This window comes from Chroicocephalus ridibundus, chromosome 15, assembly GCF_963924245.1.
Source record: "Chroicocephalus ridibundus chromosome 15, bChrRid1.1, whole genome shotgun sequence".
NCBI classification, from domain to species: domain Eukaryota; kingdom Metazoa; phylum Chordata; class Aves; order Charadriiformes; family Laridae; genus Chroicocephalus; species Chroicocephalus ridibundus.
This window is the reverse complement of record NC_086298.1, coordinates 8,112,000-8,336,381: the sequence shown is the minus strand read 5'-3', so window position 1 is coordinate 8,336,381 and position 224,382 is coordinate 8,112,000. Positions and strand designations below refer to the sequence as shown.

Here is a 224,382-nt window from a genome sequence, read left to right as displayed (position 1 = left end):
GGAGCCAGGGGGTCCTAGACATGGCGTGGGGCCATCCTGGGCTGCCTGGCAGTGGGGCAGGAGGAGAGGAGAGCATGGATGAGGCCCAGAGAAAGCAGCAGCGAGAGTCCGGTATGTCCCAGCTCAGGGGGCTGCAGCCCCCCAGTGCTGCCCAGTGGCGTCTGTGGGCCCCTGTCCTGTAATGAAGAGGAACCGACAGCTCTTCGCTTGTGGCTTTGGCACAGCATTTGTTGTCACCTGGGGACACAGCAGAATGTGACTGCAGGTCTGGGGGCTTGGCCTGGCCTGGCACGAAGCACAGGACAGTTATTACTCCTTACCCACGTGCTTGGGCAGGTAAACGCAGGAGGGGCTGCAAAGCCCGCAGCTCCCCCAAGCCCCTGGGCACTTGCTGGCGCGGGAGCAGCTCTGGGCTGTTTGCAGCCTGGATGTGCTGCTGCCCCGGACCCCGCACTTCCCTCCTGCCCGCTGCTCTGCCATGTCTGCCGCTCTGTCCCTGTCCCGTCCTGCCCCTTGGCTGCTCACACGGCTGATGGCTGGAACAAGGCAGGACATGTGCTGCCCAGGGCCACCGTCCCAGGTCCACCATGTCTTCTCACTTCGGGAACCAGCTTGGTTCGTGGTGCCGATGCCGCCTGGGCACCATGACCTGCAAAGCTTTCCAGACGAGGGGATGCTGTGCTGGCACCAAGGGCACAGCAGCAGGGCCACAGGTCCAAAATGTCCCAAGGACAGTCTCCTGCTCCCCGTACCGAATCCCTTAGAGCCTCTGCAGCAAAGCTGTGACATCCCAGAGACGTGCTGACCGCAGACACCCGTGGGCTCTGGGCACTGCGGCTGCCATGGGCTGCAAAGCCACAGCTGGTGCCTCTAGCGCTGAGAAAATAAATCTCAGCTGAGGGCTCAGCGCTGCCCGTCCCTGCCTGCCCTCGCTTGGCCAGGGCAGCGGAATGCAGAGCAGGCAGCAACGCTGCGGGGAGCCAGGACCGGGGACTCCGGCACGTGCACCTTGGGGTCCCAGCACGGCTGCGTGGGGCCGACAACTCCAGCCCCAGCCCCGGTGTTCCACTTGGCTCTGCAGAAATCCTCTGCCTCCGTGCTGGTGCCTGGGGACACCCCAGCCGCTGTGAAACCACAACCCGTGGGGTTCGCCTCACCTCTCCCCCTGCCCTGTGCACGAGGGGCCCTGAGACATGGGGCAGGGTTGGGGAGGGACAGTAACGGTGGAGAAATGGCTGGTAGGGGCAGCAGGAGAGGAGCATAAATAGGAGAAAAGCCAGGACAGGCTTTACCCTTCCTTCATGCCGCAGAGCTGGGTTGGGCAGGCAATAGTTCAAGCACCGTGTGTGCAGAGGAGCCGGGGGGCAGCGCTGACGATGGGGCAGTCCGGCAGCCGAGCCCACGGCCCCGCAGCCATCAACCGTCCTTACTGTGTATTAAAATAAACCATCTGGGACTTTTCCAATAGCACAGGTTAAATAGCATCACTGAGACAGGCGGGGTGGCGAGGCAGCGCTGGCCCACCAGCCCCAGGCACGCGTCCTGCCCCTGCCGTGCCGCTGGCAGTGCCGGGGCTCCGCCGGGTCCCTGCGGGCGACCGCGCTCAAGTCCGCTTGGCGTGCAGCATCTCGATGAGGAGGTTGTTGCAGGGCACCTCCCCGCTCAGGTGCTTGTGGTAGAGGTACTCCTCCGCCTGCATGCTCAGCGCCCGGACCTCCGCCAGCCGCAGCAGCAGCTGGCGAAACTTGTCCGTGGAGTGGGGGTAGTGGCAGACGGTGTACTCCAGCAGCGCCGCGTTGGCCTTCTCCTGAGCGTCCTTAGCCAGCGTGTGGTTCTCCAGGTACTTCACATCTGCAAGGGAGGAGGAGGATGGTGAACCCCATCCACGCCATGCCGTGCTGGGTATGCCAGGAGGAACCACACTCCTGTGTCAATGCCCCTCATGCACAAACATGCAGCACAGGAGGGGTCCCACGACCCATCCCTCCCAGCCTTGGGCTCCCTGTCCTTGCCCTGTCTCCCAAAGTCTCCCCCCATGCTGGAGACAGACACCCAAACCCCCAGCAGCAGGAGGGCAGATGCCCCCCTGCCCTTGCCACCCAGGAAGCTGCAAAGCCAAAACGTGTTCCCGGCTGCACCCACGCACAGGGAGCTGTTGCCAGCTGAAGGTCAAGGAAGCGGCTGCATTAATTCCCCGATAAACCTGGTCTTTCCAATGTGGCAACCAGGCTCACCAGCCTGGAAACCTTAATCCTCCGCACCTCGCCAGGGCCACAGCAGCTCCCTGGTAATCCCGCTGCCGGCTCTGCTGCCTGCAGGGTGGGAAGCGACGCGGCAGGCAGCGGCAGCAAGGAGCAGGCAGGGTCTGGCAGCCAAGATGCAGCCCCGATGGCACTGAGCTGGGGCAAGCACAGCCCCAGGGCAGAGACCATCCCCAGGCATGACTGGTCTGTAACCACCCTGCGACTGCAGCCACGGGTGACTGCAGGGACAGCCCAGGCTGGTGGCAGGAGGGTGACTGCAGGGGCAGCCCAGGCTGGTGGCTTGGGGTTTCTCCAGGCTTTTGGGACAGCCTGAGCTGGGATATGCCTCAGGATGCTGCCCCAGTGCTCTCGGGTTGCCACGAGTGCTCCAAGAAGGAAGCACTGGTTTTTAATCCGTGCAACACGTTGTCAAGCCAGCCCCGCACACAGACTTCAGTGGCTTCAGGGGAACGTTGCTGTGCACCGCCCCGTCAGCCGGCTACAGCGACACACAGCGATGGTCCCTCAACACCTGCCCACGGGACACCCTACTGCAGACCCCCGCACTGAGCCCGTTTGGGGCGAGCGGGTCTAGCAGAGGGACTGCAGGGCACAGAGGCACCCAGCAGCGCTGCACTCGCTGCCCACAGCCAGCAGCGCTCATGCACGGCCAGATTCAGGGCTCTGTGGGCAGCCTGGACACATCCCGCCCGGGGCTGGGAAGAGAGAAATCAGGGCAGGGGTTCTGGCCAAGGCGGATGGGAGTTTGGGGGTTATTTCTGGCAGAGCCCGGGGAGTAGAGGCACAGCCGGGGAGGCCATGGGGCCCCTGGGGAGACACAGCCCCGGCCGTGCCCGTGGCACAAAGCGCCACAGGTTGTGCCAAGATGCACTTTATCAGATCACCCTTCCCTTTTCACTCCTGCGGCACATTTGCTCCTATTGTGGCTGCCTCCCTTCTACCCGTGTTGTTGTTATGAAATCTCTTTATCTGCATAAGGTTATTGTGCATGTCATTAAAAAAAAAAGAAGTTATATTGATAAATGTCAAATCTATCCCCTGAGTTGGCTCAACAATAGCTAGTTCTACTCGATGAACTCACCTGGTTCTCTGAAAGACCCTATTCACTGTTTAATTGAATATTTGAATAATCTTTTCATTCCTGCAAGGAATAAAGAATGTTGTCCAAATAACATTGACTCACTTCATTTAGAGACACTGCAGCAGTTGCAAAGACTGTCCTGTGACAAAGCCTCCCATCACACATACAGATATGCCTGGGATTATTTCTATGCCCTCAAGTGTTCTTCCTATTCACAGCTCCTTTTGTTTGGGAGAAGCTGCTGATAAATTGCAAACGCTTAAGGGAATGTGGGCTATAAAAGCCTCTCTTCCTCCCCTCCCCAAGAGTAGCTGCTTCATGAATGTAAGTCATGAAATCGAATGATAGGTCAATCCATTAAGGCTCTATTAAGCCCTTCTGTAGAACAAAGCTAACCTGTGCCGTCCTCATAAATATTGCTATTTTGAGAAGCCCTAATTTTAATTAAATCTCTTTACCTGCTCAGGAGAGAAATCTATTTAGAACTCAAATGGCAGCTCTTGTGAGCGGGGCTCGGCTTTGATTGTGCTGTGGCAGAGTGGTAAATGTGGAAATTCTCTTGTTAAAGGCAATTACATCCTGCACATAATACACAATCCCATCCTCTACAGCTGAGCCTGCGAAGGGCAAATTACTCCAAGTGAGCTCTGCAATATGGAAAGAAAAAGTTGGATTTGGGGCAAAATGATGTATGGGAAAATACAGCTATTTGATTCCACGCCCTCCCCAAAAGCCGCTGCTCTGGGAAAGCGGAACCACAGCCCCGACCTGCACGGTGGCTGCGGGGCTGGCTGCGCTCCGGGGGACACTGCTCCTGCTGGGCCGGGGGCGGTGGGGGACACGGGGAAGCGTGGGGGGACCATCCCCACCGGTGCTGAGCCCGTGGGGCAGCAGCCAAGGAAGGTCCCGACTCCTTTGTTTCCCAGCCCGGGCACTGTTTGTGCTACACCTTATCACTGCTTGAACAGCAAATTATCATATCTAATTTCCCTGGATTTCAAAACAGCTCTAGAGGAAAAGAAAGCTGTGGGGGGAGATGCTGCAGGTGCAGGAGGGGACGGCAGCGCAGACGCCCGCCCTGCTCGGGCCCCCCTGCTAGCGGGGACACATCCACTGCAAACCCCAGTCAAACCGGTGGGTCCTTCAGACCGTACTGGTCCTGACCCGGGCCCATGGGACAGGGGAGTGGATTCCCCCTGCCTGCAGCATGTCAGTGCCCCCACTTAACCCATTAACCCAGTGGCGGTGCTGCTCCTGGAGCAGGCTGGCTCCTCGGTGACGGCGACATACAGTGATGCAAACTCTCCCTCAAGCACAAACTGCCGAAACACACAGCAGTGTCCGTACGGCGCAGAGCGCAGCTCGTGGCCTGCTGTGCTTGGTGATGAGGCACAGAGCCACGGGCAGGAGCCCCCCTGGGTGGAGAAGTGCAAGCACAGACCAGGGCCTTGGGATGGGCATGGGGACGGGGATGGAGACAGGGCTGCCCCAAGCCAGGATCACCGTCCCAGCTCGGCACAAGCACCCAGTCGCTGCAGGGACCCCAGCACAAATTCCCCTGGGGAAATGCCAGTTCCTGCCCTGTCTGGGTGTGTGCAATTAGCCGTGGCTGTGGAGGTGTGGGAAGTGAAGCAGCCGCGGTGGCAGAGGTGTGAGCCCGGAGCACGACAGCCAGCTGAGCCTCTCGCAGGCCCCGCCACCATCCTCGCACTGGGAGGTGAGATCTCCCGCTGGGATGGGGCCAAGGAGAAAGTGTCAGCACCAGTAATGAAGGCAGCCAGGTGTCATGGGTGGTGGTGCTCAGCACCATCCACAGCCCCACTGTCCCTCTGAGGGCTGAGATCACTCCGGTGGGACTCCCATGGGCATCCCTGCCTTGGGGCAATGCCTGCGGGGGAAGGAGGTGCAATCTTGCCCACAGCGGATGGGGAGATGCTCCCCATGGGGGTGGCAGCATGGGCAGAGTGGGATCAGGGCAGGATCGGGGCGGGAGCAGGGAAGGATTGGGGCAGGATCAGGGCAGGAGTGGGGCAGGATTGGGGCAGGAGCAGGGTTGGAGCAGGGAAGGATTGGGGCAGGAGCAGGGCAGAGCCGCTGTGCAGCCCCTGGCAGCAGCTCCCACGGCTCCCGTGTATTTTGTCTAGGCGAAGTGGGACGGTGTGAACCCGCCGCCTCGGCCCGACCGCAGGCTCCGGGGCTGAGCCTAATCAGGAGCCGTGCGCAGCCCCTGTCCCCCGCAGTGGCACGGGCCCTCTGACGCAAATCCCAGGAGATAGGGCCATCCCCAGCCGCCGTCTCTGTCAACATGCCTGTTTTGCCGTGACTGTATCAGCCGGTTGTTTCCCTGCCTGGTGCAAAGGGAGAGTGACCAAAACAGTCTCCGCTCAGCTAACAGGGCAGCAACATCCCCCGCGGCTGGAGGCAGAGCCTGGCCCTGCAGCAGGAGACATTTCGGACCCCTTGGCGAGGCAGGGGAGCTGGCAGTTCCCAGCCCTCACTCCTGCCTCCTCATTAAAAGCCTCTTCATCACCAGTCGGTGCTGCAGCGGGCACGGCCAGACCCTGAGCTGTGCGTGCTCCCTCCAGCTCCAGCTGCGCTCCCAACCCTGAGACCCCACAGCAGCATGGCCAGGACCCCCGAGCGTGGCCGCCCCTCTTCCCGGTGCCCCCCACAGCGGTGCTCACCAAGGCTGAAGAGGATGAGGAACTTGAGGCAGACAAACTCCTGCCGGTCCACCTGGAGTGAGTGCAAGTGCAGGACAAGCTCCTGCGCCCGCAGCACCAGCGTGTTCAGGATGGAGCCAGCCTGGGCTGAGATGGTCGACATGTCCACCTGCGGGGACAGGGGTGGGGTCAGCCATGGTGCCCCAGCCCCCCCAGACTGGCTGCAGGGACCCCACACATGGCAGGAGCCGGGCACCAGCCCAGAGCACTGACTGAGAATTAGGAGCGTCAAAGCGAAGGCTGAGAGGTGAAACGGGGACCCTGTTTCTCCAGCACTGCTTAAAACAAAGGGGCCCTTTGCGGGGTGCTGGCATTGCAGGTACCTGCGTCTCCAAAAACCACCCCCAGGGAGGGAAGGGGCCCCTTCTCACATCCCACCTCTGCAAGTACCAGTATGGATGTTGATCTTTCCATGAGAAACATTCTTCTCCAGAACCAGGAGTTGGATGGCAGGACAGGACAGGATGGGGTGGCACAGGACGGGACAGAATGCGACAGGATGGTGTGTAATGGGACGGGACCTTCTGCACAAGCAGTCCCATAGCACAGCAAAAACAACCCGTCCACCCTGAGCCGAGTTGGCCACACTCGGCCAGAGGTAAGACACAAATCACCCCCGGGCCCCCCCTCCAGCCCCACTACCTGGCCCCCACTGCCCCCTTCGCAGGAGCCACCATGGTCTCCATGGGCTGGCACTCACCTCCTGGCCGGTGACGAGCAGCACGCTGTGCTCCTTGCCATGCTGCAGCTGCCGGTAGACGTGGTCAAACACCAGCAGCTCACTCCAGCAGTTCTGCAGCAGCTTCATCTGGTCGCCCACCTGAAACCAGCCAGAGCAGCACCGCTGACACCCATCGCGCAGGGGCACGGCCAGCCATACGTGGCCATGGGGGCAGCCAGCCACCTCTGCACGAGCTTGTTCCCGGCTGGCAGGAGGAATCTGGGCTGCCCAGGTCCCTGCACCACCCCTCCGCCCCCCTGGCTCTGCGTTTGAGGGTCAGCTCCACGCTCCAGCCCTGCGGCAGCGGCGGTTCAGACTCACACCATCAGCCGCTACGACATGTTGCCACGTTGGCATTGGACGTGGGCAGGGCTCGCACCCATCTGTGTCTCACCCTGAGCACAACAGAACAGGGTTATCTGGCAGACTGGTACGGGTTTTCCCCCACCAGGCACAACCTCCCCGAACCGCACACAAATCTTTAACAAAGTGGCTGCTGGCCGCATCCCCCGGCAGGAGGGAACGCACGGCTGCTGCACAAAGGTCCTGTGTCTCCAGGCAGCCCCTCTGGATACTTTAAACTGAACAAGACAGTCCCCATCCTCTCCTCCCTGCCCGGGATGGCAGGTTTGGGGCGGGGGGGGCACAGAGCTGCCGCAGCACAGAGAGGCCGCAGGGAGCTGCCGGCTACGGGGCATCGCTGCGCCCTGCAGCTGCCAGGGAGGCCCCAGCCCACACATCAACACACGCGTGATCGCGTGCATGTTTGCACGTGTGCTGGTGTGTACACGCAGGCACGGGTATAAGCGTCCACAGCTACGCTTCCAACGAAACGCCTGCAACTGTATGTAAGAAGCTCGAACCGGGACACAGCCTGCAAGGACCTGCAAAGGTCTCGTGGGAACGCCGGTGGGCTGCAGGCGGCACCAGCGACGGGCAGGACGAGCTGCCAGGGCCAACAGCTGCGTTTAGCAAAACAAAGAGCCCTGCCAGGCCCCGGTGCCCAGAGTCGTGGCGGGACACGGGGCACGCTGCTCAGGGGGCACGCTGCTCAGCTGCCTTCCCCACCGCCCCACCGAGAGCTGCCACGGGTCACCGGCTTCATCCCCTCGGCACTGCTCTCCGTGGGACCCCAACTCGTTTCAGCAAAGAGCAGAACGCCCCCTTGCCCAGAGCTCCCCTCTCCTGCAGGGCTGGTGTAGGGAAAGGGCCGGGGGTTATCAGTAATACTTCCCCGCAGAGCAAATTCAGCGCCAGCAGAAGAGCTCTGCAGTGCCATTGTGCTCGCTGCCTTTAATAGAAGGAAGACAGATGCAGTATCACAGGACTGGATAATACCCTCGTTTTGCTGAAGAGGCTGCAATAAACCAGTGCTGGGAGATTGCAAAAGGAATAGAAGTCAGATGAGAAAGAGCTTTATGGTCTCGGAGCCCGGCACTCCTCGCGAGCCGCCGGGATTTGTTTCTCAAGTGCGGTGGGTGGTCAGAGACGGAGCGCAGCAGCGCGGGGAGGGAGGTGCGGTGCAGAAGGCAGCGATGGTGGCCGGGGTTGCGGCGCCTGCTCCTGCCCGACGGCACAAAACCTGCCTGCAGCGAGGTGCAATGGGGCTGCCAAGGCCGGGCTCGCCACCACATCGCCCAAACCGCTGAAGAAGCCACAGTACACAGCCCAGCAGTACAGACTGTGGGGTTTCTGTTCAGCTGCTGAACAAAGAACAGGGGAAAATCTCATTCTGCATCAAAACAAAATGGACATTTTCTGCACTCGTGATGACCTCTGCCCCAAGGCAAGTGGCTGGCTCTAACCGCACGCTGCCAGCCCTCGCAGGGAGCTGGGCTCCAGCTGTGGCAGCACGCTGCCAGCCCAGCCGCACGCTCCCGGCCAGTGCCGAGCTCCTCCGCTCTGGCTGAGTCGCAGCGTTGTTTTGGAAGCGCCTTCCTGTGGCTCATTCCTGAGTGGGACAAGCTCCGGAAGGGACAGACTGAAGGTTTTGCCCTGAAAACGGTTTTAAAAAATTCAGCTTTTCCAAAAGGAAGCATTTAAACTATTTTGAAATCTTCTTTTCTTCCTTTAAAAATTACTTATCAGTTTCTCCCAAGCTCTGCAGGCGGGTTCAGCTCCCTCGGCTGAGCACCTCCCTCCATTCCATCAGCAGCACATTCCGCGCTGTGTGGCTGCTGCGTGGCTGCTCCCCGGCCCACACGCTCCGGTGTGCCGCAGCCTTTCCTGGGACCATCGCGGTGCACCGGAGCCATGTCGCCAGGGCACAGGGAGGACGTGGTTGGGAGCGTGACGGGGTGGGCTGGGCATTCTGGGGACTGGTCAGGGCTTGGGGATGTCTCCGGGGACCCCAGCCCTGCCTGCACCCCAGCACCAGGCTGGGTGTTCCCGTGCGCCAGGCTGGCACAGAGCACGGGGACATCCCCCCGTGGCCCCGCTCCGGCAGTGCGGCTCGGCTGCAAGGGGGCTCCCGGCTGGAGACCACCCGCCTGTGCCCAGCACGGGCCTGGCCCCCAGGAGCAGAGGCTGCTAATGGACGGCCACTCAGGGTCAATCAATCCTCCGGCGAGGCAGCACACACGCACCCTCGCCTTTAAAAGTTAAGCAAAGGATCTTCCTCTTTTAATGTCAAGGCTTTTCAACGGAGTGCTTTATCAAGGACCTGATGCAAGCTGTCTTTAAGAGGTGATTTTTTTTTTTTTTTTTCCAAAGCAAGCATTTAACCCATTCACAAAACATGCAGCAAAATGCTCCCCATGCAGGCAGAGCACTCCCCTGCTGCCCCGCTGCCGAAAGCGCCTTGCTGCTGAAGGTCTGTGACCCACAGAGAAATGCATTTCCCTGCAGCAAATGGGCTGGGACCCAGGGCTGGATGTGGGGCAGGGTGTGCGGGGGCACGCATGGTGCTGCCCAGACGCAGGGCTGCAGGACCTGCAGGCTGATGTAGTTTTAAACCTCCTGCAACCCTCCCTGTGCGTTCATAGGCACAAGGGGAGGAAGCCCCTGAGAGTGTTTGGGCTCCTTAAAATGTGCCCAGGCCACCCCAGTGCCTCAGCACCCCGAAGCCAAGCCCCCGTGGGGACGGCACAACCCCACTGCACGCGCTGCCCCCTGCACGTCTGGTCCAGGGCATCCCCCACCTCGGGTACCGCCATCTGCCCTCGAACATCTCTGCAGCGTTATGAAGCAGAGTCACCCACCAGCAATCCCACTTTGCTTGGAAGCCCTGAGATGGTCCCAGGACGTTGATCCCCAGCCTCTCCCCACCCAGCTTCAGCACGCCACAGGCACGAGGAGCGGTCAGGTGCCCCCAGCCTGGCTTCACCCCCGGGATGCTCTCGGGCCTCCTCCCAGATCACTGGTGCAGGATTTGCCCCAGCAGCTCCCACGCAGGTGCACGGCACACACCAGCGCCCCGAGCCGCAGCCCGGGCAATTACTGGGTGCGAGCAGGACCCGTCACCTTGGCTACCGAGAAGTGCGAAAGTGGTTTACTGTCCGCCAGCCACCCGCAATTGAAACCCCACACAAGTCTAAGGTGTTAATAGGCAATGCAGGCCCCCATCCTCCTGCCCAGATGCCACCATGATGGGCATCTTAAAGCAAAAAAAACACCAAGACCAGTGCGGCAGGGCTGGGATCCCATCTCCCTGCTGGCAGAGCATGCTGCTGTGCCCAGGCTACCGCTTTTTGCTGATGCTCACAGGCAGCTGGCTGCAAGGCTGTGTGAGCATCATGGCTCTGCATGTGCCGGGAGCGAGGGCAGGGCCGTGCCAGCTGGGACGCCGGCAGGCAGGGAAAGCCGTCACATTTCCCCCAGTGCATAGGATGCTAAACATTGCTGCAGCATCCACAACCAGAAGGAGATTTTAAATCTGCCAAAAACGCTCTGGCTGTTGGCCAGGAGATGGGGTCAAGATGACCCACGCATGCTAAAGGCAGAGAAGCAACTGACTGCAAATAGGCTTCCTCGTGGCTCCCAGATCTCTAGCGAGAAGCGAGGGAGAGCAGCCCCACAGACAGACCCAGCGACCCACAGGAACCCCTTTGTCCGTGGGAGCGGTGCTGCCCTCAGCGTGTGTGCCCCCCGCCATGGGTGCTTGCCCATGGATGGCAGGGTGGTTTGCCCCGGCCCCACAGCGAGGAGAGGCCGAGGAGGCGGACCGGCATCAACCCATCTCCCCACGGCCCCTCCACCAGCAGTAGGGACCCGCCGCACGCCCAGCACAGCCCGGCCTTCAGGGTGAAACCGTGGCAATTTGTTTAGCATTCCTGACTGCTCATCCCAATCTAAAGGTCACTGCACCCCTGAGTGCACGACATTTATGTGTACATATGGCAGTAACACGTATATAACCCAGGCTGTGCAAGGTAAGTGTATATAAACCAAACCAAAACCAGACACAATGTGAGTGTGTAAGTGTGCGTGTGTATGCACATCTCTCTGTCTGTCTCTCTCCATATATATATAAAAAAATTACATCTGAAAGGACAAAGTTGCCTGAGACTCACGACCCAACAAAATATATTTCACCCCCGGCCCATATTTTTCTTCCTGAAGAGATGCTGCAAATCTTCCCTCAGTCCTGACACATCTCATCTAGACTCAGTTAAAGTTCGTATTTATGGGCGTCAGCGCTGACCTCTTCCACCTCCGCCCGCGCGGCCTCGCGCCGCGGCTGCCTGGCCGGCCCTCGATAAACAAGTGGGCCCCCAAATCCCTCTCTGCCGCGCGGCATTATTAGTCTTGCCTCCGAAGGCCAGCGCAGTCCGTAATTCTCTGTCTGGTGACACGAGATGAACGCGGCGACATCAGTCTCCCCGGCGGATTGGCATGGGGACCCTCGTTTGTCAGTGGCAGACTGACAGAATTACTGGCCCTTAAATGAAACGATATATCTGGGAAGTTAAATCTGTTTTCAATCTGACTGCCCCGCGCCTGCGGGCGGACGTGGCGTGTGAGCCGATGTCAAGAGGCCATTAGCCCACCTCCCCCCTCCTTCCCCGGGCACAGCAGCGGAGCCGGGGGGGCTCCCACCACAAGGGCCCCCACCCCGGCAGGAGGAGACGGCAAAGGGCCTGCTCTGCCACTGCCCCCCGCCGGGCTGCTGGGACTGGGAATGGGAACGGGAATGGGAATGGGAACAGGATCTGCCGGCTTCGGGGGGAACCTGCTCCTGCTCCCCCCAGGCAGGGAGCAAAGCCTTGTCCTGGCCAGGCGTGAGCTCTCCCGCGCCCCCGAGGGTTTGCTCCCTCCTCTACAGGCTCCCTGCGAGGCGCCCCGCAAGAAGCCGGCTGTCTGCAGAACTGCTCTGTGCAGCTGGGAGTGCTAAGATGGGGCCACTGTGCATGGAGGCATCTGCTCACATCCCCTTGTCACCCATCTGCACCCCCTCCCCGCTTGGCATCAGCCCGGCAAGATGCCCCGGCACGATGCTCTTCCAGCCTGGAGCCCAGCACTGGCCTCAGCCAACAGCCCTTCCCGGCTGGGGATGGAGACCCTCACCTTCGGGCAGCTGTTCCCAAAGGACGGAGGCGGCTGCCAGCGTCCCCTGCTCCCAGGAGCCCTGAGCACCCAGCAGGGACCGCCTGCATGATGGCCGTCGATCTCTGAGATCGCGATTTTACTCCGTGCTAGTGGGCTTCAGCGTAAAGCCATAAACTCTGCACTAGCGGGAGTTCATTTACCGCCCCAGCAGCTGTTTGCTTTTACGCGCCGGCAGGAGCAGGAAGGGGGTTTCAGGAGCTGCAGACCTGCTTCCACTTCCCAACGGCTTCTCTCCACATGCCCAAGGGAAAGCCACCGCCCCGGCACTGTCCCCAGGGGTGACACGCACAGAGGGGCGCGGGCACCACAGCCCTGTGCCGGGGGCTCAGAGGGAGCCAAGGCCAGCGACAAGCAGACTTTCTCACGCTCCCTCTGGAGTCAGGGCGGGACGCGGTGTCCTGCAGTCCCTGGCCCTGCGAGATGCTGGAAATCTGCCCCACACTCGCTGCACGGACGAAGGCAAAAGGCACGAGGCCCCGGGGTGGTAGCGATGGACCCAGACAAGGTCCTGTCCCGGGGGCACCACATCCCATGTCCTGGGCATGGTGGGGGATGTGCCCCACTCCCGGCAAGACGCCAGTGGCCCTGCCCAGGTGAGACCTCTCCCACTGCTGTCCCCCTGAGAGCCCCGCGGGAGGAGGAGCGCCCGCCGATGCGGATTCACATGGAAACAGCCTGTTTTGGTGGCGCAATCAGGCTGACAATGGAGTTACAAGGCTACGCAGCAATGCAGCCGGGAGCTGAATTTACACTGTTTACAATATCTTCTGCAAAACAACAACCACCCTGTTCCCAAAATCCAGGCTGGACACTGATATGATTGAAATGAGCCCAACCCACCCCCACAATGCCATTTCCTGACACTGTTCTGGCAGCTGGGGGCTATTTTGAGCCGCGAGGCTCTGCCACACTCAGCCCCATGCACCCTGTGGGGTGGGCACGGAGAAGACCCTGGCCCTGGCCTGGCCATGGCCCCCACAGCACCGTGGTAGGAAGGTGATCTTGGGCAGAGACAGGTAGCACAGCCTCACGCTCAGAGCACGGGAAGGCACCCAGGTCTCCCAACCACCCCGGGACATGGCTTTTTGTCTTTTGACCATGTTGCAAAATTTTCTCTCCCATTTTTGCACCAGTTTGGGACTTTAGATCAGCCCAAGACACAAATGGGAGATGTCTGAAAGTTTGGCAAGGTTTACAGGATGGCAGAAGCCTCCCCACCCCTGCTAATCCACCTAGATGGGGTGGCCTGGCAGGACGGGGGTCAGCACCACGTCGCCCCATTGGGCACACTCGTGGGCTGCCAGCAGCAGAAGAGGCTTCAGAGGAGGCTTGGTGATGTCCGCTGCCCCAGCCAGCCCTGCCCCGGCTGCCTGGTGCTAATAGGCACCCACCTGACAGCATCGATTTTCCTCCTAAAGGCGGAGGAGAGAATTGTCTCAACTATAATTCCTCAACGTTACATTTTTCAATTATATCTTGAGCTTGACACCGCAGTCACTCTGCTGGCGATTGCCTCCACACCTGCCCCCACCGTGATGAATCTGAAATCATTAGCCCCGCGGCGACAGCGGGGATCGCTCCGGCGTTACAGCTGGGCCCCGGTGCCTCCAGCCCTGCCGTGCGGGGAGCTGGGAGCGGGACAGGGACACACCAGCACATCTGCAGCGCCGGGCTCGTGGCCACAGGCATTGCCCAGTCCTCACGGCATTTCTGCCCCAATCCTGCCCATGGCAACATCCCATCCTCACGGCGTGTCAGCCCCAATCCTACCTGCCCCCCACCACCCGCCCAGTGCAGCATCCTTCTCCCCCACCCAGGCTCCTACCTCCAGCTCCTTGAAGAAGATGCAGCTCCGTGCCCACTCCACGATGGAGAAGAGGGTCTGGTCAGCCATCTTGCACATGAGGCCGAAGGTGCTGAGCTTCTCATGCCGGCCTTTGCCTTGCTCTTGCTGCAGGCAAGCCAGTATCCGCGCCTTCACCTGGGCCTCGTCGGGCTCCAGCTGCAGCAGCTTCAGGATGACCTCGGGGATGTCCGGAGGGGAGCTGCTGGGATAGATCTCTGGGTAGACGTAGGTGGGCACAGACTCGTGCGCGTTTGTGTAGTGGTCTGGGTACTCGGACTTGATGGTGCGGTTGGGGAAGGAGGGGTAGTGGTAGCCAGTGAGTGGTGCGTGGCTGGGCATGGTCATTCCCAGAGAGGGTGTCCCATAGGGGCTGCGCTCGTAGTCGACGGGCGTCAGGGCGGCAGGGTTGGGCGGCAAGGTCTTGGACATGGCGTGGATGCTGTGGATGGTGGAGGACAGGCTGTAGTCGTTCTGCACCGGCGACATGATCTGAGGCACGGTCTCCAGCTTGAAGCCGTTGGCACGGATCAGGGCTTTCTTCTGCTGCTTTAAGGCACGGTCCCTCTTGTACATGGGTCCAAACTTGTTCCTCCCGCCGCGCATCCGGTCTGCACGCACAGCTGGGGGCAGAGAGGACAGGGGCTGCAGAGAACCCACACGGATGGAGACCAGCACCTCCATGCAGCATGGAGAAAATGATGGGGGGGGGCGGATTTGGTGGCCAAACAGGACTGGGGGACACTGGGGAGACCTTCCCAGAAAGCCACCAGCAGGACCATGCCCCTCCCAGCCCAGCCGCACACACGGGGGATGTGACATGGCAGGTTCGGGTGCCTGGGCCCAGCTCCTGCCGTGCTGGCATAGCCCTCAGAGCCTCTGGGCACTTCAGGATAGGAAGAGATTTTGGCTTTAACTACAACATGGGCTGGGGGATAAAGCAGCTTGCCTCCCTCACGGACTGGGGGGGCAGCCCATGAAGCCCAGGCAGATGAGGGTCTTGACACCCACTTTCATTTTTGCAGCCCCTGACTCTGGACCAGCCCTGGGGTTTCCTTGTTTCTGTAGAGCCTGGGACCCCCACAGCCCCCTCAGGTCTTTGGTTCGCCTGCAGCCAGGCTGCACAGGCTTCTTTTCTGCAAATCTGTGTCCCTCTTACGGGCAGCATGGCTGGCAGACCCAGCCGGGTGCACTGCACCCCGCGGCAGCGCTGTGCCGGCTTTTGGGCCCGAGGCTGCCAGTCCCGGCCAAGTATCAGCTACGGCGGAGGGGCTCTGCTGGAGCATCCCACTGCTGGAGTCACTCTGACTCATCTCGCCATCTCACGGCTGTAGCAAAGCAGATGTTCCCTCCGGACCACCAAAGAAACCCAAGAATGTGTCAGAGCACAATGGAGCAGGTGCTTCTCTGCAGCGCCAGCTCATCCCACCGCACCGCCCTGCTGTGCTCCCGGGGGCTGCTGCCCTGGCCCACCCTTGGAAGAGCCACAGCTCGCTGGACGCTGGGAGCTGGACGGCAGTGCAGAGGGATGAAGGAGAGTGTGCCAGCGAGCGCAGCCCGCAGACTTAGCATCAAAGGGGAAAAAAAAAATCCTCTGCTAGTTTGCGTCCCCGCTGACAGCAGGCGGGTCTTGCTTTTGTGTCTCAGCTGTTACCTCTGTCTCTCTTTTGACTGCTTATCCTGGGGCCGCTGGAAGCTCAGCCAAGCACCCCGGAGAGCCAGGCCACCTCCCAGACTCTCCCCAGGCAGGCTGGAAACACAGGAGCATCGGCCGGCAGCAGCAGCATTTCCAGGGCGAGCAGGAATGTGCTCCCAGGGGAGCTGCCCTGCGCTTCCTCCCTTATTCTGTATTCATGAAAACAGCATTTCGCAGGGAGCAGGGCGGCCAGAGGCATCCTCTGAGGTGGGGGGTGCTGTGCCCCCCGCCATCCGGCTGCCCACACGCTTCTGGGCAGCAGACAGCTGCCCCGGGGCAGTTCCTAACTTCAGGGGTACAAGGGAGATGGCCGCACTCAGCATGGGTGCGTCCCCCTGCTGGGATCCCCTGCAGGCAGACCCCCCCACGCAGCCCAAGCGGGCAGTGGCAGGTCTGGGGCCCCTGGCCGCACCCCCAGCAATGCCAGAGCCCACCGAGAGCCCCAGTCTCCCACCCACTCAAAGTAGGGTGTTTCCACCACCGCTCAAGGCCGGGCCCAGCGATGCCCAGGGTTCTCATACCAAGCAGACCCCTGTGACCCAGGGCACAGCAGGGACCCCACTGTTCTGCCTGCACACACCCCCCACAGCGAGAGGGGCTCACGGCCCAGTCTCATAAATGCTCCGCAGGCGACTGCTAGTACACCTCCTTCCCTCTCCCGGCAGGAACACAAAGGCAGAAGAGGCCTTTTAATTCCCTCTTGCTCCCCTTTTCCTGCCTTTTCTGCCTCACTTGGGATTGGGAACAACTTGCCATTTGCCTCGTCCCAACTGGCGGCTGGGAAGCAACCGATGCAGCCCGACCTCCAGGGCAGGGGGGCCCGAGCAGAGCTGCCCAGGAAGCGCCTGCACCCCCAGCATCCCCCCAGTAAAAGCATCTGCAGGCGGTCCCCGAGCCACCCATGCAGGGTGCAGTCAGCCGGCACGGTGGCAAGAGCGGGCCCCCAGCTCCCTCCACCTCATCTGCCCTCGTCCCCAACACAGATCCCTGGCTGCTTCAGTGCCCCCCGAGCTCTGCCTGCCCTCACCCACCTCTCCCTGCCCAGGGGGTGCCTGGGGGGGTGCCCAGGCAGGCTTGGGCCGGGGCTGTGCTGTTCTCCCCAGCCAAGCTTCATTGCAACATCCCTTTGGACAGTTTGAGGAGGGCCTGTGTCAACACTTTGTCCACAAAATAAACCACCTCGGGCTCGCTTTTGTCCTGCGGAGCTGGAGGCTCGCCTTCGAAAGGTCACCTCAGACTCCTTGCCCAAAAATACTAGGAACTGAGGAAAGGTGGGCTCCAGGTTTTACAACAAAAGAGATGGTCCCACAGGAATATCACCCTCCGCTGGGTGGTCCCCCCCTGGCTGCCCAGCCGCAGGACTCCGCTTAAGGAGCTAACAGTAGGAAAATAAACAAAAAATCCCGGCAGCTGCCTTCATCAGCTACGGAACCAAATGAGCTCCAGCGTGAGCAAAAACTGCTGAAAATGGCCAAAATGAGAACGTGTTTGTCCCGTCCCAGCCACCCCAAGCACTGCCTCTGCCTGTCTTCCCCCAGAGCGCCCGGCCCCTGCCCAGTGCCCAAACTCCCCTGCAGCACTAGTCAAAACTGCCAGAGCACGCATGGATTGATCTGGGACACCAGTAACTCCAGTCCGGAGAGGAGGGCGAAACTGGGATCTGTTCGGAGACAGGGCTGGAAGCCAGCCCACACCGGGAGTTTTGCAGGGGCTGATCTTGCAGCTCGATGTTGTGTCTTACTCCTGCGCCTCTGCTCGCAGGCTCTCACCCCGCTGCTGGAAGCGAGCGGCCGCTGTGCGAGTACACGCAGTACTTTCTGATGAACCCGCACCCTGCCCTGCACCCCCGGGCGAGCAAAGCCCCGTGCAGCCAGCCCGGCCGGGCCAGGGGGCTCAGCCCGGCCAGTGCATCTGCCCTCTTTCATCTGCTGCGAAAAGTAAACGATTTCAGGAGAGAAGGGGTGAGGGGGGCGGCTGACTCGGGGGAGGGGGTTCTTTTCCGTGTCTGCTTTTGCTTTGCAGTCCCTTGCCAGCAATCTGTCCGTCCCCCCCGCCCCGAATGTATTTTGTGGGCCCGTGGTAAGCGTTGGAGAAACCACAACACCCGACTCGGGGATGGTGGGGCCCGACTCTGATATCTCAGTCGGGATCGACTTCTCCGACATGAGCGAGGTGGCGGCTGCGGGGGCTGTAATTGCGCTCCCCGAGAGTCAGACGAGAAATCTGTTAAACGAAATGTCACCAAGAGGAAAAATATAATTCGTGGTGGGTCTGCAGCAGTTATTGCAAGCCCCATCGTTTTTAATGTTTTCCTTAAGTCTCGGCTTCTGGAATTATGTGCTTAAGGAAAACAATAATTTCTGCGCTATTTCCCAACCGTTCTGCCAGCAAAGAAAATCCTGGAAAGTTGAAACCGCGGCAGCCAAAACCCCCGGGGAAACACAACAAAAACAAAAAAAGGAAAAGCAGGAGGGGACGCGAAAAAACGAATTTTTTTTTAACTTGGGAGGGAAAAACGGAATCGAAGCGGCCGCGGGAATTACCGGCCCGGGGAGGCGGCGGGGCGGCGGCGGCGGCGGGGACAGCGCGACGGCCACGGGGGGACCGCGCAGCCCCGCGGCCGCCCCCTCCGCCGCCCCCGGCCCCCTCCGCGGCCGCGGAGCCCGGCCGTGCCCGCGGCGAGCCCTACCTTCCAGGCGCATCCCCACGGTGAGGCACTTCTGGAAGCGGCAGTAGGGGCAGCGCTTGCGCTGGGTCTTGTCGATCTTGCAGTTCTGGCTCTCGGTGCAGGTGTAGTGTTTGTTGTTCTGCACCGTCCGCTTGAAGAAGCCCTGCGGCGGCGGCGGCGATGCGGCGGGCACCGGCACCGGCATCCCGACATCCCGGCATGGGCATCCCGGCACCGGCATCCCGGCCCCGCGCCCCGCTTCCGACGGCGGCTCCCGCCGCCCCCGCCGCCCCCCGCCGCAGTCGGGGCTCCCGTCGCGGCCGCGCTCCCGTCCCGCCGCCGAGCGCGAATCCGCCGCTAACGAAAACGGGCGAGGAGCGCCCCGCGGCCGGTCCCGTTGCCCCGGCCCCTGCAGAGCCTCCTCCCCGCTCCCCGCACAGCCCTGGCCCCCTCTCCCCCGTGCAGCGAACCCCCGCACAGCCCCGGCTATATCTCCTGCACAGCCCCGGTCCCCGCACAGCCCCTGGTCCCGCACAGCCCCGGCTATACCTCCTGCACAGCCCCGGTCCCCGCACAGCCCCTGGTCCCGCACAGCCCCTGGTCCCCGCACAGCCGCGGCCCCGTTTCCCCGGCCCCGCACGCCCCGGCCGGGTCCTACCTTGCAGCTCTCGCAGGTGAGCAGCCCGTAGTGGTACCCGGAGACCTTGTCCCCGCAGACCGGACAGAGCTCGTCCAGGTCCTCATCATAGGAATAGTCCATCCCCTCCAGCGGCCCTGCTGCGGGACAAGCCAGCGGGTCAGCGGGACGGGGCGGGCGGGGGACGGGGACGGCGGCCCCCAGCCCCTGCGCTGGGTGCGGAGCGGGAGCGCGGCGCGGCGGAGACCGAGCGGCAGGTGCCGGAGCCGGAGCCCTTTATAGCGCCTGGAAGAGCATCTCCATGTTGGTGCGGGCGAGCGGCCAGCCCCCCGGGGGCTGGGGAACCTCCTCTGGGGAGAGCGGGCGGCTCACGGCGCCGGGGACAAGTGGGGGGGGGGGCGCGGAGGGACCTGCCAGCCCGGGGACAGGGGGACACGGGGACGGGGCCGTTCTCTACCCCGCTGCCGGCCCCGGCACGGCAGGCCCCAGCGGGCACGGTACCCCGGGCCGGCAGCTCCCGGCAGCAGCCCCGGGCCAAGCAGAGGGGGCAGGAAGGGAGCTGGGGCTGGGGGGGCCGGGGCAGGAGCAGCCCCCTCCTTCCCCTGCTGCTCCGTGCTGGGCAAAGCTGCTCAGACAGGCCTCAGCAGCACCAGGGTCCAGCCCCGGCCACCCCAGGGGTAGGCACAGGGCACGTCTCTGCAGGAAGGGGCTTGAGACCCTCCCTGCCCCCCCCGGGGCTGGTGGAGGTGCCCCGCGCCATCCGTGGGGATCAACGAGCCCCCCACCTCCCCAGGCATCCGGCCTGCGAGCAGCAGGACCACCACGGGAACCAGGAGTCCCAGGGGCTGGAGCACAATTAAATGTGTCTGAGGAAGAGTAACACCCCACAGCCAGCCCCGCTCAGCACAGAGCCTCCAGACCCCTGGGCCCTGCCAGAGCCACCCCTGTTACCCCGCACCAGGCAGTCCTGCCAGCCGCTGGCTGCGGGGGGTGCTCACAGAGCCCGGGGAAAGCTGCGTGAGGAGCACTGGGGGGGTGCAGCAGCTCCTGACACCTCCTCTGGGACCACTACTAACGAGATGACGGTTCAGACCTAGTGCTGGCCACCCCATGTGGAGCAGCCACTGCCAATGGTGTCCTGGTCTGCCTGTCAGACAGCAGTTGTTCACTGCCAGTATTTAATTAATTGCTTCACATTTAGAGATTCTTAACGAAATATTCCATGACGACAGCAGACCGGCAGAGGAGCACCCATGCTCCCAGTGCGTCCTGTTTATTGGGATGCTCCCAGGCCTGCTGGCCATGCGCCACGGCCCAGGCACTTGGCCACAGGGAGCTCGAGGCTCCGGCTCTGAGCCGGGCACCAGGACTGAACCCATCCCATCAGGGATGAACCGCTCTGTCAGGAGACGCTTCATGGCTGATGCAGAGTCACAGCCTGTCCCAGCACGGGCAGGGTCCCTGCGAGCTTGCAGTGCCTGCGGCTGGCAGGAGCTGCACAGCCCCAGGGAGGGAGCTCCAATTTGAGGCATTTTGATGCCGATGGAGGGCAGTGGTGTGGGGGCCCTGAGGCCGTGGGCGCCCGGAGCTCCGATCTGCTGGGGGCTGTGCTGCTGGCAGAGCCCTGCAAAGGGGAGCCACGGCTGCTAGCCCCACATGGCTCATCCCACACAGCTCATCCCGCGCGGCTGATGCCACACGGCTTGACTCGCACAGCTCATTGCACGCAGCTCATCCCACCTGGCTCATCCTGCCCGGCTCGCCCCACGCGCCCACTGCCTCCCGTGGGTGCGGCGGGTAGGAAGCGGCGCTGGCAGGGAGAGCAGCAAACAGGAAACGGGCTCAGCAGAGCATCGCTCCAGAGGCACTAGGAGCTGAGCCCAGGCTAAGAATAGCAGCAGAGCAGCCCCCAGTGCGGGTCAGCCGCCGTTTGGCCGGGAAGGAGTGCTACCACCACCGGCAGAGCCCCTCGGCCACGGCCCCCGCACTCACCGTGAGCTCCCGGGGGAGCTGCCGGGCAGCTGCGGAGCAGGAGTTGCCATCCCAGAAGAGGAGCCCAGGAGGGACTGCGGGTCAGGAGAAGAGCTGAGCAAACACCGCAAGGAACAAAAGCAACACGGAGCCGAAGGCTGCGGTGCCTGCTGGTGTGGGATGGGGAAGGGACGCGAGCTCAGCCGACCCTGGATGCCAAGGGGTCCCGGCCACGTCCCACGCGTGCTCCAGGGTGCAGGGGCTGCCTGCACTCCCACGGGTAATACACAACACTGGGGTGACTGTGGACCCCCCCGGCCAACGCCGATCAGCAGCCAAATCCGGCATTTCTGGGCAGCAGCATGGCCGAGGGGCCAAGGCTACGGCGAGGCCCCGCTCAGCTGCCCGCGCTACACAGAGCCTCCATCCCCACGCCCGCTGATGGGGACGGGACGGGAAGCGGAGGCCCACGCATGGCTCCCGCTTCCTCGCCAAGCCCTGCCACGTCCCCAGCTCCGGCCTCGGCGGCTGCCATGCCAGGGAATGGTGGCAGTGGGTGGGAGACGGGTGGGACAGAGGGACCGCGGTTCTCCCCACAGCCACATACTCACCGCGAGGCGGCTGTGTGCCCCGCTGTGCGTGGGGCCAGGGCGGCAGGAGAGCCTTGCTTGTTCTGCTGACCAGGAGCTGCTGCCCGAGGAGCCTTCGTGGGGTGCTGGGTACCGCTGCCCTGTCCGCAGTGAGCTGGGGAATTTATGGGACCCGTCTCCGCTGGGAAGGTGTTGGGGCTCTGGCTGCGCACACGCCGTGCTGGGCAGGACACCGGCCAATCTCCTCCCCGCGGGGGCCAGGCTCAGCCGGGATGGACCCACTTTGGTGCCTTATTGGCTTCTGCGGCCACGTGACCGCGATGAAAAACATCATAATTAAGCTACAAAACGCTGCCCATAAACTAGCATTAGAAAGTGACAGCGGAGATAAGTGGGACCCCCACAGCAGATAACGCGCCAGGGGAGAGAGACCCTGTGGGGAGGCGGGGGGGCACTGGCGGGCGGCGGTGAGTGCGCCAGCACCCACGGCCATGCTGATTTACAGCCCAGGGCGGGAGGGAGGGGGCCACGGGCATGGGGCAGGATGCCTCCGGGAGGAGGACAAGCCCACAGCACCCACCCTGCCCCGGGACCTGCAGCCGGGACCTCCCCAACCCCAAGGGGTCTCCTCGGCAGAGGAGGGTGGGAGAGGGCTCCTCCATGCATGGGGCCCTGTGCCCAGGGTCCTTGCAAGCTCACAGCGCCCACGCTGGCAGCTCCACATGAGCCAAAATGGCACCGGAGAGAAGTGGGACCCCTTGGGCCAGGGAGGTGGCAGGGCAGCCAAGCTCCTGGCAGTGGAGGTGTGTTTGCCGCATGGGTTCTCCCACTCGCCATTGCCCGGTACAGTCCTGACCCGCGAGAACCCCACTGGCCGCAGAGCTCGGGTTTCCCATCGCTCTGCGAAAACACAAGGGCAGCAAGGCCAGGCACTGGGGTGAGAGGCTGTGCACGGCACCTCCTGTCCTGCCAGGGCGGGGGTTTACTCCCACCGCCAGCCCCACGCTCCAGCCATCCATCACGGCGGCATCTCCCGGCCTGTTGCACACAGGGACCCGCTCTGTGCCTTGTCCCACAGCGACGACAGCCCCGAGGACGGGCTGGCCCAGCCGGGGGCCGCTGACACCGAGGGCGGCATGGCGGGACACACAGTCCTGGGCTCAGGGGTCAGGGAAGGGCTCGTCCCGCCCTCGGCATTGACGCAGCCCTGACACGGCACGACAGTGGCGGGCCCTGCAGTGTCCCCACACCGAGTTGGGGGTGGCAGGGACGCCCCCCCCGGTGCTGCAGCCAAGGGGAGAGGAGCGGGAGCAGCGAGCTGCGCAGCCCTGCTTGTTTTTTCCTCGCTCTTCAGCTGAAGAGAGGAGAAAAACTAATGAAAACAGAGCTCTGGAAGAAGCGCCAGGCCCGGAGCAGCTTCCGCCCTGATCCCCAGCAATTATCAGCCGCATGCCAGATGTTCCGACGCAATGCCAATGTCAGAGAAAATAAATCTGTGGCAGGTTCAAGGTCCCTGCCGGGCCAGCACGCAGCGGCTCGCGGCTCAGCACCGCGCGAGGCAGGGATGGAGCTGCGGGGCGGCCGCGGCCACTTCCTCCGGCCGGGCATTGTTCCCCTGGGAAGCCCCGGCTTCACGCCGGCCGCTTGCTATTTTTGCAGCAAGGTGCTTTCAGGGGCAAATACGTCCCCGCCGGCCTTGGGCACTTTCCTTTGCACGGGCCCTTGCCAAGGCCGTGGCCCAGCTTCTGCAGCGGGCGTGCGGCCCTGGGTCAGGGCCAGTGCATGGGCCATGCTGCAGCCCGGCAGGTCCCGGCCAGTGGTGTAGGGAGGGCAGATTTGGGAAGGCCGCTCCGGAGTGGCCACGCAGGGGCTGGGCAGAGCTGGCTCCCAGCAGGGCGGGCATGTGGGGCTCCAGCACCGGGGACACCCAGGCCCCTCTGCCACATGGCCACCAGCCACGTGCCACCACCAACACCAGGGCCCCCTGCAGCGGCAGCACCGGTCTCCTGGCCAGGCTGCTGCTCTCCTTCCCTGCCCTGAGTTGGGCTTGTGCTGGGACATGGGACCAGCAGTGCCCGAGGAGACACGGGATACCCCAGGCAGCGCGTGCCCGCACAGGCAGGAGTGGCCAGCACATGCCGAACCCATCCTGAAGGCTGTGCACAGCCCTAGGGCTCCCTGGGGACAGGGAGGAGGTGCAGACTGGGGTGACATTTCGGTGGTCACAGCACCCAAGAGGGAGGGACAAAGTGGCCCTGGGCTTCCAGCCTCACGGGTCTCCAGGGATGCGCTGGGGAGGGGATGGCTAGTGTTCAGGGATGAGGATGGACCCCAAAGTCGCTGCTCTGCCACAGCATTGTCACGGCCAAGAGACCAGCACAGCCCCTGCTTCGTGCTCCCAACGGGCCCAAGCACCGGCACATCCATCACCAAAGCCCCAGGGTTTGGTCCAGTGACTGCCCTGCCCCATCTCCTCCTGGCCAGGCCATGGGGCCGGCATGGCCATGGCACAGCCGGAGCCCATGGAGCTGCACCACCGTCTGCAGGCTGCAGCCATGCTTTGGCTCCTTGCTGGTGCGTAGCCTTGATGCTCAGCAAAGCATATCTCCTGCTTGGATTTTATCTCCATCCACTCAGCTTATCGGCGGCGGGGCAGCCCTCCTGCCTGCGCCACGTTCCTGGAGCGTGCCTGCAGCAGGTGTGGTCAGCACTACTGTTTGCCAAATCTCGCTGCCTGCACCGCTGGCTGCCCGCAGTCCCTGACTCCGGGGCCCATGCCGATAATGCATGCGCGGCGAGGACTTTGGCGATAGCATTCCTGATGACATTACCTTGTCCTCTGCATTCTTCCGATGCCACGCACGCCTTCGCTCGGGGGTGCGGGCAGGCCCGGTGCATGGCGGCGTGTGCAGATGGTGCGCAGGCAGCGCCGGGAAGTGCTGGTGGTCTCCTCCCGGGAGGACTCATTGACATATCAGTCACATAGTTCTGCATAATTGGGACTTGGATGCAGCCTCTCTTTATGTTTCCTCTTGGCAGTTGCCAACAACATGAAGCACTCCTGGGTCAAAATGACAGCCTTTTGTTTACTATTCCTGCTTATGTGCCTCATTTTCTTCAAGGATAAGAGCTCTTTATAGGAATCTTTATTGTGATGAGGTTAGCAGAGAGAAAGATTTCTCTCCAGCTTTCTCTCTCTCTTTCACAGCTGATTAGCAGGGTCAGCCCGCGGGGACAGCGACGTGGAGCTCGCATCCAGCACCCACCTTGGGGTCCCTCTGGCCACGAGCCCCGTCTGCTCTGGCACAGTCCTACCCCGCCGGCCCCACCACCGCACAGCCTCAGGCAGGGTGTCCAGCCCGTCCCGCACCCCCACGGCACCGCTCCCCTCCGGCTTGGGGGGGACTGCATGGAGGGGATGCCACCAGCCAGAGCAAAGGTACCATGAAACCCAACCACCTCCCAGAGCTTGGGCAGGAGCTTACCGGGAGCACGCACCTCTCCAGCATGCAGCCGTGGTGGCCCGTCCTTCATCTGACCTCCACGACGGTGACCAACCCCTTCAGAAACGCTGAAAGAAAATCTTGCACCTGCACTTGACAAACCGAGACATGAGACTCATGATGGTCCAGTAAAAGGAGACCCAGCAGTCTACTGCAAGCAATAGACTGGTTTCCAGCTTTGCACTCCAGAGGGACAGAGACTGGGCAAAAGATGAGGAGAAATGTGAGAGCAATTGGTGACAAGATGGGGAGAAGTTCAGGGAAGAGATGTGGCTGGTGATGGACATCAGTGGACCCCAGCCCAGACCCAGCTCTTCAGGACACCCCACAGGACCATTCCAGCAGATCCTTCTCCCATCACTGGGTTGACACCACCACCATGACGTGGTGACCCAGCCTCACCTCGCAGCCCTGTCCTGGCTAGTGGCCGTGGGGTGACGCTCCTGGGAACAGCAACTCTTTCCAAGAGGAAAGCGGCTTATCCTTGAAAGTTACTTTGCGAAGGTCAAGAGTGGGACTGTGACAGAGCAGCCTGACAAACACATCTCCCGAAGTCCTTGGGCCCGATAATGTATGTCCCATGCAATGTTGACACTAGTGATCCACCAAAGATCAGGTTAACAAGTTTGACGTTAGTGACAGCGTGATTTGTTCAGTGCTGGCTCTGAATTCATAGAGCGGCTGGCCTTCGGTGATAAACTATTGCACTGCGTGCATGAGGCTGTGGCAGTTGTCACCAGCCGGAGCACCGAGATGAAAAGGAAGCAGAGCTCTAATCAAAATACAGTGGTCAGTAGAGGTTGAGCTGAAAATTAAAATGTGCTGGTACTTTTCCCCCTCCAGCCTTGCTTTCCAGGCAGCCCTTTGTGCCAGCGCAGGGCGAGGGGAGAGGCCGCCGCAGCGCGGCTCCAGCGGCTCCTCTCGCCTGGTTTGAAGGTGAGGACGAACCCATCGCCCCACGTGTGCAAAACATCCTCTGCCACCTCCCAGCGAGCCCCGCCACTGCTGACCTTCAGGGCCCCCTTATGGGGAATAAATCCAGGGCAGCGCAACGTCAAAGCCGCTGGAGCTGCTCCGCGGAGGAGGAGAACTGCTGTAAATAAGAAAAATTAACACAATAGAGAGGGCAGGAGATGTGAGAGCTCGGCAGAAGAGCGGGGCAGTGCGGCTTATACCTGGATTGAAGCGAGGATGTGATAAACGCTCTGGAAGCAGCGGGGAGGGGGCAGGCGTGGTGCTGTGCAGGGAGGGGAGCGGGGGCCCCACGAGCTCGGAGGGCGATGGCCACCCTGCAGCGAGCAGCTGGGCAGGGGCAGAGGCAGTGCAGCCGTGAGGTCCGTGGAGGCGCTGGGGGAGACGGAGCAGGTCTGGGGCCAGCGTCTGTGGGAAACAGTACCCGGGGTGATGGGGAGCCAGCCGGCCACTCTCGCCTGCATCGCCTCAGCAGTCTGGGCACTGCTGCAGCCTCTGAGCCCTCCATGTCAAGCCCATCTGTCTTCCCCGTGGCCGGTTCCTACCACATTAGGAAGAGGAGCAAAGCTTTCTCGATGGGAAAGGAAGATCTTCTGTAGAAACACCTCCAGCCAGGCTGCCGGAGCAGTTCCCCTTCCTGAACTGGGTCTTCTCCTCCCTCTCCCCTCTGCTCACTGCCTGCTCCTACGATGCCCTCGGGAAGGGGACGTGCAGGGACAGCACGAGGTTGCGATGCAGGGCTGGAACAAGCATCCTCCCAAAAAGCGAGCTGTCCTGGTGCAAGCTCGGGACTAGACCTCGGGTGAGGCTGAACGTGCTCAGTGCTGATTTATGATCCAACACGTTTATCGTGTCTGCTGCGAGGGATTACTGCAAGCACAACGCTGCGTCTCGGGGGAAGGGCCGCTTCACCTGGCTGCATGTGCCTCAGGGCCAGGTCAGGGCAGAGCATGGCTCCACTGCAGGACAGCCCAGCCCTCGCAGGGATCCCTCTGCCCCACGCAGGACCCAGAACCACCCAGTCTCTCCCCTGCGCATGGCCAGGGAGGGCTGAGCTCTTCATCCACCCGTCCTGCACAAGGAACCAGCCTTTCCCCATGGGATACATGCCCGCCAAGGGGGCTGACAAAATCCTTCAGCTCAGGAGAAGTGCAGGGAGAGCTGCATCCCTGTGTGCCAGGAGGCAGGCACTTAACTGCTATTTCTTTGCCGCAGAACTTCCCATTACTAAAATAAGTGGGGGAAAAAAAAACAACCAAACAAACCCTAAATGTTCTTAAGCACAAGAGCTCCTAAACATTAAAAAGGAAGAATTTCCATTTTCATGAGTTTAGCAATGCAGAAATGCGGGAAGGAGCAGTGGAGTGCGGGGGCCGGCTGCTCACTTGGAGCTGCCTTTGTGGCAGCGCAGCATCTCCCTGAGTGGGCCTTAACACGCGCTCTCTAATACACGTGGAAATGTAAATATGAAAAGTGCTTCTTAGTCTTTTAACACGCACCCACCTCAGTGACACGGGAGATCGTTAAATGATTTCTGCAGTGTCTCTCCAACGCGTGCTGGTCAAGGATTTCTGGTGTGTTTGCTTGTTGGGATTATTCCTGCCTGCAGCAGCTGCCACCGCACAGGTCTCCTCCTGCCACTGCTGCAAACCCTCCTCCTGCTGCACCTGCAGCGATGGCTGCCCACCTGAACCACCGCACGCTCCGGCCATCCCACAGACAGGAACCCCCCGGGTGACAGCGGTGACATGGCCGTGCTGTGCATGCCAACAGTGCGATGACCAAATGGAGAAAACCTGTCCTCCTACCTTCTCTTCTGGGACCTGGGCAGGGAAGGGGACCACCACGTGTCCATCACATGGCAGGGTCCAGAAGACCATGCAAACCTTTGCTTTGGCACAGCACCCGCTCCTGTCCCAGGGCAGGGACCCCCCCTCAGCTCCTGCCATGCAGGACCCCCAGCCCACAGCAGGGCTCGTGCACCCTCCCGAATCCACAGCCACATCAAGGGCACCGAGGCTTTCCCAGACCCACAAGCGATTCCAGCCCCCACTGCTCCACCGCAGGAAGGCCGCCGGCAGGGCAGCGCTGGGCTCCACCACCCTCACGACCAAGGGAGAGCTGAAGCAGGACGGTGCAAGCGAACAGCAGATGCCACCGGTGCAGAACAATTCACATTTATTAGTTCATACAGCTAACACTCGCTAAACATGCGTTCAACACTTATTGGTCACATTTCCACAGGTAGTCAAGTCACAGAGCAGCGCAGCGGAGCAGGGGCAGGTCAGGCTGACAGGGACCCATGCCGGTCCCACCCCACGAGGGGGACCGGCTGTGCCACGGCGTGCCCCAGACGTGCCGGCAGAAACATTCATTTGGTCGTAGTGTAGTGACGGAGAGGCGGCTCCCGAGAGGCGCCGCACGGTGCCCGCTCCAGCTTGGGCGCTGCGGGGCGAGGGTGGCCGGATGCGCTCTCCTGCCCCAGCACCGGCTCTGAGCGTGCCAACGTTCACCGTGTGTCATGCCGAGGCAACATCCTGCTTCCCTGATTTAAGCAAGGGATCGTGGGAAAAATGAAGTGTTTTACCGGGAGAAACCATCACCTGGAACATCAGTGGAAGGACCTGAAGACCAGGACCAACCCACCTTGGAGATGTCCCCTAAATCAGCGAGGGGCCGACACAAGCAGCAAACCCTCTCGAGCTGCCCAGCACGCCCTCGCCCAGGACGTACGCACAAGGGCTCTGCGAGGTCCCAGGCTACAACCGCAGCCTCTGCATCACACCTGCACCCGGACAGAGCTGGAACCAGGCCCGTGGCTTGATGGGCACCAACAAAAAACAAACCGGCAAGAGCCACTCCGGGGACACACGGCCGCAGCCGCAGCACACTGCCCATGCTGTAACCAGCGGCTCGGTGCGGCAGGGGCCACGGTGGTCACTGCCACGGCACAGCGGTGCTGGCTACAGCAGGGTGTGCATGGCCGGGGGGCCAGGTGGGACACAAAGCCAAATCCCGCAGAATGAAACGCTGTGGCAGCAACAGGAACCAGCCACAACCCATGGGAAGGGCAAAAAATACTCCAGCCATTGCCCGCCCGGTTCTTCACTGGCAACAAACACTGGCAGGATTTTGTTTTTCCACACAATCCCTTTGAGATGATAAACAGGATGTCACACGAGGTAGTTTTGTTATGGAAATTGAGTCAATAATGTTATCAACTATTACAAGACATTTTATAAATTGAAAGAAAACAATGAATCACAAAAGGCTTTGTTAAGGTTGATCGTCATCTGGTTTCAATTTCTGTTTCTTTTTGCCCTTGGGGGCGTTTCTTCCACTGAACCATGTTGCTTCTTTCATAGACTTGTTAGAGGTCAGCTGCACAGGAGCTCTTTCTTAATTACTTTTTTTCAAGGGGAAGATATTGCCTGGATTGGCCTCACCAGCTTTTTGCGGAGCTGGTTTAAACTTAGATTGGCAGATCCCAGCCAGGGGGAGTGCCGGGAAGGGGGGTTTCAGCCCTGCAGACTGGTGCTCGGTGCCGGCACTGCCCACGGCTGCATGGGCTGGACAGGCCTTTGGTGGCTCCTGGCAGCCGTAACGGAGCCAGTTCCACAGGCCAGTGATTTCCTTGAGCAGTCTGAGTCTACAGCCTCACCCAGCCACGACGAGAAAGTTGTGCTGACCAGAAGGCGAGACGCTCTAACTCATAAGCGACAGACTGAGGACAGAACACTGGGACTGGCTGCCAGGGAGCCAGTCAATACATTGAGAAATTCCCCTTTTCCACAAGCACTCAAACACATTTAACACCGAAAGCAGAAGGATGAGGTAATGTGGAAATACAGACAAACCTCTCCCAGCCGTAGGAGCTGATGTGCCTTCAGTGAAAGCGTGAAGTTACCAAAACCGGTGATATTTTAACACTTTGCTATTTCCCCGTCCAACAGCGGCGGTGAGGAGGGCCGGGCGCCGCAGGACGGAGGGGCTGCACTCCCCAGCCACCACCTCCCCACAGCCCGAACGGCACCCCGGGCCTTCCGGGTGCTCTTCCCATTAGACCTGAGCCTCCAGTAGGCAAACTTCCCACAAGCCCAACTGAAAGTTTTTTCCCCAAAAAATCTCCAGGGCGGGGCTTTATTCCGCTTTCAGTGGGTCCTCCAAACAAGTCATGAAAGAAGCAACTGTTGCAACATCAAAACTAGGGTTTCTCTGGGTCACATTTTAAATACTTATCCCTGAGCTTCTGTGTATTGCAAACAACACACCGTGAACCCAGAGAAACGCCACAGCTTGATACTGACATCCTATGCATTACCCTCGATTTACACATCATCTACAACTTAAAAATTAGCTTCATACTTAAACTAGTTCCCCAAGTTTCCCCCTTTCTCCTGCCTTTCGTGTGGCAGGGATGATTGCCGCTTATTATCCTGAGAAATACAGAAATAACAACATTTTCACAGACACCAAGCTTCATAGCTTCAAATCAGAACCAAGAAAGAAGAAAGAATGAATGGTAAATAGCACATTCACAGGAGAATATTTTTTTTTCTCGTTTTTAAAAATGTAGTAAAGATAAAAGAAATTCAAGTTTGGTTTTTTTTTTTTTTTTTTTTTTTTTAAAAAAAAAGAAGGTTGGTTTGAAGGACAAGACAAACTCCTTAACCTGAGGCGGCTGCAGTTCTGCGCCGGAGTCTGAAGAGCGAAGGGCAGGTGCGTGGCGAGGGGGGGACGGGCGGCCAGCGGCACTCGACGCGGGTGCCCCGCTGGCTCTGCTGGTGCCACCGGCTCCCGCGGCCTCGCTCAAAGCATCCCCACAGCACCAGGGAAACGGGTGCTACTCGGGGGGCAGCTCCCTGGCAGCGGGTGACCTGCAACTGGCGATCCGACTGACCACCCCGCAAATGCCGAGTTCCCCCTCTGGGCTTTGTGTGGTGGGAGACGGCAAAAGCTCAGGATTTAAGAATTACAGGAAAATCCAGAGCTGCACCCCCATGACCCGAAGCTCGCAGCGCCTCTGCGCAGCACTGCGGGCTGGCAGCCACGAGATGAGAAAAAACGAATGCCGCTGGCATTATTAACAATTAGAAAAGTAGCTAACGCAGATGAAAAACGGCTGAAGAGCTGGCTCCTGCTGCGTCAATTTTGCTGTGCCCAGAGCCCATCGGTTTGGAGGTACCTGGCATCCCCGAGCGCCCCAGTGGCCCCAGCAGCTGGGAGCAGCCGTTTCTGCGCCGGGCGATGCGCTTCCAGCCGTAAAACAGCAACTCGGACACCTCGGCAGAGCCCCTCCGAATGCCTGAGCACTTCAAATTTATGTCCCAAATCTCTGTTCAGATTAAAAGTAACTCTTCAGCTTTCCATCTGCACTAACGCTATGAAGGAGAGGAGGGGGTCAGTCAGCCAATTTATCTTTCAAATCGGGGATAAAAATTGACTTGTCATGGCAGAAAATTCTACCAAAGACTATTATTGTTGATTGATTCCTCTATGACAGAAGGTCAGATAAGCAACAGCAGATAGATACCAAAGATAATGAACTTCCCCCTACTAGCATTAAGCACAAATAAAATATGAGTCCCTGTAAACCGAATGTTACGTGAAGAATGGAACAAAAATTCCAACCTTTCCAGGGTGTCCTTCAAACCAAATTCACAAATACATCTAGTGCCTGACCTAACGTCTCTACGTCTCTAGCTACATTCCTACCTTCTCGTAATACCTGAGTTTGCAATGCAACACATTCACTTTACCCTGTTTAAAAAACACAAGTCGTTAGAGGACTTGGTGCAGAAGATATTAAGAATGACCGTCCGGAGAGCGAGGTTCTGGTCGGTGTGTTACCTTCCTCCTTACTTGTCAGTTTAGTAAGGATTTTCGACTCCCTACAACAAATGGGTTATTTGGTAAGGGATACTGCTGCCAATCAACCTTTGTAGAATTTGCGTTATACAACAAAAAGTAGAAGCTTCTTGTCCATTCGTCATCATAAATGAATTTAGGCTTTTTGTTGTTGGTACAGCATTAGTCTTGGAAGTCTATTTTGGATAAACACAGAATACCTAATAGACTATTTTTGTTGGGTATTTGGCAATAAGATGACCGCTTTTATGTACACTAATTAAAACAAACTCTTATTCATCAACAGATTATAATAATTCAGTAACTGTAGAATAAAATTACTCCTATGCAATTTTAACAATTCCTTGAGTGTATAAAACAGCAAGCCAGAAGATAACCCGTAATAAAAAGATCATATCAAGCTATTTGGAAATTAAACTTAAAAGCTGAGAAATACTTTCTAACTTACAAACAGATATACTAAAATCTTCCCATTTACACTTGAGGTATAGGCTGTATGCAGAAGGCTTTCCTGAGAAACACGCGCTGGTCTCATTTTACAGTCAGTAAAAGTAAATGAGATCGACGGAACCGCCTTTGGGTTGTGAAGCTCTCTCAAGCCGAGCTGCTGCTGCGCCCAGCAGCTGTTACCCGTAACATCCTCTTTAAATAATGAAAAATGAGCAGCTTGTGGACTTTTAGGAAAGGGAAACCATCGAGCTGAGAGATGCCCAAGCGGGATGGCAAAGGCGGCGATGGCGCCGCGGGTCGGTGGCCAGCCAGCAGCAGGGCCCAGAGAGGTCCCAGCGAGCAGGGGCGGCCAAGGCAGGGGTCACAACCGAGGCAGCGCCCGCTGCGGGAAGGGGAAGGAAACACGGCTTTGGTGAATGAGACTTTTCTCCTGTTCACCATCACGTTCATTTTGGTCTCGCGGCAGCTTCAGTACCTCTGAGCACTACTCGCTCAGTGCCACAGGACAAGACAAAAAGGTAGCAGCTGGCTCCCCTACCCTGACGGAACTGAAGTTGTTTCCCGAAACATTTTTAAAACAGCATTCAAAAATTTGTTGATGAACCTTCTTGCTACATAAACGTCAGATTCATATCTAAGGACACAGAGAAGGAAATCCAGCCAGGGCGACACAGCTGCCTGCAAGAGTGACCGAGTCTTTGAACGTTAGTTCTTAACAACGGAGATGAGAACAAGAGCATCTCATCCAACTTGCCCACTACCACCACGAGCAGGAAGCCACGAGGTTACCCATGAGGGCACCCCAGTTCAGATAAACGCCAGCACTTCACAATTACCCAAACAGCTAACCAGCTGTCATCAAACCAGTTCTCTGTGCGGCGGTGGGCTGTGGAGGTTGCGAGACGGAAACCCCAAACCTTGCAACACCTAGGACAGAACAGTTTACCAAGTACTGCAGTGAACCCATTTCTTCCTGGTGAGAAGGGATTCCACAAGCAGCAGAACAGTCCTGGCAGGATACGACTATGGATCGTGCATTCCCTGAGTCCAGCAGGGAAAGCCACGCCAGAGGACACTGGAGTCCCCTGTCCCGTTACACAGGTCACATTTAACCGCAGGGTGCATTAAGTGTCCCTGTAACGGGCTGCTTGGGGTTGCTGCAATGCAGAAGCTCCGCAGTGGTCAGACACCACCTTGGAGGAATACGCTAGAAGGGGCAATCCTGTCTCTTCTCTAAGTAGGTTTTTCCTGCTTTTGTGAACCTAAAATGGATGTTGAGGAAGTGATGAGAAATTACTTGCAGTTCTCTAGCAACAAGAGTACCTTTGTGTAACGCCAGGAGCCTGCTAGGAACTGCTGCAAGGCGGTTTCAGTCCAACAGGAAGGCGTGCAGCGGCAGCGAGAGTCTGGCTGTCAGGCTGGGGACAGAGCCCCCTCCCTGCAGCCCCCAGGAGGGGACACGGCAGCAACCCCTCGCCCCTTGGGAGCACTACGATCCCACTGGAACAGGGTTCAGGGAAAGCGCAGGAGCTACCACCCGCACCTGAAAAGTGTCCGGGGAAAAGAAACCAACTGGTGAGACAGACCCTTCCTTCATCTCCACTCCCTGCCTTTTTAAAATTATTATTATATTTTAAGAAAAAAAGCTTGGCACTTCTCTAACACCCACTTCTGCAAAATTGTCCGCTTGGGACACTAACAGCTCTGTCGATGTGGTGAGGCCGTTTGCTCTCTACGACAAATGCTTTTGGGTACAAATCATGGAAAGAGCAGTGCGCGAACAGCATCTTCTCCTTGAGGTAGTCTTAGTCATCTCGGTCCCCAGCCCCCAAAATACAAAAGAACTAACCCTAACAAACACTGTAACATTAAACATCTTCACATTCTGTAAACCGCTGGAGAATGCATCTGCTGCATTCATACAGAACCATGTGCATCGTGTTGAAGATCATACATTCAACTCTGTCGTGAAATAAATATATAGGAAAAAGAGTAAAAAAAAAACAACAAAAAAAAACCAACCCAAAAAAGATTCTTGCTACAACGGCAGGGACGGCCACCGCCCCGTCGCCTGCCCGATGGCGTTTGCCCCTCTCCCGGGGTGAGCCAGCTCCCTGCCTGGGGCACAGCGTAAGGCACCGGCCGGGGCGAGCTGGGCTCACTCTTTGCTCACACTCGTCTTGCAGGAATGTAGAACGGCCTTAAAAAGGAGAGGCAGCTGCTCCAGGGGGACGTTCACCATTTTTCCTGGTAAGAAAAAAAAAAAAAAAAAAAAAAAAAACAACCCAGAATTAGCAGCCACTCCTGAATCAGATTTCAGAGACACCTAAGCCAGCAACGCTGGCGATGGTTTTACCTTGAACCTCTCAGAGAAACAGTTAATCATCCTACTGCTACATTAGACATTTGATATTCATTTGGACACAACAGGATTTATTATTTACTGAATCGAAAGCTAAATAAATGGACAAAGTCAGATCAAAATGATTTCTCCACAATGGAGCTGTATTTATAGAAACTGGGAAAGACTAAATCCCATCTCTCCTCAAACTCCCTTGTTGATCTCAACGAGTAAATTACGAGAGCTACTCTGTGATTATTATCTAGTTCGTTACAGTGGAGTAGGATGAAGCATACGGAGCCTTGACACGGGGAAGCAAGTATCTCCCTTTGCCATAACATTCAGGAACAAACAATGTTTTAGTAACACCAGATCTTGTAGATCCAATTAGTGACACAACCGCATTTGAAAGTTCACCTGCAGATTTCAGAGGTCCAGACGAGGTGAGACCTGGGGGTTACGCTGCAGAACTGCCCGCCGCTCTGCTTATCACCTGCTCCTTAATTACACGGCATTTCAGGGATCTCTCTGTTTCTTACGAGATAACTACTCAAACCAGCATTTCGCCCTTTTGAGACAAAATGCCTCCGAGATAGAATTGAAAGGAAGAAAATAAAACAGGAACCTGACCGAAGCACTTAAAGGGCGGCAGGTCAGAGCAAGGCACGTCTCCCTGGGAGCCGGACGTCACACCAGCAGCACAGGGACAACCTGCAAAGAGCCGGTCTGGCTGGGGAGCCAGGGGTGACGGGAGATCGGCTTAAGGGTGGGGGAGAAGCTTTGACAGAAAAAGGTCCCCCACAAACATCCTCCACCAAAGTCGACAAGAATTTTGCTGTTCTCAATTAAGTTTTTTTTTTTTTAAAGCAAATTTCGTAACTTGCACAATGAGATCCCAGTGGGAGAAGAGCTCAAAAAGTTACCTGCAATATATCGTATCTCTGGCAAACACATCATTAAATCCGGAAAACGGTTTGGCTGGTGTGGGTATTTGTACTCCGTGAAGTCCTGGCAAACATACCAATACCGCTTGTTCAGCTGCTCCAGCTGGGACGCGTTAGTCAGACCCCTGATGTCTGAAAACGAGTATGATTAGAGTAATGAAAACATGATGAAAACATCCTAGAAAAGCAGCAGGCTCACACTGATTGTCACTTCTTCGGGAAAGACAAATGGGTTGCTAGAACTGGGTGGGTAGACCCCAAGCTGGGTCCCTGCGTTGGAGACTGGTTTCTGACTCCCAGGTGGACAAACGCTAAAACTCCCGTCCCCCCTCCAGCATGCCAGCAGCGCGGACGCATCTTTACACGCGTGTCTGGGCACAGGATTTCCTTCCACGGGAGACCAGGATGAGAACAGCTCACATCCTGAGCCGCTCCTCTGCAGCTCAAGGGATGCTCCTGGAGATAACAGCTCCAGCAACCTTAAATCCCCGCCTGCCTGGGGCAAAGCAGCTTTATGTCAAGGTTTAGTCCTCTCAGTGGATTCAGCGTAATGCTTCCTCAGACAGAAACGTGTTGATTGTAGCTACATCATCTTGGCTGAGGAAAGCGCTCGACTCTATAATTCAAGGTATCATCATATTTCTCCCCATCTGCTTATGAATTATGTCATACGAGCTTTATAAACTTGTCAACTTCTTATTTTTAAATTTAGCTTTGACAATGTCAGGCAACACGCACAAAGGAAAAATGGCCGTTTCCAAGCTATCAAAGTGGCAGGAAGCCCCGCGGCCAGCGCGCAGCGTGACCAACGGCACCGGCTGCTGGGGACCCGGACGGACCCAGCACGGAAGCTGCGGACCCTCGGAGCAGGCTCAGAGCCATGAGCCCATCTGACGGAAGAGGCATTTATCTGCTGCCCAAAAGCTGACTTTTAAAAATTATTCTCAGGTATTTCACATAAAAAATTGCAAACTCCAACTAAAAATAAAAGAAGACAGGAAGTTAATGAAAATACATTTTGGAAAACAATGGAGACAGCTCGAGAAGTGCATTATCCAGTGTCAGGAAACTGCCCAGGGAAGCAAACCGGAACCTCAGCCCGGCACAGATTGAAGCGTCAGCACTATCTGCTGCTGGAACGAGCTGGGGGGAGGGAGCCCGCAGCACATGTTTACAGACTGCAACTATCTTTCACAGCACAAAAGACTCCGGGGACATTTATTTCCAAAATTACGGCCGAAGACCATCCGTTAAGCATTCGCCTCTCAACAGTTTGCTTCATTTACAACATGAAGAAATGTCCTGCGAAGCCCCAGCACACGGCGGGGAAAGGTGACCCCCAGGCAGTGGCTTGAGGCAGCCCACAGGAGCGGGGAGAGGGACGAGCACCACCCGAGGAACAAAGCCCACCTCTTCCCAACCATTTCAGCCCGCTCCAGTCGTCAGGAAACGGCCAGGATCTTCTCACATGCTGAAGAATTACATGGATTTTGAAATGCCTAGGGTCTTGCAGCAGCCTGGGCTGCCAGCTTTAACACACGGGCTAGTCAACAGGACAACACAGCCCCTTCTTAGGCAGGACTCACTGCCTGCACGTAGACACTTCATTCACCATTACTTTTCACTTGGAAGAGTTAGCATTAGGTATAGAATCTAAAAAGTAGGAACCCAGCTAGGTGACCTAAGCATATCGTCTGAAGGTGAATGTTGTAAAGAGTCAGAAAGACTCAAAAAAAAAAAAAAAAGGGGGGGGTGTGTGACTGCTTTTACAAATTCAGCCTTTAAAGCAGAAAAACGAACAAATACATTTTCTGGTTGGGTGTGCAAATAGTCAACTATTACCTCAGGAAAAAAAAAAAAGTCAGGTGAATTAACTGGTTTTAAAGCATCATTTAGTTAATTGCCTAAACAGTTACCTAAAGCAGTAATACTTTTAGATGACATATCTTTGTCTGATGAAAAGCTCGTTAGCAGCTGGTAAGTCATCATGCACCCAAACCTTATCCAGAAAGGTTTCGCCAGCCTCTCTGCTCTGTTCTTATTCGGGTACTGGTGCCCTTGGCACGCATGTAAAACGACACACTTACTGTCCTTGGTGCCTGTATTTAAAGGCAATAACAATTGCCTAAGCAAATGAATTAATTCACTTCCAGGATTTCTTCACGCGGGTACTCAAGTACCCTGCTCTGCACGGAGCACGGTCTGCACCTCGGCAAACACGTGCAGAGAGGTTTCAGAGCTCGAGTCCCTTCGGGGTCTCGCACCCCTTCCTCCCATTTCTCTCAGGGAGGCAAAGGCTGCTCAGACTGTTTCAGAGAATTTCTCAGCGGGGCCGATACCTTCTCCACGCCGACTCACCTTGATTTAGGAAGTTGATGGCTTTCATGCACGCGTACTCCTCGTTGCTGACCTTCAACTGGTTAAATTTGCGAAAGAGGTAGATCAACCGCTCCATCACCTCCATCCCCTCTTCACTGAATCTGGAGGATAGAGATCACAAGTCAACATACACAGGACACAGTCCGTACAATAAAGGCAAGAAGCTTAGTTTTATAACTTCAGAGATTTTAACACCATGCAAGAAAAGCCCTGTCCTTGGAGTGCCTCCCCCGTTCAGAAGACAAGCCGTCCCCAGCAACGTTTCACCTCCCCACGTCGCACCATTCTTCAATTTGTGCTTTCCACCACTTGCGGCAGCCCAGCGTAACCCATGCTGGCCACCAGCAGAAGGCGGCCATCCCTGGGGGCCTGGAGGACTCAGGAGAGCTGGGATCAGCGCCGCTTTACAGCTCGCTACAGAGGAACGCTGCTTCTCCGCAACAAACACACCCAACCTCACACCCAAGTTGTTGGGTTTCAAACCCCTCCAGTCTACAAAGCTGGAAAGTTAACGTTAACCTTTGCCTACTGAGTCAGTGCCATGCCCAGGCGCTGGCTCTGCACAGCACATTCCAGCGCAGCGGGACTCCCCGGCAGGGCTGGGAACACAGACCCAGACCCTCTGCACAGACACCGCCTCCCACAAAGGCCATTTCCAACAGCTAAAGTGCCTACAGTTTCTCCCTTCTGTGGAGAAATAGCTTTGTTTTAAAGACTGAGGAATTACTCTGACCCGTGTAGCACAGTGGCACACGCGTCTTTTATCTGACAGAGGTGCGGGAGCTCACCTCCCGAAAATTCCCGGGAGTGACTCACAGAGATCCAGCACTTCCACGCAGCTGTATTTATTGCCTGTTCGTTATGGTTTGTTAATTTTCCTTGGCTGAGAGCTTCTAGGGTGAGACATACTGCAGGAAGGCTGGAATCCTTCTCATGAATGCAAGTACGCATGAAACCCCAAAGAGCCAACGCTGAGGGGAGCGGAGCTGCAGGCTGGTCTCAGGTTGAACGGCGCAGTCTGAGGAACACACCCCATTTCCTTCTCAACTTTCCCCCCTCAAACAGGAGGTGCCAGTTCCATTGCACGTAATAAACGCATGTCAAGATCCAACCATAAAAGCACTGCTGCTCGTGTGGCCTGTCAGGGATGCTCTGCTGGGATGTGGATCACCATCCGTGCCAGCCCTGGAGCATCTCACCAGGGCCAGCCCCATCACCGCCCAATCTGTGCCGCCTCCTGAGAACAAGCTGCGCATCTCCCGAGCCTCCACACTCGCCAAGGGAAGCTGGCGCTGGAGGTTGGGCTGGAGAGGGCACACGGATGCACAGGGAACGTAAACCTCCCCAAAATCCCCTGGGAAGTGGCCTGATGGAGATTTTGTCGGTGCAGAACGAGGTCCTCCCACTGAAGGGGGTGTTGGGCTTCTTCAGGAGCAACGCCCTGCGTGTGCACCATGAAAGAGCCACAGCGTTGAGGAATAGGCAGTGGTGGAGCTGGAGGGCACGGGGGGCTGCCGGTGCCTGCAGGGACGCTCCAGGACCATCCTGCACGTGCCAACAGCCGGAATGGCCTCTCGGGAACACATCTCACAGCAGTACCCCCAGTTTCAAAGAAACCGCGTATTGCAAAAATTCTCAGAAGTGGGACAGAAGTGTTTAGGGAAGCGTCAGCTGCGCTCTGGCATTGTACAGCGCAAAGAATAAGAGCCCAGCCAGAAAGCCATCTTTGAATAGAACAAAAATAGAACCTTTTTCACTGAATAATACCTTATTTTGGCATGTGTGTTTGTTTACTTCAAAGTTATTTGTAAAATGCATGGTGGAGTTTGACCTCAGAGAAGTGAAAACAAGCTATCTGAACTCCGGGTCAGTTCTTCAAGAAAGTAATATTGTAAGCGATGAAAGCCTTGTCGGCTAATCTAAAGTTGTACAAGTTTTCTTGCTCTCAAGTTGACATTAAAAATCTTGCAGGTGCAAGATTGCAAAGCTCAAGAAGCTAATGAGCACAAAGACCACTCAGTCGTCTGTTGGGTTTAATTGTTTTTAGAGCATGCACATTTTTACCAGCCACTCATCACTTCATAAATCCAGGAGAGCTCTTCTCTCATTCCTGCAGTTGAACTGTCTTACTTTTCTCCGCATGCTTTCCTCCCCCTTTCGAACAAAGCTGTTCTGTTTTTCACAGCCCTATTTCTTCTCGAGGACTGACTCCTCCACACACTTTTCCTCCCAGTTTACACCAGGCAAGTTTCTGGCTGGGAGTTATCGGGATCAGCTGGAGAGGAGGGGGAGGGAAGCGCTATCAGGAGTGCTGGGGGAGGTCAGGAATCTATTCATTTCATATTCATCTCCAGAAAAACAGCACAATAAAAGAAAGCATTTGATCTAGCAGGCAAACAGAACGTTTAGCCAGTTGTTAGAAGCGATTAAAACGCAGGGGCTGTGGAGCTCATCCTATGCCTGCCTTCATCACCTACCTAAGCATCAGCACGGCTCCCGTCATTTTGCTAAATAGGAACAGAAATTAACCCCAAAGTGCCAGACTGTCACAGCTCAGTGAGGTTTCTTCAGCCAGCCGTGAGATCTAATGGACTGTGGTTTGCAATCGTTACTGATCAATGCCAGAGGAAACGGGGGCTCTCTGAAAAAGCCCCAAGTCGGGCACCACTCTGTAAGAGCCCCTCACAAATCCAAAGGGACGAGCTTTTCCACGCGTGCATCGGACAGGGGACACCCATGGACCACCCCACTGCCGCCTGCAGACAGGCACGCTACGGCTGAACTGCACGAAGACAAGCGGGAGGGTGCCGTGCAGCTCGAGACCCCTCATATCTGTGCAACTGCCCACTAAATGGCTTTTTCAGTGTGCATTTTCCCGTGTTACTAATGACAATTAACGATACTCAAACAGCTAAATCAGAAGAAGAGACTGCAGAAACATTCCACTCCCAAGAACACCTATTTTCATCCATGTGCACAGATCTTCTCTGAAGGACTTTCAAGGCGACCAGCTCTGAATTGCTGGTTTCTGAAGGGCGAGGATTCCTCCTTTGTCTTGTTGTCTTACCTTTTGCTTGTATTTATCACAAACCCAAAATGAAACAAACACTTGTCTTTTGAGGCTCTGACCAGGACAGCAGGAACAAAAGGACGGCTGAATGCAGAACAAGTGTTATTGTGGGTTTCTATGACCCTCACTGCTCCTCGCAGGAGCAGCACCAGATGCACCATGAATGGCTGGGCAGAACATCACCGTGGAGGAACCTGCCCCAGGAAACGAGACACCTGGGGCCAGCTCTCGGCTCCTCCGCCCTGGCCTCAGCCAGCCCCTCTGGTGGGCAAAAAGAGACACACAAAGGAACCTCAAGGAACCGTTTGATGCTGCGACGGCCGAGGGCCACAGCAGAATTTTACATCTCTGCTTATCAGACACTTCCATCCCCTGGTGACTCTTGCAAAACTGCCAAGGCCAGCAAGGGCAGAGCGCAGACAAGGCAGATGTTAAAGGGAAGGGTGGGCAGCAGTTTCTGTAAATCCTACGTATTCTGCCATAATATTGTGAGATCGCGAGTCTGCTACCAAAAGGAGGATCTGTCTGGCACCAAGACCACAAAACAAAACACCCAAACCAAAAAAAAAAAAAAACCAACACCCTCACCAAAATGATAAATGAAAGGCAGGTTCCTCAGAGCATCAGATAGTACATACTACGGAAAGAACAAGAGCTAAGTTGCAACATCTTTAAATTTATGTAATCAAAACAATGAAATAGCAATTAATAATGAACACTTTGATAATACAGACAACCGGCTTCGTGAACAACCTTTACACTGGCCCAAAGGGTTTTTAAATAAGACCTTCTGTCCCGCATCTCAGGGTTACCCAAAGCGTTGGTTAGTTTTACTCTCCCCATAAAAAAGGGGGTTTGTAGCGCTGTGCTGGAGGACGACAGCACTGCTACGGGAACTTCAAACACCTTCAAACACGTGTACAGCACCCGCACCTTCCCCTGCAGAAGGGAGTTCTGATTCATCACTGACAAACCATGGTACTTTCTAAGCCTGGAATAACCACTCGCTAAAAAATAAAAAAGGAAAACAGCCACAGGTGAAGAGGTGGTTAGCTGGTCACAGGGCCAGAAACACGCACCCAACCTCTCATCCTCCTGATGGCTCCTCCATCTCTAGAACTTGCTCCCTTTCCTGCAGGTTCCGCCTGATGTCTCACCTGTGCAGCTCATCATCAGAGGGAGAGTACTTGGAGGTGACATCCGCGAGGTCACCAAAGATCTGCTTGCTGTAAACAGTCAGCGAGGAGAGCAGGATCAGCTCCTGCCACGTAGAGCTGAGCAGGCAGGTATAGTCCTTGATGGAGAGCTCGCAGAAGAACGGCAGCTTCTTGATCCAAGCAATCTGCCTGAAAAGCAATTCATCCGCCAGACGACACAACAACGCAAACAGCTCTGCCTGAGTCACTTTATACCTGCAGGCACAGTTAATATGAAGGCATAAAAACAATTAACAACATTGAATGACATCATCTGACGAGGCACTTGAAAAGCAAGGCAAACGCCACACGAATTCACGTTCAAGTGCCTACCGTGCCGGTGCCCAGGGTGTCACCTGGCGCTAGGAGCAGCGATGGCCATCACCCCGATCCCCAGGCTCACCCACCCGCCAGCACCCAGCCTGCTGGGCACGGGGTGGCCCCGCAGCTCTTGCCAGTGGATTGACTACCCAGCTTTTTTCCACCCATGTGTATTTTTCCAGCTACTGCGCTTATTACCATGCCTTTTGTACAGCTAATACAGTCTCAGGGCTGAAACCCATCACACCCCACTCCCACACAAGGGCACAGGCCTCCCATGGACGTGGTCTGGTTTGCTGCTTGCACTACGGCTACATCTTCTCCCAGGGGAGATGCTCCCTGTGCCCATGGGGCCATGACAGCAGGCACCCAGCCGCCCCCCTCGCCCCCAGCAGCCTCCGCCGCGTGAGCTGGAGCCATGGGTGCAGGCAGGGACAGCCGGATCCCAGGGACAGCCAGGAACACGCGGCCCCAGGCAGCCCCTGGCACCACTCACCCATCCTCAATGAGCATCGGTGTGCCCAGTGGCTCCAGGTCCTCTGCTGACACCAACTGATTGATAAGACTGTGTGACTGCGGGTCCAGGCTGCGTGTCTGGGGGGGCATCAGAGCTGAGTGAGCAGAATAGCTAAAAAGGTGCGGGAGGTACTGATAGTGCGTGGACACCGGCGTCCCAATATACTGATCCCTGAGTGCAGCGAATCCATTCAGCTCCACGGACCTACTGGAAAAGGAAAAGCTTTTTAATATACCCCCAAAAATCCACCTGATTCATTAAAATTTTGCATTCAGCTATATCAGAAATGTTAATAAAAATAGGAAAATAAACAGTATGGAAAATGTCTTTGTATTTAAACCCTACACTGGAAATAGCTGAGAGTGTGCAGACCAGACACCTTACACTTGCCTCACCTCGAGCCTGGCTCAGCGCTCGTTCTACTAACAGAGACACGGGAACTGCTGCCGAGCAGCCACTCGGAGAGTAAAACAGAAACCCAACTGTACAAAGCATTTCCAGCCCGGCTTCCTTAGAGGGCCAGAATTTAGGACTGTAAACTATTTACCCAGCCAGTGAACACAAATAACTCCCAGCTTAAGATGCAACTGCAAGCAGATGGAACGCAAGCCTGAGCTTCTCGCCATGTTTGCCATCTAAGGCTACGTCAGGAGGCTGGCACTAACAGTAACTGACCTTAATGTAACACCACCAATTAGTAACCTAAATGGAGTCATTTATTTTCAAAATCCCAGCGCGGTGCAGAAAAAGAGCTTATACAGAATGAGCAGCGAAAGGTAATCGAGTTCCCATGATCTGCAGAAAAAGCTATCAATACAAACCAAGAGATATATTTAAAATATAATTTTAACTCAATATTGCCTTCTTTTTCATTTGCTCACAAGCATTTCACCTCCCGGTTCAATTCTCTGCAATCCAGTGGCTGGCTGTCTTAAAACACAATTAGAGACGCGAGACTCCACAGGACGCTCAGTTTATGCAAAGACGCGCTCACGGCGCGTTTTTCCTACGTTGACCCAAAGTACGAGTCAGGGCAAGACAGACAAGATCACTGCAATATGAAATCCCTCCAGAGGCCATTCCCACCTTGAAGACGGAGTAGAAACGGGTGAAGGCTGGTTGCTCTCAGAAACTCCATTTCCAGGGGAACTATGGTCACTGTCTCCATTGTTGCTCCATGACATGTTTGCCTCTCCCTCAAATTCTTGCCCAGACATAATTCTCTCAATCTCTTCCTCTGATATCTGTCAAATACAGGACCATTATCGTTACTTCAGCTGAGAACAGAAATAAGGCAGAGCCTCGGTCCACGGACACTTTGGCTGTACGGCCACATCCAGCAGAGCCAAAATCACCCCGCAGCAGGAGAAACGCTTTGCCATTCCTGCGGGTACCGCACCTTTCCTTTACATTGAAAAACGCACATGAAAAATTCTGTTTACAGCTAATCGTGGTGACCTCCAGTGCCTGCAGTACAAGTGACGATAGCACAGCAGACAGGAACGGACACACGAGAAGATGATGTCAAACACTCGCAGCCACCAGCCGTAAATCAGACGCTGTCACACAGTGAAAAACCTGGGAGTAATTGAGGCCAGTTCATGGGGAACATCACTCAGTACTCGGGAGAGGCACAGGCAGACGGAAGGTGCAGTGGGATCTGGTTTGATAAAGCAATTGAGAGAGGCAAGGTGACACATATAAAAAAAATGTTTACAGGGAATCATTGTTCACTATTTTTCCCCAGATAAGAACGAGGTGGCACCTAAAGAAGAAATCAAGCACCTAATACTTAAAACAGGAATTATAGAATAACAGATATGAAGTTAAAATGGACTAAAATAAAAAAAAAAAATGAAATTCCCTTAAGTATAGAGTTTCAAGAAAGAGCTAGGTATGCTCCTGGAAAAGTGTTGGATTCATAGTGGGGAAAATGCAACGTAATTGGTTTTGTGCTTTTTTTTCCCCCTAATTCTGTGCACGTCCCTCAGCAAGACTGTCACAAAATATTGAAAGACCTGGAGTTAAAGTGCTGCAAGAAAGTGAAGTGAACTCTGAACATCATTTTCAAGAGCCAAACATTGCCCAGACAGTTTATTCCAGTCTTGCGAAAGCCCAGAGAAGCTCGGGAAGCTTACCCTCACAGAATGCCAAGAGCACAATGGCTGGACAGTCTCACCCCAGGAGAGGGAGCCCACGGCATGAGCTACGGACCAGCGCTGACCCATCGCCCAGGTCTCAGGTGGGCGAGGGCCCGCGCTGGCCAGCAAAGGCTGCTGGTTTGCTACGGCTACACTGCTCGGAGAGGCAGCAAAAATTGCTGCCTGGCCAGAAATTAAATGTTTGTTTTTCCTTGATAGGCAGGCTTTAAGAATCAGCAACTAATGCTGTTATAAATAAGATGTTTGCAAATGGCAGAAAGTGTTCTATCATTACTAAGAGACATTCCTGTTTGAGCTAGGCGCTCCCTGACGCCGACCACAGCACGGCCGCGCCGCCCAGCTCCTGCCTTTTCCTCCCTCCCCCACAGGGCACCTGGCTGCTGGGCTTCTCCGGTTTGCGTTCGGACTGGGGTGAGTAGTCTCTTCGTAGGCACAGACAGCCACAGAAAAAGCTTTCAGTGTTATTTCTATTTTATTAAAATAAATAGTAAACTTTTAAACGACCTCTTTTCTAGAAGTGAGCTGAAAATGGCCATCATTTCTCAGGCGTGCAGTACAAGCTGTTGTGCTGAATTACCTCGCGCTTTACAAGACATCCCCAGACAAGCTGCGCCATCAATCAGCCAGACGTTTACTGGGTGCCCTGCTCGCAGGACTGCAGGGCCCGCAGCAGGCAGCCGCGAGATTTACTGGGTGCCGTGGAGGGACGGACGTCCTTGTGCCGCTCCCAAAGGACAGTGCCGCGGGGGCCGGGGACTGCCCTGTGCTCACGCAGGCACCCGGGGACTGCGCCCGGTCCCCTCGGGGTCAAGCAAGCACCAGCTTTACGTACAAATCTACTGTTGTAGATGTGTTTCTAACACTTGCAGAGAGTCAAAGCCCCACGACGCCGGCAGAAGGCATAGGTGGGGCTGGGAAAGGCTCGGTCAAACAAACCCCCGTCGCCATTCCTCACCGAGCTGCTGCCGCGGCACAAGCCCAGCACCCCCTGGGGTGAGAGCAAAGGCTGGAGGGATCCCTGGAGAGACGGTTGGACATGCTCACCTGGACAGGTCCGATGCTTTTGTTTCTGCCTCCCGGCATGCCATCCTCTCTGATTGCTGAAAGAGAACATCCAAACCTTGGTGAGGAACACTACTGTTCGCTAGTCCAGAAATACACAAGAAGGTATCTACTATTTTGAAAAAAATATTTATATCTTTAAAGATTCGTTTTGTTCATCAAAGCAGTTTACACAGAAACCCCCGGTGCTTCCCAGGGCACCGGGGAGCGCGAGCAGCACGCACCACCATCCTCAGCCCAAAGGGCACAAGCCCATCGCTGGGGCTACAAGCGTCACTCAGGGAGTTCAGTATTTCTTCATGTGATCCCATAGTGACAGGTAATGAAGGAAAAGCAATCCTTTACCATAATTAATTCCAGGATAATTTGAGAGATGGCACACAGAAAGCAAATGTACTTCACCTCCAGAAGTGAATACCCACGGCTGCTAGAAAATGGAATGCAAATGCTGGCGTTTCTACCTCGGTTGCAGGCAGCCCTGAACCACCACGAGCCAGAGAGATCCCCGGAGCCCACGCTGCCGACAGCCACAGACAGAGCACTTCCCTGGGGACTACCCACACCACTGCCGCTTCCGTGGGCTGGGTCTCCTGCAGCTACCACGGAAAATGAAGGGAGATGTTTGACCCAGCCAGTTGCACGTGAAGTTTAGCACCTGAGTTACTAGACCCAGCATGCAGTTCTGTTGCAGCAGGGCAGCCTAGTTTCTCAATATGGCAGCTGCATTTTTAAGGCTCTTTAAACAACTTCCAGGGAGCTTCAGTGAAGTCCAATTAAGGGGATTATCTCAGAGCTGCTTCTCCACCTTCCTCTTCCCTCTGCTTTTCTCTTTCCTGGCAGGGCAGCCCTGCGGACGCCGGCAGGTTGGAGGAGCAGCCCTGCTCCTCGCACGCCTCCTCTCCCGGGCTGGGTCCCCCTGTTTATCGGGTCCCAATCTCTTTCCCACCACGACCTGGACAGACTTGGCAGCGGGCTCTCCCCAGCTGCGCCGTGACCTTGCTGCTGCCGGCCAGCCTCACCCTGTGCCACACACCGGGCTGCTGCCCGCCCTCCAGAAACAGAAAAAAAAAAAATCACACTAAATTTTTAGGGAAAAAATTGTGTAGCAGGAGAGCCACACTGCTGCTGGAGTTGAGACGCCCTCAGCTCCAGTCACCCCCATCCGCCTCGGTGCTGTGCTGGCAGCGCGGGCATCACCCACGGCACTGGCGGCACGGCAGAGCCACGCACAGGCTGGGACACAACCTGCCTTTTCCTGAGTCCTCACCAGTGAGCCGAGCCATGCAAATCACCCCACAAAACTGTCCTGACCATTTACAGCTCACCAGCCGGTGACCAGCAGCACAGCGATCCCCACGGCACCTTACAGCGCGTTACGAGATCAGCAATACGGTTTTAATCCTCCTAATGCAAAGGCTGCCACCTCCATAGCCCAGCAAGTATTTTTATTTAAAATGCCAGATAGTGTTCATTTAAACACACTGGAGAAGCCTCGAACACAGGATATAAACCCACTACTGTTCGCCTTTATATCACGCAAATCTTTTAAGATACAGCAAAACAACAAACTCATTTTAACAAACAAGGCTGTTTATTTTCTACGAAAGGTCTTTCCAAAAAATATTAGTTCCTCATTAAAAAAATGTGATGATGTAAAACTAACCCACCATGGTTAGCTCTCTGCTACTCCCTTCATTTTTTTTTTTTTTTTTTTAAACTTAATGGAACTACATTAACAGTTTTCCAATTTGCAGAAAATTTCTCTAGTTTTCCAAAATATTTTATTGCTAATTGTGATTCAGAAAGCTTCTCAGCTTTCCCATTTCAAGCCATGGGCATAAATTTGTCTTTTGATTTCAAAGTGTATTGGAGCAGACATTAGCTGACATCAGCTTACATCTTCCTTTTCTACGTCCGCATTGTTTTACAGAATCCCTTGGCAAACCTGCCTCTGTGGAGTTTACGGTTTTTCTTAACCATGGAGACGATGTTGGCTGTCACCAGGCCGGTCTTTATGCTGGGGTGGCTCCTGCCTTGCCCACAAGCAGGACAGTAGCTCTACCCCGTTGCCCGCGGAGCCGTGCTCCCAGCTGCGCTGGTTTGAGGCACTGGCTTCAGAGCGGCAGGGTCGGCCCTGCACTGCTGCGGGCAGTGCTTTGCCCCAACTCCGGACCCAAACCAGGTAAAAGCTTTCACCTCCCTGTTGAGATCAGTCTGTGGTTCAGCTGAGCACGTCCCAAGAGCAGCAGGAGCCATTCAAACCACAGCTCTGCCCAAGGCCTTACCCAAGCTCAGGCATGCTATTTTAAGATGCTGACATTTTCCAGCATCTGGGGGTTAAAGGAACCCCGTTACTCTTGATGCAGTTACGGGTGCCACAGCAGTTCTCTGCTGGCCAGTGGCTCCCGCTCCCCAGGCTGCCGGACCCCCCGGGCACAGCACCCCACAGCAAGATTCACGGGATGCCAACCGACTTTGTTTATTTTTGCAAACTCTTACAACCATTCCTGGCTTAAACAGAAGCAAAACCCCCACAGCAGGGAGGTTCTTGGCAATACCTCCATCTGCTGCGGTACCTGACTTGGGTATCAGAGCCCACATCGCTCTCCCACATCGCACCACGCTCAAGATGCTTCGCTTAAATGGGGTTTTTGGAAGTCTTGCTGGTTGCATGACCTAGCCAGGATCCGCAACAAAAGTAGCGATGTTTTTGTCGCTGGTTCATCACAAAAGGCTTCAAGAGACCTGGGTGGTTCTAACACACAACCCCCCCCCAGGAGAGCCGTCCTGGTACCGCCTGCACGACACAACCTCTCCTCAAAGCTGGTTTTCCTTCCGATGTCAGCTCCGCGCCTCCCCCAAACGCACACCCCGCTACACTAACGAGAGCTGCCATCACGGCCAGCCGCAGGGAGCCCCGCAGCACGCCGGGCCCGCTGGCTCCCACCGGCGGGGGCGGGCCCGGGGGGCCGGGAAGAGCCGGGGGCGGCGGCGGCCGGTGGGGCCGGCAGGTGGCGCTGTGCCCCCGCGGGTGAGCCACGGGCGGCCGGGAAAGGGCCGGGAAAGGGCCGGGAAAGGGCCGGGAAAGGGCCGGGAAAGGGCCGGGAAAGGGCCGGGAAAGGGCCGGGAAAGGGCCGGGAAAGGGCCGGGAAAGGGCCGGGAAAGGGCCGGGAAAGGGCCGGAACTCAGACTCACAGAATGGTCTGGGCTGGAAGGGACCTTTCAGACCATCGAGTCCAAGCGTCCACCCAACGCTGCCCAAACACCACTGACCCGTGTCCCCCAGCACCACGTCTGCCCGGCTTTTAAATCCCTCCAGGGATGGCGGTCCCACCACTTCCCTGGGCAGCCTCTTCCAAGTGCTCGATAACCCTTTCAGTGCAGAAATTTTTCCTAATTTCCAATCTAAACCTCCCCTGATGCAACTTGAGGCCATTTCCTCTTGTCCCATCGCCTGTTCCTTGGGACAAGAGACTGACCCACAACTCTCTACACCCTCTGTTCAGGAGGTTGCCCCAGCTGATAGAGCCCTGAGCTGCCCCACTGCAGAATCCCACCGCAGACACTTGAAAGAATAAATGAACCCCGACAGCGCTCCTGGTCACCAGAACTACACCCTTTGGGTAAGAGATCACCAGGCACTAGCCTGCCTCCCCATCACATAAGCCTCCCCCAGAGTATTTGTAATCCAAGCGGCCAGCAGGTAAGCTTCCCCTCTCAACCCCAGGATAAGGTTTCTAAGGAAGATCCTGGTGGATTTACTGTAAATTTATGGAAGTTTTAGTGCTTTGGACAGGCGGCTTTCCTATGAGTGATGACACTAAAGGCATCAATAGCTGCATTTAAAGTACATGAGATGACGCTTTGGTTCGCGTGGCCAGGCAGGGTCCCCCCCCGCCATCACTGCACGCCTTGTGGGAGCCCGAGCAGCCCCGGAGCTACAGCAGCACCCGCTTCTGCACGGACTCCTGTCTGCTGACACTGAACCAAGAAATCTCTGCTTTTAATGGGCAACAACATTTCCAGAGATTAAGAAGTCAAAAGATTGGAGTGAAGAGTAGGGATATGACACTGAAATAAATCCCAGTCTGTTTTTTTTATTATTAGTTTCTGAGCTACTTACGACTTTCCATCCTGGAGATGATAGCGTAGCATTTCATCACCCCTGCACATGTGGGGAATAAGGGGTATCTGTCCCTAACCCAGGTCACACTTGTCTCCTCAGTGACCTCGTACCTGGCAAAACCACCTCCAGCATTCGCCAGCTCCACATGGCGCTGCCGGGAGCCAGCGCCATCATCTAGAGCCGGGCACTAAGGGAAGATCCTCGCACCTTATCACTGGGCAACGGCTGTGGGTCTAAGCTCCCATGACAACAAACAGGTAGAGCCTGACTGAGAGCTCCTGGGACTTTAAAAGCCTATTTAAATGCACGCATTTTTGCCCCATCAGTAAAGTGAAGCACAGAAATAGTGACCGCCTCACTCGGGATAAATGCAGGGACAGATCCGCCAAGAAGGACAGTAACAAACTGTTACCTTCCCTGAAAACAGGAATCACAATGATCAGTTCTCCAAATACTTATATGTGCTTTCAATTCACACAGATTTTTCCTCCAATACACTAACAAAGTAGTTGAGGAAGAATTTTTTATCCATTTGCTGAAGCTTCACTTTTTCTCATCAAGAATTTGGGAGGCAGAACTGCAGAACAAGACGGCAGCTGAGGAAGGGTAGCACCCACTGCTGACACCGGCCCCAGTCTGCTCCCCCACCAGTAAAAAACTCACTTCTCCTTACCTTTTCGGTTCATGCCCATCTGGAGGCATTTGAGCAGCCGGCAGTACTGGCATCTGTTGCGCTGTTTGCGTGACATGACGCAGTTCTTGTCTCGGCTGCATCTGTAAACCCGCTTGTTGCAGATGCTCCTTTTGAAGAACCCCTTGCAGCCCTCGCAGGAGATGATCCCATAGTGCAGCCCCGTCGCTCTGTCCCCGCAGATCAGGCAGGTTCGCTGATCCACCCGCTCATCTGCGAGAGAAGAGAAAGGCTTTGCGGTCAGCAGATCGGCTTCACCGAGCGATCGGGAACTCTCCCAAGGGGACTGGGAAAGTCTCGTCACCCCATGGCCTGCCGGATGGATGTGGCACAAGCACCGGTGCCAGCAGCCTGACACAGCCCAGCACAAATCCAGCTCCACAATCACCAATAAAGTTATTTCAATTCAACGTACTCATAAGATATCAAGTCCAGAAACAAGTTTTCTTAAAAAACAGCCTCTTAGAAATGCCCTTAGTCACACAATTTATCAGAAATGGAATTAGTTTGTGAAGCGAAGCACTGTTTTGATCGCAAAGAGCTCATGTTATAGCTATTAGAGGCCACGTTGCTGCAATCCCTGCCTCTGCCATCAAACAGGGTCTCCTCCTTCCATGGGCAGGAGGTCAAACCCACCACCGGGGCCAAACGAGTCCCCGAGCAGCTTCCCTGGCACCGCCTTATGTATTCCCTTAACGAAGAACAGAGATGAGAGCAAGGAATTGGATGATGTGTCCTCATCAGTGTGGCACGAGCAGTTTGTTCCCAATATACAGGCTTTTCTCTGAACATTGATCTCGGTGCCGGGTGGTGCCAGCACCCACCATGGGCACGCAGGAGGAAAACCCTGGAGTTTCTGTAAGGTTTGACAAAGAGGCATCCAGCTGCCGGGCTGGTGCGGGTCCATCACTGGAGGATGGCTGCAAGGGGAGGCTCCATCTCTCCCAGCGCCGGGACAGGACTGCCGGAGCGAGGGCAAGAGCCTGGCTCTCTTCAGCAGCCTCCATCCAACTTCGTGCTGTCCTTAGCAGAGAGGAACGGAAACCCCGAGGGGAAAAAGGGTCTGAAGTGCCTCAACCGCACAGACCAGGGTGTGCGAATATGGAAATCGTGCTGGGCGGACACCAATGAACAGAAAACACTGTCACACCTTATGTATTCCTGGGGCAGACAGAGAGACCCGGCCACCTCCTCGCTTCCTCCTGCAGCTCCGGAAAAGCCTCACGGCACAAGTAAACCCCCAGAACCCAAATGAATGATGTTATTCATTATTACAGAAACAACTCTACAGTTAAGCCACAATAATGTGATTTCACTGTTCCTTTTCTAAATCTTGGAAAGGCCTTTGGATGGCTAAAGATGTAAGTTGTAGGACTCCCAGCAACAGGACCCGGCAGATTAAATTGTAAGGCTCTACCATTGCCCCTGAGACAGCGCAGGGACAACGCGCAGCTCAGCCAGGACCCATGAGCAGGCAGTGATCTCCGCAGGCACGGGAGTCAAACGGAAAGGAAAAAGTAAGTTCTGGCTGAAGAGAGCCAGGCAGTGAGGCCAGGTGGGTCCCCATTGCCTTGCATCTGCAGGGAGGCCTCGGCCTCACACCGACAGACAGCTACACCGCAGATAACGCCAGCAAGTCGCACCAGCGGCTTTTCCTGCAGCAGATGTTTAGAGCAGCCAAAGAGCTTAACCCCCCGCACGCCAGGGCGATCTGCCTCCCCCCCAGCGCCTCAACCCATCCACAGCCCGAGCGCTGCAGAGCTGCGCTTCAACGACGGGCACTACTCAAGTACACCCAAATCTGCAGTACACTTCATGGGCTTGCTCTCCCAAGTGTCAAATAATCGTTACCCAGATGACCAGGTCACCCTGGCCGAGTGAGGCAGAGGCACCGAGGAACAGAAAGGGCATCGCTTTGGTTTGGAGCAACAGGACTCGAGGAACCACACTGCTGCCATTCACTGACACGCATTTCCTAGGGATGCCGGTTAAACCAGATTGTTTCCGGTATTTCTTGGCTTGAACCCACAACCATGCAACCTCCGACAGGCAGAAATACGCATCCGGGAGGTGGCCACGGTTCTCTGCAGCTCCCTGGGGACGGATGCTGCAGGCTGTTCCCTGCAAGCCCCCGGTACCCAGAGTCTAACTTCCGTGTCTCCGTCATTTCCCTCTGGAGTTTGTAAGATACATGTATTTAATCACGCTTAGTTAAAGATAAGCTGCTTGGGAGGCACAAGTAGCTTTCCAGGACCGGCCCTGGGGATGCAGGCTGTGCTGCGCGGGGAGTTACTCCTCCATGGCCCAACTGTTCACAACGCAGAGGAGAAACTTCTCTGCTACAGGAGCTCACACGATGGCTACGACTGGAGAAATCGGGAGCATGCGGCAGGGCATGGGGGAGACACCAGAAAGCGGCTGAGGTTGTCCCATGGGAAGGGGAAGGTGGGATAGCCCAGACCACATGGCGTTTTGGGCCACTGGCGAGGAGAGCAGCCAGAGTGGCTTTTCTGCTCCTCTGAGGCGTCCGTGAGCTGGAGAGTGAAGGCACTCGAGGGCCAGCACTCCTTTAGGTGCGTCCAGGTGACAGGGCAGAAGAGAGTGACCCACGTGGCACCTTCACACCCCAGCAGGGACACAGGCTCCTTCCGGATGGCACCCGAGCGGACACAACGGTGACCTGCCCAGGCAAGGAGGGAATCACAGCGATGCTCGGCCTGGGCGGCAGAGGGTCACACCGTGTCAGAGATGACAGGTCTCAATGGGTAAAGGAAAGTGGCTGAGAAGGTGAATAACGAGAGGCGGGGAGAGGGCAGTAAAGGAAGGGAGAGACAGACAGGCCTGGTCAGAGAAATCAAGGAGACAGTATAAGGAAATGAAATAATAATAATAAAAAAAAAAAAACCTTGAAAAGCAAGAAGGAGGAAAAGAAGAGCACAAATTCAAAACAGAGAAACCATCTGACACAATTACTCCCAAAAAGATAACCCAGCCGGAGGGGGTCAGGAGGAAGCAGCTGGGTGCAGGGAGCTGGGCAGACCCCAAGGACACCAGCCCGCACCCAGCCTGGTGTGACCCCCCCACGCCTCCCCAGCAACCCCCGCTGCCCCGTCCAGGGCTCCCCTCTCTGCACTGCGAGGTTCTCTCATTTATAACACGCCACGCACTGCCATGAGTCACCAAAAAGTCAGACTAGACAGGGCCACAGAAGTGCACTTCTTGTTCCCATTTTTGTATCATCCAGGGAAATGACACAGACCTCGGAGAAACCCAACCTCCAGAGCGCCCGGCTGGGGACGATGAGCTGGTTCCAACTCACTCCAGCAAGACAACATGAGCCTGGTTTTCGTCACTTCGATTTGCCCAGGGAGTTTTCTGAGACAAAGGTGTTCTTATCTACAGGATTTTTGGAGCGGCAGGGGGTAGAGGTCACAGTGAAGTCCCCTCCGATCTCCATAAAGCCTAAGCAACCTGACAAACCAGTGTGTAGCCTCTTACTACTGGAGAACATGCGAACACACTTGAAATAAAGGAGCCAAACGGATTAGGATCAGAAATTAAACCGGTTTTCAGTTACACAAGCCAAGTAAAAATCTAAACCAGCTGCTGTTATTCACAAGCAGCTTTCTCCATGGTTTAAACTCAGTAGAAACCATAAGCAATCTGCATTAATCTTTAAAAGGTTTGCTAATGCAGAAAAGTGCAAATTTGCATGCTGTGCAAATTTCACTGCGATTATTCTAAAACCTTAAAATAAAAGGGATGAATAAAGGAAACACAAACTTTAACTAAAGAAACGGTCATGGTGTCATCACCGCGCCAAAACATTCCCAGTTTTACAGGACAGACCACCTCAGGTATGTGCTCCGCGCAGCCCCACAGGAATGCTAGTACCCCTCAGGACGGGGCTATCGCGGGGGTATCTGGGCATCTCGCCGAAGGGAAGCAGCTAAACATGACTTTGTAGTCGCCAGTTGCATAATCTCCACCCTCAGCCATCTGATAAGGCCGGGAGGGGCCAGGGATTAGCCTGGGACAGAGGAGTCCTCTATCTGCAGGGCTCAGCTCAGCCTCAGCCCCCCCAGCCGTGCCATAAATCGCAGGCGCTGGGGGATCCCGGGGTCAGCTCTTGCTGCCGGGGCGGAACCGGGGAGCTGGGAAAGGACCGGCTTATACACATGGCATCAGGCAGAGGGGCGACGGTGTGTCGCGGCAGCATCACCCTATCCCACAGCAGCATCCCACAGGGATGCCAGGGCTCCCTCCTCACCCCAACACTCCGACAGCCCCCAGTAGAAATGAGGGCTCATTTCCAGGCACAGCTTTTTTTGTTGCGGGAAGAACAGGGAGGGCCGTGGCCCGGCAAACACGGGGAGCCGGGATGATGAAAGGGAGGAGGAATCAGAATCCTTCCCCATCTCCCCGCGAGCAGGGTGATGGCGAGGCAGTGTGAATGGCCCCATTGCCACAATAACTGCACATGCCTCCCCGCAGAAACTGTTAATTGGGTGCACTTCCAGATTAGAATTCACCGTAGAAGAGCGGCACACACCGGGAACAAAGACACAGACCTCCAAGGACCAGAGAGGTGCCCCTACACCCCGTAAACTGCCGCTCAAACAAAACTGGGAGATGAAAAATAATTACCTACAGAAAGTCTCAGGGTTTGAGAGGTTTAAAAAAGCCCCGTAGGAACCGTGCGCAGGTCCGGGATGCTCCCGCTGTGGCCCAGGGGTTCGTTGGCTCCTGACCTTTGCTATTTTTCACCCTACTTAATGCAAGCGCCTTGTGTAGGCAAACGCTGGGACAGCCGGGGTGGAATCGCAGCGAACTTTACAGAAATGGTAAAGCACAAGCAAATTTAAAGCAGTTTTGCACTGGGGGTGCTCTGAACCCCCTTAACCTTGAAGTTTCACTAGAATATCGAACCACATAGTAAGTATAATAATCTCAAAGCAAGCAGCTCTGGCTCTGTTACTCTCATCTCAGTGATCCCTCTGGTTTCAAAAGCCATACAAGACAACGCAGATTAGGAAACAAAGCAATTGATAAGAAGTTGTGGGGGTTTTTTTTTCCCCAAATACCTTGCACATGTTTTATTTCAGAGAGAGGCCTGAGGAAGCCTCCTCCCCCCCCCCCAATTTTCCCGATAAGACATTTTAAATGTCTTACATTTAACGAACTCATACACGGGATATTCTGGCTTTGTTCTCACAACCCATTGTAGCAGGGGCCACTAAATCAAACAGTTGCTGCTACGACAAAAGCACTCACAAAAATCTCAACCTCATCTTGAACCCTGAAGATTTTTATGGCTACTCCCTCGCTAACCCCTCCCCGAAGCCACATTAAAGGCCGTATTGTTTTCAAAGGTCATGGTAGGTTTCATACCACATTTTAATACAATGTAAATTCTCCAAGAATATGATGATGTTACACAAGAGTCACAGAAGATGGTGCGAGATAGAGAAGAAATCTCTACTTGTCTATGTTTTATCAGGCAAACACACTTAATTCTTGAAAGACTTATTTTTCCCCTCAGCGGAAGTAGTCTTGATAATTTTAAAAAGAAAATTCTTATGAATTTCCAAAAGGAAACACCTTCAAACCTGCTGAAGCACGCGGCAAAGACACGTACAGAAAACACTAAAGCGCATGAATAAGCATATAAAATACATAGCAAGTAAATTAAAGTATGGGGACACCCATCCGTCCCGCAGCGAGCCTCTGTCACCGCTCCCACCTGTGTCACTCCCACGGGCGCCCACCCTCCGCAGTGAGCGGTGGCCGAGGGCAGCACGGCCACGGGCCAGGGGGGATGGACAACCAGGCGCTGGCTTCATCCCAGCAGCTCCCTCAGCTGTGAGAAGGATCGCACCCACCTGGCAGATGCACCTACAGCGCCCTGCGAGAGATTAACCTCGGAAACAAGCCCAAGCGTCCATGCAGCCAGCTCGCGCTACTTCCAACATCGGTGCTTTATAACGGCGCAGAAACAAAGACTTTATTTCCTAGAGCGAGGGCAGAAGTGAAGGCACAAACCCTCGGTGCTGGGATTCCATCCTGCTGGAAAGCGAGAGGGAGGACGCAGAAAGCTGCAGTTTGCAAAACTTCCCATTTATACAACAGAACATGATTTACAGCTAAGAAAATCTTTTGCAGCTGACAAAAAGAGCTTACAGATGACACTCAGCACCGCAATTCATTAACGTATTTAACATCTTTTCAACTGCGTATCATTTATTTGCTTCGTGATTAACTCACCCTGTCTCACACACCCCGCAGGAGCCTTTAGCTGGGTTTAAATCTCAAGCTGCTGAATACCAGCTGTTTGGGGAGGGGGAGCGGGCTTGGGCTGGGGGGGGAGATCTCACACATGTGTTACTTAAATCCTAACCAAATCCCGCTGCCTCTCGCCTCTGATGATGCCTCAAACACAAACAAACCTCTTAAAGGCTTCTTCCCCCCCTCCTTATCTTTCCTAACGATTTTTTTCATTGTCAATGTTTAGTTCCAAGAAACCATCTTGTTAAATCCAGCAGAGAACTGGGGTGACTCCCCCTGTGCCACCGAGCGCTGCATTGTCTGAGCAAGCCCACCCCCCAAAACCAGCCGCCTTCGCTTAAGGGGCTTTTCTTCAACTTATAATCGATGAACACAGGGATTAAATTTTCCGTTGGGCGGCCCCTCCCCGGGCCAGCGGCAAGCTGGGCGGCCGAGCCCATGGCCGGGCACACAATGGGCCGGGGCGCCCTGCTCCCCCAGTCCCCGCCATGGGGGTCCCAGCCCCACACTGGATGGGGGCGAAGGCACCACGTCCTGCCCAGCCAGGCCAGGCTCAAAGAGCAGATTGTGCTGCCCGGATCAGGCCGGCCATGGCCAGGGCCTGAATAGAATTAACCCTCTGTGAACTAAAACAAAAACATTTGTGTGCCCAGCTGGGATAAAGGTTAATTTAAATGGACAAGCCTCCTCAAGTCCTTTAAAAACAAAAAAAAAAAAAACAAAAAAAAAAAAAAAGAGGCTGCTGCAACCTTATTCTCTGTACTGTAAAAAGATGTTCTGCCTACAGAGCCCCAGAGAGCGTGGCTGCGTTCTGAAAAGCACCAACCGGGTGTTGAAAAGAAAAGAGAAACGCTGCGACAGAGAAATGGCCAGCACATCTCAGCTTTGCTCTCTCTTTCCGGGAATTAAATCCAAACCTCCCAATCTTATCCCACACCGATTTTGTGTCTGCCAAAGAAGAGTTCAGTGAAAAGAAAACCTTCATAAAAAAAAAAAACAAACCTCATCGGTTGCTCTTTTTCGTGTAGGTATAAATCAAGAGTGTGCAGCTGATGAAACCCATCACCCTTCCCTGCGGCGGGCTGGGACCCACCACCATTTGCATATCAAAAACTCATCTGGGAAATGGAACTTCTCCCGGAGGGGCCGGGAGCCCCCCAGCACCCACGTCCTGCGGGACCTGCAGCAGCGGGCCCGGGGACAAGGGACGCTGCCAGCCCCTGGCCCCGCTCCATTGTGCGGCACAGGGGGGACGGGGACAGGGCCTGATCCTTCACTCCAGCCAGTTGTTGCACAAAGAGTTTGGAACAAAAGCCACTGCGCCAAAATGTGCCCCCGAGAGCCCAGCGGCTCTGGCAGCTGCTGGGGGGGCACGGGGGGACACGGGGGTCCCCACCGCCTGCCCGCCCTCACCCGGCTCACAGACCCGCTCCCCGTGAACAGTCACTCTCCCGAGCGATCAACTTTCTCTAATCCAATTTAAGAAAAATAAAGGTTTTTGCACGGTCCCCTGCCCTTGCTCCAGCATGGCCATACGCTCCGAATTCAGACCTGGTTTAGGCTCTATTTAAAAAAAAAAAAAACTGGTACATTACAAAGCAGTAAGATTAAAAGCCGACTTGCCTCCCTAAAAATAATTCTCTTGGACCTATTTAAATTACCTAGATATGCAACGACAGAGAACGATGCAGAATTAAGAAAACGTAAGATTAAAGCCCCAGCACACACACCCCCCCCCCAGCCCCCTGCGAGGAGGCAGGGCCTAGGCACAACTGAAAATAATGACTTTTCAAAATGCGTGTTACCCAAACATGCAATGTGCTTGCCTTAAATATTTCTCCCTTGTTCTGAAGGGGAGCTTTGCCACTGTCTTCAATCATGGGAGGGGGGTTGGGGGGGGGGGGGGGGGGGAAGCTGTAAAATATCTGTGAACTAGTATTAGTCCCAGGAGAGATGGAGCTGCGTTATCAAGTGCCTACATGACCCCGATACTATCAATAATTAACGATACTAAAAAAAGCTCCTCCAGATGGTCAAAGGGATTAGGAAGTTTAAAATATAAACAAATTAAGCCCCAAAACAAACTAATACCCCACCTTTTTTTTTTTTTTTTTTTTTTTAAAAAATTGCATAATCCCGCCGGCAGCTGAAGGCTGAGCCGCCCGGCCCCGCACGCCGCGGAAAAGGAGAGAAAGCGGAAAACCCTTCACGGCCGGTTCCCTCCCGCAGCCCCGGGGCGGGTCCCCGTCCCGGTGCGGGTCCGCGTCCCGGTCCGGCCCCGCCGCTCCGGGCGCTGGGACGGGCCGCCTCCCCGGGGGCCGCGCTGGCGGCCGTTCCCCGCACAAAGGCGCCGGTGCCCGCTCACCTTCCATGCAGGTCGAGTCCCGCTTCATCCCCCCGGCGCCGCGCTCTAGGGCCGCCTCATGGCGGCAGGGCGCGGGCGGGCGAGCAGCCCGGCTCGGCCATCGCCGCCGCCCGCGGGCCGGCCCTATGCTAACGAGCGGGGTGTCAGCACCGCCCCCGCACCGCCCCGGGGCCGGGCAGGGCCGGGCAGGGGCCGCCCCCCCCCCCCCCCCGGTCCTCGCCGGGCGGCGGCGGGAGCGGCGGCCCCGCTTTGGGTGGTTTTCCCAGCGAGCGGCCGGCACCGCCGGGAGCACCGTCTGCCTGACGCACAGGGCAGGAAACAACAGGAATCTCCAGTGGGAAAATTATTTCCTCAAACCGATAACAGCTCTTGGCCCAAACCCCATTTGTTTTAATAGTTTTAATCGCCACTGAAACGCAAGCTGGGGGTGCACGGGTCCCGCTTCACGGCTGGGCAAACAGAGGCAGCACCGGGCGACCGGCACCGCACGCGCCAGCGCGGGCGAGGGACGGACGGCACCGCGCTGCCCACGAGCCCTCCCGCGCCCATGGCCCGCCGAGCCCGCCACGCCGCAGCCCGCGGCACAGCCCGCGCCACAGCCCACGCCACAGCACAGCCCACGCCACAGCCCACGCCACAGCCCACGCTACAGCCCACGCCACAGCCCGCGCCACAGCCCACGCCACAGCCCGCGGCACAGCCCGCGGCACAGCCCACACCACAGCCCACACCACAGCCCACGCCACAGCCCACGCCACAGCCCGCGGCACAGCCCGCGCCACAGCCCACGCCACAGCCCACACCACAGCCCACGCCGCAGCCCACGGCACAGCCCACACCACAGCCCACGCCACAGCCCACGCCACAGCCTGCGGCACAGCCCACGGCACAGCCCGCGGCACAGCCCACGCCACAGCCCACACCACAGCCCGTGGCACAGCCCACAGCACAGCCCACGCCACAGCCCGCGCCACAGCCCGCGCCACAGCCCACGCCACAGCCCACACCACAGCCCGCGGCACAGCCCGCAGCACAGCCCACGCCACAGCCCACACCACAGCCTGCGGCACAGCCCGCAGCACAGCCCACGCCACAGCCCACGGCACAGCCCACGCCACAGCCCACGGCACAGCCCACACCACAGCCCACGCCACAGCCCACAGCACAGCCCACGCCACAGCCCACTGGCAGCACAGACTGGGACTCCCAGCTCCCGCGGGACTGGGAACTCAGCGCTGCGGTGGTGGTCGCTATGGGGCAGGGGGCCAGAGCCCTCCTCCTCGGGGTCTGCGCAAGTCGGCCTACAGGGATGGGACGCTGGAAACTGGATGCTCACTTTGTCTTCCTCGCCAGAGGAGCATGTCCCATGGGAGCAGTGGTGTGGTCAATGCCGACGGGGACGAGGGAGCCGTGCAACCCAGTTCTAGTGGCCTGAACCAAGCGGTGGCCTAAGGACAGCAGCGCCAAGAGACAATGAATGGGGGGGGGGACACACGTGCACAGGCAGCTGGTGATGGACAAGTGCAAAGGTCAGTCAAATGATCAGAACTTCACAGTATGATCTACACTGGCTTGCCTGTCAGCTGGCGTTCACTTTCCTAATGGAAGTAGTTTCAGCAGTGCTACTGCTAGAAAGGAGTTAAAACCACACCGGCCATAGCTCCAACAAGAAAACCTGCACTATAATGAAAAACCCTACATGAGACATTGTATGTTTCATCTTTTGCCAATTTCTCTCTCCCCTAAGAAAAAAAAACATGCTGCTCATCCTCCTTGAGGCAGATTATCTCCGACTCTAAACTCGGTGGCTCTGCAAACTTCCCTAACAATAAATCCGTGGCTGATTTAGCTGCCCAGCTCAAAACAGGTACCACCACGGCAGCACCGGTAACAGTGAGTTCTTCGTCAAATACAGCCACGTGTTTCTCTGCAGCAGTGAATGTTTTCAGGAAGCTCTTCTGCTCCTTCATCCTCCTCCTGGGATGAACTCAGCCTTGGATATTGCAGAGTTCATGTGTTCCTAGTGCTGCAAACATGGGGTGCCCAATAACCCGTCCCAATTGCCAACTGGGTTTGACCAAGCCCAAACCAACGCTCACCACACCAAAGCATTTAAGGGAATGGCCAAAGACATTTCTGCCCAGTTCAGCCTGTCCTCCAGATGTCTACACCCACTCCGCTCAAAATTCAGAGTCTGCTTCCGTTCCTCGTCCTGAGGACCGCGGGGCTCAACCATGCTCTGGGAAATGCCTGACTTAAAATAAACAAGGCACAGAGGCAACAAAAGAGGTCGTATTTCACTCCATCCCAAGCCTGAAATTTTATTGCTTTCTGGTGACATCCAGCAGTGCAAATAACCCCGTGTGCAGGCAAGAGCAGAGCTCAGCAGCGTCCTCCCGGGCACCCTGCTGCAGCTGACCCCGCGTGGGCAGGGGGCTCTGGCAGTCTCAGAGGTCCCTGCCATCCCAGCCCTTCAGTGATCCTGTCCTTCACAATCCCGTTTCCAACCCAGCGTTCCTGCGGGAGCAGGTGCACTGCGCAGGAGCGAGCTGTGGCAAACCAGCCCAGTTCTCCAGTTTGCTTGTGCTGTAAATCTGTAAAGATGCTGTGTCGGTCCTTGACATGCTCTTCGGATTGACCTCTCTTTTTTCACTCCGGAGGTTACCAAAGCAGGGCTGTGCGAGGGGCCGTTCCCTGCCCTCGCCGCGCACGGCCAAGGTAAGCCATCCCCCGGCTGCGCTATTGACACAGCTGCTTGCAATTGTGCCTGCTCCCAAATCTCCACATTCTTCATCCCATGCGAGCGCTCCGCTCGCTCCCGGCACCCCTCGGAGAAGTGTGACCAGAATGCAGAGTGCTTATTTTGTAACACCGCGCTGTGATGTGGACACAGCGATCTGAATTAAAGCAACTTAATCTCAGGGGAACAGGCCAACACAAAGTTGTTCACACAACCTCTGCTGGGACTCACAACAGAGATACGCCAAAAAAAACCCTGCTAATTCGGAAACAACTGTGAGTATAGACAAAACCTGGCTGGGGAAAGGATAATTGGCCAAACAACCCAAATCTTACAAATTACTCAATACTCACATTAAATACACGTCACAGTTTGTCCATAATAAATCTTTAAGGGCAAGAAAATAATTGCAGAGATCTGGAACCGTTCTGTAAAATGAACGGCCAAACTGGGAACGGGCAGAGGGCAGGCAAAGAGACAAGAGAGATTGACTCCGTTGTCTGAACCGAACAGCCCCAAAGCAAGCCTGGTAAAAGGAAAAACAAAGTGGCTGGTTCTTATTTTAGCCTGAATGGGCCAATTCCCACCCCAAACAGAAAAAGCTGGTGCAAATTGTAACTCAGAGCTAACGTTTTAGAATGACACCAGTTCACAATGGTAAAAGGCAAAACCATTGCCAAAAACTGGACAAGTGACACCGCTGCCTGCAACAGATTTATTGTCCTGACACTATGGCCACAAGGGACGGGCATGGGAAGCGAGAGGAGGCACAGGGAGATCTCCAGGGTGTGCAGAGCATCGCCTCATCCCGCTGCCAACGGGGTCACTTGTCTGCAAGCGAGGACAGGAAAAACACTGAGTTTTGCTGCGATTTGTCGACAGTGAAGTGTGGTGGCAGGCAAACCAGCCAGCAGGAGATGACAGGTTATAAATGTGGCAGGAGAAAGGGAAACTATGCATGAGAGTTGTGGAACGCTTTAAAAGGCATCCTGTACACATGCAGGAGAGCTTTGAGAGCTTTTGCATAGAATCATGGGACAGTCTGGGTTGGAACGAACCCTTGAAGGCCATCTAGTCCTTTTTCTAGGTCCTTCTTCTCAAGAACGTTTTCCCTATTTGCTTTGGGAGCGCGGGTGTCTCTCCCAGGCTGCCTGCGGGAAACAGCTGCAGGCAGAGCAGAGCGGGCACTGCTGGGCGCTCTGAGAGCCCCCCGTTCCAGAGAGAAGGAATTCCCAAAAGACTGACTTTTTCAGAGCCTAACTGGAGTCACGAGCCAGTGCCGACACGGGTCAGACACTGCCAGGCCAGGCCAGGGACGGTCTTCCAGGATGCTGTCTGTAGACACCGTCACTTGTCACAGCTGATCCCTAAAAACTTTGATGACAAAACCCAAATTTGGGCAGAGCGGGGCTAGCAGAGCCGCGTGGCCCCAGGATGGGGCCAGCCCTTCCTTACCCTCCCACCCACAGCCACCCTTCCATAATTCCTGGGGCTCCAGTGAGGCTTTGCCCATTTTCATGACAATCGGGGCTCTGTTGTGTCGACGCAGTTTGAGACATCGGCCCCTTTGTGGCATGAACAAAGTCAGGGCTGCGATAACAAAACCGAGCGCATCTCGGAGCTGAAGGCGACTAAACCAAGAGCTGCCTCCACAGAACCCAGCCTGCCACCGACCAACTAAAATACTAGAGTGGATTTGATTCCAAGCAACAAAGAGCGCATCAGGAAATACCGGAGCCCTGGTGTTGTTTATATTTTACCCACAAAGGTGCCCCTGGCAGCATCTCCCTTTTGCAGCACCGATGTCCCTGAGCCCGTGTGGGTTGTCAGGAGCAGCCCCCCGCCCCAAAATCAGGCTGGTTTGCAAATGTAGCTGAATAAATGGTATAATCTCAGATTAACGCATCTCAGCAGCCTCAGTGCTGCGGACGTTACCACTTCCAGCCACTGCAGCGAGGGAATGGGTTTCAGGTAAACACAGCACATACCTCCCCCAAAACTCTATTCCCTCACTCGATGTATACAGATATTTCCCAGAAAAAAAAATAAATAAAATAACATTATTTAGAGAAGCTATGGAAGGAACTGCAAGAAATTATAATAAACATCTGCCTGACTTCCGAGAAGTCCTGTGATAAGGGTTTAATAACAGATGTGGGTGATTCCTCTGCTCCATAGCGTTAAACACACCAGGACTGTGGCGTTAGTAATTCTGATGAAGGTATTCACTTGGTGCGCATAAAATTAAGCATTTTCCTCCTTCTTACTAGTTCAATAGGTTGTTGTGCAAAACGAATCCTTCTATGAAATTCCCAGCTTTATTTGTTTATTTATATTTTTATTTTCTTGGCCACTGAATTTGCCATCCCAGTCTATTGAATGGCTTGCGAGAAGCGTTTCATTGCATCGTGCTTGATGGGTGACAAAGAGCGAGAGCAGCTCTGTGTGACAGAGGAGAAGGCAGGGGGGAGGTTAAGGGCTCCTTAGAGAGGTCGCCTTCAGAGGAGAAAAGGAAAACAAATGGGATTGTAGGCATGAGAAGTATATGGTTTTACTGCCTTAGTGGGCAAGTACAAGAAAGGAGAATTGCGAAGTGAAAAGCTTTACATTTCTATGAGCAGGCAATCGAGCTCCTTTCTAAACTCTCTGCAGAAAGCGCTTCCCTTCCTAGGGGATGCCTCCAGCCCATTCTGGGAGCGCGTCTCCCGGAGCTCCCAGGAACCCAAATCAGCCACGCAGCCTCAGATCATTCCAGAAAACAGGGAGAAGTCCTGGAGCTGGGTCCCCGTCACCAGCAACAGCCCTGCAGCACCCCAGCACCTGCGGCTCACCGCGGCGCCTGCATGGCCCGATCCCCCCTTGCACCCGCCTTGTCTCCTTCTGCACTTGGTCGTTTCTCCCCCAGGGCCAATATTCAGGCAGACAAGCCCCCGGGCAAACAGTGGGGCTCCGTCCCAGCATATCCCACCCACAGAACCAGTGCACCCCACCAGCACCAGCGCCTGCACAAATGGACGGAAATCTCCTCACCCAAACCCGAAATGGGTCCGTGCCTGGGCAGAAAATGCAGATGTTTAGTGGGATGCAGAAACAGGAAAGGCGTGCGGGTCAGAAGGCAGAGTACCTCCCGGATTTGAAGAGGCGGGGAAAGTTTTGTGCATTTAAGTGGTAAACTGAAAAGCCGAAAGATTATTTTAGGCTCAACTTACATACACTGCAGTTGTACCAACTACACTGCTGCAGTTGCTTGTATTTTTAATAATAATAACAACAGACCAACAGTTTGTTATTATAACTGTTGTTATTATTATCATTCTGAGCATTGTTTCCAAACAGGCAGCAACAATTGCTGGTATCCCCCAGAAAAAAACACAGTGAGAGTACATTTCCTCAAATTTCAGGTCAGATAACAAAACAAAGAGGAAAAAGAACTTCAGAACTAAACCTGCAGATTCTGTACCTGCACCAAACACATCGCTGTGACTGCAGTTGCTCATCAGCTGCTTTAGACCATTGGGAGCGTGGGGCAAAGCCTGTTTGCGAGCTAACCGGCTGCTCTGTACCTCTTGCGCGCGGGTGGGACGCGGCAGAGGGGACGGAGAGGTGACACTGCACGGAAACCACGCGGAGACAATGGGAAGGTGCGTGACATGACAGTGACACTGAGCAAAGGCTGGAGCATCGCTTGTCACCAGGGCAAAGATAAACACGGGCGTTCTACGGGGAGAGAGAAAACGCCGACGGCTTCTGGTCCTTGGGCCTAAGGCAGGTCCTGGCCCTAAGGCAGGTTGACCAGCCGCGCTCCCCCGAACGCACCGGGGTGAGGTGGGACCCCGTCCCGCTGCCCTGGGCAGCACCCCGCACCCCGCCCCACGCTCGCCACCAGCCGCGACCCGCTGGCCCACGCCGCCACCGCAGCGGGCGGCCGTCGCCCGCCCCCGCTCGCCCCGGCCCGCCGCAGGTTTCCCGGCGGGCGGCGGACGGGAGGGGGCAGCATCCGCCAGCCCGACCCGCCGGTGGCGGCGGGGGGGCGGCGGGGCCGTGTCGCAGGGCGGACGCGGCCCCGGGCAGCGCAGAGCCCTCCCGGCAGAAACGGAGCCTTTCACGGCAGCTTTTACTGTCCTCGGCAGCAGAAACCCGTCAGCTGCGCCCCGAGCGCCGAGCCCTCCCGGCCCCCGCGCTGCCACCAAACGCCCCACGGCGCTGTCGCCTTCCCCTGACCCTCCGTAGGTGACCCACACATACCTGAGTCCCGCTGGCGGGAGGGCTGCTTGGCCCCTGGGTTTTATTTTTACTGCAATTAGCGTTTCTGTTATTAGGAGTAGCCCTTTAAAACGTCCGTTTCTGCAAATCTTCTTTGAGTATCACATTTAACCTCCAGGAAAGCAGGGAGGGGAGCCATGGGATGAGGGGGAAGGGTTTTAAACTGAAAGAAGGGGGATTTAGATGAGATATTAGGAAGAAGTTCTTTGCTGTGAGGGTGGTGAGCCCCTGGCCCAGGCTGCCCAGAGCAGCTGTGGCTGCCCCATCCCTGGAGGGGTTCAAGGCCAGGTTGGACGGGGCTTGGAGCAACCTGGGCTGGTGGGAGGTGTCCCTGCCCAGGGCAGGGGGTGGGACGGGGTGATCTCTAAGGTCCCTTCCAACCCAAACCATTCTATAATTCAAAGTTTGTAATGCTATTTTCTTGTTTTATAAGAAAAGGAAAACCTGAACAGAAATATCCTTCCAGAACTTACAAGAATGGGAATAAAAGTATGGAGAAACTGTCTGGTTCTACCCTGACAATACCCACAGACTTCCAAATTGTTCCCAGGCCGAGAATACCTCCATTCACAAAACAGCATATTCCACTGGAAAAAAAAAGAACAACACCAGAACTTCCAGCTTCTGTCCTTAACTCTGCCAGCACCTCCTCAGCTGGAAGACTGAATGATTTACCACCTTGAATGTATCTCACCTGATCCATCTATAAACCACAACTACTTCTTGAGATGACGTCAAGTTTAAATGAAATTGCAAGATGTTGAAGTCCATGGAAAATATATTTCTCAGAAATGCGAGGACAATTAAGGAAAGAGAAGATGACACCGGACCACGGGGCAGGAAAAATTCCCATACTCAAAAAAAATTGTGTAAATTCAGCTTTCTTTCTAGAGGGACTCAGAGCAGTAAGGAAAGACACCCGGCACGGCAGAGGTGGCACAGTGACACCCCGGCACTGTTTCACAGGGTGAGGGGTCAATGCCAAGCCTGGCTGCCCATGAGCGTGGCTGTTTGTGGGCCCTGGGCCCCCTTTCATTGTCTAGCCATAAAGCGAAGCATCCAGCTCAAAGCTTCATCGGTGGCTCCTTAGGAAAGATGCTTTCATCATTCCAAGTTTCTGCTCTTGCAGACGCTGGAGAATTACTCCCATAAACTGCCCAGGTTGTTCCGGGTACAGTCAAACCCTTATGAGTACAGCAGGCAGCGTGATTTCAGCATGACCCCACAGCGGGGGACAGTGCTCAGGAAAGTACATCTTTTTATTCTACCCAGTCCTTTGGAGCAGTCTGGAACTCCGGGGCATGTCTGCATTGCTACCCCCCTCCTACTAATACTGCTCTCACTTTTGAACTGGGCCCTGAAAAAATAACTGTTACCTCCCCGTCTTCCTTCTGCTAAACCTGATCCTCACCCTTTCCTTCTGATAAACTAGATAAACCGATAAACTTCTGATAAACTAGAAAATCAATTTTCACGTCATCTCTACCAGCAGCTCCTAGGCCCCAGACACCACCCACCCCAGCCAGCACGAGGTCCCAAATTAAGATGTACGTGACTGCAAATAACAGCCCATTCCACTAGACTAACACGGGGGAAAGCCATCTTCCACCCTCCTCCCTGTTTGTGAAGCTACCCAGGCGGACTGTTCGCATCTTATTACTGACAGATAGCGAGGCTGCCGCGGAGCGGGGATGGCCGCTTTGGGTGTAAAGGCTGAATTGAACGTGCAGTATTTAAGACAATTAGATTTTCAAAGAAACCACACTAAACATTTCTTTCATGTGTAATCAAATTATGTTAAAGCAGACCTCATAATTTAAACCATTCCATTGGTCAGCTCCTATTTGTTTTCCCTGCACCCTCATTTTTGCTCCAGATCTGTCACATTACATTAACACCTTTCCTACTCACTGCCTACAGAAATAACAGCCTTCGACATGCCTGCACAATCCATTTGTCCTGCTCTAATTACTTTTTGACATAGCCTCTTTTGCTGTTATCTTGCCTTTTCTGACCTCTGTCTGTATTAAAGCCATTTAAAACAATCTTTAAACTCGGTATCTATTGTGATGTGCCTTATATGATACGACTGGACTATCAGGCAGCAACATTTTGTAAATCAAATATTTAAATCTATGGTAATAAGATAATGTACTTGAGGAGGAAAGCTGCTACGTACTGGTAACAGCTACAGCTGGCTGTTCCTAACACGAGCCCCCAGGACTGCAACATGTTTTCAGGATGAAAGTCCTATAGTCACAAAACTGTTCTACAGAACTAGAAAGCTCAAAGATAAAGGGGGTCTTCTGTCTACTAAGGAATTTCCCTTAATTTCACTAATGGGGAGGAAAACAGGAGGAACTGGGAACAGTGGTCATCTTGCACACAAAAAAAACCCCAACAACCACCAGAGAAATGGAGTAGCTGGGAAGAGGACCAGGCGGGGTGCACCAACAATGGCTGTTCAGAGGGAACCATGACAAATCGCACCCTTCTCCAAACCCGGAGAAGAAACCGAGAATCTCTAATCCCAATATCCCTCTGCTTTCATCAAGCCCATTCAAAAAATGTGCCCTCATTTTCTTTTGTGGCTGATTCACAGAAGATGAGCCTCTAATTACCAGCTACTTCCCCGGCTGGAGCAGCAGAGGATCTGCTCGGTGCCAAGTATCTGCTTCGGAGTCAAGAACTTATTCCATGTGGTGGAACTAATTTTTTGGGTATCAAGTTGATCCCTATGTACATATGTCTGACGATACAGTCTAACTACATCTTCACATGCTATTTGCCACATGATCCAGCCTCATGCTAACTTAACTGGTAGCAAGTCAGTATTTTACTCACATTAGAAGATACTTCACAAACCTACATTTGCTCTGGTTCATTTACAGGGTAATTATCCAGTTCACAAAAAGCCTGGTCTTCTCGATCCAACCAGCGCAGATCCAAGCACAGCTCTGCTGGGACGGCGCAGCTCTATATTTTGTCTTCCAGATGACAGCACTATAAAACCGACGGGGGACAAACCCAGAGTCAATTAGAATACATTAAATGTAATGTAACAATGCTACGATTTGTCATAGCCAGCCAAGAGGTTTTATTTCTTTGAGTTCCTCTAACTTTGTCCTCAGGACATGAAGAGCCCATGCACGCTGGGGAAAGCTCTTCCCACGATACTTCCCTACGCACATTTTTATTTTCCCCTTATTCTTTCCTGTCAGCAGCCCTGACCGCAGAAGCCTGCCTCATTAAGGCATCTGAGCATAGCAGCGACCCATGGATCCAGGACCAGACCAGTCTGCTACTGGTCTGCTACTGGCCCGCTCACAGCATCCCTTCCTGCAGAGCTCTGGGATCTGTGCGCGCAGCTGGATGCCGGGGAAGGGGCAGGACACCGCAGAGACGGGCAGAATTAGCAGCTCTGCCTTCGCCAGCTCCTGTGCCGGAGGGTGGGCGCAGACCAGGAGCTCCAGGCTTTATTTCTGCGAGATTCAGAAACGCGCTTTTTGCTGGAATCATTTTTTTTTTCAGTTTGTAAAGCGATTATTTTATTCCTCCTCGTTTTTTCACACCTATTTCTCAACTTTTTTTTTAAAACAGCTGTTTGAGCGGACCTGGGATGTCCATTATCCAAACAATAATAACTACCAATTACGGTGACCTCGCTCACATTTGTACTAATTGTGTATCTAAACCAACGCATCGTTCCCGTGACGTTCCCGTGAAGAAGGCAACCGGAACGTGAAGGGGGCTGTGCTGGCCCTGACCCTGACCCGGTCCCGACGGCCCCCAGAGCGGATGCAGAGGAAACAGCAAATTACCAGCACTAAGATTAATCTTTTTTTTTTTTCTCCTCTTAATTTTTTTCCTTAAGTAAAATTTACATTTCTTTTAGAGGAAGACATTAAACATAAAATAATACCCCACTTCCACACCCTTTCGGACCACCACCAGTGTTCTCCGAGTCCCCTCCAGAACGCAGCGCTGGCAGTAAAGCCAGACCAATGGCTTCTCTTTGCCCAGCTTGTCACCGTGCGGAGGCTTTCTTGGCCTTTACATTTCTTCTCAAAACAACTACACATCTTTTGGGGGCATTTGTGAATTCAGGGTGCGTAAAAGTGGTTTATATTTTTAATTTCCCCTTTTTAACTGGACATCCTACACAGCACCCTGAATTCCCCACCAGGTTCCACTACTGACGGCGTTCTTCCATTATCGTTCACTCTTTGATTTTGTATTTTATATGTCCTGGAGATGTTTGTGACGTCGTGACTGACTGCAGCACTCAGCGTTACGGCCTGGAAGCCCCAGCCAGGTCTGCCGGGGCAGGCGCTGCACAAGCAGAAGAAAATAGCGGTGGCTACAGCTTAAAGGCAACAAGTCGCATAAAATGTGCTTGAACAAATTCACATATCGCAATTTGTAAATACAAGTTATCCAGCACATTGTGTCTAGAGCATCCATGGTTATTTGGCCAATTTCTTACAGTCTCGGCAGGGGTTTCTCTGGAGAAGAGAGCTCGCTGCATTTTAAGCCTACCCAGGTACCAATTTATAGAACCCCAAATGCTGCTGGAACGGGGCAATGGATTACTGGGGAAAAAGATTCCAGAGGCAAGAAATAAAACCCTCCTAATTGAAGTACCCTCGAAAAGGTGGAGATGCTCCAGTGAGCTGTGGCTGCTTTGCTGTTGATTTCAAACAGAAAGAAACTGGCCCAAGACCGGTATTCGCCACTGGGTTCTGCAGGATTCGGGACAAGGTCCATAGGGGCTCAGCCAGCTCTGGGCAGCTGAAAGTCCTACATTTCTTTCCAACAGACCCCAAAATGATGTGGAAACCATCTTGAACTGGAACAGCGGGTGTCTGAGATGGTGCTGCGTTGGAGAATAGCTGAAGGAATGGCTTTTTAGTAATATTGAGCTTGCACGACATCTAACAGCAGGAGCAGGTTAATGCCTCCGTTAATTACCAAAACAGCCTGCACATACAGGACCAAAAGCAATGGGCCGCCAGAGCTGGACCTGAGACCACAGAGATTTCCAACTTTTATGTTGGAAGTGGAGAGGCTCCAGGTTCCTCTGTAGAGCCGAGAAAGAACAGCATCTCTTCCAGCGGCCGGCTGGAGAGCAGCTCCCTGGCAGGATTCAGGGATCTTAATTCCTCCTGCAGGAACCTCGTACGTGGAGGATACCCGAGCTCGGGCAGCGATTACTGCCCAACAGATGCCTCTAAATTACCTACTGCAGGAATCCACCTTTCTCCATGACTGCCCAGGGACCACGGCCCCAGAGTAAGGGGGGTTGATTTCCCCTCGTGAAGCGTTCTCGCCCCCCAGAGCTGCACTCCGCTGGCACGGCCGGCGCTGCAAACTCGGGAGAAACCCTGCAACTTCGGAACCCACCCCCTGCCCTCTTGTACTGGCTGCGCTGCACTGCGCTGGGAGGGGGAAATGCCGCATCTCCCAACCCAGACAAACTCTCCCTGTTCCTGGCAGGGGCTGCAGGACAGATGGACCGAGCTGCCCTTGCGCGGCTGCTGCCGGACCCCCGCCGGCCACCCAGGACTTCCATAACTCCCCCACCACGATGCAGCGCACCCGCCGTCGGCCCGAGGGACCCTCCCCAGCGCAGGGTGTGGCAGAAACGGGAGATGATTTTGGAGGAAACACAGAAGATTCAGATTGGAAATGAAAACTATCTGCCCCAACTGGATTTCAGCATTAAATTTTTGAAATTCCAATCGTATTATATTCTCCTGTTGCTTATTTAAGATAAGCCTGCCCATTTTTTAAAAGTTAAAAGTTAAAATCTGCATTGGTGTTTTTATCATATATCTTGAAAACAAGGCAAATACAAACCCTCCTGGTGCTTACCACCAGGCATCTTATCAGCAGAAAATTAGGGGGCTATTTGTGCTGTGTGGCGACGACTCTGCAGCACACGTACTACAGGGAACAGTCCGTGTTGCTCGCGGGAGACACTCGAAATGTTCGGATACAGGTGTCCGAGGGTGGCCCAGCGTGTGTGACAACAGGCTAAATCCCATCCAGCAAGTTTGGCAAACTATACTTGCCTTACGATTCTACGAGCAAATGCAGGATGTTAGATAAAGGCTGCACCGGAATTAAAACACAGTAAATATTTGGTTAAATCAAGAGTTAGGCTTATATAGTTCTATAGATATGAATGCCACTTAACAAAAGAGAACATAAATACCCACAGGGCAGTGACCCTCTTATTTAAAGCAGAAAAGACATCCATCTTCTCCTGGGTGAATTGTCATCTGGGCCGTAAGTCTTGCCGAAACCTAATTACATTATCACTTATTATTTGTAACAAAATACAAACGTTTTCCTTATGCCCTCAGACAGCAGTCAGAGAGGAATCCCTACACCCACACCTTACTACACACTATTGTGTAGAATAGATGTGGTCTGGTCTCACCCACCCACCGAATGGCTCCCACTTTTCCTTGCAGATGCTGCGTGAAGGGCCGGGAGAAGCGGGTCCCCGCAATGGCAGCAGCGCGCGCAGGGTGACAGTCTGACATGGTGTCCCGCTGGCATCCAAGAATAGCAATGCCTTAAAAGGCAGCGATGTTGAGATCACAAGGAAAAGAGAATTAGGGCACAGCTGTGGAGTTCTGTAGGCTAAAACATAGACTCAATATGTCAGAGAAAATTAAATCACAGAGCTACATGTAATTTCCAGCCTGGTTTATAACTTAGCTGTAGCTGTGCAGAATTTGTACTTGGGTCATACATGTGAGCTGCCGTGTTTCCGCACACGGAAATGAAAACCAGAATTAATTTAGAAAGAAACAACAAAGAATTTGTATGTAAACAACAATACGAACACCTATGTTTCGAACAACGTTTAAATGCTGTTGCAGCTCAAACACGGTTTTAAAGGCAGTCGTCTGTCCAGCTCCTGAGGACAAACAGAGAAGCCCCCACCACTGGGAGCCCAGCAGAGCTCGCAGCTTTCCCTGCAGCGCAGAACAAAGGAAACCAAACCAACACGGCAGCGAGCTAAACATACCCGAAAACCGCCTGTGTCTCCTGTGGCTGTCAGGGCGGGGAAAGAGACCCTTCCCCAAAAACGAAGGTGCCAAAATGGAAAACAAACTTTTGCAGAGGCTTTTTCCCCCTTGAAGAAGTTCATACATTTCCCATAACAGTATCTACACGTAAATTTGCCAGTATTTCTTTATGCTTGATGACACGTATTAGCTTCTCCGCTAAAAGCATTCAGCACCCACAGGACAGAGTCCATCACCCAGCCAGTATCTACTGTTGCAGTCTGTGTCTGACTAACGACTTTGTGGGATGCCGGGGTCTGTAACGCTCGGCGTGAGAGCCCTGCTTGGAGCTGGGGGGTTGCAGACCTTCTCCAGGGCCTTCTCCCCAGCTCCCGACCAGCCCTGGGAGGCCCCACCGCAGAGAGAACCGCGGATTAAGTGGGTGAAAAGGGGGAGCAGGACGGGCTCTGCGCAGAACCCCATCCACAGCCCAGCAGGCACCAGCGGCCAGGCGCTACCTGACAACCAGACTTAAATTACCTCTTTAAAAGGCTCTAAAGGCCAAGGACAGATAAAAGAGGAGACGGAGGAGGAAAAGAAGCTGGCAACAAGGGAACAAGAGGGTGATTGGGGTGAGGCATATACGGCGAGCTTTCCTAAATAACCGGCACTTGAGTACTAGTGACACAGAGCAGCAAGAAAACAGAGGTAGGAAGCTGCACGTAATTACGACTTTGTTTAGCTAAGTGTATTTCCTGTGGAGCCTACAAAGCACGGCTGCATGCAAAGTATGCAGATTTGTTGATATCAGCTATCCTTTGTCCCTAAAGAGGTAAATTATACATCTGACTTGTATACGAAGTTGAAAAACTGTGAAAGGTTATGCTTGAGCTGCAGACAGAGCTGTGGAGCAACAACCTATGGGAGCCAATTCCTGTGCAGGGATAATCCTTGGAGGGATTTTACAAAGGGCAGGGAGTTCAGCGGCCAACAGATGGGGAGAAGCGACAGCAACCCAGCGAGGGACGGGCACGGGCAGCCCAGCGAGGGACCGGCCAGGGGACGGTCGGTCGTCTCCCACCGCCGGTCCCAGAGCAGCATGCACATGGCCTTGCTTGGGAAAAGGAGGAGCGCGCCTTTACAGCCATCCCATGGGGAATGAGGTAACCAGGAATGCAGGAGTAGTGTGTGACTTCGGTCTGCAGTGACGACGGTGAGAAGGCTGTTCTGGAAACTGGTAATACTGGGAAGGGTTAATGAGGCAGCAGCCCTGGAGCACACGTACTGCACACGGGGGCACACGTGCACACCACAGTTCAATGAACAGAGAACCACAATTTGACTAATAGAGAAAATGCCAAACGTTTGAGATGAACTGTTTTTCCCAAGCAGAACTACGTATCACCTACTTTAAGCCCAGCCTAGTTCATACATATGCAACGTTTTTCACAAACACCGCACGTGGTGCAGAAAACAATCCCGTAAATGTGGATGCAAAATGAGGTCACTGATTCTCTCTCAGAATGTCTTTGGAACGAAGGTTCGTCGCTGCCACAGACGTTGTCGCCGTCCACGCTCAGGTCCTGGCGGTGACCTGCAGTGCTGCTGGCATGGTGGCAGTGTCACTGCGCTGCTGGCGTGGCGGCGGTGTCACCCTGCACAGTGGTCACGGCATGGTGGTACTGTCACCCTGCGTGGTGGTCACAGCATGGTGGTACTGTCACCCTGCGTGGTGGTCACGGTGCGGTGGTACTGTCACCCTGCGCGGTGGTCGCGGTGCGGCGGCTCCCAGCGCCGCTCGCCCTGACCCACTTTCCTGCAGTATTTCTGCATAGCGACAGAGGTCCCAGCAGGACAAGTGTCACCTCCCAGCCCATGGGATTCTCCATTTCCTGCTGCCTGGACTGGAAGAATGCGCTCAGCGTTTGCATGCAGGCACACCCCAACAGGGCATTACACATAAATGTATGTAAAACGCATAAATCCCAGGAACAGAAGGAATTAGAGCAACAACAAACCCCCCTGTTCTCATTGGCAGAACATTCCTCTGAAGCAGATAGAGGGCTGGGAGAGCGGCTAAATGAATATCCAGCCGAGGATCCTCCTAACTGCTGGGAAGGAGCCGGGCTGTTCCCTTCTGGCTAAAGCTCTTTTAAAGGGACTTTGCTCATTTCTCTTCAGCTGGTTAGAGCATCCCCGTTACCCCGTCTCAACCCTGCCCTTCAACTTCGACTGAAAGAAATACCGATATAGTGAGTCAACCAGAAAACCATTATTCCTTCATTGCACACCTAGCCGAAGCTCGGGCAGCGTGAGGAAATGCCTTTTCCCACCCCAAGCCCCGCACGCCTCACTCTCTGTCCTGTTTCCTACCCACTCAGGCCCTGCAGAACCACAGTGCATTGGCTGCAGACCCACTTGAGGTTCTGATGTCATCTCAAGGGGTTCTTTTTTTTTTTTTTGGGTGAAGCATCTACATTTCCTCTGTTCTGAAATTTTGTGCTGAAACTATAACAAGCCAAAAATCTCTTCAATGGGAAATTTCACAAACAGAGGATTATGACTTCAGCTACAGAATAAGCAGCAGGAGCAGATGGAACTCTTCAGAAACAATGATTCCATTTTCATGCAAATTTCCTTAGTAGTTAAAAAAAGACGAAGAAGAAAAAAACCACCAAGATATCAGAATGGTTTCTAAATGGAAGGTTTTTGAATGATGCAGAAAGCAAAGGGCTGGTAGCTCTCCACAATCCCAAGCATTTTAGCAGCAGCCAGGAGAAAAAGCAAGCATGACAAACTAAACCCAGACCCTGCAGCTCCTCGGAGCTGCGATAAGAGAAATGGAAAACGGAGCGAAAGTATATTTTAGTTTTTATGATTTTCAACATCGTCGTCGGCTTTGTGATAATGCATACTTCAGAGCTAATTCTTATGCTCTTTAAGAGCACAGACTTCATTCATGAAGCAGCATGACAAAAATTCTTTATCCACTTGATGACTACAGAAGGTGACAGCCACCGAGAAAAAGACAGCCACAGGGACACTGCCGGAGTGCTAACCTGCAGCGTGCCTCTCCCCGAGTACAAGTGCTCCCCTGATTACAAGCACACAGACATGCATTTTTCATAGCTGAAATGTGGAAACTGAGCCAATTCTTTTGTTATTAATACTGGCAGCATACCCTAAAAAACAAATACATGCACAGAGTTAGCAGCCCCCTTTTCTGGCTCTTCTGCTGACTTGTGACTTAGTTTTGGTCCTATGCCTTCATTTTTCCCTCTCGTTTACTCCTGGAGTGTGAGAATTCCCGCTACTTCCTCCCTCTCACAGCTGTGAGGATACCTGACTGCACAACGCGCAGCGGAACTGCCTCTGTGCCACACTGCAGTATAAAACACCAGGCTGTCTTGTATACAGGAGACATTTTAATGGGAATAAATGGGAATACCCATTGAAGGCCCATGTAATTCCACTTTTACAGGCTACTTTTTTTAACTGAGGTTTTAGAGCAGAGAGGAAACTACACGCACAGAAAAGCAAGAATGAAACCCGCTGCTGTTTGTCACTGCTTGTCCCCGGCACGAGGAACCTGGGGCGACGCAGCAGCTGAACCCCGTCCTGCGCAGCGTCCGGATGCCAGCGGTGACCTGCTGCCACCAGAGACCCTGGCAGCTCCGGCCCCAGCGCTGAGGAGCAGACAGGGGGGACAATTCCTTTGGATCACCCACCCCAAATCCAAGGGTCCTTCCTGACACGCTCTTTCCCCAATGCTGCTCCTGAAGTTTTGTAGTGAGTCTTCATAAATCTCTGCCACTGCTGGCAAACAATTTCTGTCTCCCTCAGTTTCATGTTGATTTTTTTTAAATTAATTTTCTCCTTCCTTTTTCATGCAAAAGAGATCCAAAGTTAGCTTTAAATAAAACTGCAAAGAGCGCTAAAGAAGAGGCCTCTGAACCATGTGGTCAATACCAAGAACATTTCTGCTTAATCCCATTCTACCTCCGCTTGCCCCTTTCATCATGCCACTGGCCAAATCTTTTGACTTTGAATTTGCTCTCGAGCTGAATCTCCTTCCTCCCTCATTGAGTTAGATGAGGGCCTAAGGACAGCTACCAAAAGGACAGAGCACATAAAAAAAACCTCTAAAAAATGGGCTCAACAAGGTTTATTTTCAAGCTTTTCCTCGCTTGCTTCTTAGCAGAAGGATGTACAAGTAGAAACAATTTCCTCAGTTAATCCCTCTTCAACCCAAATTAACTTGCTCCAAACTATTTTCTTAACTACTCTGTTTTACAGTCTTGCCTGAATGAACCTGACGATAGGCACGTTTCAGTTCCCCCAGGAAAGGAAGAGGAGCAGCGATGGGGAGGGATGAGGAGATGACCTAGCTGGGTCTTCTCAGCTGGCTGGGCTTTAACGTATGAAGAGAAATGAGACACATTTGCCCCAGACTTTGCCTGTCTGGGCCCAGCGCGCTGGGTCTGAGCAGACTTACTGGAAGATTCTTCCTTCCTCCGAGTTGTCACAGCCTTTCTCCAGGTTGGGAACTGCCAGAACGACTCAAGAATAACTGGGAGAAGCACAAGTGAGCGCTGGCATTGCCTCTCCTTTAGATGCCTCTACAGATCTCCATTGCTTTTTCCTTTTGACCTGGGTGAATTTTATGTGTCAAAATATAACACAAAGTTGCATACAGAATTGTAAAATGGCTTAAAGGCTGAAAACTGGGTCAGACCCCCACCTCCTCCTGCCATCCTTGTCATCGCTGCCAGGGTCCTGCAGGGCCCAGCTCCCGCTGGCCGGAGCAGCCAGGGCACAGCATCCTCGGCGGCGGTGCCCTTGCCTGGGGAACCTGTTCTCCACGACGGCTCCAGCCGTTCCTTTCCCAGCGGGAAATTATATTTTCCATAGATTTAGTGAAAGGGGGTTCTAATCTAGCAATCGCGATGTACATCCAGCTGAACAGGACTTAGTGTTTTGAGAACAAGAGCAATGTAAGTAGGATGAGCCTCAAAATATTCAAGCAACTTAACCATCTGAAGATCACCTCTGACACGGGAGACTGGGGTATGGTTATGTTGATGCGCTGTGACAAAACACTGCTTCTTTTTCTAGACCCTAACATTTCATATTTGGGGACTTTCATATTATTTCTGCAAATCTTAAAATCGGTTTGCCAGAGGACTTCTGAACTCCTAGTCACTAAAGTTTTACAATTATCACAATCTGGTATTGGGCAGACAGCGCTGCGTAGCTGCTAATTCAGCATTTCTAATGTACTGGGCTACAGCACTAGGCTGGAATCTAATCTCGGATATAGACCTAAATGTTTTTCAGTGAAATTTGCCCCGCTTGTTTTGTTTTTTTAAAGTAAGTTTTAAGAACAAAGCATTAACCAAAACCACAAGAATATTACGTTAAAAGATTTCATTATTTGGACACCATACGGGGCCTGGGAACTACAGTAGGTCTATGAAGCCACACACAGGAGTCTGTAAAAGCTCCTAGAGTTCAGTAGCTGTTCAGATGGCGTGTAAACACAACACTACAGACACTCTTACAGTTTAATTTCTTATTTTTCATAAATAGGATCAAAGATACTGTCTGCTTTTCAGCCAGTGAGACCCGTAACTGACCACTTAGAAGCACGCTCATACCCCAGTACGCACAAGAACAAGTATTTTAACAATAGCATGAACTACGTTTTAGAGGAATCATCAAGTGACTGAAGAAGTGAAAGATAATCTTGGAGAGAGGAGACAGAACGGAAGTTGGCTGGAAACCACCGAAGTTACTAGAATGGCTATTGTGGGCAGACGGCGAGCAGATAAGTGCTATCATCTCCTTCACACTCATGACAAGGAGGTGGGAACCTCTTCATCCACATCAATAGCAGCTGCGTGACTCTGATACAAGCCTGGGTCACCATTAAAGCAAAATATTAACCTTTTTTTTTTTTTTCCAAATTGCTTCCTTTTGGATGAGTTCCATGTAACTGTCACTTGGTTTTTCATTTCATTTTCATTTTACATCTATGCATTCATCCAGCCCTTGAGGGTGAATTCTATAGAAATACAAGTCAAGAATGCCCAAAAGGGACCTCTGACCCACCCCCGTCCTCTGTGTCCCAGGAGGGGGGCTCCTAATGCCAACATCATGACATGTCTGAAAATGCTCAACACACCCAAGTTCTGCCAGACCAAGGAAAGGGCATGAACCGCGTTGCTGCTGCAGCACCTTCCTTTCCATCGGTCACCTGCAGCGTCACCAGCACGGCCTCGGGGGGGCTGGGTCTGCCCACCTCCCCAGGCAGAGGAATCCAGAATCATCAGGGGGTTACCATCCTCATTGCTAAAAGCGTTTTAACAGCAGCAAAACACAAGCAGAGAGAGAATGGCCACATCGCATTAGAGAAAGAGACACTTGGCAGGATGGAGGCCCTGTCCCACCACTGGGGATGGCACCCGCTGGGGTGACAGGCTGTGTCCCATCATTGGGGACGAACACCTGGCAGGATGGAGGCCATGTCCCACTGCTGGGAATGGCACCCAGCAGGATGGAGGTCATGTCCCACTGGTGAGGATGGGCACCTGGTGGAATGAAGGGCCGTGTCCCATCGCTGGGGACAGCACCCGCAGGATGGAGGCCTTGTCCCATCGCTGGGGATGGCACCTGGTGGGATGGAGGCCATGGCCCATCACTGGGGACAGCACCTGGTGGGACAGAGGCCACATCCCATTGCTGGGGATGGCACCCATCAGGGTGACAGGCCATGTCCCATCGCTGGGGACAGCACCCGGCGGGATGGAGGCCGTGTCCCATCGCTCAGAACGGCACCCATTGGGGTGACAGCCCGCGTCCCACCACCGGGGACCCTCCGCAATCTCTGCCCGGCGGGACGCCGGGATGGGGGTGACATCCCCCTAGGACAGATAAAGCGCAGGGCTGTCGATCTGCCCACCCAACGCGCTGCTCCGGCGCCGTTATCTCACGGTAGGAGCCCGTGTGGCCACCCGGTACGTCTCCCGGGGCTCCGTTTCGGGGCCTATTGTGCGAAAATAACCCCGTGCCTCGGTGCTTCGAGCCGCGCTCGGCCGGCGGCAGCCAAACAAGCGGCCCCGAGGCCCGGCCCGCGGCCGGACGGGCGCGGGCCGGGCCTCGGGGCCGCTTGTTTGGGTGCCGCCGGCGGCGGCGGCGGCGGCGGCGGAGGGCGGGAGCGAAGCCTCCGGTGCGCGCGTCTGGGCCAATCAGAAGGCGAGCCCGCGTGGGAAAAGCCAATGGGCGTCGCCGCCCGGGCGCACGTGACCGGCGGCGCCCCTGCCCGTCATCTGGGCCCTATATAGCGGGGCCGGGGGGGAGGCGGCCGGGGCTGCGCGGCCGGAGCGGGGGCGGAGGGGCCCGGTGAGGAACTCCGATGCCTTCCCGGGCCCGGAGGCTTAAACGTGAGCCCGGTTTGGGGTGGGGGGCAGCGGCGGGGAGTCGTTGTCCCGCCCGCACCGGCGGCAACTTTTTGGGGAGAGGGGGAAGCCAAGCGCGGAGCCCCGCCAGGTAAGGCTTTAATTGCAATTAAGCGCCGGTTGGGGTTGAAGCCGCCGGGGAGGGGAAGGTGGGAGCGGGGGGGCGGGTCTGCCCTGCGTCCCGAGGAGGGGGGGGGTGTTATTTATTTATAATTCCCCCCCAAGTCTCATTTCTGCACGTGTTCCTTTGTTCTCCCAACAGAAGCGTTGGGTTTTTTTTTTTTCTTTAAAATATATATATATATATCTGCTAATGCAACACAGCTGGAGGGAGCCGCTCCCTCCGTGGGGAGGGGGGGGCCTGAGTGTGTGTGTGTGTCAAGGCGACATTTCCCCCCCCCTCCCCTGACGAAGAAGGAGAAACTCGAGCGATTTTCCCCGGTTTTGTTTTTTTTGGGTTGTTTTTTTTTTTTTTTTTTTTTTTTGCTTCGCCCCCCCCCCCACACCCCACCCCGCGCCACGGTGCTGGAAGTTGCTCCCGGTTTTTCTGGGCTCGGTAACCAGACACGCGTTGTCGCCCGAGGGCTGGCGGGGAGGAACTGAGCCAGACGGGGACACAAAGGAGGGGGGCAGCCCCAGACAAGCCATCCTCCCCCCCCGCCCCTTCCTCCGTCTCCGCGGCAGCGGCCACCGGCACCGCCGAGCCCCGCGGGGACCGCGGGGCTCGGCGGTGCCGGTGACCGCTGCCGCGGAGGAGAGAGATACCCGGCTTTTACAGACGATATCGCGACCGGCGACAGCTTAGCGACAGTTGTCGTGGCTCAGGGGTGAAGTAGGAAGAGGCCGAAACCCCCGGGGTTTAGCTCCCAGGCGGTGGAAAACTCCCGTTTTCCACGAAATCAGCCTTATTTTCCTTAACATTAATTACCAAAAAAAAAAAAAAAATCGGTAAAATCAACCGCGGTTTGCAGTATTCCTGCTCAAACTAATTTTTTTTTTCCCTCCCCCTCATGGTAACTTGCTCTAAAAGAAATTTAATGCGTTTTTTGCTCCCCCCCCCCGCCCCAAACCATCTGCGGTTATTAAGTGCGACGCTTGCCATGGGGCTCTGTGTACAATAAAAGGCTCGGTCGACGTACACCTATAAATCTGGTATGTTCTAAGAAAATAATTTCCGTCAACTTTTCTCCGCGAAAGCGACTCGTTTCTAAAGCTGTGAAGTAGAATTCCTCAACAAGTTTAGAAAGTTAGAGAAGGGGGTGGTTTACCCTCCTCGTTGTATCCAGGAATGCCAGATAGCATATTTGTTATTATTTTTTTTAAAGTTAATAAGTACGAAAAGCCGCGAGGAGCGTTAAAAGTGCATTTTGAACTCCTGCGCTCTCCGCAGCCTCCACGCAGAGCAGAGGTTATTCACATGGCCGTTCGAGAAACTCCATTCATATATCCGACTACCTGGATTTGAATAGAAACCAGACAGCAATTCTTTGGTCCCAGCCACTATTCGCCCCGCTGGACAATAGAGATTTGTTAGCACACAGGCACAAGCCCTGGGACACAAAGCTGGAGGCAGCAGAGATGGGGGCTTCAGTGCACAGGAAATTACGGCTTTTGATGCACTGTTGGCAGGTTCTGCCGGTTCAGAAAAGCAACATGACTGTGCCATGTTTAAGAGCTCCTTACTGCCATTTTTAACCACCTAGAATGTCATAAAAGCTTTATTGTCACAGTACATAAAATCATGAAGTCCATATGGGTTACTTTTCAGCTGCGGTCGCTGCCCCGTGTCTGGAAGGTAGCAGCATGATCTGGCTGGAGATTTTTAATTTGTGGGGGGTGGGGGGGTGGAATGTAAAAGAATTTTGAGGACAGAAAACCTCAAAGTGTTTATAAAGAGTGGAGATTCATTACCAAGGCAGCTGATGTCTAGCATGAGATGTGTTGTTCTTGTAATGGACTTCATTTTAAGGGTGGCTGTGAGGGGACGAGGCTGGTGATTTCATCCTAAAAGGGTCAGTAAATTTACTCCCTGCATCTCCTGTATCAGTCGTGTAGGAGGACATTATTCGGTTGTGTCAACTTGGCAAATACCAAAATAAATAAGAAAAACAAAACCAAATGGTTCAGTGTCTGGTACCTCCTATTTCCCCTGCTTTCCCCCCCAGTCTAGAGTTAAAATGAGAACTCCTCAGAGACTGGGCTTTAATCCGCTGATTGGAGCCAATGAGCAGAAATTATCAAGATTAGAAAACCAACCGGTGGGTTTTATTAGATGCAAAGCCTGCCCCTCACTGTGCACGGCGCCGCGCCGAGGGGCGGGAGTCGGGTCAGCCTTCGCCCCAATGGCAGCAAGCTTTGGGCTGTTCCTCCTCATTTTCCATAGTTATCCATAAATCTTACCTACCCTACCAACTTAGCACCGGATAAAATACCCCGGGCTGACTGGATATTAAGAGTCTTAAAATCCACCCAGACATACGGCGTTAGAGCCGCCAGCAGTGTCTGTGTGTGCCACTGAAGTGCGGCAGGAATGGCTCCGCTCTCCTTCACCGGGGAAAAACAATGAAACTGAGAGTTGGGATGCGCTGCAGTTGTGAAATGGGTGTTTTTATGATGAACTGCAAGAGATACAAAGTATCATAAAATACAGAAAACAAAGGTTGGGCTGTTTGCTCCTGATGAGCATATTTTATGGATGTGATCCTGGTTGACCTGAGGACAAGGGGCAGGATGTTAAAGCGAGGGGAGCAGGTCCCTCTCCCAGGGCACCTGGGGGACAGGCGGGGGGTCCTACACCTCCGTGAGGTGGCCATGGACCTGCTGCCACTGCTCCTTTGAGCAACACGGGGCAAAAAAAAAAGACCGGCTGACAAAAACACCACAATGTTTGAAAAAAGTGAAATCCTCTCTAAGGTGCTGCTTGTCAGATTAACAAAACACCCGTGTATGCAAGGGGCCGGCTCATACGGTTTTCAGCTGCTGTTTCAGAACATTGGAAATACAAATGTGAATGTAAATACTTTTCACAGGAGTCAGTTTTGTCTGAGTAATTATATAATTTCCTTGAATTCTCTTCCTGATGTAGTACAATGGCCTGGGTGTATGACTTCTCAGTAAAACTTAGGTGATAAGAATCAGGCTAGATTACAATCATGCTATTTTGATTTTATTTTTTTTTTCTTGCTGGTGGTACTTAGAAGCCCACAAGGGCCTACCTAAAATAAGCCTTTGAACAAAAATATTATGGATTACTTTTAATAAAGGTTAAGGATATAGGTGGTTCTACCTGGAAAGCACTTCTAGATTAAATACCATGGTATTCTTAAAATAGAGCAACCCTTTTTGTTACCTCTAGGACTGCTAATACTTGGTATGGGTCTGGAGGCTGACTTTAAAACCTACCCCTTGAAAGTGCTGTCTGAAAAAAAAAAATATGCTGGAAGGTTAAATTCTGCCCTTGCAATTGCATCTTAGAGTTTGAATACCTGTTAAGCATATCACTTTGAATGGAAAACAGACCATTGGGGTTGGCAAAAAGAGCTTCTGCCTAATCAAAATAGCCATAAAAGGAATGTCTGGGCATAACCCACCCCCATAAACATCTGCACACTCAGCTCGGACATGGGAATAATCCCATCCTGCACATAAGAAAAGGATGTTGATGGCTGTTCTCATGTGTTTTTTTTTTTTTTAAACTGCACATAGAAATAACAGATAATTCAAAAGTCAGTTTTCCCAACTACAGTTAGAGCCACTCCAATAGAAAGTTTATAAAGACTCACAAAAAAGAAGAAACCTGTTAACCACTAACAGACTTGGAAGTTGCAGCTGATTGAAAAGACCGGAGCATATATAATGTGACTAAACATTAATGTATAGTATTGCATTACAGGGTTAGTTGCCAATAAAAATGCATCAGGTATGCTGAAATCTAGCAATACACTTGGCAATTTAACAAAAAATGTGGAATCCTAAGAATTTCATTTTATCTCAATAATAGCCAGCAGATGCTGTAATCATTTCAAAACCACAGTATTGATTAGTATCACTCAAACGTTAAGAACTCAAAAGACAACAATTGGGTATTTTTATGTTAAGGATAAAATAAAAGCATGGGGTTTTTTCATAAGAAGCGACGCTGCCATGCAGACTGATGACATCACCTTTTTAGATAGACTTCAGTCATTCTTGCTTCCCCTGCTCTGCCTGAAACTAGAGTGAGCCGTCGGCAGCTGTCCTGAGCCATAATGCAGGGAAACAAACACAGCCACTGTGAATGACCGTTGCATAAAACTGCAAATTTTGAGTGCACTGAAGTGCTGCATCTCAATACCAAAACCCTTCTGCATTAACGTTTCATTGTGCCACCTAAACAGGCGCGTGTGAATAAATATTGCAGTAAGCTTGAGACCAGGAATTCTGCTGGGTGGCAGCTCACTGTCCATCCTAACCATCTCCCAGTCCTGCACACCATGGTTTTGCGACACCGCATTGCTCAGACCTGTGGTTAACCCGTGTCCGACGCAGAAAGGCCAGACTGTCTGAGAGGAGATGCCAAGATGTGATTAAGAGCAGGAGAAGGCTCGGGGCGGGTGCGCTGAGGTGGATGGGCACAGAGCGGCATGCGGTGACTGACACGTGTCCCCACAGGATGCTGCCACCACCTCCTTCGCAGCACAACCCACCACTGCGTGCAGTGCACCACAGATGATGTCTCCGTGCTCTGGTGGTGGCTCTGGCGCTGGGCATGGGCAGCCTCAGCAGGGACACAGTCATTCCTTGCCATGGGCACTGAGCTGGCGAGGGCCAGCAAACCATAGGGTATCAATCCCAAACATTCCTGGGATGCATTTACCGAGTCTTAATTTGGTAACCTCAATCAGTTTATGGTTTTCTTGAAAAGTATCTGTCATATGAGCATTCAAGGCTTTACCACTTAGTTTCTTTGGGGTTTACTAGCAGCCCATATGTTTATCTCAGCAGTAAAGCAGACATCCACCTTTTCTCACGTGTAGACAGTCCATAGTGCCTTCTGTAAATAACCCTACGTTTCAAGGCGGATGCCATGAACAAAAAGGATCAGTCTGCTTTATAAACTGCAGCGGTCAGGGTTTAGCCATACATACTGTAATTTCCAGTCTCCCGTATTATATTTACATTTAGAGCTGTGCCCTGGAGAGTCAGCACTTCCCATTTACATAATTATAGCGCCCTAAATCTGTGTGCCACCAGGGCTTGTGCTTCCAGCGAACTGGCTAGTCCAAGGGAAGGAGGGGACTCGCATCCAGCCAGGGAACACCGTACCTTCGTCAGAGAGGCTGGGGGAGCCGACAGGGCAGCTGCAGTACAAAATACAGTTATTCCAGGGACACGAAAACTCTCCTCTGGTGCTGGATATTATGAATGGCTATTGGTATTCAGATTTATTTCTTTAGGTGGAGTCTCAAATCAGATTTTTAAGGCAATCAGCACATTTGCAGACAAGGTTCACATGACAAATATGGACTCTAGTTACAAAACAGAACGCATTCAAGTTTGCCATATATTTTTTTCTGCTAAAGATTTAAATATCATGTGGCTTTAGCTTTCTTTCTGTTCACTGAATATCAAGGTCAATTAGGAATGATGTCTGGCTAGTACTCTCAGAGCAGATTAGACAGTTGCATCAAAAACTAGGACCATGTATAGGTCATCTGTTACTGTGACCTAGATTTCTGAGAATCTGTTCAATTTGTTTTATTGAAAATGTGGTACTGTCTCAGTTCTGTTTCTCATAGTAAACCTCTCTATAATAGCAGAAAATAGCTTTGTTAGATACTTACAGACACTGCTTACTACTTCTGCTAAGACACAAAGAAAATCAAATCCATGCAGCAGACCTGTTCCTGTCATCCATTTAATTTTAAAATAACTTAAGGTTCTGAAAGGCTTATGCCTTATAATCTAAAGCATTTGGTCCACATGCCAAATACTAAACAATCTGAAATACATAATAGCTTAGCTTCAGCTTTGTTTGCCCTATTTAATTCATTTTTTCGTGCAGAAACCGGTGGATAGATGCAATATTTCTGCAGCCTGCTTTGGAGATGAAGAACATACCGAAATATTTGAGTAGAGCGAGGCTATCTCGTGTGCATGGTGTGAGAGCTTTGGGGTGCCCTCGGAGGAGAGCTGCTTTGGAGTGCTCAGCCTGAGAGCAGAACCAGCCCTTCCTCCTCAGCCCTGGTGTTTACTTCTTGACTATAAAGGTTCTGCTAGCCGAATTCTGACACTAGTGCAGCGTATCCACCTTTGCTTTCTGGGTTGTCCTTCTGAAACCACATAAAAGCAGGTTTCCACTTGGAACATTTTATGACAAATTTCCTCGCCTCTCAGAGCTTTTAATTGTTCTGGTTAGAAAGCAATTACTGAAACACGGATCACGCAAACACACCAGTTTGTTGCTGTAAGTCTTTGGGAGAGGGAAGGAGAGAAAGTGTATCTTAAAATATTAGAAAATATTTTCTAATGAGTTTGGTGTAAAAGGAAAACTATAAAAACAGCTAAGCGGCTGCAGATTCTGCAATTCAAAGAACAGTACACCAGCCAAATTTTAGAATCATCATCATCATCAGTGTCTGTGGCGTATCGTGCTGAGAGCTGTGGTACAAAACACATCTAGCGCAGTTGTGCTCTCATCACGCCGCAGGAGAAAAGGTAGGTAAGGCCATCAAACAGCGATAGAAATGGGCACAAAAAGAAGGTGCCAGTAGATTGAGATTCGCAGATTAAAATCTCCAGTACGTTACTCCCTCATAAACTGTACTTAGTAAATCTGTTCCAATTTTTTCAAAATTCTAAAGCCAGTTCTACCAAGTCATCTGAATTTTATCCTACTTTCATATTCAAACTTTTATGTGCATCTCTCAGCACACTGGGACCAATTTATTTTATAGGCAAGATAAAAACCCAGCAATATTTGGGTGACGTTATCCAAAGACCATTCTTCTAAATGAACACAAGTACATTTTCTCCTTCTTGTTTCACATGATGGCTGCATTTAAATAGGCTAAATGTATAATTCAGAAAAGAATGGCTGAGTCCTGCACACCTGGGGGTCATATCCACATCCATCCAATATTTAAAAGCACACAAAAGCAGAGAAATTAAATATATAAGAGAGGGGGAGGAAGTCTTTCTTCCAACAGAATATTTGCCTGGTAACCAGATATAAGAGCGCGCTTTTTTTTTCCCCCCCAATCATACTTAGTTGTCCTACAAGAGTCTTTGAAGATACCTTTATTTTAAATTTTAACACCTGAGGAAGAGTTACAGAGATGCTGAGCAGCAGCGCGAAGAAAAGTATCACAGAAACACGGCTGAGGGTCTCCAAAGTCAACGCTGTGTGTGTGCTGTGGTTTAGATCATTTGTAAACAAGGCTAAATGAATTCGGTGTGAAAACGTGAACAAACAGCAACGAAACGCAGTGGGAATTTGCCCATCGTGTGTGTTAGCCCATGCGTAGGATGTAATAATGTTTTTCCCAGACAGCCGGGAGCGTTACACATGGAGCATCCCGGTACCTGCCATAAGTAAACGCAAGTAACCAGCCCCGGGAACAGGGATGCCAGCATCTGGTAAAAGCTGAGATCGGGCTCTTTGCGTGTGTGCAGCAGCCGTTCAGGTCAGGAGGAAGCCATACCTCTCCCTGAAAGAGTAGTGCGTTTCCAGCTCAGCCAGACCTTGGCAAGTGATAAATGTCACAATGGCTGGGAGAAGGAGAACGGGGGAGATGACAGGATGGATCTTCACCTGCTCAGTACAACGTCATTGTCACGTCATTCTCTTTGCTTCAGTTACTGGGAGTAAAATCTGTATCGTACTAAGCGTATTGTGAAATGGAGTCTCGCAAGATGGCAGCATAAGATTGACCCGGAGGCGCGACGCTGACAAAACTGAACCAAAAAGTGAGATTTTAGAGGTGTCTCTTTTGAGAAGAACCCTAAATCTTGAAGTCTATCAGATGAGAACAGTTGAATTATAAAGCTGAAAAACAGAACCTAATTATCTTCAAAGGGACAGTTATCAGTGAATCAGGAGGAGACATTACGATTATGAAAAGCAAATCCTTCATTTGATCCCTCTCCATCCACACTGCTTCCCAAGCAGATAACTTAAGCTTTATCCAGCTAGAATTGCTAATATGCCAAAGTGAGCCAAATATAAAAGTTCCGATTAACTTATGAAAAAAAAATCTGTATTTTTAAATTGTTCCATATGATTGGTGTGTGCACAGGGGCACGCTGCAGCAGGTAAAGAGAGGATCATGTCGCTGGTCTGGAGCTACAGGAAGCCTCCTGTGAAATGTCCCGCTCAGGAATGGACCTTCCCTTCTGTAGCAGGGATCATGTTTGAGTACAGTCTTTAAAGATCAAGACATATAAACAAAACAAATACCTCCAATTTCTCTCCTGATTACTTTGCAAGACATTTTCCCGTGTTTGTCAACTGTACGTGCAGGTTCTGGGCATTTCTTCAGTATCTCAAATCGACAAACTAAAGTGATTCCTCATGAAACACACCTGCCAGGGCAGGCATTGCGTTCAGGATGAGCCCACGCAACGCAGGCTTTGCGCATGCACTGGCGCATCAAAAACAAAGGAGACCTCAGTTCCAAAAAACCAGGATTCTCTTTACCATTGCCATCTCCAGCTACATTATGCAATTGAGAAACAATAACATGGGAATCTGAGTTTGACTGTTGAGGCTAGCATGACAACAGAAGGCGTTTTCTGCCCTCCCTGCCCTGAAAAAGCCTGGCCAACTCCAGCTAATTCGAGTCTTAGAGCAAAAAGGCAATTCTCTGCAACAGAATAACTAATTTTTGCAAAGACGGCTGTCATACTGAGGGCTGTGCCAATAATTTCTGAAATGCTAAAAGGCAGAAAACAATCTCAGAATCATCTGTGGTTAGGATCATCTCTCTCCTTTCCGAAACCTAGGCACAGGAACTATGCCTCAATTCACAGATTAATGGGAGATCTTTTTGATCTTCGCAGAGAGAAAGAGTTGCCAGCCAAGAAGAGCAGTCAGCACAGGAGTATCTTCTGAAGAAGTACTTCTCCTGAATTCACCACCATAATGAATGTAAAGTGCCTAGGTCTAGAGCAATGCAGTATTTCAGTGATGAAGAATTATTAGCATGTTTGATAGACCAAGGGAGACAGTGTTATTTATATCTACAGAAGCTGCTTACCCAGCATTAGATGTGTCAGGGCACAGCACAACTGCAGGAATTCATCAGGAGGACACCTCCCATTCCTCTCTACCATGAGTCTAGTACAGACAGTAATGTTCACTGCAACAAATGTTACCTTAAAAGATAAGAGTTACTGAGGGGGTTTTTCCCCCAACAAGGACAGTTTCTGAAGTTACGTGCAATGAGGTGAAGATCCACTATTTAATAAGACATCCTGGGCTGAGATTATTTTTGTTCCATGTACACTGCAGGTACAAATAGCTCATAGCTGCAGCTTGCTCCAAAACTCATCCCTGCTGGGTCTACTCAGAAGAACATCCCTTACGCCACCCTCGGGGTGCTGGAAAGCTGTTCCAGTCCTGAAGAAGCTCCTTATCTCCTCCCCAGTTTGCCAGGGTGAAACTGTACTTGGTCCAGTGGAGAATATGGTGAAGAGGCAGCAGGTCTTGCAGCACACTGCGTCCCATCCCTTCACCGTACTCAAAACCAACTTTGGGGACAGGATAGGGAGCTGGAGCCTAATCCAGTCCCATCAGTCCTGCTAAGGAAGCTTCAGACCATGGCAATGTCTTCTAGCCCCAGCCGCCTTCTTGCTACAAGCAAATTTGACAAATACTTCCCTTAGCAGGTAACAGGAGACGGAGGGTTTGGTTCTGAGAGCTTTGTGTGTTTATTCCAGAAAGGTAAACCAAGTTTTGTTCAAGAAATACAACTATTTCACTATTTCAGTGGCTTGGAAAGACAGTAAAGTGCTTAAAAAATTAGAGGGCATCTGATTACTCAACCTGGGATGTCAGATTGCAAGAACATCCACACTAGCTCATTCATAAATGCCTTATTTTAAAATATTATCATGTTTGGCAAAAAGAATCAAACCCAAAATAGTTTTATTTTTCTGCTAAAATCACTTGCTGAGACTTAGTCCAATATTGTCCAAGAACAAGGAGTATATAATATAAAATAATTTGGTTTGTTGCAGAATCACCTCCCTGCGGTTCAAAAAAAGCTTTCCATTCTTCTATATGCTTGTCAAATAGAAGTTCACACATCAAGTTTCTGAAGATCAAGTCAAACCATTTTTCCCTGCTGACACCCAGCTTCAAGGTTCTGGTTTCCCCCTAAAAAACCAGACCCGTTCCCAAGGCCAAGGCGGTGTCGCTCTGCTCTGACGGGCTCATTTGTGCAGGTGAAGCTATTAACAGGCAGCCCAAAACTCCCTCACCTGCACTGGTTTACTTCAAGGAACTTTTATCTTACTGGCGACAGTCTTTCTGATTATTTCATTGTTCTCCACTCATCTTTTCAGAACTAAATGCAGATGGAACAGCCTCTGTCGCTATTCAGTATTTCATTGTTTGCACAGTAGTAAAAGTCCGATTGTGCACACACATGCAGTTAATTATCTGCCGTAGCGAGTACCGCGTCGTACAGTGCAGCCCTTTCTGTTCACACATGGTCTATATTCCTCGTTCCCAAACACGTAATTTCGCATTTGGCTGTACTGAATCGCTCATTTATGCTTGATTTATCTAGAGACCCAGATTTGTGTCACTTTTCTGTCTAAAAAACCCCAAACCTGCTAACATCTGATACTGTGTTTCTCCCAGGCCAGTAACAGCAGCGGTTTAGGACATGGCAGACAGTCACTGCGCCAAGTTCATCAAATTCCCCCTCAGAACTGCACCGAGACCTACCCGTTTGTTGTTTTTTAATCCTTTTAACATTTGCCACAGCAAATTTGTATCATACCAGTTTAAGTTGTCATACAGTATTAAGTCAAACACCTTGCAAAAGTCTAGGGTATGTTGCATCCAGAAGGAAGCTTGTCAACTCAATATGAGATCAAAATAACTTGGTAAGTCCTCGATAAATCAGTGGAAACTGGTATTAACTGCATTTCTCTAAGGTCCCAGAAGAGCTCTGCATTTATTTTCTTTAGGATCACCACCACAACACTACACTCGAAAAGGGAAAATGGACCAAATGGTAACTTGGTGCCCTGATTTCATGTAGTCCCAAGACTGGTCAAGTAGTAGCCCAAGGAGCTTTTGGACAGTTAAAAAAAAAAGTTAAAAAAAAAATCTCCAGTCCTAATTGTAGAAGACTTCTGTATCTGAAGTGTTTGGCCATGACATTGCTCACCCACATTTCAGTGAAACAACAGCAGTAACTACAAATACTGCCAGTGATTACATCCTCTCGTCTCCCCGTTGTCTCGTCAAGGTGTATTTGCATGCCTACGCTGCTGGCCATTTACATCTACGAATAAAACACATTTTTGTAGTACAATTAAAGCGTGTTACAGGACAGAGTAAACATGCTTGCACGTGGCATTTCCGTGGATGGTTGGAGGCAGGCACTGTCGCAGTCCCAGCCACCTCCCTCGGCAGAGCACAGCTGCGGCACGGGGGTGGCGGGGGAGCGTACCTGCTTCCCTCCCAGATGCAGACGTTAAATGTATTTCATGACACTTCAAGGCAGTGCCATTAGGATTCCCGCCCTGCTATAAATGAAAGCCTTATTGTGAGGAACTAATAGAACGATTGAATTGGGGTGTAAGAATTGTTCAGGCACCATAAATACACAAAAGTACCAGAAACATCCACTAAATCCTAACTAAATCCTGTCCCCATGCTTCAGACTTTCACGGTAACCTCTCTCTTTCCGGGTTTGTGTGCATATTGTGAGGAAACCATTTTCTTCATACAGAAACCCATTCTCCCCACTGTAAGTATAAGAAAGCCCCATGTGCTCTGAGTCTGCAGTATTTTCATGATAAAGTTCTACCTGAGCAATCCACCGCCTCCCTGATTCACATCATTGCACTGATAAACCGCACAGGGATTCCAATGTATAAGGCGTTCTGTGCAGGGAGCTAACGGCGCCAGGCGTTCAGAGACCCACGTCCCGTGGCTGACTGCCTTCAGCATCCAGGGAAGGTGCTGGGTCCACTTAATGCTTTTTCCACAACGGGAAATAGTAATTAAGCAATAACAACAGAGGTGGCAGCTGTCAACTGTGGGCTGGTTTCAGTGCTTCCTAAGCAAAAGAAGTCCAAGAGGAAGGTACGTGTTGAAGATTCAGTGCAGATAGTAACTTCTGGGGTGTGTTGGACCAAACTAAGCAGGCCACAAAATACAGCCTTGACAGCATCTTACCAGTTCCGCCATGCTAATGTGAAAAAATGAATAAAAGCTGCTGTACAGTAGGCTCAGGCAAGAGTCACTGAGTACAGTCTCGTCTCAGTACACTGAGTATTGTCTAACTGCCCTCTGCTCCCCAGCTCACACCGCGGCCCCTGCTTTGCTGCCCACCATCGCGGTTTCCAGTAAGCACAAAGACGCTTCAATAGGTGAGCAAAACAGGGAAGCAAATGGATGAAAAATGACATGACCTGTTTTGTGATAAGATACAGGCATCACTGGAGCAGCAATAAGAAGAGAAAGTGCTAGGACTATGTGGAAGAGAAGCCCTATCGCCGTGCTGGTAGCACTCACTGCTGCAGCTTGCAGATGGCTCTTGCTGTAACAGGATAATCCTCTCCAAGTTTCCTTACACTATATAGATATATCCATACGTATGTATGGATATACACACACACACCCAAGAGAGAGAAAGGACTTGGAGAGTGAAAAGAGAACATGGGTTTTGTACGCAGTTCCGAAGGTAAAACTTCCAACAATGGAATGGTTTTAAAGATTTCATCTTTGTCTGCCCCGAGCCTTGTACATACTGCCCAGTTACAGTTTCCAGAGAATTATTTTATCATCTTGGAATCTGTCCAAAAACCTAGCTGATGGAGAGCTTTGAACTTTGCAAGAGGGAAGGAGTGTGCAGCCAGGATATAGAAATAACATGTAGAGTTTGTTTTTAACATTCAGAAGAAATTCAAGCTCTCAAATCGTGAAACGAGAAGATGAAAGTTAGCAAGTCGAAGGTCAGCAGAGGTACAAGAGGAGGAGGAAGTAGTGGAAAAAGCCTCTCTCACAATGTACTTTAAATATAAACACACTGTTTTGGTTTGTTAAAACCAAAATTTCACGCTTGACTTGAACTTAGTTTCCTTGATTTATATTATACCTACCATGTGTAGCCACCCTTCACACTGGGACGCTCGTGAGGCTCAACACTTGAGGCTGAGCATTGCTTGTTATTAATTCAAATTTTCTTTGTTCTTTCCACCAGCTCCTACTCCAAAAAGATGGCAAGAAAAAGGTGAGACTAATTTTCAGAGAATTCTTTTGATTTTCAGTATCAGTTAATGTTTAATGATGCCATTAAAATCAGCAAGGGCAGGCTACAAACTGCATTCTGGGAGAAGTTCGTCTCTCAAACAGCTTAGTCAATATAGTAGATTGTTTCAAGTACTTTATTAGACAATACACTTACTGTTAAGTTACATGTATCAGCTCAGGATATTCAGAGAGACACTTAACGGTCCCTACGACAAGAGAAAATACTCTGAATTAAAAGCAAGTCTCCGGAATTTTAAAGTGATAGGTTATTCCCACTAACTCTGTAGGCTCCACTTCACTCACAGCAGAGTTTTCTCAGATAAAGCAGCAGATTCCATTTTTAACAAACAAGTTGGAAATAATTCCCTTCTCTCAAACCATGCAAGCCAGGTGGAAAAAGTGAAGATAATTAGGCAGATGCAATATAGAGATTTAAAGAGAATAAATCCCTTTTCCCGCTTTTCAGAGGAAAGATAATGCAATTCATTTATGCTAACCAGAACATTCTTAGGCAGACATTTACATATGTAGTTTAAAACTTGCAGTTAAACTGTTCCAATAATGTTCTAGATCATACTAAAAATGATATGAGGCTCTGAAGGGCTTCTCACGCGGTGGGTGACCCCCAGCCCTGAACGCCTGGCTGCTCCATCCCGCTCCAGGGAACAGGGATCCCACTGGAGAGCGGTCCAGCGCTGAGCCCTCTGGGAGCCCGCGGCCACAACTTGTGCGTGGGTCAGTGACACCCTTTCATGCTTCCAGCTGGCACAGGCAGCTCTGGAAGGTTTAACCCGCAAGTTTCCCGCAGCACATAGGGACACACCATCTCAGCAGCCCTGAGCATCAGACAAGCAGGGAGCAGAGGGAAGAAGCCATTGGGCGAAGCGTATGTTGTGCTGCCTGCCCTACGCGACAGGCTGGGAGCATCACCCCAACTGCAGCCAACAATGCAGTTGGGATCGAGGGACTGAAGAAGCAGCATGACCAGTCCCCATGCCACTCTCCGGCAGCTCTGCCCAGTAGGATGCTCCTACATTGAAGGGTCGCCTTAGTTGAACCGAGCAGTTGCTGAGAACCCGCCTGCTTTACAGCAGTGGCACGGAGAAAGCCTTTAGAAACCCTTGAGCAAGAAGAGAGGGGATAGGAGCTGCAGAAATACAAACAGACCTTATGTACTCCGATAAGAAGTAGATCCCCCCTGCTCCCACTTTTCGTGGTTTACAGTTACGGGTGCCCCCCGCCCCCACTTTTTTTTTTCTTTTTAAGGTGAACTTTAAAGTGAAGAAGTCTGAAACATTAACTGCACCCTTAGCGTAGCTATTCAGAATATGCACATCCACAGGAGAAAGGCTTTTTCACAACTGCAATTCAGATACATTCAAAGAGGTTTTAAGAAACACTAAGTCAACTTTGCATCCATAACTGCAGGGTTACACTTCTGCAATTCATTAGTCTTCATGGTTCCATTTCATAATTAAAATACTTGCAGTTTAAAACTTTACAATAAAGAATGTGCAGTCCTCAGCAGTGTTTCCACTGCTACTCTATGGAAAACATATGCATGGAAAATATGTACAGTGCATGTATACAGCCATCTTTGGATAGCTTCAGTGAACATTCAACGCTGTCGGTGAGTTTGAGAACTAGAAAAAACCATCGACCGTTGACTGTACCTTGAGGTTTATCACAAACCCTCTGTTAAATGGAAAGCTTGAACCTTCATAGTTTTTCACATATGGTTGCCATTAACAGGTCATGATTTACAGATTATATTAAGAGCTACAGAGGTTGAGTTTTTCCAGTTCTTCTACTTTCTCCAGAAATGAATTGGTGTATAAGAAGTGTTTGTTTTCTCTTTAAAAAAAAAAAAGAATTAAAACTTTATACCAGAGCAGAATTTCTGCAAAGCAAAGTATCTGAGAGCAATGGGAGATTTTGTACGGGCAGCACAAAAGCAGTAACGTATCCACACCACATGGGATACTTGGAAACAAATCTGAGCACGGTATATGTTCAAAATAGCAGAATACAGGCCAGATCGGGAGGGAAACCTCCTTTCCATTTGGGCTGGCAACTTGAGCTTCGCTGGAAAAAGCTCTGGAATGTCAGTTCATGTGCTCACAGGAACCTGTGCTCGATTTCAGCAGCTGCTCACCGGGAACGCTGGCCGAGGACCGGATCCCTCCCAGCACGGTCCAGCTGCTCCTGCAGCTCACGCTGTTGCTTCACAACCAGGCAAGCAAGAACGTGTCCTTCCTTTCAAAGGAAAAGAAAGCCAAAGGCAGGGGCACCTCGGTTGTACCCGTGTGGTACCTTCTGTCCCAGTGGGTGACAGGACGTGGGACTGCGCGCAGCAGGCTCTCCCAGCCCCTGCCTTCACCAGGGTGCGGGCAGGTGTGTGGCTCCCACAGGGACGGCAGAACTCGTATAAGAAGAAAAGGCTCAAAGCTCATGCCAGGGAATATTGGCTTGGGCTGCTCTTGAAGACATCTTGTGACGTGTATAATTTTACTTCTGTATACGGTCACAGATGGACAGCACTTAATAAAATAGATACCTGTCTCAGGACCAAGGGAAAGCACAGGCTCTTGAAAGTTAAGGCTGTTCCCTTCAAGTGCACTTTGCACCTTGTATCATACAACTGAGTGGCATTAAAATACCAAAACAGGCCTTTGTCAAAACACATGCCAGTAGAAGGTGGTTCAGCTGACAGCTACGTACACCATCAGAGCCTTCCTACCATAAAGAAGGTCTAAAAACCTCAAACCACGCAGAAGTTTGCGATCTGAAACAGATGCTCGAAGCGATAAACCACTTGGGAGCAGCAGTGGGTGCCTCAGAAAACATGATGGCCTTGAAGTTCTTTTGATAGCCAAGAGGTAGACTCAATGAGAGCATGATAAATGCTTTTAAGCAGGACGTCTCTCACACTGGTGGAATGCGAATACTGCTGGGATGAGGCCCAGCCCTCATTGAGCTAGAGGACAAGAATCTGTAATATAGGTGGAGTAACCAAACAAAACACCTTTACCAAAAAAGGCAATTTATATCATATTCTTAATGTAGTTTCTAAGTTGAAGAATGTTTTTCTGCTACTCTCCCTGTGAAAGTGTGCTTTGCAGAAGTCACCAAGATTTCAAGAAGCCCCAAAAGAGCTACACGTCCTGAGGTCAAGATGACTGCAGTCCTGGCTATTCCACGAGAAAGCGCAGAACGAGCAGAATGCTCCAAAGGACCAGTGCTGAACATCTTTTGCATCTAATGGCTGCAATCAACATTCATTGCTGTCGGTGGGTTTTCATTTCTATCAACTCACTGATCAATGAATGCAAACTGCGGACCAGCCAGCTCAGAGACTGCACGGACCCACCATAACCCAGCCCAGATAGCCCATTACCGCTGAACAAGAACCTTCCCGGCCTGGGAAGGGGTCACGTTTCAGAGGACAATGGATGAAAACAATAACATCTTTCCTCTAGCACTCTGCCCTCGGATTCTCAAACCCTCTGTTCCCCAGCCACCTTGTTCTCAGCACAGATACTCCTAAGGACTTTACACCATGTTGGACTCTGGGGTGTGATGTGATCCTTGGTCCCTCCTCCGCTTCTTAGGTACCTTATGGCGATCTTACTTAACCCAGGTTAAACAAGAGTTCCATCATGCTTTCAGTGCTCATAAGAGCTGCATGGGGATTTTTAGAGGGGATAAAGGAGACAGAATAGCTGAGTAACTAACCCAATTTTAATATAGGTGACAGCTTACTCTTTGTGGTTCTTTGGTAAATTTCTACTTTCACTGTCGGTAAAGCGCAAACCTACATATGAACTTCACCTGGTTACAGGAAATGAAACTTCCTCCTGCATGAGACAAGCCCTGGAACAACACCATGTCCTATAGAGTGATTGGTGAGAGATGACAAAGGACTGAAGTTGTGTGACTGGACTGACAGCGATAGGAATGGGAGGGTGCAAAGCAGAAAATTTAAGATGCTGCTGCAGAGAGCATTCCTCACTGCGGTGGTGGGCAGGGCAAGCTTCAGGTACAGGGGAAAAGATTCAGGTCAGAAAAGCTTTGTGCAGGAGGAAGTCTAGTGACAGTGGCAGAACAACCTCTTGAGCTGTCCTCCAAATATTTTTTTTTTTTTTTTAATGATTTACATGCCGTACCTGTGCCCAGGCACACCACTGTCTCTGGACAGCGGGATGCAGAGACCACAGTGCAGTGAAGGCAAGAGACCGCTGCAAGGCACCCCCTGCTCCCCAAAGGCCGTGCTGGGCGAGGAGAGGGCAGGGCAGGACCCAACGGGGAAAGGGGATGCTGTGGTGCCCAGCAGAGGTACCACATCCACTCACTGCGCAGTAAAGAGTCCAACCATCTCTCTTCCGCCTTGTTTCCTCCTCCGGTTGCTTATGGGATTATTTTCAAGCAGCCTGTTCAGACATGCTGTGCTGATACCACACCGTAAGTGTCTCCCTAAGCTCGCTGCACAGTTCAAGTCAGAACAACTTGCTAATGGCTTTAAACTCCAATTAGGTGAATATTTAAAATAAATCCCTGTTTACTTGCTCTGCTAAAAGACTTAAGCTTCTTCCATTTTATACAGAAACAGTTGCACTGAGTTCAACAACAGTGTTACAAACTAAACGGCCTGAACTCTGCAAAACTGGGGCTTTAAATCTCCCCTCTCCCCTGGTCTGAGGCCCTGGTCAGTGGCTTCACTCGCCCACAGCAGCATTTCCACGGGGACCCTTGGTAACGCTGCAGTTTAAGACAGAGAATTTACTACGGTAATAGAAGAGTGAAGAGCCTGAAAGCACGCCCACCAAATTGTTTAAACATTAGGAAAACTAGAGATGACTCATTTTTGATGCAGTTTGATATTTTGCCTTTGCAATTTGAAATTTGTCAGCACATTTGGAAAAACTCATTCAGAAATGAGCATGCACAATTTGGATTTTTTCCAGTGGCATCTTACATGACATACAAGAAAGCATTTGTGTATTATTTTAAACAGACATTTCAGCCTACTGGTTTTTCCCCCATACACCTGTATGAAAATACAAATGAAAATACAGAATACAGAAGTCCTGACAGAGAAGTTCATCTTTACTGCAAGGAAATGTGAAAATAATTCACTGCAATTGCTCCAAATAAGATATTTCGGACAAAGAGGAGAAACTCCAGTAAAGGGGCCATCCCCTTGTTTGCTAATGCACAACAAGCAGAAGGCTTAAGCAGACACGCCACTGATCTCAAATGCTCTGGATGCACAAATAAACCTAAGAATTCAGTTTTTTAATTCTGTTGTGAAAATCCTCAAGCTTTTTTCCTTTAATCACATTTGGTAATGAGACAGCAAGGGAAAAAACTTACTAGGGGAAGGCAGGTTAGCAGACATGTTCAGAATTTTTCAAAATCCATGCCTGGGAAGTTTTAGATGCTTCTGGCAGCAGCTGTTCCCTCCCTGCCAGAGATGGCCACCCCACAGAACCGCCTGCCCCGGACGGTGGCCAAACTGAGCACATCAGGATGACGCTGAGCACCGGCACGTGTTCGGTGCTGCCACTGCAGCAGTTGGGCAGCTGGGGAGGGCTGAGGGCCCCAGCAGGAATCTCCAGGGCTCGTCTGTCAGCCCCCGGCAGCTCTGGCTGGCCAGCGAGGGCTGAGCTGGCTGCAGCACGCTGAGGACACCGCTGCCCGGCTATCCCGTGGCCGTGCCACCAGCTGGGGGGACCCCGGCAGCCCACCAGCGTACCTGCACCCTGCTGCTGCGGCTCAGCCTGCCCACCAGCACCGAAGGGTTGGATCAAAAGACAGGAAGACATCAAAAGAACTCAAGGAGCTCAGTTTATTTAGTTTATCAAAAGTTTATATAAATATCTTCATAGGGAACAGAAGTTTGACAAGCATTTTTCAGTTTAGCGAAAAATAACAGACATGAAAGCTGCAGCGAGACAAATTCCGACTAGCAATAATATACAATTATTTAAAGGAAAGAGAGGGTCGTTCAGTTCACATTAGGCAGTCTTGCTTTTAGCATTTGGCAGATACATTACGATATAAGAATACCTTTTAATGCACGAGAGGCCTGAATACAGGAAGTCTGATCTATGTCGGGCTACGAACATTCAACAGAATATTAGCCAATACGTCTTCATGAACTACATGTGTATCTAAATGACAACTTAAATTATTCTACATATGCATGTGAAATTATCTGTTTCTATAAAAAAGTGATCAACTACCTGAAAACCTAGCTAGATGCCTACAAAAGCGTGCCTTATTAATCAACACACTAATAATTATGCCTGTTTGCAACTCTGAGCCTATCATACATTCATTCCACACTACTGTTCCCATAAAGAGGAACCATATTTCTCACTGTAGAGGAACAACAGTTCGGCAAAGCTTCAAAGTTCTCCAATAGCATTAAGTCCATCAGCAGGATGACACGGGTGGGAAGGACAGTGTCCTGAGTCTGGAAGGCTTTTAGCAGTTCTCAACATCTGAGTGTTATTCTTAGAATAAGCTGTCAGTTAATAGTCTGCCACATTGGAAAAATCCAGAGACTTTCCAAAGAATGACATGAAAAGTTGCTTTAAATGAGAAATTTGCACAGAGCTCATCCCTCTATTGTGAGCGCAATTGTTCTGAATTCTGCAAGTCTGTGACTTCTGCAAGCCTGACAAGGACTTGTTGCCATCTAGTGGATTATAATCGACAAAATGCATTTGGTCTTTGGACACAGCAAATACCACTAGATGGAGTATTAAGAAAGAATTCTGAATTCATATTATTTTATTTGTCCAGCAGCTCAGATTTTCAATGTCTCAAAAAGTTATAGGCCCAGAATTGCAGTGAAATTGAAGAGGATTTCACCAACTGCTTTGTTTCATAAGAAATCCCAGGCTATGGATTTCCAAGTATAATACTGATACATTTAAGGTAGATACTTTTATGTCAACCTAATTTACCAGCACCTCAGGTGTTTATGACTATAACAGACAGGCATCTACAGCTTTCACTGATATATCTCTGGTAGAAAAAGATCTTGCACAGCCTACATTCTGCTGGTGTAAATAGTGATGTACAGACCTGATCTACGCTACTTTTGTGAGAAAGACCTGATCAGTTATCGTATGGGAATCCTCGCCTTCGTGAATAAGCATTAGCTCTTAAATAGCTCAAAGTCTCTACCATGAAGTATGAATTCATATCTCTGGATTATCTCAGAATGAGAAATTCCACTCAACACATGTGGCAAGAAAAGGGGTACTTACTGCCCATGGAGTTCATAGGAAGGACAGGAGAAGAGGAACTCATCTGCTCCACATCTGTAGCTAATGGGAAAGTGAAAATGAGAAAGTTGTGATGTGCATGTTACCAAGAAGTCTTTAATTTTGAAAACTTTCATTTACATTTAAATTGAATATGTGTATCTTTGATCACTTGAGGAAGCCTCTTTGAGAAGCAGTTAATTTTTAACAATGTTGTCCTTTTCTCTTTTAAGATATTTCTCTCTCATACGCGTTATCTGCAGATCTACTTTTCTGAGCAGTCATATTGGTAGTCTGTAACTTGTGATGGTTTGAGAATATCAATTCAGAACAATTTCCAGCACAAAGAAACTTTGAATATCAGCTTTAATCTGTATACAGTACCAACTTGTAAGTGGAGCATTGCTGTGGGATGAAAGGACAATCTCCCATCTGTGTTCAGTGCACCTTCAAAAGATTCCCAATAGGAAGAGACCCCCTTCCAAAGGTATGCAAAATGCTGGCATTTGATCTGAAGCAGCATTAGAAACAAGTGCCTTTAAATACATACACTCCAAAAGCTTTATTTTCTAACAGCCGAAAGAAGAAACAGAACTACCTTCCTGTGTTTTGCCAGTGAAAAACCCCAAAGTCAGAGCATGGCCTGAACCAAATGCCAGATGCCCTCTGCCTGTTGGGACAGGTCCAGCTTCCCGGGACCCAAACCAGGAAAGGCCCATCTTCCAGTAACAGGGGCAGTTTTAACCTAAGGTTAGGTAAAACAAAGTTACATTCTTTGGAGCTCAATCTCTGTCTCAGAAAGCCACAATCACTCCTAGCACATCACCACAAATGCCCAAGTCAAACAAATCAGTCTCTACCTCTGTCATTTTGATGCTAGTAGAGACCACATAATTATATGTTTTATAATTCCCTTTTAGCTTTAAGGCCCAATAAATGCATACTACAAGTTTACATTCCTAACCACAGAACACAGTCCCAGAAGCATAACTTCATCCCACAGCCGGGGTTTGCTGTCAGTCCAAATCCCGCGTTTCACATTCTTACAATTCCCGTTTATTCGGCAGCAGGCAGTTCCCTGAAGATAACTGTTTACACTGGAAAGTGCAAAGTTCTGCTCTCATTAGGCAAACCAAACAAACGTAAACATTTCAGCAGACCATTTTTATAGAATGTGAAGAGCAGACAGAGCACCGCACTTAGGTGCTGTCCTGCACCTCGCCAGCCCTTTGCTTCGCAGCCTCCGTGTTGCTGTGCAAAGTTGGCAGCTTTCATGTGCTAAACACCCATCCAGTCAAAAACAGTGACACACACCATGGCAAATTTATTCAAGAAATGCCCTGGGTTATTCCTGTCCAATCCTCCACTGAATTATCACGACGCTTCCTAGAACATCTAAACATTAATTTATAATCTCACTTGGATCTTCCTTGCAGTTCTTGCACCAATGTTCGGAAAGCTGCCTACGACTGCAGCATTTTTGACAGTCTCACTCTGCAGTACATTTTAAAGGTCTCTAGTCTGCTTATGGAAAAAAAATTGGATTTTTCATCTTCCGATTTTTCACCTTATTACTATAATCTCCCTACTGTGGGAGCTGCTAACCCTCTGAAAGAGCTAGAAGGTCAGAAACCGTGCAGATTTTTATAAGTAAAAACGATTCTTCATATGCAGTATGGCAATATCAGATACCTGGAAAGAGTTTTGTATTTTTCCCTGCTTAAAGCTAAGTATGTTTTCACATACAGCCAAAATAACCCAAAAAGTAGAGCATTAAAGTTGCTTTTATTCCTCTGAGAGTGGTAAGACTTAGCCTGTGTGTAAATCTCAGTATTGAGCACAACTCAGCTTTCAGAAAGGTTGAAGTAAGAGATTAGCAGATGGCCGTTTAAAGGTTACCTGCTGCTCTCTGGCAGAAAGAGGTCAGCTGCCTGAGAGCCACCAGATGGCCAGGGGCAGGCGAGGAGGGCCAGCAGCAGCACGTACCACTTGAGAAGCCACCGTGCCAGTAACAGTTGCTTCGGGTAGTAAGCTACACCTGCAAACATCTGGAATAGTTTATCAGGTATCATTCAAAAAGCAACCAAATAACACACATGCCTTCTGCAAAGAAATTTCTGAGTGGTAAGCGTTTAGAGAAAGCCACTGCAAATCTTTCAAGTCCCGTAATTTTAGATTGTTCACTATACTGCCATGTTAAAAGTCATGAACAGAAGTGTAACAGTATTTCCTAGCTATACTTGAAAAGGATAATTTCAGTTCACGCTTGAAAAATATATATTTTAATTACTATTTCTAATATGTTCAGCAAGGCTAACACCACGGTCACAGCTCTCCGGTTGTTCAAGTCTGAAGTTACTACAGTTGCCTCAATGTCCTGTCAAGTGCCGCTGTAAACCCAGCGACCGGCCGAGACCCGCAGCCCAGCGCAGAACTCAGCAGGGCTACAGCGTCAGAAGAGTAGGAACACCCCAACACCTCTGTTCTTGTGCTGCCGGCAGAGGAGTATTTATGACCTATTCATTGCAGAAATCATGATTTTAAAATAAAGTATATAAAAGTGCAAGTACTTATCCTACAACTTGCCTTGAATGGGTGGATTTTAAGATTTCTCTCATCCATGTAAATTAATATAAAAAAATTCAAACAGCTTTTTATGAAACAAGGCAATGCTGGTTTTGTTCTTATCCATAACCCCTCACCCTCCCCTCCAGCCCTTTGTTATCTTCATAATTATATGCAACACATTAAGCTCCTAAAAACAATTCAGCTAAGAGAGCAGAGATATGGATTAATGCCCAGCTAAGATTTTGGAAACTGGTTTGCTCTAAAAGATGAAAAGGACAAAAGTCTGCTCAGCTATGAAGAACAGCTGCTGCCAATACAACTATTTACCCTCTGACCTCTCCTCTGCCCAGAAAGTGAACAGTGCCAATTGTTTTCTTGTATTATATACTGTTTACAAGCCCTGAGTGGCATGAAAGGAATTAATAATTTAGCTCACGGAGCTGATGACCCTTATTGGGGTACCCCTGTTTGCTGAGCAGAAATCAGAGCAAAAAGCTCCCTTGAAGCCACAGGGTTTCTTTAAGAGGTTTTCACTTTACAGCCTAATTGGCCACCATAACATAAATCAATTATTTCTCCTGTTTTAAGCAACAATGCTACCTATTCTCAGCCACTCGATTCCTAACTTCCCTTGTATGAAGCCAGGCCTTGTTCTTTGACTTTTACAACTGTATAGTAAACACGATGGCAAGGACAGCTTGGAGAACTTTGCAGGACTAGGAACGTTTGGGGACACTAGCAAAAAGAGGTTATGCTATCCTGAACTTCTCTTGACCTTTGACTGCCCTTGTCCCTGTTTATGCTAATCCAAGGGGTATATGGGCTACTCCTAGAAATGAACTTAGCCTGAACCTGGGACATAGCGTTGGCCTTTGAAAGTACCGGTGCGTGAGTTTTGGTACCCCCTCCCCAAAGGTTGTCATCTTACGTACAGTAGGAGTGCAGTAGGTAAAACACGGTGCCTTGAACAAATGCGGATACTCGCATTGGAATAAGCGGAACATGGCTGAGTGAGCGAGTTGCATCTTCTCCCACTGCTTCTGACCAGCTGCCAGCCTGCTGAGGATCAATCACTCACGTGGATCCATTTGGTAAAGACACAGTGGTGCAAGCGAGGTTGCAAACAGAAGGACATTTGCATAGTAAAATCTCAGTAGGTTTGGTAACATTTTAGTAAAGACTTCCTAAAATACGAACGCTAAAAATAGGAGTTCTGACATTGAAAAAATACAGATACTGTAACATATGATTATAGGCTTCTCCCTCCAAAAGCTGAAACTGAGGCATCAGAACTTCTAGGTAGGAGGTGGCAACACCATCCCTAAGACCTTTCAGTATAATTATACTTCTATGATCATTGAATAATTCAGGTTGGGAGTCATCTCTAGAGCTCATCTAGTTGAGCCTGGCACTGGAAGCAGACCTAGTTTCGAGGCTGGATCAGCTTGGTCAGGGTCTGTTCACTCAAGCTTTGAAAGTCTCCAAGGATGGAGACTCCATGGCCGCTCTGGACCCCTGTTCCAGTGCTGCATCACTTCCACTAAGGTTTTATGCACACACACCCCCCAAATGTCCAGTAGGATTTTCCTTTGTTGCAACTCATGATCATTGTATTGGCCTTTGGCCATGCACCTTTGAAGAGCCTGGCTCCATTTTTTCCTATAGCCACATTTAAAGAAGGGGAAGCCTGTCGGTTAATCCCCACTTAGCCTCCTCTTCTCCAAGCTAAACAAATGCAGTTCCCTCAGCCAGTCCACATTTGTCATGCCTTCCACCCCCAAACCTCTAAGCAGCCCTCCAGTGGGCTCGCTTTAGTTCAGCCTGTCTTCTGCTGGGAGAGTTGCACAGAGCATTCCAGATGTGACTCTGCCGTGTCCCCAACACCCCCTCCACCTGCCGGCTGTGCACCAGCCAGCATGCCATGAGCCGTCATCACCACAAGCACACAACACTGACTCACAGTCGGGAGGTTCACCAGGACCCCAGCTCCTTTCTGCAGAGCTGCTGCCCAGCCCGTACCACTGCATGGGGTTATTACATTCTAGATGCAGGGCTTGACATTTGTCTCTGTTTAACTTTGAAGTTTCAATCAGCCCTTTCCTCCAGGTTATTGAGGTCCTTCTGAATAGCAGCTGTGCCCTCCAAAGTATCAATCTGGTGTCATCTGCAAGTCTGATGAGTGTACTGCATCCCATCATCCAGATGGTTGATGAAATTGCTAAATAGTATTGGCCCCAATATTGACTCCCAAGGACAACCTCTGAATAACTGGCCACCGGTTAGTCTTTGAACTCTTGACTGCTACCCTCTGAACCAGAAAGCATGGTTAGTTTTTCCACCCACATTTGCCTTGTAGCCCAGTTGGGCTACAAGGACGATATGGGAGACTGCATCAAAAGCCTTGCTTAAGGCTAATGACAAAATTGCTCTCTCCTTGTTCAGGGATCCAGTCACTTCATCACAGAAGGAATGAGGTTGGTCAGGCAGAATCTCCCCTTGGTAAACCCATGGTGAATGTTCCCAGTCACTTTCCTGTCCCCTTCGAGTGCCTGGAAACATCTTTCAGGAAGATTTGCTCCATGCTCCTCCCAGGGCCTGAGATGAGGCTGGCCAGCCCACAGTTCCCCAGATCGGCTCTATTCAGCAGAGCTGAGTTAAAGGTGATTCATTATCCCTTATCAGCTAAATTTTACTATCCAGAGACATTCCTCCCCTTTCCCCTACATCGGGTAGGGCTTCTTGTCTCACCTCAGTACTGAAAACACACGCTGTTTGGAAAGAGGAGTGGGAAATAAGGTCACCTCATGATAAAGATTTTGAATTGTTTTCATTAACATGGAAAACAATCACAGCTCCTGCTTACCAACATAACTGAAAGGAAACGGTCACAGCAGTTTAATGTTCCACACACTTACAGAGCTATACCTGCACTGTATTCCTCAATAAACACTATACAGACATTGTTATTTCAAATGCCTGTTTACATTCCAGTAAAATTCTGTTGGCATGGTATCTGATTTATTGATGCCATCAAAAGTCATAGGATTCCTGAAATGCCTCCTGAGACAGAAAAATCGAAGTAGAAAGGAGATGTGTGTTGCTGTGGTATCAGCTTTACCACATATGTTATGGACTAGATTTTTCAGAAGCCCTGGAAATCCTGGGTTTTCTGAAAAAGAGCGCAGGATGGTGCAGACGAAGTGCCCTGAGCCACCACATGGGAAGAGCAAGGTTCGTTAGGGCGGCTCGCAGCCAACTGCGGCAGCCAACTCATTCCTCCAAAGGGGAGTCATAGAAATTTTGCATCTCATTTTAGACTTTTAGGCTACAGAAAGTGAAAACTCCATACATAGGCAAGAAGCAAAGCTTTTTAGAAAAAACAATTATGCTGAAGAAAGCCTCCAGGCATGTCCTAAACAGAAAGTGATATTCAGTCACTTCGCACAAGCCATGAGAAGAGCTCCATGAAGCGCGCTGAGTATTCATTCAACGGGGACTGAAACTACAATAATCGAGCCTAAAAACATGCCTTACCAAAACATCTAGTTTCTTTGCCTGTGAATTGAGATAGGTATTAATCGTTCGCCACAGATCAATACTGAAATGTTTTACAGTCCTTGGGTGACATTCCCTTTCACTTTCAAAGCCTTTCATTCATACTCAAAATTACATGTTCTGAAACTAAACAATTCCCGAGAAGCTGGGCTTTTAAGCACAAGGCAGCTCCTTGGTACAGCAGTGCGCGTTCACATTCAATTATCACAGGCAAATGAGGATTTCAGAAGAAGTATTTCCCTTATTCACAAGGCTCATCTGTTTTTAGAAGGCACTCTGTCCTGACTTGAGGACAAAAAAGCCTACAAAATGAAGTCATAAGCAATAATAAAAATTATATTCAGTTGAAATTCTGTTTTTAATTTGAATTCATAGCTTCAGTTTGCAGTTTCTTTATATTGGGTATATCTTCTCTTTAGGAATCTCTTACTACCCAAGATATTCTCTCTGCAGCTGTAACTCAACAGTGTAATTGCTCTCCATCTTTTTGATAAAGCTGAAGAAGCCAAGACTATCAGGCTGCCTCCATCTTTTGGGCCAATTCCCAATATTTTAAGAGATCAGCATCAGGATTTTATGCAGCAGGACAATATCAGCGTTCCAATGCAGCACTGTCAGTACTAGATAGGCAATAAACATAAAAGACCTACTTTCAATTTCCAAAGGACTATGTTAGTGCTTTTTGCTACTGCCTTTGGCAGCTGGCACTTACTCAAATACCTCTGTCTGCTCCACAGCCAGCACTTCCCAGCACACAACACCCTATTCCACACACGCGCTGGCTTTGTCCCTAGACAGGCAATTTTGCATCATCTGTGCCCAGAGTACGTTTTGGTGGTATAGACTATTGCCTGCCCGGCAGCCCAGACTACTCCAATTTTGAAAGATCAATTGCATAATCATTCTGTAAATCTGTGGAAATTCTTTATTTACTTTTTGATCACTGATAAAGCATTGTCCAACACAAGGCATACTGCTACAGCCAAATCCACATACCGAGTCCACTAGAATGATGTATTTCAAAAATCAGAATTAACTGGTATTATACAAGAGTAGAGATGCCACTGGTATTTTTTAAGAGTTGACATCAACCCAGATTAACACTCATCTATTGATAAATAATAGCACATTATAACATCCAGAATATGCCAGAAATCATGTTGCAAATTAGCCAGTGTTCCCAGAGGTGAGTGGTTCCAGATGCCAGCCAGTGCATCAGGCTAGAAACACTACTGTCAACGGACCTTTTTGTCACAAAGCAGGTAACATGCCCTTTTAATTCAACAGCTAGTGCATGAACGGCACTGACAAACTGGGATCCTGGAGAAGCACAGATATATACTGAGTCTGAAAACAGCTTCTTTCCCTAACCTCAAGGTTAATGAATTTAACAGCATTTATCTTCAAATTTTAATTAGTGGAGATAATATTACAGCTTCTAACGCTAATGGACTTCAGCTGCACGCTGCACTAGCCTGGAAAGGAGAAGACTGACTAGTACTTACTAGTGGATGCATCATGCTCTGTGGGAGGATCTCGACACAATCCTAAAATGTGAAAAATAGGTGTAAGCGCTACACATTGAAACAAGTTTCCTCATTGTTACCACACATACACAGAATGACTGAATCATCCAAATCAACCGCTAATGTATATTCAACATTGAACAGCATTATAGGGAAAAAGCTTTACGCCTGCCTAGGTGCAGTCCATTCCTATAACGCTCAACAAAGAGATGAGACGGTTGGGTTGCAGAAAGTATGCTCACTATCATATAAAAGCTACTCTTGGCATTCCGTATTTAATGCTACAAGTCTTATGTCTCAGCACATGGAAGTGACAGGTTTTAGAAATATGATATATTCTGTACTGTATAAATCAATCACCAGAGCTGTAGCTCTCACTGCACATCACATGAGAGGACCAAATCAATGAATGAGCTCAACGTTTAATTTGTCAGCATGGGTATAGCTGTGGTTGTTGCTCTTTCATTTTTGCAAGGTCTTAATTTCCTACAGGCCACCTGAAAGTGTTTTGTGGCTCATGCTGCAGTAAGTGACATGTCCTTCAGGGGCAGAGGGATCATCCCGGAGCCCCCGTGCCTGTGGGATGCCCAGGGACCGGGCACTCTGCTCTGGACCAGATCTGAGACAACACCGCACACCACAGCTCACCTGAGCTCCGCACGGTGGGACCAGCGGACACCCTATGCTCGTCCTGGGAAACAGCTACAAAAATGGCTGGCACATGGCAGCTTTACAGCCACCTGGAGCAGAGCGTAGCCACAGCTTGCCATGACTGCAATGCCTGCTGTGGAATATGAGAGTTATGTCCTGTTAAAAGTGTTTTTCTTCCTGTATTGATTCAAGCAGCTCCCTCAGTGATCTACAGCCTTCCAGTCTCATTGACCACTTCCTTTCAGCCCTGCCAACACCAGGACTTGGGGTTTTGTTGGAGTGAAAAGCTCACATTAAGCATTTGGCCTCCCAGGGACAGGGATTACATACAGGCAAGAACCAAGGGAAATTTGATTCTCTCCCCACCTACCTCTCTGCCTACTGCCTACCATGTTTGCAAACCCTATTAGCTCCGGCTGTTCCCAATTCCAGAAACACTTCCCTTTCTCTTTGGGGCTTATTCCAGCCACATCTGCCTACTGCTATAATCTCATTTTGCAGGATGCCATGTCTCTTATTAGCTTTTAATTGTGGAAACACATCTAAGCATCTTAAAAGCACATCAGAAACTGTTTTGACGGCTGTAAAATACTCTTCTGAAGAGAAGCATCACTCAATATTTGGATATTTGCCTCCACTTTTACTAGGAAGTTACCTTAAATACAGGAAAAATACCCGCATTTTTAAACAAAGCTCCCATTCTCAAAGGGAAAATTGTTTGAGTGAATTTAATATACACAGTTGCTCTGAAGAACAACCTGAAGTTTTAATTCTAGTTTAATCTAACTTTATAAAAATACATGACTTCATATTTTACTGGTTTCCATAAAAAAAGCAGTGTACAATTTTGCTTTTTTTTAATTTCAGGTTTTAAGACATACGATTAGGAGTTTTATAATTCTAAAATGATTGTTACATACATTGCTAAGGGAAATCTATTTATATTCTTCCTTCTGAAGCTGAGTAATCTACTACTAGGTAAGCAAACACAAATGTTTAAAGACCAGCATTTTATAGCTTTTTTTCAAAACCAGGGTAAACATTCAGCAGTGATGATTTACCATGCAACTTTTTTATGCAGCAGCAAATACGCAGCTTAAAGGAATTAGCTCCTTGGCTCACATCTCCAGCTGCCAGTACAGCGGAAGATAATTCAGTGTATCAGTATCTCCCCATCTATACATGCACACAACTTGTTCACCATCCACTTCAGGCAAGGAAGACCTTGCTCATGAGCAGACTGCCCCTGCTGTCCCTCCCCACCAGCCTGCACTGTCCCTCCAGCCGTCCTCTGGTCCCCCCACCGCCCAGAGCCCCGTGGGGCCAGCACAGCCCCCCAACAGCGAGCCCGAGCCCACAGGGGCGCAAAGCTGGAGCGTACACACTCCATTGGTGAGCCACTTCACAACAAATCATCCCTGGAGCCAAGGAGCTGCTGCCTGTGCTCTCCGCTAAACGCCTCGATGCACTACAGCACAAAACGAGCACTACAGAAAGTCAGTATTTCAATGGGCAACAAATTAAATTACAAGGAGTCAGGCAACATTTCATTTGAGGGGCAATTCAGGCTGATGCTAGTCTTATGCGTGGGTGAGGAAAGAGATTCAGTACTTCATTGAATCTGCTGGGGATCCACGTGAGCCCTTCCAGCTACCTGACCCGTAGCACGCTCGTCTGCACGCTTCTCAGCGCAGGGACAGGGCACTTCAGCTGATTACAGCCACAACAAATATTAACATGCTTTTAAAGTTTTAGCTTAATTTTTAATCCCTGCGATAAGACCCATCAAGGGCTTGTATTCCTGCAGCTCTGCAGGTGGACGCCGTAGCATCCCTACAGCACAGCCATCCTTAGGAAGGTGTTACTCATCAATCCCCTTAGACTGCTCCCTCTCAGCAAGGCCATGGTGCCGATGGGACATGACCCATGGGTCTGTCCTTGAGGCTTCAGACCAGTCAGCCACAGCAGGACAAGACACAGGCACAGCAATTCACTGCTATACATACATCCTCAAGAATTTATAGTCATATTTTTGTTTCTTGACAGTATTCCCAGCTTTAAACAAGGAACAGAACAAGTCACTGCAGACAACTGGCACCGTTTCTGTTCAGACATCTCCACTGAATTAATAAAGAAGTATTAAAAATAAATCCATGAAACAAAGCGGCAGATAAGCGCCCAGCAGCTCTGACAGCTCCCAGCAGTGACCTGCCCCTCCTGGCCCATTCCACTCCGCTGGCGCTGGCACAGCGAGGAGGACAGAGGCTCCTGCTGCCAGGTCTGGAGGGCAGAGTCCACCACAGCCCTCATCTGCTCTGGTATCAGTTCTCTGGCACTGTCTCAGCAATACTTGACATCTTCATACTTACAAACCAGAGACTCTTGAGTTCTCACCTCCTATGTTAATTAGAAATTCATCACTCTAAACATCAGCTTGTGAACACCCTGACCTGGGCATCCCTGCTGTTCCTCCCTGCCAGGTTCCACAGATGGCTGGGTTCTGCTTGGCCAGCGGTGTGGGGTAAGGCTTGTCATTTGAGCCCCCCACCCCAACCACAAACCCTGGCCAGGATTGAAAACATCTTACTCAACCGAAGAGAAAGTAATTCCAGTGTGATCTGATCCTTAGCAGACTGAGTAAGACGAGAACAGCTCGAGCACTGCCCGGCACTGGAGAGGGCCAAGCTGCAGAAGGCAAACCTGGGTGCACCTACAGCAGGAGCTTCCAGCACATGAGTCTGCTCCGCTCCAGGACTTCACCTAAATTTGGTTCATGCAAACCCTCCTTTTTTAAGGTATGGATACTTAAGTGGATACAAACTTCCTAGATATAGGGAAAAGGTATATACATGATGGCTTCCCCTTTAGCAGTTTATCATTTTATGACCTGCAGGGTATTATCCTCCTTGCTGACAAATAGGACAACTTTTATAAGAAAAAGTTTCAAGATTCCTAATAATCAAGGCTCTACCCAAACAGCGAGAAATAGGATGCACTGGAACAGTAACTGTTGTTCCAAAGGGGTTTTGCAGCAGACGGCTGTATGCCAGGAAAATGCACTTCACGTTTGACACAAGTCACTGAAGTCCTGACTCGTCTTTTCCACGAAGTCAGCACCGAGGCAGCCGGCCCTGCCCCAGCCCCATGGCAGTGCCTGTTGAAGGTGGCTGCCTGTGGACAAAGCCATGCAGGGGATCCCACTGGGCCATCCCCGGGCACCAGGACCCCACAGAGCCCCTGTCCCCTCCAGCCGTGCCCCAGGAGCTGCCTGGCTCTCCCAGCCAGAGGCAAAGCCCCATGATGGAGGGGGTGCAAAAAGGGATCTCAACACAGAGCCTTCTGGCCTCCCACCACGAGGGAAAACTGCCACTTTCTGAGTTTATTTGTAAAGGAGTAGAGTGCTAGACTTTTTAAAGTTACAATGTTTGTTTCAAGTTTCTGTAGCTATTGAAATAGAAAAGGAGAACAGGCATAGCCCTTCAACCACACAGCCAAGTCTGTGGCAGCCCCCCAGTAACCACGCACTCAAGCGCAAGCAGCACCAGATCCACCAGTGTGGCTACCACTGGCCCTGACATGGCTGCCCAGCACAGCAGCACTGAGCCACAGCTCCTTGGGGCCATCCGCTCAATGCCGCTTACTTCCCACAAGGCACACAAGAAATGTTTTCCTGATGGAGGAATTCTAGTGATCTACTTGCCAATTATTTTTCCATAAATATTATGGCATTTCTTATGTAACAGCTATTGCAGAGGTTTCCATAGAAAGAACAAGGTTATAAACAACTCGTTCCAATTTATAGCACCTTAATAGAAAAATAAGAATTAAAATAACCCATATCCACTTGCTACAATGAAATACCCTACAGATATTGACAACTACTGTTCAGTCATTATTGGGCAACCTACGTATTTTTTTTTTTAATTAAACTAAAACATAGAAAAAAGAGGACAAGCATCCAGAGGTGCATTTCTTCCCCAATATCAGTTTGCAATAAAGGCTGTTTCAAACTTAAGTTGTTTCATGAAGAAAGTGCAAAATTTTAAACTGCTTTTAAAATTTTAAGCGTGCTGCTGTACTCGCCACCTACAGAACACGGAGGTCTGGGAACAGAAGGAAAAACCTTCACCTATCATATACAGAAAGGTAAAGAAAAAAAATCTCAATGCAAAACACAGCTCAACTTCAGCACTAGAAACAGAGTCTTTAGTTCAAGCTTAGATGGCGTATACAACATTAAACCTTTTTCTTCAGCAATTGTCTTTTACAAAAGACAAAGTCCTTTATACCAAGGGTGTAAGTTACTACTTGTGAATAAGCACAAACACAACACTTTTACTCTGTCAACATGAAGGGACATTTTTGGTAGGGCCAGCAATCCCTGTTTCCCACATTGTGTGATTGATTACGCCCTGCCCCTTAGAAGAGTTGATTGGTTTCCTGGTGCCAGGAAAATGATTGATGAATATTTCAAGGCATGGGCCTCTCTTCCTGCTGGGTGTCCTTTTCACATGTCTCCAATGGGCCTGCGGATTTTTTTCAAGACTAGGAAGTGTCATTTTTATGGATATCATCCTGTGATAGGGACAGTTCACTGAGCAGAGGCACTATGTAAATCAAAGCAAAATACTAAAGGTCAGCTCAAGTGTTAAGGTGACAGACCCATACAGCACGTATCAGGTAAGCAGGAAAATACAAGTGGGCAAGGAAAAGCTTCACCAAGCCAAAAAGCAAAGCGGGAGGCACTAACTACACCGTTAGCTCACTGCTGCAAATTGGTAGGAGCAAGCTATTACACTACCTCAACAAACGGGGGATACTCCCACAAATAAGGGATAGTCATACTCCAAGATGACTAAAGCCAAATTCTTTTAGTACCCAAAGCACTCAGTCAACAAGGGCTAAACAAAGTGACACCAGCCGCTGCTGAACTGACACACAGACCTAACTCTGGAAAAAGCCTACCTTAAATCAAGCCCTGAGCTTACGTTCCACTGCAAAATAAGCTGAGCTGTTACCCACCTTAAACCAAAGCCCCAGTAACCAAGAATGCCAAACTGCATTAGGATATTTGCAGGTAAGAACAATCACTGCTTGTGATCCACAGGAAGGGCATTTCCTTACAGCTACTGATAGAACAGGCACAGGATGCAGTCTCCTGGCAAAATCATACATAAGACATCAAAGTTACAATATACTTCAGAGTAATTTTTTTTTTTTAAGTATTGCCAAACAACATAAAAAAGCCGTTACAGCTGTGAGTGAATGAAGAGATTTTTGGAGGACAAGTTGCTGTTTGGCAGAACTTTCAGAGACCAGAAGTTCTTTTCAAGTTTTTTTTACTACAACTGCGACAGCCATCATTTAATCACTTGGCTTCAGAATCTGAGGGCTCCAAAACAACTCCTGCAGATAAACCCTGTGCTTCTCAGCAGTGCCAGAGTCAGCATCAGATATGTAGAATAAACCCTGACGTTTATAGGAGCACTGCACTGATTTACCATTTCAGAAAGAGTGTACCCGCTACCTGGCTCGTCAGCAGTACAGAGAATGCACCGCACTGACCTGAGCACAACACGCACCCTTAGAAACACATACCACCACTGCAATCCCTGCCTCCTGCTGGAATAGCTGATGGGGTTTTACATGGCAAGAGAGTTTTGAGATTCAGTCCCAAGGGCTTCACAATTCCGGATTACATTTCCATTAAAAATATTTAATGTTTCCATAAAGTTTCAGCTGAGAGGTATTTCCCGACAAGGCCATCGCAGCAGTTTCTAGTCACCCTGGCATTAATGCCTTAGGGAAATCTCTATCATTTTTTTCTGGATATATATCCACAAAGGGAAAAAGAGCTTTAAAATAATAATAATAAAAAAAAAATCAATCCTTCACACTGACCAGACATTTCTCTAAGTTTAAATTTCACCACCTATATAAGCCTATAACTGTGAAGATTGGGCAATGGAAGGTAGACACGTAACTTGTGCTCTCTGAAGGACACGGGGTCCACCCTTTGTACATGAAACCTCCTTATCGAAGGGCTGGAGTAGAATTAAGATACTCCAGACATAAACTGCTTTCAAGATAAGTTATTGGCAATCTCAAGATAAGTTATTGGCAATCATTTACCAATAAAGAACTTCACTGAAGCTAGCCTATCAGTGGTGTATTTCCTCTTTCTAACAAAATGTGTACAGAATCATTTTTATCAGCACAAAATCTGGGAGTCTTCTAATTGGGTAATTAGAACTGCAATAATTAAGACTAAAACTAAACCTGGAAGGGTCCTCTTGTCCCCCAACTTCCCTCTCAATTCAGTCTGCAAAGTGATAACCACTCCGGCTTAAAGCTAAGAAAAGGAAAGGATCAAAAGGCTAGTTTAATACAGCTGGAGGGAAAGAATGCATTTCAGCTCACCAGCAACCAGCTGATGAAACCCTGGGCCAATTCTTTATGTAAATGACTTAATTAGAATTACCAGATTACACTGCTGAAGGCCTTATTTAAATAGGCAGTTTATCAACAGGATAAACTGTGCTCTCTTTCTCAGAGAATGCTAGTGTAAATGCATTTGTTCAAAGCTACCACCCATCTAAGAGTTGAACAGTAATTTAATAAACCACTTGCACATTCCCCCCACCAAAAAAAAAAGATATCACAAATGACTTTCCAGAGACAGGGCAGAAAGATGACTATTGCTTCCCAACAATCAAGAAAGAGTCTCCTATAAGGAAAAATCCCCTCATTTTCTATAATATGTTATCTTTATACTGTTTTATAGCAAAGCAGGGAAAAAAATCCTGTTGTTTCAGTGTCACATCACACACTGCGTCTGCTGAACATACATTGCTAGTCCTGTTTTTAGTACAAAAAGGCATGCATAAACCCATTTTCCTGATTAATGATCTACAGAAGCCATCAATACCAAATTCCAACTTTACACCAAGAGGTATTTTTCCATCTTACTATCAAATCATAACAAAGGAATTAAGTTCTTCCTACATTACAAGTCTTTTATTTCCCAACATAGGCGCAAGCTCAGAACTCTATTATTTATTATTGTCTATTATTATTTACAAAAGCGAAAGCCAGCCACATTCAACAGGCCAATACTGAGTCAAAATAACACTGTTTATTCAGATGTTTGACTTTAGCAGCATTACCATTTAGCAACTCAATTTGTTTTTCTTCCTAAATCTTCAAAGAAATGCTTATAGCAAGCAAACTAAGACCTAACTATATCAATGAAATAGTCTTTGTTAAGCAAAGGTTTATCTCATCAGATGCAAAGCAATCAACCATAAAGAACCACTAAAAATGTCACTGTGTGCCAGTAAAGTTTGAGAGCGCTGTGGAAAAGGGAAGGGACACAAGCAGTGGCATTTTTCTTTGAAAACCTTACATTCTCCATGCTCTTACAACCTTCCTCTTCTCTCTGGTACGAAATTCATCCAGATTAGCGATCTGCCTATCTGAAACTCCTATAATTTTAAGGGAACACAAAACTCAAGTAGTTTCCTGATACTTAAATCTGTCTTCCAAGACCACATCCACACAAGTTCCAAAGTACCTTAATTCTAGATAACCCGCTTTACCATTTTACTTACACCATTGTAATTATTTTATGCTTTAAAAGCCATCATGTTTCATTCACAAAGGAAAAACATGCCAACTGAAGCTATAGGCAAACTGGTCTTAAATAGGACCCCATTGAAAAATAATTGCTAGTGGTGCAGGAAAAATGAATGCCCTAATTAAATGATTTTTTTTTAAATAATTCGCTTTACTCATTGCCATTGATTGGCTCAATGACAAAGTATGTTTCTTAAACGGAAGGGGAAGTACTCAAGTTGGTAAGGGAAAACCATCATCTTATATTCTAAGAATGTCAAATGTCCCCTCAAATAATGAGGCTGTAATTCACCATAACTGCTGAAATGAAATCGCATAGCTGCATTTCAAAGTTACTCTGAGGCTTCTTTCGCTGAAGACGCCAATAAACTTGTGTCAGTTTACTCAGGGTTAACACAGAAGCCACGTGCAGAGCTTAAGTTCATTAATGATTTTAACATAGCCACCAAGAATATAATCCTACTTTTATAGATGTATCTAACTATCTATAGCTATCTCCTGTGTATCTATATACATGCCGTACAATTTTAACTGTTTCCATAAAGAGAGAAGGTGCTGTACCATCAAGTGTGCTATGAATCTTCCTTAAAACCAGGAAATGTTAAGACTCTTCCTTTTTCATTACCATTTGCAGATATTTTATAAGCCAACAAAGTAAGAAGCCAATCTTTTCTGCTCCTCCCCTGGCTGTTGTAGGCTTTAGAAAGACCGAAGGTCAAGCAGTGTCTCAACACCATGCCAGTATTTCACATTTTTTAAGGCAAAGTAGTAAAAGGTTGTTACATCACCCATTCAAAAGACTAACTGCAGCCACAGGTACAATATCTACCACATGAAAGAGCTGTGCAAGACACACAAATAATTCTTAAAACTAAGATGATGAATCAAAAGAGATTCACCCCAAATGCCACATTTCTGTGGGAAAAATAGTAAATGCAGACAAAGTATTAATATTGTTGCATTATTAAGGACACCAAAGGAACAGACGCTGCCCAAACGAAGTCAGAAAGTTAAGAAATTATTAAAGATGAAAAGTATCTTTCATTCAACCGGACATCTAATTAAGAGACAATAATAAAGTGTTTCCAGCAGCCTCACAAAGGGACACAATTCGAAATTACATTTCCGGGTGATTTCAGAAATACCCATTTCTGTAACTGCCAGCACCGTGGATGTTTCGGTGGGGCTCGTACCCAGCAAGCGCCAGGGATGCTGCTGATAAGAAGCCTCTTTTGTCCGAGCCAACCCTTTGTAGAACAGGGTACCTTCAGATGGTAAAATGCAATTGTAAACCATAAAAATTGGCAGGGACATTCAAGTGCAGATGCGGAATCTGCATATGGAAGTGTAAAAGGTCCCAAATGGTGCCCATAAACCCACCGGCAGCCGCGGATCAAACCCACGCTCGGATCAAACGAGCGCCCGGTGCCGGCGGGGAGCGGGAGGGTGGCACCGGGCCGCACCGAGGGGGGAAACAGGGGGGAAGTGGGGGGGGGCTGCCCCGCAGCGGCTTCCAGAACTCAAAATACACAGGATTTAGACGGAAAAAGAGATACTTTTTTTTTTTTTTTTACGGACAGAGCAGGGAACGCCTGGATTTCGGAAGGACGCGCGTTAGGAGCGGAGAACCGCCCCCCCCGCCCTCCGCGGCGCGGCCGGTCCCGCCGGGACCCTGACAGTGCGGGGAGGGGGGGGGTACGGCTCTCCGCGGGCAGCACGCGCTGCCCGCCGCGGCCCTTTGTTGTGCCCCGCGGCCGCGGAAAGTTGCGCCCCCGCAGCCCCGCACCGGGCGGAGCGGCGGCAGAGCCGCCGGTACCGCGTTCCGGCCCGGCAAGGCCCACACCACGCAGCCCCCCCCCCCAACACACACACACACACACACCGGCCCTGAGGGGCGGCCGGGCCGACCCCCCTCCCCGCCGCGCTTTCGCTCACCGTTGCGGGGCGGTCCCTTAGAGGCGGTGCGGGTCTCCGGGAGCTCCGCGGGCGGCTCCAGCTCCATGGCGGCGCCGGGGCCGGTGAGGTCTCAAGGGCCCCGGCGGCCGCGCTGCCCCATGGCCCCTCACTGGAGCTGCTGACAGCCGGAGCCGCCGCCGCGCTCGGGCCGAGCCGAGCCGCCCTCCCGCGGGGCACGACGGGAAGCGTAGTCCTCCGGCCACGCCCACACGCCGGCCACTCCCCCTCCGGCGCGGCCACGCCCCCCCGGCCGGTGCCTGCCGGTCCCGCGGGCACCGGGACCGGTGCCCGCGGGACCGGCAGGCACCGGCCGGGGGGGCGTGGCCGCGCCCCGTTCCCCTCGGTGCACCGGAACCGGCGGGGCGCTAGGGGGCACCCTTCGCCCGAGCCCGGAGCGCTGGCACCGGTACCGGGCAGCCCCGGGGAGAGGGAAACCGGGCAGCTCCGGGAAGGGAGAGGATGGGTCCGCCCAGGGCACCGATGTCGATAGAGGAGGGGGTCGGGCACACCGGGAAAGGGGCACCGGGCAGGCCGGGAAGGGCGAAACCGGGAAGTCACAGGGTGGGAGAAACGGGGCACCGGTCTCGATAGAGCAGGGGATCGGACAGACCGGGAAAGGGGCACCGGGGAGACCGGGGAGAGAGGGGTGCAGCACCGGCACCGGGCAGCCCCGAGGAGGGGGAAACCGGGCAGCTCCGGGGAGGGTGGGCCCGCCCGGGGCACCGGTCTCGATAGAAGAGGGGGTCGGGCACACCGGGAAAGGGGCACCGGGCAGGCCAAGGAGGGAGAAACCAGGCACCGGTATCGATAGAACAGGGGATCGGGCAGACCGGGAAAGGGGGAACCAGGAATGCGGGAAAGGGGCACCGGGCAGCTCGGGGAGGGAGCGGTGCAGCCCCGGCACCGGGCAGCCCCCTCCGGGCCAAGCAGCCATCCCCGGTGCAGGGAAAGCCCGGACGGCCCCGGGGCGGGATGGCGGCGCCGATTGTGGGGCCGGTGCCGCCGGCGGGCCGGGCCGGGGCGGGGCGGGCCGGGGGGGCGGGCGGCTCCTCCCCGCCGCCGGGCCGGGCCGGGCGGAGCGGGCGCTCGGTGCGGGCGCTCGGCGCCGCTCTCGCCATGCGGGCGCTGCTGCTCCCGGCGCTGCTGCTCCCGGCGCTGGCCGCCGCGCGCGGCGCCGCCACGGTAAGCACCGGCCGCACCGGGAGTGGGATCGGGGTCGGGGGTGCGCACGGGAGCGGGCGGGGGCAGCCCCCTCGCTCCCCGCGGGGTCGGTGCCGTCGGGGCGGGCGGTGCCGGTCCGGAGGGCCCGGCGGCGGCAGCGGTGGCCGCTGTGACCGGGAGGGCTCCGGGGGGGTCCGAAGGCGGGGGCGCGGCCCGGCGGTGGCTCCCCCCCACTTCCCCCCACCGCCTCCAGCCGCACCGACCCGGGCAGCGAGGGGAGCGGGCGGGGGTGCCCGAGAACCCCGGCACCCCCGCGGGCAGAGCCCGGCCCCGGGCCGGCACCGGCACTGCCACCTGCGCCAGGGACCGAGGAGCGTGTCCCTGGGCCGGGGCTCCGGCTCCGGCGGGCGGAGGCGGTGTTTGCCTGCAGGGGCAGGTTCTGGGGCGGCGATGGCTGGGCCCCCCCGGAATCCCCCGGCTCCGGGGCGGGGGATGTTCCCCGGGAAGGGCCGGTGCGGTTTGGGGGCTGCGGGGGTTCGGCGGAGGGAATGCTCTGGGCTGCGGGCGGGCTTGGGGGATGGAAGGTGCCCAAAGCCCGGCGCTGCCCTGATGAGCTCTGCAATTAGCGCCTCCGTGCCAGAGAGAACAGCCCGGACAAGATTTCCCCCGCCGAGATGAGCAGAGCGTGGGAGCGGGACGCGACAGCGTCGGGGAACCGGGCTCGCGTTGGGCAACCGGGCTCTCACGTGGATCCAGGAGCCCTCGGTTCCTCGGCTGCCCTCCCGCGGGGGCCGTGTCCACAGCCGGGGCACCGGGAGCCAGCCCAGAGGGATGATGGTGGGAGCAGCCCCCAGGGAGGAAGGGCGCTGATGCCAGGATCACCAAAGCGTTAAAAAGCCAAGATTTTCCGAATCATTTAGTGGAACAAGATGAAAACACAGCTGTTGTTGGCTTGGGAGAGGTGTTGGGGGGAGCCCCGCGCTGGGGGTCCCAGCAGGGTTTCAGGGGTGATGGTGTCTGAAGGACCCTGGGATGCGCAGCCCACGGAGCCACGTGGGGCTGTCATCACCTCCCTCCCTCCTCGCAGGTGCTGCCCCCCGTTCTTGAAGGTATTTTCTCAGTTCTTGCCATTTGGATGAGATCCCATCAGTGGGCATTCGTGTGCCTTACAAGCATTTCGCATGGTCGTGTCCCCGTGACCGACACGGGACACCCCAGCAGTGCCAGCACCCGGGGCCTGGCTGCCATCAGCCACGGCCAGCTCTGCCAGCCCCGCTCTGCCTCGGCTCCCCGTGCTGCGGAATGTGTTCAATGCGTTGTGCCAAGCCAGGGAAGAGGAGGAAGAGGAGGGCGACATGGTTTCCCTCCTGTGACGGCGACATGCCTTCCAGCAGTGTGCGAGAGGCGTGCAGCACAGCAGCACGCTTATCAACACAGCGTGTTTTCCTCCCAGACAAGTCCTCTGGCAGCAATCAAAGGACAGCTTAAAAGCTGGCCAAGGTTCATTGTCAAAGGTCCCGTTTTCTCCAAATAATGGCACAAACTCCATGTGCACATGGACGCTCTTGCAAGAGGTCCCAGAAACCAGGCAGTGCTGGGAAAATCATCCAGCTCTTAAAACTGGGAGTGAGGAAACCCCCAGCAAAGTGCAGGGATGCTCCCGCACGCCAGCCGTGGGTGCGCAGCCCTGCTGCGCAGCTGGGACTCGGGTCCGGAGAAGGGGCAGCACCCGCCTGTCTGCATCCTGGGTTGGGGTCTGCAGCAAGCGGGGGGATTCAGGGAAAGAACCACCCGGGTACCCCGCGGGGCTGCAGCAGCCCCCATGAAGGTTTCTTAGGGAGCTGTCAGATTACCACCCTGAGCAGCCAGTGCAGTGTGCTGGCCTTCAGCAGGGGCTGCCTCGTGCCCGCAACGTCCCAACCCACCCGCAGGCTGTTGGGGAGTGGGTCCTGTGTGCCCCAGGGGGTGCAGGCTGTTCCGGTGGGGTTGGGACACAGCGGGATGATGGATGCCCGGGCGATGCACCGAGGCGGGGTGACCCTTGCGGAATGGACTGTGCGGGGGCCTTTTTTTTAAGACTTCCTTGTTTACAGCCTTTTCTGTATAAATAGAACATACGGTTCCTGTTTAAGGAAGCCGTTTAAAAGGCAGAGCGAGGTTTAATGTTACTACCCCGCGTGAAGGCAGGCGGCTGCCCCGGCTGTGTCGCAGCGAGGTGCACGCAGCGCCCAGGAAGGGGCAGTCGGTCTCCCCCAGTCCCCAGCGCCCGCTCGCACCTTGACCTGAGGTGAGCGGACTTTTCTGTTGCTGCGCGGACGCGAGACAAAAGGGGCTGCTGGCCCCCGGGCCGCTGACTGCCCGTCCTGCTGGCTGCCCGCCACGCTGCAGCCTGCCCCGGCTGGGGACCAACGGCTGGGACACGAGAGAGAATGGCTTGAACCGGGAGGTCTCCGGGGAAGAGTTTGCCCCTTCGTGCTGCGGGGGAGGCTCCGTTTGCTGGGCCCCGCCGTGCGTTGCGCAGTGTAAACAGCTGCTGGTGGGGCTGCTCCGGGTGCATTCGCTGCGCACGGCTCCCGCCCGCTCGCGCTCCACCTCAGCGGGACACGCGGGGCCTCCGCGCCAGCCGTGCCTCCCGCTGCGGCGCTGCCAAGGGCGGTGGGAGGGAACGCACAGCCCGCGGCCGCCTGCTCCCACGGGAACCAGCTTCCAGCGCAGGCAGTTGCAGCCCTTCCCTGCGGAAGGTGCCGATGGCGGGCGGGATCGCGGCGTGTCCCCGTGCTTCAGGCTGTGCCGCGGTGGTGGTAGTTTCAGCGGTGGTTGGTGCTTGGGGTGTTGGTGGGAATGGGGGACCCTGGCTGGGAACTCAAGTGGGGCTCCTGTGGGACACACCAGGACCTCATGCAGGGCTCCTACAAGGATGCGTGTCCACTCTGGGACCCCATTCAGTGCCGTGCACACGGAGGGACAGAGCTGGTGGCAGGGACAGCAGCCCAAGTCTGGGGTCCAGGAGCAACCCGGGTGCATGCGGAGGGGCCGGCAGCTCGCCGCCAGGCTGTGAATTGTCCTGCCTGTTTGCACAAGCGCCGGCATTGCCGTGGGGAGGTCAGGGGGGCCAGGGAGGTGCGAGAGCCTGGAGAGGTGGTGTTTGGGGAAAGGGTCCCGCTCCCTGCTCTGCTGCTCCCTGCCGAGAGCCTGATGAGATGCTGTTGGATTTACAGCCCTCTGGGCTGCCTGGCGTTTTCCTGCCAGCCAGCGGGACCTTCGTTTCCCTTTGAAAGAGAAGGCTTTTTTGAAATGCAAAATGCAGGAGGTTTTGCTGCATCTTTAGGAAGGGAAGCCCCTGGCCCGGGCTGTGGGGAGCTGGGGGTCCCTGCATGGAAAGCCACTTCCCCAGGTGCCGCTAGCACATTGGCTCGGCTGGGCACGGGCAGAATGGCGTCGGCATGGCCATGGGTGCTCCCTGCAGGCACGACATCAGCCCTGTGTGCCTCTGCCCTTTCCCACGCCGCGCTGTGCTCCAGGGAGGGTGGGAGAGCCGGAGCTACACTCATTTCCCAGCTCTGCCACCGTTCTGTTTCCCAGAGTGAGTCAGAGTCCCTATGGGCAGAGCCCTCTCCCTCCGGGGTCACTGCGCTGCCTCTCCCCTTTCTCCCACCCTCCCGCGTGCTCAGAGCAGACGCGTCCCTGCGCACAGGCAGCCAGCGCAGCCTGGCCGTGCTCCCCGCCAGCCCAGATGTCCCCCAGAGATGCACAGCCGGTGGCAAGGGTGAGAGGGACACGGCTCCCCATCCCGCCGGGCTGCCTGAGCTGCAGCCTTGTTCCCGAGCACAGCGGGGTTGGGGGGAGAACGGTTCCTTATCTGCAGAAACCAGCCGAAAAGCACCCTGGGCTCCATAGCGTGAGTCAGGGCCATGTGTGGAAACAAGGGAGTCCTTGAGTGTGTGCCTGGGGCCATTGCGGGAGTCTGGAGGGGCCGAGCTCACCCCGAGGTGGCTGCGTGTCACCATGAACAACGGACCCTGTGTGGGCTCCGAGCTGCGAGCGTGGGGGGACAGGGGCGCTTCTGGGGCTCCTCGCCACCGTCCCTGCTCACTCGGGTCTGGCTGGAGGCTGGGAAACAGCTACAGAAATGGGACCAAAGTACCTGGGGAACAAAATGCTCTGGTGGCCACGGGGGTGAGCAGCTGCCTGAGTTTCGTCACCGTCACCCAGCTGCAGAATGGTGGGACAGGGTGCTCCGGGACAGACCATGCCCCACGCTCGTCAGGGCATGGCCGGGAGCCCCAGGGGTGATGGGAGACCTCTGGGCATGCAGCAGATAGGGAGCCGACTGTGATGGCTTGCTGGGGTCGGCAGGGCCCTGTGGGACACGCGGGCAGGTCACCAGGCTCACTGGCCGCCCCACTGCTGCGTGTCCCCGCAGGCGCTGGGCGAGGCGGACCAGGTCCGGATGACCTCAGAGGGCTCCGACTGCCGCTGCAAGTGCATCCTGCGTCCGCTCAGCAAGGACGCCTGCAGCCGCGTCAGGAACGGCAGCATGCGGGTGGAGGACTTCTACACGGTGGAGACGGTGAGCTCGGGGTCTGACTGCAAGTGCTCCTGCACCGCGCCCCCCTCCTCGCTCAACCCCTGCGAGAACGAGTGGAAGATGGAGAAGCTGAAGAAGCAGGCGCCCGAGCTCTTCAAGGTATCTGCAGACGTGGTGGGACTGTGGGCTGGGGGGCCCAAGACCCCCTCCTCACATGCAGGAGCCCACGCTCCCTGGCCCTGCCCCCAGGGCAACAGAGCAGTGCGGTTCCTGCGCTCTGTCCGTGAGCGGGGATGGGGACATGTGGGGGTGTCCGCAGTGGCTGCGCAGCCCTGCCCCATGCCCTGTGCCCTGTGCCCCAGCCCCGTGCCCCAGCCCCGCTCTCCCTCTGCAGCTGCAGTCCATGGTGGACCTGCTGGAGGGAACGCTCTACAGCATGGACCTGATGAAGGTGCACTCCTACATCAGCAAGGTGGTGGCCCAGATGAACACACTGGAGGAGGTGAGTGAGCTCTGGCAGGCACTGTCCCTGCAGTGTGCCCTGTCTGGCTGCTCGGGATCGTCTGGGGATGCCGTGGGCTCCCTGAGTGGGGCTCCACACCTCTCCTCTCCTCCAGACCATCAAGACCAACCTGAGCAGGGAGAACGACTTCATGAAGGAGAGCGTCCTGCACCTCACCGACCAGATGAGACGCTACGAGAACTACTCCGACATCATGATCAGCATCAAGAAGGAGATCTCCAACCTGGGCTACCAGCTGCTGCAGAAGGACGCTGCCGCTGTCCCCGAGAGCAAGGCACAGGTACCCCCGGGGACACAGCCCCTCGCAGGCATGGCTGGTGCTGCTGGGCTTCTCCTGCCATGGGGCAGAGCCGAGCTCCCCCGGGCTTGCGGCGGGTGCTGTCAGCTCCCACGCGTGCATCGGGGTGCACCGCACCGGCAGCTGAGGGCTGGTGCCTGTGCCCGCTGTCCGTCACGGCGTCGGGAGGGGAGGAGAAGGGATCTGACCGGGCTGTGCCCCCCAGGACACGGCGGGTGGCCGAGAGAAGGAGGCGGGACGGTACCCCAGCACCCGCAAGGCACTGGGGGACAGGGCAGCCCCCCGGGCGCCCAAGGAGAAGCAGCTGAAGCTCGAGAAGCCCAAAAAGGATAACACGAAGGCCAGGGGGAGTGCGCAGCCTACACCCAAGCCCAAGCCACCGTCACACCAGCAAACCGTGGTCCGGGGCATCACTTACTACAAGGCCGGGCAGGCGGGGGCGGCGGAGGGAGCAGCCGGCAGCCGCGGTGAGTCCCCAGCACGGGGCAGGGGTGCGCGGGGCTGGGGGCACCCTCCTGCCATGGTGCTGCTCGGCAGGACGGAGGGCCAGGGGCTGCTCCCGCCAACACACCGACCCCCGTCTCGTCCCCCTGCAGAGAGCCCTGCGAGGGGGGCAGCTGCACTGGAGCGGCAGGAGGAGAGGGGCCCCCCGCCCCCCCCAGCTGAGGGTACCCCGGCCCAAGCCATCAGGCGGGCAGAGACCACTGTGCCCAGCACCACGGCTGCGCCCAGCACCGCCCTCATCCCCCGCACCACCACCCGCAGCCTCCCCCCAACTGTCCTCGGGCAGGGGGCTGACGGCACCGGGGACCCTGACACGCCAAACAGAGGTGGGTGAGCGCGGGGGCTGGGAGGGGGCACCCACCCCAGTGGTCCTGGTGCCCATGGCCAGGCTGGGCCAGCAATAGCCCTGCCATGGCAAAGGGCTTTCCGGACCCCGTGGAGGCAGGCTGCCTGGGGCAGGGGTAAGCCTTCCTCCTCCTCGGTACCCAGTGAAAGAGGTGGAGTGCGAAGGCACCATCGAGTCGGTGGAACCCCCCACGGAGCACCACAGCTACGGGCGCAACGAGGGGGCCTGGATGAAGGACCCGGCGGCCAAGGATGACCGCATCTATGTCACCAACTACTATTACGGGAACAGCCTGGTGGAGTTCAGGAGCCTCGACAACTTCAAGCAGGGTGAGGGCTGGCGGCTGAGCAGGTGCAGGGGCCCCGGCTCCTCCTGGGTGGGTGCCCAGCACCGGGCAACACCGTCTATGCTGGGTCCTGGGGTGGTGGGCAGCTGATGGGGACCTGCGCCGGGGAGCACCCATGGGACAGTGAGGGGGACACAGGTCCCCTGCCACTGCTGGCTCGCTCGGGCCATCATGCGTGGGACCCCAGTGCTGCAGGGGGTCCCAACACTTCTCCTGCCCCCTCGCAGGCCGCTGGAGCAATCTCTACAAGCTGCCCTACAACTGGATTGGCACCGGGCATGTGGTGTACAGAGGGGCCTTTTACTACAACCGTGCCTTCACCAAGAACATCATCAAGTATGACCTGAAGGAGCGGTACGTGGCGGGCTGGGCGCTGCTCCATGATGTGGTGTACGAGGACACGACGCCCTGGAAGTGGAAGGGCCACTCAGACATTGACTTTGCCGTGGACGAGAGTGGGCTCTGGGTCATCTACCCCTCCGTGGACTACGACTACTCGCAGCAGGAGGTGATCGTCCTGAGCCGCCTTGACCCCGGGGACCTCTCTGTGCGCAGGGAGACCACCTGGAAGACGGGTCTGAAGCGCAACGCCTACGGGAACTGCTTCATCATCTGCGGCATCCTCTACGCTGTGGACACCTACAGCCAGAAGGAAGGGCAGATCTCCTACGCCTTCGACACGCACACGGACACGGAGGCAGAGCTCCGGCTGCCCTTCCTCAACCAGTATGCCTTCACCACGCAGGTCGACTACAACCCCAAGGAGAAGGTGCTCTACGCCTGGGACAACGGCCATCAGATGACGTACGGGCTCCGCTTCGTGGTCTGAGCGCCTGGACGGCTCCCAGCTGCACCCCTGTGCCCACCCTCCGCCGTGCCCGGCCGGGGCTCCCCGTCGGCAGCCTGGCCCCAGCCGCCCCGCTGGGGCAGGGCTGCGGCGACCGCCCGGTTTCCACCCACAGCCCTCCCCACCCGCCGTGCCCCAGGCACCCGCACCGCGCCTGCTGCCTCGCCGGGCAGGGGTGCAGGTAAGCACAGCCCCCAGCACACACCCCCATGACAACGTGGCCTCTGGAGCTGTGGGGCTGCCCCACAGCCGGCAGCTCGGCCGGCATTGCCTTCCCGGGGACGTGGTAGAGGAGCCTGGCCCCACGCCCCTGTGGCACCAGGAGGCAGTCGGCTCTGCGCCGCCGGCAACACGGCAGCACCCGCCCCGCGCCACCGCACTGAGCACTCCCCACACTGCACCCAGCCCGAGCACCGCTCCCCACACACCCCCCATGACCACGCGTGTACTGCGACCGCCGGCTGCCAGCGGTACAAGGGCCTTGATGGCCTGTTGCCGGCTGCTGGGGGCCGTGCCCTCCCTGGGCCGGGCAGGGCCCCCTCGCTGCGGGGCAGGAGGAGCAGCTGCCGATTGCTATTTTAGGAGATGTGATTAAGATGCCTTTGCTTTTGCCGCTCATTAGCTTATTATTTAAATGCATTCACCGGAGCCGCGCAGGGTCCCCTCTCCCGGCAGCGGGTGCAGAGCAGCCTGCCCGCCGTGCCGGGGTGCCCTGCCTGCACCCTTGCCTGTGCCCAGCGCCGGGCAGGGGGAGCACGCATGGCCGGGGAGCCCACAGCCCTCCTGCTCTCCGCCTAGGGCAGGGCGAGGGGCCGGGGGCGCTTGGCTTGGTTTTGGTCATTTTAGACGTGAACAGTATTAAAAAAATAACCGATGTGAAAGCAGGCTGTGTGCGCTGTCGTTTCTCCCACAGCTGGCGGGGAAGGAACCGCCAGGCGGGTGCTCGCTGTCCCTGTCCCATGGCCAGACGTGCCCAGAGGTTCTGGCACACACGGCTGCTGCTCATGGCACATCTGACTGGCCCAGGGAGGGCACCCCACATCCCCCCGGCAGTGCCATGGCTGTGCCCGTGGGCCCTGGGCTGGGCAGCGCAGAGACAGGCGCGTCCCGAGCGCAGCCCTGGAGGAACAGACCCTGCTGGGTCCTGGGGCAAAGGGGACTTGGCGTTCCTGGGTGTGAGCCGCAGCCCCAGCAGCAGGAGCTGGGAGCTGAGCCCTGTTGCCGGGGAGAGGAGAGCAGCTGAGCGTGGGCACGGCGGGAGCAGCTGCCCTGGCTCTGCTGCAAAATTTGGCAAGCGTGGAGCTGCTGGGGGACCCCGAGGGCTGAGAGCAGCCCCTGCCGCCCAGCTCCTTCCCGCTCCTGTCCCTGTGTGCCAGGGCAGCCACCCCTCGGCACCAAGGAGCCCTGCACACCAGCCGGTGTCCTGCGACACTGCCACCAGGCAGCAGAGCCCAGTGTCCCAGGATGCCAGCATGGCCGAAATGCTTCCTACTGCAAAGACCCAAAGCTGGTGCTGGCACGGGGCAGCCTGGCACCCCCTCCCCTGGCCCCACGCTGACCCAGGCCCAGGTCCTGCTCTGGCTGACGAAGGCACCGACCATCCCTGCCCCTGCCCCTGCCTGTGCCTCGGCCCCGAAGCCCCCAGCACCGGCGTTTGGTGCATCCCTCGCCTGGCCACAAGCCCCCACCACGAGAAAGGAGCTGGCTGACTTTTCCCCGCCCTGAGCTGGGTCCCTGCCAGGCTTTTATCTAGCGATCCACATCAAATCCCTGTCCAAACAATACGGATTTCTGACATTTTTTTGCGGTAAAGTAAACTCCCAGCACATCTCTAATTCCAGGGCTTTGTTGTTCTTCGGCGGGGGCTGCCGCGGCTCTCTGCTGCCTGGCTGCGCCAGGCTGGGCTGCGGGACGCCCCTCCGCTCCCCTCAGGGGGGAAACACGGGGAAGGGAGTAATTAAACCCACGTGGCTGGAGGGCAACGTCACCTAATTGCAACCGTGGGGCCTCCTGCAATGGCACCCCTCTGAGAGCATCCCCCTCGCTGCCGCTAACACCATGATAACGAAAGGCTTTAATTATGCCCACATGACAGGCATTTCATGAAATACGTTCTCCCTCTGATGGCTGCCTGGCCTTGCCCCCAAACCCTGTGGCCGCGTGCCCCGGCTCGGCCAGGCTCTGCAGCCCTGTCCTGCTGCAGCCTGGGGGCAGCGGGGGGGTGACACGGGGCGATGCGGGGTGATACAGGGTGATAGAGGGCAATGCAAAGTGATGCAGGGTGATGCGGGGTGATGCGGGGTGATACAGGGTGATACAGGGTGACAGAGGGCAATGCAAAGTGATGCGGGTGATGCGGGGTGATACAGGGTGATAGAGGGCGATGCAGATTGATGTGAGGCGATGCGGGACAGTGACCCCGCGGCAGCCTGCAGCCTCAAGAGGGTTCTCAGCGGCACGGGGCCATGCCGTCGCAGCACAGGCTGTAAAAGCTGCAGCACTGTAAAAGCTGGGGCGCAGACACTGTGAAAGCAGCCCCCAGCTCCCTGCCGACAAAACACCAGCATCGAGCAAAAACAAAGGGGCTTTTGTTTCCCCGGGGGGGTTATTGTGCTGGGTCCTTTGGGCTTCCCGGGCCACCCACGGCTCCACGCCTTTTTCTCAATCCGAAGTCACCCTGATCCCCTTTTTCTGCCATGATACGTCAGGGAATCACACCTCAGGTCAGGTCCATGGAAGTGCCTGCTCTGACGCTCCCCGCTTGTGGCCGGACCAGCACATCCCCGTTCCAGTGCTGCTGCACCAGCAGCTGGGCTCAGCGGCTCTGGGACATGCGGAAACCTCCCTCGCTCCTGCTGCTGCCCGCAGGGACGTGGGGCAGATGGGCATGTGGTGGGGGATGCTCCAGCCCCAGCAGCCCTTCACCAGCTGGTCCTTGTCCTGGTCCTGCTCCTGGCTGTGGTCCTGGTTCCAGTCCCGGTCCCGGTCGCAGGATCTGGGCGGACATGTGGGTCAGGGCAGGATGGGCTCCCGCCGCGCCGGGCACTGTTGACTTCCAGACATTCCTCCTGTGCGTGGCCGGCACCACCTCGGCTCATAACGTGATTAAAAGATTAAAATCTCTCAGTTCAGCAGCAAGCAGCAAATGAAGCTTGAGACAGGGATGCTGAGGGGCTGCGGTGCCTGAGGCCCCCGTGACACCGACGCAGCGCCCAGGGAAGGGTGGCTGAGGCCATCCAGGCGGGTGGCTGCTGGCGCCACAGCCCCCCCTCCAAGAACACCCTCCCGTGGTCTCAGCCGGCCCCTCGGTGAAGCTGGGCAGTGAAGCCCTGATTCCCCCCTGTCCCGGCTGCTTCCTTCCCAGTCACCAGCTGGGGTTGGTTTGTTTGTGGTGGTTTTGCCTCATTCCTGGCCCCGCTGATGGGGCTGGCCCCGCTCCCCCCGCTGCTGCCATGGTGCTGGCATGGCGCAGAGCCACCTCGGGGCCGCAGGGGAGCCCCGGGGGGTGGCCAGCCTTTGGGCGAGCAGGATGCACAGCGGGTAGAGTGTGGCACAGTCCTGCTCCAGGTGACATCCCGGCTGGAGCCCGTCCCTGGCTGCAGCCTGTTGGCACCCGCTGAAGGGGATCGTCCCCTCCTTGCATGGAAAACCTGAGTCTTGTTCCACCATGGGTGCAGCCGGGTGCAGCAGTTTGCTCCCACGGGGAGGGCCCTGTGCCAACCCCCTCCCTGGGGCACGAGACACGCCATCACTCGCCCATGGCCACACAGCCCTTTCCGGGCCACAGAGAGCCGAGAGCTGCCTGCCCGGGGATGGCAGGGCCAGGACTGGCTGCGCATGGAGCATCCGCCCTGGGAATTGGGCCCTGCCCTCCATTCTTATGTCCATCCGGGGCCACTGACCCGGGGAAGGAGGCGATGTGTGTCCGGCAGCAGGTGGGGGCGACTCCTGGGGCTGTGCCCACATCGCAAACACGCTTCAAAGCCAGAGCCAGCAGCACCGAGCGTCACAGGGATCTATTTTTGTTGCCCTCCCTGACCCTTCCCTCCGTGCGGTCCCTGCTGCCGGTAGGCCCGGGTGCAGCCCTGGCAGCGCAGCAGTGCAGGGAGGGGAGGCATTTCCCGCTGTGCCTCTCCCTCCCGCTCCCCAGGGACGTGCCCTGGCTCCCCGGCACAGCGGCAGCGCAGCAGGACAGTGCTGGCACCGCTCCGACCTCATGCCCTGCCAGGGCATCCCTGCCCTCCACATCCCCGAGCCGTGGCTCGCAGGGCAGTGCCTCACCGGGACGGACACGTTCCTGCTGAGACCCACCAGCTCATTGCACCCACGGCCAGCAGGGAGCTGGGGAGGACACGGATGGCGAGGCTCCCCTGGAAAGTGCGCAGGTACCCAGCATCAAACCTGCCCAAGTGCTTCCCCTTGGCCGGGGCTGCGCCACCAGCAGGGAGCCGTTTCTCTTGTAACCGTGATGAAGCTGCGGCTGGAAGCGCGGTGGGGCTCAGGATGTGAGTGGTGACCAACCCAAACAATGTGGGTCGGGCGAGCAGCAGGCACTGCCGGCGCCACATGCACCTTCCCAGCACACCAGGGCTGTCAGAAATGGCACGGCGGGGAGACGAGGCATGAACCCATCCCTGGATCGGGGGCGCCTCTGCATCCCTGCATGTCCCCCGTCTCTGGGCTGGGGCAGGCAGAGAGGGCACAGCCCAGCACAGACCCACTGCTCCCAGCAGGGACCTGCTGCAGCAGAGGAGGAAGGTGGAAGGGGCAGAGCACCGGGCACAGAGGCAGCACCCACCTGCCCCCACCACCTCCCTTCTCTGGACCATGTAGGGCACCATCCTGCTCTGCACCAAAAATAGAGCTGATCGTCCACAGGGACAGTGAAAGATTTACAGGGGGTTGCGACTGCATCATCGCCTGGGGAGGCAGCGCGGCCTGGCAGGGAGCGTGGCATCACACCCAGCGGTCCTGCCTTCTCCTGGCTGCGACCAGCCTCGCAGGGCCGGGGACCACCCGGCTGCTGCTCTGCCTGGATTCCTCCCAGCACCGCCAGCCTCCAGGAGCAGGGGCTCGGCAGAGGGCTGTGCCTGCAACATGGTGCCCAGCCATGACAGCAGCCTCCGGAGCCTGGCGGTCCCCAGGACCTCCCCGGGGAGCAGGAGGCGCGGTGCCCGTGCCGCAGCCCTCGTGCAGTGCCCCCATCCCATCGGCCACCTGCGCTGGGATGTGTTTGGTGGGAGAACACGGGTGTCACTGGGGACTCTGGTTGGTCTCTGGGGAGCCGCGGGGCGATGCGGGTGCCACGGCTGCCAACCTTGAATGGCAGCGGGAAAGGGCCGGGTGACGGCAGCGGCCGGAGGGAAGGGAGGGGAGCCGTGGGCCTTGGCAGTGCCGCCGCTGACTCACTCACCAGTGGAAACAGAAATCTGTTCCCAGGCTCACCGCCGCCACCCCCAAACCCTCCCAGTCCCCCTGGCACAGCACGGCACGGCAGCCCCTTGGGGTGGTGGGATGCACCCTGCAAACACCCCTTCCCCGGCAGCACCCCACGGCACAGCACCAGGGGAAGGAGAGGGCTGCCCATGGGCTGCTCTCATGGCTGGGCTCTGCTCACCCCTACGCAGGGGTTTCTCCATCACCCCGCGGATGTGCAGCCAGGCTGGCAGGGAGCCAGGAGCCCCGGCACGCAGCGGCCCCCATCTCCCAGGAGCCCAAGGGCCACCTTTGCCCGGGATCCCCCAGGGACAGCGGGAGCAGGGCCCCGTGGGGCAGCGCCTGCATCCAGACACTGCCTGTATTCATGGGGGCGGCAGGACCCAGGCAGCGTGGGGACGAGTCTTCCCCCAGTCCCGCCAACAAAACAGGCATTCAGGGCAGGGAGCGGCGGCTGCCCCGGGCAGACCTGCGTTGCCCGCGTGGCCGGCGGGATATGGCATTTCCCTGCTGGGCCAGGCGCTCACAACGCAGGGCTTGTTGTCAGCCAGATGCCCCAGACACGCTGCTCACATGCAGCTGTGTGGGGCTGCCTCCCCCCAGGAGGTGGGGGGCAGTGGGGGGCACCTAGAGGTGCCCAGGGTGGTCACTCGCAGGCTCCCAGCCCGTCCTGCCCTGCGCAGCACCCTGCATGTCCCGCCTAGCGCACATCCTTGCAGACTCCGCTGCACGCAGAAACCAGGGTCAGCCCTCCATGTTAGTGCTCAGGAGAGCTGCTGAGGCGCTGACCCAGAGGAGGGAGGCAACAGGAGCAATGCCAGAAGCATCGGAAGAGCTGGGGTTTGCATCCATCGCAGCAAACACCCACCAAGGGAGGCGGAGCCCGTGCTCTCCCACCCAGACCCTGCACAGCTCCCATCTGCCTCTGCCCCTCTGCAGCTGCCCCCTTCCCCCAGACCTCCTGCCCCTGCCCAAGCTGCAGAATCAGGTCCAGGAGCAGGTCCTGCCAGCTCCCAGAAACACCTTCCGCACTCGGCCGGTGCCTGCTGTGCCGGGGAGTTGGGGAGAGAAACATCTGGTCCTGCTGAATGCTTTCCAGGGCGCACAGCCAGGGCTCCCTGCGCAGTGGCATCGCCCTGGGCCGTGCCCCGCAGCCAGCCGGCGGCTGTTCCCCCTTCCTCGTCCCCGCCCTGGAAATTATTTATTATTCCTGGGAAGCCTGCTCTAATGCTGAGGGACATCTTCGGTTACAAGGGAAAAATAAACAGTTTGAGCCTTGGAGGCCCTGACGCTCTGCAGACACCGGTGCTAAAGCCAGGGCCGGCATCGGCAGCTGCACGGGGTCAGCGCAGGAGAGCAGGGGGGTCCCCCAGAGAGGGGCTCCAAGCACCCCCCATCACACGCAGGCAGCACCATGCCAGGGGGCGCAGACCCCATGCTGCCCGGTCGCCCCTGGGGTGCCGTGGGGGGTTCTCCCTCCCCACCACGCTCAGGCCAGGGCCACCCCGGGGCCATGCAGATGCTCCTCCACACACCCGCAAGCACGGCCAGCACTGCTGAGCAAGCACGGCACAGCATGGGCACAGGCTACGGGCCAGCACGTTTACCTTGGTTTTCTCCTCTTAGCTGTTTTTGCCCCCTCCCCCGCCAAGAGATTTGCAGCCAGAGTTTGCAGCCAGCTGCTTTGCAGCAGCAGCTTCGCCAGGGAGCCGGGACCTCCCCACCGTCCTCTGGGGCTGGCAGGTAAAGCCGGAATGGGCACAGACCCCTGACCGCCCTGCGGAGCTGTGACACAGGCCAGGGCAGGGACCCGCTGTGCTCCCACAGTAACAACTGTTCTCCACCTGTACCCCAGAAGAAGCTCGCGCTAGAGCCCACCGCCTCACCTCTGCATCCATCCAGACAATCAGCACGTTGTTCCCGATAATTTAAAGGGCTGCTTGTCCGTGGGACGTCTTCTGTGATAGCACAGGGTAGTTCTGATGAAAGGGCTGGACTGGTTGGTTTTGCCACCCTGCTACGGGTGGCAGAGCAATTCAGCCCCAGGATTTAGTGCGGTGCCAGAAACCCATTTACCTCCTGAAATCTGTGGTGTGGACTGTGCACAAACCGGAGCTTGAGCTGTTCTCCCAGATCAGCTCCCGCTTCAGCTTCTGGGCGCAGTCCTGGCATCCCAGCGAGTGTCTGGCAGGTCACCTACTCCCCCTCCCGACAGCAGAGCGCTGCACTGGTGTCCCCTCTCCCCAGGGATTAGTTCCGCACTCTGCACAGCCACCTCCTGGGCCGGAGGCAGAGGTGGCAGCGCACTGAGCGCCCTCTCTTTTGTTCTCCATTCACAAGGATGTATAGAAAAGCTTTGAAAATACAGCAGATTGTAATCAGAACCCCCGTTAGACACTTGAGAAGTTGTACAAACTGATTTGCCTTCAAAGGTAGCCTTGCTCTGAGCAGGCAGCTCCATCTCTGGAACTGCCCCCTGTAGCACTGTAGACACACAACCACCAGCAAAACCCTCCCAGCTGGGATTTCAGGACGTTCGGAACTATCGGCTTCAAACTGCTGTCCATTTTGCTCTGCACCTCAGGCACATGATTTGTCTTCTCTGGACGCAATGCGAATTTCTCCAAACCTGCAATTTCTCCTTCGAAGTTCAGTACCTGCTAATTAGGATTTTTTATCCCCCCCCCCCCACCCCCTCCTTACTCACTAACGAACAGCACTTTAGTGACCTGTACCACAGTCGGATCTTTCAGAGAGAAGACCCTCCCTAGGCAGTGCTGCTGCTCTCCCGGCTCCGGGGGGAAGGTGACGGCCATCTGACAGCGCACTCTGATGTCAGCGGAGGCTCTGCAGTGCATCCACCTTCTTCCTATCACCCAGCTCACGCTACCCAGCAGCCTGCTCTGGAAAGCGATCAGGGCAACGTTACCTGTGTTCACTTTTCCGCATCAGGAACGCTGGTAGGAGCCATCAAGCTCCCCCAGGACACGCTGCTGGAGGAGCGTGGGGTACACCACGCCTCTCCAAAAGAGACACCCAAGCTCAGCCGGGCACGCTCTGACAACGGCAGCCTGCCCAGTTCCCAGCACAGGGCACCAGCCTCTCCCTCCCCTCTTTCAGGCACCAGGACGGAGCGTGAGGATTGGGATCCTCGCAGCGACGAGCTCCTTCTTCCGGAGGGCCGTGTGTGCTGGGTGGAAAGCGTGTGCTTCTCCAGCAGCTGACGGAGAATTGCAGGATACTCAGAAATGGTAATGCAAGCACTTTGTAACCCTCCCTGCTTTCACAGTAACACCAACGAGGGCCAAAGGGTCCAGTTCCCACAGGCAACACTCAGTCTTACAGCATGCTTCAGCAGCCCGGACCCACGCCGAGCCTGAGCCCGGAGCCGTGCCAGGCTGGGGCTCCTTCCCTGCCAAACGCGTTGTGTTCAGGTCCACGCCAAGCTCCGAACAAAGCTATCACACAGCCAGCATTAGCATCATTGGAAAGCTATTCCTCGTTATGGCTCAATATATGGGAAATTCACTTTACTACACATAATTGGACCTCTCTCTGGTTAAAACTTGTTTGAGGCTTAAAAGTCCTTCACATCTACGCTAAATTCCCCGAGCAGAATTAAGATCTTTTTCCTAAACAGAATCTGGATCCAATCTAAGGACTCCCTAACGGGTAGAGAATTTTTCACATTAGACTGCATTAGCTGCACTAACACAAACCATGACTGCTGCATCACTGATGCTCGAGCAGGACTACATAACTTCCTTACATCCGAACCAAAAAAGGCCTTTGGAATCACAACGCCATCTTTCAGTTCCAAACAGCTCCATGGGGGACAAAGTCAAACCATTTAACTAGTTCTGTGCTTCACAGGTCAAAGCGTGGAACTGTGAGACCAGGGAGTGCCTTGTAACTTTAGAGGTAAAAATCTTCTAGTTCAACCAGTTTGTCCTCAAGTCTGGTTTCCTGACTTTATTTGACCTCAGTGAGTCTTCACATGCGCACAGGAAGAGCCCTTGGTCCGAAACTATCACACCCGCTGTGTTTTCCTAACACCGAACTGGAACTGAGCTTCCTCTCTTCCCATCCCACGGCGTGCAATGCTGTGTGCTAACACCAGCCTGGCTGGACTATTTTCACCCAAAAGAAATATTGGCATTGTCCACTGGACACACATCCTCATTCCACTCCCATTTCCCAGTGCGAGCGCAGCGCCAGCCTGTGGATGCAGCGCTGCAGCCTTTGTGGGTACTGCCTGCCAGCACCCCCGCGGTCCTGCCACAGGGGCCCGTGCAACTGGGCACCGACAGACCAAACGCCCTCCGTGCGAAACGCACCTCTGCTGACAGGGGTGTTGGGTGGTGTTTTCCCTTCACCGCGAGAGCACCCTCCTACTGCCAGAATCATAGGGTTGGAAGGGACCTCTGGAGATCATCTAGTCCAACCCCCCCGCCAGAGCAGGGTCACCCAGAGCAGGCTGCACAGGAACGCATCCACCACCCCTCTGGGCAGCCTCTGCCAGGGCTCTGCCACCCTCAAAGGACAGAAGTTCCTCCTCGTGTTTAGGTGGAACTTACTATGCTCAAGTTTGTGCCCATTACCTCTTGTCCTGTCCCCGGGCACCACTGAAAGGAGCCTGGCCCCATCTTCCTGACACCCACCCTTTAAGTATTTATAAAAGTGTTGATAAGATGCCCCCTCAGTCATCTTTTTTCCAGACTGGAGACCCAAATCCCTCAGCATTTCTTCACAAGAGAGGTGTTCGAGTCCCCTCATCATCTTGGTAGCTCTCTGCTGCACCCTCTCCAGCAGCTCCCTGTCCTTCTTGAACCGGGGAGCCCAGAACTGGACACAGCACTCCAGATGCAGCCTCACCAGGGCAGAGCAGAGGGGGATGATGACCTCCCTCCACCTGCTGGCCACATTCTTCTTGATGCACACCAGGATGCCATTGGCCTTTTTGGCCACAAGGGCACATTGCTGGCTCATGGTCATCCTGTTGTCCACCAGGACTCCCAGGTCTCTTTCCACCGAGCTCCTCTCCAGCAGGTCAGCCCCAACCTGTCCTGGTGCAGGGGGTTATTCCTGCCCAGGTGCAGCACCCTACGCTTGCCCTTGTTGAATTTCATCAGGTTCCTCTCTGCCCAACTCTCCAGCCTGTCCAGGTCTCTCTGTAAGGCAGCACAGCCTTCTGTTGCGTCAGCCACCACCCCCAGCTTTGTGTCATTGGCAAACTTTGCTGAGGGTGCACTCTATCCCTTCACCCAGGTCATCGATGAATATATTGAAGAGGACTGGGCCCAGTACTGACCCCTGGGGAACACCACTCATCACTGACCTCCAACTAGACTCTGTGCCCCTAATCATGACCCTCTGAGCTCTGTCTTTCAACTAGTTATCTATCCACCTTACTGTCCATTCATCAAGCCCACTCTTCCTAAGCTTCCCTATGAGGATGCTGCGGGAGACTGTGCCGAACGCCTTGCTTAAGTCAAGGTAGACCACATCTACTGCCCTCCCCTCATCTATCCATTCAGTCATGCCATCATTGACGGCTATCAGAAGCTGTTTGACAAGATGAAATCAGCTACAAGTGGGAACAAACCTGGAAGATAACACTGGAACCCAGCTTCCCGATGGACACTGAAGTTGTTTCCAGGAAAGGAGGCTGCCGCAGCCCCCTGGCCACCCCTCATCACAGCTCCAGCCAGCGGTGGCCACTGGTGACGAGCCACCCCAGGTGCCTGCCCGAAGCGGGGCCGGACAAACCACAGCTGACGGCACCCACTCGAACCAGGGACAGACATTCTTTGGTGCTACAACTAGTTGTGCAGAGATCCAAAACAAGTGCTGATGGAATTCTTTGGTTTCAATGAAGTCCACTAACACCTCTCAGCAAATTAGTTCATCTCCATAACACTTAAACACTGGCACAACACAAAAACTTACTGAAGCGATGAACATTGACTCGCTGTTTTAAAGTGATCCGTTTTAAAACAATCTCAAGTGAAATACTTTTTACATGTTAAGCTGCACCAGCTTCACAGATCTGTACTCATCTGCCTGTTCTTCGAAGGGAAAAATGATCTTAAACTGCAAGTTACATTACTATTTTCATTAGCAATAAGAGTTCACATAAGCTTCCTGTGAATCCTCTGATTTCTTTTCACAAAACTCATTTCTTTATCCCACCACTACTAAAAAAAACCACCAGTGACAGCTTCCAAACAAAATTCTATTTAATGAGACATACTCAGCCAATATAATTAAGAACTTGCGGCACACTGCAGTTCTATGCCTTGATGGCATATTTCCGGAGAGGGTACAAACGTTCTTTTCGCTGCTGTTTTTTGGTCTTCAGATTTTCTTCATGCTTATTTAATCTGCGTCGCATGGCACGAGTCTTCTTCGGCCGCAGATCAAGAGGCTTATACTTTTTGCCCTATTTGCATAAACACACAACAAGTTGAGTTTGAGAGACTGCGAGGTAGCAATCAGGTGCCTGAACTCATCGAGAGCTGAGCTGCCTGTAAGAACAACCTCAGCAGCAGTGCTTTAAGCTTCTTTTTATTGAGACTACCATTACAATCTGAAAGTTTAAGAGCACTTCTCTCCACTGGGAAACACGAGTTGATTCCAACTTTTGTACCAGTTCTTCTAGCTTTGACTCAGTTTTAAGTAATGCTTAATCTTACAAGCCCCACTTTTCCAACACCTCTTGAAAAGTTCTTTTTGTCCTGTTCTATATAACTCAAACCCCAAGAAATAATAGTCTAAAAATTATAGCAACTTATTGAGGTAAAGTATTCCTTGGTCGCCTGCAACATTATTAAAATTTAGCAGAATATCTTCATTTCTGGAAGCTGCATCTTCTGGAAAGTCTAGTACAAACCAGAGGGGGGATGCTGCCCAGGAGACTCTCCTGGCAAAAACAGATTCATACCGAGTTTACAAAACTCAGGCGAGTATTACAATAATATTTAAAAAAGAAGTATGACTAGAGACCTTTGATACTGAACATAAATGAGCATTTTTTTTCTTGAGTGTGAAGCTTCAAAGTAACAATCTACAAAATTAGTTCCTTTCTACAAACGATGCATTTGAATATAGCAAGAAAAAAACCCCACTATGCAAGATGTTTAGACTTACCTTGTAAAACTTCCTCAAGTTCTCCTTCTGGGTCTGATTGATAACAGTTAGGACTCTGGCAATAGATTTGCGCACCACACGTCTGCAGGTGGAAAAAAAAGTCTGTCTCAGAACATACTAAAAGACAAGTACCAGAGATTTAAAGCCCAGTATACCGAAAACGTGCACATCCTACAACCAATAACATACGTTGTACCACACTGCGGCAAAACACGAACAACTTCCGGCACATCTCGGATCAACATCTCTGAGCAAAAAGACGCACAAACCAATTTTCAAGCCTACAAATATTTGTTCCTCTGTCGCGTTACCGTCTTCTCTTGTGTTACAGTACAAGGCAGCCCCACAGACTGCGAAAGCGCCCCTCACCCCACCGCAGCCCACACAGCGAGCATCCTCACGGTACGGGCTGACACCGCCGCTCCCGCACCCCTGCTAAAGGCTCGGCCAGGCTCCCCCGCAGCCTCCGCCCGAGCCAACACACCCAGCGGCCCAACGACGGGCCGGACCGAGCCCCACTTACATCTTGGAGAGCTTGGAGGCAGCCCCGCCGGTCACTTTAGCCACGCGAAGCTGCGACAGCTCCACCTTCAAATCGTCCAACTGCTTCAGCAGCTCCTCCTTCTTCTTCCCCCGCAGGTCCCGGGCCTTGATCTTGGCCTGCGGACGGCGGACAGGTCGTCAGCCCCGCTCCCTCACCCCGCCGCGCCCCGAGCCCGGCAGCGGCCTTCCCCCAGCCTCCCGCTGCCCCTCAGGCCCCACACCGCCGCCCGCCCCCATGCCCCCCCCCCCATCACGGCGGGGCCGGGCCGGCAGCGTGCGACAGCGATGCGGCGGGCTCGGTGGCGCAGCCGCCGGCTCGATGCGGGCGCGGATGGCGGCGGATTGCCGCGGGAGAGGCAGGGAGGCGCTCACCATGATGGCGGCAGCTGCGCGGCTCAGGCCGGAAAGGACGGAAGCCGCGCGGGGACAGGAGGCGGGGGGCGCTGCCGGACGGAGCCTACCAATCCGCGGCCGGGCGGGGGGAGGAGCCTACGCGCTGCGCACCCCCCGCGGGCAGCGCGGTGGTAGCGGCGGGGGGCGCTGACAGGCAGGCGGCGGGGCAGTGCCGCCGGCCCCGGGGCAGGGGGGCTGCGGCCCCGCGGGAGACGAGGGGCTGCTCCGCGCCGCTCTGCCGCGGCGGCTCGGTGCTGCTGTCGCCTGCTCTTCCCGCCGCTGGAGCCCTGTGAGAGCGGGGCTGGTGTTCTGGTGCTGGCCGAGGTGCGGCACTCTTACCCCGGCAGCGGTGGGGACGTGACGGCGGGCGGGGCGGGAGCGGCGGCGGAGCGGGGCCGGAGCAGGGCCGTGCGCGCAGGTGGCCCGGCGGGCCGGGCCGAGCTGGGTCCGGGGCGGCGGGATAGGCCGGACTTCCCCGCGCGGTGGCGCCACCACCCGCCGTATCCAGGTAGCCGCGCCGTGCCTCAGCGGCCCCGAGCGGGAGGGCCGGAGCGGGGGGGGGGTCTCCCGATTGACGGCCTGCGCCGCCAATCAGAGCGCGCCCTCGCCGTGAGCCCGGGCGCTCCTCCAATCAGAGTGGGCGGGGGCGGGGCGAAGCCGGCCCAGACTAGCGTGAGGCGGCAGCCGCACTCGGCGCAGCCGGAGCCTCGGCGGCGGCGCTGGCGGCTCTGCCTGGGAGCTGGCGGAGGCGGCGCGGATGGTGAGAGGAGCCGCCCGGCAGCGCCTGCCCCGCACCGGCCCGGCCTCCAGGTGCGGGGGGCGGAGCGGCGGCGCGGGCGGGCGCGGGGCGCGGGCGGGGCGGCGGCGCGGGCGGGCGGGAGCGGCGGCGGGCGGCTCAGGGCAGGCCCGGCGGCGGCGCGCCCCTCACCGCTGTCTCGCCCCCGCAGAGCTCCAGGCCCAGCGGAGAAGCCCTGCCGCAAGAGGAGGCCCAGGTATGGCGGGAGCGAGCAGCGCGGCAGGTGTGGGCGGGGGTGGCCGGGGCTGCGCCGAGCATCCCCTCCCGGTGGGCATCTCCCGGCGGCGGGGCGGGCGCCTTCGGGGCAGAGCCGCAGGTTGGCCGGGAGGTCTGTGCCCTGTGCCGGGTGGCGATGGCGGTGGAGGCTGCCGAGGCCCTCAGCCTGGGCACACGGAGCCGTGCCCACCACTGCCTTCGCCGCTAACGGAGAGGAGAAATGCGATGTGGCACGTTTTCTGCCTAGGCCTGGATTCGCGGCGTAACTGCAGTAATTATGAAAACGGCCCCCTCTTTATTAACTTCTCCATTCGATATGTTACCATCCCTCTTGCCACCCTGCCTCTCCCAGCTGGGGCGGCTGTAGGTGTTCAGCATGCCTTGGACAGGTACCTGCATTTCTGCATCAGCAAATGAATCCTTTCAGGTGAAATGTTGCTGGGTTTTACAAGAACTGTCAGTGCACGGCTTGACGTCCAAACTGCGAGTTCAACGGAATCATCATGGATTTGTTCTGATTTTAAACTTTTATCTCAGCAACTCCTCCTTTACCAAATTTTTGTTTTGTGCTGAGAAATGCTTTGGACAATAGGTGATGTGAAATGCCCTTGGGGATAGAAGCAGGATGATTGTTATGTGTTGTCATCACCCCAGATTTCTTGTCCGCTGCTGGCTATAATAATGTCAGTAACCAAAAGCTGCCCCAGATAAAACATTTAGGATCAAGACTGCAGGTTTTCAGAGTCCAGGTCTAATCCCCCACTACAGAATAGGACCTGTTTTTGTCAAAGTCTGAGTTGCACTTCTGTAATTTAATAACCAGGCACCAAGCTTGCTTGCTTAAGCTGTGTCTCGGCTAAGCAATTCTAGTCCTCCAACCTACAAAATGGATCCCTTAATATAAAAAATCACTAGTTTTTGCAAGAGCTGTCGAAATGCAATCCATAATTCTCAGCATCTTGTCTAAGGTAATGCAAAACAGCAGTGTTGGACTAAAATGCTAGTAGAAGTGAGTCTTCCAGCACACGTATGCTCTCCCACCGTTCCTGCGAGCACCAGAACCGCAGTGTTGGTAGCAAGCTTCAGAAATCATAGATCATCATCCTGGTGTGGATCTTGCTGTGAAAGTGGGCAAATGCGGTGACTGCCCGGTGCATCTTCTCGCCTGGTGTGAACCCTGTTGTGTAACGGTTGTAACTTCCCTTGCTCAGGCTGTTGAGGGAGCAATTACAAAGCGTGACACCTGACTGTAGATCATGTTCCTAGAAAAAGAGATGCTTTGTTTTCAAATCAGATAAGTGAGTCTCTTTTAAGATGTTTTGATAAACTGGATCACAATTTATGTGAAATGAAAGAAACAATGAGTCGCTTAACTCGTGCAAAGAGCATAATTCTCTAATCATTCTGGGCTGCCAAAATAATGCAGATAGCATACACAAATGTGATAGCCAGGTACTTTGCTACAGAAAATATAAAAACCATTCATAGAAACTATACGGAGAGAAGAAATATTTTGCTGTGCTACAAAGGAGATTGTGGTCGTTTTATCTTGAAATATAGGTGCAATATAGTATCAAAATTCAATTGGCCCTTCCATGTCCCTTGTGAGCATTGGAAGATTTTTATCACAAGGATGACTATTTGGGCTAAGCTCTACATGTAAGAATGATGCAAACAACAGCACCATGTTCTATGTTCGCCATGCTCACTTGAGAAACTAGATCTACAAGTGATAAAATACTGAAAGTGCCTAGCAGTGGGAGGAATACATGGCTTGCCTGTATTCTTATTCGTTTCTGTGTTACTGTTTTATTTGGTGGAGGGAAATAATAAAAATGGAGAACAATAAATCAAAACACTGAGACTTTTATACCCTGAGTCAGTTCTGCATTGCAATGAGGTTGTGTTGTCCGTAATGTTGCGATGGAGGCTCGGATTTGGGAAGGTGGGAGGACGGGGGCTGTAGCTCTCCCTCCTCTGCTGCCAGCGCCGCTGCTGTCACATGATGTGACTGCACAGTCCCCCGCTCCCACTGCAGCTGCGCTCGCCATGGCCTCTGCCAGTCAGATTTCACCTCTTTTTGCATCACTTTTATTCTGGTTTAGCTCTGTGTGCTTTAAATGGAGTTGTTGATAAACTGCCGCGGTATAAATGGGTTGTGGGAATTCATTTGGTTACGTGGACAGATTACTTTGTTGGCTTATGTTTTATTATGCATGGTGTGCTTTGGGCAAGGAAGGAAGAGTTCTGGTGTGAACATCTATTCTGAGATGATGCCTACCTGAATAGCTAAAACTTAACTGTATTTTAAACAAAAAAAAGGCAACACCCCCTCTAGGCCCCCAAAGCATGATACAGCTATTGGAGTCTTATCACAGAAATCTGTGTGTTGATGCCTTTTTTCATGGACCTTTTTGTCGTTTTTTTTCATAGAAATGTTCGGTTGGAGCAATCTTTGTAGAAGGAAAACCAGGACCTGTACGTGCAAGTTATATATTAATTTTCTTTTATATTCTTGTATAAGGACATTCCGCAGGCTTGGCTTTTTGTAGCCGAGTAGCTCTCTTTAAGCACATAAGCTCTGTTCTGTATATGTAGTTTAGAAACAGAGATATGGAACGGGGTATGTGTTGCAGCAGAAAGAAGCAGTTTAAAGGAGTGGACCAAATTGTGTGTGGGAGCTGGATTGGAGGGTCAAATAGAGGTCTGTTTCTATAAAGTATGTAAGTTAGTTGCCAACACAAATACTACCTAGCAGTTTACATGTGCTGAGAGAGCGCAGTACAGCCCTGCAACAGGAGTAGAATAGAATAACCATCAATCGTTCCCTGAGGATGTCAGTCAAGAAAGGAAGTGTGCGATGCCAAAAAGCCTGGATGGAACAGCAGGTTTAGAGGAGTCATCGTTTGAAGTATTTTTAATTATTGCTATTATTATAATGGAACACAGGCTAGAAGCGGAATTTCTTAAATATAATTAAAGCAGAAGTCAGCAGAGGGATTTCTCTGCTGTGTGGCAGAGGAACGGTCCAGGAGCAGCTCCTGCCTAGGAGGGTGAATTCCCAGAGCAATGACGCTCTCCATGCAATTCCCGAGCTTGCTGCCAGCGTACCGCCAAACACCAGTTCGGAGGGAAGAAGTGAACTGAACTCATCAAAAAGCTTTCCCCAGCTTGTACTGCATTCTCTTTTGTCAGAGTGAGTTTCCAGTTGGAAAGCGGCCACTGACACCTTGGCTGAGAATGCTAACAAGATGCAAGCATGATGATAACTGCCCTCCAGATCGACGCTGGCCTGAACTGCCATTTGGACCATCTAATAAATAATTTGACTTGCTAGAAAGAAGTTTCCCCATCACATTTACATCAAGCTACGTTGTACAGCAACCATTCAGTTTTGAATTCATTAGTGTACATCAAAGAGTTAAAACATCAGTCGTTTTCTGAGGAAAGAAAGAAAGAAAAAAAAAAAATCTATCTTGTAACTCAGATGCTTTTCAGGAACTTGGCCGCTCTAGATGCGAGAGGCATGTGCTTTTCCGCCCTGCTTTAGGTGATGGCTTAGTTCAAGGGGGCCCAGATTTGGCTCAGTCAACAGTTGTGTTGGCGTCTTGCCATCGAATGTGCATAAAATGGAGCTGACTGCAATTCCCTCCTCACGCTAACATGGAGGGCAGCCCGGGGAGACCTGAGGCCCCGGTATGCCTCGCTGTAGGTTGACTTGGCGATGTGAGTTGTAGTGGGATGTGTGATCCCTGCAGCATGAACTGTTGTATTGTGACTTGATCATTGCTTTCGAGTCCCTGGGTTGTATTTTGGTGTCTTGTCATAACTAATGCTTTTCAACCCTTGTTGTGCCTGTGCTTCCAAAATCTTTCTCTCTTCTCACAGTGGCTTACGTGCTTTTCCAGATGTACAAGGTTCATATCTCATTTGCAGACTCTTCCTATGATTTTGTGGCTTATGTGCATTGCCATAAAATCAAGATAAAACACAACTGGCATTTTAGCTGCTCCAAGAACATTGTGTGTAAATAAACCACTAAATAGTTTAGCTTGTGAAATGTAAATACACACAGCTCAGCCCGCGGCAGCTGATGGTGTTTTTCTATCTCCCTTCTTCCCCTCCCACCCCTGCCAAGAGTAAGCGAGCCTGATGTTCTTTTTTTCTATTGCTCTTTCATACAATGCAAATGACAACTAAGTACCATGTAGGTGGTATGCAGGCACCATCACAGATTCATGATTTGAATTGGGATGAAAGGAAACACTTGCATCCTCTTCCACGTTGCTTCTGAACTGTCTTCTGGGGATTCCTGGACTCCGATGACCCAGAAACTCTGCCTTGGTCTGACTTTGAGCTTGAGCTCGTTTTTAGCAGCAAACTAGTTAAGTCAGTAGAAGAGCAGAGGCCCAACTGTGATGACATTTTTAGCCTTTGCCCTTCGTTCACCCTATACACAAAAGGTCATGAACTGCAGTGAAAGAGGGATCACAGAGGGCGCAGAATGGACAAAGGTGGAACAAATTGCCAGTGGCAGAAACATAAAGAAGAGAAGCAAAAGTTTTGTGTTATGAAGGTAATTGAAAAAGGCCACGTGCATCCCATGGTGATATCATGTCTCTTGTATTTAAAGTCGCCCATAGTGAATTTGGAAGAGTCTGCTGGTAAGGTGTGGCTTAGATGGTCTCCATGCAGAAGGCAGGAAGGGACAACACTGTCTCTGTTGTATGATGTTAATGAGCAGCTCTGCGTTGTTCTGTGAGAAAAGATGCCAAAGCTGCAGTTCTGGATAGAGAGTGGTGTGCTTTAAGCAGTAAAAGGATTTTTAAAGACTTGTAAACCAAATGAAAAGTCTGATTCTATAGAATAAGAGCTTATTTGAAGCTAAAATAATAGGACTGGTGCTACATGCTGGATATTCAAACTCTTTTGACTCGGAATGGAGTTGAATTTGTGGTGTTGACTGTTTCACTACAGGAAGTCTTGAGACTGTTCTGCTGAGATGTCCAAGGTAATGCAGAGGTGGCAGCTCACGTTAACTCTGGGGTCTTAATATGAGACAGTGTTCGCAAATCTTCTACTCTGATATGCTGAGGAACGAACTACATGTTCATGTGAAAGTATTAAGCTTTCAGTTTGCGGTAATAAAATAAAATTCTTGTATAACTCTGTGCCTGCTGTCTGTCACTTCTACCTGCTATAGCAGCGTGCATCCGGAGAATTGTGTGCGTGTTTTTACCTTGTTTTCTTATCTATTCTCTTTCCCCATTTAGGAAACAAAGTTTATGCAGATGCACAGTCAGGCTTCCTCTTTTTAATTCTTCTCCAGGCAGCTTTTAAATCACTTGTCCGATGTAACAAGTGTTGCCGTAGGGAGAAAGGTCCTGAAGATTATCTAGCCAGTAACGTTCACAAATCTCAAAGGGAGCGGAAGGAGAGGGACCTGTTTAGTGCCTCTATTAAAGGGAAAGAGAGGCAGAAGAGAGTCGTTAACAGTTTGTAGGAGGCATCTGGCCAGCCAGTCCGTGTGCATGGAGCCCTGGACAGGTGAAGCAGTTCCCTTTGCTGGGGTTATTGTGATGGGTAGGGAAAGCTCAGCAGGGCCACATGCAGGTCGGTGTGGGGCCTGGCTTCCTCCCTCTGTAAAAGAGAGTATGACTGTTCGCACAGAAATGTCTGGGCTAGTGTCACAGGCTCAGTTGGGTTTGTATTTTTGTTGGGTTTTTTTTTAAATGTTTTCCCTCTTGCTTAATCTTCTGCTTCTGCAGGTTAGCTGTAAAATGGTAAGAAAAAAAATTTCTTGGTGAATTCCCAATTGCAGTAGAACTAGTTGCATTTGCAGGTGATTTTCAGTCAGCCACATGGTAACGTTTACAAAACAGAAGTTATGCACCCTCCTAGTTCATGCTGCATTTCTCCTTAGTGCCCTTTTGAAATAAGCAAACATCCAGGCAGAGAGAACACCATTTGACCAGCATTATCAGCTAAATAAAATAGCTACTTTTTTCTTAAGTTACACTGTAAGTTGCTTTTTATTGTGGCATTCAAACAAAAAATGTCTCCGAAGCCTGGGCTCTGCCCAAGTCCTTTTCGTTGTGTATTCTGTGTGCACATTTATACAGCAGTGAGCGGAGATGGTACAGGAACAATCTATTGGCTCTTTAAGCGAGACCTGGGTACTGCTGTCCTCCTGGGCTGCAGACCCCGCCAGAGCCCAGCAGCGCTTTCGTAGCCTGCGCGCAGATGCCTCCTGCAGCGTCCTACTGTAAAAGGAGCTTGGTACGTCTGGAAGAGCTGCAGCTACTGCAGTGCAGACGTGCCCTGAGGTGAACAGTGGTTGGGGATGAGAAATGTCTGTGTTTGGTTCCAACTTTTACTAAAAAGCTTGGAATAATAAAGACATCCTTTTTTCCCCCCCATGTATTTTATAAAGAAATAGTCAGATACATAACTGCTCCTTGCTGTTCCCTCTGAAGTAGGGAAGCAATTTGTGAAGCTTTCGGTGCCTACGAGCCTGTATGTATGGGTGTTTGTTATCTGTTTATTTCAGTGTTTCGTGAATAGAACCAAGTGGTGTCTCAGGAACTTCAGGACAGTGGCTTTCAATAGAGAATTAGGTATTATGGTGAGAGGAATGAATTTGGGTTCTAATTAATTTTGTGTTGTCTGAGGCTCTGTCAGGACTAGCACTCTGAGCAGATCACATGGGAACACACAGATAGGTTTCCCAAGACGTGCAGTATAGCTTTGAAAGAAAACACAAGAGGCAAGTATGGCAGTCTGCAGAAGAAAAGGTAGACATCTTGCTTGACGAAGGCAAGATCAGATGTTTCGTGGTAGAGACTTGAGACATGATGGTACTAGGCTTTGGGTATGAATGATCAAGACTTTAGTTTTATCTGTACTATTCATTTGCAGATAAGAAATAGATCCCAACTGGGCATCTGGCTTTACATCATGTCCTCTTTTGGCAGTGCTGCTGCAGCAGATGTGTCAGGATGAAAACCGAAGAGAGGCCTGGTCTCTGTGACTCAGGGTTCGAGATCTTTAAAATCTTGATAGATTGGAATGTATTTTCCATCATTGGTTTCTGTGAAGAACAGTTCTAATAACATCTTAGTTGGGAGAAATTCCTGTATCAAGATAGATGTAGAAAGTATGTTTGCTTTTGCTTTTTTGGTTACCACTTTCTTCTCTAACTAAGGAGTGGGAAGCATTTGAAAAACAGAGTTTATATTTCTGTGCTGTGATATCCTCATTAAAATGGTAAAACTATCCATGAAGCTGTGAATCAGGATGCAGCCATCACTTACCCCAACCATTAGTTCACGTGTCTAAGCACATGCTTCCTGCTCAACTCCAGAATTTTAACAGTAATCAGAGCCTCACCTGTAAACCCCAAGCCAATTGTATTTGATGGAAGCAATGAAACTCCAGATCAGCAAGAGTTCAGGGCTTGTAGTTGATGCAGCAGTTAACTGTTCTGTATTACATCTGTCACAGAAAGTTCTGATTCTCAGGCTAAAGGTTAATCAATATAGTCGACCCCCCCCTAGCTCACTGCTTGGTTTGCAGTTTGCTGTCTGCAGCTGGGTGGGTTTAAAAAACAAGAGCATTTCTTCCAAAAAAGAGAGTGCTCTTCCTCTCCCTCCAATCCTCATCCCCAACATTAACCATCCTGGAGTGTCCTGTTAGATTTGTAGCTGCTGTCCTGTTCAGAAGGTTGTGTATGGGTTATTTAAGGGACGGAACTGAAGGCTCAGTAATGAAAACGACTGGAGCCTGAAATAAAATACCGATTCTCGTTCTAATTTTAGCCAAGAAACTTCACTGGGTCACATTGATCAGTTCTCTGCATTGTAATAAATTTGTTCTTGGGCATAGTGAGAGCGTTTAACATCCAACCTTTATCTTTGGAAGGCTGGAACACCATGGAGATCAGTATTGTAAAGTGCATAAAGTCACCTGTTAAATGACACAAGTGACGTGTTCTGATTTTTGGAAGAGTTGCTTCTGGAAGATACGCTTGTGCTCACACTTAGAAAATCATATGATTTTTTGTGAATGTGATAGTTTAAAGTATAAATGTCTAAAGATTTAAGACTAAATTCTTCTAGTTTTGAAGGAAGAAAGACAGGTTGTATATCATGTATGTGAAGTATCCTTACTCCACGCTCCTTGTGTTCAGTAGTATGGACTCTGATTTCCTGGGTAAAATACCAGACAGAACAAATGTGCTGCTAAAGTCTTTGTAATGAGATTGTTTGCATCTAGTCGTACAACATGAGAGTTTTAAGTCTAATGCTGATGCTGTAGTGAGAAGGGGGTTGTTCTTTCAATTGACCATTTAGGTGAAGTAGATAAAGCTCTGCTACTAGGTACTCACAGCTTTTATCCTCTGAATACTCACATGAGGAGGCTGTCCGGCTTGACTGGAAGGCAGGAGACCCTGAGGATTCCACAACCAAGCCGCAGCGATGGCTTAAAGACAGTAGAGTTGTATGTACAAATGCTCTGTCAGGACGTCAAGGTTCCGCATCCAGCCAGCCCTGCTATGCAGCTCTGGGAGACTGCCCCTGATTCTACCTGTCCTTACTCAACAGTTCGTACGTTCCTAACTGCCGCCTGTACAGTATGCCAGACAGTTACGGTACCACCTCGTTTTCTGTGCAGTGAGGTTTTGTTCCCTTGTCAGTGTACAGTGGGAAGTTACGACCACCTTCTACCAGGCAACTGAATGGCAGGTTGTAGTGATCCTGGCTAAGTAATACATCTGGCTGAGAAGGTGTGCACGTGGTACAATTATTTCACATATCTATGCTTGACTTCCATTGTCAGCTTGATTTCCTCGAACCAGAGTATTCTTCCACCATTCACAAAGCGTGCCTTGCTTTACAGGCCTGAGTCCTACTGAGCACAGGGCCAGTAGGGACTGCATGCCATTGACTTCAGCGCTCTTTTTCCCTTCCAGCTGAGCCTGGAAAACCTTAGCCAAAAGACGGCAAACCACAGGGAAGTGGAAACGTGTGTGATGTAAGTGACACATAACTTTAAAAATACTGGCCAGCATCGTGAAACTTTCATCTGTTCCCATACCCTTTGTCCTGCTGCCTTTCAGCTCCAACTGCTTTGCATAGTCCTGCCATTCTCTGGGATGCCCCTCTGCCCTGCGTGCTGCAACAGGATGAATTTGTAAAATCTCTTCCTGTATTGTACCAAGGAAACCTGGAATTGTGTGATCTGAGGGTGCGTTGGAAAGAACCCGTCACGCCAAGTGCAGCGCTTGGCTAGCACAATTTTTCTGCCTTGTATGGCCTGAGGAGTTGGCAAAATCTTTGAGAGAATAATAAGGTCTGCTGGAAGTCACCATTTTCTGACTTATTTTACCAGTCTTTTAAACCAATGTTTCAGCGTCTCCTTTTGCAGACTCTGGGGATCATTTTTTTTATGTGTGCTCCTTAAGAAAAAAAAAGAAAAAAAAGTCACTCAGAACAGCCCAACAGTTTATTTTGCATGAAAGAAAGCAAAAAGCACGAAATATTAAGTAGGTGATATTTCTGGTACAGCTGGGCTGTCAAAACTGGGAGAACTGTCTGTCTGCAGAAGAGGAGCATAGATCTGTGGGCTCCTTCTAGTATCAAAGAGAAGGAGAGGTCTCCACATTGTGGATGTACTGCTGGTTGCATTTTATTTATATTTTTCACTTGGAGCCGAGCAGTCCCTGAGGAAAGGGCGATGTCAGTAGCTATATTCCTCCCTTTGCTGTGCCCACTTGCTGTTTCTAATAATAATTCTTTCTCCTGTCTGTAATGCTGCTGCATTACAACGCAGTCTGTAGTGCAGGGGAGACCTCCTCCTTTCCCGAGCCGCTCGTGATAGTGGTTCTTTCTTTGTACAGCACCAAATACCACCCCCTCCAGAGCATGATAAACCAAAAACAGTGCATGAGATAACTAATTTTATTTTCCTTCTCTGTCAGCTGGAAAAGCCAGCTTCACCTATCATTTAACGGCTCCTGTTGTCCTTTTTCTTTCCATCTTCCGTTCCCATCTTTCCTTCACATTCAGGCATGTGCTGTGGCTAAGTGAAACCAGGGTTTAAATTGCAGCAGCGCCCGCTCATGTCTGTAACCAAAATGCTTGTTTGAATTTGAGATCTGCAGAAGAATTACCTTCTGGCAGCTTTTCTAAAGGTATCTCACAGAGGGAAATTGTCATGCTTGTTACTACTCTGCTTAATTTTTCACTGCTTTTCTTTCTTTCTTGGTTGAACTCCTTATTTATTTTCCTGATTTTTTTTTTTTCTAGAGGGAAGACTCTTTTTGCCCATAATAGGATTTAGTCTGAATATTTTTATAATGTATTTTGTGTTTGGTGTTGTTTTATAATTATCAGGAGGATAAATTTGACATGTAGTGAGCAAGAAACCAATCCATTCTGAGCAGGACTCATGCTGACTTTTGCAGTGTAACCCTTAAGGATTTTCAATAGGACTTTCCACTATACCCTGTACATGTGTAAATACACTGGATAATTTAGAAATACTGCTGTTTTCTGAGTGCAATATGTGAGAGAGCCAGAATGTGCCTTTAATTATCCTGCAAGAGAGTGAAACTTGATCTCATCCATTGTCACTGTCCAAACTTGATTATTTGGAGCACATTCATTCCGTCATCCGAGAGGTGTTCCGTCTGCTGTGCCTTCTGTCCCACAGGCAATTGTCCGTACATCTTCAGGTCATTAAGAGCAGAGATAGTTTTGTAATTGCGTGGATAACTAAGGTTTCATTTCATTCTACTTTTAACTGTGATTTAGCTGTTTGTGTACTAATGAAACAGCTTTTCATAAGCACTCAGAGTCTTCTCTGTTCATTCTGATGTCTTAGATCAAGTGTTTTCTGGTCACCCTCGTCAAGCATCAGTAGATGATGAGATGAATTTTTGCGTCTGTCTTACTGTTTAGGTGCTTAAGGTTTAGCAAGAGGAATACCATCAAAATGCTTGACAAACAACGAAGCTAGGCTAAGCATGGCTGAAAAGCTCGCGGATAGGTTTTTACAGATGATGATGCAGGGCAGAGTTTTTCGAGTTTGTCATAGAGAGTTCTGCTTAAAGCCCTTTTTAGAATAAGCATTAAATGTGTAATTCAAAGCATGCTGATGAAAGTATGCATTGAGTGTTTTATTCTGGCTCTAACATGCAAGTCTGTCTTTTATGTCATATGAAATACATATGGCAATCCAGATTGGAAGCAGGTAGAAGGCATATTTGGAATGCTGAATGGTAGGGATGTTTTCATGGCAGCAACTATCATAATGAGTTTTTTTGGTTTACTACGATTATCTGTATTTTAGTCTTTTTGTATCATCATCCTATTGCTGAGCATTTGTTTTAATGGAAATTAAAATAATGAACAAACTTAGATGTTTTAGCAGAAGGTCTGCAAATATTTTGCCATCACACACACACAAAAAGTTTGAGCCGCAGTACCTTAATGATGTAAGTACATCTCTGTTTTAAACCACTGTTTTGGTCATGTTTGATAACAGTCCTTTACAATGATAACCTTCCTACAACACTGACACCCCGTGTTTGTGATGGTCATCATCTGCTTAAATCATATAAAATGTAGGGGTAATAATATGCAGTGCAACTGTTAACATTTTTCAACAGTCTTTCCACAAACTAGTATTGCGCTAAGTATTTAGGAACTGGCTGGCCTTGGAGTAGGCTTTCAAAATTCGCTTTCATTGTCTATCACCTGGAAAAAAAATCAGTTTCTCCTTTCTCTGCAACAAGTATTTTTCCTGCCTTCTGATACCTTTCAGATCGGCAGGCAGTGAATTTTCTAGCATGTCTTTTATTGATTGCATAAATGACCTCTTCATGGTGGGTCTAGCAGGCTCTCTCAAGGTGAGAGCTGCCGCGGGTTCTACTTGCCTGCACCAGGGCTGACACACGTTCAGCTGGGCAGTGTTAGCAGCGGTTGGGGTAGCTGGGTAGTATAATTTAAGGGTAGCATAAAAAAAATTGACTTTTACCATTAAATGAAAGGAATGATATGCAGACTGTATGAAACATACTTTGCAATTTAAGCAAGCTCCTGAATTTTTGCAAATGTATCTGACGCTGCCCTAGAGCGCCTGGTCCCCGCAGTGGAGTGTGGCAGAACCCAGGGGCCGCGCCGCAGGATTTAGGTCACCCCTGCTGCGGAGCACACAGGACCCGGGGTATTGTCCCTCTGCCTGAAATCCTGAATCACCTCCTGGCTGCTTCTGACATCTGTTTTTTAGCTCTCACTGTTCACTTTGATTTCATATGTTGGTGCTTTAAGTACTCAGTGTTGTATGTTTCATGCTGTGTGAAATGTACATGTTTAGAGACTTGAAACACAGGCTCGTGCTTCACAGTACTCATGTCCTGCTTGATAGGCTTGTGCCAACAGCTTTCCACATCTGGGTGGTATGTTTTGAACTCTCTTCTGCTGTCTGGCACCCATTTGTGGTTACCTGGCAATAAATGGATACTTCCTACCTTTTTCTGGAACTCTTCAACAAGCGGTTTGTGCAGGGCACCCCATGTCCTTGCATAGTGCTCTAGTGCACTGTCTCGTGGGTGTGTAAAAGACACATGAACGTGTGCTGCATCTTCTCTAAATTGGGAAGTCGTGAAACTGCTTGGTTGGCAGGGTATGCCCACTAACTTATCCCCAAAGCTGGGGGAACTGCCAATTTCTTCTGCATTTGCTAGGCATGAAGTGTTTGTTCGGGGAAGTATTTCTAAAGTCTATTTGGTTGTTATGAAGGCTTTTCATGACAATTGATGACAGATACTTCAGGGTACTTTCCAATGACCATAAGGAGTTAGCTTTGCCATTTCCTGGCTTGAATTGGGACTTGTAGGTAATTATTTATGCAAATAGCGTCCAAACAGAGCTTCTGCACAAATGGAAACTTGTTGCTTAACACAAGTGCTTACCAGAACCGGTAGAGAAGTTGCTGGAAGTAAAAGCTCTGCATTTGCCCAGTTAGAGGTGTGTTTATCTTGCACTAAAATTCTTAGAGAGCACAGAGAGCAAAAGACCTGGCAGCCATTTCCAGAGCAGCATGCGTTGTTGCTGCTGCTGAGAAATCTGTAGCTCACCTTTGGACAATCAAAAGGATAATTTTTTATCTGTACGTTTCAAGTAAGATTTTAAAAGCTCCTCTGCCTTTATAGGCTTTTATATTCCCTTACTGACTCAATACTAGGGTTATCTATGTTATATCCTCGGTCTTTTTGTTCTGGTGATTACTGTACAATATGACATTTTGCTCATATGAACAGTAAAAATAGATCTGCAGGTGTAATTGTGGGCAGTGCAAGCCACAGAATTAAACAGTCATGAGGAAGTAGAGAGGAAGCAGGGTATTTTTTAGCATTCTATCTAAAATTGCTATGTTTTAGCAATAGCAACTAGTGGCTTCAGTTTTCAACAGTTACAGAAAAAAATGAAATGTAAACAGAACTGAGGCTAGTCTCTCTAAATACAGCTGCAGGATAAACACCTCTGCAGAAAGGCAAATTTAGAGAGGATTTCTTTGTCCAAGTGTGAAACCCAAGTACTGTTTGTTTTACAGTCCTTTTGTTGGCAGTTTTGTGTTTGTGAATACAGTCCTCACTTACTTTATTTTATTACTTTTGTACCACTTTTATTTTTAATTTTGCTCTGTTGACTGGTGCATTGTGCAATAATTAGTCCCATGCTTTGATTCTCAGCTGTTATTTTTAATGAGTCCTGAGAAGAGTAACCTGTGGGAGAATTGCATGCTCTTTGTTACCATCCCCATGGAACTGTACATGCATCTAATCTGGATGAGTTCATAATAGCCCTCAATTTTTGAGTAATACGGCTATTTTCTTCTTCATAGGACTGAGTTTGCCCTAAAAGAAATCATGTCATCAGGAGGAGCTGAAGATGATATTCCTCAAGCAGAGAGGAAAACAGTGACAGACTTTTGCTACTTATTGGATAAATCTAAACAGCTATTCAATGGCTTAAGGTTAGTGCATTTTTGACAGTATTCCTTCAGAAAAGCATTGGAACATACACTTTAGTGTGAGTGATGCCGAAGTCAGTTACACAATGAACATTTCAAACTGAAACACGTTTGAGTTTGTTTAGGAGAGAGCAGTGTGCACCTATGTACGGATAGCATTGGACCATGTATGTAAGCTTGTCTGTAGTAGAGGTGCACACATTTCTTCTGAGCAAGTAGGGAAGGAAATGTGAGAAAGGTGAGCTGAACGTCTGTCATGTCAGTTAAGAGTAAGCTAGAAGTTGGAAATTCTGTGAAATTGATAGAATTCATACTGAAATGCTGTGTATGCAGTACACAAGTAAGGAGTAGGTGTGGCTGTATACAGTCAGCAGCATGTCCAAAACCCCACAGTCTCTGTTCCAAAAAAAAAAAAAAGGAATAAGAAGGTTTGGTCTAGGTAGGAGGAAATGGGGGGAGGGAGTATTTTTTTGGGAAGAAATTTAGGAAGTGATAAACAGAAACATCCAAACCATAGCCTGTATGTGTCGGGTGAAACAAATGTGTAATCTGAACTGTGGAGAAAGGCCAAATCTGCATTTATCTCCAAACATCTGCAATAACATCTAGAAAGCCCAGCTGTTTCGTCAGCACCAATAAAGAGGGGAATAAGAGTAAGGGGAGTTCAAGGAAAATAGTTCATGTTTGGACAGTGATACAGGCATCCTGTTTATGTCAATATATACTGAGTTAAAGATTACGTATTCAAGAGCTGTTTTATTTCTAAGCTTTGCTGTAGAGTCTCTTAAGCAGCATGGGTTTTAGCTGGTATCTTGTTGGCAGTTCAGCCTCTTACTGGTCTCTGAGTAATACTGTATGTTTGGGCCCATATAGCTTGCTGTTATTCAAACACAGATGGTTAGCAAAGATGTTTTTAACTCCTTACCCCCCCTGCCCTCCACTATTGATAATCCTTTCATGTGCTTTAGAAGTTGATTACCCAATCCGAAACAATTTGTGCTCCAAAATCTGAATGGTAAATAGACAGTAGAGAGGAAGAGTTCCTGGTGATTGTGTTCAGCACCCCATGAAACGAGCCTAAAGCAAAAGGACTGAGATCTTGACACCAGGATTTCCAGGACCATATAGGCCATTACATTGGCTTTCTGACACAGCTTGCTTGAAGTTTTGCCTAAGTCACTGAAGAGTACAAATTAATACAGTTCATGTCTGGGTGCGTGATGCTCCAGTTCAGAGCACAGAGATGGCAGAGTACTTACAGCTGTTCCGTCTTTTCCTCTGGGCGTGGAAGGAGTGAGTTTGTATCAGATTTCCAGATGAGAGATGTAGTTTCCATGTCCACCCATGGTACTTTGCCAAAAAGGAACCTTCTTATCCAGCTAGGTAAAAAGAAAATGGAAAATACCTTTGGATGAAATTTGGGCAATAAAAATAGAGAGATGAGCTTCAGCAGCCAGCTCTGCTGTGTGAAAATAAAACCATACCGGAACAGGAGCCTGCCTCTGTCCGTACTGTAACTTAACACAATTAACATGGCTGCTTCTTGCACTGAACTTGACCACCATTTCACCTATAAGGCCTGTGATTCCTTTGGGCACAATGACTGGATAAAGTGGCGTTATAATGTTGAGGCATCTCCTCTGTTAGTACTTGTTCTCTTCTGGGTAGTTCACCTTGGCAATATCCTAATTCTTAGTCCAACTGCTTACTTTTCCCTCTAGTATAATAAATGCATTTGATGCATGCCTGCCTTCTTCTGTTTTGAAGATGATGATTGCGTTTGCTGCTGTGTTTTTTGTCATTCTCTTCTGCCTACCATGTTTCATGGAAAAGAAGTGATGGGGGAAGGAGAGGAGAGCAGTGATTTCCTTCCTGAAACCTCCTCTGGGCACTTCAGCTACAGGGAACTGAGCCTATAGCTGTGTTGGCAGCTGCTTAGCTGTCGCTGCTGCCAAAAATGCAAGGGCTCAGCCTGCCACGTCTTTGTTTCAGTAGCATTTCCTTCCTCTCTTCCCAATACAGATGCCAAATACAGCATTTGAGGAAAACATACGATGATCTGCCAAGGTTGCTGCTCCAAAGTATACTTCATGCTCATATTACCAGCGATACCATCCTTTTGCGGCCATGCTAGCTAGAATAACTTAGGGGGGAGGTTGTCTTTCTACTGTCTGTACTCCTTTTTTGAACACCCCCAGCTATAAGTTAGAAACAACTGAATGAAGTATGTTCCAATTGCTCTCTTCTCTCCTTTCCCCACTCCCACTTTCTGTTTTCTTGGAAAAAGGCTGGAAACGGGGAGTGTGTTAGGAAGCAGAATTTCATGGTGTACTGTCACCAGTTATTGTTTTCTTTTTAATGTTAAAAAGTGCTTAAATGTGTTCAGTATCACAGAGAAGCTCGAAACTTTAATAAATTAAATACTTTCCACATATATCATACTTTCCCAGATAATAAGGTCTTGTTGCTCGTTGTGCAGGCTGCAGGAATCACGACTGCTGTCCTTTCGTGGAAAGAGGTGATGGTGTTTAATCATTTACTTTGTAGACTGATAGTAAGATGCAAGTTTAACCTCTTAGTTTTGCTGCTGATTTAGAAACAGCAGGACCCTGTTAGCGTCAGGCAACGCTGCAGGCTGTACCCTATCTGATACTGGGAAGGGACTGGCTTCTCGCACCGATTGTGCTGTGAGGCAAGTTACCTGAGGGTTACTGGTGTGCTTGCTGTCTGCAGGTTATTAGAGGTGATGGGAAGCTACGCCACAAAGCGATTATCCCACTGCTGGTTGGGCTCTGGAAACAGGAGCCTGTTAATTACTACAGGCCTATGAACATAAAAGGAAATTGTCTTTTTTATCACCTGTCAAAACTGTGAATGTATTTAAAGCTCTGAATGTTAAACTTACAGTTATTGTAACCTTCCTTTTTGAAGCATACTGCTGAGTCCCTAGGACTTTCTCAGCATCTTTATGTCTCTGGAAGTTGTCCCCATGTGGCAGGTTCCACGTGGTGCTGGCCAAACAAACCTTAGCACCTTTAATTGGTTTGCAGCCAGTATTATCTGGCTTCTGCCAACAGCATGGCTGAAATGAACTGCTGGCAGAAAATGAATTATGAGCACATAAGTAATGCTGGTCTTTGTTGAGATTATACAGCAAGCATTGCATAAAATTCTGGGCCGTTTATGGAATTTATCCACCAGCCACTCTAATGTGGCAAGGGAACCAGTCTTCTGTGCCCAGTGTGAGGAACCCATCCTTTTAGAACATCTGAGTTTGTGTCTTCATGACCAGTTTGGAATGTTTTAAAAGCCAAGAAATTGGAAATGGTTTCCACTTGTTGCTGGAGGCTATTGTAAGGAAGTGCGTAACTGTCTTCCTTGTCTGGATAGAGCTGTCCTACGTCAAAGCATTTCCATTCCCTCCTCTGCATCTGGATTCCTTCCTGCTGGCTCTTCCTCCCTCCAGTAACGCTGATGGTGATGCGTAGCAGCACGTGTGAGTAGCCCTGCCGCTGCCTGCTCTGTGCCCAGTGTCTCCAGCCAGGGACACCCGCAGGAGGAGGAGGCTCTTACCTTTTTCTCTCCATATTGCTCTAGTATCCTTGTGTAGATCTGGAAGTAGCAAAATCTCTTCCTATAACGTAGGTCTTTGGCTCTCAAGTTGGGTGTGTAATTGCTTCTGCATCGTGTATTCCCTATCTCCTTCAGTGGGAGGAGCCGTGTTAATAACCCACTCTGCAATCAACTGAGTCTTTAGTATTCTTTTGGGCTATTTCTCACTAAATAATGCAGATTCTCTGCTCTGATTTAAAAAAACTGCACTAAATGTCCTCTTTTGCTTATGCATCCATTTTCTCACAGCAAAATTTCTTAATACGTGCGGAGCAACATGCATGATGTTCAGAACACAAAACAGTAAATGGATGGCAGCAATGGCAGCTCCTGTCTGCAAAAATCTGTGGTGAAACCGCAGTAATGTGTTGTCATAAATGAAGTTTTATTACAGCCATGTCAGAATACTATCAAAAGAACAAGTGCTACTGTCTGTTTCCATGGAGATCTTTCCTGTTCCCTGGGGAGCCGAGGAATCTCATGGCATTGTGCAGCTATGCCAGCTGCAATTAGGCGAGCACGCTGCTTGAAGAATATCCATGTGGACACCCAGCAGTGACAGTGGACAACAATGGCCGGGCACGTGTGCACTGCGCTAATAGAGGCTTTTTAAAATGCTACTAATTATTGTATATTCAAAAGTAATGCAGCACAGCGAGTTGAACTAGGTTTTACGAGAATGCTTGGGCTTGTACAGAGGAAGGTACAGAATCGAGGGGGTGCCGGGGGTGCGCAAGGGAAGATGCAGGTGAGGTATAAAGAGTGTATGAGCTTTCTGATGAGGGATGTATGCATAAGGATGATCAGCAAATAGTTACCTGCTTATTTCTTAATTGGTGCACATATCTGCTTCTCAGTGTTTGAGAGAAGAAGGGTATGTTTTCTTCGTTCCTTATGTTAGACCTTTGCTCAAATGTCCTAAGCAACTTGGCCTAGAAAACCCACTTTACTACTAGTAGGGTTCTTTGAGTCAACCTGCTAATTCAGTCATTCTTTAAGTTTGTGTCATTGAACTTGGATTTTTATTATCTTTTTTAAACGATCCATTTTAGTGTTGTTTTGTATTTGTATTCACTATTTTTTTTAACATTGAAACTTGTGAATGTGCTAATTAAATTTAACACTACCTCTTGCTATATCAAAGCTTGCAACATCTTAGGCATGTGTTTGGACAGTTTCTTAACTTCTTTTGTTTAGCTAAAATGTTTACATCTCTTACAACAATAGAAAGTGGTGAATCAGTCGTTGCAGCAAATGCTTAATATTTGCACGCATTTGTATCAACCTATGTTTGGATGAAGATGTTGGTGCCCTGAAGCACATGTTTATACTCCTGTGTACCCTTCACTGCACCAAAGTACGTTCCAAGATGTTGAGCAGCCAATTGCAAGTTTGAGAGGATTTTTTTTTTTTTCTTGTAAAATCCTGCCCAGATTCCTTGGCATCTTCATAGAATAGCAGCAGCAAGTACTGGAATGGTTTTCCAGGCTGGTAAGAGTCATAGCTGATAACGGATTCATTTTACATGTAGCAACTAAGCTCGGTCCCTTCAAGCTGTGTGGGAAGTACAGTTGGCTGATGAGCAAAGGAATATTAATTTCCTTTTCTACCTAGGGTGCTGTTAAAGCAATTACAGTTAGTAGAAATATGCCGGTACGTGGCTCTGGAAATCGTAGTGTGCTGCTTTGCCTGTCGTACTCCTCCGGAGGACACGGCATGGCTTCCAAAAGGTGGGGTTTCCCTTAGGCTCGACCTCCCAGCCTTGGAAGTGGAAAATGCTGCTTTTCTGTGCCGTTCTGCAGAAGACTGAGTGTTGGATGGTATGTTAACCAGCACAGTGATTTGAGAGAGCATTCCCTGAAGAAATCATTCTTGAATGAAAGGAGAGATTATGCTGTCTTGAAAAAGCTGTTCCACTTCCACTTGCAGAGCTGTATATCTCCTTTGAATCAGCTGTAGTGCAGATTTGTGAGCAACGTGTGTTCGGTGAGACTGAGGGGTTTCAGTCTTCTCTGTCACATTTGGTCCAAGATTCACATAACTCCCAGGTGACGGCCTTCTGTTAGGAAAAAGAGCACAACCCTTTAAAGCTGAGATCCTTAGGACTGCACCATAGTTATGGCGTGGAGGTGGAGGGAAATATATCACAGCATGGAAATGGGCTGGAGGTGTGAAAGCAGATCTGAACTGGATTGACTAACTCACCTTATTGCACTGGAGACTGATATGAAAAACCAGAAGGTCTGAGGTTCTGACACATCACTAACTATGAGTTGGAGGGGGAGGAATTGTGGCGGTGATGTAACTGGAGCCAGTGAATGTCAGCGGTGAGCATCCCTGGGCTCGCTTGACCTGGTGACATTTGGACAGCTGATTTATCTATGATGTTACAGGGTCTGTTTCTGAAACACAGTGAACAGCCTCATCCATTTAAAAAAGATTATTTCCTTAATGAGTAGGAAGAAATATTATCAGTCTAAATGAGTCTAAATGAAGTAATTTCCATTAGATTATTCTGCTTGCTCTTGGGTAGGGTTTCTTTTTACTATGATATTTAAGAGTCCAATTTAGTTCTCTGTGCATATAACCATAAAATTACTTATCTTTTAGCAAGATAGTAAGATGTTTTCAATCACCTGTTGAAAAATGCGTGTAGAAACATGATCATTTCCTGTTTGGAGTGATTATTTGCAGGCCTGTTCATCTCCTGCTGTTGGGAACCTGTTAATATTGAGGAGCCTTGATAAAGGCATGTTTACAGGGGTTAGAGAGCATGGATTTCTTTTTGCCCTTTAGACTGTATTTGTCCATAAATACCAATGTTTTTGCACATATCCAATCACTTGACTCGTGAACTCGCTCATGGAGAGCACTGCTTCCATCTGCTGCTCCTCTGCCTGTTAGAGCAACCATTCCAGAGTCCCAGGCACATCTGGAGAGAACAGGCTCATGTGTACAGTGTGTTGTATGTTCGTAATAAATACCATATAAATACATTGTAAATATACCATATGCTTTGTAACTTGTAAGTGAATGTCTACCTGTATAACTGGTAGAAGCTGTTGGACAGGACCCATCTTGTTGAATCTTTTGGGGAAGGAGAGTAAAGCTTTCATAAGGGGTCTGTGCAGGGGGACGGACAGTCCGCAGCTGGACAAGCGCTCTCGGGTAGGGCATTAGGGATCGTGGATATTGGCTGGCAATAGACACCAAAATAACTAGAATAATTCTGCTGTTCTTTGAATAAGTGGTTGAATTACAGGTCTTGCATTTGAAACGCCAAGTTATTGTCTTAGTAGGAAAAGTTTTACTTCAAAAAATTATGGTTAAGCTGCACACCGTCAGTTTGATGTTACAGCGTCGTCATTTTGTGCATGGAACCTGCAGAGCTCAGGCAGTTTGAGATGCTGGCTCTCTGTGTCCCCACACCATGATTAAATGTAGGCAATCACTCAGAAGATTTCCAAAATGCATGGGACCTTTGTTAACACTGATAACTTTAATCCTTTTGCATTTGGAAAGTGACTAGAGAATTCGTCTGGAAGTAGGAAGCAATAATTAGGAGACAGCACTGAAGAATTTCTTCCTCCCCCCAATACACACTTCTTTCTCATACATATGCATATGCAGTCTTTTCTTGTAGGCGTTAAATGAATATGCTGTCTGGCCTGTGGCATGTTTTTATGTATACTAAGGTCAGATCTTGATACATGTACTTCCTACAAGCTAGAGAGGACTTCCTTGCAGACTCCAGCAACAGCAGGTTTTGGGAAACTACAGGAATCACGGTTCTTGTGGTTCTGGGTGCAGGCAGAGTTATAAAGCATTTGAAGTCTATTCTGACACTGGCACAAATACGCTGCTGTCACGCTGGACGGACTGGAATCTGCTCTGTAACTCTGCATTTGTCACTTCTCTGTTGCAGGGATTTACCTCAGTATGGGCAAAAGCAGTGGCAATCCTATTTTGGGCGAACATTTGACGTTTACACCAAACTCTGGAAGTTTCAACAGCAACATCGGTAAGGGGATGCTGTAGGCAGACGTGTTCTGTGGATTTAAGTGCAACTTTAATCTCTGGTATGCCTAGGGGCCCCAGTTAAGATTGAGATTTCACTGTGTTATTCAAGCGTGAAGGGAGGGAATAGTCACTTCCTCTAGCGCTCACAGTCTAATGAATTAAAATGTTGCAGAATTTTCAGTGTGACTTTTTTACCAAAAGCTTTTGCTGTATTTGAATGCACGTTGCTGTGATATATTCCCAAGGAGAAGCTGGGATGATGGCTTCTGCAGTGCAGAACCCATCTGGAATGGTGTGAAGCGTCTTGCTGCAGCGTGGGCTCCAATCTTTCACACCTTACCTTGGCTGCATAGCCTGAGTGTTCTCCTGGGAAGTTGTGACCTTTTGGTGTGTGTGTTTCTTGCAACATACTTATGTCTAGCTCTTGCAAGTTTATGCAAGATAAATGGTCCTTGTTCTGGTGTGTGTATGCGGTGCCCTTGGCTCTGTGAGGGACTGCTACTGGGAATGCCACACCAGGAATGAAAGCTGAATTTGGCCCTACAATGGCTCTTTGTCTTGTCTGGTGTGATGTTCTGAGAAATTCTGGAATGCCTTTTAATCTTTCTTTTCTCTCTTGCGAAATAGACAAGTATTGGACAATCGGTATGGGTTGAAGCGGTGGCAAATTGGGGAAATTGCTTCCAAGATTGGGCAGCTCTATTACCATTATTAGTAAGTAAGCACAGAAAAGGATTCAGTAGTGGAATCGGTGTTAGTGGCAGCTCCATGCCAAACATCTGGATACTCAGTCAGGAGAAATCAATGTATCAGTCGATTCATTATGCCTGTCTCTGAATGAGAAGGCCCTTGGGACTGCATGGGGGTGCTGCAGAGAAGGGCACCTGTGAGCCCCATCCCACATTGCTCGTCACATTGGTACTGCCTAAGGACTGACCTCCTGCCTCAAAAGCATCTCGAAGTCTTCCACACGTGCTGCATTTGACTCTTGTGCAAAAGTGTGATTTACATGTTTGGAAGCTTAATGTTCCTTTAAACTTTGAATTAACCTGTCACCTGTACGTGTGGGTACAAGATGGGCAGATTTGGTTGTTATCTGAAATGGAATCCAAGCTCTGAAATCTGTCTTCCCAGCAGGCACAAAGAATGAGAGTCTGGCTTTCATGCAATATTACTTGAGGAGGGAGTTTTGCCATTGATGCACAAGATGGTTGAGGGGGCAGGAAGGGAGGGTTTGGCATGGATTTCCATCTGAAGCACTGAGCTAATCTGATTCTTCCTCTGCAGTTTGCGCACTTCAGAAACCAGCTATCTCAATGAAGCTTTCTCCTTCTATTCAGCAATTAGGCAGAGGTCATACTACTCACAAGTCAACAAAGAAGACAGGTATGTCTGAATGAACGCCTTTGTTTTTAAGACTTGAACGGTGTATGAAAGCAGCAAATAACTATAAACTGTAGGAGCGTAACTGGGATAAAATTAGCATTGTTGAAGGAAGTTTCTTATAATGCTACTGCCATGATTAAAAACCTCAGTAAGAGGTTTGCGGTAGGACTGGAGGAATATTCTATTATCTGGGCCTGGCTAGAAAGCTGTTAGCCCCAAATTTTTGTCATTTTGAGTCCTGAGCAGCATCAGTGCTGGGACCTAGAATGCTGTGACTGGAAGGTAGGTCAGCTGGGCTGAAGAGGAGGAACCTATTTGAGTCTAATCAGGCTTTTCAGGGGAACATCAGTACTGCAGTACAACAGCCCTCTGTAACTGCCTGGTACATGGTCCAAGAGCTTCAGGAGGCATAACTATACTGAGAAAGGGACACAAAGCAGGGCTGTGTGGTGGCAGTGCAGAAAATGTGCTGCCTGCCAAGAGCATAGACAGATATAAATAAGAATAGGTAGAGAACTCAGTTCTGGATCCTGATCTCTCATTCTAGCCAGTAAACCTGGCTTCCCCCATTGAAGTAAAGAAGAACTCATCTGAAGTCATCATCAAGATAAATGCAGATGGTTAGGGAGTTTCCTGACAAGCGTTCAAGGATGTCTGGACTTAAACTAATTGCACATCTCTAGTCTTGCTGATGTCTAAATACACCTGTGTGCCACAAAAAATGAAAGTTTCCCTGCTCTGTTCTGGTATCTGTTGATCCTATTATCTTCTCTGCTAAAAATCTCCCAATTTCAGTCTGAGTGCTTGAGCTGTTTCTGACAAGGTAGGATTGACCAAGCATGTTTCTAGATGCTGCCGGAAGATTTTCGAACTGGATGAGTAATTATGGGCTATGCTGACTTGAAGATCTCTAAGTTGTCGCGAGTGGGTGAGCTCTGAGCCCGCTGTGATTCTCGTGCGATGCAGTGGGGTCAGATAGTGCCCATGAGCTCTCAAAAGGCTTGAAGAGCCAGCAGTTATATCTGGCTCCCGTGCCTGTTCCCACATAAGGAGACAGTGGGGAAGGGGGAGGCTGTGGCTTTCTTGATGTATATTTTATGTCCCTGTACTCAATTTTAAATAAACCTCTAAGCAGCCAGGTAGCTATTGATCTCCATGAGAGTTCAGTTAGAACTCTTAATGTGCGGAGAGTTCAGCCTTGCTCTGGTCTTAAACTCCTCCTCTCCCTTACCCCTGTTACCTCCCTATGTTCTATTTTAATCTCCAATTTGGCTGTGGTGTTTTTGTTGTTGTGTTTAGGCCTGAATTAGTGGTGAAGAAGCTGCGTTACTATGCAAGGTTTATAGTGGTTTGTCTCTTGCTCAACAAAATGGATGTTGTAAAGGATCTTGTAAAGGTATGTTAAAATGAGGATAAAGGTGCAAAGGGGTGGGAGGTTGCTAGTTATTCAGGGCTTTTCTCCTAATTAAGGAATCCATAATATAGTCTATTTCAGTTGAAGTACCACTCATTAGATCTGTGATGTTAGCTGCTGCTGTGGCATAGCTTTTCTTTGTTTTTTTTTTTTTTCTTTTTTTAATTGATTGTATTGTTGGATGCCACAGGAGGAAGGACTAATATGGCTAGAGCTATGGAAAGATTCAGTATGGTGGCAACATTTGGCTAGAGAAAAACTTTATAAATTTATATACTTAGGAATAAATTGTAAGATGCATGTTATTCATCTGAAAATGTGGGGATAATCTGCTAACTCTGAGTACATCTTTATTCCTGTAGTGGATTTAAGACATCAGTGGAACTTCCCCCAGCAAGTCTTCATGACACACTGGTGCTTGGAAAGCCAGTGTCTCCTAGCTTGATGTTGAGCTTATTTCTCTTCCCTTCCAAACTGCTATTACTGTGTCCCGTGTCTAGAACACATCCTGCACCTTCCAGAGACCCATCCAAATTAAGCCTTGCTAATATTATGAAGTTGGAGAGGCTGGATCTGCATATGGCTCTGCTGTGGGAGTAAAGCGCTGAATGCCCGTAAAAACAAGTCGTTAGGTACAACAAATAGAGTACAGGCCAATGTTCATCATTGCTTTTCTACTATATGTGACATCCAACATAGTGAATGTCCTCTGTGAATCAGACATTTAATAATGACACTTTAAACTCAAATAATCTGATAGCATTGTTTGAACACCAAGTAAAAATATTCCACTATCTGCAGCCTAGACAGGGAGGGACCCTTTAACTGCAGCAAAGGAAGCGCCTGCTGCTCCTGCCAGCATATGCTTCCCAGACCCTCCAACAACCTTGCTGCGAGCAGCTCCTGGGATTGACAGTTTTGTGTAGGCTGCATTGCTGTCTGTGTCTGAGCTGACTTGAACTGCTAGCTTAGCTTAGTAGCAGCTAAAAACCCCATACCATTCACTTTCTCAATGTATTTAAAGTTACTTGTAAGCTGAAATTTGAGTCCTTGGTATCTATAGCTTATGGTAATAACCAGTGACATAGCAGTATGTGAGTGGGATAGTTATACTTAACTCCAGATATTCTTTGCATTTGAACCTACTTAGAAGACACTTTGCATTGCCAAAACTCTAACATTGGCATTCTGTCTCGTGAAAGAGCGCGTTTTGGCTGGCATGTTAGTCATAAGCATGCTGCATATGTTCTCAAGTAATTTATTTTTTATCATTATTCTTAAAGGCCAGCACAGCTAACCAAATTGTAAAGTTACTGCCTGCCTGTTAATCTCTCAATTTAAGAAGTGACTATGTCTGTCTCTGAACTTTTTGCATCAGGAGCTGTCAGATGAAATTGAGGACTACACTCATCGTTTTAATACTGAAGATCAAGTGGAGTGGAACCTGGTTCTTCAGGAAGTGGCAGCGTTTATTGAGGTGAGAATACCATTCCCTTTTAGTTGTTAGTTTAAAAGTCAAATGTTCTGACTTATTCACTGCAGTGTTCCTGTATCACCACCTCTCCATGGTAAGCAGGGGCAGCATTCCTGTCCACTTTAACCATTGAACTGTCTTCACTGTAGTGTAACAGTGACAGCTGTTAAAGTGTCTGAAGAGTCAGACCTGGTCACGTAATGATTTGAAGACAGAAGCGCGAAGCTGAGATACACTTGGTCACCTGATCATTTTTGCTCTTGGTGTTCAGAAAATGGTGGAATTGAAAGCACAGCAGTTACCATGGTCAATATTTTGGAGAGACTGGCAACTCTAGTGGAAGCCAGTCCAATTTGCTGATGTTCTGATTGTGTTTCAAAGCATACTTTGTTGGTCTATTACACTGGCAATGCATAAGCAGTATGTAATGGAAAGTACGGTGTAAGCATGGCACTTAACTGATAGTCTCTTACAATAGCTGTAATGTGACCGATTTCTAAAGTTTGTTAAAAGGAAAACATTTTTTTTTTATTCTGTCAAATGAGACAGTGTTCTACTTTCCTCCTTTTGTACAAGATGTCACTATGTAACACAAGTATTTATTTAAATACTTCCAGAATGGATGGCAGCATTATCGTTCACTCATCTCCTTTGCTATTTATTTCTAGGAAGGCAAGGTGAACTAAAATAGTGCAGGGTTCTTCTGTATTGTGGGAATGTTTAGTTTTTTTGTGTGAATTTGTAAGGTTGTTGATGACCTTTGGTTCCTCAGGTAGAGAAAAGCTGAAGCAGAGTTCATGTCATTTGAGGAACTTTGCTTTTCTATTTCCTGTACCTTCATGTGCTCGTACCATGTATTTGCTTGCAGTCCCTAAGAGCTGTTGCTTTTCCAGGTGGTAAGGCATTGCTCTGTAGCCTGCATACAAATATATGTATGGCAAATTAATTTTTAAAAATCTGCCTCAGTTGTGAAATGTTTACTGTAAGTGACAAGACCTTTGGACTTCTCTCTGACTGCAAATCTGTATGTTTTCTTGAATTCCTGATTTATTCTGGTTGGTTTTTTTAGGCAGACCCTGTCATGGTTTTAAATGATGACAACACCATTGTAATCACCTCTAACAGGCTTTCTGAAACAGGAGCTCCGTTGCTAGAGCAGGGAATGATAGTGGGACAGCTTGCTCTTGCAGATGCACTCATTATTGGGAACTGCAACAACCAGGTAAAGGAAATTCCAGGGATTTGGGTTTGTATCTTTGGAGTTCAGAGTCCTTCTCCCTATGACCATCCCTTCTGATTTAACAACAGAGATTCCAATAGAGGTGAACATTAAAATATTTTGATTGTGATGTTTGCAGTGACAGCAAGAAGAAGAGGTTCTCAGAAGAAATAAGAGCTAAAAATGAGATATTAGACCTGTGGTGCTGACCTCTTATTGCTTATATTCATCATGTCAATTAAGTAGATACAATTGATTTTCATATACTGTATTATTCTTCACATTCAAGCATGAGAGGCCTCTGGGGTATGTCTAGAAAAAGCTTGACGTAGACTTTCACATGACGTACTCCAGCTTGTTGCAGCTTCAGTTGCAACAGGAAGGGGTTTTCAAAAGACATTCAACATCTTGGTTTTTTAGATGATGATGATAGTGAAGTTGTACAGACTTCATGACTTCTCTCTGAGCTCTTTTTTCAGGTAAGCGAGGGACTTGTATCTAAACTGCAGTTTGTGTATCATTTTCAGATTTTCTCTAAATTCATAGTACATAGTAGTTTCAGCACTTGACCCCAGAGGAGTCTGAAATTTGTGAAGCAGGGGTCTGTACTAGGGTCAGCTGGCCTGGTAGACCAGTAATAAATAGATTTTGTCCTCTGAGCTCTTCTGAAAGTCCTTCATGGGTCTTTAGAGATTCCAAGATGACACTGACAGGTCCCTGAGAGACAGAAAGTGGTCTGTCTGGTACGCAGTTGAATCTCTTATCCGGATAATTCCAAAAAAATACTATTTAATCTGTATCCGGCAGAATAAACTGTTTGACTCTTTTGTAGGTCAAGTTCAGCGAGTTGACAATCGATATGTTCCGAATGCTACAAGCACTTGAAAGAGAACCAATGAATTTAGCGTCACAAATGAACAAACCTGGAATGCAAGTAAGCTCCATTTCAGTGACAAACCTGGCAACATCTTAACTGGGTATTTTTGTTTGTTTGCTTTGTTTTAAATGGTGCACTCTTTCAGTACTGTCACTGTGCAGAGCAGGTTAGTAAAGCTGGGCTAACCCTTACTGGGTGTTAGAGAAGAGAAGCTCAGACCTGTGGAGTTTGATCCTAGTAATGTCTTTTTTTTTTTTTTTTGTCCTTCTTTTTTTTTCTCCTTAGCAAACCTTCAACAGTAGAAAAAAAATAGCAGAAATGACTATTTGGGCATCGTTTCACAAATGGCTTAGATTTCTCTAGCGGGGGTACTGCTGAAGGGATGCCGTGCCCGTCCTTATCCATATACGCTCCCCCCTTCCTTTGTTTTCACTCTAGCAGCCATGCAGCCAGATAAGTCCATCCGCTCACTAAGTCATCTGAAAGTTGACCCCCTTCAGAGAAAGCATAAAAAATATTCTGTCTTGAGGCAAAAGGAAATATGTAGATTTTCATTTATTTAATTGAGATGAGAAATGACTTTCTTCACTCTTTTCTTGCGTGATGCTTTAGAGAGTAAGAAAGATTTAGGTAACAAATTTAAATGAGGGATAATATAAAGTTCTGGTTCAAACACTGTGCATCGGGCTTTACCATGCAGTAGGAAATGCACTAGGGGTAGCCCGTTTGTGTGGGAAGTATGTTGAAGATGAACATTCTAATAAATACAAACTTAGAGGCTTATGAAAATGCTTTGGTAATATCCAATTGTTGGTTTTTTGTGTTCTGTTTTGTTTGTCTTTTTTTAACAGGAGTCAACGGAGAAACCAGCCAGGCGGGAAAACCCTCATAAATATCTACTTTATAAACCAACTTTTAGCCAGCTGTATACATTTTTAGCAGCATCATTTAAGGTTTGTGAAATTGGTGAATTTATTTGTAATAGAAAAATAAACAGAATGGTATGTGACACTGAATAAAATGTGGTTGAGATAATCTTTTATGCTTCAAGAAAATAAAGCCTTTTTTGCCTTCTTAAAATGTTCAATATGATCTTCAGAGAGGATGGAAAATTATAGATATGTGTAATTTGTATAATAAAGGCAAATCTGTTGACTGCTGTTAAGGGAAAAATAAAAAAAAATCATTTTAAGACAGAAACCCAGCCTGCTGTTATACAGCAGTTGTTACGTCATTGCTAAAACACAACCGTCTTCAAAGCGGAGCTTGAGCAGCTCCTGTGCAAGTGGTCTCAGCACGGGCTGTCTGGTGTCGAGAGTGGTGCGTGGCAATGCTATGGGAAGCATAAGTAATGGGCTGCAGTGCAACAGTTGCATATGGTTTAATCTTATCCAGTAATTTTATTTGTGTGTGTGTAGATACACACGCATATATATATATAGACATTTATATTTTTTACATGTATATATGCTTATATATATATAAAAAATAATTGTTTCTTATATGAAGTTTATCTATTTCCTGTACATATATATTATATAGGAAATATTTCTTGAGATAAGAGATCTGGAGAACAGAAAAATCTTAAGAGTGTTCTTCTACTTCCTGTTGTGCCAAAGACACCCAAAGGCAGGGCAGTATGTCGGGAGACCGCGGCTCTTGAGCACTGGATATGCTGGGGAGCTTTGCAGTTCTGTGTCCCATTAGAATTGTACCTCTCTCCTGCACGTGCTGTATTTTTATCTGCTTGTCTTATTTCATTAACCACTGCTCTCTTCCATGTAAATAGTCCATACGTTTGTAGATCTTTTTAAATACAGTTGCTGTACTTAATTTAGTAAAGCTGTTAGGTTCGTTGTGCTTAATTATGGCTGTAGAAGTCAGCAACTTAGGATTTAGTAGTAAAACCAGAATACGAATCCTATAAAGAAACAAGTTTCAGTTTGTTTCAAGAAACAACTGGGGAGAAACAAGTGGTGAGGTGAAGGAAGTGCGTCCTTACTAAGAATTTTGGGTGCCTGTATGCTCAGCCTTTTGCACAAATTAAAAGCATCTGTTTCCTCATGCAAACAGCTCATTACAGAGGTGGAAAATAGATTTCTTTTATGGGTCTGTATGGAGACCTGGGTGTGTTGTGCTTGTTGTCCAGCTGAGAAGGGTCAGGGAAGAGGCAGATGTTGCAGACTCTGGGGTATTTGGAAACAAAGAACTTCCTTTAGGCTCCTGAACTGTTGGGGAGTTCGGGTCTGCATGGGTCCTGGAAAGCCTCAGGTCTGGCTAGGCAGTCAGAGAGTCTGTGTGGATGCAGATGCTTTTTTAGTGCTGCTTAAACCTCTACTATCAGCCTAGAGGTCTGTGTGGGGAAAAGACGTAGGAACGTATCATCGGTTTCCATTTTTGTCTGTGTCTATTTGAAGGGGTGTTTGTGGTAGGGAACTGTACATACACATATGAAGAATAGGGAAGCCAGAGGCAGGAGTAGCCCAATCTTAAATGACCACATATTTATGAAGATAATGATTGAATATTAAAATAAACTTACGCATTTTTTTCCCTTGCCGCTTTTCTCTCTGTTTGACTTTCAGGAGCTGCCTGCAAACAGTGTACTGCTGATTTACTTGTCTGCCACGGGCGTGTTTCCATCAGGTCGTTCGGATAGTGAAGGTACAATAAAGGAATGCTCCCTGTCATGAACAGGGCTTGAATTCTCTTTATGTTCCAGGACAAGTGACCAAGAAAGATGTCACAAAACTCCTTTTAAAAGACAAGTCAATTTTATTCTCCTGTCTGCTTAGTAAGATAGCCTTTTTTTCCCCCAAACAATAGTTCATTCTGCGTCTTTTAATTAGTCTGCATTAACCTGAGACCTTTTCAAATGGCATATCCAGTTTTTGATGCATCCGAAGTATTAAAAGCTTCACCAATTTTGAAGACCACGTGGCTCAGTTGATGCATCAGTGCAAAGTTAATAAAACGGCTGACTGGCACTTTGTGATTCTTTCCAATCTCCAAAACTACAAGAACAAATGGTCAGGAGATGGGTGGTAAAAGGGCTGAAGCGTCTGCAGGGACCGGTCTATTTGCACGCTTGTTAGCCTGACAATTCAAGCCCTTCTCATGATTCTTGACAATTCCCCTCACCTCATCCTCCTGTTCTTTGCAACCTAGCAGAATATTTGGATGCAGCTGCAATCTGAAAGCTGAAAACTGGTTGGCTGAAGCAAACACAGTCAAAAGATCTGTTTATATAATTTAAGGAAAAAAAAAAGTTTTTAACATCCTAAATATTGTACACGCCTCATCTGTTTGAGACTTGCATTCCTTTATAAGATGCATGCCTTGTCCACCCCAATGCATGATTTGTAGAGCACTCAAAATGTTAAAGGAAAAAAAAATCCCTGTCAGCTTTGAATTGTGGCAGTGATTTTTTTTAAATGCTTTTAACATTTTACTTTTTGCTGCAACTTGGTGACAGGTTCTAACTAACCCCTGTTCTTTAAAGCCTGTGTTACGTCCACTTCACTGCGTGTATTGTTTCAGCTTAATACCTTGCTGTAGAGGCATCCAGGCTGTGTCTGCTGAAGAGCTGCATAGTCAGGCTTCAGTTCTCATTAACTGAATCCCATAACGACTGCATTCTTTTAATAAGGTAGCGTAGTCTGCACAGACCGAAAACTTCTACCTTGTTAAAAGGGAGAGCAGCTGCAACTTGCCCTGTTTATTGCCTGTAAACCATTTGTGTTTGACAGATCACGCAAGACATTTGTAATGGTGCTAAATTAATGTATGTTCTGTTCCTAATTTTGTGTTCCCAAAGCTTCCCTTAAACTGGAAAGGTGTCTTATGTATCCAAACCTGAAAAAATTGCATTTGGTGGCCAAATACGGGTCAACCAACTCTGCAAATGTGTAACAGAATGAGGAAATCCTAATACTTTATTTTACTAACATTAGTGACATTTCATCCGCACATCAATGGCAGAAATATTCCCTGGTATCATTAATGCATTTTTTTGTAGGGGATTTGCTTTTTTTTTTATAGCCATTACTTTAATCTTTGCTCTCCATCAGACAGTTGGGTGGGTAGCTCGATTGTGCAAACTTTGCAGAGTATTTCTTTAGCTTACCTTAGGAACACGTGTCCAGGCTGTGTGCATTTAAAAATTGTGAATTCTGTATGTGAAATCTTAAAAAAAATAAACCTTTACTGCAGATTTGAAATCTGCTTAAAACTGTTTTGTCCTTTCTAAGAGTATCGAGCGCATATTCATTCTCTGAGCTCTGTCTCTCCTCCCTGCAGTGTTATAACTGCAGATGACAGTGTTGTATCTATTCTGAGAGGCCACAGGCGTTTTGATTGATTTAGCCTTATTTTTTGACCAAATTCTGAATCTAGAATATGCTAACTCATATAGTAATTTTACAAAGGTATTGATTTTCCTGTATGAAATGTGTAATGGGTTTTAATCTTTTTGCTATGTAGTGTAACAGGAGCCAATATTTGGATCTTTTGTATTTTGTTTGTGGATAAATAGCAAATAAATAAATTAGAAGTTAGGAAGTTGGATTGCTTGCTTCTATTTGATAGATCCTGAAACTCCTAAAAATGCATAAAATTGGATATGTAGTTAGTGAAGTCTCCGCATTCCTCCATCCTCTCCTTACATCTTCACTAGTTCAGATTCACTCACTTTTCTGGGATTCGTAGTTTCTTCCTCCCTTTCATATAATTGTTAAATCCTGAACAGAGGTGAATTCCCTCTGCTAATTTTAGCTTTCTTTTTGCCATGTGTAGGTCCCTATGATTTTGGTGGTGTCCTGACAAATAGCAACCGGGACATTATAAATGGGGATGCTATCCACAAGCGAAACCAGTCTTACAAGGAGATGCACTGGTGAGTCTCACGTGTGTGACAACTGCAAATTCAAAAGAATTTGTTTTAATAGAGAAAAATGCATCAAAGCCTCTTGAATTCAGACTCTTTCGTGCAGGACATCATAATGCAGATTGGCTTGAAGGTGAACAATTATAAATGAATATGCAACTCTAAATGATGACTTAACGTGAATTCTTTATTACTGGAAAACTTCAAATTAACGGTGGATGACTTCTCAAGAACATAAACATCTCTTGTTGGGAAAAAGCTAATGAGAAGTCCAATAGCCCATATTATAGAGAATATAGAATTAGTTTGGCAGTTTTTCTCTGAGGATGAATCCGAGGATGGGGGCGCGAGGAATGTGCTTGCTTTTGGTCTGGCCGTGGGCAGCTGGGTGTCTGGGACACGTGTGCGCTGTCACAGCTCTGCAGCAGTTCCAGCGCTCTGTGAAGCGTCCCTTTCTCTTTTCAGTCTTCACCCTGGAGATCTCTACCCTTTCACCAGAAAGCCCCTCTTCATCATTGTGGACTCTTCAAACAGTGTTGCCTATAAGGTAAGGCTCTTGAAGGCTGCTACTGGTATGATAGGTTACAGTGTCAACCCCTAGTTAGCTTACACTTTTAATGGGCTATTTTTTTTAAACAGTTTGTATTCAGTCTTTCTTTTCTTTTGAGGTTGTGCATGCTAGTCAGGATCTGATCCTATGAATAGGAACAAGAAGGAGAAGCACATGAACAGCCGCTCATTGGAAAGTAATAAATCCTCCTGGAGGGAAAAAAGGTTCAAGATTTCCAAGGTCTCTGGTGGGAGGTTTATTTTTGTTATATACCAAAGACAAATCTTGGTGTGTGTGCGTGGGGGAGGGAGATAACTAATGTGCTTTTTTTTTTTCCAGTCATCCAACACTCAGTTGCTTTTAAGCAACAGAAAGGAGTCAAAGCATTGAGCCTGATCTTATAAAACACGGGGTGTCTGTGTCTGAAAAGTATCTGAACCAAGGCAATAACAAGACTCAAATTAGGATCCAGTGTAACTGTAGAGTGGTATATGCTTGGGCGGTGAGCCCCCTTCCGAGGGTGCTCTGGCCACACAGTAGAATTGCTCCGTGGCCAATCCCTTTGGCAGTCTGCAGGGCAGGTAATGCAGACGCAGGCGTTCTCAGTCTCAGTTGCCACTTGCATCTGGGGAGAATTCCGACATTTATTTCATTCATGAATAGAATATTAAGAATGTGCTATATCTGGGGAAAGTACCACTTCCTTACGTCTTCCTTTTTATAGCTCCATTATGTGCAGTGAGAAGAGTGAACACTCACAGCTGCGTTTCAGAGGAGGAACAGGGACGTCTAGTGGCCAGATGTACTTGTTCCTTCTTCGGTATCCACAGCCTGTGTCATTTCTTATAGAGGCACTTGGTAGCCAGCCAGAGGTTCCAAATCCGTGATCAGGATGATTCAGAACAGTTCTGTATTGAGGCAGGGAACTTTCACCTGACAGTCTCAGTAACGATCTGGCCTCCCCTATATATTGTTATGCATTTCAAAGCACTTCTTAAATACTACTGCATTTAACTTCAGTGCAAATATGCTTTTTATTAAATTCCCTTCCCCATTTAAGGGGAGGGAAATACAGTTAGAATGGTTTACTTGTCTTTCTGAGAAAATGGGGATTTGGTAGGGATTTATATTCCTGTGCTCTTTCCTGACATTAATTCCAGTATAACAAACAGGGGGTTTGGCTTTGTTTCAGTGTAATAAGTGTAGCTTGGGTTTGGGGTTTTGTTTTGGGATTTTTTTTACCCCCTTCCTCTTTAGTAGAATTGCTGCAAGGTGTCAAGTGGATCAGCTGTGTAAGAGAGAGTAAGGGATTCCTGGTGATCCTTAATTCAAATACAGCTCTGGACATACCAGGGTTCTGTGGACAGCTTAGAGCAAAGGATCTTTTGATTCCCATATGTAGATTTGTAGCTCTTGTGAGCATAACTGCGAAGTGTTTACAGTAGACTTTGTTTATTTTATTACATTTAAATTTTCTAATTGCATTTTCTTTGGATTTTGTGGTCACACAGTAAGCAAAAACTGTAACCTCCGTTCCTTGTTCTGCAGTGAACTGACCATCAGTAGTGTAAAATCCACTGGTGCTCGGTCTGTTCAGCCCACAGAGCAGCTGGTGTGAGGACAGTCCAGCTCTGCCTGTTTGTAAGGAGCACAGAAATGGGAGTTTCGGAAGTATTTCAGGACGGGATTATGGAAGTGGCTGCAAGGAGCTCTGACCCAGATCAGAAGCATGTGGGCACAATTGTGAGGAATTTCACAAGAGAATAAAGCTGGGGGGAGGGGGGGGAGGAGGAGCATGGACTCCTGCTTAAAAAATATATATTCAGCATTTGAGAACTCACCTTCACAATCTGTTTCCATTGAACCCGGGTGTGTAGATGTGTGGGGAGGGGTTTGGGTGTTTTGCTTTGTTTTCAACTGAAGGTAGATGGCAGAGCTCTCCATCTCGGTGTTTCTAGCCCCTGTAAGTTCCTGTCTGTGGTCGTTCTGTGCGTGCTTACATGCTTGGTTCCTTGTCGCCAGAATACCCTCGTAGTGCTGTCCTGAGACTGCGCTGGGTGTGTTGGCAGATGCTCTGTAGGCTCAAGCACTGGCTACAAACAAAGATGTTCTGTGCAGCTGTGTGAGAAGTTGAAGTCAGTCCACTGGCTTTTTTCCACGTGGCTGCTCTGATCCTTTCTGACAGGACAGGAGCTATCCTGACATTTAAATGTCACTGCTGGCAATACTGGCAGTAACAGGAACTGCTCACACATCTTCTACAGCCCATTTCTGCTCTCCTGCATGCATTCCCATCCCCTCCCTCTCTCTGGAGGGCTTAAGTGGTGATGGCCGAAAGTAAGTCCTCCCAGGAAGGGTCTTGCCACTTTGTCAAATCAGCGGCACTTGAGCAGCTTCCTCCCCTGTATATTTAGCTGAAAGTGGAAGATAACTGCAAATCAAGCATATCTACTTAAAGCTATGATTTATTTTTTTTAACACTTCCATTTAAATATAGATGGCTGTGTTTTTGAAGGTTACCACCGTATATGTGGATGAAATAATATTTTTAAATCAATATCTTCTTGTAGCTGTGGTTGTCTAAGATTGTGGTCAAAAGCAAAGTCTTAAAAAAACCAAAACAAACCAAAAACTCCGGCCAGTAAGAATGCAAGGCCTCTGTCAGCGATGTGGTATAAAATGTTCAGCTTAGTAAAGCTTACGTGTGAAGTGACTTCTTTTGAAGATGACAGGTAGTTCTTTTCTGGAAAGAGTTGTATATGACACACATTTTAAAAAGCAGCAATACTTCTGTTGGAAAACTTGAATCCTGAAGTGAAAAAACAGTCGATTTTGAAACAAAAATGTATTTCACCCTTTTTGGAGTTGTCCATGCACTGAAAGGTAGGGCATTCCTTATCCAGAGCTGCCACCAACACCCAGCGTGCAGGGCAGGTTTTCCTGCTGCATCTGGTGCTCCTCCACTCCCAGCCGTGGCCGTACTGGGCTCCTGTTCCGTTGTTGCACGTACGCCCACAGCCCTTTTCCCTGGCAATGGGGAGCGGAGGCGGTGGGGAGCGAGTCCTGGTGCTCATCTGGGCTACGGGAGGCAGCGGTGTCTGGGCAGGAGCTGAGACAGGTACCTGGAAGCTCGAGTCTGATCCTCCTGCGTCTATAGTTTAGATGTAGCGACTAGCATGAGCAGCTGTGTCCAAAGAGCGCATTCTGCGTTAAACCCTGTAGTTTCTCCCCTTTGCAGGACTTCTAGCTATGCTGACTTAACCTCTGCCGGGACAGAGTCCAAAATGAGCTCAGATACTGTCAGTGAGTAACGCCTTCCCTGAGGTACAGCAGTGACCCTTGGTTTTGCCTTGTAGCTGAGGCAGTGTTTAATTGCATTGTCATTTTTGCCGACGGAGTGTGTGGAAAGTCTGCTTTGGTCTCTTAACTGGTGATACAAGATAGAATTCAACCTGGGGATCTGCTCACGAACGCTAAGCATACGCGTTACTTGAGGACGTGTAACCTGCCAGTGTGCATACAGTTCAAACTGGCGATGTCTGAGGTGATGACTCCTGGAGTTTTAAATATTGGTCTGTAGTACAGTTTTACTAATTACTGGCTTGGCCTGCAGTTACTGTCTTCATGGCAATAGTCTTTGTTTCTTCATTAGAGACCAAACCGTAGTATCTACCATTATAAATCTCCCTTGGGCTCCTAATGAAATAGAAGGGTTTTTAGGGACTAGTCAGCACTCTGTCACATATGGGAAATGTTTTGTTTTGATTAGACTAGATTACTGTCTTTAGCAGTTAGCAGACTTAGATTAAATTAATTCAGGGAAACTGATTCAATTGAAATATACTGCCCAGAAGGAAAAGTTCCATTTGAATTAAACAGAAGCCAGAAGGAATTAAAAAATGAGCTTTTTGATGATTCTACACAAGCAAATACTTCTGGTAATGTATACCTTACATTCACAACCTGCCAATTTTAAGACTCTAATGCGCAGAAATGCGTGTTGCACTCGTGTGCTCTGGCTGCGTGGTTTGAATGTGTGCTCGGACAGGATGCAGACATGATCACTTCCAGTTTCTGTGGCTTTGCAAACCTTCGGTTTTAAGCAGGCTGTTTTGGTGAGACAAATGACAGCTAATGAGGTTGTGTAAATGAAATTACTTTTTTTCTTGGTGATAATTATTGCCAATCAGTATACCTACCAGATAGATACATAGTAGAGCTATTATCAGGTAAATGTTGGTGAAACTGGACAAAGGCATCGTTTGAGGTTTCTGGAGAAAGTCTTCTGCAACAGAACACTTTGGCAATATTTAAGGTGCTGGTGGAAGGTGCATGAAACAAGTATTGTAAAATGAGGGTTCAGTACGGCAGATGTTAAGGTCATGGCATACTTGCTTTAAGGGAAACTTCGTTTAAAACTTTTCTCCACTGGGTTTTTCTTTTTCATCAGAAATAGTTCCTCCTGCTAGAAAGAAAAGGGGAAATAAATCACTTTGACTGGATAGTTCAGTTGGTACTGAGGAAAGATGCTAGATCTATTTTGACCTGAAAGCCGATGGCTTTCCTTTTTATTGCAAAACGTGATATTTTTCAAGTAATGTATTACTATTGAAAGCCATATTTCCATGAAATTATTGTCTGCTATGAGTAGCAGTGAAGTGAGAGAATTATAATTCCTTTAAAAAGTAATGGGTTTTAGTCCTTCTGCGCTGTAATCTATGAGTAAGTCATCAGCCTTACTGCCGATTCTGAACTGTGTGACGGGCATTAGCGTGTTCTCTGTTGTTACTAGTCTTTGTTTGTACCCTTAACCTGCTGAATATTCAAAAGCAAGCAAAATGACAATCAATACTTCAAAATTCTTATCTGTTACAGAATTTCACAAACTTATTTGGACAACCATTGGTGTGCTTGCTGTCTCCAACAGCATATCCAAAAGCATTACAAGGTATGTGTGGTATTGTATTTCCTAAGAAATTGCAGTTGCATCATGTATCTATTCCAAACAACTGTAACTTCGATTGTTCAGGAAAAGATAGATGTTTGTCACTATGTAATCCCTAGATCAGGTTAACGTTCCCTGAAGTAGTTTAGTTACTGTTTATGGCAAATAATTTAACGATGGTATTTCTACAGGTAGCTTCAACAAGTGCCAGGAGGCAAACACGGATACTCAGAAAATTGCCAGCCCAGTGCTGGGATGATGATGATTCGCACTTTGAGTAGCTTTATTAGTCCCAGAAAGTGATCAGAGTCAGTTAAGGTATCAGCTTTTAAATGCCAGGTGTAGAGCAAAATCTTCTCAGATCTTGTTTGGATTTTGGAGGGTAAGTTAAGAAAAAGCATTGGCTTTGTACGCCCTCAGAAGGTGTGTTTCTAGCAGGAGCAGGCAATGAAACGTTACGTTCTTCAGTCCTTGTGACTACTACAAAATATAAATCATTCCAGACTTTCTCATTGGAATTTGCTGTGTTAAGGTTGTTATCCATCACAAGGACAAGTACAAAGATGTAGCTTAAGCCACACAGAGTGATGTTAGGCAAGCGTCATGAGAGAATGTGCGAGAAGGGGAAGGTTCTCATTTGTTTTGAAACTATTCCTGTTCTTTAGCTAAAACTTAAGTAGAAATAAGTACTGTAATAATGAATCCTGTTTAAACAGAAACTTAGAAAAATAGAACTAACTTTAGAAAATACTGGACGCTTATATTGTGTTGATGGGCCAGTCAGGAAAGTCTTGCTGTAGTTCTGAGGGGGTGCTACACCGTGCGCTGGAGCACCACGCAGAGACCGAGCCCTGCATCAGTACGGCATTGCAGCACACGTGCTGCGTGCCAGGGGCCTGGAAAAAAAGGAAATGCATCAAAACAAGTCAGTAATCCTTGCTGAGGAGGAAGTGGCCTTACTGTTTGGGCACATGATCTTATTTGCATCACCTTTCTTTTTGATTTCCCAATTGATTGAGATGACACTTGGACCTCTGTGTATCATGTTGAACTACATGGAGTAAATGGGCTTTAGGATATTGTGATGCCCAATAAAAGGGTAACTATGTGGACTTTGGGGGGGAGGGTGTATGGGTTCAACTGCCTGGTTTTTTGGACAGAATGAGAATGCCCATGTTTAATGTTTCTCTTCAGGAGATACTGATTATAAATCCTGTCGGTTGTTTCAGTTATGACTTTTGTGTTCAAGTTATGTGCTCAAAGTGAAGATATAGGCCTCCCACAATTCATGAGAAAAATCTCCTTTCTCTTGGTGTTAATGCACATCTCCAGTAAGCCCTTATTGCTAGTCATTGCATCATCTTGAGAACAGATCTGCCACAAGAGGAGGGAAGATATAACTAACACAAAGGAGTAGTTCCTCTGTTACAGAATTTAGTGGGTGAGCGACTTCATTCTGTGGCAGAGACGGCTTTTCTGTTTCATGTGCCAAATGTATCTCTTTGTCTATTGATTTATTATTTTTTTTTAGATCAGTCTCAGCGGGGTAGCCTCTTCACACTCTTTCTGAACAATCCTTTAATGGCATTCCTATTTGTCTCTGGATTATCAAGCATGCGCAGAGGATTGTGGGAGAAGTGTCAAGATTACCTTAGAAAAATCAACCGAGATATTGCCCAGCTGCTGACCCACTCCCGATCCATAGGTACGTGCCTAAAGATGCACAACTGAACCTTAGCATGCTATTTAGCAGATGCTGTTTTTTCTTGCTCAGCCTTTCCAAGGGACAGAGTATTGAATAAGGGGAATGCACAAGTATTCGTAGTGGTTTCCCCCAAGTCTCCTTTTTTTTTCTCTTTTCTTTTCTTTTTTTCTTTTTTTTTTTTTTTAAGCCTTTCTAACTGAGTTTTCTTTGCCTTCTTTACAGATCAGTCCTTTCTTCAATTTTTTGGGGATGAATTTCTTCGCTTGCTTCTAACAAGATTTATCTTCTGTTCGGCTACTATGAGGATGCACAAAATTTTCCGGGTATGCAGGGATATCCATCCCTTTGTGAGAAGGACAATCCAGTGCATACAGAACTGCACTGCCTCAGGACGGAAGGGTCTTAGGTCTGAGCGTAGCACTGTGACTTCAGAAAGATAACTGATGCTCACATGCTAATGCCTCCAGCTTGTATTGAATCTGTGCCTTTGTATCTCTCCAAAGGCATGAAGCCTTTGACTTGCTGAAGCCTTATTCCTCTACGTAAATAGCAGACACACTCTTACTCATTTATGTCACTCTGAACAGCCTTGTCTGCTAGAAAAATTCCTCTTAATAATTCAAGATTATTATTCCTACACAACTAAAAAGGTGTAGAACAAGAATATAAGAGGAAATGGGGAGGAGTGGAATGTTATTGCTGGAATGTATTCTAGTGCGAATGGATTTTGAAAGGTCTTTGAAGTGTAAATGAATAAGCTAAACAGGAAGATGGTATTGTCCCTCCCTGTTGGTTAATGCTGGGCCAACAGTGAAGTCTGCTTCTGAATCGACACCATTGTATGTATGTGAGCACTGGCATATAAACTGCCTGCTCCATTCTAAACGTTACAGAAAAAAATGGAAGTCAAAGCACAGAGAGGTGCAGTATTGACCTTGTCTGACTGCAGCCACCTAGTAGGTTTCCAAGCCAAAGTGAACAACCCAGGCTGCTTCAGTACCAGGGAAAAGAAGCAGATCTTCTGTTAGTGGGAATAGATTTGCCCCAGTGTCTTAGGTATTTGTTTTAGGATGAGATGAATCTCCCAGGGGAGATGCTTACATGTCTGTAATTTCAAGAAATGAACTCCAGCCTAGTAGGTAAGTATATGTGAAGTCTTTTTGTCTTTTTTTTTGTTGGTTTCTTTGTTTTTGCAAGGCTTCTGTGAACATATTATTAACCATCTTAGATGAATGGGCATTTGCATTGCCACTCTGACCATCTCTGAGTCAAGGGGAAGAGAAAACTGGAAATGCTAGAACGTTTTCTCTTTATGTGGCATGCTAAACAGATCAGGATACCTCTTAGGTGAGATTGGCCTTTTGCAATCTTCTTCGTAAAGGGTATAAAAATAAACGAATGTCTGATTCTTTTTGTTTTCACTGTCATCTAGCAGGAGACTCGAAATTATCCCGAATCTTATCCTCAGCTGCCAAGAGATGAAACGGTGGAGAACCCTCACCTCCAAAAGCACATTTTGGAGCTGGCTTCCATACTGGATGTTAGGAATGTTTTCCTGGAAAACACCCTCGATGACTATTAAAAGAAACTGTCTTACTGCAAAGGGGTTTCCCTGGCCACAGATTTTGAATGGTGCAGTTTTATAATGTGAAAATCATAAAAGGAAGTACTTGATTTTATTTTTAAATTTAGGACCATTATTTTAAAAAGTAATAATAAACAGCTGTTAGTTTAGCTGTTCCATTCTGTATGGGGTCAATTTTATAAGCAGAAGTTTTCATGTCTTTTAAATGTTAAACTAAAGAATCACTAGAGGTTTATTTGTGGTCTTGTGGCTATCAACCACATTTCCAACAGCTGATCCTAAGCATAGAAGTATTATTGGTTACCTTTAGCCCACATTTGTGGAAATCCTTTATTTTTATACAATTTTAAGAAATTGGAAAAAATCAATAGAAAAACAATATTTTATCCCCAAAGAGTCTGGATTTGAAATGGTAAAGACGGAACCACACAGTGCAAACCAACAATAGCAATAAAACAGAGTCCTTCATAACAAATATATTTTTTCAGTCTTAGGCAAGTAAGTAGACAAAACTGTGGACAATTAATTTGCATTTGGAGCAGTGGGTTTGAAGTGAAGTTGTAAAGATACTTAACGCTCCCTATAAATTTGACACAGCAATTTTATACATGAACTTTGTACTGCTGGCCAAGGGCACAATTTCCACTCTGCCTGATTGGGCAGACGGTTAGCAGATTAACAAATGACAGAACTAAGAAAGCTAGCCCCCATCTCTCACTGTAATATGGATCATCTTGCCATTTGTATTGCTGCCACAATTTTCCAGGAGGAGAGGGCATTCTTGATTTTGAGGTACTAGACAGAAATTCTTACGTTTCCAGCAGGTGTTACCCCTCCTTTCCATGTGTGGATGGAATGTGTGGCACTCTCAAGTGTTACCAGTCCCTGATAGGAGCTGAAGGAATGTCCCATATGGTGCTGAAAACGAGCCCTTCCTATCACTCATTTATCTGACCCATCTGTGCTGGATCCCTGTGCCCCAGGAGAGATGCTGGTGCTCCTCTTACAGGTTGAATAAAGTGGGTGCTGTCGTAAAGCCCTGATAATGCTTTGCATGCCCGCCATTGCATCTCAGTCTTATCTTTGACCCAGTAAAACTAAGGGGCTGCAATTATCTTTGGCTTCCTCAGCCTACAATGCTCAGTCTCAGTACGTTAGGGAGTCCAGTGGCCCTTGTAAAGGCCTTTGCTGGAGAAGGCTGGTCTGACTGCAGGGAAAAGCGCTTGCTGACCCATTTGGGCTGTACTGCCTTCCTTGCGGAGCTGGAGGACCTCCTGCAACTCCTGACAGTGAAGGTCTGAACAAGGAGAAGGAACCAAAAATATTTTAAACTATTAAATGAAAAAGTCCCTTTTCACTGTTCCATGGGCTGCTAGAAAAGTAGTGAAAGGACAAGTCTCATCAGTGCTTTTGTGTTGAACCCCAGCCATGCCTCTGTTTTTTGGTGAAAAAAATGCAGAAGTTGGTGACTGCCATAGTACTATGGTAGGTCTGTTGGCTGTGCCATCGTACAGGGTATGAGCCAGCCAGCCGGAATAGCGAAGGGCAGCAGATCAGCACTGATGGACCCCGTTCAGCTGAGAAGGGCACGGTGTGGAACAGGGAGAATTGCTGGAGTGTAGCTGGGAGGTTTGCACAAAGGTTCTTTGGAGCTGGGCTGAAGCTTATGCCATCCATTCTTTAATTTCCCAAGTGTAAAAAATTCCATAATCGCTAGTGTTTGTTCTAAGCAGTCTTGAAGCTGGTATATTGAGCCCCCCACCACTTGGTGCTGCTCTTCTTTGGACTATGGCAGGACTTTGTTACCTGGGATGTGGAGTTTATTTTAAAGAGTGTGTGTTTGTGTGTGTGCACGTGTATTCTAGGCGTTTGTGTGTATATGTACAATATGCATACATCTACTGGCTGTGTAAATTGTAAATATGTATATATGTATAGGTACTTGTATATGTATTAAAAAGAATGAAACAGTACAATGTCTATATACAAAATTTATATATACACACATACGCCATTTTGGGTGCATTCCATAACGTGTTGCAGATCTGTAGTCGTAGTAAAGGTTATGGCTTTTCTGCCATTGTAATTTGCTGTTTCCAAGGACTTCCACCTGGACCCTGAAGTAATTCATAACTGATTTCAGGTACAGGAGGCCTTAGTTATCCAGGGGAATGAGTACTCCTGTATGTATTACAGTGATAAGATTCCTGTATTCTTAACTGTGAAGCTGATGATCTGCCTTTCTTTCGGGTAGGAGGTCCTCAGTTATGAAGACATGGGATTCTATGTCGAAGCTAAAGATACAGAAAGCCTTTAATGCAGCAGCAAGTGAGACATGGGTTGTCTGTTACCCTGCCTGCTGTTCCAGCAGTGTTCAACTTGCATGGAAAAGGGGAATCCAGTTTTCCCCAGCTCACTCCCTTCCAACCAAATGCTTTTGTTTTGCTTTAGCTTTTGCTTTGATGAAGCTATTCTCATTTTGGTTCTGTATATCTGGAAAAGAGGATGTTATTTCCAAGCATAGGAGTGACGATGATTCCATTAGCATGGGCTGGTGAACTTCTGTGGGATGTTGCTCATTAACTGGGAAAGCCTTGGCAGACCTGGTCTTCAGTTTAGCTGGGCTGAAGCGAGGAGTCCTTGCTTGTGATCTGAGGGCTTCTAATGCACCTTGTCGCCCTAAGAAGAGGTTCTGTTTGCTTGTTACCAAGGTAGATCTAATCAGAGGAGAGGAGAATGTACTTTTTAGAAAACAAAAAAACCTGATGAAGCTAGAATGTAGGAGGAGAACGTAAGGCCTTGAAAATCAGTTCAGAAGTGGAACTTGGGAGCGATGACTGTCTAAGTCAAAAACTCATTCTTGATGTCCCCCATTCTCTTCTTGCCTACTGATCTTTGGTTCAGAAGGTACGCTGCTGGTAGGGATGTTCAAAGATAAAGATTTCACTCCTGTTGTGTCGGAAGGAGAATGGAATTGTACTTCGTAAGCAAAAGGCTGATACCCTCTGTCTGCTCTAGCTGCAGACAGGATGAGTATCTGGTCTTGGATTTTGAGCCAGCTCCCTCCCCTCCCAAAGCAACTGCATTCAAGATGAAAATATTGATACTTTCCCCTCCAAGTAAAAGCTTGTCTTGTTTGAACTTACTAAGTCATTCTAAACTTGTGCTACTGTGTGCTGTGTGCTATGGTTGTAGGTACCTTCTCGATGTATGCTTGTATGTACTGAAGAAAACTTTGGTTTATGTATCTAGCAGTCCTCACTGTGGAAGCGAAGCAAAGAGTGAACCATTTTTATGTGAGAACAAACCCTTTTCTTCTCAGGCCTAATGCCTTCCCTCTTGTCTCACTCTCCCTTTCTCCACCTATCTTTATTGCTTATGCTAGTGGTGAAGACTTGCCACCACCAGGCAATATGGAATTAAAGGGGTAAATTCTGTGTGTAATATATAGAGAGGAGAATGTGAACTGGATTGAATGTGTCCTTCCTGGACTACTTCTGCCTAGCTCCCTACTTATGCGCATGCTATGTTCAAATGAATCCTGCTCCCACGATAGGCACCTCTGTTTGTGCTCCTGTTCAAACTGCCTTTAGGACATCTAGCCAGAGTTACTGCTGTTGCCTTTCGGTTTTGCCCCTTTGACTTCTCCAAGTAACAGCGAGAGGGGGAAATAGGGTTATGAGTCTTTAACCCTCTGTGTTTTAATTACTTTTGGGATGTCATGTGTCATTTTGCTTCACACGTGAACTAGATGGAGCACCAACTTCTGTGAGCTGTGCAAACTGGACTTGCTCCCTGGAGTGCTTTCCTGAGAAGTTTCAGGATGGTTTGTTTGGGTAGTTCATCAAAACATCCATCCAGTTGTGACTTACTGAGCCCCTCAAGACTATTCCCCAGGGAGATGTGCAGAGGCATCTTTTAAGGAGAGGAAATAGATGGGGGGGACAGGAAATTAGGCTTCAAATGATGGTCTTCAGAAGCTACAACTTCAGTAGCTCTGGTCAGGCTTCTCCTCTAAGGACGGGATGAAAGTGCCGCTCCAAGATCCATCCCTGGCATGCTGTTGTAAAGCACCTCCCCTGCCCCACCGCCTTCCTTGTGCTGTAACTCCATGCTGTGCTTAAGTCTGCTTTTTCCTGAAAGCTAAGATGCTTGGAATCCGTCTGAACAACTTTTTTGTCTTGAGGCTTCTTTTGTAAAAGCTTTATCTATGTTAGATTCTTCAGTAGCTGTTCTGACTCCAGGTCACCAGTGGTAGCAGTGGCAGAGCCCTCGTTTAGTCCTGCCCGTTCCCTGTGAAGCGGCTGCTCAGTGTCGGTAGCTGATCTGTGGTGGCTGCTGCTGCCGGGACCGAGGGAGCTCCGCAGGCAGTAACAGCAAGAGTAATCTTACGAACGAGGGAGAAAATCTAATACACAGAGCTGAAAGCTGCTCTGTGCAACTTGGTGACATTAGACTCGCTGCAGTCAGCCTCCGTGGGAGGGATACTGGCGCAGAGGACAGGGCACAAATCTCCGCAGCAGAGAGATTGTACATTCCTGAGGTGGCTCTCTTACATTTTTAGTATCTTTGACTTTTAGAGCAATACTGTTTCTGTGACCAGATGTATTGCAAGTGCTTTGAAGATCTGAATATCCACAAATAGAGGAGGGGAGGAACACATCAGGCACACGTATCTGCCTTAAAAAGTAAGCCATGCTTTCTTTTTTTTCCCCTCCAAACCATTACTCTGCTAAGACAGAGGAGATTTAGTTTGAGATTTCTGAATCTGACAGATCTTTTGGAGGATTAAGGAGTGTCTCTGCATTCCTATTGACTTATTGACGTGCCAGCTGCCCCGATGCACGCATAGATGTTTTGCTCTTAAAGACCCGGGTTTCGTTGGCGTGGAGAGCAGACCTCGGCGCAGCTCGCTGGCCCTGAGCAGCGCAGGTGGTACCAGAGCAAGCAGCAGCAGCTCTTCCTTCAAGAATAAAAGTCTGTTGTGAGTATCTGCCCCCTTGACTTTGCAGATTTCTTTCGGCACGTGTTTGTTACCACTTCTCAGTTGTAAGTGACTTGTTGGGGGCAGGATTTTGCCTGGTGCAGGCTGAAAAGCACAAGTTGCTCCTGCCCCGGCCGAGGCGCAGTGAGGCCGAGGGGACGCAGGTGGGAGTGGGGGGAGCACTGCCCCTGTCAGCCCCTCGGCCGAGGCAGAAGGAGCGTTTCCCCTCTCTGAGAAGCAGAGTATTTATTACCAAAAGTAATTTTATAGTGAATTGGTTTGAAGTTACTTTACAGCCATGCGTCTGTATATTGTATTTTGGTAAAAACAGATATTTTACTTAAAATATATATAGATATATGAATAAACTTTTTTTGGAGCAAGTACTCTCTTTGCAAGGGATCTGTAAATCGCCAAAGCACTGTAATACCGAACTGTTCTGCCGTTGTTTGGTGTCTGTGGAGGAAAGCTGTATGTTTGTATTTCTGCCGGGCGCCTCGGGGAAAAGCCAGAACTGCTGTTACTGCCTTTCCGAAGCGAACGCCTCGGTTTGTATTGGTAATAAAACCGAACCGCAAGGCCTGCTCACTGCTGCCGTCACCACGTTTTGAGCCTTTTTCACTGAATTTCGGGCAGATTTCCGTGCGCCGCCCCCCGCCCCACATCGCTCCGCTTATGGCTGTTCGCGCCGGGGGCCGCTCCGTGTCCGCGGGGCCCTGCCCTCCTTCACCGCTGTTCCCGGCTGCCGTCAGACCTGCCCGGCCCCCGGAGGAGTTTATCGCCAATTAACTGCGGCAACCGCTCGTGAGGAGGCGCCTGGGCCGCCGCGGGCGGGGACGAGGGGGGCCGGGGCCTGGGCCCGCCCCACCGCGCTTGCGCACCGCCTCGCGCCGCTTCCGGCCCGCGCGGCGCTTCCGGGTCAGCGGCGCCAGGGGAAGCGGGGGCCCCGGCGGCGGCGGCGGCGGCGGGGCTGGGCCAGGATATGGGCGGTGAGGGGGAGCTGGGGGGCGGCGGGGCCGGGGGGCCGCGGGGAAGCCGGGGGGCGGCGGCGCCGCGGCTGCCGCAGAGCGGGGCAGCAGCAGCAGCCGCCGGCCGGCCTGGCGGAGACCGACGGGCCGGCCCCGAGCTTCTCTCGCCGTCGCGGGGGGACCGGGCTGCGGAGAGCCGCTCCCGCAGCGCATCCGGGCCGGCGGGGCCAGCCGTGCCACCCAGCGCTGCCGTGGGTCGGGTTTGGTTTTTTTAAAGGGTTCTGCTCGCGGTGAGTTTTTTCTCAGCGTTTTATAACAGCTGTGACACTAAAAGGTATTTAGTTATCTTTAAGTGTTTAATATGGGTAGAAATTCTTAGTGTGGAAACCGTATCTATTTAATTTGCAGGTACTGTTAGGCTGTGGAGGCTCTAATGGAGCTAGAAATGCAATAAAACTGAGTGGATGAGGCACAAAATTAAATCTCAACATCTGGAAGCTTTAAACAGAGTGTCACTACATTAACCATATTGGAGGTAGTGGCTTTTCAAAGTACCTGGCTATTCCAGTGCTACAGAGCAGTAAAATGTTTGCAAAATTGAAGAAGAAGATAGCAGAAGAGGCAGCGATTGCTCCCAGGCCGGGGGGAGCTGCCAGGATACCCAGGTCTGGCAGCAAGGAGTCAGTTACCTCCGTGGGAGCAGACTCCGGAGATGACTTTGTAAGTTACACTTTGCTTTGCAATTTGATTTTTCTTACAGCATTTTTATTACAGCTTTACTCACAACAATTTAAGTCTAGTGTATAAGTTGACTACGTATTGGGGTGTCTTTGGACGTCTTAATGCATAAATGAATCATTAGCTTGAATAAACTTAAATACTGAAGAAAAAATGTTTGTATGTTAACCATAGGAGTTACCAGGAGGCTTATGTTCCCATGTAAACATGAGTTACAAAGCTGTGTCAGCACATAACATTGTTTAGCAGACATAAAACATTGAGTAAAGCTGTAGTAATGTGTAAGATACCTATTTGTAAATTTAATTACTGAAGCAGTAGGAAAGTAAGCTGGGTGCTGGCTAGCGAAGGTCTTGCTGTGGTCCTGTGTTTACCATTTGGCTTCCTGGTACCCTTCCTACTTGAGCATATTGTTTATGCAACACATGTTCAGTTTTGCTGTGTTCAGAACTATTGTAGTTCCTCCAATGTCTGGTTTAAACTTTCTTTCACTATAAAGCATTGTTTGAGGAAGCTGTATAATTCCAGGGTTAGATGAAACCCTGTAGTGCTCTGGCACCTCTGCCCCTTCATGGCTATTGTATTTTTAAAACCTGGATTAAGACACGGTGTTGCACTGCTGTTGGAGCCAACAGTACCTGCTGTATTGCAGCAAGTTGCTTTATTATTCTGATTTGCTGTCTGCAAAATGGAGACGTTATTTACACAGTTGAGTTTTAACTTGGTTTTTTTCTGAAGCTCAGCTGAAATTCCAGTTCTGTTAAGCAGAAAGTTGGAGCCCCTAATGTTTGAACACATTTTATAATGGAAATATATTAGTCTTCTGTTTTTCTGAAATTTTTTTGCACTTAATATGTTCCACATAGAAATTTCATTTACTGTCTTGTGAGTTTACAGAACAGAAAACAAATAACGATGGTAGCTGAAGTCTTGAGCAGTTTTCAGAAAATCTCTAAGAATGAGTTGTTTTACAATATTAATTTAACTGCTCTTAATATTGATTTTTATGAAGCAAAAAAATCCCCATAGAGAATCACGAGTCAGTTACGCAGTGGATTTTGCATGGAGAGCCCATTGCATGGCAAGACTACTGCGTTAGTGCTTAAGCGAGCTTGTCCCGTGTGAAGAGTGTTACTGTTTCTTTCCTACTTTTTTAGTTTTTCAAAAGACTTTTGCTTTGACCCATCCTGAAACCTGTGCTGTAAAGCCCGATTTCCACGCCCGCTCACCTTAGTCTTTGTGTTCTGCCATCTCCTCAGTGCCCAGTTGGAACAGTTTTCAGCTATAGCTTCTTTTAAAGGCGTTGTGTTTCATGGAACAGGCCAGCATTGCAGAGCTGACAATTTAAGCCCTTACTATTTTACTTCTTCAGCATTTTTTACACATTCTGCTGTGCTAGTACAACTTTCCCCTTTATGTGGGAAACCGAAGCATTATTCCTGGGTGGGGTAGCGTTTATTATCACAGAGTTAGTATATGGCAGCATCCACTTTTTCGAAATTTTGTAAGTTACGTGAGTGTTGTTTTTCTACCAAGGCTTCTGATGGAAGCAGCTCTAGAGAGGATCTTTCATCCCAGTTGTTCAGAAGAAATGAACAAATAAGAAAACTGGAGGTCAAGCTGTCTGGTATGTGTCTTGATACGTATAAAACCCTATTACTTTAGGAAGTATTTTCCTTTGAACTTAAGTGTTTTAATTTATTAAAAATACATGGGTTTAGGGTTTTTTTGTTACCATTTGTAACAACTCTGTTCATTGTTATCTAGGTAGCATCCAGTAGAACTGATTTTTTGTAAAGACGACTGACTCTCTTCTGCTGATTTCACAACACATTTACGTGATTCTTTTGAACAGCTGGGATAGTGTTTTGTCCCCATGCTTCAAATAGTGTCTTTCCCCACTTTTATTTTACTTATTCCATGTACGTAATGGTTTTGGTTCTCTTAAGATCTGAGCTTTCTGATGTAACACAGTAACCATCCTTAAAGAAGTGAACTTTGAAATGAAAAAAATTCAAAATATTCAAACAGTCTTGAGGCTTTTTTTCTTTCAAAGATAATACCTTGTTCTGTAAAGCTGTAATAAGGGCCCTGCTCTGATGCTGCTCTCCATCCCTGTTGTATGGAGTGGATCAAAGACTAGGTTAAACTGTGTTACGCTGCTGCTTCCCAAAGCTCAGAGAACGCCTTGGAAAATAAGGTAAGGTTATAGCCAGCTCAGGATTATTTTAGTTTATTTTGGAGATTTACCAGGCTCCTGTTCAGTTCAAGAAAATGTAGGATTCAAAAATGATTGTACATTGCAATTTGAAAGGGCGAAGCGTTCACCTGTTTACATAAGGTAAACTTAAAAGTGCTGGGTCGGGCTTAGTAGGAGAGAGGGAGGCTCTGAGTATTGAGAGACTCATGCAAGCAGCCAGTCAGTAAGTAAATCTGCCTTTCCGTTGTACATAAATTTCTTCCAAGTGTGTGTGTTTTTTGTTCTGGTTTTTTATATCTGCCTTCCTTGTCAGTTCTGCTCGGTAGGCTCAGTACTGGTAAGAGCGCGAGATTGTTAGCCGAGCGGGAGCCCCAGTCAGGGCTCAGCCCAGAGATACTGTGTGACTCCAGCAAGGAGCAGGATGGAACAAGGATGCAAGCGTCTGTGAATTGCCCCATCCTTGCATCCTCCAGCAAGAGAGACCTTTCCTAAAACAAGTTAAATAGATCACTGTTCTTGAATGAAGTAAAACGTGGGATAGTTCTTCATTCCCATTTTTGTATAACTAGCACGCCTAGGATAGGTCCTCCTGTTTGTACCAACCATGTACCCTACGGACAGTTCAGAACTGTTTGCTTGTGTTCATTGTTATGGTCTCCCAAGTTTTCCTCAGCAGGAATGATTTTCTGATTGAGAAAATCATTGTCATTTTCCACTCATCCTTTTTTCTTTTTTTTTTTCTTTTTTTTTTTTCTTTTTTTTTTTTAAAATTTCCTTCCCCAATGTCTGTTCATTCCTGGTCTGTGCTTCTCCCTCCTCCCACAAGATTATGCTGATCAGATCCGAAACTTGCAGAAGATAAAAGAGAAGCTTGAAAATGCATTAGAAAAGCATCAGGATTGTACGTACTTTTCTTTTTCCTTTTGTTTTTTTTTTAAGTTGGAAATTGTTATGGTTGGAAGGAAATGGGTTTGATGTACAGATGTTTTAATCACTTCCTCTCAAACTGTGCACCTCTAGGTTGCAAACAGATAGACACAAAATCTTGCCTTGTTTACAGTGTAAAAAGCAGCAGTAGTGTGTTGGCTGTTGAACACAGTTGTTGTTATACTCCTTTTGCCAAATTTGGGGCTAACGTGCGGGAGAGACTTTTTTGAAACCGACAGCTTTGTTATAATCCAGTGAGGAACAGGACTGCTGTCTGCTGTTATTTCTGGCATTTGCACAGCGTGCAAGCGGTGCGAGGAAGTAGGTAGCACAGGGTTAGTGCTAGAGAGTCAAGATGGGGCTAATTACTTGCAGGAGAAGCTCTTTAAAGTAACAAATAACTTATAGAAAATTGAGAAGCGATTTTAAAAGAGGAGTTTTTAATATATCTGGTGATTCTCTGTTGATAGCCTCCATGAGGAAGTTTCAGGAGCAGAATGAAGCTCACCAGGCCAGTCGAGCCAAGATGGCTGAAGGAATGGCTTTGGCCTTAGAAAAAAAGGACCAGGTAACAGAGCTTGAAAACTCAACTTTTGACCGTCTGTGGAGACCTGAGTGCGTGACCTTGATGTTTTGAGCAGGTGTCGCCATTAATTAAAATAGTCATTGTGCATTGTATTTGCTTAGCGTGCCAACATTGAGGAAAGAAGGGAGTATTCAGTTTAAATGCCAGAAATGGTGTAGGACTTCTCATGGTTCTGACTGTTCTCACTTTCTTTAAAAAGAGCCCACAACAACTTCTAATGTAAGGTTAAGCTTGCACTTGTGTTAGGTAAGATTCAGTTGCAGTACACCTGTTGTCACTTTTTTGTTTTATTTTACTCGCATAAAGCTTATTCAGGTAGCATAAACGATTTCTCAGCTTTTATATTAAAGCACTAGCTGTTAGTTTTCTTTTGCTGATGACCTTTTTAATGGTTACCACAACTTAGTATCTCCGTTAACCGTGCAATTTTTTTTAAACTGTAATTGCTGTCCTTGAAAGTCTACAGACGGATTTTGATTTTTTTTTTTTTTTTTCTTCTTTCTTGTTCAGGAGTGGATGGAAAAACTGGGTCAAATTGAAAAGGTAATTAAGCTTTGGAGTTTTGGGGTGGTCTGGTCTTTCTTGTGCGTGTGTATTTGTAAGCACCAGCCTGTACGCTTCCTACAGCTCAACTCTGCGCAGCCCTTTTTATTGTTTGATCTTTGTTCAGTGGGAGAGGCCAGACATTTGCTTTCGTTACCAGCCCCAGTGCTTCAGGAGGTATATCTGGAGTTGTTTTTCAGAGGGGAGGCAAAGAATGATGGGTTGCGGTGAGAAAGGTATACTTCTGTAAGGGGGAACAATAGTTTCCTTTGTTACAGAGGAGGCAGCTGGGATGCAGAAGGAGATAGTGACTGTCTGAAGTCTTGCAGTAGATCATCTGTTTCATAAAATAAATGAAACTATGTGGTAGGGATATTTGTAATATGGGATTTCAGCCTTGTTCTAGCTGTTTAGCTTAGGCTATTTTAAAGTATCTCTGATTATGAAGACATTAAACATGCTACTATTTGCTGTCCATTTTCAAGAGTTCAGTTGCGTGATCACTGGCTGCCTTGTAATGAATATGGATATTTTTTTTTGGTGATTGTAGAAGTTCGGTAATTTGCTCCACATTGCCTACTGCAACGTGAATGGGGACGAGTTTCTAGTTCTACACGTAGGACCATCAGAGAGCCTTACAGCTGCAAGACGAGATTCCTTTCCCAGAGAGTCTAACTAAACTTAATCTATTGACTTGAAATGAGCATACCGGTATTCTCGGATTCCTTTTGTTTTTGTTGGTTTATCAGGAAAAAAAAATGCTTGAAACACAGTTACAAGAAATGAGGGAGCAGAGTTTGAACCTTTTTCAAAAAAGAGATGAAATTGATGAACTGGAGGGCTTTCAACAGCAGGAAATTGCCAAAGTTAAACACATGGTAAGATTATTTTAAACTTTTTTTTTTTCTTTCCTGAAATTTCTGTTAGGATACTGAGTTAGTGGTAGCTCTGCGTTACTTTTTTAGCCTTTGTGCTTGTATACAGTCTTGATCAGTGTCAAAATCCTAACAGTAGGTACGTAGTTTATTTCGACAGTGATTTTTCCTGGGAGTTATTTATTATTTCATTTAATTCAGCTCATAACTTAATAAGAGACAAGCTTCAATGAGAAGACTTTATCAGTATTGCCAGGTCATCTGTATTGTCAAAGATAATGTTCTAATATTCAGCTTTTGAAAAAGGAAGAATCTCTGAGCAAAACAGAGCAGGAACTAGAGGCATGCACTCAAGAACTAAGCCACGCTAAAGAGGTGCTTCGGGCTGCAAGCAACGAGTCATCGGGCCTAAGGAAAGATCTGCAAGAGTTGCAGCAGCAGTTCTTGGAGCTGGAGGCACAGAGGTACGGATGTGGTGTGTCAGGAGGAGCAGTGCATTCGTGTTCCCTGTACTTTGTGCCCAGTTCTGTCTTTTTGGAAGAGTTTATATATGTAGTGAGCTGACTGAATAATTGCTTCTGGTATGCTGATGTGGGTGTAAATGCCAAGTTTATAGTTGTTTTCAAGCCAGTTAAAGTAGTACTTGTTTAGGATTTTGTAAGCTTGTTGTGATTTCTTTTTTTCATAGTTTGAATGCTTAACTGTCACTTTTTTTGGAAAATGTATAATCAAGCAGTGGCTGGTTTTAGGACAAGAAAACCTTGTTGATGTTGCCTGGCCCATTTTCATAAGAAGCAGAATTCTCTGCTAAAGATTATTTTTCTGGAATGGTATGTCACCTTTTTTTATTCTCTTTCTGTGAAGAGATGAACTAATGACAGCTGAGACAAATGCAGAAAATAAGATCACTGCTCTGGAGTTAAGAGAACAGGAGCTACAAACTGTCATTCAGCAGCTTTCTGTAGACTTGCAAAATGTAAGTTTGAGTTAAGTGAGATTTGATTCAAAGAGCTCCTTGTCTGCAGAAGTTAGATTAGATATCAGTTACGTGTTTTGGAAATCTAAGTTTCAAAGCAAGTAATTTCTCAAAATTTTTAGGCTCGAGTTGCTGGTTCTGATTGTGAGAAGAGACTGGAAGTGTTACAGGTGGAGCATGAATCTCTGAAGGTGGAATATGAACAACACAAGCAAAAGGTGAAGTGTTTTAAGATGCATCTGCTGTTGGCTGGTGTAAAGGTGCACACTTGGGTAATGTGCTGTGAGTTTGAAAGTGTTTTGGGATCATGTTGTCTTTTCGAATAGGACTTTTCTCTTCCTAATGGCAGTTTTTTTAAGTTAAACTACAATGGATTACATAAAAGCTTTGCTACAAAAAAGATTCTGTGATTTCTTGTTCTCACAGGTGACTTTTGAATTTGCTGAGAGAAGTAAACTTACTGAACAGCTGCAGGAAAAAGTGTCTTCCTTAGAAAAAAAGCTAGAAAGAAATCTTTCGGGGGATGAACATGTGCAGGAGCTACTCAAGGAGGTAATTATACATTTATAGACTGCTTGGAAGTGCAATCTTAGTGAGATTTTGTTAGGACATGAGTTACTTATCCTACATGGAAAGAATATACGATGAAGTAATGCAGGCACGTTTGTCCCTTCAGTGTATATTGGCATGTGGTCTGTGCTGGACAGAATTGTGTGCATGACTCCATTGAGCCTGGTTATGTAGATACTGCACAGATGTCTTCATTGGTCTTTCTGCATTGTCTGTTTAGGCAATGCATCTGACTGCTTAGAAGCAAAAGAGCAGCTTTTTAACATGCCCACAGGAGGTAGAACAACTGGAGAGTTTTATTGGTTAATCCTTACAGAGAACAGTGCACGCTTCTCCTTGTTTGTCTTTTATTATCATGGCTTGCAAAGCATTGAGCCAGGGAGGAACTGTTCTTGCACATAGACGCACAAACAGAAAGTTGTATATTGAAAGCTTGAGCCTCAGAAGCGTTAAGAAACAGCAGAAAACAAAGAACTTGGCTTGGGTCAATGCCCTTTCTCTCATTACTTCTTGATCTCTTTCTGGAGCACCGATGTTCCCGCTCAGAATCGACTCGGAGCAGTGCTTCCCCAGCTGCATCCTGCGCTGGCAGGGAAGGCGTGCTCTTCCTGAGTCAGGTGTTGCCTACAAGACACATCAACTCAATGTTGCTATCATAAAAGAACTTGGCCTAGTAAACTTGAGCCAGTTTGAAGTCCATGTAGGGGTAGCAAAACATTTTGGAAAGTAAATACCAAAAGTGTTGGGTTTGTGTTTGCTGTGATGCAGCAGTTAAGCTCTCAGACAAAATATTTTTAATTCCTTAAACTTGGGCAGGGTTAGAAAATTATGACCTGGCTGTTGATTAGAACTTACATCTGGATCATGACAGGATGCCAGTGAATTTACCATTCTTAATTAATGATGTCATCTTAATTAACGATGTCATCCCCAGGGCAACATGATCTATAGAGGCCCTATGCAGTAGCATCAAACTTGCTGGTTCCCAAGAGCAAAGCTGCATTGCACATCAAAATAACTGCTCCATATTAGTTTGACCTTATTAATGAAATAAGAAAAATGCTAATTAAAAAAACCTTCCCTCTTTGTTCATCCTTTGTCCTGTTTTTCATCTCAATGTTCAGAAAGCTACTCTTGAGCAGAAACTGGATGAAACCAGGCAGCAGCTACTAACAGACAGAACACATCACACCGAGACTGTGAACCAGTTGGAAACACGGGTAAATATTATTATTTTTTCACTATACATTCCCACTGTTCCCAGCATCTTTATGCCCTGTACCTCCTCTTGTGCTTTCAGCCAAAGGTGAGAGCGTATGTCACACTTAGTCTTGAAAGGGAAGTCTAATTGATCAATGTCTCAGTCATCTCCCCACCTTCAGTGGGCCTAGAGGGTATGAAATTGGAGATTTCATGCATATCTTCTCGGTCCTAAGAAACAAGTAGCTGAAGTGCAAGTGTTGCTGGAGGGTAGTGGCGTGGTGAAGAGTTTGTAAAAGCAGTGTGTGTCAAGTCGGCAGTCTCTCTGAACTATGTGGTTTTGTGGTTTTAATGTTTACCTTCCCCTACTGGGTCATCCCCCATTCTGTACATTTTTTCTAATAACGTAGGCGCCAATGGATAAGGAATTTAATGTATGGTTATATTTTAGAAAAAAGAACTGGAACAAAAACTACAGATTGCAACAGAAGCATTGAAAAAGAGCAAAGAAGCAGCAGCTGGGCAGGACCTGAAGATCCAGAAGCTGGTGAGTATGATGGTTCACTGACCAGTAGCAGAGAGATTAATTTCTCTGTGTTGTTTCGTTACTCAAGTGTTTTCTTGCTGTTTGTCTCCTGAACTAGGGTCTGTATATGCGTACATGACACTCCTGCAAAGGAATAGTGTTGCTTCAGTTTGAGCATATGTCTCATGGAATGGTGTCCAATTCTTGTCAGAGCTTCAAAATACCATTTTATTAACGTAGTGGTTTTATTTCTCTTAAGCAAACTGATCTAGAGAGTGAAAGAAGTAAACTACAGCAACAGATTTTAAGTGAGAAACATCAGTATGATCAGAAAGTTACTGGACTGGAGTCTCAAATTGCTGCTCTTGAAACAGCTTGGGAATTTGATAAAACAGCTACTCAGCAGAAGATCGTAAGTACGGAGACTGTTCAGTGGGCCATGTGAGCCTTCACAAAATGACTTTAACACAGCTTGTAGGCCTCGCATGCTCCTGGCATTATAAGAGAAGATCTCATACTTTGAGAAACTAAATATGAACAAAGCATTTGATGTGTTGAATTTTTTAAATAAAGCATTAAAATAATTGTGCTTAGTTTTTGAGCAATCTCTTATTTTACAGAGCCAGTTGGAAAAGGAAAATGAAAATCTTAATGGAAGCAGAGAAGAGTATGAGACTTCTTTAAAGAAACAAGAGTCTGAACTGAACAGGCTAAAGGTAAGGGCTTAATTGGTTAGTGGCATGGGTTAAATACAGAGCTGCGTTTGAGAGACGGTTAACAGCAAAGTGTATTACATTCAGGTTGCGTGTACTTCCAGCTGTAAATCAGCTTTGGTACTCAGTAGAAATGCATTTCAGGACCGTTACAAATGGGTGATCCTTTTCTGAAACAGAATGCTTGGGTCTGCCTAAAGCAGGCAGAAATAATACATCTGCGTATTGTCAGGCATGAAGAGCTTTTTGAGTCCTGTTAGCAGTAACGAATACAGAATAGTTAAACATCAAATTCCATTCATAACATTCAAAACAAAAGTTAAATACTTAAATTGGTCAGGTATTTACAGCTTATCATTGGATTTACAGACTATAATTATAGATTGTTGAAACTTTTTTCTGTAGCTACTCTTGGATGCACAATTGGAATAAAGATCAGTTGCAGGAAGGAACTACTTTTTCATAGAGACTTCAAGCTAAAGGATGTTTTAAACATTGGATATGTTTGGCCTCTTGCATCAGTTCTGTGTTGCTCTTACATGTGCAGATAGCAGCAGTGCAGTAAAACAAAACAGTAACTGTCACTTGGAAGCGTAAATTATGGTGTGTTAGAACACCCGTAAGTTCTAGTTGTTAATGGGTTTGGGTTTAAACATGAGAGACTGACTTGATTTTAGTTGTCTTGAGTAACCTCTGAATTTCTTTTGGTTTGCAGAGTGAATTGAGCAGCAGAGAGACTGTCAGCGTTGAAATTGCCAAAGCATTGGAAGAAACACGAAACCAAAGAGAGGAATTGCAACAGCAGGTTGGTTAATACTGGTGGTGTAAAATATATTTGGGTGCTCTCCACCTTGCACAGACCAGACTAGATTTGGACTTAATTATCATAGCAGTCAGGAACATTAATTAGAAAAGTATCCACAGCACGTGAGACAGCAGTGGTTGCCTCAGTAAACTTGAAACTTAAGGGTGTCTGTAAATGCCTGCACAAGAGCGTAATCAACTGACGTGAGTTATTACAGTGGAAGAATGTAAAACGCTGCTGACTGCAAAGTTAAGGATATTCCTAAGTTTGTAGGCTCGAGAGTTATGGCAAGTTGTGGCGGTTGGATATGAACAAGTGAGGGGAAGACCAGGTAGCAGCAAGTGAGTACATTTGCGCAGAATGAAGGTGACTGATATTTCAGTGCCCTTTACACCTGTGAGCTGGTGCCTAGTCCCAGTGGGCCAGCCGTCCTGGGGCATTAGGCTAGTTGGCAGTTTGTTTTAAAGAAACCTATTTGTTCTGTTGTTGTTCCTTTCAGCACTTACATCACATCTTTGTTCCTCTGAAGCACAGCAGTTCTAAAATTGTAGATTTCCTCATAGGGAGGAGCTTGTATCCAGTAACCAAATATAAATTCTGGGTGGTCTTGTTTTGTTCTTCTTTTATTAAAAATGGTCATGGTGGATAAAATGAGCTTGTGTTTGCTGAAGCTGGGAACTGCCAGCTGAGCAAGTCTGACCGGATTTAGTCCCATCTTGTGGTTTCTTTATTCTTCTGGGACTGCTGTAGATCTGTGCTTGCTTAGTCCAGCTGTATGTAAAAGGGGTGTAAGGCGATGGCTGGTTCTGCTCAGCGGCTGTTTTACAGCTGCCACCTGCTGGTTACGAGGCAATTTGTGATTGTGGCACAGAGTTTATCAGAAGTGAAGTGTGTTTTAGCCCTTACAGCACATTGACTTCAGTGCTTTCTAATGAGGTCGGTACTGTAGAAGTGGTGCCTGCTGTGAGTCTCTGGACAGATGACAGACATCCGCGTTGTATTACCTGTAACACTAATGCTGCGCAAACCACTTTCTCAAGGTGTTGTATTGCCTAGCACAGAGCTCAGGCAGCCCCTGCCAGTTGTAGATACCAGTTACTGATACAAGAATTCTTCTCCAATCCTTCCCACAAAAAAAAAATAAATAGATTCTGAACCTCTGAGGTACGTTGAAATCTTTCAATGCCCTCTTCTAGTTTTCTGTCTTTAATGACTTCTGCTTGTTTGTTTGTCTGCTTTGAAGGTTTCACATCTGGCATCCTTAATAAAGGAAAAAGACCAGCTGATTGATGAAAAATGTGATATACTTCTAAAACAGAAGGAAGAACTAAACCAACTCAGTCAAGGTTAGACCAAATGAGCCTACTGTATCCCAGACAGCTTTATCCAAGTACAGCCTCTGTTCCTGGTCTTGTGTGATAGATTGTAATAATTCTAGATTTTCTTCCATATTTAATAACTTTGAAAATTTTGTATCCTTCAGTATTAATTAGTCAGTCTCCCTCCTGCATCCTTAAAAACAAAACCACTTTGATTAAAAAAAGTCTTATGTTTATACACCTTTCTCAGATCATGAAGCTGTCTTGCTGCAAATGCATCAGTTGCAATCCGACATAGAAGCAAGTAATAGCCGAGCAGTGGAGAAAGAAGAAATGGCAAGAAAGGAAATTGCTGAACTGAAGTTGCAGATACAGCAGTGCCTGTTGGCCAGAGAACATGAGAAAAATGTGAGTGCAGTTGCAAATCTGATCTGTTCAGACTTCTCAAGAAAATAAACCAGTGTGCAAGAGACCCCAGTTCTGTCACGCGTGGTGATACATGCTCTGACAACTTGCTCACGACCTGAAACGTCAGCAGTGTAGACTACCATTATTTGTTGTTCCCTGTCTTCCTAAAGAAAGCTGTTTCCTGCATGGTCTGTGACTGGTTTATGGAAGACGCCCCATTATTTTGTTTGACTCGTAAAATCTCTTGAGAGAACCATTACGAAACCGATGAGACAGAGATGGAGCCAACTAGATTGTTACTAATGCTTTCTGGTTTAAAAAAGTCACCACCACCCCACCCCCAAAACCAACAACCAAACAGAAGTCAAGCCTTCTCCCTAGGGAGTGTTCATGGGCTGCAAATGTCGTGGTATCTCTGCAGTTCGCTCTCTTCATTTTTATAGGTTTCAGAACTAGAGGAATCAACAGGAGCCTTGAGTAACGAGCATTGCCATTCTCCAGAAAACCGTGTGGTGGAACAGAACGGAGAGGTAGCAGCTGCAGACGTTGTCAAACTTCAGAAGGATAACAGAGAGCTGGAACAGCAAATTGCTGAGAAAAACAAGGTGAACCGAAACAGCAGAAACAGCTGTTAGTCTTTCCCCTTTTAATTAGTAAGTCTAATAATTGGTGCTGCTTACGCTGCAGCCTTAGAAGGACAAGCTTACCAAAATGACAGATCCAATTTGAATCCAATATTCTGTGAGTAATTTGGTTTTTTCCTCTGGATTGTACAAGGATATAGCAACAGTGGATAAAAACTGCAGCCAGAATTGTAGGAATACTTATCTATTCTGGTGGAAAGATGCAGCAAATGATACTGTTTACAGCTTTCCTACAGAGCCCTTTTGTGTGAATCCAGCTCACTTCCACTGTGCTGTCCCATGAAAGCCCAAGTATCCTATCTCATGCCTGCTAATCTGTGCGGCTGGAAAGGCAAGACATCAGGTTGCTTATTCGGAGCTGTGAACATTGTTTAATGATTGTTTCATTCATTACACCTGTTCGTCGTGGGTTTTTCCAGAGATCTGTGGGTCAAAATGCATCCTGACAATGAATACTGTATTAACCCTGTCCTTTACTCCGCTTACAGATGATAAAGCAGCTGCAGCAAAGAATGGCAGAACTCAAGAAAACCCTCCAGAAAGAGTTGGTAAGGGTTATGTTTTTTCAGTCTCTTCAGCTGGCGCTTACTGACAGCTACTTGCACTACTAATTCCAAAAGCTTGACTGGTAGCTAGAGCGTAACTTTTTTCACTAGGGATGTCTGCAGTTTCCCTGTGTTTGCAGGCAGATCGGTGAACCCTTAAATTAAGGAAGTACGGTATTCTGGCTCATTTATTGACTGGATGGTGTGACAGGTAGCCATCACCACTTGACTCTTGCAACAGAGAATTTTAGTTACAGAACACCTGTGTTTGGTTACCTTGGGCGTCTAATACATTTCTGTAGATCGAATAACTGAGGTTTGATTGCTTCTTACAATGTACTTCTCTTTTTTTAGAAAATAAGGCCTGACAGTGAGGTACCTGAAGTACGTGAAAAAGCAAATTCTGAAGTGCCTAATGCTTCTGTGACTGTCACAAACAACTCTGATTTAAATGACTCAAGGGAGATAAACTTTGAATACCTTAAACATGTTGTACTGAAATTCATGTCCTGCCGGGAATCTGAGGTAAAGATGTACACTTGCATTTTCTTTCTAAGTCTGTCTTCCTCTAGGAACTGCCACCCGTTACCTGCCAAGGACAGGACACTTCTATGCCAATTCCATACTTTACATCTAAAAAGTTGTTGACTGATTCAGCACAATGAAGCAAAATAGCTAACAGCGATATGTTTGGAAGTACAGATTATGAGGAACTAAATGAAAGGGAAATGTGAATTTTTGAGAGGTAGTTATGTCTGGAAGTTAAAGATCTGAAGCTACAAGACATTCCTTCTGCACTACTCTGAAAAGCATATGGAGTATGTAATTAGAGTCAAATGGTTGTATATTTAAGAAAGACAGCCAAAAAAAAAACCCCGAAAAAAACAAGAAAAAGACATAAATTACTTGCTGTTGATCTGTAAGAAGTAATTCCTTGTGCATTTGGAGCTCCTTCACATTCTCCACATTGGGTCAAAAAAGTTAAAGGTAAAAAAAAACTCATGCGCAACAATACACTCTGCTTAATGGCAAGTCAGTGGGTAAGATCAAGAAATAATTGCGTAACTCCATGGTATCCTGAGTGCTTGACTCCTTTACAAACTCTGCATTGTGTGCCCCATTTAGAATATTAGTACTATAGTGTTAATAGACTCAAGTGTATATTTAAATGGCACAATTCTTCCCTGCCTACATGCTGGTTTGATCAACTGTTCTAAGCTTAAAAAAACCTAGGATGCCACGGGAGCCAAGCTGCTTCTCTGTTCTAACTAACTAGGCTCCCCGTTTGTCTTCTTTCCCTAAAATATGCAAACCAATGTTAAAGAACAGAAAGCCAGGAAACAAACAGAAGAAATAAGATACAGGCCATCCTAGTCTATTGGAACTGGGGATAACGGAAGGCTGCTGGTCTGCTCTTCGCGGGTGTGACTAAAAAGTCTGTGACCAAACCTGCAGAAAAACTGCTGCATCATAGTCCAGAATGTAGAGCCTGAGAGCGTCTTAGGCAACACAATGCTGTGGTTTCTTTCAGGCATTCCATCTAATTAAAGCTGTATCTGTGTTACTGAATTTTTCCCAAGAGGAAGAAAACATGCTTAAAGAAACTTTGGAGTACAAGGTAAGGCTTCTGTTCACTTGTAGTCTCTAATGGGACTCCCAGCAGCCAAAATGAAAAGTCTTAGATGCTGGGAGATCATGAAAAGTATCTTTTCCAAATGTTAGCTACAATAAAAAAACATAATTTATTATTAAAATGTTAGCTAATCACATACATGCGTATCGTAAATTGTCCACTTCAGTGAGGGAAACAGCAACTTTGCAGTGCTTCAGAGAAGGAGTAACGGCACGGTTTTGCCCAGCGGACTCAGTCCGTGGAGGGAAGGTGGAAGCTCCTTGCTGGAGTACAGTCAAATATTCAAAAGCAGGAAGCCAAATTCTTGGTTTGTCCTTGTGTGAAACTATTTTCACTTCAGTCTGAAGTCTGCGGCGTTCTGTTTTATAAAGGGTTCTTTCCATCAAATGAGGGGGAGATGCCTGTGACCGTATTCTTTCTTTTTCAAATCTTCAGCCTCTTAAAAGTGTGAACCTGGCATAACGTGTATTGTGCTTTCCTGTCCTAGATGTCATGGTTTGGGTCCAAGCCATCTCCTAAAGGCAGTATCCGGCCGTCTATCTCAAGCCCAAGGACACTGTGGCCTTAAGGGAACCTGAAAACAGGCAGTCAGCATCTAGCCACTTTTTTCTGTGAAAAGAACGCTGAACACACTAATTCAGGTGTGTCTTAATCACTGTCATTGCAGTATTTTGTACAAGAATTTCTGACACTGTTTACAAAACTAATACTGTGCAAGGAGAAAATTTCACTACAAACTGAAACACCTCTTCTGGGTTGGATTTGGGACCGTTGTCTCGACGGTCTCAATGGAAGTCGGCTCCTTGTGCTCATCGCTCTTGCTTTCTTGGCACCAAAGGGTAACGTTAACCTCACTAATTGCGGTGCTGGCAGTTCAGGCTTCTGACGCGTGCGTCTGTTATGATGGTGATTCCAGCTTCTGGTTTGGAGGGCTGAGTCGAGTAACCGGGCACAGTAAAGCTTCCTCGTCTCGCTGTGGAAAGCAGGCAATGGAAAGGAAATGTTGGCAGTACTGTACTGACTTTCTGACAGTTTGAAAAGCCTTTCAAAGAACAGGAGCAGGAGCTTTAACCAAAAAAGAAATCTGCCTTGCCTTGTTATACTGACATAACTAATAGTTTGCATTTTTTCATATCACTGTGTAATTTAAGGTGCGTATATCCTGGCCTGCAGTCCTGAAGGCTGCATGTTGATGATGATTATTTAATTTGAGAGCACAACTTTAGAGTTGTCTGATTTTACTTTTCTTAAAGAAAAATAATATTTAAAATGGTCTTAATTATAGTACCTAATACTCAGTCGCCTTTAAAACTAATCTATTAGCCTGTACCATACGTTGTTAGCACTGGGGAGAAGGGGGTAGTAAACCATTTTAAATTTTTAAAGCTGAATTCCAGGTATTGTAAATGCACATGGAGAATACCTTTTATTTAAAAAAAAAAAATCTAGTGACAAAGGGTAAAGAATATTGGTACTAAACACTTTGATTTTATTTTTTTTTCTTCCAAGTCTGCTAGCAACAAATCTTCATAACCAGTATCCGCCTCTTGGGTTGTGGTTTTCTGTACTTCAAATACTGATGCTTAAAAACTGTTATGAACATGTAGTGGGCTGTTAACTGCATCCTAACTACATGGTAAAAGAAATGCTGCTTGGGAGGTTTTTGGTTTTGAGGGCAAAATTCAACTCGTAATGAATAAATCTTGGTTCCAGCAGCTTGCTTTCCTTCCCCGCTAAGAAAAGGGGACCGAGGTGGCACTTGCCTCACAAAGTGGAAGCACAATTTTGCCCATAGTTATTGACACTTCTACAAAATCCAGATGAAAACGGGAAGGAGCAGCAAGTCTGGCTTCTTAAAAATGGGACGTATTTTCAAAAAACTACATATGTCTGGAATTCGACGAGCAGGCTGCAGTTCTGGTAGTTCTCTTACAATGAGGTCTGTGTTACTAACAATACTTTTATTAAATATATTCAAGAAAATTCAACCTGTCCTGTAGTAGAGATACGGTCACTGTTCAGGTTTTTAACTTTGCTTTGCTAACAGGGGTCTGAATGACCTTGGTGGTGGCAGTCGAGATGTAGTGTTAGAGGTGCAGCACGGGAGCTGCGCCCCGCTGCCATGCTCCCTCGTGCTGTGCTGGAGATGGAAGTATCTTCCACGGGAGGTCAGTCGTCAGAGCGGTGAATGAGCTGCAGATCTAGACCCCAGCGGCCGCCCCGGTTCTCCTTAATCAGCCGTGGCCCAGACACAGGTACTCGCAGTAGCTGTTCCCTTGGCACAAGTGACACTCCTCAGTTTAGAGCTGGGTTATATTTATTTAAAGTCAAGAAAACCAACAGGGTTTTTTTAGTACGCTAAAGCTTGTCCAAAGCCAGTCTTTAGTAACCTGATCCATGGCCCTTAACGATAGCATAGGGAAGTTTGTGGGATGAGTACGACTCTGCTCTAATACAAAAACAGACAATCAAAAAGTGGGTTTATATCAGTTGCTCTGGTACTGAAACAAAGCAGGGGCAGGATGGACTGTTGGTTCTGGGAAGATTTTGTTCTCTAAGGTCTTTTTCTTTAGAATGTCCCTCTGCCCCGGCCTATTTCTGTGGGACCTGAGACCAGGGGACAGGATTCCCTCTGCTCACGCCGATGCCTGCTGAATGACTAATCGGTTTATGGTGATCCTGGCTTGAAAGGTTACTGCTGAACAGTAAGAAAAGCAGTATGGGCAGCCTAGACTAACGAGTGACAACTTAAAATCTTAAATTGAAGTTGTGTTAGTGAATATATAATTTAAGATCCAAAAGCTCATACAGGATCAACTTACCATAAACTAGTTCTTAAGTGTTGAATTTTCTTTAGATATCAGAGCAAGAATGGTGTGTATGCATATATTAAAAAGCTAATGCACTTTCCCTTGTATAAAAACAGTGGTATACATAATCCTTTCTATGGCCATTGGATTTCTTTCCTTCTATGCTGTAAATATGGATTGTATTATGAAACACTATGGAAATTTGTGGTGCAATACATTTTGGATCAAAACCCTAATCTTGATTTCTTTCTTTTTATAGTTCTGGTTATCTCCCCTGGGATGCTATAGCTATTTAAAATTGAGAGATTTTAAAGCATGAAACAAACCCCCCCTTCTGCCCAGGGTAAGAACGCAGGTGTCAGCCAGGTCCTTAAGGGCCCTGTTTCTCTCAGGGACTTAGGCCAGGAATAAGGCGAGTGTTGCTGCCTCCTGAAATCTTCTCACCAGGGTTAGCTGCTGCTGCTGCTGCACTCTTAGCTGAGAAAAGCAAAGACTGGCTGGAGCAGGACCTCCCTGAGCAGCTGCTTCGCTTGGGAGTGCGCTCGTTTGTGCCAAAAGGCGGGCTCCTTCCAGGCAGATCACCCAGCCCAGCCCCAGGGACGCCGTACAGCCCCAGCGCTCACGCCCAGGGCCCTGGAGCTGATGGTGGAGACAGCTTTGGTAGAGACGGTTTGACTAGCTGTGTCCCTCTGTCAGGACGTATCAAGGATAACACCTCCCTGCATACCGCCTCCAAGCAAGCAGCTCCTTTTGTTATACTTAAGTCCTGCAGAAGGTGAGGATGCACTAATACATACATAAGTTCATAAGTTCCGAAGATCTGGACTTTCTAGGATGGACAAGAATATAAAAATCAAACTCTGGGTGATCATGTATTATATTCACAGAATCTCAGAAGCCTTGATTGGAACAGCTGAGCTTGGTCTCCCTCCCTAGAGCCAGCATAGCTGGATTTGAGGACGAACTCTGTAAACAGTTGGAGTTAAGAGCATTCCTGCACAGGGGGACGCTTAGCTTAGAATTGGTGTATTGCTGGCCTGCTTTTAAGTGTCAGATTCCTGTTTAGCAAAAAATAAGTTACTTAACTCTTGTGATCCAAGAACTTTATTGATGCAGCAGGCACTTTACACTGAAACCAACCCCACAGTCCAATTAGTCCTTCGACCATACATACAAAACCGTCTTTTTAATAAACGCTTCTCCTGCCCGTAAGCTGTCAGGATCTTGCATCTGCCTAGGCCATCGCTACCTCTTAAATAAGCAGCACACACAGGATCTTTTATCACCACGCATCGCTAAAGCAGCATCTGAAAATACCTGTTCTCTTACAGTAATAGGAGGCAGGAGTCTGCCTTTAAAGAAGGGATCAGGAGAATGTCTTGGCTCCTGTATTTGATAGTCGGAATATGCAGGAATACCTTTACTCTTCCCCCACCTTTAGGGTTAAAAGCATTCCAAGAGGAGGTTTCCATAGTATTTCAGTAGATTGCAATCTCTAAGATGGAGCAGTGTCAGTTCAGCTACTTCCCTCTTCTGAGTCCAAAACTGATCGTCGTCTTGGTTCAAGTTAATAGTCTTTTAAACAGTCTTTCTTGCTGTAAGAACTCTTACTATGGAACCGAGTCCACCTACTGCTAACGCCTGTGGGGACGGGAAAAGGAGAGAGGTGTTACACAGAGTCACTGCGTCACGCGCAAAAGGTAACTTCAAAGAACAAGCAATTAAGTGTTTAATAACAGAGGAGTATATGGCTCTTCTTCAAAAACTTACTTTTCACACACAGGCAGCTTGGGCCATTCCAGCTCATTCTACCCCTTTTTGCTCTCAAATCTTTAAAATACATAATTGGGGAAAATCTATTTGTTCTTTCTAGCACATGCAGACATTAAAGACACTTAAAGTCATTTCACTTAGGTACTAAACTGCATGAGGCAGTGTCAGGTCTCTGTGACAAGACGGCATTGTCCCACCAGCCTGCAAGGCGGCAGCGGGGGTTCTCTGGGTACAAAGCACTCGCAGGGGCTGGTTCGCTCACGCAGCCCCACACCACGACACAACCCGTTACGCTGGCTGCTGCCACCAGAGTGGGAAATACAGTCCTTGGGTCGTTCCACCTCTTCGTGTCTCGGCAGGTGCCTTCTGCCCTGCGGTGACAAGGTCTGCATTCGCACACTGACTCCTCTTGCAGGGTCTGCTCCAAAGGATTTAGGGCAACAGTTACAAGGCTAATGGGGAGGCTGAGACCTGAACTCTGATCTTGGGAAGTCTGTGCCTCACTTCCCCTCTGTAAATATAGATGAGAGTGATCTTTGCCTTAAATTATTGCAGTACATACATGGTAATATTCTATAAATGCACTCCATAACATAAGACCAAGCGTAAACAAAACCAAATACAATAATTTAGTAACCCATACACTATTAAGTCTGAAGGGAAAATTACATTCTCCAAAATCTAACTGTCTTTTGGATCTAGAGAAGGATACCAGTGTCGCATGTCGTTGACGATGCAGAATGTCTCACCTCCCATATCCCTGGATAGGAAAGGAGGAAGGGCTCGCTTCAGTTTCATTTGCATCCCTTGATATGAATAACATATCCTTCTAAAGTCTATAACATGATGGATGTGATTGTGAAAAAATAAATATTAAAGTTGCAGACACAATTCAGATTCAGCCCAGTGGCTATTGCAATGTTTGAAATGAGAACAATGATAAGAGGATGAGACACCTCACTGTCGTCACAAAGCGTCCGCTCGGAGCAGAACCTGCACGCGCTGCCCGCATGTAAACGTTCCTGAGTTACCAGACCTGATACAAGCAGGGACGACAGCCCTTTTCCAGCAGACAGACTGGTACCACTGCTGAGCAGCTGACTCCTCTCTGAGCAAGCCACACGTCCTACCGGTACTGCCGAAACGCAGAACACAAGCAAGGTGTAAACCCTGCCCAGCCCACTGCAGACCTGCCTCGTTCCTTTCAAAACAACGCGGACGAGATGCTTTACGTGTGCCTACATGCTCTGAGCGCTGTCATCCTTCCAGTCAGGGCAGTGTTGTGTAACATGGTGCGCTGGGAGCACCCACCCCTGGTTACCTGAAAATAGTCTCCAGTGGAAACAACAGGAAAAAAAACCCCAAACAACCAAGCAGAAACATGTTCTTTGCTGTCCTGAGAAATTCCCTCCTCCTCCCCTGTCCAGGTTCTGCAAAGCCGGTGACAGCTGCCAATAGCTGGTCACCCTACGCAAGTTCTGTCTTTGCCTATCACAGGAAAAATCCCGTACTTTGTGAAAATGACACCAGCAGCCGGCTGCACTGCTACCGCACGGGCGGCACGGGGAGCTGCAGCATTCCCGGGGATCGTTTTTCCTAGGAGGAGCAGTGACAGCCAGTGCTGCAGCTAAAACCCTGCAGCTGGGGAGGATTTCACTCGGATTCCTGCCTGGAGCGGTGGCACTGAGCAGCTGCTCCGCGTGCCCCATCCCTCGCAGAGAGGGAACGTTCAGCTGCCAGCTGACAAACACGTCCTGCCCTCCCTGGCTCACAACGGGCAGGTCACGGGAACACGAGAGGACCACTCCTGCACAAACCAAACAGGTTTGCTAAATCCTGTTGCGAAGCTGTGACACAAACGCTGCTAGCAGCACTTGGCTGATGAAAACTGCCGGGCTGGCTGGTCTCCGAGGGGCCCTTCCACCCCTCCCCTCATGATTCTGTACACGAGGCCTGAGCCAGCCCGAGCACCCTTGGCCGAACACTCGGCCTCAAAGGAACGCCACCAGCCGTGCCATTCAACCGCAGCTCCGCTCCCAGCCCCTTCTCCGCAGTGGGGCCACCGCACTCATCAGACATAGAAGGCACGATGTTTCCTCCAGTACGCCCTGCCCTGCCCCTCGTCTCTCCCCCCTGCTGAGGGCAAGGTCTGAAATACAGGCAAAGGCTTAACGAGTCCGAGCTCAATGAGACCAGAGATAAAAGGGAATACCAGGACGAGCCCCCTGCCATCGTCTGCTGCTCTTGTGGGGGCTCTGTGGAGTGTGGCTGAGCCAAGCGAGCACCAGATACGTACCTTTTCATGCCACTGAAGTAATATTGCACTGCTATTTTCTGTTGGCTTTTCAAATCCTTTATAAATGTACTTCATTAACAAGTCAACGCCATTTCTGTCTAAGGAATTCACTGCTTGTTCTATTTCACTGCTTTTAAAAGACGTGAGGACTTTAAGCATGGTTCCCTGGGCCTGCTCCTGCGAAGACAAGGAAAGGGGAATAACATGAGAACAGCAAAACTGGAAACGATCCCGAGATTTGTGCTGGACACAGTACGCCCGGAGGGCCCGTGGCTACGCTAAAGGCTGGCTTATTTCTGCGACCGGCTGTGAGCGTTCTTCACTGCAGGTTTCAGGAGCGAGAGAAGGAGGGGGGTGAACACGGGGGATCACCCGCGCAGCCACACGGCCCACGGCTGGACCGCTCGTCAGCAGCCCGGGGGCTGGGCGGCTCTCGGGGGTCCCGGCCCAGCCGCCCGGCGCCCCTCGGGAGCCCCCCGCCCCGTTACCTTCATCGCCTGGCTCTTGGCGTTGGCCGGGGAGCTCCGAATGGCGGTGTGGAAGGCCCGCAGCGCGTCCCCTGTGCGGCGCGGGAGTCAAGGACTCAAACGGCCCCTCAGCGGCCCCGGTACCACCGGCGCCTCCGCGCACCGGTGGAGGAGCCGGTTGGCGCGTACCGACCCCGCGGCCCCCGCGGCGGGGGAGGAGGGGACAGCGCCCGGCGGGACGCTTCGCCCGCCCTCGCCGCCCGGGGCGACTGGGACGGGGTGTCTGGCTACCGGCGCCCGCTCCCGGCGGGGCCGCGGGCCCGGGGGGACGCCGGGCCGGGCCCACCCCTCCCGCTCCCCCCGGCCCAAAGGATATCGCCTCAGCAGCGCCTCCACCTCCGGGCCGGCGTCGGGCTCGGCCGCCGCCGCCTCCTCGGGCTCCTCCACGAACCGGTTCTCGTCGTACTGGTCGATGTCGAGGCGGCGGAAGCGCGAGGAGAGGGTGCTGCGCGCCATGCCGGCACCGGCACCCACCGGAACCGGAAACACCCCCCCCCCCGCCCCACCGGAACCGGAATCCGCCGCCACAGCCCCGCCCCGGGGAGCAGAGGCCGGGGGGGCCGGGCCTTCCATTCGCCCCGGGAGGGCGAACACACGAACACCGTCCCACCCCCCTCGGAGGGGGCTCACGTACGATACGACTTTATTAAAAATACAAAGTATCTGAAAAAAAATCAGAACAATCATTTTAATGTACAAATTCAATCGCTGTAGCAGGTTTGTGTATTTTTAAACTGTATTTTTAAACAAAAAAAAAAAGGGTGGGGGTGGGGGGGAACAGCCCTTCCGACACTTTATTTTTATCCACTTAAAAGAAGGCGGGCGGTGCGCCCAGGCAGGGCAGCACGGCCCCTCGCGCACGCCAGCTACCGACTTTGCTGCTGAAATCTCTTAAAACCTACCAAACAAAAAGCTGAATAACACCGAGACCGAGCTGCTTCCCGGGGATCACCACTGTTAAAAGGAAAACGTTTCATCTAAACCCAGAAATATGTAAGAACTACATGCAGTAGTACAAATTTCAAGGACGTATTACAAATACTCTGAAATTAATCTAGGGGCGGGGGGGGGGGGGGGGAACCTAAACTTGCTACAGACACCATAATACACAATAAATTTAGATAATTTAAAAATAAAAAAGGCAAGAGGCAGCATTTCAGCAGCAAAGTGCTCAATAAAAAGTATATTGTAAAGGGACAGTACAGGGGAAGAGGGAGACAGCAGGCGGGGACGGTCTCAGAGGAAATACGGAGTGGTTGTTCTAGGAGGAATTACACGTTCTGAATCTGGAACTGCGCGGAATAGCTTTGGTTCTCTTGTATTTACATCTTTAAAGACCATGATTGATGCAATATTTCCACAGCGGTAGCAGTAATTTGGAGCAGACCATACCGTCACCAATTTCTCATCAAACATGAATTTGTAGCCTTCGTGAACCAGTTGGTGCGCTCTGCAGATGAGTTTTAAGTTGTTGATGTGAACAAACTGTAAAGGAAAGGAGGACGGTCAGGTTTCTCTGAGCGGCTCCACACCACCGCCCGCACCAGAGCCCGTGCGCAGCCCGGCCCTGGCAGACACACAGGGGCCGTCGGGGGACACAGAGAAGCTTTCTCACCCAGCGCGCTGGAAAAAACTATTGGGGTTTTGAGACCTGCGCAGTGAGAGACACCTGTGAAACACAGGTGAGGAGTCTGCGCCGCCCGCAAGGCTCAGCCCTTCCTGAAGCGCTACAGAAAGGCCACGGACACGGCACAAGGACCGCACTCATAACCCGGCTCTATCAGAAGCCTGGGAAGGTCAGCGACTGTTAGCCCTGAGAAATCTGCTCACTGTTTTCCAAAGCAACAAAAATCAAGTCAAGAATTATTAAGAAAAATGGCACTTTTTTTTCTCTTAAATCCCTACACAAACCCTAGTGACACTTAGTTATTCTCACTGCATTATACTTTTTAAAAGCAAGGTCGGTGTTATCACATCTGGCAGCTGTAGTTACGCTCTTAAGCATAATTTATGGCTCATTTTTTCAAGCTGGCTTGAGCGAACCTTTTCCACCACCATGACTGACTCACAGCGGCCTTACAAGGCAAGTTCACCATCTTGCAGTGGCCTCAATCCGTTCATCGCTGGGTAAATACCAAATCGAGATGAACGCTTCAGTTTGTCTCACACCTGCCATTACTTTATCTTGCATACAATGTCATCATTACCTCATTCGTCACCTTCGCGCCAAAGAGCCAGCCTGCTCCTCGCGGGCTGATCGCCCACGTATCGACATCTTCTGGATCAGACCAAACCAGGTCACAGAAAGCGCCTTTGTGAGGAATTTCCTGATTACGTTCAATGGTTCGAATTTGATCGAGTGTCTTGATGTCTGGAGAGAGGCCACCATGGACACAGAGAATCTGCTCATCTATTAACTGGAGAAAGAGAGACACGTGTGCAAAACACTCAATATTTTAATCCAGCCCAGAATGCTACCAGTGTGACCCTGAAAGGTCACTAATTCTAGCAGTCGCATTTAGACAATCTACTCGTATTTTTGTAATGTGGTGTTTACACTTACAGCTGCTATTGTGAGCATGTCAAAGACTTTGGTACAGTATCTCCAAGCATTAGCATTTCCGTATTTGGTTTGGCACTCATCTGTTAAACAGAGAATTTTTTTTCTTCTTAATGGATGAGAGGCATTCAGACAGTAAGATCAGAGGCAAATGCAGCACAACTCAGCAATCAGACGTGTAACAAACCCCCCACCAGGAGCCGGGCTGGGCAGTGGGTGGGATGCCCAGGGTCGTACCCGCTGGCCTCTGCTCAGCGAGCGACACACCAGCGGTGCAGAGAACGCAGCGTCTCATGCAACGTGGCTGGCGATGCTTTCGCTGCTTCCCACCGCTGGCCGGCCGGGAGCTGGCTCTTGACCAGACCAGAGCTTAAATGAGCAAGTTTTATACAGGAAAATTGAGGCAGAAAGCATGAACCGGCCAGGGCTAGCGGAAGATATTCTTACCACAAACGGGAGTTACAGTAGCTTTGTTTAAAGCTACACGAAGGTGGCAATAAACCTGACGGGCAGGCGTTTCTTAAGCGACCTGTGAACATTTGTAGTTGCTCTTGTTGACACATTATCCAAAAGAAAGTATGTTACAGACCATATTCTTTGAGGCAGGTGTTGGACACTTTCCAGGATTTCCTCAGGTTTTATCAAAGCCTCACACAACAACAAAGAAGTTTCCAAGCAATTTAATTCCCTCAATTTTTCAAACAGTTGTTCTGCTGCTTATTTCTTGCCGGTGGCATTTTCCCAGATGCTCACAGTTGACAATAAATGACCTCCACAGCAAACTCTACCTGTGACACTGATTTTTAGTTACACTGAAACTTAAGGGGAATTACAGTAACATTATGATTTTGTGTAGAACCTTTTGCTACAAGATCCCAAAGCACATTCTGTATAAATACATGCTCTGGCTCTGTCTTGGAAATGGAATGTGGCACCAAAAAACAAAGAGAAAACCCAGATGCTGGAGGAAAAGAACAGCAAGATCTGGACTAAAACACGTCCTACTTCAGGACCACAATGGTCACGTTAACAAATGATAACACCGAAGTTCCACTGAGCCCACTTCCCGCCCAGTCCCAGGAAAGCCCCCGGTGGTGCCGCAATCATAACAGGTCTCCCAAGGGAAAGATTCCGGACTCATTTGTTACGCGATACCCCCATTCAGAAATTGTTTGGATAAAAACTTACCATAAAATCCATACACTTGTGTTATCTGCCTGCTTTCATGATTGCCCCGTAACAGTGTGATACGATCAGGCCACTTAGCTTTTAGTGCAAGAAGGTAAGTGAAAGTCTCAAGACTATAATAACCTCTATCTACAAAGTCACCCTGCAAGTCAAAGAAATATTTGTAAATGCAGAAACAGTCAAATGGAAAAATACAAAGCGATACATCCATTTTAAATTTCTCACAGTGCATAAAGACAACGTAACGCTGAAGGGAAGCTAGGATCTGCTTGGATCTATAAGAACATGTTCTTTGGTCACTCGGAGTTTCAGCTTCGAACTGGCCACCGCACTCACCCGGAGCTGCCCTGACACACGACCCGATGGGCCCTGGGGACAGCCTGCGCTACGGCCACGTGCTGCTGCGCCACGGCACAGCTCAGCCAGGCTGGCACCGCACTCCTCCTCCTCTGTTGCTGTACACCAGTAACTCGTGCTTTACTCGCAGAATGGTTAGAGTTGGAAGGGATCTTAAAGCCCACCCAGTGCCACCCCCTGCCCTGGGCAGGGACACCTCCCACCAGCCCAGGTTGCTCCAAGCCCCGTCCAACCTGGCCTTGAACCCCTCCAGGGATGGGGCAGCCACAGCTTCTCTGGGCAGCCTGGGCCAGGGGCTCACCACCCTCACAGCAAAGAATTTCTTCCTAATATCTCATCTAAATCCCCTCTCTTCCAGTTTAAAACCATTCCCTCTGGTCCCGTGGCTCACCTCCCTGCTCCAGAGTCCCTCCCCAGCTTTCCTGGAGCCCCTTGAGGGACGGGAAGGGGCTCAAAGGTCTCCCCGGAGCCTTCTCCAGGCTGAAGAACCCCAACTCTCAGCAAAACCAAATAATAACACTCAACAAAATAAAACCCGTACAACATAACCAAACAGCAAAAGCAAACACAACACTCACTGGCAAAGTGAAACTCAATAACTATACCAGGAATTAAATTTTAAGCTAATTTTTAAACACCCAGCGAGCGAGCGGGGCAAGCGCAGCCCGCACGTACCATGAAGATGTAGTTGGTGTCGGGGACCTGCCCGCCGGTCCGGAACAGCTCGCACAGATCGTAGAACTGCGGAGGGAAGCAGAGACGTGAGGGCGGCGGGCGCCGGCAGGCACCGGGGCCGGGCACGGCCCGGGCGGGCGAAGCAGGGCGGCCCTGCGGTCTGCCGGCGGGGCCGCCACCCGTTACCTGCCCGTGGATGTCCCCGCAGACGGTGACGGGCGTGGAGACGGGCTGGACGTTGGACTCCTCCAGCAGCAGGTCGCACACATAGTCGCAAAGGCGCTGCGGGAGAGGAGCAGGTCAGCGCCGGCCCCGGGCCCGCCCCGCGCCCCCGCCCCGCCGCCCGCCGCGGCCGCACCTTGAGGTCGTTCTCGGGCAGGTACTTGCAGAGCCGCGCGATCTCCACGTACTTGTCCAGGTCCAGCGGCGCCATCTTGGGACGGCGGCTCGGAGCCGGAAGCGGGTCCCGGCACTTCCGGGGAGCGGCGCGGGCCGCAGACGCCAGCGGAAGCCGGCGGGACTTCCGGCGGGCGCGGGACGGAAGGCGAGAGCCGCTTCCGCCTGGGGCTGCGTCCGCTGAGCGCGGCGTGGCGCGGCCCGGCCCGCCATGGGCCCACGGGCGCTGCCGCTGCTGGAGCCGGGGCGCCGCCCGCAGCCGGGCAAGTGGTGAGCGGGGGGGGAGCGCGGCCCGGCCCGGCACATCTCGCCCCGCCGTGGCTGAGCGCTGCTCTCGCTTCCCGCAGGTACCGGCTGTCGCCGCGCGGGGACCGGCCCTGCGGGCGCGTGGGCCATGGCTGCCTCTTCCTGCCGGGCGGCGGGACCGGCCGCGTCCTCCTCTTGGGCGGCGCCGACCCCGCCGCCGCCTTCGCGGACGCCCACTTCGTGGAGCTGGGTGAGGGCTGGGCCGGGCCGGGCCGGGGGGCGGCGGGGGCGCGGGGCCGCCGGACCGCTACCGACCGCGCTCTCCGCCGCCCGCAGGCGCGCACCGCTGGGCCGCCGCCGGCTGGAGCGGGCTGCGGCCTCGCTACGAGCACGCTACCTTCCTGCCCGCCGCCTCCCCCCCGCGCCTTTGGGTCTTCGGCGGCGCCCACCCGGCGGGGAACCGGAGCTGCGTCCAGGTGCTGGACCCGGGTGAGTCCCCGAGGGGCGGCTCAGGCAACCGTGGCTCCCCTCCAGGCTCGGCCTCGGTGCTCACCCCACCGGGGCTGCAGGTGCAGAGCTGTGGGGACACAGCCGTGCCGGGACGGGGGGCAGCTGCTTCCATGGCGGTTGTCGCTCGGGAAGGGGAGTGGAGCCTGGCTGCTGTTACCTTGTTGATTACTTTGTTAACCAAATGTCTTAGAAATAGGAACCTGGGAGAGTCCTGAAGTGAGTGGTGTGCAGCCGCTGCCCAGGACCTTTCACACCTCCTCAGCAGCTGTAGGAGACTGTCTGTACGTGTTCGGAGGGGGAGATAAAGGAGCAGAACCGGTCCAAGACCAGCGGCTTCACGTGTTTGACACAGGTACCTCTGGGTGCACGAATTGCTGTTCTGTCAAACGGTGGAATCCATCCATTGCTGAACAGGAGGTCTGCGACTCAGATTCAGTCAAAGCCATGGAAATGTTGGGCCCCTGCTTTGGCTACAACTCTAAATGGATGGGTGGATGTTCCTTGCTGTTGACATGCGCTTATTTTTATGTAGTCACTGGGACTTTGGGCCAAAATGGCAGTGTAAAGCTCTGGGCTGAGAAACTCATGAGAGATGGGAATGGTTTTGTCCCATTTGCCCAACAACTGATTCCTTTCCCTGATGGCATCGCCGTGTGCTGCTCGTGTACTGCCAGAGCTGTCCCGTTCATCCTTGCAGCCCTGTGTGCACAAGAAAGGGTTTGCTTTCCAGTTTGAATTAATCTTTCCCGCTACTGTGTGACCCAAAGAGCACTCAGAGCTCCGTCAGGAAGCTTGGTGTGGCATTAACTCTGACCCCACTGGAGGTGCTTCCTTAGGAAACCTCAGCAGGGCCCTGGGGTCACTGGTTTTAGAGCTTCCAGAGTTTTCTTCCTAATTCATGTGTGCTCCCATTTTTAGCCACCTTGACCTGGTCCCAGCCAGATACTCATGGGGATCCTCCCTCTCCTCGGCAGGGACACGTTGTGGTTGCAGTCGGGACCAAACTCTTTGTCCATGGAGGTTTGGCTGGTGATGTTTTTTACAATGATCTGTTCTGCATCGATATAAGTAAGTGTGGACATAGGTACTGTGGAGTAATAGCTGTTGTGTGATGTGTTTTGATTTTGGGGGCCTTTTTTCTAAAAGATCACTTCTTCAGTGCTTGAAGTATTACCCTATTTGTTTAAACCAGCAAAACTTGCGGGTTTTTTATAATGCATAACCACAGATGTGTTCTTTTTTTCCAATAGATGACATGAGATGGGTTAAGATACCAGCCACCGGCGACATCCCCGGAGGACGGGCATCCCACTCATCAGCTGTGTTTAAGGACCACTGGTACATTTTTGGTGGAATAGGTCCAGATGGGACACTGGATACTACGTACAAGTATCACATAGGTAGGGAGACTTCTCTCAGCTGGGGAATGGGGAATGCGTCTGCTGAAAAATGCATTCCCCCCTCAATTCCTGGGCGTCATCCCCCTGGCAGTCATTATTGTTGCACTGGAGTTCCACCAGTACAAGCTGAAATGCTCTATGATGTTGAAAGCTAATGTAGTTAATGATGTCACTGTCTCAGCATGCTTTTTAAGCCTGTGAAGCTGCACTTTTAAGACATGAATGTGTGTCTTTGCACTGCAGAGAAGCAGCAGTGGACGCTCCTGCAGTTTGAATCCCCTCTGCCTGCTGGGAGGCTGGACCATGCCATGTGTGTCATTCCCTGGCGGGCTGGGACAAGCGGAGACGTGGGAGCTGTCACCTGGGAAGGTGAAGCTGGGCAAGAGTCGACTGTGGCATCGGGTGACACAGCTGAGCCCCAACAGGGGAGCCGAGAGGAGGAGGGGTGTGCTGAAGCTGTGGTCATGCATCTGCTGTTAATATTTGGTGGGATGGACACACAGGGGGAGATATACAGGGACTGCGTGGTCAGTCTGATCGAGTAGCGGAGCGGCTGTCTGCACAGCACCGGCCTTTTCTATGCAGTTTTTATAGTACTGTTGGATTAAATTAATTCTTCTTTCCAATAAACAAATTTTTGCCCTCAAATGGATGATGCTGTGCTAATATGCCCCCAAGGTACTGGTGCATTTGCAGTATGCAGCCCTGCAGAGGGCAGGTACACTGTTCCCAGCCCCCGTCACTGCAGGTTCCTGGAATGATTCGTGCCGTGCCTGGACAGCTTCCCACGGGAGGAAACACACATACTGTTGGCTACAGAAACACTTCTATCTACAAAGTCACAGTGTCGGCTGGAAAAAAGGCTTTGGCAGGGATGATGTGATTTTTAGCTTGCACTCTTTTGAAAATGAGTCAATGAAAAGCAGAAAGAATTATCTCCCACGCCAGGGAAAATAAGAGCGCTGAGTGGTTTTAAGGCAGTATTAGAGCAGCTGCCACAAAAGCTGCTTCTGTATTTGGTTCAGTTTCTTACCTAATCCCATGGATTGGGTAAAGATCACAGTAAAATGACGGTTTCAATTTTTTTAAAAAACCAAAACCATTTATTAGGTATAGTCTTCAGGACACAGATCAGTTGTCTCATGTGAGACCCTAACAACAGTTTTAATACTGGAGGAATTTACAGTTAAGCCCAGTCTCCTCTCCCTCACGTGCTTCGCGTTGAAGTCTGCACTGTCAGCTCAGATTGACAGCCTCAGAGGATCTGTACAAGCCAGGAGGGAGCATCCCCTTCAGCAATCATTGACATTTGCTACCCACATCATTGTAAGGAGCCATTACACTGCAGAACTGCAGGGAGGTTGAGTGCGTCAGCACACTCCAGGCAGGGACAGGCTCTAGTGCAGCAATTGTCAGGAGTTCTGCGAGATCCCAAGCCTCTGGAGCTGTTTGCAGCACCCAGAATAGACTGAGCACAGACCAGGAGAGTCCATCAGCACCAAACAGGCTGAGGTTGGGTTCCCCCCATCAGCTCCCCCCTCCCAGGGGAGAGCAGTTGATCCAAATCCTCTCCACTCACTGCTGTAACTAGGGCATGGAAAACAAAGCTAGAACAGAGTCCAGTGTAAATAACAAATTTATTGTGGTCACTTCAGGTAGAAAAGTTCTACACCAAGTTCACATGACCAAGCTGTTAAATAGAACACTCCCGCTGTCAATACTTCTAACCCCATTGCGCATTTACACTCCCCCCCTGCTACCCTTCCCTCCCCAGACATCAAGCAACTGCTAACGAAAAGCAGTATACAGCCACTTTGGGCTAGCATTTCCAGCTCCACTCATGAGTGAAGATTCAGAGTTACATTCCAAATTAAGAGTTCAATATTTTAAACAAGTGTTCCTGAGTCCAATATATACACACACAACATTCGGAGATGCCAGCAGTATCTACAACTCATCCTTCTCTGCTGCTTCCTCTTCTCCGGGGGGAGGGCCTGCGCTTCCGTAGAGCTTGCTGACAATTGGCTGAACAACTTCCTCCAGCTCCTTCTTTTTTGCTTTGAAGTCTTCAATGTCTGCATCTTGATGGCTTTCGAGCCACTCAATCTTTTCCTCTACTGCTTTCTCTATTGTTTCTTTGTCTTCAGATGACAGCTTACCCCCCAGCTTCTCTTTGTCCCCAATCTGGTTCTTCAGAGAATAAGCATAGCTTTCCAGCTCGTTCCGGGAGTCAATGCGTTCTTTGAGCTTCTTGTCTTCCTCCGCAAACTTCTCAGCATCATTAACCATCCTCTCAATCTCTTCTGGTGTCAGCCGATTCTGATCATTTGTAATCGTGATCTTGTTTTTGTTCCCGGTGCCCTTGTCTTCAGCTGTGACACGAAGGATTCCGTTCACATCTATTTCAAAGGTAACTTCGATCTGGGGGACACCACGAGGGGCAGGAGGGATTCCAGTGAGATCAAAAGTTCCCAGAAGATGATTATCCTTGGTGAGGGGACGCTCGCCTAGAAAACACAATTAGATATGGTTTCTTTCTTTCCTAGCTGTGGCTTGTACTCTTTGCAACCATTAGCCACACGCTTTCTAAAGGCAAGGTTTTAATTTCAACCTGACATCCATCTAGACACCTACAGTCTGGCCTCATACTCTGAAGAGCTCTTCAGAATTGCAACCATGGAAAACACACACATGAGAAAAAAGTCTAGGAACAGAAGCTTCATCAGAGCAGCTTCAGAGAGCTAGCACTGTTACCAAGCTCTTCTCCCTAAGGAGATATCCACAAGCATTTGGAATTATCTACAGCCTTTATGACCAGGTAGTAGCAAGTATGTGAGTCCTACAGACAGATTCCAGCTGTCACATGGGCCACCACAGATGACACTCACCTTCATAGACCTTGATTGTCACAGTTGGCTGATTGTCAGAAGCCGTGGAGAAGATCTGAGACTTCTTTGTGGGAACAACAGTATTTCTTGGGATCAGCTTAGTCATTACACCTCCGACAGTCTCAATACCAAGTGTCAGAGGACAGACATCAAGCAACACCAAGTCACCTGTAACAGACCAAGAGCAAGACTGACATGACTTCAACCTGAAAGGAACACAGGTCCTGAGGTCTTAAGAGGCACCAAACTTCTAAAGGTCTGGAAAAGAAGTTCTACTACGCTTGTCAGTAACCAATATCCACTATTCAGAGTCAGCGCTCTTGAAGTGGCTGTGAAGGTGCAGTTACCTGTATCTTGGTCCCCAGAGAGAACTCCAGCCTGGACAGCCGCACCATAGGCCACAGCCTCATCTGGGTTAATGCCACGAGAAGGCTCTTTCCCATTGAAGAATTCTTTAACTAGTTGCTGTATTTTGGGGATGCGAGTAGAGCCACCAACAAGAACAATCTCATCAATGTCGGACTTCTTTAAGTCAGAATCTTCCAGAACTTTCTGAACAGGCTTCATAGTGGAACGGAACAGGTCCTAGAAAGACAAAAACAACCAGGACCATAAGACTGTATTCCCACATGCCTAGCCTCTGAATTACACAGCCCCAGAATACAAGAGACAAGCACTACAGAG

At 50.0% G+C, this 224,382-nt stretch overlaps 10 protein-coding genes across 26 annotated transcripts in view; 4 read left to right on the top strand and 6 right to left on the bottom strand.

Moving 5' to 3' along the window:
• Positions 1–1,603: 1,603 nt before the first annotated feature.
• On the bottom strand, positions 1,604–19,303 carry NR5A1 (nuclear receptor subfamily 5 group A member 1). Its single transcript, XM_063353207.1, has 6 exons — positions 19,202–19,303; positions 18,565–18,706; positions 14,162–14,802; positions 6,769–6,888; positions 6,030–6,177; positions 1,604–1,851 (listed from the first exon to the last, which is right to left on the bottom strand). The coding sequence occupies exons 1-6, from the start codon at positions 19,301–19,303 to the stop codon at positions 1,604–1,606; spliced, it is 1,401 nt and encodes a 466-aa protein (XP_063209277.1).
• An 11,523-nt stretch (positions 19,304–30,826) lies between these two features.
• NR6A1 (nuclear receptor subfamily 6 group A member 1) lies at positions 30,827–120,272 on the bottom strand. 6 transcript variants are annotated; one of them, XM_063353044.1, is made up of 11 exons: positions 120,097–120,272; positions 109,855–109,896; positions 102,230–102,289; positions 51,326–51,556; positions 46,509–46,564; positions 44,389–44,546; positions 43,282–43,509; positions 42,426–42,680; positions 38,178–38,299; positions 35,799–35,951; positions 30,827–34,781 (listed from the first exon to the last, which is right to left on the bottom strand). In XM_063353044.1, exons 1-11 carry the CDS (start codon positions 120,161–120,163, stop codon positions 34,693–34,695), a joined length of 1,461 nt encoding a protein of 486 aa, XP_063209114.1. In that variant the 5' UTR covers positions 120,164–120,272; the 3' UTR covers positions 30,827–34,692. The 6 variants fall into 6 exon arrangements, with proteins under 6 accessions (XP_063209114.1, XP_063209115.1, XP_063209117.1 ...); XM_063353045.1 differs by having other exon boundaries at positions 43,282–43,506; XM_063353047.1 differs by lacking the exon at positions 102,230–102,289.
• Positions 120,273–121,182: 910 nt separating this feature from the next.
• Positions 121,183–129,503, top strand: OLFML2A (olfactomedin like 2A). Its single transcript, XM_063353289.1, has 8 exons — positions 121,183–121,299; positions 125,702–125,965; positions 126,201–126,308; positions 126,424–126,609; positions 126,833–127,094; positions 127,224–127,457; positions 127,621–127,806; positions 128,051–129,503. The coding sequence occupies exons 1-8, from the start codon at positions 121,234–121,236 to the stop codon at positions 128,650–128,652; spliced, it is 1,908 nt and encodes a 635-aa protein (XP_063209359.1). The 5' UTR covers positions 121,183–121,233; the 3' UTR covers positions 128,653–129,503.
• Positions 129,504–140,327: 10,824 nt separating this feature from the next.
• Positions 140,328–142,328, bottom strand: RPL35 (ribosomal protein L35). The gene is made up of 4 exons (XM_063352858.1): positions 142,171–142,328; positions 141,779–141,915; positions 141,256–141,337; positions 140,328–140,548 (listed from the first exon to the last, which is right to left on the bottom strand). The coding sequence occupies exons 1-4, from the start codon at positions 142,171–142,173 to the stop codon at positions 140,399–140,401; spliced, it is 372 nt and encodes a 123-aa protein (XP_063208928.1). The 5' UTR covers positions 142,174–142,328; the 3' UTR covers positions 140,328–140,398.
• Positions 142,329–142,842: 514 nt separating this feature from the next.
• SCAI (suppressor of cancer cell invasion) lies at positions 142,843–190,544 on the top strand. 9 transcript variants are annotated; one of them, XR_010073373.1, is made up of 20 exons: positions 142,934–142,951; positions 143,139–143,183; positions 155,340–155,431; positions 157,112–157,243; positions 164,778–164,873; positions 165,500–165,586; positions 166,160–166,258; positions 167,558–167,654; positions 169,051–169,149; positions 170,216–170,368; positions 171,198–171,299; positions 172,094–172,195; positions 173,828–173,906; positions 176,037–176,136; positions 176,593–176,674; positions 181,553–181,625; positions 183,154–183,327; positions 183,550–183,650; positions 184,760–189,600; positions 189,688–190,544. XR_010073373.1 is itself a non-coding variant. In XM_063352855.1 (19 exons), exons 4-19 carry the CDS (start codon positions 157,137–157,139, stop codon positions 184,907–184,909), a joined length of 1,701 nt encoding a protein of 566 aa, XP_063208925.1. In that variant the 5' UTR covers positions 142,870–143,001; positions 152,175–152,236; positions 155,340–155,431; positions 157,112–157,136; the 3' UTR covers positions 184,910–190,542. The 9 variants fall into 9 exon arrangements, 8 of the variants coding, with proteins under 8 accessions (XP_063208922.1, XP_063208923.1, XP_063208926.1 ...); XM_063352855.1 differs by lacking the exon at positions 143,139–143,183 and adding an exon at positions 152,175–152,236 and having other exon boundaries at positions 142,870–143,001; positions 184,760–190,542; XM_063352851.1 differs by lacking the exon at positions 155,340–155,431 and adding an exon at positions 152,175–152,236 and having other exon boundaries at positions 142,879–142,951; positions 184,760–190,543.
• Positions 190,545–190,807: 263 nt separating this feature from the next.
• On the top strand, positions 190,808–209,840 carry GOLGA1 (golgin A1). 4 transcript variants are annotated; one of them, XM_063353449.1, is made up of 23 exons: positions 190,808–190,885; positions 191,273–191,584; positions 193,139–193,229; positions 194,629–194,703; positions 195,200–195,297; positions 195,826–195,858; positions 196,608–196,736; positions 197,028–197,197; positions 197,598–197,709; positions 197,832–197,927; positions 198,136–198,261; positions 199,404–199,499; positions 199,931–200,026; positions 200,265–200,417; positions 200,626–200,721; positions 201,434–201,523; positions 202,767–202,869; positions 203,093–203,250; positions 203,694–203,855; positions 204,383–204,442; positions 204,794–204,964; positions 205,971–206,057; positions 206,560–209,840. In XM_063353449.1, the coding sequence occupies exons 2-23, from the start codon at positions 191,450–191,452 to the stop codon at positions 206,638–206,640; spliced, it is 2,418 nt and encodes an 805-aa protein (XP_063209519.1). In that variant the 5' UTR covers positions 190,808–190,885; positions 191,273–191,449; the 3' UTR covers positions 206,641–209,840. The 4 variants fall into 4 exon arrangements, with proteins under 4 accessions (XP_063209519.1, XP_063209521.1, XP_063209520.1 ...); XM_063353450.1 differs by lacking the exon at positions 190,808–190,885 and adding an exon at positions 190,957–191,154 and having other exon boundaries at positions 197,040–197,197; XM_063353447.1 differs by lacking the exon at positions 190,808–190,885 and adding an exon at positions 190,959–191,154.
• A 128-nt stretch (positions 209,841–209,968) lies between these two features.
• Positions 209,969–214,165, bottom strand: ARPC5L (actin related protein 2/3 complex subunit 5 like). Its single transcript, XM_063353454.1, has 4 exons — positions 213,795–214,165; positions 213,440–213,512; positions 212,952–213,128; positions 209,969–210,523 (listed from the first exon to the last, which is right to left on the bottom strand). The coding sequence occupies exons 1-4, from the start codon at positions 214,163–214,165 to the stop codon at positions 210,461–210,463; spliced, it is 684 nt and encodes a 227-aa protein (XP_063209524.1). The 3' UTR covers positions 209,969–210,460.
• Positions 214,143–218,770, bottom strand: PPP6C (protein phosphatase 6 catalytic subunit). Its single transcript, XM_063353453.1, has 7 exons — positions 218,617–218,770; positions 218,445–218,540; positions 218,259–218,324; positions 217,227–217,368; positions 216,042–216,121; positions 215,686–215,895; positions 214,143–214,963 (listed from the first exon to the last, which is right to left on the bottom strand). Exons 1-7 carry the CDS (start codon positions 218,689–218,691, stop codon positions 214,715–214,717), a joined length of 918 nt encoding a protein of 305 aa, XP_063209523.1. The 5' UTR covers positions 218,692–218,770; the 3' UTR covers positions 214,143–214,714.
• RABEPK (Rab9 effector protein with kelch motifs) lies at positions 218,754–221,449 on the top strand. Its single transcript, XM_063353452.1, has 7 exons — positions 218,754–218,924; positions 219,002–219,150; positions 219,237–219,389; positions 219,601–219,762; positions 220,329–220,478; positions 220,661–220,810; positions 221,054–221,449. The coding sequence occupies exons 1-7, from the start codon at positions 218,866–218,868 to the stop codon at positions 221,353–221,355; spliced, it is 1,125 nt and encodes a 374-aa protein (XP_063209522.1). The 5' UTR covers positions 218,754–218,865; the 3' UTR covers positions 221,356–221,449.
• Positions 221,450–222,428: 979 nt separating this feature from the next.
• The window catches only part of HSPA5 (heat shock protein family A (Hsp70) member 5), a 4,253-nt gene continuing 2,299 nt past the window's right edge, over positions 222,429–224,382 (bottom strand). The window contains exons 7-9 of the mRNA XM_063353202.1: positions 224,046–224,283; positions 223,699–223,866; positions 222,429–223,317 (exon numbers count right to left, since the gene is read on the bottom strand). Coding sequence (XP_063209272.1) covers positions 222,758–223,317; positions 223,699–223,866; positions 224,046–224,283 — 966 coding nt within the window. The 3' untranslated portion in view covers positions 222,429–222,757. The remainder of the gene's footprint in view (positions 223,318–223,698; positions 223,867–224,045; positions 224,284–224,382) is intronic.

Bases quoted from the DNA above. Each gene is read 5' to 3' on its own strand.
- GOLGA1 (XM_063353449.1), top strand. From the start codon at position 191,450: ATGTTTGCAAAATTGAAGAAGAAGATAGCAGAAGAGGCAGCGATTGCT. The intron at 191,585-193,138 runs GTAAGTTACACT...TTTTCTACCAAG, and splicing joins CAGACTCCGGAGATGACTTT to GCTTCTGATGGAAGCAGCTC. The intron at 200,418-200,625 runs GTAAGTACGGAG...CTTATTTTACAG, and splicing joins CAGCTACTCAGCAGAAGATC to AGCCAGTTGGAAAAGGAAAA.
- OLFML2A (XM_063353289.1), top strand. From the start codon at position 121,234: ATGCGGGCGCTGCTGCTCCCGGCGCTGCTGCTCCCGGCGCTGGCCGCC. The intron at 126,309-126,423 runs GTGAGTGAGCTC...CCTCTCCTCCAG, and splicing joins AGATGAACACACTGGAGGAG to ACCATCAAGACCAACCTGAG. The intron at 127,458-127,620 runs GTGGGTGAGCGC...CTCGGTACCCAG, and splicing joins CCCTGACACGCCAAACAGAG to TGAAAGAGGTGGAGTGCGAA.
- SCAI (XM_063352850.1), top strand. The intron at 155,432-157,111 runs GTATTGTCCCTC...TCTTCTTCATAG, and splicing joins CGGAGCACACAGGACCCGGG to GACTGAGTTTGCCCTAAAAG. The intron at 183,651-184,759 runs GTATGCAGGGAT...ACTGTCATCTAG, and splicing joins GGATGCACAAAATTTTCCGG to CAGGAGACTCGAAATTATCC.
- NR5A1 (XM_063353207.1), bottom strand. From the start codon at position 19,303: ATGGACTATTCCTATGATGAGGACCTGGACGAGCTCTGTCCGGTCTGC. The intron at 14,803-18,564 runs GTAGGGCTCGCC...CTCTGCCCCCAG, and splicing joins CGTGGGGATGCGCCTGGAAG to CTGTGCGTGCAGACCGGATG. The intron at 1,852-6,029 runs GTGAGCACCGCT...CCTCCCTTGCAG, and splicing joins CCTCATCCTCTTCAGCCTTG to ATGTGAAGTACCTGGAGAAC.
- RABEPK (XM_063353452.1), top strand. From the start codon at position 218,866: ATGGGCCCACGGGCGCTGCCGCTGCTGGAGCCGGGGCGCCGCCCGCAG. The intron at 220,479-220,660 runs GTAAGTGTGGAC...TTTTTCCAATAG, and splicing joins TCTGTTCTGCATCGATATAA to ATGACATGAGATGGGTTAAG. The intron at 220,811-221,053 runs GTAGGGAGACTT...TTTGCACTGCAG, and splicing joins TACGTACAAGTATCACATAG to AGAAGCAGCAGTGGACGCTC.
- ARPC5L (XM_063353454.1), bottom strand. From the start codon at position 214,165: ATGATTGTTCTGATTTTTTTTCAGATACTTTGTATTTTTAATAAAGTC. The intron at 213,513-213,794 runs ATATCCTTTGGG...CCCGCGCCGCAC, and splicing joins GTGGAGGCGCTGCTGAGGCG to AGGGGACGCGCTGCGGGCCT. The intron at 213,129-213,439 runs GTAACGGGGCGG...TTGTCTTCGCAG, and splicing joins CCAAGAGCCAGGCGATGAAG to GAGCAGGCCCAGGGAACCAT.
- NR6A1 (XM_063353044.1), bottom strand. From the start codon at position 120,163: ATGGAGCTGGAGCCGCCCGCGGAGCTCCCGGAGACCCGCACCGCCTCT. The intron at 109,897-120,096 runs GTGAGCGAAAGC...TTCACATTTTAG, and splicing joins TAAGGGACCGCCCCGCAACG to GATTGTGTCGAGATCCTCCC. The intron at 44,547-46,508 runs GTGAGCATGTCC...TGTATTTGACAG, and splicing joins AAAGCATCGGACCTGTCCAG to ATATCAGAGGAAGAGATTGA.
- RPL35 (XM_063352858.1), bottom strand. The intron at 141,338-141,778 runs GTAAGTGGGGCT...TTCCACCTGCAG, and splicing joins GCCTCCAAGCTCTCCAAGAT to ACGTGTGGTGCGCAAATCTA. The intron at 140,549-141,255 runs GTAAGTCTAAAC...TTATGCAAATAG, and splicing joins ACTTGAGGAAGTTTTACAAG to GGCAAAAAGTATAAGCCTCT.
- PPP6C (XM_063353453.1), bottom strand. From the start codon at position 218,691: ATGGCGCCGCTGGACCTGGACAAGTACGTGGAGATCGCGCGGCTCTGC. The intron at 218,541-218,616 runs GTGCGGCCGCGG...CCTCTCCCGCAG, and splicing joins TGCCCGAGAACGACCTCAAG to CGCCTTTGCGACTATGTGTG. The intron at 217,369-218,258 runs GTACGTGCGGGC...TTTGACTTGCAG, and splicing joins ACACCAACTACATCTTCATG to GGTGACTTTGTAGATAGAGG.